At 35.7% G+C, this 288,358-nt stretch overlaps 1 protein-coding gene and 1 long non-coding RNA gene across 7 annotated transcripts in view; both read right to left on the bottom strand.

Moving 5' to 3' along the window:
* The window catches only part of LOC135580674 (uncharacterized), a 14,098-nt gene extending 3,105 nt beyond the window's left edge, over positions 1-10,993 (bottom strand). Inside the window, exons 1-2 of the long non-coding RNA XR_010475563.1 lie at positions 10,088-10,993; positions 4,959-5,013 (exon numbers count right to left, since the gene is read on the bottom strand). This is a non-coding gene — a long non-coding RNA (uncharacterized LOC135580674). The remainder of the gene's footprint in view (positions 1-4,958; positions 5,014-10,087) is intronic.
* Positions 10,994-75,205: 64,212 nt separating this feature from the next.
* On the bottom strand, positions 75,206-287,594 carry DIAPH2 (diaphanous related formin 2). Of its 6 annotated transcripts, none has more exons than XM_065077866.1 (28): positions 287,286-287,587; positions 270,547-270,579; positions 267,921-268,094; positions 266,331-266,435; positions 261,972-261,992; positions 256,462-256,601; positions 256,032-256,106; positions 255,880-255,949; positions 254,387-254,523; positions 253,104-253,212; positions 250,521-250,631; positions 248,872-248,990; positions 247,930-248,046; positions 246,649-246,767; positions 245,771-245,835; positions 243,839-243,943; positions 240,981-241,580; positions 235,313-235,427; positions 212,848-212,949; positions 211,715-211,809; positions 207,876-207,977; positions 200,675-200,914; positions 194,131-194,260; positions 180,600-180,723; positions 159,321-159,486; positions 145,512-145,647; positions 130,812-130,907; positions 75,206-79,737 (listed from the first exon to the last, which is right to left on the bottom strand). In XM_065077866.1, the coding sequence occupies exons 1-28, from the start codon at positions 287,403-287,405 to the stop codon at positions 79,673-79,675; spliced, it is 3,591 nt and encodes a 1,196-aa protein (XP_064933938.1). In that variant the 5' UTR covers positions 287,406-287,587; the 3' UTR covers positions 75,206-79,672. The 6 variants fall into 6 exon arrangements, with proteins under 6 accessions (XP_064933938.1, XP_064933941.1, XP_064933939.1 ...); XM_065077868.1 differs by lacking the exon at positions 75,206-79,737 and adding an exon at positions 79,747-129,705; XM_065077869.1 differs by lacking the exon at positions 270,547-270,579 and having other exon boundaries at positions 287,286-287,594.
* Positions 287,595-288,358: the final 764 nt, after the last annotated feature.

The following is a 288,358-nucleotide window of genomic DNA, read 5'->3' as shown; positions in this document are numbered from 1 at the left end:
TTGTTTGTCTCAGTCTCTTTTTAAAGATGTGTTGGTTTCTAAAGGCAATTTGTAGTATTTGCACCATATCCTTTCAGGAAAGGTTACCCTTTTTCTGTACTCATAGTAGCGACTGTGTAAAACAAACACTGCAGGTTTAAGAAAAGATTTTATTCTAGCATTTATTTCACCATGCATAGCTCACCCATGAGGTAACCAATTTCTTCCAGGTACATGATTATTCATGCATTTTGTCTGGACAAAGGTGCGAAGAATTACAATTATATATAGTTTTCCTGTCTATTTATACAAATAAATTAATTAGTTTTTTGTTTTTCTTTTGTTGTTGTTTTTTTTTCAGAACGAAACACTGGTGCTAAGTAAGTCGGTGGATAACTGGTTGTAGCAAAACTACATACCCCTGAGAATGACACTGCTGATTTTTTACAATCTGTCACTCAGGTTCTTTCTCTCAGAAGTTAATTCTGGACAAATTAGAGCTATTCAATGAAAAGGCTGTTCTACTAAAGTGGAAGCAAAAGACAAAGAAAATGTAACAATGGGTGAATACAGTTTAATACAAACTCTGCCTCTGGTGATATTTCTTCTTATGAGACAATAAGCGATGCCAGTCTGGAATGGAACTGGTGCTTCAGAAAGTTGTAGTTGTCTGTATTTCCTCTGGAACTGGGATAATTAATCTAACAGTGTCCCGCACCGGGAAATGTTTTTTTCCATTGCAGTAGTGTGCTTGCCCTCCTAAATACAGTTACAGATTTGATAAAGGACCCACATAAAACACCTATTCCAAACTGTACAGAAATCTGTTCAAAAAACAGATAGACAGGAGAAACAGAAATTCCTCTTTATGCCACATGGCAAAAAAAGTAAACTAAAATAGAAACCTATTATTTTTCAGGAGAAGGCACTAATCTTTAAGAAAGGAGTGAATTCCCATAGGAGAATGTATCATAGAGGCACCCCTAAATGACCCCAATCAAATCATAAACTTAAACCAACTTTAATTCAAAACCAAAACCAAACAACAGACCAAAAACAAATTACAGAAACCAGTGCATGGGGGGGAGTAATTCAGAATCAGCCAGCACTCTGGCAACATTTAATAAACTGCTAGTTCGATATCCTAGTTGGGGATGTTATTACCATACAGGCACGCAAGATAATGATCCACAGCGTGCTCGCACTCACTCCAAAAAAGAAGAGACTTCTTTCACACAAGGGTACTGAGAAGAAATCATTGCTTGTCCAGGGGAGGGCAAGGGATTTCTCAGGGGTATATACAGAAGAAAATAAACACTCACTGAGGAGCAGGTGAGGGCTCTCAGTCCCGGGAGCTCTCCTCAGACGGGTCCCTGGTTGCAGGGGAGGGCTCTGCTCACAGACATGCTGCTCTGAGGAGCCCACCTCAAGGAGAACTTCGGTGGGGGAACCCATTTTATAGCGTGGTCGGATCTGGCTGTGGTCCTTACAAGCGTGATCCAGAAGCTTCTATTGGCCTGGGCACCTCCTCAGCATCTATTGATCAGGGGTCTCCCCCTTCCTGCCCCCCAGCCGGGAGAGGTGACCGTGAGGAGTCACTGTGCCCCGGGCAAGGAGGGGCAGGCGGGGGAACGCAACTTTCAAGGGACAGCAGGGCACAAAAAGTACTAAAGAGCCATCAATTGCCCTGTTGACAGCTCCGGATCACATCAGGGGTGTGCAACTGCCAGAGAACCTCCGAGCTCCAGAAGAAGAGTGAATTTATCAGCACCACCTGGGCTCTGTAACTGCCCCCAGAATCGCCAAGGCGATGCCCGCCTGTCCCCCACTGCCCAATGGCCGTGGAATCTTCGTTGGATTCAAAATTTCACAGTGCAACCCCCTGAGGGTGGTTTGTTTAATAAACTAGATGAAACCCGAAAAACTGCTCAGTTCCCCATGCATTTAGTGCCACTAATCCACTCCAGGATTCTTTCTGGTGATCATAAATATATTACCAACAACACACACTAATATTTAGCAGAATTAATTTAAAAAATTGCCCAGCTCTTGCACTCATTACCATCTATAAAAAAAGAGCTATTCAGGTTGTTTACTAACTGACAGGAATACAAAGGTAACAGACGTGTTAAAATGTATGAACAAGCTTTCCTTCCTAGGCACTAAGTTTATTTTAGCAGTGTCAATAAATGTCTGCTTATATGGGTTCAGCAGTAACTAATGCTCACCAGGAGGTACATTTTAGAAACAAGAACCAGGAAAAAAAACCTCTACAAACACAAATAGGGAGATAAAACAGGGAAAGAAAATTAAATCTGTTGGGAATTTCTCTTGAATTTCTGTAATTGAGTAATTTGAGAAAAGCACTAGTTTCAGTTTTGTCATAGGACAAAAACCTGTTTGTAAAAGATTAGAAAGGTAACTGATTTACTTATTAAAAATATAAGAAACATGAATGTAAACATTACTGTGTTATTAAAATTTGATTTAAAAGTACAGTTCATCTGTTGAAAACTGCTATTTCTTAATCACGTTCACATGGAACAGCTTTATTGAAGTATATGATTATACACTTTCACTTACCTGTAAAGAAATTAATTCTGAATATTACAAATTGCATGAGATATTATACATATATCACGTTTCTATATGCACATGTTTATAAAATATATATATATATATATATTTTTATATAACTATCTTTTTTTCCCTTTCAGAGGCTGGCCAGAGACTCCATGTGGGGGACAACAGAAGAGAGTGAACCTCACAACCTATTTGCATTTCCACAAAGTCTCTGCATTATTCTAGTGGCTGCCTTTGATTCTGTCTTTCTGTTAGAAGATAACTGCCAAAAAAAAAAAAAAAAAAAAAAAAAAGAAAGAAAAGAAAAGTATCAGAATTGAAACTTTTCCAGTCTACCACCTATCTAAGGTCCCCTCAATTTCCAAAAAGCAACAAGTGTCCCTCCATTTTCCACAAGGCCAGTTCCCTTCTCATCACCAAGTTTAGGGCAGCATGGGTAAAACATGACAACTTAGTGCCAGGCAAAAGAAAAAATGAAAAGGGAAATAACCTAATTAAGCTATCTTTTCATAGGTATCCTAAACCCACATCATTTGTTGATACTAGTCTTTGATAGGATGAGACTGGGTTAAATCTAAATGCATAGTCATATAGCCCAATTAAGGTGAAGACGAATGAACCAGACCTCTTCACTGTGATCATTTTTTCTTAACTGGATATTGTTCCTTCAGTCTCAATAAAAATCTAGTTTTAACACCAGTGCTTAATTTATAGTTAAATTAAGCAGGCAGGATTTTCAAATAAGAAAAGGATGAAAAGCATGTAATTTAAATCCAGCAGTTCTGTTCTCTTATTAATATTGGTCTCTCTGTGCTTTAAAATAAAAGTCAGGGCATAGTCAGACCTGACAACTAACAATATCTGACCTCTAGATTTGTTTATTAATATAGGACAGATGATTATTGTAAAAGAGATAGGCCAAGATGATTCAGATAAGTCACCCCGAATCAGCTCCATATCATGATTAAATATTACTGATAAGTGTCAACTATTACAGTAACCCCACTAAGAAAAGGCAAAAATAAATTCCTCTTGCTGAAGTACCATAGTTTTAGTTTAGAAATAATAATAATCATCATCATCATCATAGTAGCAGTAGTAGTAGCAGTAGTAGTTTAGTTTGGGCTTTTTTTTTTAAGTCTCATGCACAAGTACATCGGACAAGTTTCTGAGAAATATGGATGTTGCAGGACTCTTACATTACAATTCTACTGTCTGCTTAATTGTAATGGAAAATGCAGTGAGATTAACATTGATATGAGCATTCTGATCACTAATATTCTCAGGAACGGTGTTAATTTTACATGCTAATGAGTAGATAAAGAGAATTAAGATCCCTGAAGGAGAAAAAGAGGTTGACTGAGGCAAGAAATGCCCCTAAGAGTACAGTCAAATATGATTGTGGGTGTGCTCTGTTTCTGTAAGGTGCCAGATACACTAACTTACTTTCTGCTTGGAGTAGGGTTGTTTTTTTTCCTTCTTATTGTTAGGGGGGTTATACATACAATGAAGACCAGTGTGAAGAGTTGTTCTTATGAATGTAATGCTTTATTAATATAAATAGTGTTTTCATTATGGTATTATGGTAAAATGGTATAATTATAGGTGGGATAATTAACACAGAACATGCAAATCTTTACTTTCAGGGAATGCTTGATATAGGACACCAAGGAATATTGCCTAAATACAGTAATACCTTGGTGCTTTCTTTTAATCCACATCACTGACAAAGGGATTTGTTCCTTCAGGTATTCCAAATCAAACTACAAATACTGGAGTGGAAAGAAAAAAAAAAAAAAAAAGAGAACAAATACAACAACAAAAAAGCCAACTAGCAATCTATCTTGTTCCTTAAGCAGAAAAGAAAAAGATTGCTACTACTTTTCTCTTTAATAAACGAAGTCTACTGATAAACTTATTGATAGACAGATATTCTGGCAACTGATTGTCAAAATGTGTCACCAGACCACACAAGTAACCCACACTCACAAGCTGTCTGCAAAGTTAATATCAGAACTTGTAAAATATCCCAGGTTTAGAGTATAAATATCTTAGTGATTAAGTAAATTTGGAATGTTCTAAAAGTTCTTATTTGCATTTTTAAACACACAGGATCATTAAATATGCAAAGACCTAAATTAAACTTCAATACTCACATCTATCTCTAATACAAGAGAATAACTATTCACTGTTTCCCAACCAGAATAATACAGAGTTAGGTATATAATAGCAAGTGTGACTTTGCGTGCTGCTTTTGGAGCAGTAATGGACGCCATGCTTCCACACCCCGTGCCAAATATTGCAATGCTTGATGTTAGTTTAAAGTTTGGACTCCAGGCAAGATTTTTCATAGGAAAATTTTGCACTGATTACCTATTGCCAGACTAAAGATTTACCTGAAACTTTTCTGAGAGCTTGTTCCATCACCAGGTTCTCCACATTGCACAGCCACTGCATAAGAAAAAGTTAAAAGCCCGTAACCATTTAAGAATCCAGTTCTTTCCCTTCTATTCCTCCTAAATCCTTCCTCCATTCCAGCAGTCATTAGGAGCAAGGGGAAAGCCCTTGTTCAGCAAACCATGTACTGCTACACCAGTAATTGCTTTTTGGTTGTAGCAGCTGTTCAGTCGTGTCATAGCAGCAAGAAGAGACATCTTAACAATTCTATGGAGATACTCAAAACCTGACTGGACACAATCCTGGGCAACCTGCTCTAACCCTGCTTGAGCAGGGATCTGGACTTAGGTGATCTCAAGAGGTACCTCCCAACCTCTGTGATTCTGTCACACTTGAAAATGTTGTTTGCTTTGCAGGTATTCTACTTCCATTTAGGTTTGTTACTGGGATACCTGAGATGTAAAGTGAAAGTTGCATATAACGAAAACTGTCTTTTTCTCCCCCTTTTTTTTTCCAGATGGCTGAGCACTAGACCAGGTAGAGAAACACGTATGCAATCACTGTGGAAAAGAACCAGCAAGACTCTTTCTTGTATCTTTAGATGACATTTCTCTAGTTGGCTAATTGTTCTTGATCCCTATTGGTATTCCCTGTATAATGTTGTTGCTTTATGTGAGAGGATATTGTTGCCTCAAAACTAGTACAAAGGCTACATTTGAGAAACAGCTACTTTGAAAAAAGACTAGCTGGCAGAAAAGCAGGAAGAAGATATTTTACTCAGAAGAGTTTGGCTTCGAAAGAGAGATTGGGAAATATTTGTGTGAGAGGTACTGGCAGGAGATGTGTGTAAGATACAAGGAGGGCTGCTGATAGGATAGATAAAAAAGAGATGTATACATATCCACCGCAAGATCCACATATTACATCAAGAGATACACAGGACAATCTCCCATTTCTAAAATCCCAAGAGTTAAAATAAACAGACAAATGTATAATAGAATAGGACATGAAATGTCCTAAGCAATGCATCTGCTCTATACTGAATTGAAATATGTCGATGTACAGGCTTACGTGTCCCTTAGGCCAAAGACTCTTTCAAATAGAATTTTTGGTAGCTAAAGTAACATTTGCCTAAAGCACCTGTCAGGCATCCATTGAGAACTGAATAATGTGATTTCTGAGTATATATCATCTTGAGCTACTGTCAAGATCTGGTGGTGAACTGATGTTGAACATTGAAGCAGGAGTATATTAATTTTTTTTTCAGGAAAGGCAGGAAAATTATACTTTTCTCAGAAGATCTTTATCATGAGGAAAGGAGGAGCAAAACCAAACCCTAACTCAGAAGGAGCAGATGGACCTTCCACACAACATCTATGGTCCAGGAATTTTAACTTTTTGTAGCACCGACTTGTTCCTCCTCTACGATGTCATCTTATCAGTATCAGCCAATTTCTCAGAATTAGGCCACAATCTCTGTCTCGAGTGGTTTAATTTCTCCTCTCCAGCCTTAATCAAGCAGTATTTTCCTGTTAGATGTACTATGAGTGGTCCAAGCTGCCAGCTGCAGTATAGCCAGCCTCTTTTGGCAAAGGAAAATTGTTTTGTTTTCCATGCTTTCCTTCCCGCCATCATTCAGGGGCATATCTGGCACAGAAAAGGCAACAGGTGTACTTCATTGTTAAAAAGCTGAGGCATCAGTGCTTTGAAGACATCAGTGTGATGGGTGTCCCAGCTGTAAATGATGCCACTCACCTTATTATGCAAAGTGCCTATATAAAGCTATTATATTATTGTTTGGCATCTATGCCCCAGTGAGGTGGTCCAACCAATTAACAAGCACAATATCGGATGAAAATGGACATGACTACAGGCAGCCAAGACTCCTGCATTCACATAAAGGTTGGGTTTGTTCTTTTTTTTAAAAAAAAAAAGTATCAGAGAAGAGGTATCATAAATACATACCTGTCTATGGATTTTTATGTTAAACCCAGCTAAAAGAATATAGCTGTGTTTCAGCTTAACAGACTAATATGTGAGGACTCACATATGAGATGAGTAAGGATTCCTTGGACTGCACTACTACCATGTGCTCTAATTTTGAATCTGTAAAGGACATCCTTGCTAACTGTGACTATGAATGGCAAGAATTTCAGTGATCTTGTCCAGCACTACACTTGTGCGTATCCTACAGCTACTTCTTTCTGGTCCAATGGAGTTCCAGAATTAGAGAAGTATTGAGGAACATGCCCATAAGGACTAGTTAAGTTAAGAAAAGAATCCTTTCTGCATTTTGCCTGATACTACTTCTGTTTAGTTTTCAGATTACCAACCAAAAAAATATTTTTAAAACATGCAAATGGAACATACATTAGAATGGAATCTACACAAAGACACCTCCTAAAATAATTCAAAAAAAAAAAAAAAGAAAAAAAAAATGAAGAGGCACTGCACAGAAGCGAAACAATTAAATTAGCAAGGCTGATGCAAAGTGTAGTTTTATATCCCAGTCTAAGCAAGACATGCAGTTTGCTATTTCGTCTCTGATGTATCAATGTAAGCGTAATTTCACTGAAGTCGGTTTAAAAGCCTGGATTTCTGCAGAAAATGTTTATGCATTTTCATAACTGTTTGCTTCTTATTATAAGCAAACAATTAAGAAATAGATAGTAGAAACTACTTTGAGTAAAATCAGATTTAAGAACCAAGACTAGGCCTAACAAAAATCAATTTTTTTCAGTTAAAGATACTTTTATTCCTTCTGGTACAAAAAGAAAGCAACTAGAAAGCTGGATATTACAGCAGAATCTAAAAACAGCAAGTAATTGTTTGATTTTTTTTTTTATTTGTCAGAAGAAGTTGCTTTTGGAATGCAATTCTAAAGTATTTCCTCTTAACAGTGCTTGCTTCAGTGATGTCATATGGAAAATGAAAAACTTTAAGACAAACTTGACACTTCTGTCAAAATGAACACACTCTATGTTCTGCTATTATGTCTTTTTTTGGTTTGCACAGGTGGGAGTTGGGTTCTGCTGTATAAAGAGGAGAAATGTTCAGCTGCAGATTTATAAGATGTATTTAAAAAAATCTCCAGTGAATCCAACATTTCCAACAAAACTCAGTTCTTCACTCTTCAGCACAGTGGTTTTATTTCTGAACTTTAAGGCCAACTATACAGGCTTTTAAAAATAACCTGGAATATGCGCAAAATGTCATTTACATACATATATATGGCAGGTACACAATATAGCTTGTTATTTAAAAATTCCTTTTAAGGTATTTTCTCCTCAGATACTGAACTTTCTGATTTTTTTTTTTTTTCATGACAAACTAGTACAGGTGTTATTTCAGTGAAGAAGTAGATTAAAAAGAGCCAACTAATGAATACTGATTTAAGTTTATATAGAGATTAGGACTTAGTTCTCTTTTTATACTCTGAGAAAGGAAGGAATTTCCTACAGATTATTCTTATTTTGTGAATGGCTGTTTCAGACAAGCTATTTGGGATACTGAATACAAAAAACACAAAAGAGCCAGAAAAAGAAAGTAATTTTATACATACCAGAATATTCGGAATATGAAGAAAGTCTTATCAAATATAACAAGATGAAAAAAACCCAAAACCCTGTACTTCCATTAATTGGTTTATCATCACAACCAAGAAGTCAGACATACAATCTGAACTATACTCTCTCAATTAATGATGGTTGCTCCAGGGCCAGGCTCGGTACTTAGTGCACACATTATTGTCAGAACACAGTTGTGTTGCATTTGCCTTCAGAAGATATTTGTATTCTAACAGCGACTTAGGATCACAGGAACAGGACCTCGGTTATCCTAAATGCTTAAATATGTGCTAAAGAAAGAAACACACAATTTAAACTTCTGTAAGTATTCACCTCATAAAGAGATAAAAAGGAGACAGTACAATGACAACAACAAGCATGTATATGCTATCCTGTATTGATGTGGACATATGCTGCTTACCTTTCTGCTCTTGGTTGAGTTGAGATGCTGTATCAAAGATTTTCCCCTCCCAGGGCACAATAACACAAACAGAAACTTGTGCTCAGTCATCCAGCCCTCACTAAAAAGCTCTGTAAGGCCATAATACTTGGGGAAGGGAAAGGGAAGGTTATTGTGTCAGGTTGCTGCAAGTAAACATACACTGATTGGAAGCCAAACCTGAAGTCTTTGTCTAAGTAAGATGAACAAGAAATAGCTAAAGTCAGAAAAAAAACACATGATAAAGAGAATGAGATAATCTCCCACTCCAAAATACAAAAATACTGGTTCTTAGGACATTGTGCTTGGATATCTTATAGTTAAGGTCTCAATTCTCAACCCATAGGTCATGAAAAATCTCAATTCAGGATCTGCCATAACATGGACATTGCCAAAAGACAGCCATGCATTTGCCCATGTGTTTGTTGCGGTGGATCGACCCCAGCAGGCAGGTAAACCCCCACCCCAGCCATGCTCGCTCACTTTGCTGGAAAGGGAAGAAGGATCAGAAGGGCAAAAATAAGAAAAACTTTTGTAAAAGTCTTTGGGTTTTATATCATTACTTGTTTAGTCTCACTGTAATTTTATATTTTACTCAAAGAAATTTAGGACGTGCTTAAGTCTGCACAACAACAGTGCAGATGTGATATAGTGCCTTTTGGTAACGTTCAGGACAAATCTTGTGGTTAAATTAAGCTAACTATCATATGGATTAATTCTGCTGTGTGATTTATATGGGTATTAAACAAATAGTCAGCCCTCTAAAACAGGTTCAGTTAAACACATTTGTTTTCCCTTTCTTCCCTGCCTTGTTTGTCCTCAGGCAATGAGAAGATTATGGGCATCGTTAGGAGTGGAGAAGATGTCAATGGAGAAATCGTATTCCACTGTTACTTCTACCACTATCTATTACGGTATATTGAAGAAGATGTTTTACCCCTCTGGACTGTTGGTTTCTTCTCTCATTGTTTTTCTGTGCTGAGTGTCAGGGAAGCCAAATACCATATTGTTCCATTCCTTTCCGAATGCAATACAAATTCTGACAGGAAGGCACAGATGTATCTGAGAACAGCATGGGCTGTTTTACTATTCTTTATTGACAAAAATTAAAGTGGCTGCTTACCTTGGTTTTCCACTCAGGCCATTTGTAGTTGAAGGAAAAGGCATTCTCCTCTTGTCTGACAAGCGGTCCCCATTTTCTCCAAATAAACAGCAACCGGCCACTTGGATTTCTCAATGTAGTTGTAGCAGGTTCACACTGTGACAAATAATCGAAGGTGAGATCATTGCTGCACAGCCGTGTTGAATCTAAGAAACACCAATCATAACAACCCAATAAACGTAATACAAATTGTATCTACTTATCATCTCCTGATGCAAAAATTAATTCTAAGACTCTGCGTCTCTCTGTGGTAGTACATGTGCTTTTGCAAAATCAACTTTGTTTCAAAAACATTGAATTCACTCCATGAGTCACATGGGCTTTCAGAAAAAGAAGGTGAAAAAGACAGACTGTCAGAACAATCTGTATGATCCATCAATACAATGGATCTAGCTGACTAGGGGAATTAAAAAAAAACTAGTGGATCCAAAATTCAGGGAAACTTTTCAGTGCATCAACTATAGTAGAAGAAATCTTCAGGAAAACCTTACCAACCTCATGCAAATCCAGAGGTCAAAACATTCATCCATTATTTCTGGTATGGTGTGAAAAGGCATTGCTTGCTATTCATCATTGCCAGTGCCTGACTTGTCAATCCCCAGCTCCAGAGACCTGTCTGACAGCAGCACTGCCACTTCAGCTGCTCCCCATCTGTTCAGCTGGATGGCTTTTCTCTACCCTTGAACTAGAGTGCTTGACCCCTCCTCTTCTGCCATTGACAGGAAAACCTGAAACTTTTGCTGAAAATATCTCCTCTGAACTGTAATTTTTCTATCTTTCTTTACCAAGACTGCTTAAGATAACTTACTTCCATCTTGACACACATTTAGGACAAACTTCTCTGTGATAGATATTTCTCACCTACCAGCTTCTCTCATTTCCTCTAATCACTCTTATTTGAATCTCCCCTCCCTCTCATTATAGGTCTGGTTATGATGTCTTTGCTGCTGTGCTTTGAAACCAACCACTAGATTCCCGCTGACCATATGCAACATATAGGTGCTGTTGTTTGTTCTCAGGCAGACTGCAGAGTCTATAATCAAGATCTCTAAGGCTTCTTCTAACCTCTCCATGGCATAAAGCTTCACCTCCCAACTACCGCAGTTCATAGTTTAATCTTCTGCGGCTGTACAGTACTTTAAAAGTGCAGACTATACTTTCATATTATTATACGTCATGTTAATGGAGAAAGCACCTAGGCTTACAGTTCCCAAACCAAAAAACAAATGAGCAAACAAAAATCTTGGAAATAAAAACCCTCTTTCTAGGATCATTGACATCCTCTAAGACCTTGAAGCTTTGGACAATTCTCACAAGGTATTAAAGCCTCAATATACTCCTGATTGGCCTGCCACCTCTCTCATTTGTCCAGGACCAGTGTTCTCTCACTTGTTCAGAGAGCTCCCCAACTCTGAGAACATGCATTCTTTTCTCATCTGTTTTCTCAAAGGGCAATTTCCATTCTTCTAATTTAGAAACAGACAACCTGAAATGATCAGTTTCCTTTAGTTTAACCGGTCTATTTAGCATATTCAATGTTTTACTGAGAAAAATCATATTATGCTATCTCTTCTAAGTGACTCTTGTATCTGTTCTTGGATAGAGTGTGTGATCTATGAGATAGTCCCAGCCAGCAAGTGGCCGATTAAACACAGAGTGAGGAATAGAGTGGTACATGAAATTCATAAAATAAGTCTGGATTTATAAATTATACATCCATTCCCCAAATTGTCATATCTCCCAATCTTCTCTCTGCTGTTTGCCAGATTTTCTTCCACCAGTCACTGTCACATCATAGCTTCTCCTTTCTTTTTTATGTCCTGATTAACAGGACATCTATATTCTCCCTTGAGCTCTCTTCCTCCCAGCAAGATTGTTTTCTATATCCCTACAGAGAGCGGCCAAAAAAGCACTTGTGAGATTGAGATGCTTCTTTTTCAAGATATATTATCTGATATAATAAAAAATAATACGTTTTCTTATAAACATACCTCCATGAGCACAATTCAAATGCTTTAATATATATTCCGAAAAAAATCTATATAAAAATAATTTATTCTTACCTCACTCTTAAAAAATCAAATGTAGACCTTTTTCTATATGTAAGGGAATTCTCATAAAGCAAATATAAAGTATAGAAAATTTTTAAAAAATAATGTGATTGGGTTAGGAATGTCTCAACTGATATAGACTGGAAGGTTTAGTGGTTCAAGAAAAGTAGTTTACTCTGCCTGTCTTACAGTAAAATCAAATTTTCAGGTAAAAGGGAGCATCTGTGCACAGATTACACAAGTACATATCCAGCCTCACCCTGGAGTTCAACTTATTTTTTCTAGCACAAAACTAACAAACAACACAAGAAGAAAGCGAAGTCCTTGACTACTGCAAGGTACAGTTCTCAGATATCTTCCTCTTACTGCTTCGTAGCTGCCAGAGTGAGAATGTATCTTAGTCTTAAATACCAAGTTTGTGTAACAGACGCATTTAGTTTGTTCCTATTTTTTCCTTGACAGAAGGTCCATAAATGTGTTAAAACCTCTACTCAAATGCAGCTGTAATGCTTCCATTGTATAACTTATTGTATCTTAGATATACAACAATCCAGCCTCTGAAAGTCACATTTTATTAAAAAATGTTACTTTGTACTAGGTGATCTAAAAGCACAGTAGTTCTGCAGCTGGGACTGGTAAAAGTTCTTAAGTACAAAAGGTCATCAAACAGTGTTTTTCCATGCTTCACTTGTAATAGGAACTTTTTTTTTAAAGTTAATAATAGCTGTGTGTTTATTACAGTTTCAAGTGTCCACGTTGAAACTAAATCTATATTTCATTGTCTGACCTTGAAAAATATTTGACTTTAGTATCTAGAAGACTAAAGCACTCAGTGCCAAATAAATCATAATTTAAAAAAATAAAAGGAAAATTACGAGAATAGCAAGAGTAGCTGTAGCGTAAGATATGCTGTGCTGTTGTAAGAAAATACATAGAAAATGCAATAAAAATGTCAAACGGCAAAAGAAATCACAAAAATAACGATTGTCAGAGAAATTACTTTTACTTTGTTCTACATTTTATTACTTACACATGGACACAAAACGCTATCAGTGCTTAACTAACATATCGTTTGTCAGGTAGGGCTCATATTCACCTCCACTTCAATCACCACTGCTCTCAGTGGAGAGGATGGTCACAACACTGGGGGTTATGTTTACCTTAAACTGTTGCAGCAACTCTTTCTAGAGACCATCTGTCTGGGACCAACACTGAAGTGCCATAGTTATGTAACTGAAATGTAGGTGGATGCAGTACAGATAATAGCACTTTATTGATAAGATCAGCAAAGAACCCATAAGTATCATAAGCTCTCCTTCTGGGGATTTATTAAATAATAGAGAGTAAAATTGAATTAAAGTGAATGTTGAATTTGAGAGTTGAAGATAGTTTACAATGAACAATTTAGTTCTTGAAAACAATTTTTACTGGCTAACATGAATACAGTGAAAGATTAAAATAAAAGTCATTCTGAGAGAAACATGCTGGCACCTTCTGGATACATGTAGCATGGATGAAGTGCAGATTAAGCGCAGTATAAGTGTGCACAGTTTTCCTTAAACTGTCCCTAAAAATTCTGTTAGGCTAGACAAACGTGTAGCCATTTTGGTAATTCCAAAAGGATCAACATACATTTCAAACTGCTTCATAATCTAGACATTAATACAGAGGGGAAAAAATTGCCATTTAGGTTAATAAAAGGTTGAGTACATACAGAAGAATGTCTGTTATGCATATGAAATAAAGATATGAGTATATATAGTATATAATACTGACAACTGTCAAGAGAACACAGTTAAAATTTTTAATTTTCAGAAGTTTGTGAAACATTGGTGTCACAACTGAGTGACATTATACACATGTGATGTTAGTAAATATTACATTTATCATCTGACTACCTAAGAAAATTAGTGTTACTTGAAATCTTTAGACTTTATACATTTTAAAGGGAAGAAATGTAATTCTGTAAGAGTTTGGAGGATGTTTTTAACCCTTCAAGATAATTTTCAGTAAGTTAAGTTTCAAACTTGTTTTTGACTTTGGACATTCAATGACTTCCAGTCATTAGGTGTTGCTCCTCTAAAAGCTGTTCACCTCAGAATGGCTTTTAGATTTTTCAGTCTTAGGGAAGCAGACCTTACCATTTCCATGGTTCATATGCTTCCCTGAATTACTCTCAAGCTAAGTCAATCTTCAGATTCATAAAATAAGTCTGTAAATATTAATGCCTACCAGAAGCAGTCTCACCTCAGATAACTACCGTAGCAGAAGAATACTGGAGAAGCAACATCTGTTTGAAAATCCTTTCCAGCAAAATTAAAGTTTCTAATCCAGAGCAAGAAGTAGGAAGAAAACACTTATGAGAAAAGATGTAACACGGAAAAAGAATGAAAGACATAAGCTGATTGGAGAAAAACAAGAAAGGTGGAAGGTCAAAAGGAAAAAAGTACAATGCGCTAAAAAGATACAATGGACAGAACAGAATCAAAGAAGGAAGACAGAAAAAAAACAAAAGTATACAGCAGTTACAGAAAAACAGAATGAATAACAGAAAGATGTGGGAAAGGAAAATGACTACAAATGAGGTTTTATTTCCTTTTTTACAGTTTCTGGAAAAGCATAATGACAAAGTACATAGTTAAATGAATGAATGAGTATATAAAAAGAATAAGATATATCAGTAGAGGTCAGGGGCACATATATTCAGATTCACCAAGAGCAACTGAATGCATAGGGCTGGTTCTTAATACAATCATGCTAAACCAGCATATATTGCCCTGAATTCCTCCTAGGAGAAAAAACAAACAAACAAAACCACAAACAAACAAACAAACCACCGCAAACCTGGTTTGTATTTATTGCTGATCCCTTAATTTTAATCTTTAACATGTACTATTCAAAAAAGCGATGATGACCAACATCACATTTCTCTGGTTTCTTATGCACTGGTTTATTTTGATTCCTGTTTGTTGTTGTTTGCGTGTTTGTGTTTTGTTTTGTCTTGTGTTTGTTTTGCTTTCCATTTTAAGTGTTCCATTTACTTTAATTAATCTTTCCTCAGGTGGTCATGTCTCACAAGTGTTTTTAGTGTTTGGCTTTTTTTTTGTATGTTTGTTTTAAGCAAATTTACTCACTTGGTAATTTCCTTTCATGGTTTTCTTGCTTTTTCTCAAAGAAGAGAAGATGAGAGGGGCGTTGAGTACAGTCAGGAGAACTGGGCACTTGTCTTTGCAGTGATATATTTTTTTTTTTTAAATTGGCAATCCAGGGAAATTAAAACAACAACTTCTGCCAAGACAGAGAGAGCAAGAGTATGTATTCTTTCTTCCAGTTTCTGACATGATATGTTCAAATACCTTTCGGATACAGTATGTCAGCTTGTGTTTCACCATATTATATGACATAATGCAACATGACACACCAATTGTTTTGTGACAGAAATGTAAAGAAAAAGGCTGTTCTCCGCTCTGCTGGTAAAGAAATCATTTTAAGTAGAGAAATAGCCAGATTTCTCCTAAACGTTAATGCATCAAAGTGTAATGGCCTTGAGAGCTTCCCCGTTGCTGGGGCTCCTGTTGCCAGGATTCAGGGATGACTCAGAGAGCTTTGCTGGGAGGCCCGAGCCAGGGCTGACCCCCCCATTCTGGTGGGAACTGATTTAAGGTTGCCACTTTCATGCTTGGCACCAGCCTGAACCATCACATCAGCAGTGTCACAGCCGGGACTGCACCTGATCGCAGGTCCGAGTGATCCAGACCTGGACCAACATGGATTGATTTCCCAGCCCCACCTTGGACCTGCCTCATCACTACAAACTTGACTGGCAGTCACTGAGAGGTATCTGACCTTGGGCAACACATCACCAGACCTGATCCTGTCCCTAATTCATTGACTGGTGTGACTAGGTTGACACCATGGACTGTTAGACCTGCTGCCATCCCCAGGTGTGCCTGTCCCCTTGCTTGGGGACTGTGGGATGGGACCCCAACCATGTCACCAGCTCCTGTCCCTCAGGGAGCAGTGGTTCTGCTGTTCCTCAACACAAAATGAAAAGTATTCATTCAACCAGAAACAGTACTGCTCCATTTAACCCCATAGGCCCTGCTGGTACTTTGCAGTCCTAGTATATTTTAATCGTAAACCTTTTAATGTCAAAACGTGTTTGTAGAGCCCTGAGTGAGTGGATGACCTTCAATTTTAGACATATATTATGTGTTTTGAGTGATTGAAGGAGGAATCATTCTCAGTTTCTAACAGCTGGAAATCTCATGCAATCAGTTGGAGTATTATAATATTAAAGAATTGCAGCAATGTTTCCAGAGATCTGGAGGTTTTGGTCTTTTTTTTTGTTTTTCACTTCTATCAGTGATTGTCTCTTCACCAGGTATACCTGATCCCAGAAGGCTCCATCTGCCTTCTCAGAGGCACAAACTCTGTCTGAAGAAATGTGCATTGTAGTAATGCAGTAACTGGAAGATGCCATCACTTTCAATTGAATCTATGATTAATTTCCAGATAAAACAGATACCACCAACAGAAGGGAGAAGTACACCAAACCAGTGTTACTTCAGTGTACTGAACTGATAGACCAGGAATATTTGCATGTATCGACCTAGAACAGGCAAAGTCTCCCACAATACACAGCAAAACAATTCCTGGCATATGATAATTTAGTGCATTAATTTGAACAAAGGCATATGTTCTAGAAGCCCTATCAGTTAACTCCAGTCTATGGCAGTGCCAGTATTTTTATAATTACAGGAGTCCATTGACACTTTCAGGTAAGGAAGAAAAAAAACAAAAACAAAAACAAAAACAAAAACAAAACCCTATGTTTTTTACTAAGTTAGGCTGTTTTATCTATATTTTACAAGTTTCTTTCAGTAAACCTTGATTCTAAATAAAGCCCATGGTAGTCTAACGCATATCTTCAGGGTAGATTTCCCACAGAATTAAAATTAAAAAGAGCTGAGGGAGTATAATAAAGGAACTCAGAGCCTTGTACTGTTGAGTGTACCAACAAACACAAGGGAAACAAAAATATTTTGGAATATTTAAATTAATATTTTTTGGAATATGACTCCTGAATTTCACTAGTCTGAAGTCAGTGATATTTCCAGCCCTTTTTTCTTGCAACTCAGTTCAATTTGGTTACTGAATTTGTGGGAGGTATAAGAAAGGAACTCCAAGCAGCATTTTTTTTGTAGTGCCTCTTCCCTGGATAGGGAGTGAGGGAATGGGAGTGGAGTGACAATAATCCTCTGTGCAGTTACTGAGCCCATTCTGTCTACTGTGCTCAGGTACAGAACTGCAACAGAATTTCTATAACGAAAAATAGGCTTTTGTCTTAACTGACTCTTGAAATTCTTTCAACCAGGGTATTGCAACAGTGCTATTATGAACCAGTTTTATTGACATGACACATTTCTTAGGATAGATCATTAATAATTTCATATTATTGTATCAACAGTATATTTAACATTTGAAATTCAAGAAAAATCCTAATGATACAACTATCAGGAGGAAAGATATGACAGTGAAGCCACCTAAGTGGTGCTTCTGCTGTGACTGAGTAGCATATTCAGACTAATACCTATCAGCCGGACTTCCACTGGTTAGTGTCTATTTTTATTCCTTAAAGTATTGTTTAAACAAAAGGAAGGAGGTCAGCAATGTCATTCTTGTAACCAACAAACCTACTCAGAAGAACTGCCTGGATGCAAAATCTTGCTGTGTTGTCTTCTCACACAAACATATGCTTAATCTTAATATGGGCACCTGTTTTAGCCCCAAGCAACAATGATTATGATGGTTCTATACCAAAATAATTTAATGAGACAGAGGCTACAGGTTTTATTATTGTTTTCCAAATAATAACCTGTTCTCATTTACATGTCACTGGGAAGGGGTTTCATTTTAACATTACAATGTACAGAGATCATAAGCCTCTAGAAAACCACTACATTAATGTGTTATTAGCCTAATTAGTATCTATTACTTTTGTTGGTCTGGGCTGTTCCCCCAAAAGCCTTTTTTGGCAAAATAAACTAATAAATAACATTAGCATTTTAAAGAGCAGAAGGGGAGGAAAGCAATACTGTACATATAAAATGGAGTTTAAGAGGTAAGGAAGTTGTCCCTGATAAAGAAGAGAGATTAGCACAGCTCCAGACCCCAGCCAGCAGTCAGCAGAGTGAAGCCGGAAGAGAATGAAGAAGTGCCCAATAAACAGACCTCCGACCTCCTTCCCCTGCAAAACGTTCCCCAACTGAAGCACTGTCACATTTGTGACATCCTGGGTAATTGCGTTAAGGCTTGACATAGGCACAAAGAAGCTATGGTTCTGTCCTGCTTGTTATGTTCTCCCAGATCCACATTGTCTATATGAGTTTCTGCTTCACTTAATGCACTGAATTTAAAACAGACCTGCAGAGTTTTGGTTCTCAATGTCCTTTGTTCCAGGGTGTATCCCATATCTATTTAGTTCTATCCCAACACCCTGCTTGTCTCCCCAAAGCTCTTTTTCCTACCAAATTCAGTATGACTATCAATCTGCTGTGGTTTTGCAGGCTTAGTTTATGCATGCATTAGTTCACCATACTTCTTTCAGGTTTAATAAAAAACAAACGAAAAATCTCAAGTGAGTAATAGTTTTGTTTGACTGATGGCCTTGAGCTTTCTCAAGGGAAACTCAATTTGAAGAAGGATTAAGTGAAGTATCCATCCCTAAATAATTATTTCTCACATCCTTTCTAAATTCTGGTTGTACTTAGTCTTCTAAAACATCATGTTTTAAAGCTAGCCCCAGTTCAATCACAGAATATCAAAATAAAGATGTTTAATGTAAGAGCATTGTTTGTCTCAGAGTATTTCATGTCCCCAAAAGATCTTTTTCAGAACCACAGGAAAAAACAAAACAAAACTAAAGTGTATGTGAGAAGTGTCAGAAGTATTGAAGCAAAAGCAAAGAGGATTTTTTTCTTTTGATATTACAGCTGAGGTTTCTAAGTTCAAGTAATTAACTTAGGGTTTTCTTGTATCCTTCTGCTGCTTCTTATGTCTATATGTCAAAATAATTTCACTAAAACACTCACAGATGATCATTTTAAGGAATTTCTGGTAAGTTAACATATTTCTTGGATAGGTGTAACTACGGGTTAGGTTTGGTTTTGATTCAGTGCCCAATACATTTACTATTTATGGAACAGGAAAAATATCAAGTATAATGAATGGTGCTAAGCTGGAATAAAATAAATTGAACTAACAGTTTTGGACTTCTAACTTTTCATGATCTACTGCATTTCAGTCAATATTTAAAATAAATACCTATCATAAAATGAACATAAATACTTTAAGGGAATAGCAAAAAACCACCATAGATTATTATGGAGTGCACAGTTGGTCATTAACAGCAAAAGCTATAGATCCTTCTGAATAGCCACTACAAGATAAAAACAGGCTGATGAGATTTAAAAAAAAGACTACTGCTAAAATCACAGTAGACTATCACTAGAACAAGCCTAGTCAAGGAAGAATATTATCTAATTAATTTATGAGTTCTCAGTTCCTTATACTTGTTAGCTGCCTCAAGTAGCTTCTTCAAAGATGTCCTAAAATGAAGTAATACAGAGGATAGTCAGAGGGAAAGAAAACTGCTTTTCATGTAAGGCAGTAAGAATAGGAAGTCAGGAAAAAAACCTTTTTCTACATATGGAAGGGAATGGGGGTGGACTTGTTTTAGAGATATTAATTCAAGAATAGTTTCCTTAAATTAACTATTTTGAAATCACCTATAAAGCACAGATCCTTTTAGCTTTTTATAGTATGTATAATATTACAAAAATAGAAAAAAATAAAATGGTATGCGATACATCTGCTGAGTTTAGGAACAGCAAATCAAGAGGAAAGGGATACTTTTTCTAAAAAAAAAAAAAAAAAAAAAAAAAGATTCGGTTGGTTAGTGGAAAGAGTGAAGTCCCAAGCAAGGTAATGAGCAGTGTTTCTCCTTTAAACATTACTCTAAACATATGAAATAAATAGGAAGCAATGAAAAAGAGACTATGGATGAGGCATTATTACACAAGTACACTCTATTCAGGGTGATAGATAATCAGGCAAGTCTCCAAAATTAATACTGAGTTTTAGTTTCCTTGAGTGTAATGGTAGAGTCAATACTAATAGAACTCAGTTCTATCAACAGATTCAGCTCCTGAAAAATGAACTTTTAAGCATATGGTCAGAAAAGCCAATATATATATGAAGAACAATTCTTGAACAGAATGATAACAGCCAGGAATTACATGCTAGGGCTCACACAACTGGGTGTCTACAGCCATAATTTCAACAAATAAATGTTATGGTTTGACAGTTAATCACACAGAAACACAATCAGGATTTTCCAGGAAGTGTTTAAATCGTTCCACTCTGTTTTTTAACAGTGTGATCCATTTCTAACGGAAGAAATAGGATTTTTTCTCTTTAAATACAGCTGATTTCTTTATTAAGTAAAATAAAATGGAAACAAAAGAGCTCAACTTCAAACAGGAAACACTGCTTATTTCAGGAAAACACAACATAAAAATAATCCACTAATTCTGGCCTGTAACGTATGGGCAGTATTAGCAAAGCTTTAACCCATCATTCTTGTACTGTTTTTTGTTTTTTTTTTTTAAAAAAAGTACTGCACTGATCCACATCAAGATAGTGATTTCTATGAATGGGTTTTGTCTTAGATTGCCCTGAATTCATTTTACTTTTCTGGTGTTCTATCAACCAGGCTCCTGATATACCTCTTTTTAGTAAAAATGGAACAACAGCACCCCCCTCCAAGATAAGGTGATTCTTTTTTCAGAGACCTTCACTGTGAAAATAAATCCATCGAGTATATGTTGTCTATAGAAGCCTAGCCCCCAGTAAAAGTTAATTTGAACCAGGACTAGATATCCTGACTATATTTTTGAACCCTGAAATCAATACGAAGCTGCTAAGTGCCGAGGGAGGAAAAGAAGCACAGCGGTCTCTGCTTTGCACATGGTGCTGCACTTGTAACTCATGCAGCACGCTAAGATATCTATTAGGTGTGTTATCTCCCCAGGCCTCCTATAAAGATATCTACAGAGGATTAGTTGTAGCTTTGCCAGGCTGAGTCACATTCTGGAACTGTCCACCTTTCTTTATTGCATATAAAGGGTGCACAGTGTGAGCAGGATCCCAGCTTCAGCACTGGAATTAACTGTTTGTCTTAATATTTACCACTGGTGGGTTAGTGCTGCATCCTTGCAGTTTTCTACCAAGTTCATGGAGACTCTATGCAGACACAGGAATCTGACACCATGAGGTCAGATGAGGATAAAGGGCTATAATAATAGGCCGAAAGTATAATTAGATGATTCCTGATGCACTGCAAATACAATCACTTCTGATACAAATGTTCTGTAATTGGAGTATCATAGAATTAGGAATATAACAAAAATCAATAATTTGTGCTCAGAAGTATTCTCAGAAAAGGAAGATACAGAGAAGGTGTTCTCACTGAGAAAATTTCCCTGTAGGAACAAAAATTCATCATTTAAAATGTGCTATAGAAATCCTAAAATACAGAAGGAGGACATTATTGTTCAGAAAATCTTTGCCAGCATTACAGAAATTGTATAAAAGTTTAAACACTGGTAGGCTTTTTTACTCATAAATGATTACAATAAATTAGAAATATCTAGTAACATTAAGTAAAATATGTAAATGTTAAAATTATTTGTCACAAAATCATTGTCACCATCACCAGCTGCGGTTTGAAAGAAAAAGAAAAAAAAAAAAGACTTTTTTTAATGACGCACTTCAAACCTCCTTGTTTGTTTTTCATATTTTAGTGAAGATCAGGTTTATGTTCAACTTAAGTTACTTATATAGTTGGAATTTCTTAAAACAGCCTTATCTTATAACTGCTTTCTCCAGCTGGTTCTGCAAAACTGATATTTGGAAATGAATTTTCAACTGTATTTTTGTTTCAAAATAGAGTTGGTACAACTAGGCAAGTTTTGATTATCTCTGCACAGATCTGTATTTGTTATAGGAAAAATGCATAGTGTTTTTCAAAATCATTCCTATATGCTTAACAGTATTTCTTGGAAAAGTGTAGAGCAAAAAAAATGGCATAAAACCTTGGACAAGTCTTTTTACACAATCTCCCTCTTTGTCTTTCTTTTGGTTTTGCTCTTGAGCCTGCAGTTGGCTGCATATTTAGTTCTTCCACTGGGAAATGCAGTGAGTGCTCCAATCTGTATTTTTATAGTATCCATACCCTTTTCAGCATTTAATCTGTTTTCATACATCCTTCTCCAGCTAGAGAAACACTGGTGAAATAATTACCACCTTCAGCGTGTTGCAGTCGTTAGAGGTTACTGCCTCCTCTAATCTCCCAATGGAGTTGCTTGTATAAGCAATTCCTAACCTGTTTCAGTTCCAATCAGTTTGATTAGCAAAATTCTACAATGCATGCTCTATTTGTTAGCTTGGGTCATTTAGTTAAAAAGCATACAGATAAGAAAATCCAACAGATTAGGAAAAGAATTACCTTCTACAGGGAATATTGACATGAAGAGGAATAAGAGCTGCAGGAGCAGCAACTGCTTCAAGCTGGTATGACTCTAGACAGAAGAATATATCTACATCAAGTTAGCCTGAATGCACAATAAAATATATGTACTGGTTTATACTTTATAGCAGAATAAATCTGACTTATATCAGCTGCAGTAGAATAGACAACACCTGACCTAGCATTAAGTTACATTTTCACAAACAGACGATACTTGATCTAGCATAACCTCTTCTGAGACAAAGTTACTCTTTCAAAAATGTTAATAAATATGATCTGGCAGAGAACATTTATATGAGTGCAGGGGAATGTCTTATCTGGACTCAGCATATCTGGTCTTTGCTCACTGAAAGCACAGTTAATATCCCACAGAAGTACAGTCTGAGTCCTTCAAACAGGAAAGAGTACACCCATCGCTCAAATACAAAAAGAAAATGAAAAAATGAATTTTTCTATCTGAGTGGAAATACAGCAGGGACAAGAAAGTAAATGATCAATTTCTCAGTCCCTGCAGATGTATACAAATGGTGCAGAGATCTAAAGTATAAATTAAGAAAAAGATAGAGAGTAACACTACTGTTACATTGTCTCCAAGTTAGGTGAAAATCAAGCTCTACCAGGACAGAAGTATTTTAAATGCTTCTACCCATTATTATGCGCAAGCTGTTTCTTTCCTCAACAACAAGTATATGGTATTTTTAATCTTTATATTAAATATCATCCGGGATTTTTTTCTGTTTTACATGCAACATTTATTGACATAGATAAAATTAGTAAAATTTTTGATGCTAAGTTTGTGAATATTATTCAAGTGTTTACTGTAGCCAGTGTGACTTCTGCTTCTTCAGAGTATTCTGATTTTTACTCTGTAATTTTTTTTCAGAAGATCTCTTAGTGTAAGAGTAAGCAATTTTGCACCATACCTATGTCATGTTTTGTTGAATCCCCTTCAAGATGCTAGTGCCCTGCAGCACCTGGAAATGTGCACTGATCTTCTGCAACACTAGTTTCATCTCTTCAAGACTAAAATTGATTTTTCTCAAACTGGCATGTGAAGGTACAAAGTGTACCCAGTGATCCATAGCTCAAGTGAGTAACAATACCAGCCTCGGTGGTTGAAGAACCAGTAACTTTTTAAGTCTTTGCAAGCAACAGTGCAAGAAAAAACCAGACAGTAGTGAAGAATTTATCTTGTAAAATGCCAGGCAGTCAAATTGTTTTACTGCTGCTGGAGGCTATTGTCAAAGTTGCTAAGTAAATGGTAGAAAGACTTTTCTTTAATTGGAAAGAACTGGGATGCCATGGTGATGTGCTTTTTATAGAATCCCTAACATAAACAGATAAAAAAGAATTTCTGAAGTCAGATTTTATCCCTGCATGATTTGCCCAGTTCTGTAGTTCACTGTGAAAGGCTCCAATCCTCCCTCTCTGGCACTGCTAAATTCAGGAGAAATTCAATGGAGTGCGAGGGCATTTGGGAGTAACCAGGAATCCCAGTGTGGTCACGAAATATCTTAGTGCTCACAGGTTAGCTTGACATCATTAAACTGAGGTAGGTAACACTGAAATCAGTAAAAGTATTTAATTACTAAATCACAAGTCAGAGAAACAACCATCTCTTCTTCTTCCCTTTTCACTAGGCTACATAGTGCAATATCAAAATATGTTGTCTTCCTTGCGCATTCATCTGATTAGCTGGTAGACACTAACCTGTGTTCAGTAACAGAGAAAATTGTTTCTCATCAATCTTGTGTGCTCAAAACTGTGCTTATGAAATTCTGAGAGTGCAAATGGAAAATTTGTGTGAAATTCAAGGAAATCAATGTCATTCATACAGACACAGGAAAACTATATAAACGGAACACAACTTTGAAGGCTCAGGCTATTCCAACATGAAGTTTGTGCTGTTCTGACAAAATGGTCTGAAAGAGAAATGGGCTTTAGTAAAAGACAAAGATGATTTCAGCTAAGATTTTCTTTCTTTAAAACTTTAATGGCATATGTATCTTTTAAAGAACAGATTATGCTAATTACATCTCTAGCTTGCAGTAATTTACCTTTTTAAATAATGCAGCTTCTGATAATCACAATTTCAGTGTAACTGTTGAAGGAAATAGCTCCAGTGGTGGATATCACTCCCAGAGTGCTTCGGGCTATAATGCCTAACAGTTTTCTAATTCACAGAAAATATAAATCAGGATTAGATTTTAGTAATTTGCACATATCCTGACAGTGATCAGCACAGTGGACCAGAATCTTCAGAGAAAATTAATGTAAGAAACTGCACAGACACAGGAATTGTGTCCCTAGTCCCTGGTACAGAGCAAAAACTGAATTGTCATTGTGATGGGGAGCATTGCTTTGATAAAGAGCCTATCATGGCAATAACATATCCAGATGTTCCTTTATCTCAAATGCAGCGATATTAATAGTCTATTTAATCTTTACTAAAAAGAGAGCTAGTAACACAGTCTTACTTTTAATTTATGGTTCATTAGGTCTATTTCTTAATGTGATTAATGGCATATCACTACTTAAAGCATGGGACATTCATCAGCAGAACTGTGTGCCCTTAAAACAGGTGTTGAGGGAATTTGAGAACGTTACAACGCAAAGTTTTATTATTTCTATAATAGCCTGATATGACGAATTGCCAAAGAACAAAAGCATTACAATCTTCAAATAGGAATTAATTTTTGTGTATTTATTTTGACACTTTTTTCTCTAAATTTGCAAGGCTTTCATAAATCTGCATTTGGATGGCATATGACTATAGATGTAAATATGAACACAGGAAAGCTGGAGAATAAGAATTCAGATTTCAAAATTTTCCAGTGCAGAATGTGAGACAACAGGAAAATTGAAACTTTATTAAAGATAGAAACTAGCTTTTGTCAAGATTTTGACTTCTTAACAGGGAAAACCTGTTTTGAATCTTGATTATTGAGAGGAGAAAATAAGAGGTACTAGAGGAAGGGGAAAAACAAACAAACACACACACCACCAAACCAATAACAAAGAAAACTTAAAATACTAGAATATAACTGTATAAAATTAACAATTATGTATAATACTGACCTAGAGCACATTCTACATATAATACAAAAATAATACAAGGAATTTCTAAGCATGTGTATAATTAGATGATGAGAGATCAGTTCTCAAAACTAGTTATTAAGTGTACAAAACAACTAATGAAACAACTCTCCACAGAGGATAGTACTGCTAAAACTGAGAAGCAGACCAGAGAAGGAGAAGACCCTGAGGACAAAAGCCCTCAAAATTCTCAGAGAAATAGAAAACAGCCTAAAAAGTAGATAGAGATGGTCCCATTCCCTAAAATGTTAGGAAAGCTATGAAATTAATTGATAAGAAATAATTGAAGTAGATATTATTATGAGGTTTTTTAAGATCTGTGCACCTAAGAACGTTTCTGGTCAGATATCATATTTTAATATTTATGTTTCTTCTTTTACCAGGAGTCATCAGTGACTTTTGCCTTTCTGCTCAGTTCTGTTCATTTTTTATTTTATCTTTCTTCTCTTTCTGAACCCTGATAGTCCATCTTGCCCTGTTATTTCATCTTCTCTTTCATGTATATTGTAAATTCTCTGGAGTAAAAACTTTTTCTTTGTTATAGGTCTGCAGAGAGCCTTGCATAATACAGCCGTGATCTACAAATGGGGGGTTTAAGTGGTAGTACACAAAAAAATGAATAAAAGGATGTTCATTGCACTTATATCTTAATAGAAATAGATGATTAATGGGTATTAAACACTGACCTATTAATTTACAAACTCAACAAATGAAAATCCTGTTAGTAAACAAATCTTCTAAAAAATATTTCAACACAATCTCTACAACTGAAACCTCCTGGTCCTGCCTTCAAAGGTAGAGCATACTCTGAAAGAATGAAGAAGAAAATAAAAAGTAATAAGCTGTACTGTCTGTCAAAAGGAGGCCTGTGAATTATGCAGTACCTTGGTGTCCTGACCGCTGTGGAAGATTGAAGACTGACTCTTTGGAATGGAAATGAAAGAGATGTTGCAAAGTTTGACCACAAATAAACATTTTTAATGGGTCAAATTTATTCAGAACTAGCCATTATAAAAATGTATATTCATACCAGAATGTTTTTTGGGTTTGTTTGTTTTTTCAATCATTGAGGGGCTGGTGAAGAAGTGCTAATGTCAGATATTAATAATTCCAGTCTGAAAATACTCACCTGAATGATGACTTCCAGCCATTCTTTCTGTTCATGTTGTGGTAGGAGCCAGAGCCCATTGAGACACCAGACAGTTCCAGGACTAGAAACCCAGAAGTAGGTCAGATCTGCCCTGTTTTCAGCTTCGTTAGACAGGACTCAGGATCAGCTAAGGGTCTTGATCTCCTGGCACAAGTCATTCTTACTCATAAGACAATTAAAGTATTTTTTAATACATTTATAATTTCATTCAATGTATCACAGACTGTTTTCAGAAGATGGGTGAAAACCAAAACTTTAGCCAACGTACAATAATTGTCCATGTGTTTTTGTCTACCATTTAAGAACAATTTGACTTCCTGGATTAACACAGTTCTGATACAGGAAAAAAAAAATATGCGATTTGTAAATGGTGAAATAATAATAAGGAACATCAAAATGCCGACTTGGAAATGCAAACGTGGCTGCATCTATATTGTCCTTGTGGACTATGTCAGGGAGATACCCTTGATCACTGAGCCCCTTAGTAAGGTGAAAATCATACTAGGGTTGGCTTCTTCCAAATCACGTTGGTGTCACAGATCAACACAGTGGGTGGTTTTCTGTGTAGCATGATGTATGCTGGAGTACCTTGATTGCTGTGTTTGAGAATGACTGATTCTATGCCAAAATGGTATTGGAAAAGCTCTCAAATAGGACATTTTCCTTTTCATATCCACACTCTTACTTTTGTTTGTTTCTAAAATGGACTTCTAATTCACCCTCTTAAGTATTTCTAAAATAATGGTATTTCAAAATAACAATTGCGAAAACTTTTAATGGTTTGTTTTACCTCCTTAACAGCCATACTTACAAAAATTAATTTCATTCTTATTCTCACCTCTACATTCTTATTCTCACCTCTACTCTTTAAAAATCAGTCTTTAATTGGTTTTAGCAGTCCTCACATTCGTCCTGGTCAACATTTGACCAACATACTATTTTAGAACTATTCAGTGACCTTGTTTTTAATTTTTGTTTTCGAGCAATCAGATGTATTTGTCCTTTTTATGTGATTGTTTCTTTGATTACAGACTGTCTGGTCAAGTTTTTCTCTGACACTACATGAGAAGTATTGTAGAGACAGCTTTGTTTCTGCTGCTAAACATCTGTGCTATGAAAGGATATTGCCTCAGAAATGAATTAGGCATGAATCAGTTTTTATATCCCCATCTAAAACAAATATGATATAAATCAAATTATTGTTTAATATACTTAATTATCTTTTAATGTGTCTCAAGTCACATAGCATATGTCCTGTAAAAAGCACTTGGTTTGGTCCTCTGAACATGTCATGTATATGCTAATGATGAGAGATGGCACAAGTAGTTCTTGCCAGAGTCAGATCCACTGGAAAAAAATGAGTTCCAAAATAGAGTCCTACTCTAAAAACTGCCTTAGTTTACGTCTACGTGATTTCCTGTATCATGGTCTGTGCCCATCATTGCTCATCCTGTCACTGGGCACCACTGACACCCAATTGCAGTTTTTGAAGGGATTTAATTCTAATAACAGTTTATACAGGAAAAAAAAAAACTGTAAATAAATAATTTTTTTAAAAGTATTTGCGGTTCTAGAAAAATGCGAAAGGTACCACATAATCCAAAGTGTGTCTTCTCCACAAATGAACTTGTGGTTTTGGCGAACACTGGACTGACTGTCAGAAAGTAATAAAGCACCTTTCAGTGATAAATTCATTGAAGAACTGTGAAAAATGAAAATAAATAGCAGTTTAATAGTAAATAATGTAATAGTATTTGCTTAGCTTGAAACAAATATGCAGCATAATCCAAATTATTTTGTGGCTTAATAACACTGACATCAGCAAATTTCTGTTACTGGAGTACACGCTTAGTCATTAAAATCTAGATTATGAGTATCACTAACTATATATACTTTGCCTATGTATACTCAGATTCAAAAATTTATAGATCTGCACATGTAATGTCATGTATTCAATTGGGCAACATTTGCATTTACTAAGCTCTCCATTTTTAACAAGCAAGATATAAGGAACCTGTTAAATGTCTACAATATGTTCACCTTTCACAGTGCATAATAAAGTCAAACACACTCTTACAGCTACTTCATTGCAAACATTCTGGCAAAGAAATTAAATATTTAAAGGAGTGAACTCATCTGAAGGTGGTGATTGAAAGCATTTTCACATCTCAGGAAAAGAGCATTTTAACATTGCTTGTCACCGACATCCTGTCAGGCCTTCGTGTGTTCCAGATAAGACCTTTGGAACAGCCTCTTCAAGCATCAGAGTAAACTTTTGCCATTGATTCTGCTGTAGATCTAGATTAATGCACCGTACTCATGGGTTGTTGTATTCAAATGATAATTTTTGGTCGCTTCTTGCTATTCACTGGGAAATAACCAGCTCCATATGACTCATCATGTTGTGGGAGTTCAATGCCAAGCCTGCTTGCATACAAAAGAAAATTACATAATTATACTAAATTTTGCAAATCAAAGTCTTCTTTCTAATTGCCTTAAGATTATTTTATATTTCATTTTCAGAAGATGCTTCCTTGTGTAGCTATTTAGGAGGAACATTTCTTAAAAAAAAGTTAATTATAGTTTCTTAAAGAATTAAACCAGGCTTTTTGGTTCCTTTGGGCTTTGTTAACCAAAGAATATGTCTGTTATACACATTTTTGAACTTTGGGCTTGTGTTTTGGTTTTGCCCACATTCTTGACAATCTGACTATGGAAAAGTCATTTATTTTTACTGTAAATGTATCTGATCTGTACTTCAGATTTTATTGAAAAGATATACTATTGGGAAAACAAAACAACTAACAAATGAGCACTGCTGTTCTTAACAGTTTCTGAGCTAATTTTAACTTAAAATACCTTAAAAATCAACAAAGAATGGAAAAATTGATGAAATATTTTAAATAACATGATATTTCAACATACAGATGGAAACAGGCAGGACTTTCAAAACAGCATTTCACTGGAGGAAAGAAGGGCCAGTGAGAAAATTTATTAAAAAATAGAGTTTTTCCATTTTCTGACATATTTTTTGTGGGTCTTTCTGGAGTCCAACACTGCCAATCCAGCAATCAGCAGCTATTTCTGACATGTTCCTTCCTAACTTAACTACAGACTGTCACTTTAATCTCTAGGGAATGATATTGCCTAGGAAGACTGAACTGGTAAGGTGAGGAAAGAAACCAAGAAAATCACTTCTAATTACTGTTATGTCAATTTGAAGACTGACTGGAAGCATCAGAAATATATCCTTATTTCTTACAATATACTTGAACCAAAAAAAGTCTCAATTTCTTGAACCATGGCTCTGCCTGGTTCCTGAAAATGCCCGTTTCACTAAACATGATTTCTAGACTGCATGCAAGTGGGGAGAGGTAATAAAGGATTTCTCATAATTTAAAGATAACCAGTCATAGAGTTCTGTTTGGCCAACTCCAGTGCTTCAGAAAACAGGATTTTGATGAGGTTTCCACACCTTCATTTCCTCTCCCTATGCATTCCCTAAAAAGAACTATTACATAAAATACCGACTGAAAGCCTGCCCACACTCTGCAGACTTCAAGATGTTTTATTGCCTTTGTGAACATTAGACACCCTGCTTATATTTACCACCTACTAACAGGACAGGACAGAAAATAAAATACATGCTGTGAAACTCACTGATATTTTCTGCCATCTTTGGCACTTTCCTCTGCCTTTCCTTGAATGTCCTGCAAAGCAGCTTCTTTTATTTCTCATTTTTCCCCTTTACCTCCATATGCTGAAAGCAGAGAAAGGGAACAGAATTTTTAGCCTAATACTGTGTAGGTGACAAAATATTTCTTTTCCATCTACTTTGTGGATAATTTTGAGGCACATTTCATAGCTGCTTGAGAGATCCACAACTCCTCCTGCACAAATCCTGGCTGTATTCCAGTCTCATAATTACATTCCACCTACCTAAAATTCTTCCTTTAGTTCAAGTGCGATAGTGTGCCATTTTCTGAGCTCTGTCACTTTGCTTATAAACTCCCACTGAAACCGAAGAGAAAGGCAGGCAGGATTTGGTTCACTGGTCTAAAAACATTATATACAATGAACCAATTGTTAAGCAAAGCTAGTGAAACTATTTCCATAGTCTTAGGCTGGAATACTGCATCAAAAGCCATTATTGACCAGTTAACATACTGGTCTGCGGCAGCATTTAAGCTCTTGTTCTGCATAACTCAAAGTGGTGTGGAATGAAAATCTTTCGGAATCAGGAACTCATAAGCTGAATTACTCAATGCAAACTTTGTAATAGTGCTCCCCCTCTCTGAAAACAATTAAGTGCCTCCATTTTTATTTCAGTGGGGAATTAAAAGTTTCCAAAACTTTGTTTTCCAGGAAAGAGAAACGTCAGTCACTAATGGAATTTGCTTTTCGGATCCTAATATAAATATCCTAAATATAAATATAAATCTTGTTCTTGGATTACAGGAGTGAATTAAATCTTCTAGAAGTTCTAGGCTTTCCTTTTTTATTAACACCTACCAGACACCTGAATTTTCATTTGTACTTGAAAAATATTACTAAACATTTACAATGCTCTGATTCCTGGTCACTGAATACCCATGAGACCTACAGGGAGATCAACCAGTTTAGACAGTAGAAGGACTAACTTTTGCAAGATAAAGGCAGTTTAACATGAGTTAAATATGAACTAGTAAGGAACAAGATTTTTCAAAACTACCAAGATATTTTGATGCTTAAAAATTAAAGTCAGAACAGGGAAGAATCATTAGTAAGAGGAACAATGGTGGCCTCTTGATGCATATGAGTAGAATGGCTATAACTGGATACAAAATCTAACCTTGGAGAAAGAAAAAACATCAGAATATCAACAAAATGAGAAAAATTATGTAAGGTGGAGTTAAGACAGACAAAAAAATTCAAATGAGGACAATAGAAAAAAGGTAAATTGTCATCATCTCTTGCTGACTTTGTCAATTAATTCTTTTCCTTTAGCTTATAATGTATTCAGTGTTTTCTTTTTTCTATTATATCCATCATAGTAAAGTTTGTGGTGTTTAGACTTACTACTAAGTTGACAGGGGGATTTTATCAGTAGTTTGCTTTGGTTGCCCAGTGATTGCCAGTTTGTTGTGATATATATTCACACAGAACATATTTGTTTGCCTACTGAGTAGGAGGAATGGAAAGAGGAGAAAAAAATCGGTGTGGACATGGTGACCTCCACTGTGAATTTTACTAAGTGACTTAATGGTTGCTGTGAATCTGTGTGACTCTCATGCTCTTTTAGAAACAGTATGATAGACCTGATAGCTGTATACAGCACGCACCCAAGTGACACATTTTCCCCTTTGTATCAGTGGTATCCTCCCAAGAAACCACTTTGAAACACGCTGAGTGCTGAGTGTAGAGCTGGCTTGATCTGACAGCTAATAACATCAAATTGGGAGCCAGAAAAGCCTGTCTTAAATCTTTTTCCCCTCCACCAACTCTTATACCTTGGGGAGAGTCACTTAACTTCACTAAGAACCTCCTGTACCTCCAAGGGAAAAAAAAAATAAATTGTCCACTGTTTTGAAAATGTGAAAGATAACAAAAGCTGTATATCTGGGGCTTTATGTACTTTAACAAATAAACAAAATACATATTATGGTAATTTTTATGTGGGTGTGTAAATAGTTATCTTTGTACTGTAAAAGCATAGATTGCCAATTTCTGATCTCAGGGACATGGTATGAGGCAAACAACAAAAGGACAATTACAACATTTATCAGTGTTCACTGAGCATATACCAAGCAAAACTGTATCTACACTCAGTAGTTAGCAAATGCATCATATTAAAAGTTAGAAAAAACATTTTCTGTCAAGCTGAAACTGGTTCCTCTGGTAGCTGTCTTGTGTGGTAGGACAGGCAACAACTCCTTTTTTTTCCTGCACACTGCTGAACCTACTAAAACAGTCAAGATCACTTGCATTTCAGTTATTAATAACATCTACATCTGCTATACCTGATCTTCTCTGATCATTTTGTCCAGTGCTAATACTTTACCTTTTCCTTTTGAATTATTGCAGATGTTTGCCAACTCCATGCAACCTGCAGCTGCTTTTTAGACAAACTACACATTTTTCAGAAAATGCATTGGACTTCAGAAGAAAATTTCACTAGCAGCAGGTTTTCCAGATGATGAAGAGACAGAACACTAAGAAAACCTAATTTACTTCTTGTGTGAGGTAGAAGGGTTATATTCCTCTGGGCCTTTATTCCTGTGCATGCCACTTTGCAAATGAAACACACCACATGAGTACTGTGGGAAGAAAAACATCATGAATACTAAGTTAGTCATGAGTTGCATAGGAATATAAAATGCATTGGTTCTAGTTAAAATCAATTTCGCCTTGGAAATAAGTATTGGATTCACTTTCTCTCCCCAAAAACACTTGGACAGATGGAAAATACAGCTGTAGTTGCTGTGTATTAAAGTGGAAAATATACTTATACAACCAAGCAATCCAGAAATCTTGTTGGTTGTTCAGTAAAACCCATTTTCATTGTTTTACTGCAAAGGGGTACAGCCTCTAGAATGAATTTACAGACCTAATCTGTGTTGATCCAATAAACGAGCAATTCTTTTCCCCCTCTCTGTTACTAACAAGATATAATTGGAGCAAAGTAGTTCCCAGAAGTTCGGAGTCATTAGATATTACAGAAATATCAAAAGAAGGGAGAAGAAATGGAACAGGAGCCACTCATGGCATCAATCATATTTATGTTCTGAACACAATTTTTTAAAAGTTTTTCATTTTTCTTTTTCAAAAGAAGTCCAGGAAGGAAAGGGCTCATATGAAGTTATAGAAGCAAAATTTTGTAAACTGCTGTAATAAATGTAGCAGCTGCTAGTTTCTTCATGTTTATCTTTATATCAAGTCAAAATAAATTGCTGATCTAATTTTTTTTTGGTAATTACTGACTTTAAGTAACACTGACAAGTATTGATGAGATTAGGCACATTAATAGAACCCAAGTTTCACAATCTTTTGAAGGCCCAAATGTCTTTAAATATCTTAACCATGTAAAATTATTTCAAATATTTTTCACATATGAAAGTCAAGGAACTACAGTACTTGACAAAGATTTCTAAGCTTTTCATATGGACTTCTTCACAGTCTGTATGTAGCTGAATGTGCAAGCAATTTTTCTGTGTTGTAAAATATTCAACAGTATTTAAAGAAGTGATGGTACAGATTCTTGTGACCTAAAAATGGCAGAGGTGGTGAATCTGGGTTTGTAAAACTGACTTCTAAATGCATTTCCTCAGACAACATCAATTGTACCTCTTATCTTTGTATTTTGACAAAGTATAAGTACAAGAGATGTAACGCAATTGGTTAAGATTGATATTATTATCTATTATGATTTTATCAATTGAGAAAGAGAAGCAAATAATAACTTCCTTTGTTCCACTTTCATTATATTCTAATGATATACTGATATCAAAGATATAGACAGAGCATACTGGTTAGGCATTTTCTTTCAATATCAAGTAACTTTCCATTGGACTCGACAATAATCTGGCTTTGCAGTGTCAGGTTACAGATCAAAATTACTGCAGTAGACTGATACTGTCTCACTCATCTGATTCAAAATTGCTCTAAACATTTGACTGATTGCTTTGCACTGGCCATTTTTAGCTTGCTTGCTTGTGCCTGTAGAGGTTAGTCTGACAGATATAAAAGTATGTAAACTTGTACTGCTGGTTATTCCAATAATTAATAGATCTGCTATATTACTATGGAAACAGAGCCTGAATCAGAGAAAAAAGTGCCTCTGCTAGCCACAACTTTCTAACATGTTCATTTCTTTAACTTTCACACTCTGGGACAGGCAAAATAGCCTTAAAATTCAACATGAATAAAACCCAATAAATTACCTCATTTAGTTAATGAATAGGAGAGATTAAAGGCCATAGACAAGCCAATATGAACTGAAAGTCTTTATCTGCACAAGTTTTCGTGCAGCCACAGGGTGACTTATTATATATTCAGAAATGGAAAAACCTACAGAGATGGCCCCTGACCTGATGTGAGAGACTGAAAGGGTAAGGTCTCAAACAATGTGGAAAAACCAGTTCTGCAACATCCAGCCACAGGAGATGTAGTAGATGGGACACCACAAGGAGCAGGAGACAAGACATCACAATAAGGTGAATTGCTTGAATTTACTTGTCAAGGACAAACCAACAAACCATAGAGGAAGGCCGGCTGGCTGATACAGGAGGCAGGGGGCATGTTGAAGGATATGCAGCCCTGTGTGCCGATAGGCCCGGCATGGCACTAAGGCAGAAGACCCCAGAATGGATCATGATCCTTTGACACTCTTTAGTACTCTTCCATCTTTTGCAACCACCCCCCAGTGAAGCCTGCACAAAAGACCAAAGATTACACAAGCACTGGCAGGTGCCCACTATCCTGAGGACCACTCTGCCCACCAGTCTCATTGTGGGAGCTGAACCAGACACTGGAGGATGCTGCACATCACTGCACCCGGACTACAAACCCCATTAAACATATCATGGAGCTGTAAAGGCAGGGAAATCTCTCTCTCTCTTTCCTCCCTATATTTCTAATCTTTTGCTTTTCTTTTAATAAGTAACATAGTAATGTAAAGTTCAAAGCCTCACATTTGCCTCAAATCTCTTTTGTGTAAATCCTTTTGCCACTGTTTACCAATTGAGCCTAAGTAACTTAAATCCTTCTGCCACTAAATAATTTGCCAGTTTGGCAAAGCTGCAAAATAAAAGTCTTTGTTTATGGACCTTAAATATCATGTACACTCTTCTCCATCCAAGGGGACTGACAAATCTGATTCACCTCTCCACCCCACCTCTAAGCAGAATGCGGCACCCGAATAGAATTTTTGCCCAGGTTACTTTAGGTGGATAGATAGCCACCAGAGTTCATCAACAGAGCTCATCAGAGGTCTAAGATATATTTGTGACATAAAGGAGAAGAGGTGTGCTCTCATATATCAGGCTTAGACTATATATTGTTAATGAAAAAATTTGGTGAAAATTTTCCATAAAGCTACTTCTGTGTGAATTGTGAAATATGAATAAGGAACTAAAAGAAAATTGTAAGGCATTGGAAGTGAGGAAAAAATGAACTTACAAGATGCAAAGTGAAACAGAGTTGGATATGAAACTAGGACACAAAGCTTGGAAAGAACATTCACCAGCCCAAGAAACCTCCTGCCTACTGCCAAATATTGCAGATTGGAAACACCCACTGTGTTGGTGAATGGAGTGTGCCACAGCACTAATACATTGATAACACCGATGTGCATTAACACAGCAGGTGCTGTGCAGTGGAGGAATTAAATATTCTAAGAGCCTTTACTCAGCAGAATCTGTTGCTTCTCCACCTCCCAGCTGTTTTCCTCTTTCACTGTGGATGTTGGAGGACTGCACAATCCGGTTTGAAGTATGGCAATAGTCATTATCTTTCTATTGTAATTCCTATTTTCTTTTATATTCTCTGTGAGGCTTCTGCAAAACCATCCACTATTTCTCAGCTGCCTTGTATGAATCACAGATAGTTGCCTTTAAAGATTAACTGAAATTTTCTTGAATTTGCATGCAAACTGTTATGAACTGAGAATACTCTGTTCTGTTCAGTTTTGTACTTCTGCACTAGCACTGGCATTTTTGTATTATCTCACACCACACTTTTACTATAATCTCCATTTACCTTATTAAATAATCAAACTGCAGCTAATAACTATAACAAAACACTTATTCATTTCTCTATCATTTGCTGTACTTTTGATTATTTATGTGAAATGTCACATTTTGCATATCTGTACCAAACTCTCCCATAGTTGAATTCTGAGCTTCAGAGCTTTATATTGTATGAAATGTCATTCTTCAGGGTTGAATACATTCTGATAAAATACAGATATTTCTTTTCCCAACTCACCAAAATACATCCTTTTCCCTGAAAAATCTCCAAAGCTTTCCGTAAATTATTCACTTTGTGATTATACATACTCTTTCAACATATGGAAAAGCACTTGTTCAAACTAAGAATTAGCTGTCTGTTAGCATTCTTTTCTCGAACTGGATCTCAGGCATATGCACACAGACCCACAAAGCCCTCCACACTTTTTAAAATGAAACCAATTTTTCTGCTGTTCTCATGCAAGATGTGTCAGGAGATGAACGCTTGCAAAAGATCTGGGTGAAACTGCTTTACAAATGTACAAGATTTGCTTGTTCGAGATTGGATATTCTGTTTGGTAGATTTATATTTTCCCAAAATGATCTAGCATGGAAATGATCACTTTGTTTTGCCTAGTTGAGCATGGTGAATAGCATCTTTTGTATAATTCTCCTGGGGAAAGATACTGAGATAATGAGAAATGCTCATGTACATAAAGTACACCCAGTTAATGTGGATTCACAATTACAAGAAATTAAATTCTAAAAGCTCCTGTATTAAAAACACATCTATGAAAGCCTCACAAAGGGCAGAAAGAGACCTCATAAAGGATAAGACATTCATCTAATAATGGTAAAGAAGAAGAGTTATTGGGGTAGGAATTGGGATGATTCGAACAAATATTATAGTAGCAAGTTCTGCCTTAGTCCTTACATGCACCTAGCTCATTGTGTCTGCTATTACAGCACATAAGTGCCTTCAAAAATCCTTTGGGACATTTCTAGAGCCTACTAAATTCTTGCATAAAACAAATGGTTAAACTACAGTTAAGTTGAAAGGTCAAAGTATAGTCTTTAAAGAAAATGAAAGTTGATAAAAATCATTGCTCTTCAGTGCTTTCTCAGCTTAGAAATTTGCTTAGTTACCAGTTTTTCACTTGTTTCTTATATACAGTTGCAAATACTTTAAAAATATTCTTTCTTTGCAGAATGAAATCTAAAGTCTGTCCTCCATAGTTCACTTTTGAGTTTAAGAATTCCTTAGCCTAGGACAACAGATGTCTGACATTTGGGAATGTATTAATGTTCCTGTCCAATTAACAGAGAGCACTGATTTTAATACTTTGTATTTTTCTGATGCGAAGTCTAATTATCAATCATTACACTGACTTGTGCTTTTATTCTGCAAGTCAAACAATTTAAGACCATCAGACCTGGGGGTTCGGGTCTACACATGCATTAACATTGTGAATAATGGCACTTGTGTAACTGATGACAGGTACTGTACCTTTCGGGAAGTGTGTAGAATCTCTTTCCACAGCATGCTTATTTTATGCAGGAGGAGGCCAAATATGTCACCTTCTGCAGATTTTGCCTGCCCAAAATGCGTCAGGCAGAACTCCTGATAGTTTCCATTGAAAATACAAGTGCAGTTTGGCTCAATAATACTATTGCATAGAAGTAATGTGAAATAGATTACTATATAAGATGTTAGTTTTAAACCTCACTGACTATACAAAGAGAACATATTCTCAGGGAGAAGTAGAGTTGCATTTTGTGCTTTGAGTTCCCAACGAGACATAAGGAATCTTTACCTCTTTAGTAACAGTCTTATACCATAATGATATCAGGAACAGCCAAATATATTATCCTTCTTTCAGTTATTAAACAAAGCCTGGTTTGGATTTGGATCCATTTTGCAAGACTCTACAAACATGATTCAAAGCTGCCTTACTGCAGGAACTTAAGTTGCACCAAAAACTACATACCTTATCAGAAGGCAGAGTTAGTTGTTCTCACTTCTTGGCATCAACTGTTTGAAGAGCTGTAGTACATAGGAGAGACAGAAATGTGTCTTAAAAACCTTACATTTGAAAGAACAGCATATAGGATTAAATATGATATTGATCACTGGGCTTTAAGACACAGCCCAGAGAAGTCAGGTAAGTGAAAAGCTTTAGTTTTCACCCATCTTCTTTCAACTTGTTTTTACTTTTTTACACTTTTTAATGTTTTTGTATACGTATGGAATGTCTGAGACTGCACCATTTTCATAAGATAAATGGAAAAGACTAAAATGAATGTTTCTCCTTGAAAGTTAGTTGTGTTACTACTGGGTTTTCTGCTTAACCACTAAAGGATGTACTTTAAATATTTTTTCAGATAGGTTTTAATAGAAGCCAAACAGTAAAAATGTTCACTTAATCTAGAACATTTGAAAAATATTTAGAGAACTTTTTAATCGAGATTTCCACTACTACCTTCTCCTGGCTGAGTGAAAACCTCAAAGTAATTATCATAATCATAATGCAACACTTTTACCCTTTATTAATTATGAGAGAATAAGGCAAGGATTTTTCTTTTTCATGTATCCATGTGTGTTTATTTCTTAATATGTAAAAACTAACTTCCTTGCAAGACTGTGTATTGAGTACAACTATTTGAACTTGACTTCAATCAAGCTATAATTGGAGCAAAACATCCTTTTCAAAGTCACTTACTTTGTCCTAAAAGTGATAAATTATAGAAGGATAGAACAGCAGAACAAAGACAGGAAGGTTTCTGAAGAAATTGCCAGACACCAGTTCTTATACATTTACATAAGAGCAGCTCATGTAGTACTAATGCGGAATTCACGGCTAAATCTCAGATTTAAAAGAGGTCACATACCACATGACAGATTTCTTGTAGAACAATCTTGATAATTTATTCATCAAGATGGTATCAACTAGGATATGACAGTAGAGAAGGGAGGTAGAAATGGAAAGTGCAGGATGGGGAAAGATGTGGTAGAATTGTAATATACTGTACAGTTTTTAGAACAAGAAGAGAACTTTATTAGTAGGAGCCAAAACTAAAAATGAGAACTAAAAGCACGTAAAATAATATAATAAAGGAAACTAATAAGATAGCATCGTGTTGTGTAATAATTATAGTGACAAAAAACAGGAGTGGAAGCAAAAAGCACTAAAGTTGGAAAATACAATACAAAAGATAAAGAATAAAATGAACCATAAAACTGTGATTGAAGGGCACACAGTAATAAACACAAAAATGTGGAGAGATCATAACATACATTTGGGACAAAACATCAGCATAGAGGAACTTGAGGAAATCTTCAGTAGTTCAGATGCAGGAAAAGGAAAGATGTCACTGACATAAAATTGTTGAATGAAATACAAAAGGAGAGGAATAGGCAGTAAAAAAAAGATATTTGCAGGAGCTAAACAAAGATGAAGAATGAAGATAAACAATGTACTCTGTATAAACAAGTGATAATTAATAGTTATATTGTGAAACAGGAAACTGAACAATGACTTGCAGGAATAAACAGAAATAAGCTACAGTATATTGATTGCACGGACAGAAATTCTCAGTTTCAGAAACAATTAAAGAGTTACTAAAATTACATACAGTAATATCATCTGTGGAAAAAACAAATTACTGAGAAAAATGTAGTTTCATTGTACTTCAACTCAGCAATCAGTAAAATTATGATTTGTAATAGAAATTCCTAGGAGTTCCAGTTTTTAGAAAGGCAACACAGAAACATACAGAATTTGCTACTTACATTGTTCAGAGACTTTCTCTAAAAGCCTTTAAAAATGGGGGAGTGTGCATTGAAAATCTTAATTTAGTTCACCGAAACTTACAGAAATATATTCTGACTTCAGTAGATACCAGGTTAGATGATCAGTAGAGACTCACTATTCCCCATGGGAGTACTGACTGAGAGACAGAACACAGATGTATTTTGCCCTCGCAAAATGAAAGTCCAAGTGTAGCGGCTCTCAAGACACAACACACTCACTTGCTTATCCTTTAGCTATTCATGACAATAACTTCAGCTAGCAGCCAGTTTGCAAGGTGAGTATGGGGAGCCAGAATTACACAGCTTACTTCCTAGAGAAATTGCAACAAATCTGTTGTTAAGCCTGACTGTTGCATGCCCAAGTTCTGAATAAGATTTTTAAATACCAATTGAAAACACCACAATGTCATTTGCTTTTTGGATGAAATAAAAAAAAGACCTAAGCTCGAGAAAAATCTTGCTGTTTTTTCTCCTTTATTTCAGAAATGGATCCCTTTCAACAAAGACCAAATTATTTCTAAGTCCCAGAATGGAAATTGATTCTGTTTCTGTCAAGGTAGATTTCAACAGCCATTCAGAGAAGACAGAAACTAATACAGTTCTAGTTTTTCATGCCTCAGTTGTAGGTCTATTCTCTTCATGCTGTGTGTTTGAACACATAACTGAACTTGACTGGATCGTCTGGAAAGCAACAAATGAGGAAATTAAGTTCTGGCATAAACATGTTGAAAAAACTTGTTTTATTATATACCCACATCAAGCACTGTCAATCACAATTCAGATACTGAATCAAGGATACACCTTGGCACCAAAGAATTCTTTGAAAACAGAAACTTATTAGCAGTTACGGTCTCAGAACTAATAGTTTTTTTCCCCTCCATGACATGTCACAATTTTTTATCACAGCCCAGAAAGACAATTGTATCATGGGTTGCATCACAAGAAGTGTGAACAGTAGGTCAAGGGAGGTGATTCTGCCCATCTCTACTGCATCCAACTCTGGAGCCCTCAGTACAGGAAAGACATGGATCTGTTAGAGAGGGGCCAGAGGAGGCCACCAAGATGACCAGAGGGATAGAACACCTCTCTTGTGAGGGCAGGCTGAGAGAGTTGGGCTTGTTCAGCCTGGAGAAGAGAAGGCTCCAGGAAGACATTATTGTGACCTTTCAATACTTAAAAGGGGTTTATAAGAAAGATGGGGACAGATTTCTTAATAGGGCCTGTAATGATAGGACATGAGGTAGTGTTTTTAAACTAAAAGAGGATAGATTCAAACTAGATATAAGGAAGACATTTTATTATTATTAGAGTGGAAATTAAACATTACTCATATATAATCTTCAGTTAATCTGAGCAGAAACTGTAAGCAAAATAAGAAAGCAAAGTATGCCTAATTCCACACAACAGTATTGGTCTGGGCAGAAAGCTATTGTAATAGCCAAACTTGTATTTTCACAATTCAAAGTACAACTTGGGTTAAAAGAAAGCTAAGTAAAAAACACTTTAAAAACCCACATGGAATGCAAATATTTTCAGACTGGACTGTAAGAACTCTCCCCCTTCCACTGTGGGCACCCTTTAATTAGAAATGTTCTTTGTTAAGTTAGCAGACAAAAACAAATGCTAAGGGAAGGAGAAAAGGTCAGCAGCTCCTGTCAGTCTCAGTAGTGTCCCACATTGCCAGCTGAAGTGGCAGCATATACTATGAACATCACCTTTCCTACTGTCAACGAATATAAAATCCTTCCGTTTAACTAAAAATGTTGGTGTTAAAATTGCATAAGAAGTAAATACAGGTTAGCAAGATATTGAACTAACTTATTATCTTAGAAAAAGACAATAGATTCAAATGAAAACTTGAGAAGAGACTAATTAGCAAACCTTTCCTTAGTATATGCAAGTGAGCTATTTATTAGTTAAAACCTCAAGATAAAATAAATTATTATATAATAATATTATATATAAGATCTTATATTAAAAGTATATAATAATCTACACAAAAAGTTAAACTTTCTTCCTAAAGATAGCATGCTCCTTAACACCACATCAAAAGGCAAAACTTTGTTGTGTGTCTCTAGAGATTAAAAGGAAGAATTCTGCACAGGAAGAAACAAAGATCATGACTCCATATGCGGGAAACTAGTCTGCATCAGCAGAATATACCAGCATGGAAAGTCCTTTTTATACAGAGGTGTAAGAAATGTTAAGCAGCATTTCAAGAACCTCTGTAGGAAGGAATCTGCCCACTATTTGTCCTCCCATAGTTGTCCATTCCCGCCAACAGGACAAGTCCTTTCCACAATCCCTGGGTTAGGAGGGTTATACCGCAAGTCATGGAGGGTAAAGGTAGAGCATGGGGTAGCGGAATTATCAGAACTTCTTATTTGATCAGTTTGTAGAGGATAAATTACCAGCAGCAGAAGGTATAATCCAAAACAATATGTCTTCATATTGCTTGCTTATATTTTGCATTAGTATTAGAAGAAAACATTAAAGAAACAAAGAAACATTTTACTTAGCTGCAGGGATCAGGTCAGTGTAATTGCTCAGTATACATTCCTCTGAGACTGGTACCAGTGATACAAATGGCATGTTCATCAATTCCTATCTAAACTGTTCTTAGTATATTTGATATTCCTGTAGAATTTCAGGCCAGGTGCTTCCACACTTTTTATTATTTGAAGTTTTGTACTAATAGCAGGCAGGAACACACTGTGAAGTTGAAGATGAGAAAACAAAACTTCTGTTTAAGCTCCGTCCTTCTAAAAAATGTAACTAAGTGTTCTCAAATACAACTAAAAACATAACAAGACACAATTGAATTGTCAATAGACAATAACGTTAGGGACAAGATGGGCAGCTCCTTTTAGATAACAGAGCTTGAAATACATGAATTTGATTAATAGTGCACAACTTGTCAATACATATTTTGTGGTCATGACAGCCACGGCCAGTTCATTCTGCTGCCTGCTGACATGCAAACTGTCCCTGTGTTGCACAAGCAGGGATCAGGAGCAAACGTCAGGCAGCTGGTACTGAGGACATGAGTGCTTCCCAGCAGAAATATATGAGCTTGGACTATTGTTAAAAGTTGCCAATCCATTTTCTACTTCTCATACTGAATCAAAGCCAGCTTTTATGCAAAAGCAATCAGATGCAAAAGTGCTGGCCAAGCAGACACCATGAATATAAAACAAGGGATAGAATAGGTCTGCTGGATGGTTAGATTTCCATTCAATTAAAACTTCTGGATTGTTATACTGGAATTTCCAGTGAAGTGGAATAACATTTGAATTTGGTTGGTCAACTAACTGGACAATCCTCTAGCCCAGATGGCAGCTGACAAACAGCAAGTTCGCCAGCATCCCGCTTCCCAACCCCCCAGAGTTTTCTGTCTTCCTGGAAAGAAAAATATAAGCGCATCAGGGCATTCTACTGAAAATATCAGCAACCATGCATTCTCAAAAAAAACAAAACAACCAACCCACTTATTCTGTGAAATCTGCATTTTCAGTTAGGAAATACCTTCCCTGGAAACAATTCCAGAAACCTAATACTGATCCTGTAAATGCTCTATTTTCTGTTAGAAAATTGCTTCCCTAGAAACAAGTTCAGTATAAGTCTCTCTCCACCTTCCTATTCTGTCTCACACGTTGTAGCACACTAGGAAGTTACAACTGAGGGTCACAGCACGGATGTATTAATCTAGATATTTTGTTCCCATAAAGGAACTAAAATATGTCTGGATTTTTTTTTTTTTCTGAAATGGAAAAATATTTCATTTTTCCTGAAATCAACCATCCTAAATAGTAGTGCAAAATAAGCTTTTATATATATATATATATATATACACACACACACACACTATATTACTATATTCTAATACAGTAAGAAATTGTTTTGCACCTTGTTGGGTAGGACTCCAGTTTTATTTTATCCTCAGACAAGTTGAAATTATTTTCCTGGTTGATAGACAAGAATTCACAAGAAGCCCATGATTTAATTAGTCTTTTCGGTTTCCATTAAATAACCAAAAATATGTGTGTTGCTATAACCTTGCAATAACTCACAACAACTCCAGCTATAATGGGTTTTCTATAATCTCCAGAAATTATAATAAAGTCAAAATCCATGATCAGTAGGAAGCAAATAAGCTCACATCTTGGCTTCAAAATCCAAAAGGCTTTAATGTTCTTCAAAAGCATCCAAGATTCTCCAGACTTCTCAGCACAAAGCACACCTAAAATCTTTTCCAAGGTTTTAGGTTTTTAAAATATCCGTGCAAGTACAGACAGTGACTTTATACCTATTAGCCATTTTCAGCTCTAGTTTTTCTGCTTCTTTACTGTAACTATTAATAGATCTGTGTTAAAGTTCACTTGTAGATTGCTCATACAGAAAGAAATTTTATTGAATAATGAGATTATGGTGCTTTGGTTTAGAATACTTGTAGTAATTAGACTTAATACAAGAATTCTCACAGCTGATCAGAGGTGTGAAAGGCATCTTATAATTAAGACCTATATAACATCACATTGTCTGTACTTTTCAGCTGCTCAGTCATACAACAGACTATATAGTCTATTTAACAGTTTGCATTGTGAATACTTTAATACAAGAAAAAAAAAAAAAAAAGAAAATACAGAAATACCTTGCATTCTTTATCAAGAAAATGATATTTCGAAGCATTTTTTTCTTGTGATGTTCTATCATCAAATTTAGTGAACAAGGAAAATTGGTCCATAGATAATACCTTTGCCATTACCGTCAAATACAATACCAGTAAATCCAAAGGACAGCTAACACTTAATCTCTGACAAGTTCTTGCTGTTTTTCAGACGTGATCTCTATGAAGCTTTTAAAATTACATGTATTGATAAGGTGATCTTTGATTTAGCAAGATGTCCAGCTGCTTTGTATTCTGAAGGATTCAAAATGCAGCACACCATGAAATGTGCAGCAATAAGTTATCATTTCATAGTGATATCAATTGTCTAAAAAGCAGTTATTTATTGTAGTCATTTAATGTTAGTTACTGTAGGAACTACAGGACCAGTACACCTCCCTTTATAGATTAATATTTTAATTTTGGGAAGAAACCTGGGGTACATTCCATTGATGTCCAGTTATGCGGAAAGAGGCAGATTTGATTATGAATGCCTAAAACGTATTGATTAATTTATGTGCCATCCATCACTTCTACACTAATATCTGATACTGAGCAGTGTGAAAGCAAATATTTAAACATTTCCACTAATATTTATAGACAAAATGTCATTTTTCATAAATATTGATTCATTTTCAGCTATTTTTATATGTAGCAGAAGTACCCAAAATGCATAAAATTCCCAGAGCTATGTTTGACTGTGTAGGTATCAAAATAGAAATGCTTTTCTTAGATCTTCAGTTGCTCCTGACTGTGAATACTTTATACTACAGAAAAGGATACAGACATAAGTTCCAAAATAAGATTTGAGTTTATGCCTTCCAAAAATTTGTGACTTTTCAAACACCGGTGAGACTTCTACTCCTCAGTAGGTAGCGATTCTGGCTTGTGATACTCAAAGATGCGAGCTGCATCATGAAGCATCTAGTTAAGAGCAAACTTGTCTCAAAGATACTGTCAGCTTGATAAAAACTTATTCAGAAATGGTCAGTCACACTGAATTATGCTAGAATGGCTGGATAAAAATCCTCAAGTTTTTTCATTTATTTTGATAAAGAAACAAATGTTTTGGAAAACAGACAAAGAATCTCCCAACAAACAAACAAAACCCCAAACCAACCAACCAACAACAAACACACAAAAAACACCACACCATCTGTATGCTTGGTTTTCTTCAGAATGTAATAATAGCTATTTCTTCACAAAGGTATAGTGTTTACTAAGAAACCTGCTCCTAGGGTAAGCTATTATTACTTCAGCAGTCTCCAGGCTCCAAAAGGAATGAAAATCATTTCCAAAATGCAGGATGTTCATGAAATGGAGAAATGGATGATGATTTTGTGCTACTTACTGCACTTTTGCAATTGTTTTTCATCATAAACTGAAAAGATTGCACAGACCAGCCACTTGGAAGCAGGACCAGTCTGAGGACTAGGTGAAAAGAGGGGGCTGCCTAACCTAGCAGGGAATAAATAACAGAAAAAGAAGCAAATCTGCTAGCATGGAACATCTATTATTCATCTGCAGTAATTTGTTGCCTGGCAAGAGCTGATGAATCCAATTTTGAGAGTATTTTACAGTGAGTTAAGAAGTTTACAAAGGAAAATCAGTAAAAATATTCTTTCCTGTTCTAGAAATATTCCAAAGTCATAACTGGAAATGTGTCATCTTTGATAGCCTGTCTGGAGTTAAACAAATCAGTGATCAGAACCACGCTAATGGCTGGAGATCAGAATGTTGAAATTTCTTATGGCAAAGGACTGCTCCATTCTCAGCTTACACAGGAGAAGCAGCAGAAGAAATGAAAGGGAGAGGCTCTGGTTCACTGCAGGGGGTCTGGCGTATGGTGAAAGGTCTTCCTCACCCACCAAATCTCAGATTGCAAACGATCATCAGATAATCCCTCCAGCACATCAAAATCCAATTTCCTATGGCACTGACTGAGAATGGTAATGCACAAGCCAGTCTTATCATCAGCATTTTGCAATAGCCTACATTTATTTTAACTGGAATTAATAGCATGGGATAATGGGTAGGATAGTTACAGGTGGGCCTTCTCCTTGTATTTTAGCTGATCAACATATATGGCATAAAAATGTGCAATTTGTTCCATTAGTGCCACTAATACAGGGAAAATGCTTATACGTTCACTGCATCTATGTCTGGTTTTGTGCTGGCTTTCTAAAAATTTGACTACAAGAGGAACATCTTCCTAACAAATGGAATTCATGTGCTGGTTAATACACTGGGGAGTAGACAGAATTTCTACGTCACCCAGTGAAGCAGAAAAAAGAAAACCAATCGCAATTTTCTTTTTTTTTTCTTCTTTTCTGTGCCATAGGACTAAAATTAGCACAAATGTTGTTCATAATAAAAACCTAAGTTTATTGATTTTGAGAGCAATGTGATGCTAACTAAATGGAAAAGTTTTGTTTGTAAATGCTGACTTGTCAAGTAAAGAAACAAATCTTTTTAAATAAGAAATTTATCACCCTTAGAATTGTAATGTCTAATAAAATAAAAACTCATTTCACTATTACTCTGACTTCTTATTATGAGCTACAATTTATGCTTTATTACAAATCCTCCTAAAGGTAATAAATCTGTCATACAAAAAATTAATACAAAATCTAATTACATTTAATTTGATTAAAATAGAATGGACTTTGTGTAATCTCATTTAATTCAAGACATTTTTAAAATAGCAAAATTACTAACAATGCCTAAAAAACCCCCACATATAAGGTTATAGACTTTAACAACTGTCTACCTTCCTCTCCACGATAGGAGAGATGAAAATGGAAATCTCATGTTCTGGGCCAAATTCTGCCATAGGCAGCCACTTTCTATGCTCTGCTGACCTGAATCTGTGTTACTTACATCCACAGTTTTAAAGGCAGAGAAGAAATAGGGCACAGGGAGGGCAGAGTACTCCTACAACACACTATTTCTCTGAAAACATATGGGAATCTCACTGCTATTTCTCTGAAAATGAAAAAGAATCTCACTGCTTGTCTCATCACATTTGCCTTAAAAGAATTCCCAATTCGCACTAGTAAAACCTTGTCCTTTTCAGGAAAGGAGCTTTGTTCTGGCATAAGTCAGATGTTCTGTTCATGGCTGATACTGCTGATTTTAATATATGCAGGTTGGGACAGTCATGCTCTATATTGCCAACTAAGGAGTTATATCTTCAATCTGATGGAAGACCACAGCAGAAAATATGCTTTAAATGAACTCCTCTTGTGTTTTTTCCATAAGCTGAAAGTCCTGGGTACTCACACTCAATGCCTTCAACAGGAAGAACTTTTTAGAACGCTGGTTTTCTCCTTTTGCCAACAAAGCTGACTTTGTAAGTCTTTTGATGGTTATTCTCAGAACAGATTCCTCTGAAGAGATTTGATACTTCCTTCTCAACATGTTTTGCTAATCATGCTTTTAAACACTTAGCTCGTCAAAGAAACTTAGGTTGCATCAAAAACTTTTCGCACAGGTTCTATGACGACATGCTGATTAGTTACTATTGTTGACCACTGAACAGTCTTTTCAGCTAATAGTTCCTCATCCCACTGGAAGTCTGGGTTTTTTCCTTTTTTTTGTATAAGCTGAGTTACCCATCTTACATATCTCCAGAACAATCTAAGCAAAGGTCTCCTACCTTTGCTTATCTTTCTTCCAATCTTTGTGTGCTGCAGAACTGGCTTTTAAAATATCATCAAAAACCTGTAATTAAAAGAAAACCCAATTTAGTTTTGAGAAAGAACAGCCACCATTTTCACAGAGTACATTATAAAACGTGTTCCACACAGAAAAGGCTTAGGCATATTTTTTAAAATTAACAGTGGTGCTAAGACTTTCTTAAAGATTTATTCGCTTCAGTGACTCAGTATCTCATGCTTTATTCTCATTTTTTCTGTGCCACAAAAATCAGGCTGTGAAATAAACTTGGTTTAAGTAGCAAAAACATTATGATTTCACATTTAGCAGCATAAAAATTACCTTATGTTCAAATTCATGCTTCTCAGTAAGGTGCCCAGATACCTTCCACACAGTAGCAGTTCATCATCACAACAGAAAAATGCTCCCTGTGGGCAAACTATAGCTTCTCATTACAAGCTGTGATGAGTATGTATTAACAAGACATCAGAACCTGCAGAAATTTTGTATTTGTATTTGGTATTTACTAAGTTAAATTTATGGCAATCAGATAAGATTATATAAAAATTATTTTACATGGTTTGGTGATTATTAGAACCTTCCAACTTGAATTTATATGTAAGCAACTTCCAGCAAGCCAAAGTTTTAATGTACTTGCACAAAAAAAGTCAATAAAATTGCTTAAGATAGCGAGTTAAGTGTGTACACAAAATTAAATTCTGAACGTGGTAATGAGGTTGTGTTACATATTAGTCAAGTTCAACAGCAAAAACTGGAAAATTACCATTAATATTTACTTTTGATTTTTTTTAACTGATGGAAATCTGAGAAAAATCTGAAAAATCTTTAAAATGTTGAGCTATTAAAAGGTTTCCATAGTAATATTCATATCCAAACAGATAGTAGAGAAAACAAACAAATAAACACAAAACAACCAAACAAAAAACACCCACAAAACTGAAGAAAACAGAAAGTTAGATGAACCAAAAACCACCTTCAGAAAATAAAACATTTCAACACCATCAACATGAAATCTGTCAATAATTTCAAACAAAAATACAAATACCTACAACTTTTATTTTAGATTGCTTTAGTTAGTTTTAAAAATGAACATTCATATATTCAAGAAAATACTTTTCTGTAAAGTGCTTTTGTTCAGGAAAATATTTTAACATTTCTATACTTAAGATTCATAGTTGTATCTATATATTTGTGGTTACAACTGTGATATATGTACACAAAATTGTGAATTGTATAATTTGAATCAATGATTGCATTTTATTTAATGCACTGGAGTAATTAAAAATCTAATTGTGTCTCAAGGGGCCCTTTTTTGGATAGCATTCCTACAGTTACTATTTCACATTATTTCAATCTTGATATGTCATAACTGGTTTATAAGAATGGCCAGAAAACATTTTGTTTCACTGTTACAGCTTCATAAATGCAAAGAAACCTAAAACATTAATTAGAGTGTTGAAAAGAAAGCTTGTTCTTTGTAATATTTCAGACAAAAGTGAAAAAAAGTGGCATATTCCAGCAACACACATGCACTCCATATATAGGTAATCTTACCAAAAAACATGGATCATATCTTCACGCCCATAAAAAATAACAGCCTTTTTTCACATGTTTCAGAAGCAGCAGAATAATATATTCACAAAGAAAGCTGAATATAAAGCTTGTGTTAAAATATATTAATTAAAAATTGTATTCTGGAAGTAAAGCCTTCACAACCTGCAACTATGCACAGGAAACATAGCAATGAATGAGGAATACAAACCTTTTAGAAACATCATTGCTCTGGAAATCTGAAGTGAGCATAATGAGCATTCATAAGATTTTTGTTCCTTCACTTCAAGACAACATGATGAGCATTTCTTTTAACACCTTCCTATATGGATAGTTGAGCATCCAAACATTTAAAAACAGATGGAATGGAGGAGAAGCACAAGTCTTAATGTGACCAAAATTGTAATTTTTCTTCAGAGTTTCAGCAGTTCAGAACAATCTCTCTTCAGGTCTGATCTAATGGGCGCGAAATGATACCCAGTACTAAGCTGGGATGTAAACATATTTTGGGTTACATGTTGTAATATACATAGAGGATCTGGGATGTTCTAAGTAGAAAAAATACTGCCTGAATGAGTTTGCATGTTAGATTTTATTTATTTTGAATGTAACCTTCATATATTACAAACCCTTCTGTAGGTGGCAAGCAGCATACTTTAGACATTTCTTTTGCTTGAAGAAAAAAATGTTAAACTATGTACCATTGAAGTGAATTCCTTGATTTATTGGAAAAAATGTTCTAGTAGTAAAGAATGGGTAGTAAGCAAGCATCACTTTTCACATCACATAATCTTTCTCAATACTTAATATTGTTTAAATATAAGCAAATAAAAAGAACATTTAATATGAAAGCAATTACTGAACTGATAAATGTGATTCAGTAATTGAAAAATATTTTATCTGTTTTTTTTATTTGACCATTATACCAACTACATCAAGATGGCATATGACCATCTTCTATAGGGTGGGAATGGGAAAATCTAGCATAAATATACAGGAGTGAAAATAATTAGCATGCACATGCTAATGCCTCCTCTATTGCGATGACTGTAAATACTGTATACCTGTATTGTGCATGTTTGCATTTGTTTAGTGTTGTGTATGCAAATGTAAAAGTGACCTTTGTTAAAGTTCAGCATCTGGAACATCCAATCTCATTGATGCTGACCACAGGAGAAAGGCATCAAAAAGAATTAGGCAAGGACAGTATCCTGCCTTATATCACAGTTTTATCAGAGAGAGACATTAGTATAAAATCAGAAAACTGTTTCTTAGATTAAAGTCAGAGTGTAGCGGGCATTCTCTTCTGTGTACAAAAAGTGGTATTAGCCTAGATGGTTGAACATAAGGTCAATGTATGAGACTGTCCACTCTTTGCAAATACAGTCAGAAACAGAAGCTGCAACAAGCTGTTACCAACCCTCACTATAGTGAAGGCAAGTTTTAGAAGTCAGGCATATACAGTCACTTTTTGGTGGCTTTGAAAACTTCTCTTCTGAAATTGATGGATCACACTCATATGAAGTGTCTCTAACTCTTGTGAAAACCATCTTTCAACAATGCCATACAGTGATATTCTTCTGAGAAGAAGAAAAAGAATACCCAGGTACGTTACTGTTATATCATTATTATATTATATCATGCTGAACCATCCCCTAGAAGGAAGTTCCCATCCATGCATGGAAATTCCACTTGATAGGCTTGAAACACCCTCTTTTATAAGCTTGATCTTAAGGGAAGACATTCTTACTAAATTTTCAGGGAGAATCACATTTTCCTAACTCACAAATAGTGTTTATTCGGTAATGCAAGACAGCCCAGCATCCTCAGATAACTGCAAAACAGATGCCAAAATCACCATTATAACCAAGTTCCTGTACAAATAGTGATGAGCTATTTGGCTTGCAGAAAAATTATACATTAGCTAGTACACAAAATAGCAACTTCAATGTTATCTCCATGAAGCTGTTACCAAAAGGGAAAACATATGTATATTTTATTTTTTGATATTAAATATTCACAGAATGTTTATTAAGACAAATACATAACCTCATCAAGATGAAAAACTTGCAAATTTTTTAAATTAAAAATAAAAACAATGTTAATAAGACTTAATGGCATAGTTAAATATTTAAAATAGGTCTGTGAAAAACTCTTAATGTCTGGATAGTTAAATAGATTTTTCTCTATGAAACAACATCAGCTACCAAAATTTTTTTGTTCATCAGTTGACTTAATCAAAATGGACTTTTTATGCTTTCTTACAGCTAAGCTCAGTAGCTTTTGATGTCTTTATCCAGGAAGCTTTCATAAAATGACTGAAATATGTAAATAAAATGGTTAAACAAATCAGTTCTATCAAACTTTGAACTATATTTTTGAAATTTAGATGAAAATACATGAGTAAACAGTAAAAAACTTTGCTGGAAGTGCCTGAAATGCTAATCAGAGTTTCAAATTACTTGATCCACTCAACCCAAGGATGACTACTACCACATTCCTGTTTCTTATGCTTCTTTTGGAAAAAAAAGTCTGATAGTCAATGCTTTTCACTGAAAAAAAGATGTTCTTGAAGCTGTAAATGAAGAGTTTTGTCTTCAGTGACCCTTACAAAGAGAGAGAAATGAGCACAGTTTGTACAATAAGACCATCAGAAGGATTCAGCCCACCAAACTACCATAGACTGATGGAATCATTTTGGTTGGAAGTGACCCTCAAGATCGTCAAGTCCAGCCATTAACCCAACACGGGCACTAAGCCATTTCCTTAAGAACCTCATCTACATGTACACTCCTACTGGAATGTCTTTCACTTGGAACACAACAAAAGCATTACACTAACCAGATCTTTTTATTTAGCTCTGACTTTACTGATTGTCAAAATTGGTGAACACAATAGCTTGACATATCCCCCAAAACTGTTTTAGCAGTCCATGTTTGAACACAGCTTCAATGTCACTTGCACAGCTTTTGCAAAGAGAAAAGATCCATGACAATGGAGTGTGTCTCATCATTTCCTCTCAACTGTAATGACATTCTATTAAGAAAATGACATCAGTGTCCATCTTTAAAGTATCAGTCCCTGGCCTGACTTTTCGTTTCATGAATTTTAAATTCCAAAAGTTTAAACAGAATCCCGTACTTTTGCAAAAACAAAGTGATGCTAGATTGCTGTATTAAACACAGATGTTGCTGATCTGCACAGTGATCCTGAAATCATGTTTTTCATTTCTTGCTCAAGAAGGAGTGTGATGTCTAAACAGCTGCTTTGTTGAGTCCCACAGGTAGCCACACTTTATTTTGAGAGAAACAATTCCTATATATAGTGTCCATATGTTCCTATTCTTTCAAAGACTTTAGGTAAACAAACAAAAAAATCCCACTTCAAACTGCAATGTACAAGATATTCTCTGCTTCTGTACAGATGCTAGAAAGCCTTGTGTGGAGACGATAAAGTCGAACCCTATAGTAGCATAAAGGTGGTAACTGGGGTAAATAAAAAATCTCTCAATTTATTGCTGATCTTATTGATGAAACGGGGTGAGGAATCTTGTAATTCTAAGATTACCTCCTTTATTTTTCTCCAGCACATTGCCACACAAATTGCAAGATAGTATTTATTTCACTCTTAAGTACAAAAGAGGCTCCTATCAATTTCTCCCAGTCCAACTTTCAGCTCCTACAGTAACTGATTTAATTTCTTACATTACACTTTACAATTTTTGCTTGATTTTATTCTTACATTTGTACCTTGTCAGAATACCATAAAAAATCTGTTCCATTTATGATGCAAGCAAAAATACTTTGATGCAGCTGACGTGCAGTCCGAGCTTAATTTGTAAGTGATAAGTTAGGAGGTTTGATCTCAGTGCCCATGTCACATCTCAAAACCACATCACACTTTGGCATGAAGGGCAGGTTCTGCTTAGCAATGCTCTGGATTGACATATTGGAATGGGTTTGGGAGATGCTCCTGGGGAAAGCTTATTCATCTTTTACATTGGTGGAAATATACATACTTCAGATATCTTGTATGGAAAAAAAAGAATTTTAAAATCAAAGGATTCTTATGGACAACTATGAAATCAGCTTTTCTTGTAGTCAGTGATCTATGCGTAAAGATTGTTTTTACCTGAGCCAGTCCTCTAAATAATAGGGACAGTTTCCATGTAGCTGTTTCTGGTACCATAGGATTGAAAACAGAATACAGAAAGGCAAGAACAGTCAGCAGATGCAGGGTGCAGATTTCTGTGTAATCATTGGTTTAATAAAATATTTTTTTTTTCTATTAAATATGTTCCTGTCTGTACTTGAGACTGTTGTAAGGCACTAAAACCCTATGTACAGCACACAGATACTCAGATGCCACATTTGAATAAGGTTTTTCATTGCTTCAGAACTGGTTGTAAAAATTACCTCAGAAATGTAGAGGAAGAGAAAACTAACCCCTAAACTACACAATCCAGTTCCTAAAAATGTAAGAGTAATAGACAGACCAGTGTTTTGTTTTGTTTTGTTTTCATTTAGGGGATGTGTAATAATATTGAATAAAATTAATTTGTGCTTGTATAGTTTATTTTAATTCTTGTATATCTCAGTCTTTTCTCTTAGTAGTACCTATTGCAGAAAATAGTATTTAAGAAGTACAGAACCTTTCATTCAGTGGTGTTTACTTGTTTGATCATGCTGATACCTCCCGATGGGACTCAATGCTATTCTGTTTCCTCATCACATACAGTTTTAGATCAAATCCCATGTTTTCCTTTCACAAACAAATTGAATGTGTTGGAGTGCATCTTAAATGTCAGTGTTTCCACCAAAATCTTCTGCAGCTTCAAAAACTAAATATGGCCAGCTAGCTATGGCACTTTTGACTCAGCCTCAGACAACTCTTACTAAAACAGCCATTTGCTAAGGCTGGGGTCACAAGAAACTGTTTTCTAACTACCACCTTATGCTATAACAGGGACATTTTGTGCCCAGAAATGCCATCTTAAATACAGCTTTATGTGGACACTAAACTCACTACTTGCAATCACATTATAAAAAAATGCATCCAACTGCTAAGAGTAGAGAGAGAGGACCTTTCTTCAGGGTTGATTCCCCCACCCAAGTGTGTCCTAACAACTTTACAAAGAATGAAAAAGCCATTAAGAGCAAAATAACATGAAAAATTATGGTCACAGCTTTAGTAATCTCATACATAACTGCATGTTAGGAAACCTATATAATTAGCTTATGTCACTGCAGAAGAACCTGCCAGTGGTCTTTGTTTCCCTCATTAAGTGGTTAAAAGAACAGAAGTTATTTAATTCTAGCTTTTCTGACAGGAAGGCTTAAAGGGGGATAACTGGAAAGGGAGACATTACAAGGTCTGATATGATAGCTCAAGATAAACTAGAATGTGAAAATGTGAAATACCTTTAAAGTTTAAGAGAAATTTATTTCAACAACAAATTTTTCTCTGTCTTTTCTATTAATAAATCCATGTAGTAGAAAAGTTACAAAAATTTAAAAAAGAGCCTACATGTCATAGCCCATATGATTGATTACTGGGGCAGATGCTGTCGCACTGTTGCCTGAAGGTTAGGTGGTTTCCTGAGTGACATAACACTCCTGTAAGCAGTGTGACCCTGCTAGTCAGAACTAATCATGAAAAAGAAGATTTCTTCATAGTCTGTTGTGTACAACTGCCACCATTTAAATTACAGCAGCTTTGATTTCCTCTGAGTCACACTGGGATTGAAATTGAGGCTAAGATTTGTACAATATTGTAGATTCCAATTTTAACTTTTGCCCTAGTCCTGTGACATCGTTCAGTAATTCACTTTGCTTTGCGGAGACTGAATTTTCATTCCTTTGTTAGTCATTTTACCCTTTCCTTCTACAAACTTCATGTTGAATGAATTCTGATGTTGCCTTCTTGTTTCCTTAAACCTCAAAACAAACCGTCTTCAAGCAACGCAGCACTTCTAGGAATTCTGTTCTGCCAGCTGCTCAGCTCCGTTACAAAAGCACTTCCAGATGTAATTTTTCAGTGCTTCTCACATGAGCTCAGCTGTACAGAAGGAGATGGGTAGGAGTTATTCCCATGGAACAAGAGGCAGCAACTTGCCGGAAGAAGCTGACTGCATGGATAATTATCATCTTTGATATTTCTTCATCATTCCTGGAGAGCGCAGCTATCAATCCATGCCTAATCCAGACAATATATTTCCAACATAAAGTCCCCATATAGCAGGAAATGACAACTGCAAAAGCTGATTTATCCAAGCTGCTCTGCTAACTCCTATTCCATGACAGAATAGTTAGTATGCTGACAGACAGACAGCTTAAGGCTGAGCTGTTATTTGATCTCATTATGTGCCAGTTGATGCAAGTTAGCAACCCAAGTAGTAAATTGTCATGTAGACAAACAAACTTTTGCAGCAGCTAGTAGAAATAGTTTCATGCTAAAGCCAACAAACTTTCATTCTTTTGTATTCTTGAAAAGCAGCTCAGAAGTTGACTGCTGACACTATAGGTTCTCTTGGAATAATTTAAAATCAAAGCTTCTATATCAGAGAAATATTTTGAAGAACAGCATTTTACTAGTTTTCATGTATGTTTAAATTAAAAAATATTAGTGATTGATTAGACCTAGTTATATCTATGTCAAATATCAATTACAGATTGCCTGAGAAGTGCTTGGAGTGACATTTATTCCTGATTCTTCTGCAAAACAACAACATTGTGTGACTCCATTCCCTTCTAGAAAAAAGAAAGCAGAACTAGATTTTTGTGGTGAAACATCAGCAGTAATACCACAGACTGTCAAAGTCTATGGGAGGACTTCACAGCAGCAGTGCTGTCTTACTTTATCTATAAGATAGTCAGTTCTACCTGAAGCTGGTAATCTCAAAGAAGAAGAGCTCTCTATTCAAATAATGGGGGGGTTTGCCTACATTTTTAAACCTTCTCAACATGATACAATCTTCAAAAAACTGTTTGGTTTTGGATAGAGTCTATTCTGTGGTATTGAATTAACAACATCAAGTAAAAATAAGAAACCAAATTAGTGTTAAACCTGGAAAACAAATAAAATATTTACCATTTTATTTTTCCCTGGGCATTTCATTGACTTTGAAAGTCAGTCCTTTTTCCTGGCTTCATTTTGACACTTCATTAGCCAGTGGGTCATCACCTTTCGCTCTACTGAGTAGTGGTTATTTTTCATGCCAACACAGATAGAGGATTCCAACCCAATTCATATTGCAGGTAATAAATGATAATTATCTGCAGCTTTTTTTCTGATGTGAATCTCTGTCTCTGAATTGGAGGAACTAAATCTTTGTAACTTTGATGACAGCGGATTAGAGTGTAACCAGTCTTTCTCTGGTATACTTACTGGGGCAAAGACTTAGAGGTCATGCATTCAATTTTGTGTAATTACTGTCATTTTAATGACGAAGATGAAAGAAGATAGCATATACTTAATCAACCAGATAAGCATATGAAGCTTTTTGCATTAAAGATTTAATGGAACAATAGACATGGAACTGGAAAATGGACAGTAGGCAAAACATGTCCTTCCTGTGACTGCTCGTGCTTTACTCATAATGGTCAGGACAAACGGTAAATACTTTCTTTTTCCTCCATCCTTTTTCTAAAGACACTTATAATGAAAATCAGGGAAATAGAAAGCCAAGAACAACTTCAGGAAATGTAGCTGAATTTCATATTTTTTCCTAGAGAATACAATTGTGAAAGGTGCCAGAGTAGATACACTCGAGTCTGAAACTATCCACAGAACAGAGACAATGTCGACACAATGTAATAAGCGTTGTTTTCCCTGACTGTAATGGTATCACAAGTAGAAATAGAATCTGCCATAGGCCATATATTTAAAATACACAACTTTTATTCTATTTCCTTCATAACACCGGTGATCACTGTGGTGTCTACAGTGTGTAAAACGCTACATTTCCTCATCCTTGAAAGGATCACACACTTAGGACTGGCTCTTACTGGACTGAGAGTCTCAGCATGGGTGTCACATCTAAACCCATTCAGGCTGTCTGGCCCCTCCATGTAGCGCATCCCAGTGGGCTTTTCCTGGTGACACTGTACATGCATTATGACGCTCTGCTGGAAATACAGCCAGCATAGCAGCTTGCCAGGGTAAAAGCAGTTGATTAGGGCTTCTTGTAATACAGCAGTTCAACAGTTGAAAAGATTGTCTGTATATTTTACAGAGAGAGGAAAAAAAAAGAAGAGTGTTGTATAAACATATTCCATGGAGTAGGAAACACAAGCATGAGCCTACAATACTGTGCTACAGAGGAATGATAACACAAAGCTAGTGTAATGCTACCACCTGCTTCTGAGAAGATTATTTCCACCACTCAGAAAATTATAGGACCACAAAGTTGTTATATGAAAGGAGATGGCAGGAAGCAGAAATACATCTTTCTTTAGATGTGTATGAAGAGAATATAGTGAAGATTATTGAGACATATGACACAGTTATCCAACTCCAGCTAAGATTCTGATCTAAGTTATACAACCTCAAACCAGGATTAGACCCCTAAACTGAGAAGGAATTTAAGTTTTAATATACAACCTCCTCTTCATCAATTCCTATCAATTACTGTGGATGATGTCCCTTCTTTGTGCTTACTATTATAAATTCCACTTCCTAATATCTGCACAGGTACTTACCTCAGAGCTGTTGATCTCTCACTATCAGGTTACAACATACCAAGATGATCTGTGTATCCAGCTCTAAGGTCACAGACACGGTTACAGCACAGCAGCAAATTGGGTTCAGGTCTCCTGAATCCTGTCCTGTGTCCCACTTACTTGGCCATTTATCCATCAGAAAGCAGCACTGGTAAAGACCAATCAGTCCCAATCTAACTGGATCCTGAAGATGATTGCATTTTCTAGTTTGTACAGGTTAGTCCACTAAAACGGTCATCACAGTTCTCAACTATATTTGAATATATGAACAGGAAATGTAAAGTTCTGTCACTCATTTTACAAGCATATGAAATTTCAAGGGGATACAGTTCTAATTACCTCTCATATCCACTTTGCCAAGACAAGTAATAATTTCTATTCCTCTATTAAATGCAGATGTAAGGAGCATGTCAAACAGCTCAAGAGTACAGTTCTCCCCAGGCGTTACACCTGCTTCTCATCTATCATCTTCCTCTGTTTCATTGTTTGTGTTTACCAGAAGGTTATGAATAGCTAAGATCTGCCACCAGGGAAGGACATCTCTAAATGATCCTTATTACTTATTACTACTATTTACTTACATTTCATTAATGGTCCACAGGCTCTACTCGGGATGTAACTTGGCTAAACATTATAGAAGCATATGGTGAATATCCCCTGCTGAACATTCTAAGCAGAGAAACACATAACTGGCTGGAAAATGCTGTACTGGAATGAGTACCGAAACTCGTTGATATATTAGTTCTCTACCTATCCTTACTTCTAAATATTTCTCCACAAAATCAAGTTTTACTATAGTTCACATTTAATCTACAATGATGTTTTTAAAAATTTATATATAATATGTTTTTATCTATATATGGACTGGCATGATAAAAGAGAAGTCTGGTGAACAAATGTTAATGTCAAGAGGAAATTAAGTGCTTTGGACTTCTTGATTCCATGTGGAATGAGTTCCTACCACCATTTTTTATGAAGTTACATAAAATTGTGTTGACATGTTTGTTTATACAGAAACAATAGATTTCTTGTCCTATTATTAGAAACATTTTCAGCCATAAATTCTCTCTGGGTTTTAGACTCATCAACTTCCCCACAGATTTAGTGGGCTTCAGGTCTGATGTAAGTGTTTGGAGTGATCTTCAACAAAAGAGACTTAGTTGGATAAAGTGTATTAGACTAAAAGTCCAGGGGCTTTGTAGTCACTATCATTTTGTACATGCTGACAAACAGGACCTGATACACAGTTCTGTGAAAGAATAGTACTACTGTAGGATATAGTATTTCGAGCAATATTAGTTATTTGCTGCATCTGTATAGATCCTCTAAAAGCAGTGGGACTAAAATCCCAGAGATACCTGAAGGCAAACAATGGAGAGGTGCACTTTAGTTTTTCTAAACATCAAATAATTGCAAGATAAGCCTTAGTAAAATATCTTACTGTGTCATTTCTATTTCTGAATGCAATTCTTCACCTTATGCCATGATAGCTCTGTTTACCAGTGCAGCACTAGTGGTTAAATATCTCTTGTCTGCAACATCTGTTAAGAACTGGAGGGGTTTCAGACTGTAAACTGTAAAACTCTGATAACAAGACAGTAAGCCTGGCCCAGTGACCCAAAACAAAGGAAGCAATGGATGGAAAAGTGTAATGCTGGGAGAAAGAAGGAAAGTTCTGAATTAACCCAGGATGATTATGCATTCTGACAGAATGAAGTAACTCCTACTCGCTATACAAAAGCTACATGGCAGCAGAACGGAACAAAAACAGATGTAGACTTTGCATGCAGTAGATAATAGAGTATCTTCTCTCATACATGAGTAAGTACATTTGCTGGAATAAATCCTGCCAACAGCCACTAAAAGTACAAGTAATTAGACATATATTTAATACACCAGATATAGTACATATCCTCATGGAAAAGTCCATAAAGGTATAGAATAAAATTACAAAGGAGCACACATACTTTCTGTAAGATGTTATGTTTATTTACAGAATATATTATTATTATTATCCTTATTCCAGCAGCTCCTGGTGCAGCTTTGCACCATCCACATATCATTTCTATTAAAAACTATGGAATAGCTGTATAAAGAAGGGTTTTGTCTGTTTTAACCTCCCACTGTCCGTGCTGGCTCTTCTAGTTCATATCCCTTATAATAAGAGGGACTGACACAGGCCATAACCCACATATTACTGGGTTGCACTGGACAGGGATCTCTTCCTTCTCCCAGAAGGATGATTACTTGTCTGCCTTAGATCTCTCTCTTTCACTACAGTGTCCTGGCACTGTTGAACAAATTTATGTTACCTGTAAAGCAGTAACAGTAATACTGTGCTGTGCAAACAGCACTCGGCTGTGCGCCCCAGCTCGTGCACTTCCCTGGCCTCTGACCAACATCTCCATGTGAAATGGAGCACAAACAAAAAATGATGCAAGCAACATCAACACCTCTACCAACTGACCATAGAATCCTTACTGCTCTTACAGCAGGCACTCATGCTGCCACTGCTCCACAGAAATTGGCCTTGCCTGGAAGCAAGACCTTGACAGGACGTGATTTAATATCTGCACATTGACAGCCTTCCCTATACACTTAAAAAAGGAATACAGTCATCTTAGATAGCCTGTGTATTGCTTGGCCAAACACTTTTAGCCAAAAGAAAATGTCAGCAGGATCCAAGGAAACAGGTATTGTTTTCACTGGTCACTTAGGGAGTTCAAGAGTTCTGAGGCAGATCTGGTCATGGTCAAGATATATTGGCAACAGCTTTCAGTGCAGCCAAGTGCTATAAGAACTGTACAGTCAATATTGCTGAGCCCTCAAGTAAACTTTGACTATTCACACCACGTTCCTGATGACATGAAGTAAGGCTGATAGCACACTGTGCTTAATGATACCTGCCACTCAAAGTCATTCTAAGGTCAGGACACTACTGCCCATTTTTCAGCCTCAGAGTTTGCAACAAAGGACTAACAGGCATTAAGACAGACAAGGCTCATGCGAGCAAACCTGAAAGGCATGGCAGTGAAATCCCAGACTCCTACATATATGTCTCTCACACAGTCACTATTGCTTTCCACAGAGGCTCCTAACGCCAAATACAACTATGATGTTTGTACACAACCTCTGTGAACACACATACCTTCACAGGCTTGGCTTCCTGGCTAATGGCTCCCACCTGGCTTTAAGGATTAAATGTCACTGAAAGGTCTATGGAAACCCCAAGAGCTTACAGTTCTTGCTATTACCCAGTGTTTGTGAACAGACAAATAGATGAGCAATACTTTTGAAAGGTAATCTTCACATGAGGAAGAATGAAAGCCTGATGCGGTTACTGTTCTTTGTGGGAGTCTGTGGAAAAGAACATAAACAGCCAAAGGAAACAAAGCTTTTGGGGTATGTACTACCCTCCCAGACTGACCATCTTCCTTTCACTCTGTCAGTTTCCTTTCATAGTTTTAAATGCTTTGGACTGTTAGCCTCAGATAAATAGGGTATCAATGGTTGTACCTTTTCATGGGGGGAAAAAAAACAATAATAAAAAATAACAAGCACTGCAACTTGTAAGGTTCTTTTTCTTCTTCTCAGGAACTTTTTAAGCTAATTTGGAACTATGAGAACCTTTTCTGGGTTCTCATTTGAGCAGAGTCTCTAAAAGGACCAATCTGTTGTGTTTATTTGAGCTCCATAGTTTGGTTTGAACATTTCAGAAAGAGGAAGTGATGCTTGACTTGATATAACTGTAATTTGTCAAAATTTCAAGATAATGATGGTTGAAATTCTGGTCATCACTGGATCTCAGAGAAATTATGTCTGAGAATGTCATGTTATTGGTTGAAAATGTGGATAGTAGCATCAAGTTCTGAAAGACACGCTAAGTGAAAACAAAAATGATAATTCCCCAAATGCCAGTGTAATAAAAAATATTACAGGAAACATTTGACGAGATTTGAATTGTTCCTCTGAAAATTTCTGTTTGTGACATTCACTTCAAGACAGAGGAAGGGGCTATTTCTGCAAATACTTTTACAAATACTTCTAAATGAATATTCTCAACATATAATACCCTTCCTCTCCCACAGCCCCTAGAGTAACAAGGTTTGCTATCATTCTTCTCCAGAACAAATTTCTGTTACCAAGGAACTCCTTAAGCTTGCTGGCTCATCATGATGGGAATGGTACCCAGGTTTGTGCCTGAAAGGTATTCCAAGAAAGCTGTCATGCAGATGAAAATTTGACAGTTGTTCCACTATCAATGTAATTACACTGATATGTCAATATGGGAAGAAAATCTGTGTTCATTTGTTTGAGGAGTTTCTTTGGTTCAGCAACTGTCTGCTGATATTACCACACACCTTTAATATCAAACGGAATATTTCGGCCTTATTTTTCAACAGGAGTTCACTGTAGCAAGGTAAAATGTTAAGTCAGGCATGTATAAATGTTTCTTATGTGAATCTAGTAGAGGATGAATGAAAGGCAGAGAGAGAAAAAGTCTATTTATATAAAAACAGGTAGTGTTGATGAAGGCTTCTTCCTCTTCCATTTCTTCCCCAGTGCCTTGCCAACATATCTGATGCTGAATTTGCATGGCCTCAATGGCAGGCAACACAGCAGTTCAGTCTCAAGTCCATTCAGCCTTTAGCTTGTCTTCCAAAACCACAAACAAGTTTGCAGATTCTTAAATTCTTTCCTGTAAGGCACCAAAGGCATATTTGACTGTTGATGATTCGACCCACTATTGGGTAGTCAGACAAAGACTCTGCATCTCGGTTAGGAGCAGATAAAGATCAAGCCAAACATCATCTGTCCAGCATTCAGGATCCTCTTCCTGCACCTTTATCCATGAACAAAGAAAGTCACTTGCAAATGCCTCTCAGCCGAGGGACTAAGACTACTGTACAAATGGTTCACTCCCAATTCACCAGTCAGTATGATGAATTCAGCATAGAAGCTAATGAATCCATAGAGTGATGGAGAGCTACGCCACTGCAGTGACAGATCTTGGGATCCCAAAACCTTACAATACCAACTCAGAAGCCAGTTAAGAACAGAGAGACTAAGTTTAAGAATCTTACTTTAAATTTGATCTTCCCAATTTTCGAGACAAAGGAGGTACAATGACAAATGAGTTGTGTTAAAAAAAGGATGTCCTTATGTGGAAAAAGCATAAGAAAAATATTGCTGCCCAGTAAACAAGGAAAATATGAATGTAGACAGCTTGGCTTAAATCTCTGTGTTGTCCTAAAAATACCTTTTAATATTGTTACAACAAAAATAGCCGAAACACTGTAAAAATTAGAAAGCTGGTTTCTTCCCTTTTACACGTTCTTGGAGGTCCTTTCTGCCATTAGCCTTAATGTCTGTTGTGATTATGTGGTGTTTCTGTACATCGTACAAAATGTCTGGCCAGAAGCAAAAACACCGTAGTATGTCAAATAAAACAAATTTAATACCAATCAGCTGCACTAATTGGAATGACAGTGACATTCTGCACTACATTTGAGAGTGGAAATACCTTAAAGACAAGAAGCCTGACATTTGACTGAGATTCCTTATTTAGGCTTACTACAGTGTTTAGAAATGCAACCCCTAAAACCGAAAGCATAGGATTCAAAGTATTTTAGTCCAGTTACAGTATTTGTAAAATGTCTTAAGCCTTTTACACAAGAAATTCTGCTTTTGAAAGGACCTTGGCAAAATAGTTCTGCCCTTAGTCTGTGAAAGAAGGCTCTCCTTTAACAGTGTTAATTAAAAAAAGAAAAAAAAACCTGCATGCTTCCTTCAATTATACCTTGAAATTCACTTCTGTTTTATAATCTCAGTTTAAAAGAATGAGATTTTTTTTTTTCTTCTTTTGTTTTGGAGATCAAGCAAGAAATTATTTCTGTCAGCCAGCAGAGAAAAATGGTAATCATCTGCCTGCAAGAGTCCTTGCCAGTTTACACACATTTATAACCTCCTCATTTCAGGGAGGAAAATAAAACCATTGTTTAGTTTGAATGGCCTAGCCAGTCTCTGGTGAGACTAAATATCAGGTCTGGTGGCATTTTTGGAGTGGAGACACTTGTTTACTACAAATCAATCAACATTAGCAAGGAGAATTGTGTAAAAAGGAAATTGTAAGTCCAAAACAAATAACAGTTGATAATAACTACTAACTGGACTACAAGCTGCTTTGGGATGGAGGTCACTCTCTTTTCCAGGTAGCATCCATCTCAGAAGACTAATCTATGGTGACTCACAAATGCTACAAAACTGAACCCATTCTACATAAAAGAACACAGACCACATTTCTGAAGAAACCTCTAGAACAGATCCCTTAATTAAGACACAAACAACTGATGCAGATGACAGCTGTCAATACCTTTGGCTTTCAATAGGAATCTTGTGACTTGCCCCCAACATAATCCAACATAATTCTCTAAGCATCTAAAACTGAGAACAAAAATCAACATGTTTAAGATAATGATGTTTAAAATTCAGACCTCAATCTTTCTGCACTTTTCCTTTTCCTAGCAATTACATAGGAAAAATGTTTAACTAAAAAATGTTAAAAAAAACATACTCCACAGGGCTAAGGACATAAAAAACTTACAATGATAAAGAAGTTCAGAGTATTTCTGCTATGTTAGTTGACCGATGATTAAATTGGTTTGAACATTAGCTATAGTTAGAGCTGTGCAAAATACACTTTGTTTTTCAGAAATTACACAGAACTTTTCAATTTCATAGAATTCTGCACTGCGTCAGTTATGGGCTTCATTTGCAGTGCTGATTAAGTAGATTTTTACACCAAAAATGCAAATATATACACATTTTTGATGCAAAACACTCTTTACTTGAATGCTGCTACGTCTGCTGTGATACTGGCCTGTTTGTGCTCAACAAATTTTTCTGTGTTACTGAAACTTCACAGTACATTACAGGCTCCAAACAGACCCAATTGGGGATAAAGAAAACAGCCTTAAAGTTATGCAAAATATTCATAACCAAATGCAAATACTGTTTACAGTTTTCAGCATCTCAGTATGGAAACTCATATTCTAAACTGCAAGCAGCTAGAAGCTATATGGAAAACTTTTACATCAGTCTGTGCTGGATATCATTGTCTTGTACAACAGATTTTGCAAAAATGCTTGGCTTGGCATTAGGTATAAAAATACTAGTTTTGGAGAAGGATAGTGTTATTAGATACATTTAACAACTGACACATTCAGTACGAGATTCATTTTTACTGCAACGATTTTCTGAGGAGGGCGTTCAGCCAGACAGGGGACTGTTTCCTCTGGGGGAGACAAAAGCTATAGCTAAAAGATTGGATTTTAATTCCACCAATGCTAAATTGCATCAAAAATGAATCCAGGACAAAATAATTATTCACATCACACGCTGCTGGCTAGTTACAGATTGATGTATTTACATTTTGCCAGAACAAGCAATGTCTTCTGAGAAATATAAACCTCTTCTTCTTTTACCCTTGCATCATTGATGATACAATTCTTGTCACCACTCACTGACATGGCGAACACACATCCTCACAGTCCCCCACACATATTTACCTTGCTGTCCCCCTTGCACTAAGTAAAAAGTCCTCCACATTTAGGACAAAATATTCTCTTTCCTAACATGCTGCATCAATAAACCAGTGACGCTTGTGTCAGCCTCTGGTGGTCAATTCTGCCTCCTCAAGAGATGTCCATAAACCTGACTATTTCTCTTGACTGTACCCAACTCAGCTTCACAAAACTATTCTGAGGAGAGAGGAAAACAGTTACATTGCAAAAGACTATCAGCTTGCAGAAAAAGAAACACAGGAAGTTATATGCATGAGATCTCCACCATACTAAGACCCTTGTTTAGCTCGGTGCCTCAGTAACCATTTTTCAAAGAGTACAGAAAAAAGAAGTATGTTTTAAAAGTACATGAGGACCTAGTCTCACTGTTGGTTTGCTGGATTTTGTTTCCTTAGAAAATTCTCCCATGCATTCTGTTGGATATTACTTGCTTTTCCAGTCTGAAAACGTGTGGTGAAGATGTTCACTGATAACTTCAATTTTTCACTCTGCAAAAGGCAGCCACCACATTGGCAACTTGTGGAGAGACAATAACTAACTGAAAGAATACTGGATGTAAGACACAGTGAAAGGAAAATATTTCAGAATCTGCTCCACAGATGAAAAAAAAAATCTGAAGTTCACCAGACACCTTTTGGTTCAAATTAGGCATCAGATCCTACCTGATCTTTCACATCTGCTCCTTTTTAGACTCAGACACCTGCAACTGATCTTCCATGAAAGCAATCTGATTAAAATTAAAGTGAAAGAAAATTATGACCATGTTGGTACTGAATTGTACCAAAATTGGAGACTATGTCTTCATTAGGAGCAAATGCTTAACATAGGAAAACTAGTGTACTTTGTAAGGGAAATAACTTCATGATGACAGATCTGTGTTTTATGTAATTTGGTTCCTTGACTATACAATACACTACAGTAAAATATAGTCTTGCTGACACAGCAGAATTTACACTAAGGGCTTCCCCTGCTTCTCTACATCAGCAGGGACTGGTGTCTCTTACCTGCCCTGCTCAATGATGTGCATGAGCTGGAAGTGGCAGGGCACACCTCTCCTCAGACATAACAGTGCTCATCAACTTGGCTCAAACTGAAAACCAATAATGTGAAACCAGTGAGCAACAACAGAAACCTGGCTAGGTGAATAGTCCTAGTAGTAATCAATATCTAAGACTAATCCTGACATAACTCTTCTGCCAAGTACTTTATAATATGAATAAATAGATTCTATTCAAAGGCCACCATTTTCTAACAGTCCAAGCAAACCAAAGACATCAGAGGCAGCGATCAAAAGATGCATTTTTATTACATTCTAAGTTCTGTTTACTTTACATTTACTGTTTTAAATGTTCCTTCACAAGAAATTGTGCTTGACCCGCAGATTTGAGTCTGTGTAGCTCATAGATAAGTAGCTGCAAGTGTGAATCACTTGTTGGGTAACACAAGGGAACAGATCAAGAGACCTTTTATCTATTATGTTAGTTCTTTGCCAAATGCAGGAATCAAGAACACTTGAAGATTTTACAGGGCAAAACACACTGTGAGCTCAAGGCAAACGCAGTAACTAAATGAATGGGAGAAGACAACACTTTCCTGATACAGCTCACTGAAACCCATAAAAGTGAAGTTTATCCTTTTTAAATTGTTCCTTTGTGTAAAAGGGATTATACTGCCTATGATTTAGCGCTTCTTTAAATGGTTGCTGCTGGAAAAGTAAGATTACGAAAATGAAATTATTTAGGAAGAAAATACAAGGACAGATGCAATAAGCCCCCCCAAAAAGCACCTGAAATAGTTTTTGCTGAATTATTCAGTACAGCTATGTTCTTGTCTCCTTTTGCAACTTGTGTCTACTCTAGTTTATGATTATCATATTCTGGAAAAATTCCATTGTAAAGTGGCATTAGAGAAACCTGTTTTCTAAGATATGCCTGCTTGTTCACAGCGTTTCTTAAGTGATTTCTTAGGAGGCTACTCATAGCTGGTATATGGTCCGTTTTACAGAGGCGTGGGCTGAACTTCATTAGTGAAGCGCTGTGGCAGTAATGCCTAAAGATGACCACTGAATCTCAGCAGGCAAGAAAATAATGGTTACTATTTAAAAAACGCAATTTAGACAGCTGGAACCCAGTTCCGGCTGGCTGAGCGAGGTAACCCTTACCCTCTGCCCTTCCCCACATTGGCACCTCTCACAGCCTGTGCAACAGTATTAACCTGATGGACAAACATGCTGGTGCTTTATACAGCAAATGGAAGGATGAGAGCTGAGCAACACCTTGTGTTAGACAATAAAACTAACCATACACTGTGAGTTTGCTCCTTTTCTTCCTTAATACAGCAGAATTTTTCTCTCTGTGCTACCAATTCCCATGCTTTCTTTTTGAGCCATTTACATATTTTCATTTTTCTGAAACATCAGCTTTCATAAATCAATTTATGACACAATTTTATATGTGTTTTGTTCTTCTTTGTTATTTCTTTCCTATCCTTTCTGGCACTATTCATTATACCAAATGTTGTTTTCCAGTGTAAATCATGAAGTTCCACGAGATACTTTCACCAATGTGATTGAGAGCTGAGACTGACAGCTGATTATCACCATTCCACTCCCTTCTTTTGTTGATCCTTCACTATTAAGAAGCTGAATGCTTGTCTCCCACTCACTTCAGCTGGAGAGAGCTCTTTTTTTAGCAGTGAATATTCAGTTGGGTAGGAATGCTATGATAAAGTAATTATTAAATTATGTTGTTGTGAATGACCGCAGATTATTCATTTTCATTAAGTGACTTTACTGTGCAACCATAATGTAGAAGATCCAAGAGGCATTTCCATTACATTAATTGATTTCACTGTAACTAGATACTTGGAAATACTTTCTCCCAAGCAGAACCTATATCCGGTTTTGTGATAAAGAATTTATAAAATAACTTGTTCTTTCAGCATATAAAGGGTATTAAAGAATACAATAGATTTCAATAAATTCATACAATTGATATTACCCATTTGTTAAAAAACAATTTAATCATGGTTCAAGATTCAAAACTTATATAAAGTTAAATACTTATGTAGGCACTTGCAGACAGTTTGGGGAAATGTTTAATATGAAGAACTTACCTTTCATCACAACTATAGATATAGATAACTATAAGTTGACATACAGATGGGGAATGATTCTGAAGTTCAGAGAAAGGCTGCCATTTATTTCACTCTGTGTCAGCCTGAAATAAACAGAGCCAAGTTTAATATGCGTAACCTACACAGCAGCATCCAGATGACTGTTGTACGCATAAACATTACAATAACACCTTAGGTAACTGCTCTAATAACACTAAACTGAAGAGCATTTTGGATGTATGGCTTGGCATATTAACCAGACATAAAGATCCAAATATAAGCTAATTAAGGCTTTCTATAAATTATACAAGTCATATTTTGTATCTTATCACTACCTAACAAAAATTGATGGGGTTTTGTGTCTATTAGCTCTTGAAGTAGGGTTTTGTTTCTCCTAACACCTGCATTTTAGCTTCTGGTACCAGTAGGTCATAAGACGCTATAAATTACCCTCATTACCTTAATAATCAGAGGATTGCTGAATAAGCTTCATTCCATCATAGCATAATCACATTCCAGCATCTGCATCAGGCTTTAAAACTTCCTACTGCTTATAACAGTAGCCTGAGTCAATCAATACAGAAAGCATTAACATCGTGCAACATATTGAATATGCGATAGAGACACTTGCATACCATTACAGCAGCAATACCTCAATGATAAACTTATGTATCTAAAGTGAATCAATACAAATCCTTGTTTCAAATAACACATGCAGGTCGTAACAACAAAATGTGTTTGTTGTATTTCATCTGAGTACATTACTATTCTCAGTATTTTTTTCTTCCCACTGCAATTCACCGTTCACAATTCTACAGGAGGTAGCGCTGAAGAAATGTAAATAGGTTTGCAGGCTAACGGCAGAAATCTGCTAATTTATCTAGTTAGTACAAGGAACAATTTCTTTGTCAACCTTTAAAAAATCAAGCTGATAACAGCATAATCTTGTGCAAGTTTTGCTAGCATATCTTTACTTTAAAGATGCTGAAATTAAAGTCAGAATCTAAGCTATTTGCTCTAGATTAGTAGTTGGTCCAAGAACAGAATCAATGGACTTTCCATCTCCTCCTCTTTCACTAGTTGTATATTTTTTCCCCTGAGTGTTTCTCAGCTATAATTAACACCAGCTTTTTCTGCTTTTCATTTGATGGTGAGATGTTTTACATCAATAATTTGTTTCAAAAATGAAAAGTAAAAGGACACAGCTCAAAGCATTTCAAATAATCTGACTACTTCCTAGAAAAAAAAAAAAAAAGAAAGAAAAAAAGACAAAAAATACAGCATTATCACCACTGTAAGAACAGCCTAACCCCACCAGTTCACACTTTTCAATTTTACACTTTTCATAAACAGGGAGTAAAATGATGCCATGACAACTGACTTATATTGCAATACTACTACTACTAAGCTTTATTCCTAACTGGCAACAATATCCTCTGATGAGATAAAACTCTCCAAGAAAACAAACAAACAAAACAGACCAGCAAAGCAAAAGCCTAAAAATAAATTAAAAAAAAAAAAAAAATCATCACAATCTCAATCATTATCAGTTTATTCTCAGCTTCGACAATCTTCCCAAAAAAGGCGATTCACTGGGCAGACTGCTTGGAACAGCGTCCGTTCCTCTCTTTCCCCATGAATAACACATTGGCAGGCTTCCTCAGTTAGGCAGCCTGCAAGCCTCATCTTAATTTCTTTGCCTTCAAGCATTTAAGTACAACTCCAGACAACAAAATGCAATGAAGAAGAAAACACACAAATATATTCAGGTGAGATGTAAGAACCCTTTGAGTTTTGACTTCTTTATGCCATCTGAAATAAAAATGAGTTTATTAATGTTCGTAAGTGCATCTCATCCTAAGGAAAAGATACTATGACTCTTTCAAAAGCAGTCACCTGGGCACAACATAAATAAGCCATATAAAATACTGTGTTACTCTATTGCAGGTACTATTTGAAACTCACTAAATCTTGCTCAAATTATTGTTCACTGGAATTAAACTATAGTTTATTGAAAGTGATTTTAATTAGTTTCATATAAAATACATATTACATTTACACATGCATTGCCAGAGATTAAATAAGATCTTTCTTGGCATAACAGAATTTTGAAATATTTCTGGAAACACAATTTTCATTTGGCCTTTCTATGTTACCACAGCTTTCAAAATCTTACAGTCTTCACTAAAGCATAACAGATCCATCCCAAAATCTATTATACACAATGCCAAATACATGTAGGCAAATTTTCCCCTCTTGGTTTTCTGTTTGGTTTCAGTACTACTCATGACATGTAGTGCAAAGGCCTTTTTACAGGTTTGTCATTACTTTTCGCCTTTGTAATCTCCTTTCTCTTCATGGCAGTGAATTCAGTCATTGATATATACCTATTTTTCTTTTAATCTGCAAATATTGCTGTTCTTTAAGTTGCTTGATCCTGTACCACTTGAATAGGAGAACTCCACTTGAATAGGTAGGGAATCAAGCTGCTGTACATTAAAATGCTATTTCTTTACAACTTTGAACAAAGTTTATAATATATATACCTCTGGTTAGCACTTGCTATTATCTCTTCAAAGTAATCCTTTTCCCTTTTCATTACTTAATCAGATAAAGGTTTGAGAAAGTGTGATCATTAACAACTTCTTCCACAATGGAACAGTCTTCTGAGACACTTCAGGGTATCTGCATTACCGAAGTGCTAAAACAACAACAGCCTGATAGGAAGCTCTAACACTACTGAATCACTCGATAATTATTCATCAAGTCATCCTTGTACTCTCAAAGGCTGTTTGAAAACATACATTTCCAAGTGTTGCAGGAGTAACTTGTACAAATCAAAGGCCTGGGTATGTGGGGTTGGTGTAATGTCAGTGGAGAACCAGAATTAGATTACATCAGATTTGACCAATCTCTTACTGGGATCAGGTCTCATTTATTTGTTTATCAGGTCTCATTTATTTGATCAGGCACTTAAAAAAGCAGATAAGCATTTCACAGGGCTTTTCAGTCACCTGTGCCTCACAGATAATTTCACAGTATCACAGTATGTTTGGGATTGGAAGGGACCTCAAAAGATCATCTAGTCCAATCCCCCTGCTGGAGCAGGAACGCCTAAGTGAGGTCATACAGGAACATGTCCAGGCAGGTTTTGAATGTCTCCAGAGAAGGAGACTCCACAACCTCCCTGGGCAGCCTGTTCCAGTGCTCTGTCACCCTTACTGAGAAGAAGTTTCTTCTCAAATTTAAGTGGAACCTCTTGTGTTCCAGCTCGATCCCATTACCCCTTGTCCTACCATTGTTTGCAACAGAGAAGAGCCTGGCTCCATCCTCATGGCACTCACCCTTTATATATTTATAAACATTAATAAGCCCCCCCCCCAGTCTCCTCTTCTCCAAACTAAAGAGACCCAGCTCCCTCAGCCTTTCTTCATAAGGGAGGTGCTCCACTCCCTTAATCATCTTTGTTGCCCTACGCTGGACCCTCTCCAGCAGTTCCCTGTCCTTCTGGAACTGAGGGGCCCAGAACTGGACACAATATTCCAGATGTGGTCTCACCAGGGCAGAGTAGAGGGGAAGGAGGACCTCTCTCGATCTGCTAACCACCCCCCTTTTAATACACCCCAGGATGCCATTGGCCTTCCTGGCCGCAAAGGGCACAGTGCTGGCTCATGGTCATCCTGTTGTCCACCAGGACCCCCAGGTCCCTTTCCTCTACACTGCTCTCTAATATGTAATTTCCCAACCTATACTGGAACCTGGGGTTGTTCCTGCCCAGATGCAGGACTCTACACTTTCCCTTGTTAAATTTCATTAGGTTATTCCCCTCTCCAGCCTGTCCAGGTCCCGCTGGATGGCAGCACAGCCTTCTGGCATGTCAGCCACTCCTCCCAGCTTAGTGTCATCAGCAAACTTGCTGATAGTACACTCAATTCCCTCGTCCAAATCGTTAATGAATATATTGAATAATATTGGCCCCAGTACTGACCCCTGAGGCACTGCACTAGATACTGGCCTCCAATTAGACTCCGCATCATTGACTACCACATTTGCCCCTTAAGACTCGGAGATCAAATATTCCAGTGGAAGAAGGTTGGGCACATTGCCCTTGTACAAACCTGGCCTGAAGACCTGACTCTGCTGCTGCTCCATCAGTCCATCCACAGCAGTTACACCCAGGCTGACGCAAGTGGCTCCATGTGTGCCCTGGGCAGGCAGGGCAAGAGGCTGTTAACATCCAAAAGCTGTGTGATTTTGTTAGCATGGTGTCTGAAATAATATACTTTGCCTCTCACATGGGTTCCTTAGGTTGGCCTCATTACTACACTACCACAAATAAAAAGCTTTCTGTATCTCATGAACCTAAAGTGGACTAAATTAGTGTTTCCTCACAGCCTACAGGCAAAAAAAAATATTCCTTATTTGGATTTTTCTTCTTAATTTCACATCTATTGAAAGGGATTAATTATGGCCATTACATACCCATTAAATACTTCTGAGCAAATCAATTGAATGTTTTTATAATTTTACCACAGTAATACCGAGAGCTTTAAACTAAAGTTGTCAGGGAAGGGGAACATCAATCCACCCCATTCGCACCAGTTTGATGGCAGTGCCAGTGATGGATGCCCAGAGCCTGGAGGAGCATCATGGGTCAGCAGGAGAGCACCTGAAGAGCAGCACGAAGGAATTCCAGCCCCTCCAGCCAGTAACTTGGCTTCATCGGGAAAGCAACTGAAACACCTCTGTGCAAACGCATGCGGTGTGGGAAGAAGCAAGAGGAATTAGAGATGGGCACACACCTGCGAGGCTGGGAATTATTGTCACAGTGTTGTACAGTTCAGTCTGTTATAGTGACTTGATTAAGTTGTTTAAGGTGCAATATGCAAGTCTGAAGGTAAAACCCTGCCAAGTTTCTATTCCATTAAGACTATTTTGTGACCGAGTGAATTGAAAAATTTTGAAAACACCACCAATAGCGCTCTGACTTAAACTGGAATCCAGCCCTGAAAATAAATATGGACCCATGTAATTTGTTTAGTGATTCCCTTTTATTGTTATTTTTGTAAAAATAAAACGGTATCACCATGATTTATTTTTTTTTATTATATACTTTCTTTTTTGATTGTTTAGTTTTTAAAGTGCTCCCTCAAATGGAAAAGGCATGTTCTTTCCCCAAATTCAATTCAAATATACTTGACACCTTAGAGAAAAAAAAGCAGAGATCCATAAAATGTCAGTAAGCTAAAATGGGAAATAATATCAGTGTGATAATTTCATATAACATACACAGATCCTGAGGTGATGGTAACTCAATAGGTAATAATCAGGATAAACAAGTAAAACATTGGCGCACCTAGCAAATTCATGTTATGTATATCTTTATTACAGTTTTCAGAATACATGGATTAACAATGGCCAGGCTGTGATTTCATCAGATTCCTATTTTAAACATTTATTACAAACACAAAGCTGTTTAAAAATAGAAATGCATGAGTTTTGTCACTTCTCTTTTTTTTTTGGCATCAGGAGTCATATGACTTCCAAAAGGGAAACCAAACGATGCATGACAGCAGACTGACTAAACTGTAATAGGTTATTGTTCACATTCTGTGGCATATGCATCACCTCAAACAGTGCTAAAAGAAGCACTACAAGAACAGATCTTTCTCCTTTAACGTTCTTCTAATGACATCAGTGGGTGCTGCGCGACAGCTTGCAGGACTGCAGAATTCACAGGCTTACACAACTCCCTTTCTCGTGCACAAAAACAATATGTGATCTGAAATAGAGACACCTGAAGCTGAGGCATTTGGCTTGATCTGCTTTGACTTATTTATTTACATTTTATGTGCATGCGTGGGCATGTGTGTAGCCACCGCAGAAAAGGAGATGTAGAGGTTTCTTACAATACTTATTTTAAAATGAATAACTTGCAAATACAGTATGGCACATAAGAGGTGGGCTGTACATTGCTTTATCACTTAGCATTTGTTATGCCTGACCTCTCAGCAATTTCAATGCAAACATCAAAGTATAATTCAGCCAAGCCTTTGTTTAATGGCTAAGAAGCAATTTACATATACAGGTAAGTTTGTTCCCACATAACTATTACCAGCTTTAAATATTTACTAGCTATATCGTTCTCACTACAGGAAGTACTAAATTCACCCATCAAAGCAGGATTTGCCTGAGGGATGCAAAAGCCGAATGATGCAAAATTTTCTTAATGAAAGCTACAGGAGGATTTCCAGAGCCAAACCTAAAACTCAGCCAGATTCTCATAGTTTTGCAAACCAATTGTCTGTTATGGGATGAATTTAAAGTAGGTCACTGATGAATTGTGGTTTGGATAGAAACCATGAAAACATTGTTTTTTACAGCATTTGTCTGAGGTAGTACATATACCACACACAAAAATGCAAAAATATATGGATATTCATAACTGTTTGCGTATTACTGAAGGGAACTATAAGAAAGCTTGCATTTTCAAGAAATAACACAATTTTAGTTAACATTTTTCATATTGACCATGGTTCTCTAAAAGCAGAACAATTTCTGTAATAGTATTTCTGGGAGTACTTCCTGAAGCTGTTAGTCAATGCCCTCTGAAGCACTAATTTTGTTTTGGCTTTAGCATCAGTTCATAACATGATTAGCACTTCAACCAAACATCACTTATGTGCTGGGAAAGGATATTGAATCACAAACAAACATACATGACAATCTGTGTTGCACTTTTTTTTTTCTCAGTAAATTGCATAAAACTTCAGCAAAGAATGTCTAGTGTCTTTACATTTCTGATCTGTACAGCCAGTAGCTAAGCAACAGAGATGTATATTTGTATATGACTTAAACATTTCATTCCCATGTCAATTGCAAATTTAGTTCAATTCATTGCAAAGGTAAGATTATTTTCCTCTTAAATAAACTAAGAAATGTAAACAGTGTAACATCATAAAAAAAATTTCTTCAGTACTTGTAACTGATAAAATGTGAATGCAAACAGATGTGCTGGTATATTGTTAACGTCATGTCTCAGAGGACATATAGTGAAACATAATTAGCAAGGAATTTATGTATGAACCCTCCAGCAATTTTCTTTCTGGGATTACTTGAATACAAATATAATTTAACTGATATATTTCATTTTTAAAAATTAGAAAATAAGGCAAGTGCATTTCTGAAAAAGGTGCTACTCCTCTACACTTCTAGAGAAACATGTGACACTTCTGAAAATTAGATCAATAATAAAAACATTAAAAATATCTGCAATTTAATATAGACTGAAAAACTATCAAAAGACAAAGTGACCAGCATCAATTTCAGAAAATATTTCAGACTTCATAAATACGAGCACCCTATATTTACATAAATTATCTTCTAAACTAGTTTTCCTTTGAAAGACACTTTTGTTCTAACAGATATGTCCATTAAATTACATAAATGTTTCAAATATGAAAAAAAAAAAAAAGTAGTAAAAAAGAAGCATCAGATGATGATGTTATTTTGGGTTTGCCGTTTTTTCCCCCCCCGCTAAGATTTGGTTCTTGAAAATCTGTAGTCAGCTTTCACAGAGCTTTAAAAAAATATAACCCATGGTAATGAAAAAACTTGTGCACTAATAATTACTGCTACAGTACAAAGATTCTGTTGTGAGCTTTTGAATTTTCCTATATAAAGAATATACCACCAACATGATCATTTTAAAATGTGAATTCTAATATGCTGTTGATTATAGTACAAATTTAAATAGACACTATGCAGTTTATCCTTTTAAACGGGGTCTGTACATGAAGCACATTTCTGTAACTGAAAATTTATTAGTTCCATTTAAAAAAGTTACGCTTCAATATAAGGTTGATGATGACCTTGCATGAAACAGAATATAATTATTTGTATCTCTTACTAATAAACAGGGAGATGGAATCCTGTTCCATGCATTGTTTTTTCCTGAAGTACCATACGACTCTTCAGTTTGATACTAAAACCACAAAAAACCCCAAAGAGTTTAGGAAGATTATTAGTTGACAGCACACATTTCACTAGGCTTCAGTCATATTCCTATGTTTAGAGATATAGCAATGAGCAAAACCCCTGTTTCCTTTGCAGACAATTGAAAAAAAAAAATTCAATACTAGACTGAAAAGGAGCTGTATCTTTTCTTACAATAACTGGTTATTGTTCACTGTAGTTTGAAATGGTGAGAATTTATCTCAAACTAGTCAGATAGTCTTAAGAGTATCTTACCAGAGAAGCAAAAAGAATGTACTACTGTACAGAGACACTTGGCTCCAGCAGGTGTGCAAAGTTACACTGCCCCACTATCAAACGCTCCTCTAGAGCTGGCAGTTTGTGCACAGAAAACAATGTGACACCTTACCTTCCAAATATTCTTTATATAACTTTAAAAGGAAAAAAGTTACCCATAAACCAGGCGATAAAAGTATTCATAATAATCCATCAATCAGTGAAAAGCAATAATAATTTGAGAACAAGTGCCATCGACTACATTGTATCCCGTTTATTTAAATATCATAGCTGAGCAACCTACGAGTAGTTCCACTGGAACTCCTGCTTAAAATCCTCCATCCCATCCAGATAAGCAACAAACCTTTAGTGAAAAGGATGGTGAAGACTGACCTGAACACCAAACACACTGTACATTCAACTAGAGTGTGGGGAGAAAAGGGAACAATCGTTTCCCCTCGAGTGGCAGAACATCCACAGTGTCAGCGACTGACCTGACTGCTCACCTGAGCTACTGCAGTGCCGGGGCCTGGACACACAGGACAACGGGAGGAGCTGCCCCAAAAATCAGACTGTTGCAATCATTGATCACTGCTATGTAGTGCTCCAGGTAGAAAACTTGTTCTTAGCTGCTAAATCCTCAGCACTAAAACTCACCAGTAGAGATCCTGCTACATATTTTACCTGAGACACAGAGGAAAAACTCAGAGGCAGTTCTGAATAACTTCATAATGTAGCTTGTCTCTAAAAACCTACACAAAGGTATTTTGAGCGTAATTAAAATAGGACAATCATATTTTCCCCCAAATATATTTATAAAGAATATATAAATGCATAATTAGAAAAATCCCTCTTTAGATACAATTTAAAACATATTCTGCCCTTGATATCATTTAATTTTAGTAAAATCCTATGCTCTGTTTTATTTAATTTTTTTTAGCAGTGATAAGTAACTATACATCATCATATCACCAAAAGTGTAGATATGTGGTATAACCTACTTGCAGCCAAAATAGCTGAGTCCACCAGGCTTTACATTGAGATAAGATTTTCAGCAACCTGACTTGGGCTGTGTGTTGCTTTTTCATGGTTAAAAAAAGATTCTGATAATGTAGACCAGCTTATCTCTGAATTTATTAACATACAATTTTATTATTTTTTCCTTTCATGTCCAAATCAGAACTTCAAATAGAATCCACAGCTGTATTCTTTCAACAAATTTGTATTTTCTTACCCATATAAAACATAACCTAGAAATCCCCAACTCTTTTCATGTAAGTTGCCAGCTTTAAAAAGAAAAATAAGGTGGGAAGAAAAAAAAAAGAAAGAACATAATAAAATAAGATATATATCCTGCTGTTTAACACTGTTTACAGATCTTGGTAGCTGGGGTTATAAGATACAGTATGTGGATTTTTTTAGCAATAGCTTTTAAAATACATACTATTTATACACCTTTTCTTTTTAATCAATACCAGTATTCCTTTATGATCATTGCCAATTCATATGATAAACTCTTTTCAAAGCATATCCATTTAATTGTAAATAAAACAATTCACTAATTCTTTGGCATCAGAAGAATCATACAGCTGCAATAGTTCCACTGTGGCGAGAACGAGACCTTTCCAAAGTTACTCGTCTGTTATCTGTAACACAAAGAGAGAAAAAACAAATCACCGTAAGATTTGAAACACGGGTAATGCAATGTCAAGAGGTTTTCAAACAGTCCTGAAAATAATTTCAAATGATATGTAAATAAGGAACTAGGAGACTGGATCAGAGAAGTTTCACACTGCAGCTGCCAGACTGAGTTCAAGAGTTCTGCAATCAGCAATAAATTACTTTCTTGATCAGAGAAGCTGAGTGATAAAAGCATTAGGAGAATCCTGAAACACAGTCCCCTCGGAAACAGCACAAAATAACTAAAATTCTGGGCAAAATCTTACTTTATAAACAACTTATGCACAGAATATCCGGAAAAATATATTTCATGAGAATGCACTGACCAGTGTGGTGGTGAAAAGCCTAGTAAATGTCACGAGTATAAAAGTGTTAACATTGTTCACTATAATTTAGTACAGAGTAAAAATTAGAACAGTTAAATCATCCCCTTCCTAAGCATTTCCTGATTGTGCAATGTGAACAACTTCTAGTATAAAATATTACACAGCAATTATTGCAATGAATAATAAATATGTCTCTATCACAGGAAAACAATCATGAAGTACCAGCCAGTTTCCTAAATGCCTTTAAAATAAAATTTTAAAGCGATGAATATACGCATTCACACATACAAAAGAAGCGGAAAACTAACCTGCATTTAGTTTTGTGAAGGTTTTGATCTTTCTTTTTTTAAAATATGGTCCTGCCACTTGGTTATTGTTGGGGTTTTTTTCATTTTTATTCTTTTTTTTAATGACTCTTTGCTTTGGACCTGGTCTCTTCTATTCTCTCCTGTCACGTTCAGGTTGCTGTTCTTTGTTTGCATGACTACAGTATCTACACTGCTGCAGCATCAGGGTGTCTCAGTCTATGGCTGGAACTCCTATATAGTACCGGAGCATTTTAAAACAACAGCCATTTCAGAAGCAAAAAGTCTGACAGGCAAACTGCAGGCAAGCAGTCTTTTTCAGCTTTTTTCCAAATGAGCCATTTTAGCTCTATCTGTTTCCCCAGCATAGCAGACTATAACAGCATGTGTTACTGGTACTGCTGGACAGAGTCCTAAACTTGGGTCAAGGCAGAAGGTTCAAGAATAAAGCATGAGACCTCAGCAGGTCTGATGGTAGAAACATATTCTTTGGAAAAGCTACTAACCAAATCACTGTGTTGCAGAGACTGGTGAAAAGGCTGGAACAAAGACCAATCTGGGGTCTCATCAATGTATTATATATAAATATTTAAAGGGAGGGTGCAAAGTGACCACAGCCGGGGTCTTTTCATTGGTGTCTGGTTAGAGGACCTGACACAACCGGCACAAACTGCCCGGGGAGGTTGTGGAGTGTCCATCCTTAGAGATATTCAAAACCTGTCTAGGCACAGCCCTGGGCAATCAGCTCCAGGTGGCCCCGCTTGAGCAGGGGGTACACAAGATGATCCCCGGAGGTCTCTTCCAACCTCAATAATTTTGTGATTCTCTTCTAAGCCAAAAAAGCCAGAAATAGTTCAAGCTCATCAAATAAGGGTCTGGAGAAGACAAAGAAAGTCATCTCTGGGATCTGTTTCTGGTCAGAGAAGACAGGATGCCTGTGGAGACTGCACAGACTGCAAAATCAGCCTTCCTTTTCCCTGTTCAATGAAAGTGTCTCCAATGCTATAGGGAATTAATGGCTCCTTTAGCAAGATTATTAGTTCTTTTTATAGTTCTGCCTTGCCTCCTTTACCTAATGAATCTATCCATGCATAAAGTATTCAAATTACCCTAAGTCAATCTGTTTTGCATGGGAATAAATCTCTACATGAGTTGCAATGTCACTAGGCACTGGAAATTAACGCACAAAAATGTTGTCTAAAACCCAAGACGGAGAGTTGTCAACTCCAACGTGCTGCTGTTCCTCTCTAACAGTGAATAGTAAAGAGTCTAGTGATAGCTGCTCTCAGTGGGGAGAAGTGCCTTCACCAATAGACTTCTTGATAAAATTTCAAGATGCCTACTGTACAAGTTAAAAATAGATTAAGAGCTGAATTGACCTTTTCTTGTAGCAGTGAAAGGTAGAGCAACAACGGATTAAAATGGAAAACAAAGCATGGTTTTATATCATAAAATAATCTTCAGCTTTTAGCTAGCTGGATCAAATTTATATGAAGTAAATATACAATTAAAGACTGAGAAATCAAATCAGTAGTTCCTTTTTAGTATTTCTAATACTGGGATGTAATTTTGACCATGCAAACTTTACACCTCCACTGGAAGAAATACATGCACTTTGTTATAATAGTAATTACTTGCTCAAGTCTTTTTGCACTCAACATAGTACTCAGGAATAAATAATATCTACAACATACAAGACATGTGAAGAGGTGCTTTCAATACATACACATCATTCACCACTGATGTAAAAAAACAAGCAAAACCACAATAAATAATATGCCACAAAGTCAACAACAAAAATCTGGACTGGTATTTTTAGACAATGTATTTTAATTTTATGGAATTCGACAACTTCACCCTTAAGACGTTTTCCCTTATGCTTTATATATATAAAGCATTAGAAATTACATTGGTAGGGGAGAGGAAAATATTTCTGAAAAAAAATACACTCTGCAAAATTTATTTTTCCTTTTTTAATGCTCCTTCATTAGTTCTATTATTAAAATAGAAGTCTCAATATCTGCAACAGATTTATTAACTCAGCAGCTTGTTATCAACATAAAACTCCGTTATATTAGGGGAAAAATAAATTATATTTTGCAGAACCGCATTACTAAGATTAAGTGACTTTTCCATTTCACTTTCCTCTTATCCACTCTTCCAGGTAGTAACTTTGTGCTCTCCTAATTATAAACCTTAGTTTTTATGAGCAATCAATGCTAGCAATAATATAGATGTTGTGCTATTGAACGGACTAGTCATGAGACTGTGATATCTGATAATAGAAAAAGACAGAGTCTACAAAAACATACCTCAAAGGTACTTGATTAGAATTTGTATTATCCTGTAAAAACCACCAAAAAAGTTTTATTCTGACATGTCTTACATTGAAATTGTAAATGTATTAGAAACTGCTACCTTGGGCTTGGCACCTTAGCTGACTACCTCCCCAGGATTAATTTTTTTTCCAGTGAGTTGAAGAATTAAGAGTGTTTCTTTGTGCCTTAGTTACAGCAGACAAATCAAGCACTAAAGTGATTTTGAAATCTTATTTCCATGAAGACGTTCCTAGAGTGCTCATCAGGAGACTACCTAAATTCCTCCCAAATGTAAATAACTGCAGCACCCCTAGATTAACATAAAAAACCCAACAACAGAACCACCAAACCGCACGAAACCAACAACCAAACATGACTGGTGCAGGTATTTACTTTTTGCCCTTTTCTAAAAACAAAAGGTTGAAACATTATTGTGTAGGCAGAAGACAAAGCATCTAAATGTAGTAATGTGGGCTAAAAAGAACGCTGGGGATTTCAGGAATGTGCACTACCAGAACCACCTGGTGTCCTTCAAAGACAGTGGTCACAAGACCTCCACACCTGAACACCATGTATTTTAAATAATGTCTTAAGTAATAGATGCTATGTTTATCATATTAATAAGAGCTTAAAATAGTGCCCAAATGTTGAATTTGGAAGATGAGCAGAATACAGCACTGCGTGCTCAGCTAGTGAATGCTGTGCTGGAGCACACACTAGAGGGCACAACCCCAGTGAGGAGAGCTCTGAAATGATCTTCTTCTCTTTTGCCCTCCTGACTAACCACCTCAAGATGAAAGAATTAACCTTCCCACAGCTGACAAGAATAAAAGGTGTTTAATGCTCAGAGAAGGAAGTTACCAGCTTGAGTTGACTTGAAAATGGCTATATGAAGGTAGAACACTCAGCAATGAATAAAATATTTAAAATTCCATGTTTTTGAAATAATGCAAAAGATGGAGAAATGCATGCTGTAAGGGAATTTGTATGACCTATACCTTTGGGAATCAATTAAAGCATTTACATAAAATATTTATCTATTCATTCATGTAAAATTTTCTTCACTGAGAAATCCTACAGAAACACATCTCGCTTTCATGAGCAACCCAAGAGAAAATACTCATACAGTCCCAGGTACTTTAGCAAGCACCACAAACATATATAACATGGAAAACAATCAGAAAAGCAAGATAATTTCCTATTAGCATGGAAAGATTACACAAAAAATGACTAAGCTTGTCATTTAAGAATGTTTTAAATGGAGAAACTGTCACAAGAGATGCAAGGAGCAAACACTACCTCTGTGATATTGATGACATCAATATTTCTCCTTTAGAAAAGGTGGAAATCTGAATTGCACTTTACAAATGTCATTTTTTTTCTGACAGAGAAAAATAGTGTCATTGATTAAAACTGGGACAAGCTAGAATAAATGTAAACCACTTTATAGCTTGGGTAGTATGTAGTTTCCTCATTGAGCCATCTCTGCATAGGGAAAACTGAAGCCAAGTTACAATGTCACTTATGTAACAGCGTATTACAATTGCTTTAAAGAGCAACCCATGACAAGAATTAACTTCATTATTTTTCTTTATTGACTGCCTGCACCTTCATCAGCTTAGCTTACCAACAATGAAAGGTAAATCTTTTTGGAAATTGGAATTGATAGAACGTAAGACAGAAGCAGAACTGGTATAGAGTAGAACAGCAGGGAAGCCCATCAATCTCCAGCACCTCTTTAACAGCTACAGCTGAACACACTGTTCTCCGTGTTGCCTGGCCTGTACCTGTGACATTATTAGAGAATACCAACTGAGAAATAAGCTACTCAAGGAAATTAAGAGCTTCAAAACTGTTGTGGGTGTCCAGAAGAAAATCCTTTTGAGAAATAGCACCTTGAGAGAAAATGGCTCTCCTGACCTCAATTCTGTTAAGATTCAGTCCATCTCAGTGAGATTTGATTTCAAATTGAGCTTTCAAAATGTGTGGCCTATGTAAAAAAATAGCAAAGAGGTAAAAATCAGTTATGAGAGAAATGCAACCAAAATAGTACCTCAGAAAGCACTCTCTGAAACAGGCAGCACTTTCCAAAAGCACATTATTGCAAATAGATGAAACAAGCAAATAAAACAGTTTTCTAACTGAGTTAGGGGAAATCATACAGTTATATGTTTTCCTTAAATCTTTTGCTGTGTTGAACACTCAACAGGCACCCTACACATGCCTGGCAAAATCTGAACCAGACCCTTTATAACCATCACACTGTGTCATTTTACATTCATTTGGATTTGATAATTTTGTAATCGAAAATGAGAAAAGATCAAGTGACAAGACATCCCTGTTCTCAGCTTTTTTTACTAAACAGAATGTCAAATTCTTGGCAATCAAACTTAAATGACAGACACAATGGTTATTTTAGCATCAATTTCAAAGAAAACATTGAGACTTCAAGCAAGCCATGTCACTGTGAAGGTCAAATTCTATACAGTCTGTTTTATTTTAGTTTAGGTCCAATCCCAGACTTTTATGTGAAAGCTGAGTCATAACCTGAGCATATACACAGTACATATTGTTATGATGGAGAAAAAGAAACTTAACCTTAGGCCAAAGAAACAGCAGGTGTTTTTCTTGGGGTGTGTAATTTTTGTTTGTTTGTACTTTTTGCTTGGTTATTTTTTTAAGCCCTCAAAACCAGATAGCACATAAAACCAGCCCAAACACATTAATTATAAAGGCATCACATGCTGATCTTTTAATATTTTAAAAATTATGTTATTGTCCTGGTTAGTGGGATCTTTACCAATATATTCACATGTAAGAAATGGTGTCGAAGAATAAGAAACTGTTTTAGAATAAGGAAGAAGAAAAAATAAAAGGGCCTGCGCAGCTATTAAGAAGATTTCTAGCATAGTAAGAAAAAGCATTCAAGAGAATTGTGATAGACTTAAAAGGACGTCTCTCAAGACTACATGGTTCCACCTCAGAAAAACATAGAAACACACACATCTCCTGAGCTATCTGCAAAAGTCACAAGTGCCAACATTTTCAGCATAACATAATAAGCCTTCAGGTAAGATAGATTTGTATGTAGATACGTACTCTGTTTCAAAATATTTGCATCAAAAGTGTTAGTCACTTAGATAACCCACAGTACCTTCATTTTAAGAAGGTTCCCGGACCAGCCTACATGCACAATTCCTCATTGACAAGATATGTAGATGTCTGGAATCTTTTTAACTTGCTAAATAAAAGCTTTTAATATCCAAAAGCACAGTAGTAGAGGGCCAGGTCTGAAAAATGAAGAGTTAAAGTAGTTAAGTCCTGACACAAAGGGGTTTCACTCAGATTAAAAGGGAACAAAGACACGTCTAATCTTCCTGCTGTCACTCAGACACAGCTTGCTGGGCACCATTAATTGTAGCCTTTGAGTCATATGAAAATGCAGAACATCAGTAGAAAAACTACTTATGTTCTATGTGTTATACCAAAAATGCTTTAAAAATGAATAATGTGAGAATTTTAAACGTTAAATGACATGTGTGATGACACTTAACCAGCTCACTGCAATCCAACTGTGACCACAGTCAATGGGAACACACTAAAAGTAACACTTTTGCAACCAAAATCTAGGAGGCGACTGTCTGTATCACAATTTCATTAAGGATATAAACACTTATCCTATTTAGAGCTGAAGAATATCTAATAAATTGAAGTATTTATAGAATAAAAATTGATTTATAAACCCTATTTTCAAGTGATCTGCTTAAAATAAAATTTACTATCGCTTACTCCAGCAAATAATAAACAAACAAGTAAAAAAACTAAAACACAAACACCCCCCCAAAAAGCCTCCAAAACCAAACCAACAAAACCTGATCTGTCTCAGGGAGTTAAGATTCCTCAAACCTTTAAATGATCTATTTAATATTTTAATTTGACTTTGCTTTCTTTGTTAATAGTATCACTTGGGATATGCACTGAAAGCTCTTTCAGAAGAGTTGCAATGGAAAAGCCTCAGTTTGAGACAAGACTTGCCTGCCTCAGGGGTTACAAGACAAATCAATCTATTTTTCTCCTTTCCTGCAAGGGTAATTGGCCTTTAAAATTTCAGAGGAAAATAGGCCTTCATGTCAGTACAATGCAGGCACATATACAGCCATTTTCCATTTATTTTTCAGCTTGAATTCTCAGCTGAGAACTAAACTTATAAAGGTGGGAAAATAAAAAGATGATGAAGAGGAACGATTGCATCAGTTCAAATCCTCTCCAATAACAACCAGCGCTGTGACCAGCATTTGAGTCTGGAATTCACTGAAACCTGCTATGAATAGCTGTCATTTCTCTAGTCGGTATTTTTTTACTCTTGTTTGTGATGAAATTTGCTTGAATTTTTGTGACAATCTGTGCCACAGACATTCAATGCAGATTTGTCACAGAATTTAGTTAAACTGAGAAGTTATAATTATTGTTTCATTTGTTACACAATCTCACAAAACAATGCTGATTTTTACCTTATGAAATTGCGTTTTTCAAGGAGCAATGGCTATGAGTATGTCCGCAATCCTTATGCTGTGCTACACACACAACCATTTATAAACTCAGAGTTTCAGACTTAGAACACTGTTAAATTGTACACAGTAAATTCTAACCTGGCTAATAAATTGTTTCAAAGCAGTGAAACTCAGATGGTAGCCTTCGTATTTTTCCTGATTGCTATTAAATGCGATTTGTAAGGCATTACTCATATCATACCTCTAGTATGAAATTCTCATGCGAAAATATTTTCCAGTGCATAAAGATGAGTCATCAGCTAAACTACAACTGATACACAAACACAACGACAACAACAAAGTCGAAAAAAGTCAAAACAACTTAGTCTTTTTAAAAAGAGTACTAAAATTCCCTTGAAACAGAGTATTTAGTGTACCACTAAACCTTTAATATGAACTTGCTCGCTGGGACTGTGTATACAGGTGTAAAGCAATTATTAGATTTGATATCTGAATGAACTCAGGTTCCCATTAGAGCTTGAATGCTTCAGTGACCCATTTTCCTTCCAATGCTCCCAGACCTGATCAAATTAATTATTCCGACTAGTGAAATATTTAAGACATGAACATATGATTTGTTTCAAACTAAATGAGACAACTGAAAGTACCTCAAAATAACACACACAAAAAAGAACAAGATGTGTGGTGTGATGTGTCAAATCCTGGAAGAAGGTCAGGTCTAAGTAACAGTAGTAAAGAAACAGAAAGATAGACTCACTGCAATAAAACAACATTTATTCAGATATTTTCCCTTGAACTTCTAATTTGTAACCTTTATTGCAACTCATGTACAGCACAAAAGATATATCTCTTGAATCAGAGGGTGAAACAAATTGCAGTAAATAAACTAGGTCTGCTTCAGTAAGGAAAAAGCTCAAACCTCAAAACACAGAAAATGTCTCTCTCCTTTCATGGCTACACACACACTATTAGCAGTTCTCCAAAAGTAAAATTAGATCCTCTGATAAAACCCCTTCCGTGTCAGAGAGGACAGACTTGCTGAAAGATGTGTTTACCTATTTCAATTGTACCTACTATTTTACTGTTAAGGAAAAGTGTGTAATATTGCAAAAATATGTATCCACATTTTGAACAGATTTGGTCTGATGTTAATAAACCATCCTCTTCGTAAATAATGTAATTTAAAATGGCTTCCAAAATGTCCTATTCCCAGCTCCCCTATTAACACTACTGCTCTTACAATGTGTATTTGTTTTGAAAGTAAGTTGACTGTAAGGTTACGAACAGGACAAAGAAATAAAGACAGTAATAGGTTCTGAACTTCAAGTACACAAGCAGCCATGAAGTTAGCATCTTTTCATCGGAATGCATTTGTCCTTAAAACGAATCAAACTGACATCAAAGTGGTCCCCTTGCCCCTTGCCTCCTTTCACTAATGATACGTAATGGCTGCTGAGCCTGCAATAAACATGTTTATGTCCAGCTAGATTGCCATCATTTTACAATCTAATCTGATACTTTTAAGAAAGAAGAAAGTCACGAGAGACCAGCACCAGCTTGTGCTGAAGGCATTTCTTGACATCAGCCTTCACTTCGCACTTCAAATGGAAGTATTCGATTTGACAAAACATACAGAAAGTCAAGAGAAAAGGCTCTTCACCTCTTCTCCAAAACTGCCTGATAGAAGTCAATACCAATTCCTTTACAAAGTTACAATCAAAACCTACCAGATGAAAGTCAAAGGCGAAGCTTTCTAGCTATTTCTTACAATATTTTATTAAAGAGTGTCATAGGAACGCACTGGCCTCGGTAAGATCACCCCATTCCATGCTCAGTTTTATCTGTTAGCAGTTTAAATACTGGAAGTTACATCTCCCATGCACAGATGTTTTCTTCTTTGCATAGAATATGAAAGTGATGATTTCAAAGACAGGGGAAAAGGAGAAAGCTCTCTTTTCCATACAGGAATTTATTTCAGAACAGGAGTTAAATAACTCTCCTGAAAAGCAAGTATTTTCTGCTGTTTCATGTAAACTGGCTACCATAGTTTTTTCTCCACATCCCAAGAACTGACAGCCCTTGTCAAAAGCAAACAATTTTCCCTGTAGCCTGCAGAAGTCTGGCTCCTGTATTTTTTATGTATCAGAAACAAATTCCCTTTATATATATAAAAAACCCATTCTGCAATAACTTGTCGTCTACATGTAAAATGAAATATTTTAAATAATACAATAAAGGCAGACTATCTATAATTATTTTTTGATTAAATAAAATATCAGCATTTTTTATTCATGGCTAGGTTAACATTTACAATTCAGCATTTTGCAATATTTAAATGGAATTGAATATGCTATGAGAAAACTTAAAACTACATCACTCTTATATGACCGGCTGGCACAGGCTGCAGTCTTCCATGCCCATCTGCACCTTCATCACATAACATTAAAGAAAAACTCCTGTCTGAGCCTGGCAAGATGATTTCATCACTACCTGTTACTTCAACACACCCCAAGTGCGAATAACTAGATACTGTATGTGACTTTTACTATAAATTAGCTGTAACGAAGGCATATGCAGGTTATGTGCATGTGAAATGGTTGCTTATTAAAAGAATTAATATAAGAAAGTAATTTAGATTCTACGTGACAGACTCTGAGGTACAGTTTAATAACATTTAGGAACTTAGGAGTTTAATTTCTTTCTTGACTGAGCACAGACAGCTCCCTTATGATTTAACCTGAGACCTCAGTGCTCACGTAAGGCAGAATTTGACCCTTTATGTTCACATAAAGAAAAAAACTACAGAAGCAGTTAATACTGTGAGAGAGCTCAACATAGTGTCTATTTATTATTTTATTTATTATTTATTATTTTTACTACTTGTATCTGAGGAGTGTCATTTTCTAAGGTTTCCTGTTCTATTTCACTCACAACTCAGGCCAGTAGAAACCCCAATCCTGATCTATTTTGCTTGCAAAATCTGCCAGCATATCCCTTCCCCATCAACGTGGTTCCTTCTGACGTATAGCGAGGAGCTCAGAGGAATAAGGGCAGGGGGAGCCCGTCATTACAGCACCACACCTGTGACTGGGATGGTCCCTAAGGCCCTACTGATATGTGGGGACTGCCTTAGAAGCCCTTTTGCAAAAACTAACATGCCAACGATGCATAATTACAAACCTTTCCTTTACTAAACAATGACCTATCACAGTGCTGATAGACTGTTTTATGGGGGGGCCCTAAAAAGTTGTTATAATCTATATTAAAAGCAAGACCAGGTCTGGTTTGACAGACACTAAAGAATACATCCTATTTAGTAACAAGAATATGTAACAAGTTTGCGATGCAAGTTCTAGAAGCATTAAATAACAATATCACTTGACTTTAAAGAAAAATTAACAACATAGACCTAAAAAGAAGTTAAGCTCTTCTAACTGACTGAGATTCCTTCAGCCCGCTATTTCTACCAAGAATGCTCTTGAGGTCACCAATTAACAGATGATACCTTGTTACAACTCACAAGTGTTGCACTCTTTGGACAAATGTCAAAAATGAAACACTAATTTGCATCTTTCAACCTCTCAATAGCAGAGTTTTAAACTGTTAGGAAATTACCAAGCAATGTCAAGGTTCACAATGACAGTCATTGTTTTTTCAGGTAGTGATAAAAATTAGTTTTGCTTACAAATCTTTTGAAATATTTTGTTAAATGTTTGTATGCTGACTTTTAGTTGAAATTAACTTACGCTACAATTCAAAGCTAGGTAACAGATGAACAAGTTAAACAAGAAGTATTTTTCCATGAGATTTTAACTATTATTTTGGTTCAAAAATAGTTAATGCCAACACTCATAATATGAATAAAAACATGTTTACATACATGAACGCTAAGAAAGCAAAATTATTTTAATGTGCTGACTACACCAGAAAATTAGTCTCTCATAACTTCAGGCAAGACCACCTTCATTTAAATAATACACTCATCCAAAAAGTTTCTGGCAATAGTCTACAGCCTGTTTTCCTGGAGATCTTATTTAAACAGACTCCTCCCTGCCCCTTTTACCATTATACAAGTTTATCAGGTCACCTAATCTTAATTAAGATAATACAGAACTGCTGTTCATGGACACCTACCTGGTTGCTGACTTCTGCCATGCAGTCTGGCTTCTCTAAGGCTTTACTGCCCCTCTTGCTCTCTGAAGAACTCCAGCTATACTGTGTTGGAAAAATATCATACACTTCTCCAGTTGCACTAAGCAGTGAGAACTGCTGTTCTCTGCTTTCAAGTCTCACTTGCTTCCTACATTGTTTCTGAAAGTTAAACCCCTTCATATAAATTGTTCACAATCCATCCTGTATTCTATGACTTCATTGTCAGTTATTAATTTCCTTAATACATTATCTATCAGTTATTCTTCCCAGACATACTAAACCTACACTACGTTAAAATTCTCTTTAAGATAACACCAATACCATACTCCAATTTCTGCACTGATAATGAGTTGCATATTTAAATATGAACAGGAACTGAGAACTACTGAGCAGATTTATTCAGGGAAGGAATCGAAAATCATCAGTACTTTCTCAACTGTTGCCCAAGCTAGATACCACAAATTCTAGGTAACATAGATAGCCATAAGGAACCCTGTACTTCACCTTTTTGTTCAGCTAATAAACTCACTAGATGCTTTTCTCATTTATTTATGTTTTTATCAGCAAGAATCTGTAGCACATGATACAACAAAGGACTGGTTAAATATGTTCCCCCACCTGATCACATTACAGAAGAACATACTTTCTTGGTTCCAGCAGTGATGAAGACAGAAAAAAAAAGGGGGGGGGGGAGGGGGGAAGAGTATCTCAAATGCTTTTCCTTCCTCTATGAGCAGGAGTGACAAGGTAAGCCTCACTGCTCTTCCTGCTTGCTTCAAGCTCCTCTCCCATTCTCAGCCTTTTTCATCTCAGAATATACAACATAACTATTACACCAACTCTTGAAAACTTTTTGGAGTCTTCCATCAACTTTCTCACACTGATCCCACTCTATCCATACATCTGGTTTTGCTTTAATTTGTAGGTGAATCAGCTTCACTTTTACCTGCTTTTCCCCTCTAAGTATTTTCAGAACATGGTTATACAGCCTTGCTTCCAAAAATTTTGATTGGTACCCACAACATTAGGTAAGCATCACACCATTCCCCTGCTACTCTGTATCTTCAAAGAAAAAGAGACAGTCACTCAGTCTTTCTATCTATCCTGATGCAGTGGCACGAGAACAGCCCATAGCTCATGCAATGTGTGTGAATGTAAAGCTTGAATAAATATATTTATAGTAACTTGGGCTGGATGGAAAGCAGTAATGACACCTTATACAAAGATGCTTAGGAAGGTTTTGGAATTTAAATTCTGCTCTTGGCCCTTTTCCAGACTGAAGCAACAGAAGGGAAGGGGAGGGCAAGGGTAGCCTGGCTGGGTATGAGGCAGCAGAAGAGGCAAGAACAGGTCACTGCTGAGATTGCAGAAAAATGAGCAAGTCATTCAGGGACAAACTTTGGCCTTAAGCATCTTCCAAACACACAGGACTTGATTGCTAATAAGGATAAAAGTTGTTAGGTAATCTTTACTGTCACATGGAATAGAACTTAGAATCCCATGTCTCCTCTTAGATGTCTTCTAGCCTTCAAAGTAATTTTTATGCCACAAAAGAAACATTATTTTTCTTTTCAACTTTTTTTTTCCCCTTTTAGAAACCTAGTTTACAGTACCACTCCCAAACTAGGTTTCCCAAACAAACAAGCAAATTATGAATTTTGGTGGAAGTGAAGAAAGCCAGGAGCCTCGGTCTGGAGTGGGAGAGAATAGAAACCTATACAGATTTTGCTGCCAGATAAAGTGATTAGAAAAATACATCCTTAATGCCACCAAAATAACATTAATCCATCAGTTTGTTTTTTTTTTTTTCCCAAAGCTGGCAATGTCCTTTAGAATTATGTTTTGCTGTATGCAAACAGTTTTAACTACAAGCTCCTTCAATTCCATTTGAGGGAATATTTTTTCATGCTTGAACTAGTTTCATCTTTACAAATAACAAAGTGTTAGTGTGTTAACAGTTTACACCTATTTGCAATTCACTAGACAGTGCAGCCTTTTAGCCACCACCCACCTGTTCCATGCATTTCCTTTTCATTTCTAAAGCCAAAGCAACAAAAATCATGAACAGCTTGTCCATTGTCCACCAGAAGCAGAGTGAATCAGATTTCAAACACACAATGCAAAGTCTGTTTTGTTGAATTAAACTTCTGATCAAAAGACACATTATCTTTTTTGTTTGTATTCTCTTTAACTAGATGTTCTACACAGCACTCTCTACAAAACAGGACTGAGACTTTGCTGAACACTGATGATAATTCTTGATATCCAAGTGCTTCTCTTGCACTAGATACTCAAGGAGGCGATGTGAACTTAAAGAACAAATGATATTTTGAGGCTCTGAAACTACCTTATCACCTGTTTATGTTGAATGAAAAAATCAATTAGCAAACTTCCCATGTTTTCTAATGTAATATTTAAATTAAAAATAGCAAAAGAAACCAATAGTAGACAAAAGACAGCCTAAATTTCAGCTTAACAACCTGACTTGCAAGTTAGCCAGGCTTTGGATAGAGAAAGTCAACTCCACAGATGTAGGGATGAGAACCTTAAAAAACATTCTTTTTAATTTTTGTGAAATTCATATCTGTGATTCTGGAATATTCTACACTGCAGAAATGGAAAAGCAAACTACAAATGAATTATTTTCAAAATCTTTAATACACAATTTGGTGCAAAGATTTTTCTCACTAGGTATGCAAATCTTGCCACTTGTATTCCAAAGGTACTACTAACTGCAGTTTAAGGCAAATATGTATTTCATAAAACAGCATGCTTGCAAAGGGCCAAAAATAATATCTACAATACAGAAGGGGAAGAAAAATCAATGAGGACGATAACTGCTCTGAAGTATGTGTTTTCATATCCCCTTTTTACATTTTTGACAAGAATGCATTTAAATGCTCTTTGAACAGCACAGATGTAGAAACTGTAAAAAAGAGTCCAAGTGCTAACTGCAATTTGATACATTGTGTTTGTTTTGACTTAGAGTTCAAAAACAAGCCTTATGTACTTCAAGTCCAGCCCAGTGTGACACAGCCGTAATGTCTAGAAAGTCCAGGGGAAAGAATTAGTAAAATGTCACAATACCTTCAGGGTACAGTAGATCCTTAAGATAGGTAATGATTCAAGAGTTTAAACAGGAAAAGTACAGCAGGGTGCCTTGAAAAAAAACCCACACCAGGCTGAAAGGTCTAGTAACTTCAGTTTAATGATGAGCAAACTGAAAGGTCACTCTGCATCGTGATCAGCGTATGTTCAGTCACAGCTGTTTGATGTGACTGATGCAATTGCCTGGCAGTCCAGCAAAAGGACTATGAAAACTTTTCAAGTCACAAATTGCCTCTCAAAAAAAAACCCCAAATCATCCCCTTTTCTTCTCTGATATCCCATACAGATGATTACAAGACTGTTCACAGAAGGCACCTTAAATAAAAATGCCTTAATTGCTTTGAAGAAACTATTTATTATTTCATTCAATATGCAAAGTCTCACTAGAAAAAAATATATAATAGTTAATCTAAATAACTGATATCCAAGACTTCTGATTTTTATTTACAACATAGGTAATGACTACCTGTACAATGTCTGGAAATTCATATGCTTTATAATAAACTAGTAAAAGTTATCATCATCTATGTTACTGTTCACATGTAGTCTTTTAACTAATGATCAACATATGAAAACAATTATGATTTTGAAGTTTAAAGACACTATGAGCAAATCACTTTCAAACTAGTTGTAAATTTTCATTCTTCCTTAAGAATGCTCTCATAGTAGGCCATTCAAAAAAACTTTGCCATATGAAATTTGAATAAAAAAAATACAGGTCTGAAAATGTTCTCAAAAAATCCTAAAAATAACACTCAAATGAAATTACAATAAACTGACTAAATGAAGACCCAAACCTATTTTTCTTCAAAAAAACACTGAAATGGACTAATGAACAATTTTAAATACTTTTCCCAAAACATTTTTGAAAAGGATAAGTCAACTTTAGGTATCTTTAAAAAATACAAGGTCAAATACAGAGTCAGTATTTAAGCACACTGCTTAGCCCCAGATATTCTGGATCTAATCCTAGTAGTTTGGTCAGTGGTTAAGCTGTCTTTCCTTCTTTTACTCAGAAAATTGCTTAATCATCCAGTCTGGCTTCATGCAATTAAAGATCTCCCCACCTATAGTTGACAACTGATGTAACTAAACATTAAGTCTTATTCTACAGGATTTAAATTTTATCTATAATACTAATATTGATCATATTCAAATAATACACTAAAATAATTTATTCTTACACCTCCAATCCCCTGCCTTTGCAATACCTTTTGTACAAAAAGCCAAATTAATTTGTACCACACAGCCTTTATATTTCTTCCTTATGAAAGGATGAAAATTCAATTTGCTTTTTCTTTCAGATGATCTGTGAGATGACTGTTCACATGAACTATAAGGAGGCTGAAGGAGTTGGGCTTGTTTGCTCTTGTGCAGAGAAGGGCCAAGGAGGGATCTGCAGCTGCCTGAAGGCGCATCACAAAACCTGAGTCAAATGCTTCTTGGTCACGGCAGAATGTAAAGCAAGAGACAGCAGTCCAAACCTGCAGCTTAAATGTTAGGAAAAAGATTTCCACACTAGTAACGCAGGGCAACACTAAAATGGGTTACCCAGGAGGTTCTACAGGTTTTTAGGACTTGGTTTGACAAATCACAGTTGATTCCTTCTAGTGTGGTGATATTCCTGCTTCAAGCAGGAAGCTGCACTAGATGATTTCCAAAAGCCCTTCCAAACCTTTCTCACACCCTATCAACTCCCCAACTCTTGGCAAGCACATTTCAGGGCTTCAGAAATAAGTATTAACAGCAGTTATTTTTGGCTTGTCATTAGTATTTTCATCCACACTCTTAGCAGTTCTAAATGCCAAGGCTCTGGTTGCAGAAATATTTTTCAAATAGGAAAAGGGGGTTTTGCCAATTTATCTTTTCTAATCTGTTCAAAGCTTAAGCCAGAACTCTTCAGTGAAGCTTCTTCCTAACTAGCTGTACATAATTAAAATAAATTAACATCTATTATTTAGCTTCGTTCTTAAAATAGTTAACATATGCCTACAGGCTAAAGCATATATTGCAAAAATAAACAAAAGTTAGAGATAGGGGATCTTCACTGCTCTCAGAGGACTCAGTGATAAGATATGGTAGAACTAGGACTCCTGCTGCCTGATGAATTCCTGACTGCACAAAACTATCCGTAATGGTTCGCAATTTAATAGATGTAAAATATTGCTACTAACTTATTCATAACTACAACAGCCATAGTTAGGTACAACTCCACACCGGTGTTGCGGAGCAGGTGCATCCCTCAGCGAGGTTCCCTACTCATTCCATTTGAGGCACCCAGTAGAGCATAAGCCAGGTCACTTCTGGCTTGTGTCTCTGGGTTTCTGTTCATATTGCCCAGAGGAACACTACGCATCCAGATGCAGATGCAATGAACACATGGACCAAGACTCTTGAATATGTCATCAAACATCTGTCCATGCCACAGACAGCCCAAGGGACTCGAGTCAGGGCTGCAGTGGGGAGAACAGCCTCCCTGGATTAGGTAAAAGTAAAGAAAGAAGCAGCTCCTGAGATTGTCTCCCAACACCTTGCACTAAAAGCCCAGCAAGGAAGCTGTGCAGGGGTAATAACGGAAGGCAGGAAAAAAGTGGAAGACTGAGAAATCTTAGTTATCCTTCCTTAATTTAATTATGCCTCAATTTCTGATGTATTTGACCAACAAAACAAAATACTGACAGAATCTGCTCTAACAGCAAATAAGAATATACCAAGAAGAACAGCAACTTTTCACAAATTCTTGAGATGCCACTGAGATTTCTATATGTTGCATACCACAGGAAAAATGACACGTAACTGAGAAAAGTCAGCATGGGAAACAGAAGGAAATTAAGAAGTAAAAAGAAACCAAAGGAAAAAAAATACAGCACTGACTTGTCTGTGAAACACCAAGAGAAAACAGATTTCTGCTATGTGAAACCTGTACAGGGTGTTGGTGTGGTGGGGTTTTTTGGTGACACTTTTTTTGGTTACTTTTTATGGCCTTATTATAGCGAAGACTGTATCTGTAAGGACAGGATTGATTGACAGATGGCTCTCTAGTCTACATGGTCTGAAAACATGAAGCACAAGTAATTTCAGCTTTACTTCACTGTAAATATGTGACATATGCTAACCTTATAGGGCAGTTTCCAGGATCTGGTAAATTATTTTGCCTAAAACTGTTGTAATAATCTTTTCGATTCTGCTTTCAGTTGTTGTATAACTTTCAGTCACCACTGAAAACTGCATCTGCAAAGAAAACCCTTGTTTACAGTAGAATTATGTCTGAAACAGAACTGAAGACAGGAATTACCAAAAGGTACAAAAGAGTAATATGCTGTCATCTGATATGCCCACAAAGTTTGAATATACATGGATGTCAAAACCCTAATGAGTCCTGCCTGGAATGCAAACGAACTGATCTGAGGTGAAACTACATCAAATTGTCCTGCTCCCACACAAACAATATTTGTCTATTGAGATTTTGTGCCCTTTATCTGAAAGGCATAACAGAAAAAAAGTCATGAAACTAACAAAACATTATTAAAAATAGCTTTTGTTCTGGAAAGTATAAATATTATTTTAAATAGAAAGCCTATGCATTATCAGCAGGAAAGCAAAATGAGCTATATAAGCTAACTTTTATAACAGTAAACCAGCATGGTTTCAACCTTTTGACTAAACACATTCCTGCAGCTTCTAGTAAACCTGCTTGTTATCATGTGTACTATATATGTACATTTACAATGTATGCAATATATTTTATGTATAGAGATAGGACATTAAGTGGGGTGTAGCAGCACACACAAGTTAAATAAAGAGAAGAAAGAAAGCAGAGAATAAAACTACCTCTTGTAAAGCCATGATCCATGGGGGGTGACCACACTGTGTCAACAAGAGCAGTCTGGCCTGTCGCTACAAGAGACTATAAGGTGCAGGGACAACATGGCTCTATATTCATTGATACTTAGACATAAAAGTACATAAAACGTGAAACTGAATATGAAAATCTCTTAAATGTTTGCAGCTTAATTGTTTTTTTCTCTCAGAGGTTCTTGTGATTGAGGAGTTAAAATGTATCTACTCAACCAAAATATTGTCATAGATAATAAGAAACACTGGATCTATAGTTACGTGGCTGTTCCTTGTGAGGTAGTGTTAGAATATGAAAGTAAATCCTTTATCTTTCCTTTAAAATAAAGTTGACGAATTCAATTCAATCAGAAACCAACTTTTATTTTATTCTACTGAATATATTTTAAACTTTAACATAGCATTATATTTGATCTACACATAGGACTACATAAGTTCTTTATTAGAACTCGTATGAAAAGATGTTCTAAAGACAGGACACCCAAACAGCAATCCCAACAGAAATCATGTGCATTTTTAACCCAGCTGAGGGGGAGGAGGTGGAAAAAGATGCAAAGAAGGATTTATTAATTGAATTTATTTTTTATCTACCAGTCAGCCTAGAGTTGAGACATGAATAACTGATTTAACACTGGAATGGTATTCAAATATTTGACTCCAATCCCCTATTGCTTCTAAATTAACTCAGAAGTCAAGATTATTAATTCTTCCTGACAGAAAATCAAGATTTAATGATCATCTGATAACCCTCAGGAATTAAAAAGTAAACTTAGATGATAATTCAGACAAAATAAAATGATTTTACATATATAAGAAAAACATCACACAGAATGCCCATTTAGGCATTTCCTTTGGGGCAGTAAGTAATTTTAAGAAAATACAAAGCAAAAAAGTGTGCTTCAGTATGTACAGTAAAATGTTTATGAGCAAAAAGGGCACCTTTAGTGATATCTGCGGCCCTTTTACCATGCTACTCTCTGGTTAGATAAAACAGACAAGTAGAATCCCTCAAACACACCTTCAAAAGAGCCTGTAATAGGAAAATGTATGAAAGAATTTTAACCCAACGACCTTGTTGTGATAATAATACTTACTTTAAGACAACATCACTTCAAGATCAAGCTGTCCATTCACCAAGGCAAATGAGGCCAAAATAGTGACAATAATGTGCTTCGTACAGCTTTATAGAGAAACTGATTTCAAGTTAATAAAAAATGATGTGCCATGGTTTTTAGGTTAATTTTTAGCTTTCAGATCGTGTCTGCAGGGAAGTAGAAAAAGTGTGAAAAATGGAGCTGGAGAAACTGAACAGCCTGTACATTTTTTTTTTTACCACAGAGCTCTCTTTGCCAGCAGAAACAATTTAAAACTAAGTACAAGCCAATAATGATATATTTATATATGCCTATAATCATTTTTATTTTGTATATTGTTTAATATTTATACTTCAAAGCAATTAAAATTGTATCTCTCCAATGTAGGTGCATTGCCTTTCCTTGATGCAAAGTTAATATAAACACAAAAAATTCAACCAGGGCAGCATTCTGTCTCACTCAGAGTGAAATATCACACCAGAAATTCAGGAACCAAAGTAAGCTCTAAAGGCAGCTCCAGTATGTCCTGGCTATAACACAAAATCCTGACAGATGCTTTTCTGAAATCCTTTCATTGTATAAACTTGAAACAGTATTTAGAGGTTCCCACTAATCTGACCTGCAAAAAAAATTCTTGCTGATGCCCAGTCTATAATATTTGTTTTACCCTGACCATTTCAGCAATACATGTCAAATGGGCGAAAGGGGTGGGAGCCATGCCCCGCTCTGACATCGGGGTGTGTTTCAGGGAGGGAGACCAAAACAGCTGAGAAACGTCCCCTGATCTCAGGTATTAATATAAAAGTGGTTAAGAAATATTAATAGTTTGAATGAAAGCTACAGCAAAATCTCAGGTTTTCACCTTGCATAAAATCTGAAGACCTATCAATGTCGAATACAAACAAGCTTTCATAAAGCACGATTTGATTTTTACTTTTCCTTAGCATTTCTGCATAGCAATTGACAAAAAGGTTTGGAGACGTTCCTTACATCTGCAGAAATGATGGGTGAAAACGAAAGACAAGAACAGCATTTCCTTTTTCCTTACTGCAATTCTAACTCCTTTAGCATTTTTGCTCTGCCATCATGTATTTCACCTCAATGTAGTTTTATTTTTAACAGTGCATTGCTGATATTGGCAAAGGGCTTCCATGTATTTCCAGGACATTCACCAGCCACTGCATTTAATCATCTATATACAGTTCTTGATTTGTATACATCACTCGTATTACTTGGACTGCAGAATATGGACTGAGTTAAAGGTGAAAGCTTCTTTGAGTTGTCCTTCTAACTTTATATGACTTCTGGGTTCCCTAATGACACCATTCTTATCTTTAAAATCTACTTCTTTGCTATTTTAAACATAAAACTTAAAAGGCACACTGAAAAGTGCTGAATATCTTAAGCGGTATACGAGGAACCTGGGAGTTGCAGGAAGTAATTAACTCTCTTTTGCCTTCAAACCCCTCCCTTACTTTATCTTCCCATCCTGCTTTGTCAATTGGAAAAAGTATCTGGAGATACAATCTGGCTATTAAAGAGAGTGGAAGTAGGAAGCTTTAAAAGCAACCAAAGTAATGATAAAAACCAGTCACTCAGTACCTGCAACCAAAAAGAATGGCCAAGATAATTTATTGTTCAGTGCGTCAATGCCTTTATTCTTCACCCAAGGCTTAAAATAAAAGCAAGCAAAGCAAAATGAAAACTGTTTTTAAAATCCATTTGGTACTTTTTTTACTTAGGTTTTAGGTAGGTTTTTTGATCAGTATGAATTTTCAGAATTACATGCACTTGATCTAATCCTAACAGTTTCCCCTGAAACTTCTTCCTCCTGCCCCCATCTCCAAGCAATGCACTGAGCAATGGATTGAAACACAAACATAATTTGGAGAAGAAATTCCTACAAAAACTCATATAACAAAATGTTAATCAACAAACTCCCAACAGAAAATGCTTTAGACTGATAACCTGAACATATTTGCATACTAATCAAGTACCTCTTTAAGAATTACTAAAGCATAGATATACATATATTTATAATAAAGATCAGTATTGCTCTACCTACTGCATTTGTTAAGATTAAGGAGACAAATCCTGTCAGAAGTGTTTTAGAGAGGAAGGGCTGATAATACACATAATACAAAAAAAAAAAATTCAATGCCTGTGTTATATGACAGATTTCAGCAAAACCCACCACTTTCCATGCCTGTGTTTAGCCATAAATTTCCTTGGTCATTTTGGCAGTGAAGTTCTTGCTACTTTTCTCTATAAATTCCTCAGTCTCCAAAGCACTTTATTTGCACACGAATCTACAATATGTAATTATTTTATTTGAAGAGCTTTCCTCTAGGATATCTGAACAATTGGAATGCATATTCTATTCACAGCTGTCCAGTACAGATCGGTTCAACATAGAGTGTTGATATAAGGTGTGTGCATTTCCCTGAAGTTTCTATACATGGAAACTCAGCATTACATAAAGAAATATAAGTAAATGTTGTATTAAGTTATCTTTTCCCTTAGATGTAATGGGGCTGTGTGAGGCATTCATAGGGAAAGATACAAGAACACAACTGAGATGTAGGTTGCAATGAATATGTGAAATAGAGGTAACAAGGAACTAGCAGTGAATTCAGTCCATAAAAGTAACCAAATTTATGACCCTTTACATTCACAGAACCTGATTTCAGTAATGCTACGAGATGGTAACCTGAGTTCCCGGGAAAACAACATCAGCTGTAAGATTTAAGATAATTTTGACACTTTTAATACAGCTTCTTATACCATCAATGTGAGTGAGGAAAGACAGGTAAAAATATAAACATGGGAAGTGGCAAAGCATGCGGAAACAAATCTGAAAATATATAGGTCAGAGTGAACATGGAGAAAAAAAAGCAAATAAATGCAAGTAACAGAATAGTAATAGGGTACTCAATAGCAATACACAAGCATCATTCTGTCATCAAGGAATAACTTGGGTAATATTTTCCCTTCCTAAAGGGTAAATATCAGACATTAAAGTTATAGAGGGAACTGGATAAACTTAAACAAATATAGGAACCTTAATACAATATTTACTGAAAAGGAAAAGCAGACATTTTCTTGAAATATTAAAAAAAAAATGCTATTTCTCTTCTAAACTGTCTCTATATACAAACATTAATCTATAACAATCATGAAAAACATTTTTGGCTGGTAGCATATATCCCTCTTCTGTATCTTACATTTAAATTTGTATGAGGATTAAGGTTATGCCAGCCTTAAGTATTGGACGATGATGTTTTGCCTGCAAGCTACTTTCAAGTACATAATGTAACAGTTTTTTAAAATGTAAAAATATAGAGTTCATATGTTAAAAACTTCATGCAGCAAATCTAAGCTTTTATGCAGAAGCTGTTCTGCATAGATTCATGAGCCTTGGTAAGAGTTTGGACAAGAAGCTTCATATGAAAGATGCTTTAAAACTCTTTGATACCACCTTTCCTGTTGCAGCATATAAAACTTCATGTGCTTTAACTTAAAATTGTTAGCAGTTCATATCGAGACTCAGAAAATGAGCAGGAAAGAAGTTTTGATATTTATTGTACATTTTGGCAGCTGCTCAGGAGAGCAGTGATTAATCCACTCCCGTTCATCTCATGGGGATACAGGCAGAAGAACTCTTTTTTTTTCGGCATAAAGCATTAAGAGGATGTGTAGTGCTGTCTTTGTTGGGAACAGCTTGCCTTTCAGCTCTCTTAAAGCAGGAGAGCCACAGGCCTGCTCCTCAAGAGCTTTACACTTTGCAGGCCAAGCACTCGCTCGCCTCCCTCTGTTCCCCTCAAAGAGTTGTTGTCTGCAACTTTAAATGACAAAGTTGTAAAATAAAAAATAAAAAAGAATACAAACGCTGGCATTTGTGGAATTGATGTCATTGCTGTCTTCCCTGCAGTAAACAGAAGTGATAATGATAAACGATGCTAAAAATTATGCTGTTATGGTTTTAAATTAACGACACACACAAAGTTTCCCTTTAGATTAACATTCCCTAAAATATTAGACTCGTCCAAAAAATCCTAACTTCTTGAATATATTAAAATGCTTACCTCACACTACCTTCCTGTGTTAACTTCCTAGGAAAAAGCATTACTTCAAGAGGTTTACAAAATAGATTGCTGTACATGATAAGAAGAAATAAAAAAATTGAACTCCCTTTTCATTAGAAGGTTCTTTTCAATCTCAATGAGGAAGACAAAACTCTTTGTTTTGAAGATTGCCAATGAAAACTTTGAATAACTGTAACTCACACTAAGTCTTACCACAATATAGTCCCCAAATGCATTCCTTACAATTTCTTCATCGCATTTTAATTCCTATGCCCACCTGCTCCTCTGTTGCTGTTGACTGTGACAGCTGGCTTGTGTGGTCACAGTTTATAGGGACCCACGCACGACTGTTACTGAGCTTACACCAATCACACACCCACTCACACACCAGCAGCCCCAGATGTCAACGACCAATAGAGCAGGAACTTCACATTTCAGAAGTCATTAATAATTTATGAAAAATATGAAATTATTGAATCTATTATTTCTAGAAGATCTGTGACCAAATTTCAGATTCCTATATTTACAGCACTGTATGTACGTATACGCATGTAGACATATACATACAAAAGCAGAGTTGTGCGCACATAAACACACACATACAAACCTAACACACACTTTTTTGTTCTGCCAGGCATTATCTAATTGGTAAAAAGCTGATTTTATGCATATATCAGTACTAAATGATGCTGAAGTGGCTTTTTTCTCCTTCAGACTACAGGCATACACTTTATGTTTCTAATAGCAAATTATATTTGACATTTAATTTAAAAACCAAGTTACCCTAATCTAGGGCTCTACTACAAACAACACTGATAAAGCAATGAAGCTTTCTATAGGACAAATCCATTTTTTAAAATTTAAGATAATTTTAGTCACAAGTAATTGAAAATGTAATTTAGAAGGCATTACTTTACGTGGTTAATTACAGTTAGAACAGTTCAAAAAATGATGATCCAATAAAGTAATAATTTTCTCTCTGAAACATGGTATCAGAATAAATAAAATAATAAAATGCAAATTAATGAGTATTTGAATTATATTGGAAACATTAAATGTGTACCAATGCACAATCCAGTCCTGATGCTTAAGCTTTACACCTACAAACATGTTCCAGCAATTTATTAAAGTGCACTACCTCAACAAATCTACAAAACCTGTAACAGGCAGTTCTTATATCCTTAATTATCACAAGAACAAAATGGTTTTATTCAATTATGATCACGCAATGGGTCCACACCTCTTCTTAAGCTGAGAAGGATGTTATTTCCTAATGTCATCAGTTGCAGAACACAACTAAGCCAAGGCTTTATCTCAGTTCTATATGAACTTTGCACCTCTTTTTTTTCAAAAGGAAAAGAGAGGGCATGTGTTTAAACAAAATATCTGATTTAGAAAGATCATGAAAATTCTTTTTCAGCGATTGTGTCCAATCCATCTGCAGTTATTTAGCAGCAGAAGAATCTGTGACCTTATTCCTCTTTCATAAAGGGCACAGAAGCCAAATTAAGTCCTTGACCATGTTCCTGAAAAACAGAAGTCTGAACTAACCTAAAAATTTTTGTACCAGTTCCCAAAGTCTGTATCCTTATCTGTCTACGGCAGACTGGAAGGTTATCAGTATGTAGTTGATGCAATTAAAACCTTCTGAACAATTTTGTCTAAGCATCTTTAAAATAATTTAAGTGGTTTTACTACAGCTCTGTGGAAAAGAACAGTCATACATGAACCACATAAAAAAATTGCTGTCTTGAGCTACATGGCTAATTTTAAATTGCTAGTGTCACACCTGAAGGTAATTTTTCTATTTTGGTAAAGCAAGATGATTTACTCTGGCCTAAAGTATGGATTTTTCCTAATAATTTTAATTTCCTAGGGCACATATAATTTTAAACTCAGAATGTAATCTTCCCAAGGATGTGTGTCTCTGCAGAAAGACTGTAGTCTCCGTGTACACTCTAAAGGATTGTTTCATGATAGATTGTACCTGACAGTACTTAGCAAGAATGTCACGTATCACAAATATTGGCCAATAATGCGCAGTGCAAAGGCTGCAAATGTCAGTATAATATTAGAGGTACCACAAGACTAAACCACAGTATCAGAAACACTTGCAGAGACGCTGTCATGATACCATGCCTAGTGCACAGCAGTGCTTTCAAGATAAGTTTATTAGAATGTCTTTAAATACTTGGTTTTATAAAACGTAAATACCACGTTCCTGTCTATTTTCATTTGTACTTAACCCAGCAAGGGGATGTGAAAGTCAAGATGCCCGGGGGTTTTGCTATAGTAAGTCACCTTGACGACACCAGCACATTTCTGCTGAAAGCAGGAGCTGCACAGAACAGCCAAAGCACAGGGCTTGTCTTACATTGCATTCAGATCCATCTTTTTCACCTCTCCCTCCCAAAGGCCTTAAATACTTGATTTCAGAATTGTAATGGGTATTTCATTATGGTCACAATCATGTTTTACTTTAAAACAATTCTTTAAAGAATCAGACTATACTCGAAGTTGCATGAAAAAAGTCAGCCAGGGTATTTCAATTTGCTAATTTTGAGGCGTATACTTTTAAAATTAACACTATCTCAAAGACAACTTGTTGCCCTTTACATAATACAAATTCTGTTAGAATAAAATTACACGTAACACAGACCATTATAGCTTTATCTGTATGGAAATCACCTCCAAACTGAACTTCCCCAAAGACTGTCCAAAATATACACTATTTTGCTCTTGATTTGGACTATGAATTATGCAGCCAGATATGAAACTGGACACCACTCCATCAACACACTGAGCAGACCCTAAAGAAAGGTAGTTTCAGATACTTTTCCTTTAAAGCACCTTTAGCTTGCTATTTTGAAAAGTATTATGAACGAATCTGGAGAGATTTATTTCATTTGGAGATGGTGACAAGTATTCTGCTGGTCACTAGTTAATGCCAATCTCGTAATGTATCACTTCTTTGTATTCAAATTTACATTTTCAATGGAATTACAATACTTTAGAACACATTATCCAATGCCACTGCATAAATATTATTTCAGAGGAAAATATATGAAAAGATGAAACAGTATAACCTTATTTTCGCTATTTCTAAACTTTGGAGAAAGATGGAAAGTGACAAAACAAGAAGAGTGAAGTCACTTAAAAATTATCCTTCGTTGTTTATAAAATCATGGTCTTGAGTTAGTTATATTTGTGGGAGATAATGATAATTTACAACCAGAAAAATGAGCAACTATTAAATATTCTCAAATATGCTTCAGACTTATATGGATAAAAACATGCTTTTCAGATAGAAACACGTGAATATAAACACCAGATAATTAACAGTAACTAAAAGTACCTGTGAAGACTAACGGCTAACAGTCCACTCCTGCCAACCTGGATACTAGTTGTACAGGAATTCAAGTAGTAGAGCTAGACTTGGTTGACATGAAAAGAAAACATATCTGGGATAGCAAAGGTGCAAGGTGCACCTGAGAAACATTTACTCAAACACATTTACACTTCTATTGGAATAAACTGAGTTACAACAAGAAAAGTTACTAACACACTGCATGGATTATCATAAAAGGAAAATTTACAAGTCAGATAAACTGGAAGTTTATAAACTGATAAGCTGGAACAACATATTAGATTTCTCACACAAATTATTTGACATTTTGGTTGATTTCTGCATGCAGAGTCAGTTTTGAACTAACGTCTGCTTAGGGTCATCATAAAATTCTATAGCTTCATGAAATACTTGTGTCAGCACAGAATTTTTATACATGTGGGTATCTTTATAGATACAAACATACATATACATATGTATAATATGTATAAAGACACATTTTTGTCTTGTTTTCTGCACAGCAAAAATTACTTTTAAGACCTGCATATTCCCATTATGGAGAATCAAGAAGAAGTGAATGATGAAAAGACATGGTAGTTTTCAATGATAATATGTTTTGACATTTACTTTAAAAGTGTTTTACCTCTCACATCTGTAATTTGCACCACAGACAGGTTGTCTAAGATATGTTCTTAAATATATCAGTCTTGCTCATGGAGAATTTTCCTCAGAGATGTGCCTGCTACGTTCAAATACTGTCTGCAGGATTCCTACATATAATGTGACACAAAGGATTTCTTCATAATTCCTTCTGAAAATCACTAGAATCATGGCAAGGACACACTGCCAAACATGACAAGGATCATTGTCACCCTCTATGATTTTGAGGTTGATATAACAAAAGAAAAGGCATCCAAAAAACCTAAATAATGCAACTAAAGAGAGAAGAGACATGACATTTGTTCCACTACTAGGTTTTGGTTTCTTTGTTTTTTGTTTTTTTGTTTTTTTTTCCTTTTGGATTACCATTAAATTGACAACACTGCGAACAAACAAATAAATTATTTAGTTTAGGTTTGCCACTATTTTTCAATAGGCTTGAATTACAAACCTTCGTTACATGCTGAACACAATTTTAATTGATAAGCATATCTGCACAGCTACAGAGTCAAACTGGGTTGGAAATGCAGCTCTTATTAATGAATTCTCATCTATGGACCATGTTTGAGCATAGCTGAGATCACAATCATAACGTGCCTTTCCAACAGCAACATTTCATAAGTATTTGTAAAAGTTATCCCAGTATAAGGCAAATGTTTAATACTACCATTAAAATTCAGTTCGATAATGAACTGCAGAGTTGGGTTTTTTGTTACGTGTTTCTGTTCCCTAAACAGGAACTGTAACAGGTGTAGAGTCATAGAAGAAGAACATTTTACTTCTGGACAGTTCTGTTTATAACTTTCTACGGTTTCTACAACAATGTATTTTTAAAGAGTAAGAAGTACTGATTCATGATGGAATCAGTGTCATATTTCTAAATGATTCACCAATGATCAGAGGTATAACTTGATACACCAACTTAACACCTTCATCCTCCTTTGCGGTGCTGCCATGTGGGCTGGATTTTCCAACTCCCCATCAAGAGGTTTAGAGGTCCATTCACTTATTTGTGGTTTTTTTGTTGTTTTTTTTTTTTTTTAAATTTAAATTTGTGAAGCTAAATGCTTAATTGCCAAACATGTTCTGTTAAATAACTACTTGTAAAGAAGCATAGCTACATGCGTGACTGAGTCATATAACATGTTACAACTTCTAAACATCTTCAATACTTACAGCCAGAGTGAAATCTTCAATACTCATTTGTGGCATTTGAGCAATATCTAAATCTATATAAAACAACCACTGTCCATCTGAACTCAGAAAACTCAGGGATTCCCAGTCACTGAGCTTGTACAAAGAAACTGATACCCCTTCCTCACCCACATACCTATAACTAATACAAAGTCCAGTTTTCAAGAGGACAGTGGGAACAACAGATGCTCAGAAAGATTTCAAACTATGGGTAATCTGCTACCTTTTTTGAAAATAACCAGCCCATAACATTTTAGATGGAGCAAGCATAGCTATACACATGCATAATTCCATGTATAGCTCACTACTTGGAAAACTCCACTTGGATTATTCTTCCCTAATATGAATTGTAGAGGATGTTTGTAGAAAGAGTAACTAAATGACAAACTCACACATCTTCAACATAATGCTGTGGTTCTCTAGTTCACAATGCACTATTCTTTAAACAGAACAGTATCTAGAGATCCCACGAGAACTTTACTACCGTTCAAAGTCATATTTTGAGCATGTCTTATTTTGATATATTCTTGATAGATAATTATTAGGTTTATTTTCTTTCCAAATTCACATTTAATATACTACACAAATTATGAATGTATTTAGTGTTAAATCAAGATGCTCTCTGCTGTTATAATAGCTGTTTAAAACAGCTCACAAGTGAGAAATTTTGTAGGCACTAAGTACCTCAAAACTAATAAAAAAATGAGTGCAAAAGTACAAACCAAAAAGACCTCTTATTTCATCAAAGTGAGAGGATTCACAAAGCCAAGCATAAAAGAACATAAAATATGGTGAGAACGAGCCTATACTCTCCATATGTTTTAAGAGATATGGCCAAATTTTCAGTCTAGTTAAGTCCTATTTCTTGGCAAATGCTGACAAAATCCCACCAGAGTCATGTAAAATCAAGCAAAGCCGTATTTTCAGTTAGATTCCCTTGTAAAACTGCAGAACTTTTAGAAGAAAACATGGAGAACATCAAGATTGAATTACTGTTACTGCATTTTTTAAAATGATTTCTCAGAAGTAACTACTTTGTACCTTGAAACATGCAGATTGCTGTCTTCAATACTGGTAATATATTACAGTACCCAGCCTGTGAAGAAACTCAGTTTATGACTTAAGAGCTACTGACTTTAGCATTTGCAATTGTGAATGTGTAGAATAAATCTGTAAAATATTATCCAGTTAAATTACCAGTGTACTGTTAAGCAAATGAATAAATCCTTATGAAGGTGAGACATTGAGGAGGATGTATGATTATATTTCTGATGAAATAAAATGGCACAGTTAGGGAGGATGACTCTATCTGCATCTTGAGGACGTGTAAAAGTTTCTGCCTTAATTTATGCTGTTTGAAAGCCCTGAACTAGTTTTCAAAACTTTATCCTTCAAAGGCATTCTTAATATTCAAAAAGACCTTGCTAATTAACTCCTAAAACTACCTGAAGTCCAACCTGCTTTTCCTGCTCCTTAGAAAAGTTTTAATTACACAGATTAAGCGCTGGCATTCCAGCTGTCACCTTCCAATAGCTTTCTTCCTTTTTAAATAAGGTGCTTTTGTGCTGATCTCTCCTCTGCTTTGAGAAGAGCTTTGGACAGGTTGTTTTTACGATCTGCAATTCCATATGACTATTAAAAATGATGTGACAGTATGGAAAGCACATTTAACCAGTTATAGAACATGCAGCTCTTTTCTGACATGTTATGACATCTGGCAATCGCATTAGGTTTTACTTAACACATATAAAGAACTATTTGAATAGTGAAATGGTAGTTAGAGATCATGGCACTCTCATCTCAAGGGTGCATGATGACAGGACATGGGGCAAAAGGCACAAATTCTTTCAGGTTGAATTCCTTCTTTATGTGAGAAAAAACAAACACCCAGCTCCATCATGACAGCCATTAAGCAGAACAGCCCCCCCAGACAAGTTCTGGAAACTTTTTTGACAGAAAAGCCTTGTGCAGATCACGGGTTGACTGGATATGTCTGCGAGATAGATACATGTAAATAGTGAAGGATGGTCATGCTGAACAATTTAAAGAAATCAAATAATCATTAGAATTGCCTACAAACCTTGGGCCAGAAATCATTATTAATACAATAGCTCACACAGAATATGCAGTAAAAATCTAAACTACTCAAATTACATTTTAACCAAGGTCTGCTGTTATTTACTCCAGTGTGCCCAGCAGGAAGCACTTTCCTAGTTCCAGCTCCAATAAACTTGCCAAACTCTGTATGCTTGGGAAATATAGCAATTTGTCACGAATGCCTCCAAAAGCCTTGAAAGTAAGTACATACTTCCTCATCAATATGAAGAATTCACACATTTTGGAGTAATATGAAATTTATCTGGGGTTCAGATCCAGACTAACTCAGCGCTGAAACACAAATGATCCAGAGTCAGGTCAATCCAGGCAACTCTCCTCATCAGCCGCGTATTCTTCCTGCCGTCGTCACCTCTAGCTGACTGAATGCATTTCTCATAACTCACCCAGAACTTTTATTCCCACTTCTCCCACCTTCCTTGCTACATCATTTCTAGCTCACTGTGAACAATACAAATATCCCCCATGCCACTGAACTTCGGCATTACCTTCAAAGTACGACTCCTTAGAGAAGTTTCTACCAAAATGAGGTTCTCTTGCAGGTTAAAACACACATTGATTAAAATATTACATATGAAAGTGACATAGACAGGACTTCAGACTGATCACAGGTAACAGTTCATTTGCACAGTGATACAAGCATGACTGGGTTCTGCTCAAATACACTGCCTTGAAAATACTTAATTCTTTCATCACCATCCCTTTTCAATCAAGCTAAAACAGCTACAGATGTTCTCAAGACAGGTGTGAGAGAGAGAAAGGAATAAAACTGAAAAATAAAGGGGAGTACAAATCCAGAAAAACTAGAAAATGTGGGAATAAATTAAATATTGATTGAGAGGTAATTAATTTGGCAGTGAATTGCAAGCTGATACTTCACTACAGCCAGAAAGGATCAGGGACCCTGGACATAATTTTTTACATTTGTGCAGTGATTATTTCTTTTAAGGGTCAGATACCATCTTCATTTCCTTGCACCAGGGAGGGAGGTGGAAATTGGATCTACATCATATTAAGGGGATGAATTTTGAAGTCTGTTTATTTGACATGTAGGACATTTAATACTGCACTAAACTGCTTCTGCATGTTCATAGGAAGAAAGTCACAGAGCGAATAAGACCAGTCAATTCTTTATTAAATCTTCACAAAGTGTCAGTTTTTCTGATGCATCTGTGTTTAATTTCCCTCTCTCTCCTCAAACAGCAAGAAAGGATCTAAATACAGCAGGAGATCATCCAACACATTCCATGTTACACATGATGTTCACGTTTCCTATCTGTAAATTTAATGGATTGTTTTCATACCTAATAATAAGTAGATAAAGAGCCAGAAAGAATTCAAAGGAACGCTGACATATGGGTGATCCCACTTTCAGACGCTTAATGGATTATCAAATGCTGAGCTTCTGCTTCCAATATATAAAAAAGGAATTTAAAAAGTCATAATAGATAAAAAAAGAAAATTTAAATACTCTCCTAATAAATTACTATGTTGTTTTACAGAATTTCCTTTATATGTCTAGAATATTTTGCATGCCTACACCAGCTATTATCTCATTAAAGGTAGGTAAGGTACTTATAAAAACTGAAAAGTCGAGATAGTAATAGTTATATGTAACATGGAACTGCATACTTAAAACTGCATGCTAATTCACTAAGCTCTTTTTTTCATCTTTACTATTAAATTTCAGTTAGTCCTGATTTGCTGTGCATAAACGATTTAAGACTATGAATATGAAGAGCGCAGCCAAGTTGAAGGACCACACCATTTTTGCAAGTAAGTAAACATTACTCAAAAACAAACCAGTTCTGATTACTGTTTTGTGTTTCAATACATCAAATCTTTTACCCAATTTTGTTTGGGTCTTCAAATTGCTGACAGGGTGCACAGTTGAGTTGGCAGTTGCGATTAAGAGGTCAAACACCGAAATAAAAAGTTTTTTAATCTGCTTTTTTCCTCAACTGCCATTTTAGTGTCATAAGTTATTCATATCAGCAGGAGGTTATGGGTGAACACGACCCCCTAGTCAAAAATACAGAGACAAGCTTCATTATCACCTATTGCTTGAAGTAAATAAATTCAATAGGACTTCAGATAATCCAAGCACATCTATTGCCTTTCAAATTCAATAATTGCTTTCTTTCCCTTCTTCCGAACTATCAGTTCCTCTTTGAAAAGCTTAAAAAAAATTAAGTGTTGTTTTTAGGAAAGGGAACCTCTTTTGTCATTACACAAAAAAAGCAGCAAAAAAGGTACTCCCATGGAAAGAGGCCGTTAAAAATCAGATTATTTCCACAGCATTCTCCTATTATTCACCTGCCAGTAAAATATGTAGAATCACTGTCTCTGTTTGAATGTCTATTTTTATCTGACTGTGGCTATATGGTCATTTTTGTATTTATTACTGAGTTACTAAGTTTTTTTCTTCCTTCTTCTAAAGCATGTTTTTCTGTTCTCAAAAACTGGGCCACATGCCTCTGAGGAGAAAGTAGTGCATTATTTCATTCCCACCTTTTCTTCTTTTTTGGCATCTCTGAGGCCTGCTATGCCCAGAAGTGCTTCCACTCAAGCTGGACCATCAAATCAATTATCACAGCAGTCTGCTTTCTAAATATGACTGGCAATGAATGACAACAGGCAAGGCGAACTTTCAGCTTTGATTTGTCATTGGTAATGTAAATTTTTTTTGTTTTCTGTTATAGATGTTTGTTATAGTAGCAATTTGACCAAACTCTTCCCCCTGCTGTCTGCAGCTGTGCTGCGTAGGCCCAAGATGAAAAGCTTCACTTTTGCTATGTCAAAGACACAAGAGAAAATACGGAGTAGGGAACTATCATCAATATAAAAGTTCTCTTTTCTGATGATCTTTTATTATGATCACTATTGGTCATGAAAAAAAAAATGCACAATAACAAACTTTACCTCTTTCCATTCCTGGGCATTCCACAATTTCAAGATGCAATTACTTTTACTGCTGTTGCATCATTTCACAACAAATCTCCATTTACAGTAATATGTTGCTGGTTTTTGTGGCTAGAATTAGCATGGCCTTGTGATAGTACTAAAAAATTAATTACTGTAGAAAAGCATCCATGTACAAAGCTAAAGCATAAGACAATGCAAGCAAACACAGTAAATTAGAAAAAAAAAAAAGGGTCTTAGCTCTTATTCACAATAATATTTTAAAATTCATGGTTTATCCAATGGAGACTCATTTATTGTTTTGTTAAGAAGAGAATTAAGCTATATAAAAAATGATTTTGAAAAACATTTTTAGTGCTTTGCTTCATTGACACTACTGATTCAAAAACATACAAAAACTGGAGTTTATATTAAAAGCCTGAATTACTGTTTGGATAACTGATTACATACTATGAAAGTGGATATTACACAGCAACTGGGACACATACTCAAACTCCAGAGTGCACCAGAAAGTTTGAATTACTGTCAGCATATATAATCTCAGTGGCAGTAGAGGAAAGACTGTCTTGTGTATTTTAGTGAAACCAATTTCAACCAAGCAGGTAATAATTCATTTCTGCAGTCACAGACCAAAGGGGAAAAAAAAAATCTTAACTTGGATGATCTCAAAACACTCTTTGATTGTGAGTCACTATTAATATTCTCAAAAAAGGAGGTTTAATGATACCACCTAGTGGTATCCACTGACATATGGACCAAGTGGGCATCACATGGACAAGTGCTATGGAAGCTACCTCAGCCCTTCTGCCAAATCCCAGAATTTTTGACAACATCACTCGAACTCTGACTTCAGATGCTATTTTAGTACAAAGCACTTTGAAAGATTCTACTTGAGGAAAGCGATCATGCTTGTTTTTCTGCAGAGTATTGAAATCTTAGTATGAAAAGCAGACTAGAACTGATTTCCAAACAGGCAATTCTATTAAAAATTATTTTTTCATATATGCAATTACTTTGACGTTTAAAAGGCTATGCCTTTAAAAGGCATGAGGCAAAATGAAATCTTACACCATTTCATTCATAAGACTTCATGAAAGACTAAGATTGTTCTAGTAGGACAAACAGACTCCCAGCAGGTGAAGCAAAAGCAGTATCCAGTGACTGTCATTTAAGAAAAACAAACAAAACCCCAAAAGAAACCCACAACTTTTTTTCCCCTACAGATATATTGTTACCAAGTAGTTTGAACCTTTCTACATAGAAAGACTGAATACCTGCATGGAAGCGTACAACTGAACAATGCCCTATCATATAAACTGATCCAGAAGATTAGTTCTCAAAATGGGATTAGATCCTACATCCATTATTCTTGTACCAAAACACAGCACTTAAAAAAGAACACTTAATACTGTAATTAATATAACAGACAGCTAAGTAGTAACTTCATCTGTACATTAATACCTGCAGTACCAGTCTCTCAGATTCAGTAAAAGTACAAATTTACATAACATTTCAAATTACAGTTTACCATTTTTGTGACAAAAAAGGCATAAGGACAAGAATGATGATGTCCACACTACCACTTACTTGTATAGTGTACAGTTGTAAGAAAACTACTGGTTTCGAGAGTTTTCAGAAGTGTGGTATATACATATATAAATATATATATATATTTTTTACTGTTTTTAAATACTTTTTCTTTTATGTTTCTGATATAAAGCAGTGTTTTATTGTGACTGAGATTTGCATAGAAAAGTTTCAAATGCTTTTGCTTAGCCCAGAAAAATGTTAAACCAAGGAGAATGGAATTGCAAGCTTTTCCGTAGGAGGCAAGAAGAATGGCCATGACTGGAACAGACAACAGGGAAACTAACGGCACAAGCAAGAGGAAAAGATAGACTTCTCCAAGCACACACTAAACACAAATATGGATTAAAACTTTGTAAAAAATAAAGAGGTATACTCAGTTCTTAAGCTCTCTATTGTAGTTTTAATGTACCTACAGATCCATCAAATTATTTAAAGGATAAGATTTGAATTTGTACAAATTATTCAGATTGGTTATTCACTTGTTTAAAATTAATTTTAATTGTAAACCAAAATCCAGACAAGGTCATTTCCTCCTTAGACTATAGTAGTTCTCCCCTTGTGTCCTTTCCAATGGCTAAAATGTTAAAATTTCTGAAATGGATTGTTAGAAAATTCTGTATAGTTAAAGAAGTCTCCTTTTTTTTTTTTTTTTTTTTTCTTTTTAAGCACCTAGTTATCTTCTATGGCCAAGAATCAAGTTCTTTCTGCAGCTTAATGAAAAATGGGTTTGCTGCTGGGTACTTTAATGCTCTCTCAAGAAAGGTGCTTTCACCAAGTGAGCATGTTACATCCATCAGCAATTTGAAGACCACGTACACTGGTTTCAATGACTTATATCTATCACCTGACAAAGAGACAGTCTTTGGCAAATGATTGATTTAAACTCATTCTTCTCTACGCCTGCAGCAACAACTGCTATTTAGAAACAACTAATCATTTTCCTGTCAAATAAAATAAAATCTACAGATACCTTAGATTACCAACTGAATCAAGAAAACTTATGGTGAGTTACAGCCACATGTACAAACCATTTCATGCTGCATGAAAGGAGGAAAGGAAGGCTTGGAACATTTCACTTGGTCCTCCCCACTTCCCTTGTGCCAGTTGTGAATTATGCTTGATAAGATAAATGAGTAGTCAAGAGTGAAGAGATGAGCTGCTCCGGAGCACATCCTCAGGCCTGATGGGCTGACTTACCTGTCAGATAATGTTGAAAGCAGAATCATGTCTGAAAAGGTTGATTGACCATAGATTTCCCTCTCTAAATCAAACACTGTATGTTTAGCTAAACTCAGTGAACTTCAACTAATTACCCCATCATTACAGTACATTCATACTGAATAATTTTCAAAAGGCTAAATCCAGAGCCTATATTACATATACTTAACTTGAAATACTGATAGCAAAAGCAAGCTATTAAATGAGAGATTTCTTCGTAGAAATTTCATCTGAAAAAACAGCAAATGCAACCTTTTAATTTCAATTGTTCAGGATGAAGGCTACCACAAAACAACATTAAAAACCCCACAATGTATACACAGAATAGCTATTGTGCGCATATATATAAAGAAAAGCTTATTTTACTAGGGCTAAAAGTGGAAATTAAAAGCTTATGCAGTCCTACACACATCTTATTTTTCAGTACTTTTTGAATTTTATATCAAGCTCTAAATTAATGAAAAAATATCGGGGAACAGCAATTTCACTTGAAGGAAAAGTACATTATATTCAAATCTACAAGGTAAGTCTGGAAAAAAAAAAAAAAATCTAAAATCAGAATTGCAGAAACATTTTCGGAAAACAGATCCTTTTTAAGAACCGAAACCATGTTTGTCTTCCAGTTTATGATAGGAGAAAAGTATTTTTGTTGGAATAGAGTATACACAACAAATGCAACATATGTTACAGAAGAAACAGAAATGTTCTGTGCTTGTTAAACATAGGAGAGCTGTTGTTACAACTCTGCCTTGGACTTCTCCGAATGTCCTTTCTTTGTGATGCCTTGTGCAACAGGCACTTGGGATAGAACAGGAAACCCAGTACAGCAGAGGTGGCGCTGATTTCTGGCTAAGCAGATAAAACTCCAAGATTGCACTTTAAACAAAAAATGTGACGGGAGAATATTTGTCCAATTGATGAGTTCTGTACCTGCTCTTTATAGACTAGTATTTTTTTCTTTTGAAAGAGTACAGAAAGGAGGGAGAAGAATATGCAGCCTCCAGTTCTCTCTGTGTTTCAGAGAGAACCAAAACCTTCTCAAGCTAAGGAGGACATTATTTCTCCTCCTACCCACAACAATTCTGAAAGTGAATTGTGGCTAGGAACATAAGGGTCACCCCAGTACAAAGTATCATAACTTGCACACACATGTTTATCTTCAACAGATAACGATACATTTGCTTGACAACACTTATTTGTCTTTCAAGTACCTTGTTCTACTGTTTCTGTTTACCATCACTCAAGATCACATCACTTCAACACCTGCCTCAACACAACCACCAAATTTCTGAGCCCATTTTTAGCAAGATAAACCAGAGCACTCTCTGTATTATGATTTCTGATACAATCTTTACAGAACACCAGTCATTAAACAAAGATTTCTGGTGGGTTTTATGGTGTCTGTGTGGTTTTTTATTTTAAATTTCATCTCTAGGTATAGAGACTTTTCACAATTTAAAGCTCGGCTTCCTTGAAAACATCAACAGATTTTTCCAAGTCAGGGATGCTAGCCACACGAGAGAATTGAAAATTGTACTGAAGATGTTACTTCTGACATCTGGAGAGCAGAATGCACTCCAATATCAGGCACTGAACTACAAGCAAAAGAATTGCCTGCAAGTCAGCACAATAACTGTGCTGCTTTAAGAGGTTTCAAATAGAACACAAGCAATTGTTTAGTAAGAAACACAAGGTGCTTTATGTTTTGTTAGTAATCTCCCCTGACCTATAATAATTAGTCTAATGTTAAGTTTTACTTTCATTTATGAAAGCTTATTGTATTAATTCTGAAAGAAAACAATACTGCAGGTATGCAGACAAAGCAAATATGAAACAATCACAAGAAATTACAGAGCATTTATTGCCAAAATTCTGCAAGATAACAAAAGCTACAACAAAAGCATCTAATGACCTGTATCTAAAAAACTACCAGTGATAATTCAAACCCGATCTTGATATTATGTGAAGCTTCAGTGCAAAAAAAAGTCATACAGACAATTTCAGAAAGCTTTCTGAACATCAAATGTTCCTGTGATATGCCAGCAAAGCAAAAATCCACATCATTTATGCTATTCTGGAAGACAAATGAGAAAACAACAGACTATAGCGTACTGAAGCTGTTCAGGATATTTTTACCAGCAAATCTATATGTGCATGTGCAGTCCCTCTCACACACACCATCTTACCCCATACAGCAAGAGAGAAATGTTTCAGTGGATATATAAATACACAGGTGTTATTTGCAAATTTGTGGCCTTAATATCAAACAACAAGGTCAGCTATGCATTCACATCAGTCCCTGTCTACAGGCTCACCCATACCTGTACTTGTGTGGAGCATCACGTCTTCCTAATATGTCTTCAGTATCTGACAACTGATACTCAATTGAGTACAAAATGTTTTTATGTTTTTCTCTCTCATGATATAATTTTATCCTCCATTATATTTTACGTGGCCAGAATCGCAGAAATTTTTGCAGACCTTGAACTGTATCTCCATACAGTGAAGAACAATTTCTCTACAGGTTTTATGTTCCATTAGATTGCTTTGTCTTTGAATGTTTCACCCTTTCAACTACTTTTCTAACAATAAGAGCTCTAACAGCAATGCAATTCCAGCAAACTGCTAAACCAGCTTTTTAAAAGCTCATACATACCCCTAAATTCTCTCCCCTCACTGCTACAAAAATAGAAGAGACTATTTCAGTTGGAACAGACTATTTCCATTTCAGTTGGAAGGAACGTATAATGCTCATCTAGTCCAACTATCTGACCAATTCAGGGCTGTCCAAATTCAAGCACATTATTAAAGGGCATTGTCCAAATGCCTCAAATGCTGGGGCATCGACCACATCTCTAGGAAGCCTGTTCCAGTGTTTGACCACCCTCACGGTAATGAAATGCTTCCTAATGCCCAGATTAAGCCTCCCCTGGCACAGCTTTGAGCCATTCCCAACCATTCCACCACTGGATCCTGGGGAGAGGAGCTCTAGCACCTGCCTCTACACTTTCCCCCATCAGAAAGCTGGAGGGAGCCATAAAGTCACCCCTCGGGCTCCCCTTCTCCAAACCAGACAAGTCCAAAATCCCCAGCTGCTTCTCCAAGGAGATTCCTTCCAGCCCTGTCACCAGCTCTGTTGCCCTCCTCTGGATGCCTTCAAGGACCTTCACGTCCTTCTTAAATTGTGGGGCCCAGAGAAAACTTTTCAATTTTTAAAAAATACCTTTAAAAAGATTTTCTTAAGATGTTAAAGCACAACACAGAAATAGATTCAAACTCTGTTCACTTAGATGATATGTTGATACTGCTTTAAAAGAAAATCACGATCACCTTCAGTGAAGAGATATAATCTTTTTCTGAAATGCATATTCCATAGTGATAAACTATATTATGTCAACAGAAAATAAATACTCAAAAGACTCCATAAAAATAAATCTACCTTCCTTCAAAGTGCTTGTCCATTAGGAAAAGAAATGAAACTTCTAAGTAAATATCCTTTTAAGGTTTTTCACTCTAGTAAAGATGATTTTAAAATAAAATATGCTTTTGTCAAATCCGCCTTGTAATGAGTAGTGTTTACACGTGAAGAAATTATGAAGCATCTTCGGAATGTCTGACAAAAGTGATAAAATATTTTTTTCAGGAGTGAATCACCAGGTATCTTTAAAAAAATAAATGAAAAATGGTAAGGAAATAACTAGTTAATTTCTAAATAATTGAGTCAACATCTTGCTAGATTTCAATCGGCCCCCAGTAATGGTGAAATTTAGCTTTTTCTCAAATCGACCTAATTCAAACTCAAATTATGCTCTATGAAATCACAAAGACTTTCTGTGTCTTTCGTCTTATTATTTTTATCCCTCATTCTTGCAGAGCTTAAAGCATAATTTGACAGTGTAGCTTGATTACAGAAGGAAAAAGCTGCACCCCCTTAAAGTTGGATTATTTCTCTCTCCCCCTTACATTAAGGGAAAAAAACCCCAAACACATTCTCTTGTCTGCTCAGTCTGACTGACAGCTTCTATAGCCTGACCTGCGGAACCTTTCAGCCCAAGAGCCTTCACGCATCCCCTGATAAGTGGTGAAGTGAAGTTTTACCTTGGGCATTGTCTCATAAGCCACCAATAATATCACCATAGTTCCAAGGTCTCCAAAAAAACCGCACTGTAAACACTTACAGAAGATAAGCTCCTGCTGTCAATAAACGATGTTTTTTCCCTATCGTTTTAGAAATCTGTTCACTTCAAAATGAAAAAATAAAGTCCACACAGTAACTGAACATTTTCTCTTTCAGTGTGATTTGCTTATTTTTCTTTGTAACTTAAATTTGTGGGGAAAAAATGCAGAAAAGCAGGCATTCCATTCCAGTAATCTATTCATGGAGTTACAGATACATATACACCTGACTTGTAATTATTTAAATAGAATCCTATTCAACAATACAAAGAATACTTAGTGCGTTAACAGAAAATGGAAGAAAAATATATAGAAATCGCAGAGAAAATGAGAAGCAAAAATAATATAGATCAAACTTGAATAACTCCAGTATCTTGTTTATTTTTAGACATCCATCTGGAAGAGACTTCACAGTACATATATGTTGTTAAAATAAAAATATTATTATGTCATATACTTCCATGAGAGGGTAAAAGATGATTAGCTAATGAACAGACTGACAGATACTAATTATAATACTATTATAAAATTTTATAGTCTAAATCACTTTTTCCTCAGAAAAAGTAATCAGGAGTGTAATATGCAGAGATCTATTGAGGCAAACACAACAAATACCAAAGGTTATCCTCTGCAGTATTTTTTGAAGAGGACCAAACAAAACGAACTCTTTCAAGTTTGGTGTCTTGTTTTTACAGTATATAAATTACTCTAGGATTTGAAATCAGAGTTACTCAAAAGATATCACTATTATAATTATTATTAACCTATACCATCAATATCTCACATCCGTTTTATTCATAATAAAAAATAACTTTATTCTAATTGTAGCACCCTTTAAAATATAAGAGTACTAAAACAGAAACAATCTAGCAGTACAAATATATTACAATTAACTAGCACTGACAGTTTTTAGGATATGAGGGCAATTTTGGAACTACATATATTACAAAGGTAACAGCTCGCCCACATACTGTTGAGGCAATAATGCGCAATAATTAGAGGAACCACCTGTGCTACAGTTTCAAAAATGTAATGGAGATACAGGCATGAAGTTGCATTAAAAATGCTGAATGACCAGGTCCCAATACGCTCCCTGAAATTTAAACTTGCCTGCAGCACAACAGCACGAAATGTAATCTGAAAAGGTGCATTCCCATACAAAGTCAGACGTATAGCCTTTTAAGCCAAATATATTATGAATGAATGGCCAAAGATGCCTTGGAGAGAGATGTAAAAAATCACAGTATAAAACCTGGCAACACGTTGCCAATGCACCAAATACCTTCCTAAAATTATCTTTGCCTAAATTCCTAGAAGCATGAAAGTAATGGAATTAAGGACAAGCTGATATTATAAAATCAATACCCCTAAATTGGCAAGATCTTCCACGTGTAATAAGCTACAAATATAAAAGTGTGGGTTTTTTTGGTAGCATGCCTCCAATTAACAATAACAGCAAACTTTAAGCATATATAAGCATATATAACTCTAAGACTCGTTTGCTTCCTCAGCTAAACTACTCTATTTTTTCACAGGCAAATTTTTCTCTTCAATGATATTTTCTGTTGTCTATCATTGACTTCTGTTTTTTTGATCTTGTATTTGCAACACTACTCTCCAGCTTAATCATTCTTTACAGTATGGTAAAATATATTTAAAATTGCTCTTTGGCATGAAAATCTTAGTAGGAACATGGAAACTTGACCAGTATAATATGCCTTACAGCATTTTTCCATCAGAAACTATTAATGTTTGTCTAGAAACAATCTTCTATAAAAATTAAGCTAAATGAAAATTACACAAGCCAGTGAACAGATTAAATATTGATAAACAAGTGTTTATAAGGGATTGATTAATACACTTGAAACTTATTTTCTTGATGTATGTACAATGCCTATTGAGTCTTTTGCAGAAAAATGAACTCGTCTTTGCTATGCTGCAGGTCACTGAGAAGTCAACATAGCTGTGTTAGATTAGGATGGAACAGAAAGCATCCCTGTCTACAAAATAACAATTTTGACCTAGTGTCAGTTAATCTGCTACCAAGTCATACACTGCAACACTGATTTTCATCCCTTTCCCTTCCTTTGCATTCATTATGTATATACATTAAAATATTAAAGCCAATGCGCACTACTTAAGTAAACAGTATTGCAGCAGAAAATTTTTCAAATAGAAGTGTTTCATAATAATTGCATGATAACAGCGTCAGCGCTGACAAAGAAAATTCAAAGGACCACATGCAAATTAAGTTAGCCTTGCATTTCATTCATTGCTGCTCATGTAGCTGGTAAATGAATGCATGAATTTCCTTCCTCTGTGTGTAAAATTAGTCATTCTAACTTCAGTTACCTCATACAGATGTAGCCAGAACTCAGCTCTCCGTCTCTAGAAATGTAGGACTTAACATCTAGCAAGACATACCTCATTAGAACAGTTTGCAGATACAGTGTGAAATACAATAATAATAATACAAAAAAACCCCAAACTGTAGGTGACTTCCAACTCAGACAAAATCCTACCACATGGACTTGGCAGTCTCCTTCTAGATTACACTTTTTGAGAGACTGGTTACTATGAACAACTCCCTGGTTCTCAGAAAAGCTTTGTTTTAGTTCTTAAAAAAAAAAACAATTTCACAACATAAGACATTCAAAAAGGCTTTTGGAATGCTAAAGGCTTTTGAGAGCTTCAGAAGCAACTGTGCAAAGTCAGCTCCCAGAAAAAGAAATGCATACAGGCTCTGTATAGCTATAGAACTCTATAGCTGTTCTGGGTACCCGCAGAGTCCTATGATGAAACACCCAAAACAACTTTAAAGAAAAAATAGAACAGTTTCAATGTCTGAAGTAACTGCCACAGTCCTGCAACTGGCTAGCATAAGCTCAGAAGTTATATGGTTAATATGGTTATATGATAAAACTTAGAAATGTCAGGAGCCTGTAGAATAATCCTCAGTCCTCCCATGTAATTCTCATCACCATTAATGGGCAATGTGCTTTTACTTCAAAAGTTGGCACTCTACTATGTCTTAAGTCACAAAAAAAATTAAAACTTTGTATTTTGGCATTTTAGTTCAATTTGATAAGTAACACCAGTGTTAATTTTTTAAAACACTAAAACTTGAAAAATGTTCTCATACTTTCAATGTAAAATTTTACATAACACTTTTCCAGAAGAACTTAGAGAGAAAAATTTTTATAGTATGCTGAAATGCATTTTGAAGCTCTTAAAATAATAAAAGCAAGAGCCACATAACTTTCCTTAGCCTTGTGTGAGTAATTCAATGCTTTAGATGAATGACAAACTCAGATGCAATTAGTAACAACTATACTGCACCAGTTTTCTGAAGGACATTTTTTAGTGTGTATATACTATTGACATTTCATGGCATATTTTCATTTATTTAGAAAAAAAGAAGTTACAGCTCACAATTAGACAAAGAAGCAATATATGCAAAGCTTAGAGTTTACAATATCACTTCTCTACATCTTTCTAGTTTATCAAACATTCATGTAAATGTACACAACCTCATGGAAAACAAGATCAATCTGAAAAAAGAACCAATCTTCAACACTTGCTCTAGAGAAGGATAATTAATCCAATAACACAGGTGAAAAGAGTTATTTAAATATATACAATTCTTGAATTTTTGTCTTTGTGCCTATACAACTGTTGGTCACAAGGCATTTGCAGGGTCTGCTTGGTCCATGCAAGCTGAAGGGTGTTGAGAAGCCAGTCGAAGCAGACTGGAGGTTAAAGCCTGCTTTAGTTCATTTTTCCCTTCTTTTTTTTTTACCACTTCTTCACCCTGCTTGTAAGTAGAATTCCTCTGAAATGCCAAATAAAACCTCCACATACTACAGCTGTTGCTTTCATGCTAAGCCACCAGAATAACATATTATCTAATATTAGTCCTTTAATTACAAAAATCATTGGCCAAAATGCATAAAGAGAAAGAGATTACACCACAAATACTTATGTTTATGGAGCTCTCTGCACTAAAGTAATTTGCTAAAACTTGATTTGAATGATACTATAAGTAGATTTTTCCTTATAGAACTCGTATTTATATTTAGCAATAAAAGCAAACCTAAATCTCACAGTAATGTCATGATGGTAAAACCACGACATTTCTCTTTGGCAATGCTTGTTTAGCTTGCTATTATGGTTCTGATAACTCTGAAGCACTTGGATCATACCTGTAAGTCTCATTAGTCCACGATTCCTGACTGTATGCAAAAAACCTCCATTATATAACTGACATAGCAAAACATGCTTTTAAACACTCAGCTTCTCAAAGTAAGATAACAACAAATGAAGAGATGTTACCTGAACATAACAATAAGAATAGTTCTTTAGCATGGGATGTTTAAAAATGGCCCCAATATGTTTAAAACGCACACGTTTTTTTTTTGAACTTGAGACTAGCATTTTTATAGACCATTATGGATATTTCTAACTTCCTTACAGATACTTAATGATAAAGACAATAACAGACGGCTCAACTGAATAACAGCAATCAAGGCTACTCAAACCCCATTTCAGTTGAGCACAAATAATGATTTGTTAAAAGTGCACCTATCACATTTTTGGATTTTAACACTAGTAAATCTTCTCATCAACTCACAAACAGATGTAAGCATGTAAAAAAAAAATTAAAAAAATCAATTTATTTACAAAACTGCAACATACAAAATGATTCACAATGCCTTCAGTAAGGCGGATATACTTAGACTGAAGATTTTTATTTGAATGTGTTTTAGGTCAACACAGATCGAGCACCCAGAAACCTAACTAACTCTCGATAATTTATTTAGGATAATCAATGCAAAGGTAAATATAGAAGTCTTTCTTTAAGCGTAGCTATGTCTTTAAGCAGAAGACACAAAATTCCTAACACTATAACCTTTTTCACAGAATCACAGAATGTCAGGGATTGGAAGGGACCTCAAAAGATCATCTGGTCCAATCCCCCTGGTGGAGCAGGAACCCTTAGATGAGGTTACACAGGAAGGTGTCCAGGCGGGTTTGAATGTTTGCAGAGAAGGAGACTCCACAACCCCCCTGGGCAGCCTGGGCCAGTGTCTGTCACCCCCACTGAGAAGAAGTTTCTTCTCAAATTTAAGTGCAACCTCTTGTGATCCAGTTTGCAACCGTTACTCCTTGTCCTCTCATTGGTTGTCACCGAGAAGAGCCTGGCTCCATCCTCCTGACACTCACACCCTTTATATATTTGTAAACATTAATGAGGTCACTCCTCAGTCTCCCCCAAACTAAAGAGCCCCAGCTCCCTCGGCCTTTTTTCGTAAGGGAGATGCTCCACTCCATCATCTTGTTGCCCTGAGCTGGACTCTCCAGCAGCTCCCTGTCCTTCTGGAACTGAGGGGCCCAGAACTGGACACAATATTCCAGATGTGGTCTCACCAGGGCAGAGTAGAGGGGAAGAACCACCTCTCTCGACCTACTGACCACCCCCTTCTAACCCACTCCAGGTACCACTGGCCTTCCTGGCCACAATGGCCCAGTGCTGGCTCATGGTCACCCTGCTGTCCCCAGGACCCCCAGGTCCCTTTCCCCTACGCTGCTCTCTAATAGGTCATTCCCCAACTTATACTGGAACTTGGGGTTGTTCCTACTCAGATGTTATTAGAATTCTGATGAACTTTAATGTAAAGTATGCTCCTACTTTTATTTATTTTTCTAGAAAGCATATTTTAAAGGAAGCATCTGGACACCATGTGAAAAAATATAAAAACTCATTTAAAAGTAGTAACATTTCATTGCCTTGGATCTTTTTTTGTCTTCTAAGAGTTAAACAAGTGGTGTCAGTGCTTCGGATGCCTTGCATAAAGGATTCAGATAAGATGTGGAAAGTGAACACAGGAGGTTCATTCCTTCTCCTTCACTCTCCAGGTGTTCTGCTAATATGGAGATAGTAATGACAGCGTAGCAACTCTCAATAACATCAAATTCAGAAGTTCCTAAATTGTGCGTACTATACATCGGACTCAGCTGATTAGATTTGGATTTGTGGATTGAAAAATAACCGTAAACCTGTGTACTAACAGACCACATGAAATAGTTGATAAATGTACTGTACACTGAAATCTAAAGCAGAAAGAACCTGCATGCATGTTCCTTATAGCTATGGTTTCCCAGTAGTGAAAGACTACAAGAACTAATTAGCACATATTATCACTGCTGCAAAAGTTTGGATATATGAGAGGGCATTAGTTATTAACACTTCTGAAAAAATTAAACTTAAATTCCACAGTAAAAAATTTAGCAGCTTAACAGAAAGAACCCTAACAGAATCGTTAGCTCTGTGCAGAAATTCACTTAAACTAATATTAGAGAGAAAATATTCCTGAATCAGTCTTCTTTAATAATATCATAGCCCAAGGCCAGAAAAAAGGTCAGGAATAATTGGTGTAATAGTAGTGCTGGACACTCATTTTAAACATGTATCCTGTGATGAATGCCAGCTAATACTGTTCTCTATTATACTCTCATTTCAATATTAGCAAACTTGCAAAAAGCAAGTATATTTTTGGAAGAGGAAGTAACATTTCTGGACACTGATTTCTAATTATTATTTTACAGCTTCTTTATACATAAAATTCAGTACCTAGAAACAATAAAAATACAGAAATAATCTTAGGAGAGAGAAACCATGCAGAAACTTTCTTTCACATTGAAAAGCCTACATAACAAAGAACACATGCAAGTACAATGAAATGAAAAACTGGAGGAGGAGGAGGAGGACAGGAATTTTTTATTATTACTTCCGTGACTTGATAACAAAAAGATTTTTACTGGAAAAGCCCATAGTTACAATGCAACCAATTCAACTGTAGCATTTCATTTACAGGCTTAGTAAACAAACAAAAACAATGCAGTTAAACATATTTTAAAAGAGTTTTACTTTTCTAAACCTGTCTGTATATTTCACCAAATTTTTTTTTGCCCAGTAGGAAAACTGCGATATGGAGTAGCTCCCCCTGCACAAGGCTGCCATTATAGACAGAGCCCCATTCCTTTACTATCTCCATCTCTTACCCACTCAGTCTGACCCTTATTCTTTTCAATATTTTAAAGACATGACCATGTGAGCACAAATATATGCTACAAGGTACACCAGTGACATCAGTAAAAAAGGCTAATCAAACAGGTATCTTTGGTAGAATGACACTCTTCTAGGGGAGCTGTAGGCCTGTAGTAATTGGAGATCCGTTATTCAACTGAAACGATCACCCCCTACGTCCAACCTACTCACCTAAAGGTAGCAGTAAACCATGCCAGTGCAGAGGGTTTTCTTTTGGAATGTTGTTTTTTGTTGTGTTTGTTCATTTTTACTTTTAAGTCAAACTGATCAAGAATGCCACTAGCAGTAAAGCTACAGTTTGCTCATTTAAGTTAAATTAACTCTGTGAAACCTCTGGAAGAAAATACAACAAAAGCCAGATTTTCATGGTCCACTGGTTGCAACCATTGAGAAGGTTGTAACCTTCTATAGTTTTCATTTTCAACCTGAGTAGATGTAAACAGAACAAGCAAGTTTGCAACAAGACATATCTAGAGCTTACATGAAAATCTACACAAGTGAATTTGCTGTATTGCTGAATGTTTTTTGGGGGTGTTTTCTTGTTTGCAGTTTTTTTTTAGTTTGCTTTGTTTTTACGCTTTTTGTAGGGGCTACCAAGTAATTAATACATAACAAGTAATTAATAAAACTGCAAAAACTAAGCAAGCAGAAGTTGTTTTTTCTCCTCACTAGATTTTAACTACTGATACTGGGAGTGAGAAAGCCATGTATGACACACAAAAGTGAAATCTGTGTCTAAACAGGCAGAAAACATCTATTTTTCTTCTCAGGCCATGACAGCTACCAAGACAAGTTCAAGCTCAAAACTTTGCTCTACAAGTCTAACTTTGAAAAAGGCAGCAACTATAGTTTTCTATATGTTAAGAATATGTGCTGATTACAGAGAGTGCAGCAAGTTACTAATAATGTACAGAAAACACCTACACTGGGAACCATGTATAGACCATGCTATACCATTTCCTGTATGTTTGCCAATCACAAGCAAATGACCCAGCTAGCCCAGAAATGCCCCAGCCTCTTCTCCCCACACTTATATTTACTTTTTCTTTCTTCCACTGAAGCATAGGAGGCATGGAGTTAACTGTTGACAAAAATCTCACCGGATGAAACTCTCTGGAACACTCAGTCTGTTGATGGTACCAATGAGACACCTGTCATTGTCTCTTCATTTTTTTAAGGAGAGATATGGAAGCTTGTAAACATGATCCCTGCTTTTTAATACTATAGTTCACTGCTTAGAGATGTCAGAGCCATATTTTTAAGTATCTTCTGGTTAGCAGACAAGTTACTGTCTGTATGTCATGTATTATATGTTCCTAAATCACATGAGAAAACTTACATAGTTTGTACCAGATACTTGACTGAGACTAATATTTATTGCCTCCTGTCAAAATTTTTAGCTATTCTCTGAAACTACATAATACTTATTTCTGAGAAAATTTCGAGTTGCCCAGAGCTTGGAAATGGATCATCTAGACCTTTTCTCACAGTAAGTTCCCCTAAGTCAAGCAGCTCCTCAAATGTAACAGCCAGACCCCACTAGAATAACAACTGACACAACAACATTTCAAACACAAAGAAAGTGAGTGTCTGAAACAAAAGAGAAACAAAAGAGATTGTGAATTAGCTTTGCCCCTGTTGTTGCAGGGGAGTCACTGGGTTTTGGACCCGGGTTCAGTCACTTCGGCTTGCAGCAGATTGTGCACAATCTTCTCTGGTCCCTGGGAAGCTTTTCTTTGCCACCACTGAGTGACAAATCTCTCCTCAAGCCACAACACAAAGAGACCATCCCTCACATTGATATTTCTCAAGATATGGAAAAACCATTTTGATCGAGGACTTCTTTCAGTTCTGATCAGAGAGCAGAAACAAGCTCTGAATTAAGAATTATACTGGAACTGTAGCAGAATTCATTTCTTAGTATGAGTAAATTATGTAACTTATTTTTATATTTCCATAAGATCAGGCATATGGCAAATTAAAAATAATTATATACCATCTTTGCTAGCCAGATGAAAGAGGGTAGTAGAATTCGCCTTTACTTTTCTGTTTCTATTAAAAAAAACCAATCGGTCAAGATGAATCTAAGCCTAGGTCATTGAGGATCAGGTAGATATACATGCCTTTTTCTATAAAAAGACTCCATATGGCCAAACCTTTATCAGTACATAACCAACACAAATTTCTGGTTTTATGCAAAATAACTATACTGTTTCAATTGTAAATTTTTATGACTATTTTTTACTGTAAGACATGTTTTAAAGAGAAATTGCAAAATACAGCATTCTACCATGAGCTTTGATGAAAGTTAAATGCAGAGTAAATTATATTCACTAAGTGTATGCAACTGGTTTATCATAGAGAGAGAGGAGTGTAGAGAAAACACCACAGTTGCTTTGTCTTCTCTCAAATTTTCTCAAACCCAAATTTGCATGAAAAAATAATTGTTCAGACTAAACCAGCAAATCAGACTAAATTCACTACAATACTATTGTCTCCCTCAAGAAAGTGAAGCTACTTTATCGTAATTTGACTTCTATGACTAGACACACTACAGCTTCCAACCAAACCAGAACATATCTAAGACCCGTGCTTGAAAAAGACTATGAACTATATGCTCAAACTCTTCTTGGTGTAAGAAGCTTCACAGTGTCACCTAAAATAAATTAATCATACTTATGGTATTAAAGATTGAGACAAGCATACTTAGTGCAGGAATGTTTTAAATGCCATTTCAAGCACCATTGGAACCATTGTCACCTCTTAGAGCCCATAGTTATCTGAAGCTAGAGCTATCAAGTTAAAAATCCATGATCACAAATATTATGCTGAGTTTTCACAGCAGGTCAATGACCAACAGTAGCTCAAAGGTTTTCAGCGAAAACTTTTGGTAAATATTTGCAAAACATCTTTTGCGCACTTAGTTTATGACTGAAAGTTTTTAGAAAGCATCTTACCTTGTGGCCTTGGTGTTCGTTTCCTGCGATCTCTGAACGCTGCTCCTGACTGTAAGGCCTCAAGCAGACTATCCATCACTCCTGTCTCATCACCTTCTGGGAATAGGAGAAAAATAATATTAATCTCAGTGTAACTGAAATCATACTTTAAAAATAAAAAAGTAAAAGTGTTGTCAAGTTTACACAACGCTTCCAAGTAAGAGACATATACATTTTAGATGTAATGGATTTTGTCAGTGCTTTAGGTATCACTGTCTAGTTTACGTATGATGCTCTATTACGCAAAATTGATGCCAATCCTACTGTTCTTTCAACTCAGAGATGTTATCTTGTGCATTATTGATGACATTTTCAGCATGCAGATAGACAGCTCCTGGTGAATGACTGCTGTTTCCCCGTTAAATTCTTTTAAGACTTTCCTGAAGTAGAAACAGGTCATCTCTTCTTGATTTAACCAATGCATATGGAAGATCTGATGAAACTGAATGGCACGAAGTAAAATATTGTAGCATTGCAAATACTTTACATGTTGCCTCCCTTCTTTGTGATGCGCTAAATCCTTGAAAAAAATAATTCTCTATGACATATGAGGATACTTATACCATATGCTACACATGTAACAGTATACCAGCGATGATCTTAAGGTAAGGAAAGAACAGAGGAGAGAATCCAGCCGTGAAAGTAGGTGGCATGACATTTCTTAAAACCTGAATTCTACTTCTACTAATTCTTTCTCTTGCTTTTTTCATATCCAAGCTGACCTGTAGCCTTTAAATTACTGGAATGTATAGTGTACTATGGAAATCTGGGTAAAAATATTATTTTCTTTTGACATATTTAAGTCTGTAACTTCCTTTGCATTTCAGTTAATAACAGTTGATAGCAGCATTCAACAATATGACAAATAGAGGTCAAAGAACTGCAATGTTACAAAACTATTGATGAATGCCTCTTCTGTTCACATGTCTCTGCTATAACCCAAAACTAAAATATAGGCTAGACTCCGCAGGTAGGTGGACATTTTATTCACATCTCTCAGACTTCAAGTTAATGTAAATTCCCCCATCACAGAGTGGGAAGATAATTTCTTTATGCAAAAGATTTAGATTACAGTAAAATACTTCTGACTCACGCTGAGTGTAGGAGGTTAAATGTACATTTAGGGTCTCAAATATTCAAGTTTTAAAGCAGCTCAGTAATGCAAAAGGTATTCTGCCCTGCTTCTCTATTACATTTAGATTTATTAGACTAAATCCAGAACCAATATAAAAGCATGACAATCCTAAACCAGTACCCACTTCAAATTTCTACATGATGATCATCAGTGTAACTACTTGATAAATTTAAATTATACATCAATGTAATTTAAACTATTATGTATAATATGCAACACAGACATAAAGTTCTCCCCAGTTTAAGATGAAAGGGAGCAGAGCAAGAGTCGTAACCAGCAGAAGACTCTGAAATACCAGTTTTAATTATGTGCCATCTAAATCCCTTAAAAACCAAGTTCCTGCAAAACAAATGAGTAAATTAGCTTCCCTCAATTTACATTCAAATATACAAGGCCAGAATCTTGTCTGAAGAACACAACATAATTATTTGTCTTTGTGGTCCTTATCATACACATGCTTATTCACTGATTTATTGTTCATACTGTATTAAATTTGTTTTCTGAATCAAAGTTCTGTGAATACACTTTGTCCAAACTAATACACCTCAAGTTGCTCTGAAACATTTAGTGAATATTACTGTAATACACAGAACCAGTTAATAAGTTAGAATACTTTATGCACAGAAAAATTACAGTATCATTCGACCTTCATTAAAAATAAGACTTGGCAGAATTTGTTCAAAAAAGACTAAAATCCTTCAATACTTCATAAATGTTTATGCAGCCTTTCACTTTTTTGTTGAGTATGCTATTCTACCTGCTAATTACTGCAACTGCTAAAAACCACCCTATTTTTAGAATATCAAAATATACAATATAAAGACACATGAATTAAGGAAGCTGTAGAGTAGAGTAATGAGATTTTTAACTCCTCAAAGTAAAATTTATGCTGGGTGTGATCTCAGCACTGCATCTTAATCAAAGTTGTCAGATGATTAAATGGAAACTGGACAAAGAACTGCATTTTCAGTTAGCCTTCATTAAAATTTATAAATAGAATTCTACAGCCATTTCAGTCCTTCTCCACAGTTCTTGCTGAGGTACTTCACATATTACCGGCTTTCTCCTCATATTACCAGCTATCTCCTTGATATGCCACCCCCCTGTTTGTTTTTTTTTTTAATACGACATATAGTAACTTACAGACACAAATCAGAAACAAAGACAAAAACTACCCAAAGTTTCTAAACTGAGAAACACATAATCCTTATTTCTCTTTTGGGTATCTTCCATTGTACATAAGGACAGGGGTTTCACCTGGAACAAGTACTTTGCTTCCTCATTTTTCTTCTCCAGGTTGGTCCCAAGCACTGAAGAGACAGCACATGTATGCATACATGCAAAAAAATTGCAGTCTGTTTCCATCTTACGACTGGCTCTACATTTCCAGTCCTAGTGGTATTCCAGCTTGATTATAGCATTCACAGAACACAAATCACAATGGGAAAAGCCTTTACAACAATCATGGGAACGGATTCTAACAAGAAATGCCAAAGGCAGTGCAATTTCTTTAGACTACATAAAGCAGCCACTGAAAAAAGGTATGACAACCCCCTTCTGTGCTCCGAATCTGTGAAGTCCCAAGAGAGAAAACTCATCCCAGCAGATAACTTCCCAAGAGAGGGCTGTTTCCGTACAGCAGCAAACAGGGAAACATCTGGACCCAGTTAGTGGAAGTACCTTTGCGATCAAAAGCGACATTCTAGAAAGCATTCCCAAACCAGACTGTGGGAATAAAGAAGCCTAGAGATTTCACAGAATCACAGAATCGACTGGGTTGGAAGAGACCTCAGAGATCATCGAGTCCAACCCTTGGTCCAACTCTAGTCCGTTTACTAGATCATGGCACTAAGTGCCATGTCCAATCTCAGTTTAAAAACCTCCAGGGACGGCGAGTCCACTACCTCCCTGGGCAGGCCATTCCAATGCCTGATCACTCTCTCTGTAAAGAATTTCTTTCTAATATCCAGCCTAAATTTCCCCTGGTAGAGTTTAAGCCCATGCCCCCTTGTCCTATTGCTAACTGCCTGGGAGAAGAGACCAATCCCCACCTGGCTATAACTTCCCTTCAGGTAGTTATAGAGAGTGATGAGGTCACCTCTAAGCCTCCTCTTCTCTAGACTAAACAACCCCAGCTCCCTCAGCCTCTCCTCATAGGTCTTTTAAGGATGAAGTAAAACATTCTGAAAGGAATTATACGATATAGCACAGGCAACAGCAGGAGCAGAAGCCACATGATCTTTCAATCCACTGTACCCAAAGCATCAATCTGCAACCCCTTATTGCTGGTGTATCTTTAAAAAGGGTACGTGACTCAATGGGGAATGAGACTGCATGAAGCCGCTTACCGGCACCTAGGTCGCTGCAGAAGTTACAGCGCGAAGAACACAAGTCCTGGGTATCTGTAGTCATGAGCTAAGCCTTTACTTTTGAGTAAGCATTTTTCTTTTCAGATGTCTTCTAGTGCAGATATGACCTTTATATGTATGAGGAAAACTGTTCTTCTAAACACATAGTTTGTTTAGAATATTTATCAAGACAAAAATGTATTAGAAAGTGTACAATCAGGTGTGACTAATCTGTCTTGACTTCATATAACACAGCAAATTCAAAACTTTAGAATCAATTAGGAGTTTGATTCTCATGTAAAGTACTTCTCAAAGAAGTAAATATCAGATAGAAACAGAGTATATAATCTATTTCCAGAACATTATTTTTAAACTTCAGCTTTCCAAAGATAGATCACCTTTCCCAGACTCAAACCATTCTTTATGTTTTATCCATTAGCAAATGGCACATGGAGATGGAATGACAATATTAACTTTACAGTTGCAAATATTTAGAAACAAGGCAAGAAAAGAAGCATTTTCTAAAAAAGGTGAAATGTACTTAAATGTGCCCCTGCATCTGCAATACTTTTTCAGGAGAGACTGCAATAGTATTACATAATCTTTAAGCCTTCCTTCATAAAACATAAAACCAAGATTTAAAAAAATGAATGCGTGAAGGACTACATTTCAATTGTGCCTTTAGACAAGTCCTGTTATCACTGACTGCATCTCACTTCAGCTTTTTATGTACATCTAAGTTTTTTAATTGTGACCCTCCTTACACGGAACTCTCTCTTCAACAAGTACTTAAGGTAGGAAATGTTAAAAAAATATATATCAAGATGTTTTTCTCTTCTGTGTGCTTTATGTTGCTTGCATCGACTATGTAAGAATTTGCATTAAAAAGTTCAAGCAGTTAGCACAGAGATAAATCTCAACAAGCACATCAGGTCTTTTACCCAAAACAAATAGGTGTACGGAGCTGACATTTAACCTCTCTCTGGAACACAGTAGAGAGATGAAAGTGTCTCCAGTTTTTCAAATAATTACATGAAACAGCCTGCTCTTGCACTGTATTATGACATAGATGTAGAGCTATGATTCCTCTGTATAGCTAGGTAATTTATTTTAGTATAATCTGTACACTGCTAAAGTAACCATGAGGAGTGTGTTATAAAGGTAGAAAACAAACACTCGAGAATGATAAAGAACGTTTACTTTATCTTATTTTTCACAGAGCAAATGTAATCTTTCACCTGCTTCTGCAGCCATTTTCTCTGTTCCTCTGAAACAGAAGAACCATTTCAACAAGAATATGAAGATAAAATTTGTCCCTTTTTTATCACTGTTAGCACCATATGAAATGTGACCCTTAAGTTACATTTAGCATCCTTTCTGTTGATATCCTATTCCTTTAACACTTCCTGACAAATCTCATCTAATCCTCAAGAAGAGACCCCAACATCCATACCTCCTGATACTAAATGCAAAATAACATTCTCTTCTATTTATAACTCACAGGATTAAAATGAAAATTGAAGCTGACAAAAATGTACAGGTAAAGTATCATTCTTTTGCTAGCCTGAGTAGCAATAAAAAATACAGCCAAGGCAGGACAATAGGTTTTACTGTCTTATTTTTTAAAAAATAACTGCTGCTAAAATTTCCTATTGGAAACTGAAATGTGTTTAGTCTGTTGTAGCTTATGAGGCTTTTCAACTCATTGTTGCTGTTAAAAGAGCCCTGAAAGACCACACTAGAAAACACGTTAGTGTTCTGTTTAGGGACCAACCTGAACCATAAATTATAGATGTACATAAAATCAGAGCTCTTTCATAGATTTTAAATAAAGATGAGCATATTTAGTTTCTTGGCTTGCCTCTGTTTCAGCAGGCATCCTTGCACTTGTTTCTGTGGTAGTCACCAGCTCTGATTATTTCAATCTCATGCAAGTTCTTTGTGATTCTCCTCTAAAAAAATCATACTGAATTGCCCTAAAAATCGGTCCTTACCTTCTTCAAGAAGCCAAGCTCGCTTTTTATGAGATATTTTTAAGAGATTTTTTTAAATATTTAATGTCTTTTATACTCAAATGAATTTGAGTAAAAGTAATGAAATATTTTAATTTCCTTTCTCCCTCCCCACGAAAAATGAATAGACATTTGAAAGAGGTTGTCTAACATTGTCTCCAAATGTTAGCTGTATTTCCAGGACTACATAAACAGTCATGTTTCTCCCAGCTCAAAATGTTCAGTACATTCCAGAGAAGGGATTCAGAAACATAACTTTCTGATTCAGATAGAAAGAAACAGAAATTTGGTTTTACCTCAGCCTTCAGCATATTATCATCTATCAAAAAGGTACAATTAAGCATCTTGTAGCAGATTTTTTTCAGGACTTTCAAGATGACTGATTTTTCAGTTTACACTAAAAGGAGGCTATTTTGATGAGAATATAAAAAAACCTCAATACCTGCAACTGTTCTTAAATGAAGTATAAGAACCGGAGTAGCACTGTTGATGGTAAAGTGAAACAACAAAATAACTAAGGCTTTTAAAGTTTCTTGAATAACTCAGGACTACAGAAACAGGTCTTGAAGCTACAATATCTTAGGTAACACATGCCGCCTTACCTGCCTGCTACTCCAAATGGTTTCTAATTTATACTTCTATTCACATCATGCATTACCCTGTTTTGCTTTGAACTTTTACGTACTTTTTGTAAGTATAATGTGTGTCCTGTATAAACTTTTCAACAAGACTTTTTATTCATAATCAGTACCACAATTTTAATTGCAATATATTCCTTTGAAAAGGTCAGTTTTCAGTGTCTTTTGGAAAGCCAGTTTTTGTGTTCTCGTATATTTGCATTTTATTCATTTGCTAAATTCTTTTGCATGCATAATAAATATCTTCAGGAAGCAGCCTTCCTGAGCATTTTGCACTAGAATACAATCTCATGACTGTTATTTACTTTTTAATTAAAGGAGAACAAGTTAGGACAGTATGACTGATAAGCGAATCTACATCTCCTGTCAGTTTACAAAACAAGGCAAATCCTTGCTTACATACCAATTAAGCCCATTGCTTATGATGACCTTATCTCAGGCTTACATAAAGTTAATAGAATGAGAAAATAAAAAGTGCTTTGTTGTACAGGCAGGTCATTGAAAACAATTTTTTAAATGCACACACTTTTTCTGAAAATGTCGCAATTGTCAAAGTCTACGTGAGCAGGAATGTATTTAATTGAAATGCATCAGCATTACCCCAGGGTCCCACACTGCATGGACTTATGCCCCTTGCAAGAATCACTTCCACTCAATTTCAAAACCAGGCTTTAATGTGGATTACTTAGTAATAAATGGGAAGATGTTGCCTCTACATGGGGAGGGAAAGATGGTGCAGCTCATAAAAAAAGAAAGAAAAAATGACCATCTGATACCTAAACAAATGCATCTGTAATCAAGGTCTACAACTCCGTGAAGGGTACATGTCTGTTACAGTACTAAGTAGCTTTTAATTTATGTGATTAGCAGACTCATAAGGCAGCATCAAATCATCAATGATTTTAGCATTAGAAAACAGTTTTCTTTATAAAACTGCCTACTGTTGAACAACTGTTCCTATATTTTTGACAAGAAACCAGTCTTGGGGACTCACTTTGTGCAAGTGATTTATTACATATTCCCTCTTCTTTTTTTTTTTTTTTTTTTAATTACTATTATTTTTTAATCTGGTAGTGACAGCATTTAACTTATAAGTTATTCCAAGTCCTAAAACAATTTTAACCAATTGTACTAATTGATGACTGTCCTAACAGTGTATGTTTATTTTTATGACACATTTCATGTCAAAAAAAGAAAAGCAATTAGTTCAGACTAAACTGCCGAACTTCATTTCTTAACATGATACCTCACAATATATCCAGTTTGGAAAAAAATAAATAAATCCTTCAAAGGATCTTGACTAAATTTCATTTTGTGAATTAATTTTTTCCAACAGGAAATTTACTGTTGACCCTGGAACATCACAGGATTTACCCGGAATCTACCGACTAGCTAAGCCTAGTTCAACCACAGAAAACTTCAGTCAAAACAATCATTCTTACCGAGTATATTGTTAGAAAAATACAGAAGGTAGCAGAAACCACAGTGTATCAGAACTCATTTATAATCTGGAGTCCAACCTTGAATATAAATTTCCTCATTAATACAGATGCCTGTTTTGTTACGCTGGCACAGACCAAATATCGGCTCTTTGATTTTTCTGCAAGTTTCTTGTTCATAGTTTCTCATTACTACAGTATTTCATATTCTAAAGAGATATTTTGTTTTTAACTTTTGATGGCTCTCTGAAAATCATCTTTTATGTGGTAAAGTTGAACATTCTGTACTCTCAAGACAAATTTTACTACATTACAGCTCTCACCTTACAGAATTTGACACCGAATGATGTCTCTCTAGATTTAAAAACCCAAATTTCCAGAGCTGCAAAGCCGCACTTTTACCTTTATTGTCCATCTGGCAAAGTCTAATAAAATCCAACCATATTTCTACTTTTTGCTTTCAACAAAAATATATCTCCTGGATACAAATCTAGAAGAGGCTTTGTTTCTGCTGCACATGTAAAAGATGAAATGCAATATGTTTCGAATTTTTTAAATCTTCTACAATAGATTGCATAACTCCCCAATGGAAGTCTGGTTATACAACCACAAGAACAACTGAAATCAACACCATAAAGTTCAAGTTAATTTAAATAGTTCTGTACATCTGAGAAAAAACAGGCTTTTATCATCAAAATAAATGTTCTTTGCTGCCTTCCAAAACTTTTCCTTTTAAGTATACATAGCCTTATCATCAGACTTTTAAATTACATTTAAGTACGATGATTCTATTGAGGTACAAAACAGCACGAACATTTGTAGAAGTGTTATAAAATTTCATTATTCAATACTTCATATGGAAAATTATAAGTGAAGATCCATTATGATATATATTGGAAAATGAACATTATTTAATTAATTAAATTAACATTACATATACTACTGTTAAGCAATTGGGAGGGTGTTTAACAGTAAGCATAGACTACAAAGAGATATTCATTCCTACATAATTTGGGAAACTACTTTTGTGAAGACAGCATCTTAACAGTTAAGTTAGAAATGAGATACTACAACCACGGGGAAAAAAATAAATCATTCCACTAAGACAAAATTCAGTCACTAAACTTGTGCTGCCATTCTAGTCAAAAACCCTTCCCTTTCACAATAGTTCTACATGCAATTCTCCTCCTTGCGATCTGATTCCTGAACAAACCTTATACTGAAGAACAAGTTGACCAACTAAGTATTTCAGAAATGCTTTTTAACACTGGAAGTTCTACAAAATATACGAATATAATGTTACATAGCAATCACATTGAAGTAAGGAATTTTTCAGGCATTTTCAAAATTAACAATAAGAATACTTTCTCCAGGAAAAGGAAATTTGAATTTGCCTAGAAAGCTATGCAAAGTTAACACTTGTTGCTGTTCAGTAAATAGTCCCAAAGAAACCTACTTTTAAGAGAAAATAATCCAATTGTTCTGCCTTTCTTCATCTGTAATTATCCAAACTTCAGTTTTCACATGGTCTAATAATATTTTTTCCCATTATAAATTACCTCATTAAATCACTTTACTTGGAAGGTATCACATGCCATATTAATAAACAAATTTTTCCACTGCAAAATTTTAAAAGTTGAGATTAAAATTTAAGTTGTAATTTCTTTTTAACTTGCCATCCATGCTCTCATCTATTTGCATTTATCTTGAGCTGGTTTTGACCCATATTAATAACATCTACAGCAATTTTGACATTTCCTGCCCTATTCTCAAGATGGCTACAAAGTCCTGCAATAAACATATTTTAAAAATATTGGGCAACTCATGGATAATTGTTTTGGAAAAGAATAAAAAAAACCCCAACCTCATCCAGGTTCTATAGTTGCTCACATTTAAGCATAATGTGATTTTTTTCTCTGAATATTACATTTCAGGAAAAGTGCAGCATATTCAAACAGACCATCAACATCAATATGAAAGATAATGACTTCCCAAAGGAATTGTAACACTTGCCTCATTGTCATCCACCACCATAAACTAATAATCTGGAGAATGCAAATAAACCCCAAGTTTTCTCAATCCAGGTACCCCATGCAATCACTCGCCAATATGTAAATTCAAAGTACTAAGATTATATATCTCATAATAAACTTAGTATGGATTTCTGTTTATGCTGAAGGACATAGAAGGAAGACATAGCAATGAGGAAAGCACAGAATCAGTAGAAAACTGCAGCAAAAGTAACCCTCTTGAATTGTATCCTGCAACAGTCATTGCAAGTGTAACCATAGTTCAAGGAAACACAACAGAATTGGTGCTGATACTAGTACATACCCGTTTGAATAAATAGCATATGAATTGTTATATAGGAGTACTTGAAAAGGGAAAGTAGTAAGAATATCCATCAACCACTAGCACAGAGCTTCATTTCCATTATCCTCATCTGCTTTGGGGAGAATGTTAATATGTCTTCAAAACAATTAATTCCATACTAATTGGGACAGAGGAAGCTCATTTTATCTTTTATCCTAATACTGGTAGTTAAAAGGTGATTTTAATTGCCAGAGTAATCAGATATAATGAAGAGCAAAACTGTTTCTGATTAAATAACATTTGCATCAGAATTGCTGTTATATGCTTTTCAGCTCCTAGGAAGCTGTCTTCAGTTTTTTTTTTTTCCCCTCTCTTTTGTTCAGTTATGCACATGGAAGCAATGCTGCAAGAATTTTGCAGATGTTAAATCAGATGGAAGTCATGAAAGACTACGTACAAATGTATCATAGTGCAGTCTGCTACAGCCCTCAAAAAAAGGAAACACTGCTGAAAAACACTTACAAAGAATGTTCTTTTTCCATAGAGCTAGTGAATGCTATAGAAGAGAAGGGACTGTTAAGCCCTTTTCCTACAGAATCACTCTTGTCTAATGAGAACAAATGGTTCATGATCTAGACAGTGAAATTTGGGATCTCTAGCTGTGTAGGTAAGTCACTTAAAGTCTTTCTGTGTCTCTGTATTTCACCAGGAAAATAGAGCTACCTAAGCACCTTTCTAGGCTGGGAAACACAACAACCAGATGCATAAATAACAGCAGAGTGACAAGAACACCAGAAAAGAACAAATGTTTCCAAGCCCCACAGCTACAAGTGCAGAGGTGGAGCTGCCCATGCACAGCAGGACTGGCCGAGTACAAGAGGTGCCAGAATGTCTTGCGATGGCTCTGACCACACCACAGATTAGATGGTCAGGAACCACATAATGGGAAATAAGGATGAAGATTTTTTTAAAATGGAAGTTTTAATATTAAGCAATAGATCTCACTAGAAATTGCTTTGTGGTGTCATTTTAAATCAACGATATATGAAATACACATTTTCCCTGAGAACAGTTCAAACTTGATTCTGGAAAAAAAAATATATTGATGCAAATAGGAGTGTAATTCCATGACAAAAAATACTTCTCTCAGCCAAATTCAACTAAATCTAACAATTTTGATAGGATTTTTTTAAAATTGTAATTTTTAATCAGTCTTTAAACTATCACTTCTATATGGATATTAATATCCTCCTCAAAATATCTTGAGCATGTCACAGATAGGGCAAAATGCTGTTAAATTCTAAAAGTATTTCTCAGAATTTTTGAGGTGTTCTGGAAGTTGAGTACAGCATAATGCCTTGTCCATCATACTGCTTTTATATAAAGTCACAAAAGCTGCCTTTGACTCAAGCCATTACACAGCCTTTCCTGTCTAAGTTTATATGATGCCGTCCAGTGTAACACACTTCAGAGTTCATATGGAACTAAGAGCTTTTTCTATATTTTTACATTCGTCTTTATACATTTTGAAATGTTTAGCAGGATTTATATAAGTTTAAACATAGTATTTATGTGGCTTCGCAAGTATACCAGCCACTTCGTTAAGCTAAAACCACCAAACTGAGCAACCCGGTCTTTAAAATATTGGCAACTCTGATGTTATTTTGTAAGTAGGAATTACACAGGACAGTTCTTTATTCTGGCCACGCTGCAGTTTTCTGCTCTCTCAGTTAGACCATGAAACAGATATTAATTCCAAAATTAATTAGTTCTAATTAATTCTAATCTAGATTCTTTCTACTTCTTTCTGCAATGGCCAGAAAAAAAAAAGTTGCAGCTCTGTAACCAGATAACAGCAAAAAAAAACTTATTACAGAACTACAACACTAAAGGGCTGGAAAATGTAGGGACGCGATTGCTCTGACCTGAAAGACTGTAGCAATGAGTTAAAATTTTATTCTTGAAGATATAGCTAGAGAAATAACTGAAAGACAGGTTATAACACCCTTTGGGTGAAAATCACCTTGTCAAAATGACAGCTTGAGAGGACATCTGTGTCCTTCCTCTAAATATTCTATGTCACATTCACTTAGACAAATTTGCAAACTATTTATATGAGCTGCAATGAGCATACGGAGGTAGATGTATCAAGAAAACAACAACAACAAAAAACAAACAAACAACCACAACAAAAAAACTCCTGTTACTTGGCAAAAATGATTAATTTAATATCAATGTCATGGAATCCAGTTGGGACATATCCATCCCCTCACCTCATACCACGGCAACAGAGTTGCAATATGTGAAATGGCTATTTGAAGGTATTTAAATATTGGAAAAAATATTTTAGAAGTATTAAACTTTTTTGTTACTGATTTAGAAACAACAGTTACTTAAATGGCAGTTTCAGTGTATTTGGCAAAGTACAGTTATCCACATATTTCAAGTTTCAGTAGAAAAGAAATGTAATACAAAATTAAACTTTAGTTATGTCTGTTGGCAAGAAAGTATTTAATGACAAAAAGCAAACTTCTATCAGAATACTGAGGCATCTATTACTGCTAAACAGGGTTTACTCCTAACCTGCTTGAAAAATGAACAGATATAGACAGGTACGCTCTCACTGAGCTGAAGCAATTTAAGAAGGTGTAACTGTGACATATTAGCTACAGCCCTTCAACACAGACCAACTCACTGACAATAGTATCTCAGTGGCTTCTCATACTTTCCAACAGCTAGGAAAACACATTGGCTTGCCCTGTATGGAGTGGTAGTTTAACCTAATCTCCCTCGGTATGTCTTCAAGCACACTGATATAGGAGAGGCGATGATGGGATATTTAGGTTCTTATCACACTAATAGAAAAGTGCCTGTCCATATTGCAAAGGACCTTCTTTTGTCAAGTGACAGATATTAAAGGTTAATCAAGTGCTGAAAGAAAAGTCTCATTACACATCTCCAGGAGCTTAACTTACGAGAATAAAAGTATTTATGCATCACCTGTATTTAAATTTTATCTTTTGTTTATACTTCAACTGAAATTATTAGAAGAACCTTTATATAGTATGAAATTTAAGTTTGTCATCTATACAAAGCAATAGAGTTGCTCACTAAAACTTATGCTACAGTATATTCCAAGCAGTGCCGCTGCCACTTCAAGCAAGGCCAAAAATAATATTTGTGGTACCGCTGCAGAAACTCTCCAAATCAGCCCAAGGGAAATCACTTTAAAAACAACAGAAACCAACTGAATAAACAGCAAAACTCTGAGGCTTTGTGGCAAAGTGATGCACACAAACACATGAGAATTTTAAAAGATTCCTACATAAATTATTTGTTTTCTATCATGGTATTCAAGTTACAGTACATTAATACAAATTCATTTTTAAGACTCAGGATGCAAAGAATGAAGGATTGGGAAAAACAATTTATCACAATCAGCAAATACACAAGTAAATCTAATTTATGATTTCTTAGAGTATAATTAATAGTACATACAAAATGATCACAGAAGATTTTTCGCTAGTAAATAAAACTTGTTTTAACTTTGTACACTTCTTTGTTTTGGCAGATTTATATATTGAGTGCCCATTTTTACCAACTTTAAATCGTGACATTACTGAGCAGAAAAAAAAAAAAGAACAAAGTTGTGGCAACTATATACATATATCAATAAAGAGAAAACAGCACTACCTGCTGAAATCGTTATAAACACGATTCAGTGCCACAAAGTACTGCTTAAATAGATAGTATATTTCTAAGATATATTGATATAGGTTTAACTGTAGGTTCTAGAGAAATGTGGTTGCCAAACAGGAGGGGGAAGTTGGTTGGCAATTTGTTAGACTGTTCAGAGGATAAAAAGGGTAAGTGCTTTACAGCTGGGTCAGATTAGCAGATTAACAAATCACGGAAACTTACGAAAACTGCAGCCTCAAGTAATCTCTTGCACAATCCAAAGTACAGTTTCACCACGTCTACTTGCCTTCTGGATTCAGAGGTAAAGAATAAACCCTAAATTTTGCAACATTCTGGAAATCTGCACAGCATCAATAGCAGGACCACCTGATTCCTCCTGCTTTCTTACTTTCCTGTTTCTCAGGATGGCCTTAAGCAAAATAGAATATTCTCACATCTGACAAGTTCAAAACACTGGTTTTTATCATGCTGAAATGTCACTCTGTACTTAGGCTCCAAGCTCAACCAGGTTTTCCAGCTCCTAATAGGACTGTTGGGAGAATATCCGTCATAACACGGAGCCTTCAAGCCCCAAAAGAAAGATGTTAATTGCCACACTACCTTGATTATAGAGATGTTTATAGAATGAAATTTACCACGAAGCAAGTAAGATAATACTTCTTGGAAGTAAATCCATATTAGAAAAAAAAAAATCTATTAACTGCTACAAATGAAAACAAGCCAATAATTCACAACATGCCTTGAAAGGAACGTTACACATATTAAGTGGCAGCTTTCTGTGGAACCACACAATCAGGTAGGCTAAACCAAAACAGAATCTTCACCAAAAAAGGTTGGTTTGTTTGTTCTTTGTTTCCTGGTTTTGTTTGTTTGTTGGGGGTGTGTGTGTGTGTGTGTGTGTGTGTGTGTGTGTGTGTTCGGAGGTTTTCTGTGTGTTTTGTGTTTGTTTTTTGTTTGTTTGTTTTCCAGCTTTTCAGCTGGACAGTAAGTATTTTTCAAATTGGTCAGCAATAGGCTTCAGTTTGTTACTCCTTACTTTTCTTTTAATACACCTCTCTACTAAAACTGGTGCCTTACCTTTGTTCATATCAATCAACTGCTGCTTCTTCTTCTGTCTCTCCAGTTTCTCTCGTTCAGCCTTTTCTTTTGCCAATTTGGCTCTCTTTGTTTTCTCCTCCATTTCTCTTCTTTTGTTGTTTTCTTTCAGTGCCTCCTGCATTAGATAAAATGAACATGGGTGTCTATATACTGCAGAAAACTAGAAAGAATAACAAACATTACCTTGTTTAGACAGATACTATAGTTACATACAATGGCAGAGGAAAAAACAGGGACCAGCACCCAGTACTTCAAGCATCTTCAGAAATCTTGGAACATAACTTACAATACTATTTGTACACATTTGCATTATTAGATAATCAGAAGAATGAAAATTAAAATAGCTTTGCATTTATGGTGAGTGAAAAGGCTCCAAATTTTTCAACAGCAATATTTGTATGTTTTGTTTTCTTTTTTCTATTAAGAATGTAAATCTAACTTAAAATCTAACATAAAATCTAACTTAAAATCTAACTTAAATCTAATGTAAATCTAACTTAAACCTATGTCTTGCTGTTAGGAGGGATGAGCAGGGATGAAGCCAAGCTCCCACTATAAAGGTCTTCAATTACAAGTAACTGAAACTGAGTTTCTAAATTTAAGCTACGATTCCTCAAATATTTTTGTTGAAATATACAAAGCAGTCTGGACCACCTAAATACACAAAACACACCAGAAGTAATAGAAAACAGTTGAATTTATAGACTAAGAATCCAAATCTAAAGTCTCTGAGTCAATAGCTTGTACCAAATGAAAAACTTCAAATGTAAGAGAACATCCCTGGATTAAAAAACAAAAGCCAAACACACCCACACACCAAAAAAACCCACACACTTTCCACGATCCTGTCTCCACGTAGCCTAGAAGATATCCTTGCTTTTCCAAAGGAGGTTAATCTTGATTTCATGCAGTGGTGGGTTGACTTTGGCCTGTGCCAGGACATTCACTGAGCCACCCTCTCACTCTCCCTTCTCAAGAGAATGAACAATGACTGGCAGATAAAACAAAAAAAGAAGTCCTATCTAAAGCACCTTTAGATTTATATAAATTCTATCACTACTTGGTAATCCAAGACTCCAAAATGCCTCCAAATACAGAACATACATTCAATCAAGAGACAGTGTGCATATGCCATTGCCAGGGTTTATTGAGGTAAATACTGCTTATAGTCCCTTCTTTAATAGCTGATATTGTTTTGCAGAGCTGCTGGATACCACAGTTAGCAGTGATGTTATTTGCAGCCACACTTGAAAATTGGACCAAGAACTGCAATAGTTGTACCATCACATAACCGATTGCACTGAGAAACACCTTTTCTCTCAGAAAAGAGAAAAAAGAATTACAGGAGAAAAATCAATGTTTTATCCTTTTTGGTTTTGGACAGTTCTGCCTCTGCACATTCAATCACACTTGACAGAGATTTCCTTTTACTGCAACTTCACAGCCTGTAATGAAAGTAAATGCCCCCAATCTTATGAGAGAAAGCAAATAAGAAATGTCACGACTGAACCAGCAGCCCACTAGCCACTGACATACTATGATTAGATCATAGATTCTGTCACATTTTCTAAGAGAAAGACTACAGATTGAACTAAACAAGCTCCAAAGTTCCTGTATCTGGAAATTCACTTTGAACCAGACTTTACAAGTCCTAGTTGAAGGGAGACTATATGAAAACACAGATTTCAGCCCATAAAATATGCTGGCCAGCAACGATGATTCAAAGAAAATCCATTCAAAATAAAGATTTCATCTTCCTGAACAACAGTAAGATAACAAAATATTGATAACTGTGTGAGGGTGCCCATCTACCTGCACTCATCCCTACATACACATGCATATGTACATACAAACAAAAATAAACACATGCAGCACAAGAAGCACAAAGGTCAGTCAGATGATCCTGTTTACTATTTCTTCAAAATGCACATTTTTTAGTATTTAATTTTATTCCAGAACATAAATGCTTTTAGCATATCTTCATGTATAGTCTCTAGAGACTATAAAGGAAGAATCAGGACAGCAAGTAAAAATACACTAAGTGCCAACCTGAAGAACTTTTTCCAAAGAACCTGTTGCTAGAACAGGTACAGGTTGCAGCAAAGGGACATTAATCCCCAGTACTTTCTGCACTGGTCAAACTGGGCACTCTGCAAGGCAGGAGAGGGAAACCCAAAAAATTTCCTTGAAATATAACATATTTTCTTTTCATTTACATACCAATTCAAAATGAATATAGTGGAAAAAAAAAAAAAAAAAGAAAAAGAATTATCTACTTGAAGCATCACCACCATTTAGTGCATAAAATGCCTTTCCTTTGAAAAGTATCTCAGAACTAAACCACCTGGAATGTACTTGTTTCTTATTACTCTCCATCAGGCAGTCTGACTCTTAACCATTTCATATTTGTTATGTCACTTGCTACTGTACATTTACTCAGAGTTGGATGAAAGCTTGAAATAAATCATTTGCAAGAACACACTCCCAGGTGTTTTCAAGTTTGTGCTGAAAGCAAAATATATATATATATATAAACATATATATATATATATATTCTACTATATTTATCAACGTACTTTATATTTAATATTGCTAAAAAATTTGATCATAGTTTTTCAAAGCTGATTGAAGATAACTGTAAATAAAGGCAAAGAGAATTTTGACTCATATGTTTAGTGGTTTCTGCAGAATTTGCTCTGCCTGAATTACACCACCAATTCTTCTCCACAGTTGTACTGCAAAGGGCTTCACTCGCTTCATTATTTACTATTTCCTCACTTTCTAGACCTCCAGACTGTGGACAAGCTTAATAATTTCTAATACAAAAGTGACATGATTCTACACATGCCTGATCACAGTATTACTTGGGCCTCATCAATCTAAAGGTAAGCCTTAAGTTAAAAAAAATCTGGACATCATCTTCACTTCTGGGGCTCTCAGTTCCAGCAGGACAGGGAACTGCTGGAGAGAGTCCAGCGCAGGGCAACAAAGATGCTGAAGGGAATGGAGCATCTCCTGTGTGAGGAAAGGCTGAGGGAGCTGGGGCTCTGGAGCTTGGAGAAGAGGAGACTGAAGAAACTTATTAATGTTTACGAATATATAAAGGGTGAGTGTCAGGAGGATGGAACCAGGCTCTTCTCAGTGACAACCAGTGGTAGGACATGGGGCAATGGGTTCAAACTGGAACACAAGAGGTTCCACTTAAATTTGAGAAGAAACTTCTTCTCAATGAGGGTGACAGACACTGGACCAGGCTGCCCAGGAAGGCTGTGGAGTCTCCTACTGGAGACATTCAAAACCCTCCTGGGCGCCTTCCTGTGTAACCTCATCTGGGTGTTCCTGCTCCAGCAGGGGGATTGGACTAGATGATATTTTGAGGTCCCTTCCAATCCCTGACATTCTGTGATTCTGTGTGATTCTGCTTTCACCTCTCTTTTCTTTGGCTCATTCCTCTATACTTATTCTCTTCCAAACTCTGGAGTTTCACTGGACTTCTTTTAATACAGCACAGTGTTATTTTGGTTATTATTATTTTTTAGTATCGAATGCCACAGATGTGCTTTCTATGTAGGTTTGAAGACTAAATTACCTAAAAGGCAGAGATTAGTTTGAATACTGAAAAGCTCTGTAATTGGCATTGCTTTTAAAAGAGAGAAAAAAAATAAAACAGCGGTTTTGTTACTCAATGTGGCTCAACAGTGACAAAGTACATGCTAGTGTTCATAGGCATACACTACACAACTATATTTCCTAATTAAAGGATAAAAGGAAACTAATTTAACAATTACAAATCAGACAAATGTCACAAAGCAAGAAGCAACTAACAGTTAAGAATAAAAGCCTCCCGAAAGCTTTGGAAATATTTTGAACGATATTCATCCAGATAGTACTGTCTTTTCAAAACACGCAAGTGCATGCAAAAACTGAAATGATTTTTGTGTGATTCTCAGACAAATATTTTCATTTATACACCCCCCCCCCCCCCCTTTTTTTTTTATGTGCTATTCACTTTTGGTTGGTGCACAACAGCATCTAGTTTTGTTAATTCAACTGCAAATTAAAAGTTAGAGAATGTTTGAGGGTTTTTTTTTTTCTATTATTTAAATAAAAAAAAAAAAAAAAAAAAATATTGTCTCTCCTAGCAGAGAAATAGATTCAGGAAGCAATATTATCTCCTGTTAAGGGAGCTGGTTGAAGGGGCACATAGCTTGACGTTCCCCTTGTGTTTATTAGGATTCATTGAAGTCAGGCTCTTGTGCTCAGGACTGCCAGTTTATCGCTCCGCTTCCTTAAGAAGCAAATAAAAAATTAATGCCTCTCTTGCATTCTGTACATATCTTAAAGTTTTGACAGACAAACAGATATTCACACACCAACATGGTTGTAAATAGACTCTCAAAGGTAAATTATTAAAAACAAGAAGAAAGAAAACAAACTGTAATGCACAGATCTCCTTGGATATTAAAGATGCAGTTGGCTACAAAGCGGCCATGCACCAATAATGACGGCTGCCTGGGATCCCTCAGGCCTTCCCTAAATTTGCCTTGCAACTGCAAAATACGTGCACCGAAGTTCCAATGAAAAAAATATATAATCTTTTTCAGTCATAACTTATTACAAACAACAAACTCAGATTAACTAAAGGTTAATCTACAGAAATAAAGAGTTAAAATACAGCAGATAGAGCAATCAGTTTACATGTAAAAGAAAGATCCTTCTTGAATATTCCTTGGAGGATAACATATTCAAATATATTGTTATCCTCACGAAAATAATGGAAAAGAGATGCAATGAGCTGGTATTAACAAAAGCAGACAATTTCCTGATGGGTAGGCATGGAACAGCAAGTAGAAAAGATGATGTTTAGGATACTGCCCCATGGTTCACGCATCAGGGCCATTATGTCTGACATGAAGTGTCTTTGGCATGCCATTACACACTGCCATTTCTGGCAAGTGTAGCTGCTGTTGTATACGCAGACAGGGAGAAGGGTTTTGCTACTGGCTTTCCAGCTGTGTTGCAAAAATACTTGAAACCACCTAGCAGTGTAAGGTAGAAAAGGTTTTCAGTGTTAACTCAGTCAAATTTAAGGCAACCAATGAAAAACTATATTGTGTTTTAATTACTTATCTAGTATACGTTTGAATAATTACTAAATAGCCCTCAAGTGGACAGATTTGAGACTGTTTTAATAGATCCTTTAAATCTCTATTTAGAATACCAGAATAAACATGTATGCCTAATTCAAGTTATTCCTGAAAGACAGAGAGCTGAAATAGATACTTACACACTAACAAAACCATATTATTGTCATCACAAAAAATAACCAAAAACAACAAACAAGAGAAAAAAAAAGTCAGCTGTTTTGGGTAGAATCTGAGCAGAGAAAACAAGGTCCACAGCTGATGAATTATTCTGTTGTCCAAAAAGTAATCTTTCTGGACCAAGGAAAAGACAAATCAATAGGTCAGGATGTGCCTTGCATCAACATGCAAGCACAACTTTTTAAATTCTTTAACAGAAATTCACTCTTTCTAAGGTAAATCTGTAAACTCTGTTGCTACAAAAGCTTAAACCCAGTAGAGAAAGGCATTTTTAATTTATTTATTTTTTTTTTTTTTTTTAAAGCATCAGGACCCAAAGATGTGTTAAAAGGCTTCAAAATTTCTGGCCAGAAATACTTGACAAAATTTAATAGAGACCATGAGAATTACACACAATGCAGTGGAAATATAGTATTTAAATAACAAATTAAAACTGCCTGGGTTTGAAATATTTTGCATGCTTCCTTCAAGATAAGGCTGATGGACTACCGAAAGAAAGAGTTACAGAGGTTGTGTGGCATCATGCTCCAAAGAAACAATAAATGTGAAAAAAACCCACAACATTGAAGGGATATGCTTATTCATCTGCATTTTTTTTCTAGAGGTTCCTTACACCTTTCACTTCATGCTTCATATTCTATTTTGACAGGATAATCCAATTCTATTAGTTTACTTTGGATTTTCCTAAAGCTAGTAAGCAAGCAAATATGAACTTAAGGAAGTGAATGAGCTATAATTTACTACAACATCAGCAAGCTAATTGAAGATGCAATAAAGCAGTGATCAATCTGAAATCACAATTAAGACAAACATGGATCCAAATTATCAAATTATCATAATATGATACATGAACAAACAGAACGATGAGGCTAAGTCTATATGAAACAACCTTGCAGAGATTTTGGAGGGATGTCAGATTCCTGACCTGAGACAGCTTGTTAGAACTACGTTAGGTGCAGATGTAAGCATCTGTAGCCTGGAAGCATCTTCTATGCACGGGCCTCTTAGACTTTAAATCTTGCCAAAGGCAGTCACTTAGAGCAGGTAATAAAGCCTACTGATTTACAAGAGGTTTTAAATATCTGAGTTAGATTCACAGCTTAAGTACTGAGATAGTCAAAACCTCAAACTACACCTGGTTTCAAGAGCAGAATGAGGATTGAAAATCCTCATTTAAATATCATAAACTTCCAAGATAATGCCTGGAAATAATGAGATTACTCAGCCGGACTCACTGCCATCAGCGCGGAATAGATTGTCTGTTTAAAACTGTCAAATGGAAAATTCCTAATAAAGGTTTTTAATACTGTTCCTTTCCAAGATTAGGAAACTCAAGCTCATAGTTTCCTCTAGATCATATTTTCCTACATTATTTCTTGAAAATATTACTTAGTCAAAGGCATCACTACCATGAAATGCAACATCTATTGCTTTTACTCCATCCACAAGGACAACCATGTCACCAAAGAAACACGTTAGATTTGTCAGAAACAAATCTCAATCCCATCTGTGCTGTCTGGTATTTCTACACTTGCCTACCTTTAAGTGCTTGCAAATGCAGTTTAACATAATTCAGTTTAATTTCTTCTTTGTTTATTTTTACATCTTTTGGATATCTTCCAAGTGAAACGTCATCCTTACCTTTTATATCATTAATAGAGTAGCTACTTATAAAGCAGTGCTAACAGCTTGTTAATAAACTTGATGAGTTACTGCTCCTATGTGAATTCTTTTGCTTCTGCTTCCATTACTTATAAATTTTCCTAGCCTACATCTAATTTCTGATTTGTTCAATATCATTATTAAAAAACAAAATTATCCTCAGCACTAGTTGGATGTACACACTCAGCTGAGAATTTAGAAGGCTTACCAAAGGGTCTTTGTGTGGGTTTTGGGGCGGGGAGGAGGAAGGGCTTACTCTATACTGCCTGTTAATAAGGACAATGTTTCACTTTTGATATCACCTCTTGGGAAATTTCGCTGGAGAAACTACTTCTTGCTCATTATTCTTTATTTTTTCATAGCTTCCTGCTAGCTAGAAATTGTTATCTTTCAGAGTACATTAAAGAACTGTTTCTTTTTGGGCAGAAGGGAGAACCTGTATTCCCAGACAAATAACCAGGGAGAACAATGAATAAATACAGCCTTTCTTTTAAACCACTCCTGAATTACAAACTCAATTTTTGACTTTGAAAGCTGGGAATTTGGCTGGACTATGTACTGCATTTCACAGTAAATCATATTTTTTATTATGTATTAATTTCTGTACTGTATATTCATTGGTTTATATTATTGTAGCCAATGACCTGCTGTATTCAAGGGACACTTCAACAAAACCACAGAAAAATTGTTCCTGCATCACAGAGCTTAAAATTTACTTTGAAGCATATTACAAGCAAACAAATATTAGAAAGGAAAGGTCTTACAGGTACATTTATGCTCAAGATGCTGAATCCACTGTGGTGAAAATTGTTTCTTATGAAGGCAACAGATTGTTTCCTGTCTGGTACAGGGCACTCATCTCATACAATCTTCAAAGACCAGGGTAGGGGTCTCCCAATAAAAAAGTGTGTGTTTCTTGATCATTTAATATGTCTTATTGAGGGGGGGATTTTCATTTTCTAGATCTTATATTACAGAGTTACTGTAAAAGATCTCAGCCACACAGCAATCATCAATCAATAGTCAGTGTTGATACAAAAGGGCAGTTTATTTCATAGGTTTTTACAAGAACCCATCTCATGCTGCCAGCCGATAAGTTACTCACATCTGCCTAAATGTTTACTTATACTAGAGTAAAACCTTTCCTCCTTAAGTACATTTAATTCTTTATTCAAAGAGCTGCATATACACAAATGTTTTCTAGGTGAGAGAAACAGTCATCACTGATAAAACCGTCTACCAGATATAAAAAAAATAAACCACTTCACTGAAGGAAAAAGCTTCTCTGCATTTCATAACTGTGCCCATAAATGCCTGTTACTGCTTCAATTTTTACCCAACTGTTCTTACAGGCATTGTTACAATGTCAGGTTTTTAGACTTCAAATTCACCTTCAACACTATTTGTATCAAAGGGGGATCCCACAGAGAAAACAAAATCTGAAACATTTAAGAAATGTATGAGAAAAAAAAGATCATTTCATATCTAATGCTCAAGTATACATTTCATACAACTTCCACAAAGCATGCAACCTGATTAAAAGGCAGTTTGTAAATGGAGGCACAGCAGACTTATTGGATATTTTTAAACACTCCAGCACCAACAGAAACAAACATTCAGGAAGCGACAGATGAAAAAATATTTCAGATAATTTGATATAAACTCTCTGAGACAACAGGTTAAAGTGAAGAACCAAACCAGAAAAGAACAAACTGGCATCTTGCTTCAGGCAACTGATTAATCATTATTTAATAAGAGCCTGAACCTATATCAAACCAAAATGTCTCAGGCTGCAATTGTCCTCAAGGACAAGAGAAATTTGTGTTTACTTGCAACGGAACACTGGACTAAATCAAAATCTAAACCCCATATTTTCTTCAAAGTAGTCCTAAATATAAAAGGTATATTATTCAGTGGATCTGTTTTAACTGCAAAGATGAGAAAAAGAAGTTATAAAAACAACTTTTTTGCTACTTTTGATTCAATTTCTCTGTAATCATTGGCTCCAAGCATAAACACACCCTTTTTTTTTTAAAAAATTTTCTTTTTTTTTTTTTTTTTTTTTTTTAATTTTCCCCCTACCTCCGGGCCTGATTTTGAATCATGTTCCATTTGCAAAGCAAAGCCACACTCAAGTGCTTTACTTATTTCTTGTGATATGCCTTGAATACATGAGGGCATCAAGACATACAAAATCAAAGTAGTAAACACAGAGGTGACTCAAGTCACAAGCAAAAACTAGTTAAAAGCTCACTTCAAAGGTTTAAATATTTTACCTAATCTTAGGACTAAATAATAACAATTAATAAAAAACAAAGACTGAGCAAGAAGCAGTACAGGCATAAGGGACAAGATTTCTAACTGTAAGAGGTAGAGGGCTAAAGTGATGCAAACTTTATTCATTGTCTCACTATACCCTTGGCTCTATGTTTCTTGCAAAAATGGTTAGAGAAGATTGAGGATAAAACAGGAGCAGGTATAGAATAACAGAAGAAACAGAGTTTGTGTATTTATCTACATCTCTAGGTTGATTCAGTGTAGTGCAGCTCAACGAACTGAAATCTCACAAGGAATATTTGGTGAGATTACTGCTCAGAGGTGCTGTAATTTTATTTGGCTATTTGCACCTGTACAGCAGGCAGTTTTAATGGAGTCACTTAGACTGTGAATTCTTAAGTACATAGGGCTTTTTTCTCCCTGACATCACAGAAAAGCCAAAAGAAACCCACTTATTCTCTCCCACACAAAGGCAGACCGATGTTGATAAAGCTAAATACAAAAGATTAATTTGGTACATAACTGAAAACTTTGTATCTGAACAGTTTTAAAGACACAGAACAACAAACAACAAAACGTCCACAAATAAGCCGATTTCTGGGGTAATTGTCTGTTGCCAGGAAAAATACCGAAAGTGTTCCAACAGCGATCAATATGTCTCACAAAGAAACTGAGAAAGGTCAGCTACTCTATCAGCCCACACTGTCTACTTATAATTTCCTTTCCTCCTGTTGTTTAGGGATAACAGAATAACAACTTATTTATATGGAAAATTTTGTTGGAAGAGAAACTACTGGACCCAAAGGAATATCACTGTTCGGCTGATACACTTTGATCAGAAGAATGAAAGATGAAAAACCAACATTGACTGTTCCAGAATTTTTTTTCCTCATATTCTCTACATCTTGTCATTCAGCTTAACAACTTCTGAATGCTCAGACCATGTGGAGATGCATTTATTAAATACTGCTTCTGTCCAACTTACAAAAAGCAAGCGATTAGAAAAAATGCCACATGCATATATTTTTTTCTATTTCAAGTAACAAAAAATGGGTATTATTTTCCATTTGATATATGGCATTTCTTCTAACAATCGTTAGAAGTCTTCAACATGAATTTTCAAAACACTGGTTCTTTTCTTAACATTAAAATAGCTTGATATGAACACGAAAAACAGCTATCGAGCTCAAAACATACTTTTATATGTGTCTGTGTGTGTGTACATATATATATATATACACACACATATATATGTATCGTTAGACATACAAAGACAAAGAATTTTCTGTGTGACCCAAGGATGTGCCATTCAGAACATATTTCTGATGTAATTATTTTAGTTTAATATTTAAAAAAAATACATATATATATATGTATTCCATCTTTTCCAAATATGCTAATTGTATTGCATGATTCTATAACATAAGATATTCTTATCTTTAGTTGCACAAGGAAGTAAGAAAAATTGCCATTATAATCAACCTATCCAGTCACTATTGTTGCTTTTACATAGTGGAATCATACGCAGAATCACAGGCTGAGCAAAGGGAAATACAAATAATAGCTGTTATACAAAGGTAATAGAAAACAAGTCGGGATTGTCTGAAGCGCTATGCACAGTCATGGTATCTTCATTCATGGATATACTCAAAACTCAGTTTTACAAGGTCCCGTGCAGCTTGAACTAACTCCATGCTAGCCCTGCTTTGAGCAGGATGGCAAATTCAATGACCCTCTTAGTGTTTCCCTCCAACCTAAATTACCTTACAATTCTATCGTTTATCTTGTCATCATAATTGTTCACAACAGAAATGTTAGTAAAAAAAAAAAACAAACAGAAGAAGCAATATGAAGAACACTGGAAGTTCCAAGACAAAACTGCTAGTAGCAGAAGAAACAAGCTTTATCAATAGACAGGCATTAGCCATAACGCAGGAAAAGGGCAAAAAGGGAGAAAGAAGTAATCAGTATTTCAAAAATACCTGGAATTATGTTTCAGTCATGTTGCAAAATGCTAAATAAAAAAAAAAAAGCTAACGGGACCACTTAGAAAAAGCATGCAGGCATTACAATAGTCCAAATTGGACATATTATATAAATATACATGTCCTAGGGAATATTTGGAGATGCTGTATATCCTCAGTCTTTTCTGATTGTTCCTGAATTCTTATCAGTAGTTATGACTTTTTTTTTTTTTTTTCCTCCCAGTAAATTCCACAGATTATACAAGTTTTGGTGATTTCTGATTTGTGTTTTTAAACTATAAGTCTAATGTCTTTTTCCTTTTGGGAAACTTCTTACAGGCATCAAAATGTTGCAGAAAACTTTAATTCTTTCAAGTAATTTTTTCCTTATAGAAAATAAAATCACTGTGCTATGAACTTTTAATGCTTGCCCTAGGCCTTCCTTAAGTGTCTGGAAAAAAATTAAATCCCTAAACAAGAATCTTTATGCCACTAAGTCTACAAGACTGTGCTGTAGTGGATAAAATAAGTCAAGAAATTCTCAAAAGACCTAATTACAATTACTACTACCACTGTATATGTCTGAACAAGTGAACTGACTGAAGCACAAACGATGTCAACAAAAAGAAAGTGTCTCCTTAAACTATGTAAGGCACGGATTTCACTTTTTTATATTGAAGCATTACGATTTCAATTAGCATGCATCGTACATATGGTCCAAGTTCATTTCCTTATTTAATAACTTTCTTAAAAGAAGCTTAGAGAATAAAAGGAAAGCAAAAAGTTAAAGACCATAGCACCAGATGGATATAATGAACTATTTAGATCAACACATAGCATTAGAACAGCATCCTAGCAAGTTATTTTATCCACTTTCTAAAATTATAAGGCAATGCAAGCAATTAGCCCTGTTTTTCCAGAAATTCAGAAAGACTATTTGTGGAGTTGATGATCCTGAGGGTCTCTTCCAACCAAAATGATTCCGTGATTCAGTACTTTATATATGATTCAGAACACTTCACTCCCACAGAAATATTTACTCAATCTAAACCTGGAACAGTGACAATTTCATGTGTTCCTGGAACTGTGATGTACACATAGTAGTTTATTTTCTGCTTTTAGGTCATTTCAAAAGGCCACAAAAATACTCCAGCCTTGTTATTAGAAGAGTTCTTGAACTCCATACTTAATTTCTCAGATGTACCCACTGAAAACCTGAAATACCACTTTTTCCTACTGCCTCTGGTATTACTCAACCATTCCAAAGCAATTCCCCCTGGAAATTTAGTAATAACCTTTGAAGAGCAACAGGTCATCAGTCCGATCCTTAGGCAGTCAAAAGAAAGGAAAAGAGAAGTAAGCAATTTCAAGTAGTTCCATTGTAATAAACCTTCTAGAAAACACTTGTCCTCTAGCTCCTATCACCTTCATAGCAGCTGAAATACATACTTGAGGATAGACTTGTATCACAATATTTGGATATTTCTAGTCTGAAGTCTGTTTCAAGTAGTTACAATAGAGTAGATTTCCAAACTTAAACATCCACATTTGAAAATGTAAGCCATGGATTTATGCAAAAGTAAATACACTAAAATGTCTCTTGAGAAATATTCCTGTTCTTGAAGAGTCTCCACATAGATGTCCTGACATACTTACCAATTATAAAAGAAATGGTGATCTACTTATTAAAAAAAAAAGTCATCTCAGTGAATGTAAAATGAATAGTTAAATATATTGCAGTAAAAGCTTTCTAATAAAGTAAACTTGGTATGAAAGTTATGTTTCAAAGTAGTTATTCCTCCATCACACTGAAAGTCCTTATGATTACATCATAAATTAAGCCAACTACTGGCAACAGACAGCTGAGTGAGGCACAGCTGTATGGTGAACAGTGGTATTTCCAAGTGATGTTAGTATTCTCTAGAGACACAATGTGACATTCTAGGCACCTGTTTTCCCTGTACATTTCCTATGGTGCAGCAAATTACGGCTTCCAGACAGCCACTAGGAAAGACAGCATTAAACCCATTCAAAAACTTAGCTGTTTAAAATTAAATTCTTCAGGTCCTTCATAAAAAAAGCCATACCCTATCATCAACCATTCTGGATGACTGGAAATGGCAATATAAGCATCTAAGTGAAGTTCATGAGCTTATCTTGAAAGTTTCAGCCTTAGCATCCAGCATCACGGAGGCATCAGGCAGATGCAAACACAACATGAATGCACATACATCATTCAGGTCTTGAATTTAACATATTAGTCAGTATTGGGTCTGTTTGTTGAGAATCAACCAACAACTACATTTTATAAAAGAGGAAAAACATTCTAATTATCCACATCTGAACCACATTGACAATTGAGTTTGCAAGTTACCAACTGGAGGATGACAGCTATCAGTGGCCAAAATCTAAGTAATTCTGGAAATATTCATCTAATTCTCTACCACGGAACAAAACAAGTTAACTATAACATGAGAAATAGACAGAACTAAATAGAGAGAATTAAAATTTGAAGAACAAAGAAATAAAAATACGTATGATATTTTGCAGACAGTACTCACCAAAAATAGAGTTCTGAAGTTGCTCAGATCACCAAAGAATTCTTCTATGCTTGTTACTTTGGGATCAAAGGTGAAGTATTCTCCCAAATTTTCATACAATTTTGTCATGTTGTTGTGCATGTTGGACAATTTTTCATATTGCTCTCGGGCACTCTCAGCAAAGCTGTAAGGTTTTGTTAAGGAAAATGATTCAAACGTAATCCAATCTAACAGTAAAAAAAAAAAGTAAATTCAGTACAAAGGTTAGAACTGGAAAATTTTCTACTACTATCCTGCCTTCAAATATGACATTCTGATGTATTAATGTTTACAGATCTGCAAGACCATAACAACATAAGGTGGTGGCACACTTCTCCATTAAATGATCCCTTTCTGATCGTCAAGGTTTGCCATTAACAGACTACACTACCGACTTCATAAGATTTCCAAACATTCTGGACATTTCTATTCTAATCAATGATTAATTTTGTAAAATACACTCTGTGAAAAGACATGCTGAAAATTAGTTTGCTGTGAGAATCTGACTATAATGCCCCTTTATATGGAAAATATAGTTTTAGAACAATTCATTTGCAAATACAGGAAGGGTGCAAGCTACTAAGGGAAATATTAGTTTGCCTTGAAGCAGGTAAGTTTTAGTCTGTTTTCTTTGGTTGTGATTGTTTATATCCACAAAGATACAAAGTCCTAAATCACTGTTAAAAAAAACATCTAGTACACGATTAAACTTGTTCTGCTGATACTGAATTGCAGCTGATGAAAGTGTTGTGCTGTACATATCAAAACCCAAGAACAAAAGACACGAGTTATTCCCTGAACTACAAAAATCACGCAGCCTGGCTCCCTGTGGCTTTTTCTTGAATGACTTCCATGCGAATTCTGATTCTTAACACAGCACAGCTCATGCTTCAACCTTTCCCATACTTGAGGCTCTAATTGGAGACTCTGCCGAGTATCACTCAATATCTTTGAGATCCCTATATCTCTGCAAAATAACAACTAATCTGGAAACTAATTAGGGAAAAAAGACATACAGAGAAACCGTATAACTCATTTATTTTTGAGATTAGACTAAATCCAAAAGTGATCCTTCAGAAAATAGTCAACAAATTGCAGAATAAAGGCAAGAAATTCAGGTGGATATTCTATTCATAACATTTCCCTAGTGTTTGCATACTCTCAAGTACTTATAAAAGGCTGCATTTCACAAGCTACGTGCAAGAGGAGCAAGTCTGAAAATATCTTCCAGAGGCCTAATATTTTACTTGGATTTTCCTATTCTAACCAATTGGAAGGTAGATAAATAATAGTTTAAAAATTGTGGGTTTTTTAAAGTATGATCAAAAACTCGATATAACATGAATTTTCCTCTTAAGAAACTCATTTTCCAAGCAATCTTTTCTTCTTCATTAGAGCCTCAGGAGCATATAAGAAAAGCTGTATTCTTTTGTTAGCTGATAGTGTTCATTTTGAATGGCAAAAAGAAGAAACTACCAATGTGATGAATTTTAATATATAAATATGAGGATTTTAAAACAGTAATATCTACCTATATGTTTCATATCAGTGCTAACACAGTAGTAATTCCTATATTTTCAGTTTATTAAAAAGAAGTTTAACCTGCTTGGTTAGAATTTCAAGCTTGGACTGCTCATCTTAATACAAGACAAACTTGGTATAGTTCTGTCTTCAATGACATTTAACTGTACAAAAGGAAATAAAAGTTTAATGGCAAGAATACATTAAACAGGTAATAATGGCACATTACTGAATTATTGAGCACAGCCTAAAAATTTTAGAAAAACATGGCTTGCCTCAGAGTCAGCAAACTACTGTGTTGAACAGCTCACAAAAATACTAGGGAAAAAAAGAGACAGAAAGGTATATAATTATTTTAAAGAAACTACAGATAGAATTTGTATAACTCCATTAATATAAAACCAAATTAATACACTAAAAATGACTGAAGAGTCTGAAAAACAAACAAACAATCTTCAAACATTCCAGATTTGAAATTAATTCTTTGAGACAAAGCTCCCAGAGTCAAATTCTCCATTCAGGTTGCTCATTCAACATGAAAAATAACAGCAGTAAGTACTAAAAAGGCAAAAAAAACACCCCAATACTGGTACTGAAACTAGAACATATTTTAAAGCAACACTCTAGAAACCTATACTGTCATTTCAACATTATTATTTTTTATCTAATAAGTACCAACCTGCAAATAAGAAACACTGTTAACAGACAGCTTGTAAGACAAACAAATGTCAGTAAGACGGATGAATATGATGAGCAGAGAGAACAGAGTATTTTAACTGTACTTAATTTTAAAGCAAACAAGTCAGTGTTGTAGAGACAATAGTTTCCAGTCATAGATCATGTTATATTTACAAAGTTATTCTTTGTCACACTCTATATACTTCATACAATCGTCACACTTATAAAATATTAGTAACTTGAAACATCACCTTGAAATGTACAGCTTCAAGTCACTGCAAAGACTTAGTCAATACAATAATCCCAGAGAGGCAAAGCCACACTTGCCTGCACTATTTCACACACCCACGTGGAAAAAATCTAAGCTATCAAAAATAGCATAATAGATATACTTAATTCCAAGTTTTCATTAATATAGATTGCTCATTTAAAAATGGTAAACAAGGTTTCATTTTTACTATTATTAACAACAACAAAAATCACAAAACTATCAAGTGTGGAGATGTTTGTTCAACGAAAAGAAACTATTCACAAGCTTGGTTTTCCACATACACACATTTTTTTAGTTCCTTTCATAACCATAAGAACATTCTAAGCCAAGACTTTACTGTAAATACTATTATTTGAAAAATAATAAGCAAACAAAACAAAACCCTAACACACTTGGACACATTCCCCAAGTTCCACATAAACAAAAATAGGCTTGTAAATCTGAATATATAGAAAGTTATTGCTTTACTAATATTAGGAAACACGCCACTGCAACAAGGACAGAAACATCTCTATTCACTATCTAAGTAACTTTGTCCATATAATCCTTACTGAAGTTCTAAAGGAAAGTTTATGTTTGTTAACCCATTTCCTTTTTTTCATTTTAATACTACTGTAGGTGGCAACTCCACAAAACAACCCTGAGATTTTCCAAGTGTCAGGTCTGAATTTCTGAAGCAGCAGTATTTCAGCTTTAAATTTACAGATTTCTTCCAAAAGTGCTGTCCTATTGGATTGGTTTCACCCTGAGGTTAAAAAAATAAGTAAATCATAGTTCAGGAACAGGTAGCATGCAACCCCATAAAATCCTCTGTACGCTATGTGTCTGAAGAGTTCTAAAGAAAATTAAAATGCAAACAAATAACAAAAGGAAACTTCATGTCTTTTAAACTACAAAGATACAGGTAAATGTAGACTGTTAACTCCATTATCCTTATTACTTTCTTAACCTTTGCTGCCGAATTTCAGTTATCTACTAATTCTATTTTTTCCTGTCTCTTCTTCCTGTTAAGAGAGAGACTGGGAAACTTCCACTTCTCTTTTGTTGGGTTTTTTTAAAGGATTATATTTATGTGTTTGCACTTGCTGCCAACTTAAGCTTCCAGCCAGTTGTGCTTGACAATAACCACCAGTGGGGTGGGGGGAGGAGGGAACAAAAAACCACAAACAACCTGCTTAGAAACCCAGATGGATAATATTCTCACTGCAGAAATCCTTAAGTGTGGTGTCAGTATCAGAATACAGGTAACTATTAGTACTGCTCTATAAAGCCAGATATCCTTAGAGAAAAGATATTTTCAGTTGTTAAGTCAATGATTTTTATACTTTGCAATATCTGACCAGATTACTACAGTTTGCTGGCATTTCAGTGCAATGCCTAAATTAATTCACTTAATTAAGCAAGCAATGGATACAAATGTTACCATGACACTATGCTATCACATTGTGTCAAAGGTAAAGAATCACTAATCACCACCAACAGTTGAATTAAAATCTTCATGTACCACTTCCATGGTACTTCCATGCTTTCTTAGTGGTTTCTTCCATGTAAACGGATGAAAAAAAAAAAAATCAGAGAAATCAAGGTTAAAGACCTGAAATGTGCTGGACGGAAAGGCATCACTTCCACCATAACATCTGCTATGAATTTCGCATCAATATATCAATAACTTGAATAATAGTTAATAAAGTACCTGAACACACACAAAAAACCCTCTCACTTGCCTGAAGGCAAGACCTATTCCTGTCAGCATCTACAAAGGAAATGAAAGCCAACACTGACAGCTTGGCATTCATCAACAATGAATATGCCACAGTAGAAAGAATATTGATCATTTAACTATAATTATAAAAACCACACCGATGTTCCAGCAGTCAAGGAGGTCCCTCTCCAGGGCATATAGCAATTATCAAAATGGAATTTAAGGGATGTTGACCAGCAGTCTGAAACAATAAAACAAACAGAGCAGAGAGTTGATGTCTTTGATACCTCAAGAAGAAGAAAGAATGCACCGCAAGACAAAAGGAGATACCTGCCAGAAATATTTTAACACTTTCCAAATGCATTTCAAAGACTAAACAGAAGTTCTTTTGACATACCCTTCCAGCTACTGGTTACAGGAAGCTGAAAACAGGTGAAAGCAGCATTCCATTGGGAGAGTGTTTCATGTAATGCTTGATTCTCAAAAGTTAGTGCTGATAGAAAAAATTCATTTAACAAAGGCAGCTGGCATTATGCTACAGATGGATTAAGCCCTAATAGAGAACAAAAACACAGGAACAAAAGAAAATAAAGACCCACTGGGACTAGAGATGGAAGATGTTCTCATTTATAAACATACTCAACCCAAAGGGAAAGAATCAATGTATTTAGCATAGTACATAAATAAGCATTATAACAAGAAGGTAAAAAAAGCCTGGGATTTTCTAGGAGTCTGGAAAGAAAAGCCACCTATACTTATTTCAATATCTGATCTACTTATTTTTCAGTTAACTTCAGTTTTACTGAATGTATCAAGGTTTGTTATTCTACTATACACACTGATCCCAACATTCATTACAGACAGAAACTGTTCTCAAAAGACAGCAAAGCATTATTAAAAAACGGAAACATGGCTTCATATGATTTCCTTTCAATTTCTCCATACTAGTCTTTTTCGGTACATTTCTGTTTGTTTCTACAGTTAGATTTTATATGACACACTGCTTTCAGATAAAAGTTATAGTCTTGCTAATTTATAATTTAAAATAGGAAAACTGGTAATCCATTTATTATTTCCAATGTAAATCTTTTTCTCTCAAAATAATGCATTTATAAAAAAATACATACTGTTTGTTTGTTAGCCCTAAATTGCAGATTGATAAATCTGCATTGAGGAGCACAAAATGTCCATGAAATATATCATTACACGATGATAAAGCTCTGAGCCTTCGTAATCCTAAATACTGCAAGACTGAAAATAAATATGTCAATGTGTATTCTTCTATGCTTTACTAAATTTACAATTTGAAATAATGTATCATTCTGTTAGCTATTCCAGGCTCTTGAGTACTCATTTACTGTTGTGAAAATTGACAATTTCCATCAGAATGTTCTGTGTCTCAGATAATACAGTTTAATTAAAGCTGGCTTATTAAAATTTCCATGACAAATTATATGTTTGAATGTTTCTCTCCTGTCCTGAGCTGAACTACAGAATTAATGTCAGTTCTTGAAGCAGGAGGAAACACAGACACAAATCATAATGCTGCCTTATTATTCTGGAGATACACATACACATTACAACTTTAAAGGGAGAGATGCATTTGGAATTTCTCCAATAACTTACATACCAACAGTTGATGTTTCACTAAAATTACAGCATTCTTATTTCAACAGCACAGTCTACAAATTGTAATGATGGAAACCCCGTCTATTAATCTTTACTGAGTATTCTGCTATTTTGAAGAAACGGAAGTTAGTTTTACTTCCATTAACTAACTGTCAGTCAAGTCAATCCATAACATGTTACTCCAGATACTGTGGGAAATTTAATAAATGTGCTGAAAAACTGCCTATTCAAAAAGCTTGAAGGTAAAACTGCTGGAGCCTGAAATGATATAGTTGGGGGAGAATTAATTAGGCAGAAAGAATTATGTAAACGATCACACAACAGCTGATTTTTGTTTGTATGTCTTTATGATGTGTTAGATAAAGCATGTAAGAGTGGGATTAAAACACATTTGTGCCACCACTCATTACAAATCTTCTGTTTTACTAATATCAATATGTGGATCACCAGATCTGCTTGCAAATTTATTCTTAGGTGGCACTTGACATCCTCAGCAATAAAAAATGAGCAACAAAAGGACATTAAGTGTACAGTAGAGCAGGTACAAAATCAGAAAACAATCAGAAGACTCTGCTTAAACAGGGGGCTCTGCATTTATATATTTCAATTAAATGGATTATTCTCATCATCAGAATATCACAAGATACTAACAATTCAGCTAAATCAAATACAAGGACCAAATAATTGAATTTATTTATCTGCAGTGGGTTTGACTTAGGTTCCTATCTGCATTTCAGACAAATAATTGTCTGACTTTACAAAAAAGAACCAAACCCATGCTTCAAACTCATCCGTTAATATAATGTAATTCCTTGACATGATCGCCTGTAGTTAAAACCCTAAATTGACTGCTTGCTAATCTATAGCTATATGCTATTCATAAAGCAAAACATTTTTCCCCCCATGGGTTCACTTCTCTACTACTAATATTGAGGAAACAGCCTTCAACAAGAACACAAATATTTTTGTAATGATTTCCAAACAAGTATCACTACGTGTGAAATTTACTAAGAACAATTCAACCATACATACCACATTCTGTCATTTAAAAGCTCTTACAAAGCATTTCAGAGCAGGATTCTGGATCAAGGAACTGCCAAGCTAGGCAAAAAATATATTTTATAGAGTTGGAAGAGAAAGATTGATTCAGTAGTGTCATCCTCTTTAATGAAGGATGTACTTTTAGGTTCTAATCTCCAAGCTCATTCATAATAGAGCATTCTTTGCATTGAACTGGAGAAACACAAACAGAACTTATTAGCTGAAGACAGAAACTCAGCTTTAATAACACTGAGTCATTTACACTGATAGCTTTATTTTCACCTGCTATCAGAACGTAAACAGATGCTAACAATTTTATTATTCACATTACATATATAATGTACACAGAAGACAAGACTTCTGGAGCATAAACTGATAATTATGAAACACAATCGTATACCTAATATTTTCTGCCTGTTGAAAGCCTTTGTTCTGTGAAAAAAAAAAAAAAAAGCCATAACTCTTCATTACAATACACCTCATCTACACAAATTAAACTCAAAAAACACGAGACCCATAGAAGGAGCCCCATTTTGTTTATTTACACAAAATCATGTATTTCTGAAGACCTTAAAGGTTTACTAATTAAGTACCCATAAAAAGCTCAGTGTGAGAATTTCCTTCTCATTACAACACAAATTACCTCTTCATTCAGCATTCTGACAGCATAGCCCAGAAACAAACAAACAAACCAACAATCACCACACACCACAAAAGAACAACTGCTTCTCAGTTATCACACAGCAAAGAGGTCTACTCCTTTCCCTGGTCTTAATTACATTAATACCTGAAGAAGTCAGTAACTCTCAGAATTATTTAATACAACTGCATTCACTGCGTACAGACAATATTTCAGTGCTTGTGTTTATGAAAATGAAGCACAGCAAGATCATAACCACCTGCTAACAATGCTGGCTGTGACCTGCTCCTCCCTCAATTAAGAATCGTGCTTAAGTTCATGTTCCTTGAGGCTTTCTGACTTGTTTCTAAATGGCCATAAAATTTTCATCTTGATAAACACTAGAAAAATCCCTCAATGTTGACTTACTCTCAGCTCTAAGCAATCATATCAATTCCTAATTTTCATGCATTCTAACTTCTCAATAATGAAAAGACCATTTCCATTGGTTCTACATACACCACTTTGCTATGTACAAGAGAAAGTTTACATCAACCTAATTCCAATACTGCCTTTTTTATTTATACTTCTGCTAATCAGGATGCAAATAAGCACTCATTTCTCTAGAAGTCCCATTGGAACTCTCTAGGCAAAAACTGATAAACAAGGGCCTATTTTATAAAATATTCAGTCCAAGAGACAAAGCTCCACAGGCTCCTTCTTAAATTGGTTTACATTGGAAAAGTCTGTTCAAAGACTTATGAATATCCTGTGGTAGCATGAAGAAAAAAAACACTTTGAAAGTCAATAAGAGCACTTGGCTCCTCAAACTGAACACATAAAAGGCAGCATTTATAAAACCATAGGCTAGAGAAAAGGGAAGAGCTTGGCTATCATGGATATATATATATTTTAATTGGAGAATCTCCAAAATTTGAGCTAGGTATTAACCTAAATTATCTTAAGAACACTAATACTACTGTCCCTTCAGAGAGCGGAAAACAAAACAACGAAACAACAACAACAAACAAAAACCCCACACAGTTGCTGACCTCATAAGGGTTTTTTTCCATAATTGTAACAGGGAAATAATCCCTGAAGTTCATACACCCATTTTTAACAGGGAAATAATCCATGAAGTCCATACACCCATTTTTAACAGGGAAATAATCCCTAAAGTCCATAAACCCATTTTTAATAGCAGACAGAAAGACCAAAACAATTTCTAAAAGTTCAAGAACTGAAAGTGAAACAAACCTTTCAACCTGACAAAATGCTTTATTTCCACTGATGAAGTCATCAGAATTTTGAAACTGCTCTCACAACAACCTGCAGAGAGCAATGGAATTTACTGACACTACCTGACAGGTGAAAAACTTCCTTTTAAGAGAATGGCAAAATGCCATCATGAATGAAAGAGGCGGACTATTTATAGCTTCATTTGTTCTGAAATGGATGTTGTGAGAACTGTTAAAAAGCAGGAAAAAAAAAAAGATCATACCAGAAGAAGAATGAAATAGATAGAGGTATAGATAAAACTTCACACCCAGTGTATATTGGTTACATATTTCATGATCTTCCCTCGCAGTTCTTCAGCCTTTTTAGGCCTTTAGCACATAGTTCACTATGCCAGCGGCATGAAGAGGGAGGGGGTAACTGGTGGGAGTCTGACAACAGAGGGTACTGGGTGACAAAAGAAAGGCAAATAGATTCTTATAAAACTGCAGAAGAATGTGAACAATTCTCCAGTTCATTATTCCAGCTTGGTAATGTTTTACATGTTATTTTTTTATACTTGTGTACAAAATTCATAGACCTCTGCTCAGATCCTTCCAAGTCATCGATAACATTTTTTGCCTGGCATCCCATACTAATAAGTCTGAAAAGGAGTCACTCCCTACAAATTTTATGCAGGTGCTTTTCCAGCACCTATTATAACAGAAATCATCTAGTTCTTAATAATTATCCTTTGTGATATTTTGGTTTAAAAATAATTTGAAACAGTATGAAGTATGGTATTTATAGCTTTTTCAAACTCAAATTTCTCTCTTTTTTTTTGGTGGCAAACAATTATTTATAATCACTATTCATGCATTAATTAGAAAGCAACATAGAAGACATAATACTCAAGAATATATCAAAGAGAAAATGTTGCAAGAGTAATGGATTTCTAGTGTACCTTCCCTGGAGAACAATTAGATAAAAATCTGTTTAGATGAATAAAAACAAGAAAGAAAACAACTAAAATGCAGCTACTACAAACAAAATTATTCTGCAAAATTTGTTTGACATATTATATTCAAATTAATTAAATGTGACTACTTCAAATAACACAAAGCATTGACAAACAGATGTTCTAACAATAAAAAACATTAGTTGTTGATGCCTATTTTAGCAAAGCCATGGTAAGGTAGCCACTCCTAGAAATATTATATTAGTTTTGCAACACACAACGAGATGCCTTAAACAATAATTACAGCTTTGTGTGCCCTGAATCTTTCAGAGAAACTGCAATCACTTCCTCTTTGATCATGCAGTTTTTCCTCACTTCATCTGGATTTAATTAAGAGAGGTATGTTTGAGCTGTCACTTGTACACTGCTTTAACAAGCTTCGATCGGTAGATCTGATGGTTACTTCATCCAGATCAAGTTTTTTGGTAAAGTGTGAGGAAGGAAAAGAGAAGTGACTTCTTATATTTCTAGGTTTCCTTTAATGCAGCGACATCAACTTATTTTCTTGTTTTCTGAAATCTGAAAAAGTTCAGATCATATGTTTCAAGGGCCTAGATGTTCAAAATCAAGGAGGAAAAGGAATGATTTTATATCACCTGATAAAAAAAAAACATAGAATAAATTTATTCAAATTAAGATTTGTTTACTGCAAATAACTGTTGTGATGAAGTGAAATGGTGCATGTCCTTTCCCTCCTATTTTCTCTCCAGATATTAATACCAAAAATATGTAGCCATAACCTACTGGGAAATTATTTGCTAGGAATTCACCACCGTATGCACACAAATTACCTTGCCCCAAGTGACTGGGATTAAAACAAGAAGTCAGGAAAGTGAAGTAATCCCTCCAATTTCAATCTTGGCCAAACTCTTAAAGATATTTCTTAAACAAACATTCATGGTCAGACATAAAAATAAAGAGCATCATCACAGGGCAATCAATATCTGAAATGAAAGTTTCCTATACTCAGATACATTGCTTTAAAAAGGAGTTCACTTTCTCAATGACATCTTTTTCCTGCAAAAAGTTTTTTTAACTACTTTCTTCCTTTTGGTGGAGCGGAGAAGTGTAGAGAGCAATATCTAATGCTGCAGCTCCAGGAACTTATAGAGAACACTCTCTAATTTAGATTTTTAAAAAAGCATATAGCAAATTAGAAAATGGATCTCTAATGAATTATGATTCTAGCAGCACACAATTCTTTACAAAAATATATTTCAGTGATTTCGACAACTTAGTTTAATATAACTTAAAGGATAAAAGCACAGTTTCCCTCAGGCAATTATTCACAATCAAGAAGCCTTTGGATTGCCATGTATTTAAGTACATTTTTGTTCATGGAATTTTATTCTTTAGAGTCTCCTAAACAAGCAGGCTTTTCCTCCTATATAATTTTTCATGTGTCTGTGTGGATTACTGTCAAAAAATTATTCTCTCACTAGTTGGCCAACATGTACTCTAAAAATGCATTTCAGCAACCTTTTTTGTATTTTTTTCCTTTGTTGTATAAAATTCTCAGTCTCACTCAGCACTGGCTTTGAAGCACAATTCTAGATGCAGTCTTCAAGGTGCAGAATAGAATGGGGCTCCCTCATGTGGTAAATCTACATAATCTCAGGGATTAAGCAAAAAAATCCAACACAAATCTACAGCTGAATGTTTGAGTTTAGCCTATAAAGTTCACACTGTGTAATTTACAGAATATATGTTTTTCAATAAATGAAAATTAGAAACATAAGCTATTTGAAGTTTCTAATCGGCACACAGCTACCTGTTGCATATCGTATGGCCAGTTTAGGAGGCTGATTGACAGAGTCACTTTGGCAGCAGCTCTGAAGAGCAAAGGAGCCCAGGAAGGCTGGTTACTCCTCAAGAGGCACAGGAGCAGACTGGCCCCACGTGCCCAAGGATGAGCCGGTGGGGAAGAAGAGCAGCCTGGCTGGACAGAGAGTTTCAGCTGGAACTCAGGAATAAAATGAGAGTTTCTGACCATCAGAAGAACGGGCAGGCTGCTCGTGAGGACTACAAGGATGTGTTGAAGTTATGCAGGGAGAAAATTCGAAGAGCCAAAACCCAACTAAAATTTAATCTTGCTACTGCCCTAAAAACTGATTTAAAATGTTTCTCTAAATACATAAGCAACAAAAAGTGGCTAAGGAGAATCTTCATCCTTTATTGGATGGGGGGGAAAACTGTTTTTCTCAAATATAGTACCACACACTTTTCCAAAGATACTCTCCCTCCACTATGTCCTGATTCCTCTCCCAGGGCCCTTTGCTATATGTCTCCCTTGCATTTCCATTATTTACTGATTCGTTACCTGAGAATTTAACTGATATGCTATTTGCCTTTTGTTCCAGATTCTTCTTGAAGAAGTGGACTTGTCACCTCAAGAACCTGATTGATACTATCATCCTCCTTTGTTTACACCTTTAACACAGTCTGTAGTCTGTGAGACTGATCTTGTTTCAAAGCAAATCAACAGTTTTCACATGACTGGTCAAGCACTGAAACAATGATTTACTAATATCTCTCTGTTGGTTTATATCATATTTTGTTCATACAAGAATAGAATATCTCATGATCAATTATGCAGGCCCGTGTAGAATTCCTTTTGCAACAAAGAACATAAAGATATTCAAATACAGAATCATAAAAAAAAAAAATCAAGCCAGGTACCAAGCAAAAGCGCAGCAAAGTATCGTAAAAAACTCATTAGGACAAAAATAAACATCTGGAATCTTGCCAGATTAGACTTGGCCAATTTAAAGTTTTCCAAATTCTATTTCACTGAACAACACACAGACTGTATCAAATTAAACAATTAACATGAAATACCTGAACAGTATCTCCAGTATATAATAAAAACAGACTAACAACTTTTTTCATGCACAGTGTACCACAGTGGAAAACACAACATTTCAGCATGCCTTAAGGAAAATTACATGCTTTGTGTGATTAACCTCCCCTTTCCCCTGAAAAAGCACCCACATGTATTGCAGAAAGCTTCAGTGTACCTCATTGAAACTAAAAGAGAGATTTAAGAAAACAAGGATGGCTTTAGAGTTGAACCAGAGGGAACACGCTATTGGTTGCAAGATGAACCTGCTACTCTACATAACCTACAAGAAGCCCTTGTAATTCCACACAGGCTGTTTGAATTTACAGATTTAACGTAGAAGATGGACCGACACTTTCTTCTTCCACTATTTCTCACATACTTCTTAATATCACATTTACTCAGAAGAAGTTAAACAGAAGGCATAAAAATGGAGATGAAAACTATGCCCAAACCTCCTTCATTCCTCAGCTCTCTTGTGTCTAAGAAATAGTTTAAGGAAAATAAACTCAACGTTATACTGTCTCTCAAGTAGGAAGACTGCACTTGACCAAGCAGCAAGATAAAGAGGTTTTGTTCTACAAGGTTAAACAGATCTTTAATTGGGAAGTCTCTTTAATTCTACAATGGTTGCAGCTTAGTAACTATAGATGCTGAATGCACATTAGTAAATCAATGAAAACAAAGTTGCATTGCAAATGGCTAGTATAAAAACCTGTATAGAAACTCCGAAATTGCAAAATATAATACTTTGTAGAACTCTCATGAGGATTGTAATGATATAATGACAAATTGATTTTTCCCTTAATTTAGGAAGAAGTTTATTTGGGAAATCAACTAGCAAAACTCCTATTTACTGTAAATAAATAACAAACCAAACCCAACTGGTTTTCAGTCAGGATCAGAAAAGTAGACTCATTCTATTATGACAGTAAAATAACTTGCCTTGTTTCAGCAATATATCTTCATAAGAGAACTTTGTGCAAAGATTGAGTTTTCATTGGCTTCATAGTACAGCAAACACAACGGGAAAACGTGTTGCAGGTCTAGAATATTTACACACAGCAGAAACAGTATATTTAAGCTTATATTACTTCAGTGATGTTTACTGACCTTCATAACAAATATCTAGTCATACAAAATGCGACACCAGTGATGTAAATATTTCAAAGCAATTTTAGTGGGGGATTATCTTTTTTTTCAGGGTGAAAAATTAAGTAAGTGAAAGGATTAGTAAATGCCACAAGGCCATACTGACATTTCTCAGTGGAAATGGAATTGAATAGAAACCGTTATATCATGACTGTCACTGAACAAGATGATCTGCTAAAAAAAAAACCAACAAAATGAACAAAAACCCACAAACTAGCAAAAAAAAAACCCCAAGTCTACAGGCTCCTGGGGCTGCCTCTGCAAGTGATGCTCAGAACTGTGATCTGCAGGTGTTTCAGTTGTTGTGCCTTCTAATTACAATAGGTTCTGGTCGTATTTCTGAACTGCTGATTATCTAATTGTTAAACTGGTACCTAAAGGCTAGTCTGCACAAGAAGATCATTTTATATGCTGGGGAGGCACACTCTCTAAAGACTAAGTAAACAACTTAAGTACATTTGAGCTCAACAACATCAAACAGAAGTCTTTTTTTCCCCCCTCTTAATAATGTCAATTGAATATACATAACTAAACACAGCACAAATTGCCTGTAATCTGATTTTGAACTTGGCAGGGTCAGTTCTTCAACAGGATTCAAAATGCTGAGATACTATGAGCTTGAAGAATTAGTAATGCAAAAAACAAAACAAAACAAAACAAAACAGTGTTTAATCAGTGATATTCTGAATTTTCTAACAAAAAATAAAAAAAAATAAGAAAGAAGAGTAGTTTGGAAAAGAAAAGCAGATTATATGTATGTACTAATTTCTATCACAGTGCTTTCAGAAGTGGGATTTTCTGCCTATGCTGATGAAACACGTCAGACCTTCAGATGTACTTCTAAGAATTACAAGCACGATCAGTTTAATCAAGTGTGTCTTGGTCGCTTTAGCGTATCCATTTAAGTATGATGTGAGTTTTCAGAGATAAAAGGTTTTTAAATGTAACCTTTCAAAATGATACAGCGTTGATTTTCTTTTCGAAAGTGCATTTTAGTGGTTCCTCTGTTGCATTTGAGCCAACACAAAATACTGCAGATTTGAGGCAGACACCTTTGGTGGCTGTCAGTCAAGCAGCCAGGCAACTCACTAACATCTCAAATTTAATACTCAAGTCACAAATTTGGCTTCCTCAGAGGTACATGACCTTAGAACAAAGCATCCTGGATGCAAAATTTAATGTACATGAGCCACATGATTTTTTTCTCTTGGCTTTTTTCTCTTGATGCCAATCAACTATGCAAATTTGAGTAAAATCCTGTAGATTATGCAGAAGAAGGTGGAAGTTCTTAAGAACACTTAAGTATCACATTAGCAATGAATTCAAATTCACCCAAGCCTGTAGTGGAAGGGGGGAAAAAATGGTATTCCTAGCACTTAAAGGTACATTCTACTGCAAAAAGGTCCTCGCAACATGAACAATTTATACACTTGGAAACTTTCAGGGTGTAAAATAAATAATATCACTAATATGAATTTAGTGTTATTTATTCTGTTTTCTCTGTATTAGCAAGAAATACTAACAACTGTTGAAAATACTAAAAAAATTGCTCGACTAAGCATTCAGTTGAGTATTAATTTTTTTCTGAGGTAAGACCTGGAGAGAACAGCTGAAATGTTGATCTCTTAAACTAGAATAAATCACTCCCGTTTCATTTCCTTCCACTGTATGCACTCGTAAGTCTTCTTCAACAAGACTTTATTCCCTAGTGCTGGCACTTCTTAAGAAATGTGTTTTCTGCTGACTCTTCCTTAGGTTTGTTTTTAACGGTAGGCAAAAGGCTTAACTTTAGACAAATGTTCAACACTAAAAGTAACAGAACACCATGATCACATTCCTACAATGTAACTATAACTTAAAAAATAAAAGTCATGCTACATCTAGAAGCCAGGTCTTTCTATTCCTTTGTTTTCATTACATAACTTAATACTTCATAACTTTCAAACTACAGTCATTACTTTTTCACTGCCTTTTTTGGACAACATAGGTTTTCTCACTAGGGTAAGGAGGGGAGAAGAGAGAAAGAGAGTGAAGTTGCAAGTGCATAAGAACCAGACCTTCACTCCCTGGACACTGTTTAGGAGAAGTGTTTTATCTGGCTAAATAACCATTATTTTACCTCTTTTAGTCAAGAACTCCACTTTCCAATGAAAGTGTTTTCAAACATCATTTTTGCAGATAGCAAGAACAAAAACATGATATAAATATTGTTAGAGAAGACACATGCATAACATTGTCTTAAGGATTATACATGACCTAGAAATGGAAAAATCATCAAATGGTTCCATTTTCCAGCTCCTAAAAAACTGAAAAACACCTTTACATTTAAAAACACATTCAAACACACTCAGGCAAAAAATAGTTACTTCAAATGTACGGGCATATACAAAAGTTCCTAGAAATCCTTCCCCGTTCAGAGTTATTTTTGAGAAGCCCCCAGTTATGAGGAAATGTAGTTATTAATGTACATTCTCATGTAGAAATGAAGGCATCAGTGAATTTCAAACTTTCTGAAAAACAAAACCAGGCTTTCCTAAAAATGACTTCTCAAAACGCTAAGTGAATTATTTTTCCATAGCGAGCTAGGAGGAAATCCCAAGTGCTAACAGATGACAAGAGTGTTAATGCCATTACCATCCTTTCAGCACCCCACGTCAGGGTGTAAATGATGTCCTGCTGCTCAGTCACTCTGAGAGAAAAAAGGTTCAGAGTCATTTTCAGATGCTGAGATTATGATTCAGAGTCTATTTGTTTCTTCCCTAGTGGCCTGCTCTGAGATTCTGCACTACCGTCCTTCGTACAAGAGAATTACCAATTGATGTTTTATTGCACATTAAATATTATCTAACATTCTCAGTACATAAAAGTCCCACACGCACTTAAAGTAGGCTTCTCCCCAGATCATTTCACTACCACTGAAGTACATCAAGCAAGGAACTAATAAAACTCCTATTTAGTTGTGAAGCATTAATCATTATTAGATAGAACTATGAGCATAAATACATATCAAGTAAGAATATATGCCTTTCAAGAAGACAGACTTTTTACTTCATAAAAAGGATTCTGTTTTAATGAATGATGTTCCTTTCTGAAAATTAAAATTAGTTCACAAATCACTGTTTTTCTATTTAATGATAAGATGAATACACACAGCTTTGAAAATTTTTTATCTGCAGTGATTTTTGTTCTTTTATTCATGGTCGCCTTAATGTTGCAATTCTTTAAAAATAAGCTTTTAATTCATCACATGTATGCAAATCAGTTAGAAAAAAAAAAGTGGCACCCTTTATTGCTCTGGTAGACAAAAGATTTCAACAAGATTGAGCATGTTACTATTTCTTACTGGGATAAACAATACAGATAAAACCAGAAAAACTACAAAAAAAATCTTAATTTAAGGACATGCTAGTACATCTAGGATACATTATATAAATTAATGTAAGATTACTTACAAGCTATCTAATTGTCCACAAGCAAGGGAGCAGAAAGTCATTCTCTCTAACTAGCAGGATAACAAAAAGAATGAACCTAATGGCCAGCAATTGAAGAGCATGTCCCTCCGGCCACCCTGGCTCTACCAATTCTCCCTTCTCCTCAGAACAAAGCTCCTGCCTCTCTTCTAGAGGATTAAACCTTCATCCCTTGGGGGCAAAAGCATGTTGGGAGGTGCAAGAGGTGGCATTTATTATTTATGTATCTACAGTTTTAAGTCAAAACTAATAAATTAACTCTGTGCAACTTTCCATTACTGCCTTTGAAATACCCTCTTAATTCCGTTGTCTTTAATCTTCCTCAATCCCCAATTAGACACTCATGTTTTAGCATCACTTAAAAGAAAAGAGCACATACACCTATGGCAAGTCAGTATTAAATTTGGAGTTTTCTACTTTAAAAATCTTCAGTTAGAGGCAGGAACACTGAAATAAGCCAAGCAGTGAAAGCCAGATTTGTCACATGGATTACTTTTCTAAACTGTTGAATCAGACTTCCCAGTGCTGCATGAAGCTGGGCTAATTATAAAAGAAACTGAACGTGCTTCTCCTATCAAATTATCTTTTAGTTGCCTATAGTCTTACTTTAAATATAAACTATTCAGATAACATTAACCCATTTTTCTCAGTTTGTAAATAATAAACATATTTAAAATAACCATTTGAAATGTATCAAGTTAGCAGAATGCAGTCAAGACTGCATGATTTTAATTCTAAAGTCTGTAATTAAAAGTTTTTAATCAACGGGGTATAATTACCTGAACATAATACTTTTGCAATATACTGCAATTTTTTAAACAGGTTGTGAAGCAGTAATATACTCCTCTTCCTCTCTTTGTATTTAATTCCTAAATCAGTTTGAAGTTATTTTTAAGCATTCAAGAGTTACATGAAGTATTACGCACTGAGATGAAAAAGTGTATAAGCTAAATAGAAAACTGATTAAGTGAAATCACAAATTAGCCTGCTTAGAAATAGGTCAGGAGAAAAATCCTAGATGAAAATCTAAGCAGAATTTCAATTCATCTTTTTTTCCATTCACAGTACTAAAACCTTGCCTTATTTGCTAAAAAAGTTTAAAACCTAAAAGTGAGTTCTTTCAAAGCATTTGCTTCTACATTATGAATATTGATATGATTATTATGAATAATATGAATGGTATTTTTATTGTAATTAATCTAGCTTAGCTTATATTCCATTCATATTCTCTGAAGAAATTCTCATCCACAATTACTGGTAAACAGCTTTGTTTATTAGCAGCAATGGGAAGGAGAAACTATGCCTTTAATCCTGGAAAAATTCCTGCATCCTGAAACTCTCTGAGGGTTGACTTATGTTCAGACACTGCTCAAATTTTCTGAAACACTCAAGCAGTTAGAGAGAAGTTCAGTCTGAAATTCTTTAACTTTCTACCCTCAGTATATGTTATCAACAACAATTCTTCAACAAGCTGACAGAAACAAAAGAAATACATATTGAAGATGTCATTTCCCTCCCCTTCACTTTTATTCTCCTGACAAAAACTAAACAAAACACAAAACAAACAAAGAAAACCCAACCAAAACTAAACAACCAACCAACCCAAAAACCAAACCAAACAACACAACCACAGGAGTACAGAAAATTTAAAAATATTCAATAGGCAGAAATAAATTCTAGAATTTTACACAACTGAAGACGACTTTCTGAAAACAAAACCCACCATTTATCAAGTCATCTTTTAATTATGAAAACATAAACACTTGGGCAGAATCAGTTCATTTCTTAGTCTTATCTATTTTGTCAAGCCACCAATTTCACTAGTATGATAAAAGCTGTCAGACACCTACAGTTCAGGGTGATGATTTTAATTTTTCAATTACCAGGAGTTGATAATGTAGCCGTGACATCAATGTATGTGCACTGAAGTTGCAGGAGACCTTCAATGATTAATTTTCAAAAATTCCATAGAATCCTCATACATTAGTACTATAATAAACAAACAAACACACCCACCCACCCATAGCCTTTTGCATTGTCAGATGATCTTTCTTTAAGAAATGCAGGTGATAAACCACAGAACAGAAAAAAGTAAACATGACCTACCTGGCTCATTTTTCTCACCAAATCAATTGAGTGATGCAAATCATTTTCATAAGCACAGCAAATACAGAGGTAGCCAAACAACAAAGGGCAAAGCATTTACTCAACACAACTGAAAAAATGTATATAACCTGTAAAAAGAGCTGTCAAACTTAACAAGAAAACATGGTTGCAAAAGGTGCATTTTACTACCTTGGTTTCACTTACAAACTAAAGAGGGGCTTACTTGACAGTATTCAGCCTACACATGAGGACGAGGCAAAGGACAATTACAAGGAAATATTATAAGACTTTCTTATGTGAATGTATCTCAGGAAAATAATAAGCTTTTTCTTTTAATAGCAGAACTGATAAATGTGATTACTAACAAGTCTCCTAACCTCATAAATAAGACAAAGTAGAAGAGAATAAGTAAGTAACAAGAAATAATTTTCCACTTCCTCGTGAGTTGTCTCCCTTAAGCTTCTTTTCTGCAGCCTTGTCAGAAACTTAAAATAAATCCATATAGAGATTATATTTAGTATCTTGTGAATTTCTGTCACTGAATCCATTCAGACTGTTAATCCCACAGAAACTTAGTTTCCACATACACAGTAGTTTCAGAGAACCTCTTTGTTATATCCACCTACTAAATGCACTGAGCAGATACTAATGGCTCCAGACATGAATCTCCTCTTTTTTCCTTTGAAAAAACAACAAAACTGTGACTTCTGTCTGGTTACAGTAAGAAAGAATACATGTCACATGAACGATCTGAGCTTCTACAGATGCATAAAATGCCTTGGACCTGGCCAAGTACCATACACCAAATACTTCCATATATACAGAAATGTGCTTTGTGCAAAGTAAAACCCTGCATATTTCTTTTAAAGAAAAAAAAAACAACAAAATTTCTGCTCAGTCTTTCTCACAGTTTTGTGAGCTTCTTGTATCTACAATATACTTGTTAATTACACTTTTGAGCAAAAGTAAAGCTGGATACATAAAAAATTTAGAGGAAGACAGGCTGAACAGACAAAGATGCTGAAGGGAGTGGAGCATCTCCCATGTGAGGAAAGGCTGAGGGAGCTGGGGCTCTTGAGCTCGGAGAAGAGGAGACTGAAGGATGACCTTATTAATGTTTACAAATATATAAAGCGTGAGTGCCATGAGGATGGAGCCAGGCTCTTCTCAGTGACAACCAATGATAGGACAACGGGTAACAGGTTCAAACTGGAACACAAGAGGTTCCACTTAAATTTGGGAAGAAAATTCTTCTCAGTGAGGGTGACAGACACTGGACCAGCTGCCCAGGGGAGTTGTGGAGTCTCCTCCTCTGGAGACATTCAAAGCCAGCTTGGATACCTCATCTAAGTGTTTCTGCTCCAGCGGGGGGATTGGACTGGATGATCTCTTGAGGTCCCTTCCAATCCCTGACATTCTGTGAATCTGTGATTTGGTATTTTCCCACAGATTTTACTTATTAACACTCAAAGAACCTATGGTCTCTATTCCCAATGACATGAAAGTAGAAATCACTCTTGGGATTTTCTCTAAAACAATGTTTAAACAACAAAAAAGGAAAAAAAACAAAGCACAAAACCCTGTTAACAACATTCATATTCCCCCCCTTAAAGAACAATACATCTGAAGCTAAAATAATGAATACTCTCACCTCTACTTCTAATAGTTTTTTAGATTTAAATGATTCAACAATCCTCATTAAATACCATTCTTTAAAGAAAAAAAAAAAATACTATATTTGTGACTAGTCACTGTAACTACTTCCTCTAAGAGAGCTATCTGGTTTCCTCTGGCTTCCTCCTTGGAAGTCTGATTATAAGCACTTCAAGTTATATTCAGTTACGTGTTTTCTTATATTCAGTGTGTGCTGTTACGCTTCTCTTTGTGCTAGAATAAAAGCATGGGAGTGCAGAGTTAAAACTTCTTATCCACTGTTGTAAATACTTAACCAGACAATCAGAATGTTCAGATCGCCAATGAAAACAAGCAAAAAGGATATGCTCATCTTTTCTACAAACTTATCATGTTCATCCTGTGTTTTAGGGAAATTCTTGATGTCATTTTCTAGGCGCTGGATTTGCTGGTTCATTGAATCGAGGTTGCTCTTCAGAGTCTGGGCTGAAACTAAGAAAAAAATGACAATGAGTAAAAAGCTTCCAAATTCCAGAAAGGGTATCAGAAAGGGAGAAAACAATGTCAGCATAAATGGTCCTAAGGAGAACTAATCCATTAAGCAGACTCATATTTTTCTGAATTACTGCTCATAAAAGTTCTAATCTTAATAAAAATTAAGTGAAAAATATCTAATGTAATATACCAAATCATCATATTTAATGTTGAAATGTCACCACTTAATTCTACCATTAGTTCATATCTTTCAATTTCTATTTAAATTTATTGGTAACAATTCTAATACTTCATTCTTTTAAGTCTAATTCAAATATTAAAAAGTAACTAAGGTTAAAAGAGATTGTATCATATTAATGCATGTACTTAGTTAAATTAATGATCTTATTAACGTACACACTCAGTTACAGAAATTATTTGAAGAATATAGATAGATAAAAGATCAAATATTTTTTCTTTTACTGACATTAAACTGACTTCTAGAAACCAACATCTGGGGAACCCGCTGTTAATATCAAAGGTAGATTTGAATAATAAAAACTATTGATAATTAAAAAGGACTCTCAGTATAGCATCAAAAAAGAGGCTACTCTAAATTAACATAGTGAACATTGCTTACTCTGTCATATTCTATTCTAATGTAAACCACTATTTCTGTAATTTGTATTAAACAACCACTACTTAATACATCACGAGAGAAATCTCCACTGGAAATCTTGACATCAGAATTTTGAAGGTGAAGCAATACCATATCACAAAGGAATTCCAGAACAAGAGGAAAAGTAAAAAGCCCCTGGTCAAACTGTAATATTAAAACAAACTGAACCCATAATATTGAGTTTTATGATATAATCAATGAAGTCCACTTATCATTCGCAATTTAATCACAAACAGCAGTTTGACAAGCACTGCCTCTCAACTGAAAGACGTATTTTAGAACAAAATTCTATCTTTTGTGCTTTGTCTCCTCTTGTATAGTTTACAAATAGGAGTTTTCAAGAACATGAAGACAAACTCACCACCTTTCCCCAAAGAACATTGTAACGTTTGCACTGATTCACATCCTTCCTCTGAACTGAGTACAGGATATTTCAAGTATACTGTGTTTCAGAGGCTGTTTAGATTCTACAAAATACTTCATCTTCAGTGACAGTGCATACAATCTTTAACAAACAGACAGTGCCACCAACAACTTCTGCTCTGTGGAATCAGAGGTGAGAACGTCCCGCACGTTATTGACTCTTTAGCAAGTGGCCAAGTCCACGCTCTTGTGTGACTGCAGGCAGCTGCTCCTCAGAGCTGACACTGCAGAGAACCCGACGATTATTTGTGTACTCAAGATATGTACATGACATTATTATTAAAGCTGTTTCTCCTTTTTTTTAAGGTAAGCCATTTGTCCAAAAGTTGTATAGAGCTTTTTTTTTTTTTTTCAAAAGACTGGTTTATTTTCCTATTTAAAAAATTGTGCTGTGACTAAGTGACATTAAACAGCATCAGGAATTTGATTCAGGATGGCTTGAAAAACAGTATGTAGGAAATAAAAGTTCTGTAAATAAGGAAGCTGTTCTCAGAACAGAATTAATACTACATTGATTGTAAGTAATGATTCATATCAGCTGTAACACCACTAAATTAACTTTTCACAAACACGTTCAAATACATAAGGAGCCAATATAGCTGTATTTATCAAAGACATAATCTTTATTTTATTTGCAATTTTATCCATTTTATACTGAGTACCAAAAGAACTACTAATCACATAACCTTAAAATTATAGTGAAACCATTTTTTAAGCTTAACTGAACAGGGAAGGGAACCAAATAAATCTATACTGACCACAGCATCCTTGTAGCTATTAACTTTCAAGACATAACCTTGAAATCAACCACTAAAGTAGCCCAAATATCAAACATTATCAAAGTTTTTAGGTTATGACTGCATTAGTTTAATTGTTTGATATTTTTGTCAGAGGAGGAGAACACATTTTTGCTTGAACTGAAGAAATTTAATCACTATAATATTTTTGTTGGCTCTCATGTAGTGGGATATGGAGAAAAACAGCACTAAAGTAAAATGCTAGAACTGAAAAATAAATTAGGAGGATGCAAATGGCATTTTGTGGGTAAAAAGAATAGCAGCTGGTAAGTAAACAGGCAATATAACAGATAAAGTTTAACTGCTTTCAGCAATTTGAAAATATTTATATGCATGACTGCTTAGGAAGAGTAGTAGTTTGCATTTGTCTGAAATTTAAAAGTGCAAAGAAATTCAGCAAGCAATGACAAATAAGAAATCTTAGCCTCTGTGATTAAAATGGAAGAAAATGTTCAGAAAACAGTTTAGATTAGAGGCACACTGACTTTCAAAGTAAGAAGGAACTATATGCAAGCAAGGCAGCTCTATGCCCCTCAACTAACTTCTATATTCACACTGAATCAAAAACTACTGCAGAATATTCATTTTCATTCACTTTTTTTTTTTTGCCTAGCCCAGGGAAATGTACAAGTTCCTGTTCAAACAATTTATGAAACTGTTATTCTGCAAGACAAGCTTAAAAAGATCATGTAACAGGAAACATATATATATAGACTATAATAAAATATCTGCATTTCCTCCCATAAAACTGTTTTATTAGAGATATACTACAGTAACATGAAGAGGAGGCAACATGAATCCCTTTTACTCTTTCAGAGAAAATAATGTGAACTTCTTAAAACTCTGGCAAGGTTTTAATTTATGAAAGCATAAACTCTGCTTGCAGCAAAATGCCATTTCTTTGAAACCATTCCATAAATGCAGGTACTAAACAGACTGTCTCTATCACTACACTTCTCAAAGCTGGTGATTGCAAGACAAAGGCTTGTTCACCTTCAACTTGCCCATCATTCCACATGAAAATTAGGCATCCTAGTAGAACCAGTCTAAAAATCTACATGAAAGGTGACATTTAGTCTTCAGTGGCACAGAAGCAATGTACTCTCTAGTAGTAATTGCAATAGCGTTCCATTTAATGTTACAGCAGGAGAGAACCACCAGCTAAATCCAGTAGACAAATATACAGATATCAAAAGGAACAGGTAAGGATGTAACACTTAATATGTCTCTGAGAACATGTGCAGCTGTTGGGGAAACACATCGGGGGAACTGCCATGTTCTCCCAAATCAGCACACCTGGCTGACAGCACCAGGCAGAGCACCAGGCCCTTGGTGCATCCTTATGCCTTACATCAAAAAAAAGCCAGAAAAAAACCAAACCCTATATACAGACCCATCCTCAAGGTCAAAGAGAGGAAAAACAGCAGTAAGATTTCTTAACCTGTATCAAACTGAATCAGACCAGCCTGTTATTTAGTAATGGCAAAAGGGTGGCTTGTGAAGAGCTGCTGCAACTCTAAGATAGAAAAAAATACATCATCTTTAACATGTGCACCTCAAATTATGAGAATTAAAGGACTTATGAGACAGATATAAAAAATCCAACACCAGAAATGCAACTTCTGTGCTTCAACTATCTAAAGTATTATCACACAGAATTACTATTAACATATAGGGCTAATATAAACAAGGTGAACATGAAATTATGCATATTAATCATAGAGTTCCAGGTTGGAAGGGACCACAAGGATCATCTGATCCAACCTTTAATGTATTGTCAGGTTATTTTTCATGTCAGTGGAAGACTGATATAAGCACCTAGATTTATCAATATTCTCTCTGCACAAATACGGAATGAAACTCAGTTAATCATGCGTCATTTAATCTGCAACTGACTAAAAGATTATTTCGTATATTATTATTTATTTATAATAGAAATCCACAGTGACTGAAGAGAAGTCACAATGTCATTTTGACATGAAAGGTGATATATACATATTCACTTTACTATTTTCATTATATTAATTCCTCCTCTGTGTAAAAAAATAAAATTGCATCCACCTGTTTTGGAGAAAGCGGCAGCATGGACTGCACTCTAGGGAAAGCTTAGTGCATGTCTGGTGGACCACTTTAGTCCTAGAAAAATGCTGAAAGCAGTTAATCTCATGTTAATGTAAAAAGCTAGCTAGTCTCCACAGCCAAGCTAAGCATTTTATATTTACAGTAATATAGTAATAGTACCAGAGGACAGACTAATCCTTTCCAAAATAAGATTGTGTCAGACTAAGAGTCCTTCCCTGTAACAAGGGATGAAATGATACATTTTGATGAGGTGCAGTGTTTCTTGCATAATAAATTCAAAGTGTCTCTGATCATGATGCAAAACAGGGATGGCCATGTGCACGTTTAGTAAAAGCTCTGAAGTGAGAGTCAATGATATAAATGACTTCAGTACCCAAAGGCAAATCTATATGAAGCAAGCAAATTGTTGGATTTGTAAGTCTAGACAGTATTTGTGCCATAACTACATTCTGAGCGTACTCGTGATTATTTATTTCTTATTGCCTGAGGGCAGATAGAAGTAGTCCTTCTCAAAAGTCTGAAAAAAACCAGTTTGAGGGGAGATGGGCAAGCAAGTACTTAATCTGCAGGAATTACAATATCTCATTACTCAAATTCATACCACTAGTAAGTTTATATTTATTAAAAAAAAAATAGAAGTTCTGTTGGAGTCAGGTGATTCTGTGATCTGCTCCAGCCTCCTTGGGGATTCTGAGTTCCACAGTGTGTGTGTATCCCAGCATATGCCTCTACATTATATAAGCGTGTGTATATATGTACATATACTGTGATAAATATCTCTCATGTGTAAACGTCTTCATACATTTATACGTATTTATGTGATACAGGTGTACCATGATATGTTTATCTCACAGGCATATATGTATTTATACACCCATTTGTATGTGCATATACAGACACACATACATATACCTCTATCTGCAATGTATACCACAGTATGTCTGTATCACACGAAATAACCTATATGTTAAACTTCATGACCGAACAGCTTCCAAACCTGCGAGCAGTACAGCTCCCTTAACATGTTATTTCTCAAGTAATTAACATGTCACTGTTCAGGCTAGAAATCTTTCCTAACAAGCTATACTGTCCACAGGACACAAACTACAATCCATCATGTTGTCACACTTTGACATACAGAGAAACCATTGTTTTAAAAAGGTAAATTGAGCATTAGAACTCCAACAGTAAAAGTAACTCTATATTGAAATATTTTCCCAGGAAGCACACTGAACTTAATCATTAGAATTTCTGAAGAAGAAACCAGATAAACAGTCAATACAGGTGGGATCAGGCAAACTCTTATGACCACATCCAATCCAGCCAACAAGAACCAGCAAACACATTTCTTACCCAATAAATATCATGCGTCTTTCACAGAACTTAGAAGTAAATTAGTATTGAGAAGTACATTATAAGGCCAACAGTGTCAAGATTTCAAAGCAGAACCCCAAATATTGCAGAAGAAATGAAATTCATAGGCTCAAAAGCAATGTTAGAAATGCTTAAGAGCGGTGGTTTAAACACCTTGGGTTGAGAGGGAAAAATCTAGAGAGTATCCACCTCTTCTTTCAAGAAAGGGAAAGCTTTCTGACACTAAGCAGTTATGCTTAACAGTCAATATATCAAGCACAACACACTTCTTTTCCCTGTAAACCTTCCACTGAATGTTTTAAAGTTTAGGAAAAAAACCACCAACTCTGCCCAAATGGTAATGTTTTGTTTATATATTGTGACAACATACTGTAAATGAAAACATGTAATTTGAAAAAGCTTTAAAATAGAATTTTTAGCAGATACATTTCACACATAGATGTGCATTTCTACTTCTAATTTGCATGCTAAGATTTCATTCACCAGCAGGGTCTCTGCATTTTAGTTGCCTTGTCACAAGATTGACAGAGAATGGTGAAGGCAATGACACAGCTGTGCTTTATCATTTCAGACTTCTACAGTAAAATCCTCATCTTAATTAACCAAAGCTAAAGCAATTGTGCATTGGTTCTCTTGTCCTGCCCATTTGCAAGCAGAGGTGAACCACAATTTTAAGAGCACCTTGCAACAAGTCTAGCCCAAGTAGCTCTTAGCTTTAGAGTTTAATGACAGATTCAGCTTAAGACACTAATTATCTTCCAGTCTGAGATGATGTTTAATGAGGCATGCATGTGGAGAAGCTCTAGATAGCAATATTGTTCTCCATCTATAGCAAGAAAGGAAGGAGACTTATCAGTCCTTATGGGAGGAAAAAACAAACACCACCACTCTACCAGACCAAAAAGGGTCACAATCACCACTGAGATCAAGACCGGAAATTATCACAGTACAAATGTTGGAAAACGTATATGACATCTCCATATGTCTTATCAGAGCAAGAAAAGAGATATAACTGATACAATTTAAGAAAAGGATGACAGAATTTAAACACACATTCAGAAAAAAACTCTACCACACAAGCTAAACTGTTATAAAAAACAAATTTTGGGTACAAACTATTAACAGACTTTCAGCTTCTCAGAATAACAATAACAGCTATCTAAAGTGAGGAAATTTAATTTAAATATCACACGCACCGAAGTGCAAATGCCATTAACAAATTTGCCTTGACAAGTGAGATAGTGGGAAATAAAAAAGATTGCCTGTTAGGCCTAAAATCAGAAACATCACGAGCAGCACATCTTCCTTCGCTCCTCTGGAGCTGAGGAAATTACAAACAGCATTCATAGTGCAGAAACACTCCATATATCCACAGAACAAAAAGAGAAATTTCTGTGGAGAGTTTATACTTAATATCAATACATGTACAGAGTTGTACTTAGGTTTAGGGAATGAATCTGTCTCAGTTCCAGCAATTATGTGCTGGCATACATGTTTTAAGAGTAATTTCAATCCACATAACTCAAGTTATTGAGACATTAAGAATCAATTATAAATGACAAACAGTGCTTTAGGAGCCCAAACTGCATTAGCACTATCACTAGTGACATGAGCCAGTTAAAACTCCTTTGCAAAGCACAGCACAAAGTCATTGATCTCCTCAGTGACATATCAGAATATGCAATCTCTTCCTTGCTTTGTGAAGCTCATATTATCTAACTCATTACTGGCTCAAAATCATTTACTTCTTACAGTCAAATTAATTGCCAGCAAATGACCAGTTTTCTGAAAAAGAAAAAGCTCTTAAGCCCATAAGATTCCTCCTGTTTAAATCCTGATAAGTGTTAAGCTTGTTTTTGTTACTTGCCTAAGTTTTGTGTGTACCAACCTCCTACTCACTCTGAACTCTGTTGTCAGTACCAGCCTTTTCACCTCACTGTTCAGGTAAAATGATAGTACATTATAAAATATAAGCTTGTTAGTTAAATGTGAACTGACAGATAAATATATTTTAGAAAATAGAAGTCCTAATTTCAGAAACACAACCAGAGGTATTAGAGGTGATCGGTGAGAAGAGCATTGTGTCCAGTGCAATATGGATAGCTCTTCCAGAGTACTGCAGAAACTCACCTTACTTTGATGTTAATGTTGAAAACACAACTTATAATTACAAAATCAGTATCTATTGAATAAGGACACTGCAGCAAAACTTCCTGGCAAAGGTATAAGGCAAATTGCAAGTGAGGCAAAGGAAAGAAGTGGCTAGACTTTTATATTCTATTCACTGCATCCAGATTTGGACATGTGAACTGAAACATGCTCAATTCTGCTGTGTTTTCTCCAAAAGTCCATAATTTCCACTGTCACTATTTCTCCATAGTCCAATTTTGCTTGGTTTGTATATCGAACTGATATGCACACAATGTAGTTCAATGTGAAGCAGCTCTGGCACACTATAACCCATGGTGCACACATGCAAAACTTGTGTTACACCAATGAAAGTGCAAATTCAGTAACAGAGAAGGAGGAAAAAAAAGATGTAGGAGCTGTTTTGTAGCCTTCACCTCTCTCTTGTGGCTGGTATTAAGGAGTTCCAAATAGATTATGTAATTTGAGAAGCCATTTAAAGCAGTCTTCAAATCTGGATTAGTTTAACTACAGTCAGAAATTATTAAATGCTTTAATTTCCTTAATGAGCAACAGCCCATGAAAGTAATTTTAACTTTTCTTTAATTTTGCCCTTGATATTTGCACTTTGGGGAGCTGAGTGGATCCTTAAAATGCATGCCATACAAAATAACTCTGTTTAATGCACAATCCAAATCATAGCTTCAAAATACAGCTTCAGAATTCAGAACTACTACCATTTTGCATACCATTTATTAGACATTAAGACAGCAACTAAATAAGTCCTTAACATCTTCACAGACGGGGAAAATTTAACTGGCAATTTTGCAAAGTGCAAGACAATCCAGAATCCTACCGAGTCTCCAACAGGACCTTTTGCAGAAATTGCCCATTGGAACTACAACACAAAAATTATCTGTGAAGTTTTTGCTTCCCTATCTTCCCAACTGACACTTGCCAATGAAGGAGAACACTGCTGTCACAAAACTCCTAATGAGATGATGCATAAGCTACCATCAATATGGCAATGCTATAAGCAAATACAGAAATGTTACTAGAGGAAAAAAAAATAAAGCTTTCCAGTATTTGATGTACCTAACTGTGTATTTACTACATTCAGAAAAACACACTGATTTTCTGACATTTCAATATTGCAGTTTATGTGAATGAAAGGAATGATAGAAGTCACTATACAGTGCAAGATTGACTTTTGATTATGATGCAAAATGCCAACTTCAGATTCTATTATGGAGAGAAAAGTCACAGATGCAGGCATTAAATTTCTCACGCCAGAAGGCATTGTCTATTTTATATTCACTAATGTGCCAGATTGGGCAAAATCTGTTTCAACAATTTAAACTCTGCAAGGTGGAAAATGCTGCTGATCTCTTTGTAAAAACAGTTTCTTCTGCTGCAACAAACTATAAAACTCTTTTTTTTGACAGAAAAATGACTACTACTTATGAGTATGTTCTAAATTGCTAAGCTTTAAAGCAACAATGGCACAGAATGTTTTAAAATATTTTCCCCACTCTAAATTATGGCATTAAATCACAGTGTATACATATATACAGTATACATACATATGCAAGTATATATATATATTTGCATTCCACAATGCTTCTGACTGATAATGTCCTTTCCAAAGAGATGCCTCAACCATCAAAACCGTATGTTTGCAAATTAAAGAAATAATGTTTTTGTGTCAACATGAGTGAGGAATCTGTGCTCCTGTTATTGGTACTTTCTAGTCTCCTATACAGACATAATTCACTACCCCAGGGCACCTTCCACATTATTTTACTCAGAATGTCCTGTGTTACTTTTAACAATACTTTAAAAGAATAATTAAGTGATCTACCTTTATATCGGGTAGAGAATTCTGTATGTTAAACACTGGAAAAAAAAAAACAACTCATTACTTCTGAAAGAGACTTTATTATCTATACTGGTGTTCAGTTAGGCTCAGCCCTTTGCTTGGAGTTTAGCTATTCTTGGGAGTCCTACAAAACTGCTCAGCTAACCCCAAAATCCATACTCCATCTATACATACGAGGTATCACTTTAACTTGTCCAGCATTTCAGTAGAACATATAGAATGGCCAATGGCCAACTACAGATAAAAGCATTCTATACCCAACTGTTTCTGAAGTAAACAGCAGTGGGACACAACACATGCTCATAAAACTTCATGTAACTCTACACATTCTAGTAACTCCTACTCTTGGGAGACAAAGCAAGAAGGTAACATGTCAAGAACTGTTAAACTTAGGAGGAACTGGACACAGTGTCCAACTCAGATATACTTTAAATACAGGCACAATGTTTCAACACCAACTGTGATTTATAACTGTTGCTCTTTTAAAATCTAAAACTAAGTTGTTACAAAATACATAGATAATGTTCCTCCTCTTGATTCTGTGTGTTACATATTTCTCTTTCTTATAATTTCTGGGAGGTTTGACACTGAGAGCCTCACTCTCTCAGCCTGTCTCCATAGCAGAGGTGTTCCAGCCCTCTGATCATCTTCACAACCTCCTTTGGCCCCTTCTCCAACAGGTCCATGTCCTCTCATGTTGAGGCCCCAGAGCTGGAGGCAGAACTCCAGATGAGGTCTCACCAGAGCAGAGGGGCAGAATCACCTCCCTCTGCCTGCTGCCCACGCTGCTTTTGATGCAGCCCGGGATACGGTTGGATTTCTGGGATGCATCCACAGAAAGGTATAGGAATTTGTCATGTATTTAATAAAATCACAGGTTATAAGACAGTAAGAGCAAATACCATGAAAAGCAGCAACTGGAATAACAAGCAAAGGGAATGAGGTAGAAATGTTTCAAAAAGGCTTTGCAAATTTTCAGTAGTAGGTGAACAAGAGGAAAATACTGCAGACTAGGGGAATGTAAGTGCATATCACTCCCAAAGTATCCAGTTTGTCACAATCTCGTGGTTTTATTTTTGTATTTAATTGGTTTTCCTTTCATTCAGTCTGCTTCAAGTAAAAAAGAATGCTTTTCCCAATAATCTCTTGATAGTTAATCAGTTTGACCTTCGCTTATACTTTCCAGAATAAAACTGTTTCCTAATTTATTTGTACTTTTCATAAACCTCTAGGTTGATCCTCCATCTTTAAAAAGATCAAATATTTTATTATATCTAATATCAGATTATTGAAGATTTTAGTACATGTATGGGCAGTTCATTTAATCCCATTGACCTTTCCCTATTAAAATCCAGTTTAATGCTTTATCTGCTATTAGTTAAAAAAAAAAAATCATACGTTGTTCAGAAGCTGGTTCTTTATTCTTATATGAAAATTAAAGCAAAACAAGACTTTGTTTTTTAATTTACATGGAACTGAGAAAATGCACAAAAAAAAATGTAAAGGAAGTTGAATAAAATAAGCCTTGTATTTTGAATTTTACGTATAGTTCAAGCTACTAGGCTGCCTTATGCCTTAGAAGTAAGCAGTATACATCTCAAGTAATCAGACTGTCACCGGTTTAGCTCATATTTCCTGATTTAAAATTCATACAGAGATAATTGCTGGTAGATTTCCTTCTATTTTATGTATAACTAACTGATGCCAACATCCTCTTATCTGTAGCTGTTTTCTTCCAAAAGAAGCCTCCTACAGGAAAAATAAACCTATCCATCCATCCCTCAAACCACTGGTTTATGAAACACCAAACAATAAACAGGAAGTGAGTATCTTCTCTTCCACACAAAGTGCGTTAACTTCCTACACAGAAACAACGACTACACGGGACAGAACAGATGAACATCATGACCACATGTGACAGAGCAGATGAACATTAAAATTAAACACAACCCCAAAAGTACCATGGGGAACAGTTGAAGCAAGTTGCACAAATCACATTAATTCTGCCAAAAATCTGCTTTGTTACAGAAAACAAAGAAGGGCTGAAAGGGAAGTTTTGGTCATTAAAAATGAACAGTAATTTATGCTTCTGATAAGAAGTCAGCACTGTTTCTAAGAAACATAATGAGCTTTTATCTTACAGAATGAAACACATTTGACTGCAATAAAACCTTTTTTTCCTATGTACTCTAAGAATCAGGATTATTAGTAACTTTGTTCCCCGTTAATATGCTTTCTCTCTTTTGGATGCTGTAGCTTAACTAAACTTAACTAACTCTTTTGGTTTAATTCCTCAAGTCAACTTAAAAAACATCAGAGGCTTTGAATCAAACTATAAAAATCTCAAAGCTGCAAGGTTAAGTGTTAGCCACAAGAGACAATTAATAAAAGCTGATCAAATGTGCCTGGTAAACCACAAAGCTTTGTAAGGAATTTAACAAGAGATTCAGGATGAAAAAGATTAAACTTAAAAAAAAAATCACTTCCAGCAAAAAACTATCGAGTGGTAAAAAACATTTCTGGAATTTCGATCAGATGACAAATTGCTATTTGCATAAATAAAATTAATCAATATGTTATTCTATCATAGTGACACTTAAGGGGTAAGTTTGAGAAAATTGTGTGACTCCATATCAGAGGCTGGGAACCAACAACACTGACAGCAAACAGAAGCAATAGTAATAAAAAATTCTCTGTGTGATATCCATAGTAGTACTCACACATAAGTAGCCAGCTGTACACTCTCTAAGCATGCACCTTTATTTGTATATATATATATACACACACAGAAATAGTCTCTTCAGTCTCTATACCGCCTTAAAAAACAACACCATCCTCAACCCTATATAGATCAGTTCCATTTTGTCAATAGACATTCATGCCAATGATGTATTCATCAGCAAAGAGGAAAGTGAAGCATGGAGACATTTCATCAATACAAATAAAGCTTAGCGTACATGCAGAAAAAAAAACAACATAGAAAGGTACTTCTGAAGTTTGAGAAACAGCAAAAAAATTGTATGACAAAGACAATCACACAAATCTCTGAATAAGATGGAGATGAAACAATAGCCAAGTTCAGGTGATTGATGAACTACTCCCTAAGTCCTTGGGGAAACAAGAGTTCTGCTCTCTCTACACTGAACTTTAAGACAGAACAAAAACAAATGACGGCCTAATTAAACAAGTAACTAACAGCTAACAACTGCACTGAAGAGAGACACTGACTGATAACATTGGGAAAAAGAAAAAAGGAGAAAAAAAATTGCAAGAGAAAACCTGGATAGAGCTATTGGAAACTTCTTGACCCCTCTACTTCCCTTCATATTCCTGTGCTCCTCCAAGTATTTATCTTCTGATGAGTCAGTAACACCCAGTCAAAATAAAACTGTTCGCACTGTCTTCATCAACCACTATCACACAGCCTTCGTTTTCCATATTTGAGCAACAAGGGTGCCAAGCAGCACAGTGTATTCCACAGAAAAAGATAAGTAATAATGTACAAATTAAGTTTTCCATCAGATTCACCAGGCTATACTGGTGACTGTCCAAGAATAAAAATCAGTATTAACTGTTGACTGTACAGGGTAACTATGCACTGTACAGGGTAACTATGTATTTCATATACAGTCTAGTAACTTCAGGAAGCTTTTTGTTATTTTGCATTCATGTGTTAAACCAAGTGTGAAAATAAGAAACATACTGTGCCTGTTCACACACGCACACACAAGTGTTCACTCTCAAGCACAAGACTTCAAAGGCCCAATGGTAAATGAAATATCATCATTAAACGGGTTAGGCAACTTCTGACATGTGATTTTGCAAGTACTTCACTGAAATATGCTGTACTGTTTCCACAAACTACTTGAGAAGAAGTTACTTTATTACTGTTTTTCCCCCTCCTCACTTTTTCTCAGGTCAATAAATACCAGAAAAGCAAAATCCACCATGTGGATTATCAATGTTTACAAGTTACATAATCCTACAATCTAAAGTGAAATGTTGGACGTATTTAATGTCAAAGCAAACAGCTACTACCATTGGGTGTTTTATCATTTGCTTACCTTTACTTGCACTCTCAACGTGCTGCAATTCATCTGGAAATTTTAAGATATCCCGGTAATTCTCCTCACAAATTTCCGCCAGAAAATGCAATAAGGTTGTTTTCTGGTCTGATGATTTAGTATCTCGAATCTAAAAAGTGAACACAGGAGGAAAAAAAGAGAATAAAACCCCCATTTTTTTAGTAAAATGCTTAAATAAAGTGAATATTGTGGACTCCACAATTTTTAGCTGAAGCTAAATCTGAACTGTACTACTTTATCCTAAAGACTTTCAGTCAAATTCTGTACAGACACATGAAATAAATGCAACCCGCCTCACTGGAATACAAAATGACAATAAAAAAGCAAACATATCCTAATCGTCAGTAAAGGAAATTCAATATATCCAGTTTTATTTATGAAAAGCTTCATGAAAATTGTGCACAGTGTGAAGAAATACGTAATTGCATATTTTCACTATTCTCTCAACTGCAGAGGCAATTTTTAGTGGTCTAAAATGATACAGTCTTCTTGAAGGTGATGAGACCCTCTCCTCTCCATTAACCTGCTACAGCAGTTTATTACAAAGTAATTCTGAGATAATTGTTAAAATACAGGGCTAGTGGCATATTTTCAAGTAAACATAGATACTTGTGGCTAAATCCCACGGCAGGTTACACATGTACATGAAAAGAAACATCATGAATGTAAGAGAAGGAGAAAATGAATTTAAGTACAAATTTAGTTTCTCCATTTTTATGCAGATATAAAGAATGACTGTATGAGTTGATTGAGGATTTAGTGGAAGTAGAGATTACCCCTTATTTACAACAGAGAGAGTAGGTGTGTGTAAGAGTTCGAGACAAGTGTACTTCACTCTTTATAGAGAATTAGTATTACAAGTATATCTGTAAAGATTTTTTTAACCACGTTTTACTAACTCATCTAGTACAGTTCTTGTACAGAAGTAAGCTACAACGTACACAACAAATCAAATCAAGGATTTATTTAAGAAGAATACATAAATGTGTGTGCAAAATCTCCTATTTGTTTTCTCATTCTCTAAATCACTAGAAGTTCTAATTCTATAATCCTCATGACAGGCTTGCCATCGATGTTCAATTTAATACAGGCCTTTCAGCTTTAAGGATTACCCTGTTAAGAATAAATGACTGTAGTCGAAAAACAGGCTTTTAAAAATATAAGGTATTTAGGCAATTAAGAATGCAATTTAATTCATACCGATTCGGTGATTAAAGACTAAACAATGCTTGGTGATGGTATGCAGTTAAAAGGTTTTAATTTGTTACGTACATAGAAGTTTTTCCAACTTGAAAAAAAAAAAAAGTAGATTTAGTGGCTAAACATCTGCATGGCAAAAAGAAATTGCATTTCAATTTGTCTGTGAACAAGAACTGTGGGATTTTCAGTCTTTGATCTCTCTGACATCATCCAGTGGATAAAGCATTTTTTTCTAAATGGACAAAATTATTTTGCCTTCAGATTACAACCAAAACATGTTTTATCACCACCAGTAACATCATATTAACAAGAGTTAATATTAGCACCTGCTGAGTTGTTCAAAACCAGTAGCAAACAGTCATTCACATCTTAAACAACTGCGTCAAATTCACTTCTTTGACCCAATCAAGAAAAATCTCAGCTACATTCATCCATATTTTCAATAGCTAAGAGACACAACGAGTAACATTTGATTATAAAGATCAAACAGAGCTAAAATATGTATCTTAAAAATCAAGTTCTAAGCCTACTAATATAGTGACAATGTAAGGAAGACAGGTGTTTCTTGAGTATAATTTAGTAGATATTATTTAAATATAAAAATAGAAATGAAAGATAGAAACTGGAATGCTAACAACAGCATGGCTGTGTCTTTACATTCTCTGTATTCACAGAGTATATTTGCATTCAGACTAAAAATCTTGTCTTTGCTTTCTGTTTATTCTTGCATAGAATTTAACATTTTTTACTTTATGGAAAAGACAACTCTATGAATTAAAAAGTCACCTGTTAAGAAAGTGAATTTTGCTTTTCTTATACCCAGTTAAAGTGTCCCTACTTCCAATTTATGATCCCTATCTCTCATTGTACTGCTGTCCACTTGGCTGAAAAGCTTGGCCTCACCTTTACAGTAACCTGTTTGGTATCAGAAGGTCACTAGAGGTTGCCCCCTAGCCTTTGTTTCTCCAGACTGGAAAAGCCCAGCTCCATCAGCCTTTCCCCAGTGCACCAGCCCCTGACCAGCTTGGTGGATCTCAAGTTAATCAACAAAAAAAGATTTTTTGGTAGAGAATATTGAACACCGTGCTTCATACACAACCCAGAAAATTCTGAGTTAAGGGCAAAAACAAGTCACCACCTGCAATGTCCTGACTATGCCCCCATCGCTGAAGCGCAGGATGCTGCCAGGGCACACACACCACTGCCTCCTTTTTGCCACTAAGACTCCAGGTTTTCTGCAGAGTTGCTTCCTGCTCAAGACAACTCCTTTACAGTAGTTTAAGCCTGTCCCAAGCGCAGAACTTTGAATGCCACACATCACAATATCACCGTGTTAAAGGCAAAAATCAAGATTACAATACTATTATTGCCCTTCGACATAAAGCTAAATTGTTCCTTCATAAGCCAGAGGTCTGGAAAAGGGAAAGTTTAAGATGTTAGACTTACAAACCAAATACACTCACGGCTTCTGTTACTTTAAAAGGTTAATAAACAGAAAATCAAGACTAAGTATCTAGTTTCTGATAAAAAAGACTAAAAAAAACCTCAGGCACCTGACATTTAGTCAATGTCTTTTCAACTAAAGAAATGTCTTACTTGTGTTAGCACACTAAGAACAAAACATGGGAAATCAATATATTTTCCCCCTTCTCTTCCTTCAATGTACTTTTACTCATTACTTTCACTGATGATAATTGTAGCTGTGATTTACAGTAAATAGTGATTAGAACTATTTTTTTGAATGTGGTGGCTCTTAAATACATATTAACAGGCAATTGAATCAGAAACACATACTTCAATGAAACAGTCTACGGGTTCTAAATTCCAAGTGATATTGTGGGTTTGTATAGGAACAAAAAGGAAAAACTACACCCATTTCACAGTCTTAAAAAAAGAGTTCCAGCCTCAGGACTATAGGTATGTATGGGCATAGGCCAGTGCAGAAGAGATCCCCTTTGCAAAGGAAAAGGTGGACTGTACAAAGGGTTACACCTCTAGAAGGTGTAGACTTAAGGTATTTCAAATTTATTTATTTATAAAGACACTAATACTATGGTATTAGAATTTTCAACTACAGGTTTTGATTCTGCCTTTATCTGAGAGACAGAATTTGGGAATAACACATGTAGTTAAAAAAAAAAAATCACTGCATCAGTGTAGGCTTCAGAAAGCAGCTTCCAGCTGAATGCTAAAGCACTAATTTGAGTGATCAATACTATCAGATTCATTGTTTGGGAAAGGATTAAAGACTAATATACACAGCATAATACAGTGCACCCATTCAAATCAACTAATATACAGAGTATGATATTGTGATGTTTACGTCTGCACCTCAGAAACAACATCAATACAACAAAAATCTTCCAATATATGTAGTCTATTGGTAAAGCATTTAAAACATACAAATCATACCAAAATTTACTTCCAGACTTTTTTTTTTTTTTACTGGTACTTCTCAATAAGGTTTTCAGGTGTGAGCGTTAAAAGTTATAGATAATGTGAGGGAAAAAATGTTACGTTTTAACTACCACTAGACTGTCATTTGATTATTATAACTATAAAAAAGCTTTCTATTGATTTTTCTGAGATTATATAATTTTTCATATCCCAGAAATCGTTCCCACCACAACAGAAAGGTAGCCACCTTTCTGTAGACAATAAGTGCACGCTAGTCAGATAAACAGCTTGCCTTGTCCTGTTTGCACTATTTGAACAAGAAGTCACATAATATTATGTATTACATAAAATACACATTGATCCAGCTACAACACTACAAAAGCTTTATTGAAACAAAGGGATCCCTGCTGTTAGTCTTTACATTAATTCACCACAAAACGAACAGGAGTTGTACCCAACATCTGCCTGAAGCAAACCTCTTCTCTGTCAATTCAGTTTCTGACTGGCAGAACTTCGAGGGTTCTCCTGTCCTTGATAAGAGACAGTAATTGCTACAATAGGGTTCCGAATAGCAGTTGGATCATTTGTACACATTAATCAAATACAACAACTGGTAAAAAGATTTACCCTTAGTGAATTACTACAGCAGCCTCCCTGAACTTTACTACTTGTTCTCGCGTATTTATATTTTCAGTGAGCACTTAACATTCAGGCAATCGTGAATGCTCTAGTGCATCCAGAGCAGCTGCTACTGTCTGCCAGCCTCAATACAGCACATGAATTCTAATGTCGATCTCTCTTATTTGAACAAAATTAAGTTCTCTGTCTTCTGCCAAAGGTTGTTTACAAATCATTTCTTTCTTCAATAACATCATACACTGCAGTATGACATGCAGAAGGATAATCTGTATTTAAGGATTTGCAATTACTATACAGGCATTAGCTTTTTAGCTATGACCAGACAGGTGTGAATTCATGCTCTCTTTTCTTTATTATGTTTTAATAACGGTTGTTACACAGTAACAAAATTCTGTGTATGAAATGACCAGCTCTGTTTTAAGAACATTTATTTTACCAAAACAAACATTTATCCCAGATCAATACCTGCCTTTTTTCTTTTATTTTTTTTCAGATCATATAGCATAAGTAATATACCTGCTAAACAGATAATTAATTTTAAGATTGTTCAAGGATGATAAAAAGATATGATCAGGTTTTATCGAAAAGTTAATTCATCATGTTATGATACCTCACTATTAAAACCACTCCATGTGTATTCTGCACAAAGAACTGCATACACACAGATGTGTGCTCTACCTTGTTGACAGCATGCCCCAAAAAAGAAAAAAAATAAAAGCTATTAATGATAGAATTTCATGTCTAGATTTTGGTGAGACCTTTTTGCTCCAACAAACATCACTGTCTTTGTCTTGTTTTATTTTTAGACATCAGCTTATAACCAAATATACCTAGCACCCAACTGCAAAAGCGCAGTCAACATTTTATTAGGGAGAATGTTTTAGTACATCCTCAAGTCTCACGAGGTCAGGGGACAAACTGTTCCTGAGCACTTCCCTCAGAAATACCTGCCTTGGGAAAAACGTCTTGTTTCTCAGGACAAGGTTGAATTAAATAGTCATAGATTTTTGTCTCACTTATTTTAAATGGAATCTAGCAATAAGCACAGATAGCTATGCTTCAGCAATTATTCAGGTCAGTAGAGAACAATTTGCAGGATAAGTCAATCTACAGGAGCTGTGTCAACATCTGTGGGATTTGCATTGACAGCAATTCATAAATCTATCACCTGGAGTGCAAGAATACTTTCCAAATCTACACCATGTTAGAGAACCATTCACACACATTCATCATTTCCCCTCCCCACATTAACAAGTAGTTTTCTGCTTAAAACATTAATCTCTTTTCGATTCCACTACTACCAAAAAGAAAATCCAGCACTAGCTTCCTGAAAAAAATCCCTCAACTTGGCCTCTCTTTAAAAAAAGCTATTAAACAATGAAAGTATTTCTCAGGTGATGGTTTTTAATTTTACCAGAAGTTAGCAACATCTTTGTATTAAACTACAGCAAGCAGCATCTTTCTCTACTGAAATATGTCAGATCAGACTTACTGTGTATTTCAAATATTGTTTTCCCCAAAAGGTTAATTCTCCTTGAGTTACACAAGATTTCCTCACAGTGCCCAAAAAAGGGACTTGAAACCTGAACACTCTAACCGAACCAAACAAAAAATAACTGAAAATTTCCTCTGCAAGACTAATGATAACTTTATTGTTTTTTTTAAAGATGTTTATAAATGTTGCATCACGTTATTTTAAAGATTCTTTCAAAGGTACTTTACAAACTGAGAGATGGTCAAGTTCAGATCGATGCCTTACACACATTTTACCATATGAACAAACAAGCAGTGCACATTAAATTCTGAAGTTCCTTTGCATCCCATACTGGGCCACCACCACTGAAGTTAACCTAGGATAACAATGTCCATCTTGAATCCCAAATACTGATTTCTGTGGCAGCGCTTGAGGGACAGCTGGGTACAACACGGGAAGAAAGACAAGTAGCTAGAGCTATTTAACATATTCAGAGCTCTATGCATATTCTATTGACAATATGAAAGCTGAACAAATTCAGAGGGAGGAAGCTGTTCTACTTGTGCACTCCAGAAAGAGTCAGAACAGGTTCAGAATTAAACAAGTGCCTTAATTTACTATTGCACTGAGAAAGCCAGCTATAGCAGGGGACTGTCCTACAAGTGTTTACTCTGTATTAGTTTATCCATTTTTAAGAAAGGAGGTGCAGCCAGAAAACCACATCAATTGAATGTTTTTCCCTCCTTAAGGTACTTTCTCACGTGTCACGATTTTAATGAATCAGCCCTCACAAGTTTCATAGCTTCAACTTACCTTGCAAAGAAAACTGATGTTAAAACCAAGAGACTGTGCGTTTCTGGAGCCAGAGTTCATGTAGTTTCCAAGGAACAGCACTAGCTCTAAAAGCTTACTAAAGCTTTCACTCTTCTTCAGCTCTTCACAAGCCAGTGTAACCGCCATAATGTCAGGTTTGATATTGTTTACATGCTCTTCAAACATAAGCCTGAAAAGGATCCCGTTGAGACGTGACCGCAACATTTTCACTGAACTCATCTAAAAAATAAGACACATTAAATCAGAACAATTAAAAAAAAAGAAAAAAAAATATTATTTACGCCAAATAGAATACATTAAAAAACCAATATTGTGCAGCCAGTAAGACTACAGTTTCTGTATGTTTTCATTGCCTGCCTTGTATTTCCAGGAATCCATACCTGCCTACAAGTATTTTTTCCCCAAACCATACATTTTGCCTGGAATAAAATAACTAAATAAATCAATCTGTGAAGGGACATCTTGAAAATAAGCGGGTGCTTTGTGCTACCAAACCATTTAACTTGTGAATTGCAAACTCACTGGCAATAAAAGCACAGTGTCAAAACCCTTCCTCCCAGCAAAGCCAGTTCCACCACTTAACAAGAACTGAAGATCAGCCCATTTCATTAGACTAGCTACCAAAATACGTCCATGTCTTTCCTGTTCTGCACAAATGATCACTAATATTTCCTCCTCCTTAGCAGCAGTCTATAAGTCACAAGATATATTTAAATTTCCGATAAAAATATGTATTGAAAATTTTTAATCCACTTAAAAATTTTCATTTAAATGCAAGAATGATTACCTTCCAAATCTACCTCCTAATTTTAATTAGCAGAATACAGAAAGATTTCTCCCCCAATGTATTCACTATCAGTGGTGTTCCTGAAGCACTTTGTTCCCCTGAAAGAAAAGCTTTGTTATGTGTCAAATCACAGATCTTGGCTATCACAACAGACAGATTTTCACATGTTCATGTCCCTATTGCCCAAAGCTTTACCTTGGCTCCTTGAGGAGCCACAATTTTTCTACTAGTGTTATCTACTACGGACAGCTATCAGAAGCAGCAGTAATAATTTTTCATGAAAGATTTGGGTGGCCTGAATAATGATGAATTCATACTAAATTGAAAATAAATGTAAAGGCACTCCAGATGGTCTCAAATAACTCATATGATCAGACTGGAGCGAGGAGAAGGAAAGGATCAGAAAAACGTTTCAGCATAACTTGCATTCTTTTTTTATATGTCTCCATTGTCACAAATTTCTCTGTGAGCCTCTATAAGCCGATATCATGCAAAGACTTGAAATATTATTCTTCTAATCATTCTGTATTTCAGAAATATCGTACTGAAAACATCTGCCTTGAAAGGCTCTCCCTTCACTGAGCTGCAGTTGACGGAAATTAAAATTAATCACATAATTTGCTTTAACTTCTGTAGAACAATCTCCAATTACTGATTTTACTCAAAATTGCACTGAAAAGGTTGAGAAAAGCTTTAGATACTGTAAAACAGAGTGCAACAAAACATGCATAAGCGAACAGAACAGTATGACTTACACACTTGTGAAGAATAACACTTTACAACTTTTCAGCCAATTTGTACCTTCCTTCTTTTTTAGTGCTGTGAAGTGTCACGGAACACAGACCATTTATTTGTTTTGCAAAGTAGTTTGGCCACCAAACCAGTAGTAAGTTTTAATTTCACTTGCTTGTCTGCATAATATGAAATTGTCAAGGTACTTTAAAAATAAGGGCTGTTTCAAGTGGGTTGTTTCCTTAGAATTCAACACATTTTTATATACATTATGCTCTTTATCTATCAATAGAAGATCACAAATACTGATTTATTTCCTCCTTCCCCACCCTGCCCTGGTTTCTCTTTGATATTCGTGTTTTTAAATACACATATTCAATGGCTGATACATATCTTGAACTTAAAGGAATCTCATGACAATACGTAAGGTGGAAAGATTATATTCACTTGAGAAAAAGGTCAAATTGCTTCTAATTCTACAAAATTAGTGTCAAAGGCAGACAAGAAATAACACTTTCAAATAAGTGCATATAACAGCAAGCAGTAGCTTTCACCACAAGCAGTTAAAGCAGCAAGAAAATGAGTATTTCTTTTCCAGCTAACTGTGAGCACTGGACTGCATGTCATTATTTCCCCTTCTGGGCTTTCATAAAGGTCCTTGTCTGAATTTTCTACCTAATAAAGTTCTTTATTCCATTCTTTATTATTATCATTCAATTCTCAAGCCCAGTATTAAAACTAGGATCAAAAGTTATTGGAGAAAGAGGCAGAAAGCACAATTAAATTTGCCTCACTTCCTAAGGAAAAAAGCTGAAATTCCTATAACACGAATTTGTCAACTTGCTCAGACAACCTACTGAGCCTCTTACCTAGAGTATAATAAACAGTTGCCTTTTATTTGCTAGCAATTTTCTAGAAATATTAATTCTTCAGCAGCTCTAGAAAATACAATGAAGCAAAACAAGTGGCAAATGAATTCAATTAAAGTGAATGAGAGACTCTAAACCAACGCAGGTGCAATAAACTTGTACAATTCTTCCCACCTCATCTATCACCCAGCAAGGAGTGTTCAGGATAGTTAATCCTGGTTATACAGCTAAACGGGTCACAGAATCTGCAAGTCTCTACAACTACAGCCACTCAGTGAAACTTATCCTCTTGCATTAACAAGGAAATTGCTGATAACTCAGTTCTTAACAGCTGTAGGAAACTTTGCATTCACTAGAAACCAGTAAAAAAAAAACCCCTACTTTTCCAGAACACACAAGGAAATGGAATTGTTTGATCAGTTCTAGTCACTGTTTTCTTGGTTCACTAAAGGCTTAAAGCTTGCACCACACAACGGTGGGATGATCTTTTTAAAACTTGTAATATGCTTCTTAAGAACTCACACTTGGTGGTAAAGTGGATAAAGTTCTCCAAGTTCAAATCCCACTAACCCTACAAAAGTTGGGTTTTTTTAAGCCTGTCCTCTGAATTGATATGAAATAGTTAATACTCACACCTTATAGCACAGATTAGAATAACATATAAACTGCTCAACCGGCACTGAAACTGAAAGCAAGTATCCTTATTGAAGTTGCAGCTGTTCCCATGACATAAAAAAATTAACTCTTCAACACAAATTTTACATTTAAAAATGAGAGAACATTCTGCCTAGCTCATGTAATGTCATACCACTGATCCGGTTAATCTGTTTTTCTTGCTCTACTTCAACATCAATGCAATCTTTTATTTTAATGAAGTTGCATTGCCTTTTTTGATCCCAGGATTTAACTTCAAAACCAGTTCCAATAACTAATTGGAATATATCATTGATTTTGACATCTCATCTACATTAAAATGCAATTCTCATATTCATTTACGTATCAGATGAATATTAAGTTAATCGGTCTCTTCTAATAAGTTAATACTTTACTAAGTATGTTTTTTCTATCACAAATTTTAAGCAACTTACTTGACGTTTATTAAATTTGATGGGCACAGTGATTATCCAATTAACATATTTTAATTATTAACTTGCCTAAATTTATGCAAAAAAGGTACACATTTTAAATATCACTTAACACAGTCTTTCTGTCTTCTTCTATCCCTAAACACACTATTCTTAACATCAAGGTTAAGATTATTACTAATGCAAAACTCTGAAATTCATTCAACACATAGCAAAAAAGGACTCCAGTCAGGTAAGGAGCTCACATTCAGCTGCATTTCTTCCACATTAATGGATTATTCAATTAAATCAAAACTGGAAACAAACTCAGCATTTTAGCAGTATTATTGTAGTTAGTGGATGCTAAAAATAAGACTGAATCACTACCCATAAGGAAATGTAATATTTTCTTATTAAACCAGATGGTGAAGTTGAATAAGCAAACAAGCTTCAGGAAACTTAGTCCCTTCTTGAGGCAAACATCACCATTTGGAGATGTTTGATTAAGCAGGTTTTTTTAATTAACGTTTCATTCAACTCCTTAAAATTCCTCCTCAGCCTTTTGTAGTCTCTCATTCCTCAAAAGAATCAATCAATGAAAAAGTGATCATTATAGCATGTACTGTCAGCAAGTTTGCTGATGACACCAAGCTGGGAGGAGTGGCTGACATGCCAGAAGGCTGTGCTGCCATCCAGAGACCTGGACAGGCTGGAGAGTTGGGCAGGGAAAAATGGAATGAAATATAACAAGAAAAAGTGTAGTGTATTGCACCTGGGCAGGAACAATCCCGCGTTCCAGTATAAGCTGGGGAATGACCTATTAGACAGCAGCGTAGGGGAAAGGGACCTGGGGGTCCTGGTGGACAGCAGGATGACCATGAGCCACCACTGGGCCCTTGTGACCAGGAAGGCCAACGGCATCCTGGGCTGTATTAGCAGGGGGGTGGCTAGTAGGTCGAGGGAAGTTCTCCTGCCCATCTACTCTGCCCTGGTGAGACCACACCTGGAATATTGTGTCCAGTTCTGGGCCCCTCAGTTCCAGAAGGACAGGGAACTGCTGGAGAGAGTCCAGCACAGGGCAATAAAGACAGTTAAGGGATGCGGAGCATCTCCCTTGTGAGGAAAGGCTGAGGGAGCTGGGGCTTTTGAGCTTGGAGAAGAGGAGACCGAGGTGTGACCTTATTAACATTTACAAATATATAAAAGGTGAGTGTCAGGAGGATGGAGCCAGGCTCTTCTCAGTGACAACCAGTGATAGGACAAGGGGTTCAAACTGGAACACAAGAGGTTCCACTTAAATTTGAGAAGAATCTTCTTCTCAGTAAGGGTAACAGAACACTGGACCAGGCTGCCCAGGGGGGTTGTGGAGTCTCCTACTCTGGAGACATTCAAACGCACCTGGACACCTTCCTGTGTAACCTCATCTGGGTGTTCCTGCTCTGGCAGGGGGATTGGACTGGATGAGTTTTTGAGGTCCCCTCCACTCCCTGACATTCTGTGATTCTGTGATTGTATCAGTACTGTTAAAAAATTAGGATACTTTTATGACTTTTTTCAGTTACAAGTGAAAAAACAAGGACCATTTACTTTCAATCCAGTAGTAATAATAGATCAGATAAATGCATGATCTCCAGGTATGTAAGACAACCAACAGAGATGACACAGTTTCCCAAGTGACTTTCATAGTTTCATAATTTTCTGGGAAATAAAGTGACAGCAGAACCAGAATGAAATATTACAAAAAATAAACAAATCACGCTACTATATAAAAAGACTGAAGAAAAAAAGACTAAGAAAGGCCTAAAAAGAAAGACTTAACAGATAAGACACCTGATTATAAAAGCAAACAAGCAGCTATCCAGCAGCAGCAAAAACCCAAGGCTACTCCTCTCAGTTCAAGAGGTTTTCAGATACTATCAGTAAAACACAAATGGACCTGAATTCAAACTCTGGTAAAACGTGTACTAACACTTACTATCTACACATATTTAATACACACTACTTGTATATTGGCAACTTGATTAAATGCTTCTGTTTTACCACTACACCAAGACAAAGCAAAAGAACTATTCCTTCTAAGCTGTGTTCTTCTGAATTGGAGGTAAACAATCTTCCGTATATGAGAACAAAAATATTCTCCAAGTGTTCTCCTACACTTAGGTTTGTATTATCTTAGTACTTCACATCTAATGACAAAACTTGGGTTTTGCACTGCCATTTACACTCATTGTGCAGCCAATTCATATACGAACAGTTAAACTAGAGCATCAGTTATATTCTTTCACTTACGAAATTCATACTCATCCAAGTGAGATGAAGCTGAATTTGCGGCAAAGAATGAAACAGGCTTATTTTTACAGGTTTTCTTTACTTCACGAAAACCTCCTCAGATCAACCTTTTGATATTTATAATAATTACACCTTAAATTCATTTTCAATCTTTCATTTCCAGCAGCATATTAGCATATATCCAAAATAAAAAGGCCATTAGTCAATCACTACCCAAATTAGTGCAAAATGCAAAGCTTGATCCTGCCTGTCCTATGCCTTGCCAAAATTTCAGACTAGGTGATTAGTGAAGTTGGAAACATTAATGAATCTCTCTCATAACACCTTCTACACAGAGGTGAAACTGGGGAAATAATTTTACCTGCAAAACTAACAGCCAGTACAACTTATCTGCATAAGTGGTCAGATATAGTTACCCCAGTTCCTAAAAGCCGTATGCTTCTGTGCAAGCCTGGGCAAAGCACACAAGCCTTGGCAGTAACAGAATAAACAAAGCTTTTTATGAAAAAGCTGGTTTCATTGCTTCCTTTTAAGATACCTGTATTTCTGTTTTAATACATTTTAATGCATGTAAACTGAGCTTCTGTGGAGTTAGGGATAAATTCTAAACATTATCATCATCGTTATAATCTTTTAGACTGACCAAGTAACAACAGGAACTAACTTGCCTAAGGATTTATCAGCTCTTTGGAAGACCAGAAGCAGAAAAAGAGTCTTTCAAGTCCTAGATTAGTACTTGGTACCATACAACTAACTATAATACCAGCATGTATTAGGGTAGTTTCTGCAAATTTTCCAGTTTCATTCAGGGACAGGTTCTAGCCATTATAACAGTTGATATCCCTGCTTTTGGAATAGATATATGCATTGAGCACCAGTAAAAGCAACATAATACCATCTACTATTTCAATTCTAATATGCATCTACACCTCTTCTAGAGAAGTTTTACAAGGTTCTCTGTGTTTGCTTGTTTATGTATTTTATACGTATATGCATACACACATATGTATACATTCACACATAAAATACCTATAATTATGTATGCACACACTTTTTTTAACCAAAGGTTAAAACATGACATGAAATATTGTGGGCACATTCACTCAATGCCATTGATTTAATGGTTCTGTTATGAACCCTTGAACTACATGAACGCAGTGTTGTCCATAATTGTTTAATAAACATAGAAGACAAGACAGTGAAACAAAAGATTCGGTCTGGCACAGAAGTGCCTGTTGCTCTTAACTGCATACTGTAATTCCTTCCAGAAAAACACCTATTTACAGAATTTTAGATTATTACTTATCAATAAATAGATGGCAACTTCTTCCTGCTGCAGAACTTGCAAAAACATTACCCAAAAACATTTAAACCTAAAACTTTGTTTTATCTATTTGACAAAATAGAACTCTTTAGTTAATTATTGCAGTAATACATACCACAACTCCAAATTGTTCTGGCTCAGGAAGATCGTTATATTCATCCTTTAATTCAGCTAAGGCATTGAGTTCTTTCTGCTCAGGAAGGTTCTTCACTAGGTTCTACAACAAACAAGACATTATATTAAATTTGTTATATTAAACTAGCTCAGATCTCAAAATAACACACTTAAAATACCACAACATGGAAATTATGGGAAGCTTATCTTATTAACGCAGCTTTAACACTCCATAAACATCAAATCAAACCAGTAATTATTTAATACAGACATCAGCACCTCTGTTACAGTTTCTAATTTGAAGAATGCCTTCTCAGTATTTAAAAAGTTAGACAAAACTGTTCGATGCTGTCAGAGCCTGAAGAATTATACTCCATCTACATCTTTTTTTCCCTCATGACTGTATCTTGCTCATTAAATATTAATCAAGAAATAGCTGGTCTGTGTAAAGCTAGACATAACTACTTACAAAAAGTCTTGAGACATTATTCAAAATAGCTGTGCACAAACATTGATCAGGAACATCTTACACAGAAAAGAGCAACATCTCAAAATTGTACAGATGTTCTGAATGTCAAAAAGTAGAACTTGCTTGAAATCTTGTCCATTTTCCCAAAGAAAATTGTATGACTTATTATATGATGTTAACATCTCAAAATGCAGATATGATAAATGGATAAAATATTTATATTAAGGTAGAAAAATACCTTGTCTTAAGAGACACTCAGTAAAAGTTTACGTTGTATTTAAGTTTTGATATATATGTTAGTTGAAATCAAACCAGTAATGTAATTCTTCAAGTGAAAAAAAGTACACATTTACATTCAAGCAAGGAACTGTCAATAGGCCTTTTGTGTTCAAAAAGGTTCATAAATCTTAGGATGGAAAAAACCAAAGTGAATTAAAAAGTTATTAGCTTATATGAGCTGTCTAGACACACAGGTGTCATTTACTTCATTTCCCATCTCCACAAACCATTTTTGTTCATATTAAAGACTTGTAACAGGAACACACAGGAAACAAAAATAATGTAATATTTTAGAAACTGGACATGGGATCAAAATACTGTATTGGCTTGGATGCAAGTGTGGTTCTGTGGAATTTCAAAAGGTGTTATGGGAGTTACGGTCAAGCACTGGCCACTGAAGAAATCAAAGGTAGTGAGTTGGAGACATTTACATCCACAGAAGGGAGGCAGAAACACTTGATCGTTTCTTTTTTCTTATCCATACCCCTTTATGGCCTAGAACTAACAGATCAGTTCATTTTGCCCTCAGCTTCTCAGACAGAGTTTGGCTCCACTAGTGCTGCAGCTCCCCCTGTATATAAAAGTTTAAATATGTTTACTTTTATTAATTGTATTGAATAACTGAAAATGAAGCTAAAGAATGCAGTGATCACATACTCAAATCCTTGTCAGTACTTTAAGAAATAGAGTTTCATAACATATTCACAATCATGTGGCTTTAAATAAAAATGGAGTAAATAAAAATGGTTTACATAAGGATAAAAATAAATAGAAATATAAGGCTAACATGAAGAGGCTGAAACTATCACTCACTACTCACTGTCACAATGTGGTGTTTGACAACTGTATCTTTACAAGAACTTATTCTCTCAAAGACTCATTGGGAATTGAGAATATTTTTTCTTATAGTGTCTTCCTCAAGGAAGAATCACAACAGTTTATCATCTACCAGGTACTCAAACTGATTAATCAAACTAATTTTAGTAAGTATTACAACATATATTTGAAAAGCAGCAAGGAACGAGGATTTGAAAAGCGTAACTGAAAAAGCGCTTTTCTATATGCTCACTTGTGCTATACCTGTTTAGCTTTCACCACTTCAATACTTAGAACAAAGTTGTTTCTATATGTGCTTTTTTAAAAGGTACAAGTTTTGCTAAGCATGAAAGAAAGCAAGGCTTGCTTCGTAAATTTTTTCCAATCAGTAGTAGTAAGAACTGTTAAACTGGTAAATTACTTAATAAATTAGTCGGAAGATTAGAATAAAATAAACCAGAATAGACTGAACATGAAATAGATGATACAGCCCATTTACCCCAGTACATTTCTAAGAATATATCTTTAGAAACATAAAAGGAATCTCTTCTGGGCTATCAGCTAAATTTCCCTGCTATCAGAAGCAACTCTGTCACACCATTCCCTTCAGAAATGGACCAATCTCCATAGTCTCAGTTTTTCGAAGATTATAGGCAACTTTGTTTCTAGATAGTTGCAGTGATGATGAATTCATGTATATTTATTCTGGTGTTAACATTACCTTTTACTTATGCAACTTCATTTTTCTCCCCAATCCTAACAGCCATCACTCTTCTCCTCATATAGTTCTAATGCAGTCATATCCCCTCTCAGCTGCTTATATTGCTAACTTAATCAAGCCAATCCTTTCTACCCCGTTTCCCCAAAAATAAGACCTAACCTGAAAATAAGCCCTAGAATGGTTTTTCCGAATTTTTGAGATGCTCAAAATATAAGCCCTACTCCAAAAATAAGCCCTAGTTACAGTTCATTTAAAAAGTCAATTTAAATAGTGTCCAGGTAGCTATAAATGTAAAAAAATAACAAGTTTTGCAGCAAAAATTAATATAAGACCCTGCCTTATTTTCTGAGAAACAGGGTAGCTTTCTGTTGTAAAATGTTTCTCCGTCCCTCAATCATCTTCAGTAGTTTTTATGTTCAGCTTCTCTTTTCACTTCTCTTAAATGTAATAAGTAGTTTAGATAAGGTCTTAGAACTGCATTATTCAAAAGCATAGTAATTATCCTCTCTCCTGGAAATACTTGACCTCATACACCTTGTAGTCACATTTGCCTTTTTTTATGGGGTACTGGGTCTGGCTGGGATGAAGTTAATTTCCTCCATAGCAGCCCATCCAGTGCTGTTTTGACTTGTGACCAGTGTTAATAACACACCAATGTTTTACTACTGCTGAACAGTGCTTGTGTGGCTTCGAGGATTTGGCTGGTTCTCATTCTGCAAGTAGGCCAGGGTGGGCAACCTGTGCCCCTGCTTGGACAAGTAGGCCAGAGCGAGGGCTTAACTGCTCCATGTCCAGCTACACCACACTGGTAGCTGCACTTGTCCTGCTGAGCACAGACTCACGATTATTTCTCAATCATTTTCACCTCATAGGCAACCCTTACACCACCAGCTTCCAGCAGTTCACTATTATCGTGACCTCATACTTTAGCCATATATTATATGTATATATAGACATATACATATTATATGTATATTTAGACATATTATACCAGGAGTGTCAAACTAATTTTCACCAGGGCCACATCAGCCTCGCGACTGCCTTCAAAGAGCCAAACGTAGTTTTAGGACTGTATAATTGTAGGGGTAGTTATATTTATGTAGACCTAAAACTACATTTGGCCCATTGAATGCAACCGTGAGGCTGATGTGGCCCCCAGTGAAAATGAATTTGACACCTCTGTTTTACACCCTACTTCTGTTATCCAGGTCTCAAGATACCTCCATATTTGTTGTGGAGTTAACTATACCAATATGAAACTATTCTGTATTTCAGGTAATCTGAAAAACTATAATAAGAGATTTCCTTTTGAAAGAGAAACCTGAGAAAGTTAGAGACTCAAAAGTTATTTTGTTAATAGTGTCTTTTAAAGACATTTTTACTGCCACAATCAACCACGTAGAAGTGAAATTAAAAAAATGGTAAACACAGCTAATACATTTGTAGCTGATAACTAGAAAATTCTATGCATTTCTTACTTCTGAATTCTTACACCTTTAGAGTATTTTTATGTGGAAAACAAACTACGAACAAAACCAGAAACATTTTCACATACCTGAATCAAAGATTCACTCAGCTTCTCTTCATCAACTTCTAAAATTATATTTTTAATTTCTTCATAAGGCAAGCGGAAAGAACCCAAAAATATTGCTGAAATTCAGTAATAAATAATTAGAATCAAAAAGGTCCAAGAGATTAATACAAAAGGATTCATTCAAAAGGATAATGGAGAGCTGGGCAAAGACAAATGCTCTAACTTCACCACTTTTTAGGGTAACTAAACTTATACAAAAGACAATGTATATGTTATACTCTTCAAATTCAAACAGGAGTTCTCAAAGCAATTTGATCTCAGGATGTTACATCATCTCAACAGAGCCCCATTCAATAAACTACAAAGTATTCCTAACACAGGTGGAGTAGCATATCATTTTTATAAAGCGCTGTATATTCAACCTAACTGCCATGGCTGAGTTTCCTACATCCATATTTTCTAAACTTGAAGTTTTATATCACTTGTGTCACAATGCATTTTCTCCTTAAGAAAATGTGCTCATGTAAGTGGTAGCAAACAGTGCACAAATTTGGTTTTAAACGCTTCGTGATGGACATAGACAGACTAGCAACATTTTATTGTATTTCAAATTCAAATAAAAGAATCCACTATTCTTAGTGTTTGATTTCACTCCATAATTTAAGAACAAAGTAGCAAGTGGAGGAGCTGGGTTATTTTTTGCAATTTATGGTAGTAGTATTTGCACCTAACTTAACCTATTTTGTAATATTTTTCTCTTTAACAGTCTAACCCACATCAAGGTTTCTCCATTGCTCTAACCAAAAAGAACCATTAGGAATGGCCTCTCCACTCCAGTCCACAAAACCTACCAACATTGTGCCTTCCCTGTCCAAAACAAACACAGAAGCAACTTTTTGTTTAAAAAAAAGTTAACATTAAAGTTTACACTATTTCTCCATGTTAGTTTCTAAAGTTGCCCCAAGTTGTATAGTAAATTAAATCATATGCACGTAAACTGCTTCTAAACTTAAGACTCACGTTCACATTAGCCAGTTTTTAGAAAAATAATATTGTACATCTAAACAAGCAAACAAAAAAGAAATAAAACATTTAAGAACGGGTGTGCATACATGCCAATTAGATATTTATCTAATGCTTTTAATATCACTTACATAAGTTTTGTGCTGTTTTTCCATCCAAAATTCTTAATTCTTTAACCTTCTTCTTTGGCTGAACTGTTTTCTTTTCTTCTGATTCTTCTACTGCCTTCTTAGCTGTAAAGGACATATTTATTAAATGCTGATTATTTCAACTGTTATATCTAATAGCAACTCAGCTAGAAAGCCATAATAACACAACTATTACAATCAGTTGAAGGCAAAAAAAAAAAATCAATGCACTGCCTCAACATACTTTAAAATATGCAAAGAAACAAAGCAAATTTACAAAATTAGGAGGAACATTAAATGAAAATGTTGATATTACAATGACAAATTATATTTATGTATCTTAACCCACAAAATTTGTTATGTTCAGCTCCAGTTTATTTCAAGCACCTTTAAAAACACAGTGATCTGGTGCTACCTCAAAGCACGTGAGTGCCCTCTGTTGAAATATTAATATGAAATACTATTTGAAGTTCTTCATCTGAAACAAATAAGATACATAATTTGAGATTTAACACACTAAAGGAAGGTTTTTACTAATTATTTATGTTGTTATTGGTAAAGAGCAAAACCAAATAAGAAAACGTTGGGTTTTTTTTTAAAATTAGCAAGGACCGCTAGTCTTATATTCACTACTTAAAATTATATAGAAACCAAACACTACTGAAATATTTAAAATATATTCTGATTTTTTTGCATGATCTAACATACTTAATTTTTACAGCATTATCTTAAGTATTAATTAAGTAAACATGTTGACAAGGATTTATTTCATTTTAAAAACCACATCATATACGTGCCTCTGTAACATGCTTAACATTACTTAAACTCAGTGAACACTTCAAGTCATTCAAAAGAAACTCAAACACTTGAAATTAAAATCAAGGGGCATTTTTAAGCAGACTAAGTATGCCTTTCTTCTCTGAACTAATTTCATCAGCGTGAGTTTCACTACACGTATCTCCTAAAAACAAATGTTTATTTTTAGTGTGAAGAATAACCAAAATCTCAGTTTCAACCTCCTAAAGAAACAGAACAAGGAAAACAGTTTTATTCTTCTCCTTATAGACATTACCATTAGAAAAATACCTGGAATAAAATAATTCTACTGGGTTTACACCACTTGAATAATTAGTTTACCTTGAGCATTTTCAAACTAAGCTAGTATAAAATAGTTCCCTCATCCCCACCTCTTTCTCCCATGGGCCTTTTTTAACACTGACTTAATTGTGGCAGGACCATGGACTACAGATTTTTTTTTTTCAATAATTTAATAAATAAAAGCTGTTTGATAGATTCCAGAATCAACATACTATTGCTGACCAACCTCTCAACCCTTTCCAGGTACTCCCATCCCAAGTGCCTGTTCAAAGATCAGACATGCTTTTCAGCTTGATGCCACAGAACCAGAGGAAAAGATGAAAAAAGGATTTTTTAGCAGTCGACACAGGGCAGCTCAAAAAAAGCAAGAAAAATTAATCTGGAAGCTAGAGCATCTGTATTAATCATACAGACCTTGGACTTTAATGCTGTGATTATTCACTACAGCACTGATAATGGCACTGGCTTACATCTTCATGCAAAATCAGCTTGTTTTCAAAGTGACAAGTCTTGAAGACTGTACTTAGCGACAGTCATGCCCAGTTTTCCATAACAAATGTGGTCACATTTTAGGCAAAAAGCTGTAGCAGAGGGGAAATTTCCTCACGTTCTGACCACAACATGCAGTTAAGCAATCGGACATTGAAAGAGACGGGTCAGCTCTCCAAGTCTGAAGCTTTATTCTACAGCGTCCATCTCCCACCCAACTCCTGCTGAGGCTGTCATCCGCCTCTGAGCAGCCTGCTTAAGTTTGCCTCTCTCATTTCAGAACACATGACCAGCTTTTTCCCTTCTTAAATAAGGCTTGATCTAAATTCAGCCCTCCAAATCCACGGCTCACCTGCTCCACTTCCCAGAACACACTCACTAATCAAGTTTATGTCAGTCTTCCACTGCATTAAACAGCCATGGAATGATGACAGAATCCTCCAATAAGTGTCTGGTACTCTAGCAAGACACTCTTTGCAAAACATCTCCTTCACAAGTTCTCAGTAAGAGAATCCAAAAGCCTGAGTATTTTGTCACCAGAAGGGTGCACAGCAGCAGGGTAGAGTTCAGACTCAGAAGGGCCTGTTAGGTTGTCCTCTCGTGTTTCAGATCACCACGTCTCTGATGACTGACAAACCTCATGCACTCTGTCGTGTTAATACAAAACATTTTCACATCCCCTACACCTCATTTTTTCTTGAAATCTAATCCCTTTTCACACAAATTTCTGTAGACTACTATTTGGACTAACCTGGAATATGTACATATATATATAGAAACACCAAGGCATATATACATGCTTGCATTTTTTGTTTTGAAGACACTGAGGAAAATATAACCTCCATTGTTTAAAACTATTTCCCCATTCAGTTGGGAAGAAATTAAAAAAAAAAGGCAGGTACTTTTTTTTCTAAAAAAAACCCACAACTGTCATGAAAATGACAAAATACTCACTAATGCAACTCATCTCACATCAATTACACTTATAGAAAGTTCTGGCTGGGTTTACTTTACTGCCTACTTCAAGCGGACAGGAGACCCAACACGATAAAGCAAAAGGGGGTTTTGGCATAGGCAGCTGTCTCTGAAAACCAGAAAATACAGATCTAAGCACCACTGTTACATAACCTACTTTTTTTTTTTAATTTAGAATAGAGTTCTGTTTTGTTAGTAACAACATATTTGTTTATCACTGTTGGAGGAAAAAAGCTGATGCAACATGCTGCAAGGGATTGTTTTCTGTTCATATTCCACCATGCAACGCATGTGCAGCTCAAATGTGTACCTTTAGTGATACCTTCAGCTGGGAACTAATTTAATCCCACAGAAAGTGCACTGCTTGAATCACAACTAGAGGTTATAGAAAAAATGGCAACACTACACAAAACGTTTTATAAGATGACAATACTTTAAACAAGAGAAATGATAATTATGGCAAAGAACAAACACAAACATGGTGGAATACTTCAGAGATGTAATTAAGAAAAAATTCTACTACCTTTAATTTTGTACTCCTGTAGCAAAAAAAACTAAGCACACCTGTTCATTAATTCAGCTATTGAATGGCATTAAAAGATGCCATAACAAATCTTTAGAAACATACACGACTTCATTTAATGCTATTGGAGACGTTAAAACATTTTACTCTGAGCTGAAATGACCAGTTCATACTAACCTCCCTTCTATTTTTAAATAAGCAGTGAATAGTTTTAATAAAGAATTAACAGTAAAAACTGTCAGTCATGAACATGGTGAGCATGAAAATTAAAGGGAGACAAAAAGGAGTACATAGAATTACAGTGTGGAGAAAAAAGAAACCTAAATGAACTTGAGCCTCTCTGAACCCGAGCCTTAATCTCTGATTCCTATCAAGTCTGTGCCCATAGTGAACAAATGCCCTTATATTGTCACAAGAAATGAATGAGTAATTTCATCTTACTTCCATCCAGCAAATGGCTTCCTAATTGCATTTACTAGTATTTGGCAGCAAAAGTAAATATACAAAATAAATTAATTGCTTTATTATTCCCTTTACATAAGAGATTATATATGGCTGCTATAAGACTATAGGAGAAAAAAAAAGCATATATATAGTTCAAAGTGACATAAATTTTACAGACAAGCGTATGCTTGAACAGCTGAAACTATTAATTACACCAGGAAGTTCACTGAAGAAAACCCTCAGGTGATACAACTTGGTACAAAATTGAAATAAGGAGCTAGGAATGCCATTGAAGGATTAGAACATATTTTGTAGCACAAAAATTAAGTAAATTCTACTGCAACATAATAAAACTTCTTTAAGCCTGGATAAATAGATAATATTGGGAAGCTACTGATGATTTTCTGTGTTACTTGTAGGGGCACCCAGGAATGGAAATAAAAGTCAAAGAAAGGGGGAAAGGGAGGAAAGTCAAACGTAGTCCAAAATTTGCACTTCCCTCACCAACATACCAACGCTGAGTCTTGCCATTTGCCTAACAGAATTTCCACACTCAAATGAAAGAGTGCAGCAGTTCACACAAGTGAGGTCTAGTTAGCATAGGTCTTCACACAAGCCTGTGAGCTTCCACCAACCACTTGTTTCAGTAAACGGATTAAATATGACCAACCTCCTGTTCAGACAGCAGAATGAACTCTGGAAGTTTTGCATGCTCAAGCCAAACTACGCCAATAACCTGTTGATCAGCAAGAAGTGCAAATGTGTCCAGGAGTGCCCTGAACAAGCAGAGCCCTGACAACAGCAACAAATCAGTAAACAACGGTGCAAGCTAAGCGGACCAGTGACCAAGGAGGTTTTCTCCATCCGATTGCATAAACAATGAATCCAGAGAATATTCAATGGATCCCAGAGGAAATATTCTGGGAGATGCCACGGTTCGCACAGCTGAAGCCACAAATCCTCTCCTGGACCACATAATCTCTCCTGCAAAACACAGATGTCATGCAATTCATGAACTCCATAAACTGAGATTAAAGTGGTTTGGTATCCAAATTCATTTATAGTCTCCACACTGTCATTTGATCTTCAACTTTGACAAATAGCAAACCATTTCCCCAGCTATCTAGAGATAAACGCAAGAGTATTAACAGATGCTAGCCATGCCCTCTTGTCAAGTCAGTCAGCAGAAGTGTGATGTCATGTTTATTCCCAATGCCACCTGGCATTTTTCCGTTCACCTAAAAACAAAAATCACTCAGTTATCAATTCCTTAAGTAAAATTAATTAAGCACTCCTGCAGTCACTCTGTCCTTTCTGCAATCAGAACAGCTAAATACCTGGTACAGCAATTTAAGAAAAAAAAATACAAAGAAAACAAGCAATTGGTCTGAAAATGGATCTTCACTTGAGCTCTTAAAAATAAATAAATTAAAAAAAAAAAACAACAAAAAACAACCCACACAACTCACAAGGAAAAAAAGATGGAACCTCTTGCAGTCTCATACTTTTCTGCCTAATTAATGTAATCAAGCTGCAGGAAGTGACATCAACCCAACAGATTATGCTCTGTGGTAGGAAAAAAAAAAATCATGACTTAGTTTTACAAATTAGTTCCATCAAAAATAGCAGGGGATCCATATTCCTATTATTTGTTCTTGTAATAGAATTGATTATTATTATATTTGACCACCACATTAAATGACTATAGCAAATATTTTTTGTTCTATTGAAATTGCCCTAATATGGTTGTAATTAGTGTGATTTAATTTTCAAGTGCAATTTGAAAATCTGCATCAGGAACTTGTGCAATGAAGTTGTACAGGTATAGTTAATTAACCACTCCATAATGCAGCTTCTTTCAGCTTTCTATCAACAGCTTGAAATCAAATAGATATCTGGTGGTCCACAAATTGTTTACTTAAAAAATAAAATGAAATAAAATAAAATAAATCAGACAACTGATTTCAACCTCTTCTATTTATGCTGCTAAAGGTCAATGCAAAAGATGTTGGTTTTGCTGAAAAGACATTAAGTAAGTATTAACTATTTATCACATACAAATGGACAGAGAAATACATCCAAGTACTCCTCCTGAACATTAGAAATCAAACAACAGCAGGCAAACAGTGATTCAACTGAAAACATCCTCAATGGGCCTACTTAACTGTGTTGTGTGATGTGCTGCAAGAAGCCGGAATAAAAGCTGGTGGCCTTTTCCATGAACTCCTCTCCCACATTCCCTCCATGAATATTTATACAGAAGAAAGCCTGAGGACAGTCCACTCCATTTCTCCATTTGCCTCTGCTCCGATATCTGCAACACTTCAGGAGAACATGCCGGCATTTGCTCCAAAGAGATGCTTATCCTTGGTGGGTTTTCCTGGTCACCGAGACATTCCATGTCTTTCCTGCCTATATATTAGTGCTTGACTAGTGACTAAAGAGATCAGTCAATGTATTTTAAAAGTAACAGAGTAAATTTTTATATGGGTCAGAGAAGACATTTGCCCATAAAAGTAAAATGCTGCCTATAACAGTACTTCTAATTTAGAGTCGCATGTCCCAGTTACACTTTTTTTGTCTGATATCAGGTCATCACCACCTCAGAACTGTGAAATAAGATAGAATCTAGAAAATAATTATAGCTAACTGGTACATCTGTTATCCATACACCTTTTGAAAGTAAAAGAAAAGCAGGACTCAAAAAAAAAAAAAGTAAAATAAACTGTAAAAACCCTGCTATCATATTTTATAAAGATTTTAATAAACTCATTTTCTGTTATTAATATGACATGTCTAGTAAATAAAAATGTTTTAAACTAATAGTTCGGCTGCTGTTTCTCTTGATTTAGACTTGTAAAAGGCACATCTTTCCCCATAAAGGTCCTCATGGGAAGTACATTTTCTAAAGGAGTTTTAGAAATAATGAATCTAAAAAAAAAGATCCCAAGATTCAAAAATCCCTTTATACACTCATGTTAAATAGATAGTGGTCTTAATGGAATAGACTAAAATTTGAGTAAAATAAAGAGTTAAATTGATTTCTTTTCCTCTTTCCGGGTGATATTTCACATACAAAGCTTTTGACTAAATATTTAAGCACTAAGTAAAATACACATTTCCAAATGTATATTCTGGTATACTCTCCCTTTTGAATATTTCTCTGTCCTCAAGGTTTTAAACAAACATTCATGAAACATTGTTTCACTTGTATATATCTACATCCTCAAACCCTCAGTTTGTTTTGCATGTTCAAGATCTACTGTAGTTTTTTGAAGTGTGTACACCCTGGTTATACACTGTGACCTACACAGTGAAATACACCATGTTACATCTCCATTGACTTAGCACTTAAAAAATGTGATTTAATGTTTAGTAAAAAGAATTCTATTCTCCTACTAGTTTAAAAAATACTGGTAATTATCTTGTATTGTTTTATTGAGCCTACAGAACTCAAAGGGATGTTTTCATAAGTATCAGGTCCAAAGCATAACTTCACAGGAGAAAAGGATATTATTAAAAATAATTAGGAAACTTTCTCTCTTAACAGATTCCATTAATTTCTATAACCAGTAAGCAGTGCCCTGTGAAGTTGACTGGTAATCACAGCTTTGACAGTTGATAAATACATATAGAACCTTTTAACCTTACTTATAAAATGTTGAAAAATCAGTCTTCCATAAGCAAATGTTTGAAATTGTGTGCCTGTGGTCAATTATTTGCATGTAATTTACAGCAAGCATGCCTTTCAACTTAATCATACGTGGGCACAAATATTTTTGGTACATTTCAGCAAGAAGAATACAAGCTATTGCAATCTTAAGATTAAAATGACTTAGGGTTTTACCCAGACACATTAGAGGACAGTGACTTGTTTGGGGCAGAACTGCCACAGCACAGTGTCACCGGGAGGACATACTGCATCTTCCCACATTACCATCATTCTGACTAACGATCATTGGAACTAAGGTCATTTCCATAGAGTTTCAATACACTGTGACATTGAAACACTCCTGGCATACTAATGTAATTGTCTGAAAAACAAACAGTAATTGAGAGATTTGATGATTCCATACTAAGATAACAAAGAACATGAGGTTCCCTTCCCAATAGCTGGGGTGGATCCACTGATACTTATCAGGTACTGGCCATCATTCAATGATGTACTACTGTTTGTCTTTCGTGTATCATGTACAATTTTGGTCTTCTCCTCCATGGTCTTTGAAAACACAGAGAAAGTAAATACAAATTAGTAATTCATGAAACCTGAAAGACTAGCAAGCAGCACTACTAAAACACTGGAAAACCAAACATTTGTTTGGAATACAGAGAAGACCAATGCCATAGGTTATGAATGCTAAATGATTACAAGTTCACTGCAGAAAAAACACATTAAAGACTTAACTACGCATCAAGATGTGACCTCTGGCTCAGAAAAAGCGGCCAACTGTTGAGACCTGGGAAGTATCACTATTCAGTTTATTCTACGTACATAAAAACACAGATATTTAATACATATTAATTCATATACATTTACTCTTTTGCCTGAGCATCTGCTCTTGGTCACCTGCTGAAGATAAAACACAAGGCTCAACAAGCCTGTATGGTTGTATATATATTATTACTAATTTCTAACAGATCTACCTTGAAAAAGCTTTCTTGAGGTCCAAATATCTCAAAGAGTCTTGAAAACACCCAGGTGCTCACTGAATACATATGCAATGATTATCTGCCTTCTAGAGGCAGAAGATAAATTACTTCCACACTACAGGATTAGTCTTCGGGGACCTACCAGCATACTAAATTAAGCCACTTGCACTGCAACAGCCTAAAAATAGTCCTGAAACACACAGCTACCAGTCTCTCACCTTTACCAAAATCATGTAATCTACATTCTGCTTAGCTTTATATTACCAACATAAGCAAACTTTGGCTGAAATGATTCATTAAGAAGGCAGCATCTCAGTGTTAATGATCCAAATGTCTTAAATGCCAGGACAAAAAGTGTCAAAAGGAAAACCTCCAAGCTTATTCTATGCATACTACCATTTAGAATATGCAACCTACAGACAGGTCCACATCATCCAGTTTACCATGCAGAATTTTACTTTCAGAAAGCCTCTAAGCCATAAATTTCTTATTCCCCCGCCTCTTCACCTTGGAAAATTATTCTATATTAGTATTCTAAAATAATTATATTCCCACCTTACAGAACAGAAAAAAGTATCTAAAAGAATGAAGTTGCAGAGAAGTTTCAGTTGCCCACAACCGCACAAGACACAGAGCAGTTACAAAATATGCAAATTTGTAATTTCAACTTTACATCCTTTAGAGATCATTAACAGGTAATTAAATAACTCGACAAAATTATCAGCTTCTTATCTGTGTTAATGCCTATGTACCTAGTATTTTCAATTTGTCAATGAATTCAGAGACTTAATAGCATGATTGTTAACTTTTAATCCTTTATGTAGCTTTTTAATGTATCTTTCTCCAAAGAACCCTTATTCGCTTCAATAGCAGACCTACACTCAGTCTATGCACATATGGCAGAAATTCTTGCAATGGCAAATATTCTGTTCAAAGCACCTCTTAATAGCGTTAGAGTTGAAACAACTATCAATCAATGGAAGTTGGATGGAAGCTGCAATCTCAAAAGCAGATGAGGAATATTTTTTTGGTCAGCAAAAATGGGAAGAAAAATCAGTTTTGCACAGAAAAACAGCAGGCATGGGGAAGGGAGCATTTTTTGTAAATACATCATTGCGACTCAGCACAATACATAACTGGAAGTAGGCCACGAATCACACCACATTCCGTTAGTATTTTTTACAGGAAAAAACTCACATTGTATTTCATAGAAGAAAAATGTGAGAGAAAGTATATTTAGGAAGCAATGTAGTATGTACCAGCCACGGTGCTGCTGAAAGACAGAGGGGAGATCTCTTTAATACAGACTGCAAAGAATTATTTTACAAGTAAGGCCATAAATTTTGCTTATACCTACAACTTTGTTTACAGTGGGTTTTTATTTATTTAAACAAATACACTGTTATTCCTGGAACTCTGCTGGAAGTTTTCAGGATATTACAACACAGGTGCATCGTATATTTAAGAGTCAGTACAAACTTTCCTGGTAAGCAGCTGATCTGTTTTCCACCTTTTCCTCCAGACTGAGCTTCTTTTTAATTTCCCCTCTCACCTTCACTTGGGTCACAAATTCATAGCCAACTGTTGGACTTTAGCTGAAGAACCTGTATTACAACGTTCAGTTTTCTAAAAGCAGTTAGATAAGGAGCCTTCTTGACAAATATTGAGAAATTCTTGAAGAAACACAGCTACAAACAAAACACCAGGAGGCAAAAGACATTTGTTCAAAACCACCATGCATAGAATTATAGAACACACACCTCAAAAAGACAAGTGATTGACCTCCAGCTCATTATCTGTGTATTTTATGTACATTTATGTACATTTCTTACTCAGGAAAGGTAACACACAATTTAGGAAAAATTCCACAACAGGTAATCGTAACAGTTCGTTTAATAAAAAAGCACTGTAAAATCCATGGAATGGGCTATTTAATCATGTTCTGAGAAGCCAGATGAAATTAAATAGATTTTCCTAGTATCTAACTTAAAATCCCTTGCAAAAAAAAAATGAAGTTGGAAAGAAAAAAAAAATGCTTGAAAGAATATCTTTTGAAGGGTTTTTTGGTCTGTTTTGACATTACAGAAAACATTCTTTTCAGTCTAATCTTTTTACGTATTCATACAGAATGTGTTTTCTTCCAGGAATACAGATTTTTGTTTGTTTTTAAACAAACAAAACTCGCTTATTTTTCTGAGTTCTACTTCCAAATTTCTTTTTTGTTGAATTCATAGCAAAAAAATACTCTCTGTAAGAGCATTATAGATCAAGACTGCTTCATGAATGTATTCATATTTCATGCTAATTAGACTTTGTACACAACCTCTTTCCCTGGTGTGCCTAGTACATGTGTCTCTGTCCTCAACTGCTCATTAAAGGTGCTATAGTTTATCTGAGCACTGCATCACTGCGACTGAAACAGACATTTCGGAATACAAAACTGCCTTTCTTCCTCTGCTGGATTTTATAAAGCTGCTACAAACAAAAGCTCTGTCTCCCTTACAAAAACAAGCTATATCATGGGTACAGAATGTCCTAACTACTACCAGTTATCACATAGTAATTTCAGGGATCAGTTTACTTAAACAATGCAAAGCTTTTTCCATCTCTGAGTTTGAGAGTTTATTTCTCAGATAAATCCAGTTGAGAAGGGAAGGGAATGATGAAAAATGACAAACTAGTAACTCTTTCTTCTTTATGATACATTAATTTATTCAAACAGTAGGCTGGAAGACCAAATTTGTTGAATATATGTATGTGGGTAACATAGACTTTTCTGTGTATGACAAGTAGTGATCCTTACTCCTTCCTAATGGGGACCTTCGAGACAGCAAATATAGGTAAAAAAACAACACATGCCTTTGAGAGTTTACCTCCCCTTCTCTTGTCTTTATCATCAAGGCAGATAATCAGCCTGTATCTGTAGAAGTAATATAGTCAATAGTAACTACAAGGGTTTCTTATTCTGTGTCCTTGCTCCTCAAGTGAGGAAGCCTAACTTGTCCTAGTGACATTTCAAAAGGGTTAAGCAGTGCTAATTAAACTAAAAGTGAAGGAATGACCTCCACACTAGAGCATTTGACCTGGATTCACAATAGATACTCTGATTTTGAAAATGAACTTAATTTCTATAGGAATTTTGCAGAATACATTATTGTATAGCTCAAAGCAATCAATGAATAAAGCTAGCAACTTTCAAATATCCCAGACCTTAACCTATTTCCCATCCATCTCTTAATCTGATTATGATTTAATTCACACACAGACTACCTGTATTTGCTTTTCTGAAACTGTAATTATTACATTTCTTTAAGTAATGCAAACCAAGGTAATATCCAAACTACTCAATCTGAACCCTCCTGATACAACACCAATGCTCTGAAAAAACACTGACTTTAACTATCACACATGTAAAGAAAGGAAGCTCCAGGAATAACAACTAGCTCTAGGAAAAATGTATCTATCTAACCTGCCCCTCATTAAATTTCCCTTATGAATATATCACAAAGCTTACATAACCAGTGTCTTAAAAGAGACATAATTAGAGTGTACTACAGCCTGAGATCTCCAGTAAAATTCCTGCATCTGTTCAACCCTATGGTATGGTCACTCTGAAAGCACAATGAAAACAACTATACAGTCCCAAGCTGGAGCAGGGGGAAATTATATATCTCAAACTTTCTGCATGTTTCAAAGGAAAGTTTTCACAAAATGTCAGTGTTCCCTCACATTAGTCCACCACAGAGAAAATCTGTAGTCAAAACATCAGCAGTCATTTATGAAAAGAAAGCCTTCATTTGTTTTCAGTAATATTTACAACAATGTTTATCTGGACATTTCATCATATAACATGTTGTTCTATCACACAGAGTTAGTGTTAAATACGATCAACACAGAACTGTCAGGCACTCTACAGAAAACCGAGTAAAAACCTTATTTGTTACAATGGTTTTTAAATACAAATTTGAGGGTGAATATTCAGCTTCTGATGCATTTCTAGCAAGCAAGTAATGTAATTGTTAATAGGTCATATCAACAGTACATCTATTTTACTTAGTGGGATTTTTCAAAATAACAAATAGTCTTTGTGACTCATTGCTACAAATTACCTTCCACATAGAAAAGGAATCATTTAACTTTCTGAAAGGTAAGTGTGCTAAAATACTATCTGAAACAAAATATGAAGAACTAAAATTTACAAACATTGCCTCCTAATTGGAAGCTTTGTTTGTTTAGGTCCCTTCCCTATTCTCATTTTAGTTCTTTTGTACTATAATGAATGAAATGGGTACTGATGCTTTTGAAATAAAAGACACATGCTCCCTTCAACAGGAGCAGGTGCTATCGAACCGCTACCATTTGCACAGCAGCTTCCTCATACGAAAAAATTTATACAGGAACATACACACAAGTAATTCTTGGGAGGCCTCATTTGTGATTCTCCTTGAACAATAGCCCAGCTGCAGCAAAACTACAGGCATCATTCCTAAGGTCAGTTTGGAAACTGTGCTTCCCTATGTAAGTATTGAAAGTTTATTTATAAAGCACAATTATTAAGGAGTCAACTTCTACAGCGAAGCCTTCGTAACTGATGCAAAACTTAATACAAAGAATGCATGTGCCTTTTGTCCCCGCTTCTTTTTTTCTCTTGATACTTTAAACATGGCAAGACTGGGTATCATTATCTGGTACAAATTGCCGCTGACACTTCTGGGCAGAAATGTTTTTGTTTCCTTAGTAATTATAGACATTTTTTTTTCCCTCAATCAAGAAATATATGCTTAAGCGTTTACTGTGATTGTTGTTTAAGTAATTCTAAGCTCATTTAATAATTAAAAAAAATCTAAATATATAAAAATACAAATATAGACATACACATATCTAAATCCATGCTGAGTGGTAATTTCAGGGATCAGTTTACTTAAACAATGTAAAGGCTTTTCCATCCCTGAGTTTGACAGTTTATTTCCTGGATAAATCCAATCGAGAAGGGAAGGGAACAATGAAAAATGACAAACTAATAACTCACTCTTTCTTCTTTATGGTACTTGAGTTTATTCTGTCATTGAAAAAGAACAACAATTTCAAATACACTGAAAGAAGAAAAAAAAAATCCTACTTCACTCCTATATGAAACTGAGATATGAAGACCGATTACCTAAGAATAAAATCTAACTAAATGAAAATCCTGTAAGACACACAAACATTTGGTTACTCCTACACTGCAAAGCAGGTTCTTCCTTTGCTTTGGATTAGTACATTTGCAAAAAGGAGAGGGTGAGGAGGGAAAGGCAACAAACATACACATGCTGAATTAATCAGAAGACCAAGGGAGCCACCTGCAGTTTGCAATCCAGAAACAAATACATTATAAGTTTGTGGGTTTTTTCTATTCCATAAAGCAATGCACACAGTTAAGCTAGTGCAGCATATCTGTGCTTAACACTAGAGATTCCTGTATTAAAATGAAATTTGCCATCTCACACCTACAAATATAGCTGTGTTACAAGAAGTTTGGACAAAACTGAGTCCCTTTAAAGCCTGTAAAAGTTTAAAGCTCTCTGATGAATTTGATCTGGGCTTCTTAGCATATGAAATTCAGGCACATTTTTTTCAAAATACTGATTGCTTTTTCTTTTATTTATAAGTACCAAATGTAAATGACTGTAAAAAGCTTTCCTTCACCAACCTCATTCTGTGGCCGCTACTTATCTATTTACAAAGAAATAGCTGAAAAGTAATATAAAAAAATCCTTTTTCTCCCCACTAAAAATGTTTCATTACATGTAGAAAAAGGGAAGAGCTGATGAAGAACGATGCGTATTTCATATCGTCATTTGTCAGTCAAGAATAACAGTGAATATAAGCTTTGTATTATTGACAGAGGAACACGGCGCAGAGGTAGAACCAACCTTGAAATATTACATCACTTTGATAACAGAATAAAACCTTTAAAAGTTCATCTAATGCATGCAAATCTAATTACTACAATGAGAATGTATGAAGCTAAAACATTCATTCTGATCAAAGAAAGAACACTAACTGCTTCAGCAGACTAGCTGGTCACAGGAGGTTAAAAATAATTAAATTTATGTCAAAAAGACATACCTATGAAGAAGCGGGGCAAGGAGAAGGAACAAAAAGTCAACTGAATCAACAGTATCAGCTGACACACACTATCTCCCCAAGAATAAGACCTACACCAAAAAACCACAGAATCACAGAATGTCAAGGATTGGAAGGGACCTCAAAAACTCATCCAGTCCAATCCCCCTGCCAGAGCAGGAACACCCAGATGAGGTTACACAGGAAGGTGTCCAGGTGGGTTTTGAATGTCTCCAGAGGAGAAGACTACACAACCCCCTGGGCAGCCTGTTCCACTGTCTGTTACCCTTACTGAGAAGAAGTTTCTTCTCAAATTTAAGTAGAACCTCTTGTGTTCCAGTTTGAACCCATTGCCCCTTGTCCTATCATTGGTTGTCACTGAGAAGAGCCTGGCTCCATCCTCCTGACACTCAACCTTTATATATTTGTAAATGTTAATAAGGTCACCCTTCAGTCTCCTCTTCTCCAAGCTCAAGAGCCCCAGCTCCCTCAGCCTTTCCTCATAAGGGAGACGCTTCACATCCCTTAACTGTCTTTATTGCCCTGTGCTGGACTCTCTCCAGCAGTTCCCTGTCCTTCTGGAACTGAGGGGCCCAGAACCGGAGACAATATTCCAGATGGGGTCTCACCAGGGCAGAGTAGAGGGGCAGGAGAACCTCTCTCAACCTACTAACCACTCCCCTTGTAATACAGCCCAGGATGCCATTGGCCTTCCTGGCCACAAGGGCCCAGTGCTGGCTCATGGTCATCCTGCTGTCCACCAGGACCCCCAGATCCCTTTCCCCTATGCTGCTCTCTAATAGGTCATTCCCCAACTTATACTGGAACCTGGGGTTGTTCCTACCCAGATGCAATGCTCTACACTTTCCCTTGTTATGTTTCATTACTTTTTTTCCCCGCCCAACTCTCCAGCCTGTCAAGGTCTCTGGATGGCAGCACAGCCTTCTAGTGTGTCAGCCACTCTTCCCAGCTTGGTGTCATCAGCAAACTCGCTGACCGTCACTCTATTCCCTCATCCAAATCATCGATGAATATATTGAATAATACTGGCCTCAGCACTAACCCCTGAGGCACTGCACCAGATACAGGCCTCCAACTGTACTCTGCCCCATTGACCACAACTCTCTGGCTTCTTTCCTTCAGCTGGTTCACAGTCCACCACACTACCCAATTGTCCAGACCGCACTCCCTCAGTTTAGCTGTGAGGATGCTGTGGGAGACTCTGTCAAATGCCTTATTCAAGTCAAGGTAGACCACATCCACCGCCCTGCCGTCATCCATCTATCTCGTTATGTCCTCATAAAAGGCGATGAGGTTGGTCAAACATGACTTCCCCTTGGTCAAGCCATGTTGACTGCCCCTAATGACCCTCTTATCCTTGATATGCCCCAGCATGATTTTTTTCAGGGTTTTTGAGGATGCTCAAAATATGAACACTACTCCAAAAATAAGCCCTAGTTACAGTTTATTTTAAAAGTCAATTTAAACAGTATCCAGGCAGCTATACGTTTAAACTAAAATTAACTGTCAATAGAATGCAGCAGGATGGACAGACCCTCCACCAAGAAAAGCAGACACCTGACAAGAAAACTGACAGTTGCGTTGCCATGCGCTACAAGCAGACTACATGGGCAAGAGGAATTTGGGCCAACGGTTCTAAAGGAAACAGAATCACAAGAAATTCATTATGGAATTCAGGGTCTGGAGAGTTATGATGATGTTCCAGAATGTGATGATATGATTATATTTGAATAAATATTGATTTTTTTTTTTTCAAGAATAAATATAGATTGTTGTTCATTGAAAAATAAGACATTTCCTGAAAATAAGCCGTAATGGATCTTCTGGAGCGAAAAATAAGATAAGACCCTGTCTAATTTGGGGGGAAATAGGGTACACTGAAACTAGCCTACCCTGATTTCTTCCTCTCTCTCATCAATATCCAGCAGAGGTGTAAATAGAAAGTGTATAAGTTAGCCTAGAAATTTTTAAAAACACTGCAAAAAAGCACACTATCTTTTAAGAATGGGTGGTTAAACACAAGAAAAAAAATTACACACTATTTTCTTCAGGAGATAAAAAAATCAGCCTGCTTTATATCAGATGCAAAACACAAAAGACAGCTTTAAAATGCCCTTTCCAACTAGGTGGTTTGGTAAGGCAGGTCTGAATTGCGTTCTCATGTAAAGGTATCTTGCACAATTGAAATTAGAAGGCACAACAAGGTTCGAAAGACACAAACTACTGTGAACGTTCAATGGCTCAATAAGGAGCACCAAAGAGCCTTAAAGAAAACCCACAGAAGATGGCACATGGATATTTCACACGTGAGCATAACATGTTCTGTATGATGTTAACAAGACTATCTACTTGCAAATGGATATTACAGAATTAACCTGTCAACAGGATCAAAATGTTTTCAAACAAGAAGGGTAGTTTTCATTAAAGCCTGATAAAAATATATCAAGGACATTGTATGTTCACAGTTCAAATGCTCTGATTTGTTCAACACACATGAAAGAATTAAACTGTTATGTCTTTCATATTGCTGTATTCTAAACTTTTTGGGAACGGAAAAGAATTTCAAATAATAAAGTAGGTAAGTTGTTTAATTTTTCTGGCATGTTTTCTTAACAATGAAAAAACAAATGTAAGGTATAATAAGGTGTTCTTGTGGATGCTGCAAGCAAGGGAAAATAAAAGCTAATGTGGCTGGGAATAGCAGCCCACCTACATTCTGGCCTTTCATTCACTACTCCAAGAAAGCTGACATTTAGACCTCAAATGACATGTGTCCACAGAAAGCAGAAGGCAATCAAAAGACTACCGCAGCTCAAGTTTTAATAATTCATTTTAATTAGAATGTAGTCATCCAAGCACTTTAAGGCAATGAAGAATAAAGTACAGAAATTTCACCAGAGCTGAAGGAAGTCTTGATAAGACACCCCAATCAACAAATGCAAACAGAAGAACCTAATGAAGATCTGATCCACTTACAGAAAGAAAATTGTCAGTATCCTTTAAGCAGTATTTTACCAGGAAGGTAGAACAACCCCAAGCAGCCTTAAAAAGAGGAAAAAGTCTCCACTGTAAAATCATACACCTTGTGGTGAAGAACTCGAGATGCTGACGACTTGTTATGACACCATTTGATCTTCACTCTTGAGGGGCACATAGGATGGGTGAGTATAAGATCAAAAAAAGAAGGACTGATTGAAAAGGAGGTTATATTTGAGTGCTGCTATCAATGTAACTGGCATAGTAAGTGTTTCTTGTATTTTGATTAGACTTAACGCTTTAACACAGTACAAATAAGTGTTAAAGTCTCCATATAAAGGTTGTACATTAAAATAGTGAGTGCAACACCTGTGTACATCTATCACACCTCTTATGTACAATAACAGCCAGTATTCCACCTTTTTCTATTTTTAGAGCCAGTCCTCTCACTACTTCCAACAAATTTAAAAATAACATTTACCTTAGAATGTTTACTATATACTTACTTAGATAAGCATTGTTATCTGCTTACAGTTCTGCACAAGTAGAACAGTTAATCGTCTAACCTTTATAGCCTAAAAGAGAAACTATCATCTTCAAATAAGTATTATTGTTGACAAAAGAGGATATTCATATCATCACTGTAGTTCATCTTATTTAAACATCATCTTTTTATTAACCTCATCATGTCATATGTTGTGTCTTCCTCAGAAGCAACATTGTCTCCCTGGACTGTTGTTCAGCTTTTTTAGTATGTCTGTTATGTTCTTTCTTAAATTTTTCCAACAACCTTTCCATACTATTTTCAGTTGCCCACTTCAACTCTCTTCTTCCTCAATCAATAAAACAAGCTTAGATACTGAAATCCTAGCACTGACCCAAAACATCAGCAAGTTAAAACAAGTTAATCCTATCAACTTTTTACTAATTTTTCACGATTACTAATATTTTAAAACTGGGCTACAGATGAGTCCTAAAAGTTGTTAAGATGGAGACAGGATTGGATAACCACCTAAGTTTTCAGACCATGATTAGTAAAACAAGACAGTATTAAAATAATATATTTTATATTACATATGTATTATGGCATTATATATAGAAAAATATAAACCTGAATATTTCGTTCATGTTTTGTTCAATAATGCTTCACGTGCATGTCTGTGGGTTTTTTTCTCATCCCTTCTCACTCAAACTCCCATAATATAAAAAATACAACTTGGCTATTAAAACCTTAGTTCAATTATCAAATATATCAAAATGATTGCTGAATTGTATTTTAAAAGTCTAATCATAAAAAAGCAAAGGAAACCCAATTGAGAAGTTTTCCCTTGAGGTAAGTTGGATGGATAATGAATTCTGCACTGGAACAATCCCAGTAGTTACAAACTATTATGTACTAATTACTACCTTTACAGATCTACTGTACACATAATTAATTTCTTCAGAGCACCACTATCATTCTTGACTGGCAAAATACACAACCTAAATTACAAGAGCCAGAAATTAACATGATCCTTAAGGGAAAAGGCATTAACTTGCTTTGTAGTGTTTTGCAATTAGACTATCAATCAAACAGTGAAAAGTGATTTTGATAGCAGCAGGCCAGACACATTGAGTACTGTCACATTATTACAAAGTTATCTGAGGTTGTGAGCATATGATGTATCACAACTTATCTACAGTGCCCTAACATTTTCATCCTTTACTTTCACCTGCTAGAAGACACTTCCAATCATATATGTATTTAATATTCCAAAAATTAAACACCACCCTAGGGAGTTTTTGAGATCACATTCCATGAAGCACCACAGACATCACACTGCTGCTGATGACACTTTTCCCTTATGCCAGTAGCCAAAAAGTATGATTTGATGTCAGTTAAGGGACAAAAGCAAAATTGGGAAAAAAATAATGTACCAGCTGCACAACATAACATGACCTGCTTAAATGATTTGGAAGATTTGCTATTAAGTAGGTCCATGGCAAGAATACTAACATTTTAAACACTTTATTTTAGTTGGTGAGGTTTTTCTAAAGACATTCTACAGAAATACAAACATACAGACCCCAATCCCACCAAAAAGCAGTAGCTCAAGCTTCCGGATATATACAACCAGACTGGATTATTATACTAAACATAAATTCTTGTTTCGCTTCACTACAGTATTTCCCCCACAAGAAAATTTATATTATGTATTTAATCTTGTAACTTTTTTAGTTCTAGAATTTTGATAGTGGGACCATGTAAAGACATCAACAAGAAAGCATTCTTAGTTGTCATCACATTTCATTATTTCACTGTGTATTTACAGAATTTAACGACTTAGGATCACAAAATAGACTCAGAAAGACAAGATGCATTTATCTGATCAATTGGATCTACTCCCTTCAGCTAATAAGAATCACTGCAGGGTTCATACTACGTACTCCAGCTAACAATGATTATTCATTATTTCACATTTTCTTTATAGTTCATAAACTGGAAAGGATTTTTTATTTTTAAATTAAGAAAATATTTATCTGATCACAAAAAGCTTACAACTGATCACACAAGTTTTAAAGAGGAAAAAACTTTACTATGTAAAGTTTATCCTCCTGTTAAAAATAACTTGTCTGAAGAGATTGGTGCTTGCAGGTAACATTTAACCATTTTAAAAATAAGACGATATGGTTGTGCTAACAATACCTCAACAGAATCCCTTCCTTTTGCTATTTATATATCGAAACGCAAATCAACTCATTTTAAGATTACTTTTGCAAACCAAATACTACTGAGCCTGAAATTTTCAAGTCATGACTCAAAAGCTGTAAAAGGATGATTCATGTCTTCAGCAGCAAAATCACCGCTTTCACTTTTAAGTAATGCATGATTCACAGAACAAAATTCTGCATTATATCAGATTCCCTCTTATAATTAACCGGGTTAAAAGAAAACTAGTAACTGATGGGAAGCCTGTATCTAGTGCAGTGCCTCAGGGGTCGGTACTGAGGCCGATGTTATTCAATACATCAATGATTTGGATGAGGGAATAGAGTGTACTATCAGCAAGTTTGCTGATGACACCAAGCTGGGAGGAGTGGCTGACACACCAGAGGCTGTGCTGCCATCCAGAGACCTGGACAGGCTAGAGAACTGGGTGGCGAAAAATTTAATGAAATATACTAATGGTTCACATTCCGTGGTTCAGCTTGAAATGAAAGAACTGCATATCTATCTTATGAAAAATTCAGCTATGACTCTTTGAAGGAGTTTCAAAAGAGAAAAATATCCCAAAACATTCAGAAATAACTTGAGGAATCTACTCAAGAAATGGTTCAGTGATGTTATGGTCATCTGAGAGACCTTCCTTAATTCGAGTTAGCTTTTCAGAGACTGGATTAATATAAACAGCAGTTCTTGTTACTGAAATCCAGACAACAGCCAGGATACCACAAATCTTATGTGTAATACAACTTAATTTTGAAATAACAGAATCCTCAAGAAATTGATAAAAGTGAGAGCGTTCTGATAGCTCAAATTAAAACAGAAGACTCCTTAGGTTAAAATACAAAGCATCACCTGAGTTGTTAATTCTGAAAGCCAAAAACATGAAAAAGAAAAAGAAAACACACACAAACAAAAGCAAACAAAAAAACAACAACAAAAAAAACCCACCACGACAACAACAACAGCACATATATTTGCTTCAAAATCCTAACTGTGTGTTTGCTTATTCAGATTTGGCCTATAAACACTTGATATATCTGATTCCATCCACTTCAAGAACTGCCCATCCCTAAGGTATATCGGATTCTAACTGGCTGGTGGACAAAAAGATTGGTAGCTAGATCAGGAATTCTTTCTTTCAGTATCTATAATTTCATGGACTCATTAGCTTCAGAGTAAGTTATTATTGAACCGTACTTCAGCAGTATTTGCTTCTTTTCAGTGTCTGAAACAAATTAGCAGTACAGGGCCACATATGAGATGCTGATCAATTGACCATTACCCATGGATAACAATGAAAAGACCTGAGGAGGCTGTGTGCAGCTTCAGAAGTACTCGAAGACCATTTGAGAGCCACGAAGAGCTGAGGATGGTATTAAAGGATGAAAATCATAACTGATACTAAGTTGTTAATAGCTGCATTCCTACGCAAGATATAAATATTATCATATCTCCTATTGAAGGAAGTGTTCAAGAAATTAATGATTTTTCTCATCTAAAACCAATAGCAGAAGAGCTATTTACATGACATACTTAGCAACCTCGGTCACACTTGACAGAGAAAGCTCCAGCATTGCCTTTCCTTTCACTGTATTGTTACCTACAGTAGTCAAGCAGACCCATTTCACACTGTTCCAACAAAAACCAGTGAGACTATCTGCGAGTTGCCTATGCTATATGCAAACAGCTTAAAGACTGTGCACTCACACATTCAATGCTTTGAAAAGTAACTCAGATCATTCACTAATGACAGCAACAATGCAGTTTAACTGGATATGACCTTGAGAGGGTGGGAGGGAGGAGGGGTGCTTCGTAGATTATACAACACAAATTTAAATACTAATTTAATTAGTATATTGAAAGACTTTTTCTTGCATGAGAGCTGCATATAGAATTAAAAAAAAAAGGGGGGGGAAGCAAAGACTAAGGACACATACACAAGAACCTTGAAAACAACTATGGTTTCAAACAACATATTCCAGAATCATGACTGTAGGCATATTACAGAGTTGTGATTTTGTGATTCAACTGCATATTGTAGTTGCTACATTGTAACTTGTAGAGGATTTTGATCTAGCAGAGTGATACAAGCAAGTATATTTTTGTTACACAAACACACCTGGAATATTTAAAAGAACCTGACAACTTACAGTTTCTGCAGATGGGAATATTAATGCAGATGAGCATGATTTTAGGATTAGAATTTAAATTTCATTTGAAGATAATTTACATCTGTCTGCAACATATCCTGCAGTTTTAAGAGTTATTATTACGAAACATTCCTTCTCTTATGCCGTAAAGAGAGGGAGGAGCAATTCTTGAAATACACTGCTATTCTTAACAAAAACATACGTTTCGAATCATCTTCCCACTATAAAATCATTATATGAATTCCACGGTATTGCACAAAGCATAAGAGAGACTGTCACTGCATAGTTTTAAACTTAATACAAGCATAATACAAAAATCAAAGAATGTACCTTTCATTTGTGTTCCAAAGGTAAGTGCCAACTTTGCAAACAGTTCTGGGTTTTCAAATTTATCTTCTTCAGCTTTTACCCAAAAGCTGTTTTCTGCTATCTCTTGAGGCTCAATCTGAAACAAAAATGGCATTTGCAAAGTTAATAACTAGTATTTTCAACAGACAAATTAAAGCAAATGATACCAGACTTTTGTGATAACTGGACTGAATTAAGCTTAGCTATGTTCCATGTATTATGTTCTTTCTCTTAAAGATGCTTCCTGAACAAAACACAACAATATGAACTGCCCTCTATCTACCCAATGATTATTATATTTCTCCCATTCAACAAGTTTTCCGAACAGACTTGACAACCCATTGGCCTCTGGGTTTGAAAGTGTTCTAGCTTTCTCTTGATTATTTTCTAGACAATTCTCAAATTCTTCACCACTGTTATGGATCTCTGCTACTTGAGAACTGCAGAAGGAATAATCATTCCTACACTGCCAGAGAATGGAATACCTTACTTGCAAACGACATCTCAATGTGGACCTTTCAGAGACTCAATATTAATTGCTGGAAGAATTATCTTTTTAAATACCACAAATAATTGTATACTTCATATCATTTTTCAAATACAGTTTCCATTTTTTCAATGGTAGAGAGATTTCATTACAGTCTCTTATTTGATACTGGCTGTATTAAAAGAAGAAAATACAATATAGAAGCTGAATGCCAATTTTACTCTTTACTCTCCATGATTCTGAACTGCTATTTTGTTTTCAAAATACGTCCCTCTTCCAGTTTTTAAAGTCTTACTGATTCTTGTTGACAAGCTTAAAATGTCAATTAATTTTCAAGGGCTATTTAATTTCAGGATGATATGAAATAAATTTATCAATACCATATTCGTAAGGCTCACTAAGCTTTCACTGCAATGCATTGGTCCTCCACCTCTTACCACATGATCAATGTGTTAATGTGGACCTGCTTTACCACCAGCTGCAGGTCAGACATTTGTTAAAACTACCTTAATCTAACACTAATAGTGAAGGCAGTTGCATCAAAAGGCACTGAATAAAGTAGTAAAAATTTTATTCCCAAAATGATTGCTCCTTATAAGTGATGATCAAATAGACTTTCCTCTTTTTCAGTAAGCAGAGCTTTGGCACTGTTCCCGGAGCACTTAAGCAAAATCTCCATCTGCAGTTGCTTTCCATTGTCATACACAGAGTTCAGATGTACACTTTATAAATTATTTCTATAAACACATGAATATAATTGATTGCAATGAAATTGGCTGGAATGACAAACATGCATTACAAACTAAAAAGCATCTTTTTATATATGTTTACAGGATAGTGGTCTGTGTTTCACAGTTACAAAATTAGTGCAACTGATGCTAGAATTAGATATTACTTAACAAGGACAATTGGGTGTGGAAAACATAAGTTGTATGTATGGTGGGAATTCTTCTCTGCTTAAGTGGGATGTCTAAATAAATGAAAAAGGTAAATAAATTCTGGAAGGGAAACTATCCTAACCAGATAAAGCAGTGGCAAGTCGAGGATGAGCAGCAACTTCAGGAGAGACTTAGCTTGTCAATGGCATACAAATTTTATTCCCTCCCTTAAGAAAACTGGTAAAATATAAATCTGTGGTGAAACCTATATTCTATAAGGAAAAAAGTACGGATGGAAATTCCCAAAGAGATACTTGGTTTAATATTTAATTAATTGATTTTAAACATTTTTTACTATTTTGAATACCCTCTACTTAAATATTTTGAAAGTCTCTTTTCAAACTACTACTGGTAGATACACTTTCAGATTATTTTGGCACATCTCCAAATATTTTGAAATCCAGTGACAAAATACTAAATCCATCAATTATTCTGGTAAAAGAAACTATAAATTGACATGCCATACATTTCCACACAGGTTTTATCTCATCCTTCCAGATTCCTCCTTCCAAAGTTAGTGGGATTAATCATTCCTGATACTGCTCTTATTTGTTACTCCAAAGAAACAGCCAGTTCACTATTCCACGCTACAGAACTTGGAGGAACACTAAACCTAAGCTTACATTTTATTTCAAAAGACAATTAATATAATTTATTCAAAAATATCAGAGGACAGCCTAACTCCTCTTTCAACAGTAAAATCCTGTCACTACTAGTCCTTGAAAGGTTTGGGTTTAAGTGATGATGATATATATTCATAATGATACAAAGCAACTTAACTTGCATCACCTGAAAAACCCCATGGAAAAAAATAGGATAACTTCCAGACACAGTGCAGTGCTGCTGCCCTAAGACCATCCATCTTTATAATCACTCTTAAAAGTGAAATCCCACTGTGTCTGACAGGATCAATAGCTACATAAGAACTGGATGAACATACGATCCTGTGTCCGAGCAATGTTGTGAAAACAGTCTACAAAGGACTGTTATTGCTGTCCAATGATGTGATTCATTTCAGATGTTTCACATTGAAAAGATACAGCATCTTCAGCCAGGAGAACATCTGGCATCCCATGTCATCCAGCTCTATCTAGGACAACATGATAACACGCAACTTTATAGAAAGATGCACATCTATATCCATATGAATTTCCCAACAGTTTTACCAGCTGTGAATCACCCTGAAAAAACCTGCAGCATTTCAGAGTGCAATGTAAATTATGTGTTCAACAGTTGTTCCATTTTGAACTGCAACTTAGGCCAGCAATGACCATCTGTAGCCACTTAACAGCTTACTTTCAACAACAACTTCATTTTACTAAGTTCCTGGTACCAACACACTATTGATATAGAACATGGTTCTCAAGGAAAGTGTCAGACAATAGCTGGTAGTACAAAGATTTTGTATCTTGATACTTAAGTAGCAGATATCCAGTTAAACTAAAGTCCACCAGATAGCATAAAATATATGAAGGTCCTCCTTTGATTTGCACTGATGATATATGTATCTCTTCCTACAGCAAACATCAATACATCTATTGCATTCTATACCACTGAAAACTGCCAACCACAAACTGCCTTTAAGATGCGATGGGTTAATCTTGAATTACAGAATTACCCGGTAGCCCAAACTCATTTCCTTTATATGGCAGGACAGCGGTCAGAGTGATCACACACATCTGAACACCTGCATAACTCCTCTTCTCACAAAACGATCAATTACTTTGAGAGGCAAGAATTACTACTAACTGCTCAAACAGGTTAGTTTGCAAATCACAGATTGTGCTGTTTACTGCTCAAGTAAATAACATTTGATAAAATATAACCATGTTGAGACTGTGCAGAAGCTCACATTCACTCCAAGTTAATGGCACCCAAACGTTTCACTGGAACAGTGCCATAGCTCCTCCCAGTGGCCATAAGCCAGGCCTGGCACATTACTAACCTGAAACAATAAACGTCTCTGAGATTAATAACCTGCAAGTACCATTAAAGCACAGACACCAGCATTCTCTGAACTTGAACTACATTAGACATCACAAATTTAGAAAGTTTCTACAAGAAATAGTATGCTGTTATCTGAGTTTGAAAACTGCTTCAGAGCGATTCCAGATGAGTTGGATATACATATGCAACTTAATACAAAGCCACGAAATCACATTCACTGCACCTAAAAGAACACAGCCCTGACTTTACATTTCAGTCACCGTTTGTCTTTCTGCTTTGACACAGAACAATGATACAAGCAACTCTCTGCATTACTTATGAAAATCAGTGAGCCTTCACCCACTGGTCGTATTCCCCACACCTCAGGAGTCACAGATACCCTCTCAGACCCACACCCTCACCACAGGACCACAAGAGAAAGGAAACACCGCAGGAACCTACTGCCACCTCCTGCTGTCCCTGCATAAATCCACTGAGCCCAACACACATTATCTGAGAGCCCTCGCAGCAAGAAATCTCTCACTCAGTGTGCAACCCACAGACTTCTGAAAAATAATTTTGTATTGGAACACAAAGTTCTGTCAACAAGGATCTCATTTAAAAATTCATTATAGTATACAGTATTTGTATCGTAAAGGAGAGGGGAGGAACACAAGCTTCACAACTCTAATAGAACCATGGCTTTAACTCATGTTTAATATTAAACTATATACTGCTAAATACAAAAATTAACTCTAGTAAAAATGTCTTCAATGCTTAAAATAAAATTAATGTTTAATAACACCATTGCCTTTAAAAAATTCTGATAAGTTTTGCAACTGTCTTCACAGGGTAAACACCAGCCTTTCTCAGAGCGGGGGGAAAAAAAGTTGTTGAATTGTGTTTTGTAGTACAACTATCACTGACAGGCAGGTAAGACAATGGAAGTCAAATTCCCTTTCAAAATTCCAGAATGTATCACAAGAACAAAAGAAACGTGAACACGAAAATAATTGGCATCATTTCTTAATTAGATGCTTTAATTTACCGTGAATTTCTGTATTTATTCAGACAACTGAATTTAAAATAATTCTTAACATCATGTCAAGACATCTGCCTTTGAACAGAAAATTTTAGTAGTTGAAGTCTGTGTGCTTACTATAATGATAAGTACACAGTTATTTCTTTTAATTAGAAAAAATTCTTGCACCAATACATTCCCACCTTTCTTTTTTTAAGCTAGTCGAGTTTTTAAGTTTCATGCAAGGCTTTTAAAATGAAACTAGATAATCCATTTAATTGCCACCATAGCAGTTTCACTCATGCTTCATTTTTAAAAGAAATTCATAGAAGGCACAACCAGAGCAATCATGCAATGTTCTGTCAAGAAGATATCAAAGCTAAAATTAGAGTCTCTGAAAGCCTGATCCACTTGCAACCTGTCTCCAAAAACACAAGGAAAAAAAAAAATCATAAACCACATAATTTATGGCTCCTAGAGTTTGCTTAACCTAGAGAAGACAAAACTAAAATCAGAGTTCTGCTTTGCATTGTCTTCCAAAATCCCCCATACCCATTCACACCAAGTTTTACTGCAGTTTATACCTACAGACTCAAGTGAAACCTCTTAACACATCTCCTTTCTCAACATTCTTTATCATTACTCAGCCACAGATACACCAATTAAGCAAACAGCTGTAGTTATCCTTTGACTCCAGACCCTTCTTTCTGTCAACTGCCAGAATGTCAAAGTTCCTAAATTGCATTCTGCGCAACAGTTTTCCACCCAGTTGTCTTCTTCAATATTCATTTCCTATCCCAAAACCCAGCAATCCTTTAACTAAACTTTTCGCTGAAAATGTAGTAACATGATTTACAAAGTAAACCTTTTAGTTGCTTGGTAACTTACACCTGCTTTAAACAAGACATTTTATCTTTGAAGTACTCACTTGGCAAGTCAACTATCAACTATAGCTGAAATCATGTAGAACTTAATTCTATACCAAATCAGGCAAGATTTTGAGAGCTGTTAGCTACAGGTATCCCCACAAAAAGGGGTGTTATGAGCTTGTAGCAGCATTAAACACTTGCAGTTTGCCTCATAGCATAAGGTGTGTTTGAAAACCAATACCATTTGAATCACAACCACCACATCAAAAATGGTTTGGATAAAGAATAGAATGAATTCCCCAAACTTCATGAGCACTACTAACAATCAAATGTAAACCCTAGCACATTAACTCCTTTTTACTCAAAAGCCACTTTTTATCAATGGGAATAAAACCAAAGATTTTATTACCTTTGACCAGTTAATTCTCTTCATTGCAACTTCCAGTTTATACTTTTTCTTCTCCTTCATCCCATGTGGTAACGCTGGTATCACCGGAAAGGGAGCAAAAGGAATACCTCCAAGAGGTGGTGGCATTGGGGGCCCACCAAAAGGTGGTGGTGGGGGAGGAGGTACTGCTCCACCAGGTAGTGGAGGTGGTGGAGGAGGTATTGCTCCACCAGGTAGAGGAGGTGGTGGAGGAGGTATTGCTCCACCAGGTAGAGGAGGAGGTGGTGGTGGTACTGCTCCACCAGGCAGCGGAGGTGGTAGAGGAGGAGGAGGTGGTGCTGCTGCACCAGGCAGAGGCGGAGGAGGAGGTATTGCTCCACCAGGTAGTGGAGGTGGTGGCGGAGGAGGAGGAGGTATTGCTCCACCAGGCAGTGGAGGTGGTGGCGGAGGAGGTGCTGCTCCACCAGGTAGCGGAGGCGGTGGAGGTATTGCTCCACCAGGTAGTGGAGGCGGTGGAGGTATTGCTCCACCAGGTAGCGGTGGTGCTGGTGGCACATTCTCACTTGGTAGGGTTGAAGGTAATGGTGCTACTTCTGTCAGTTGACCTGTCAGGACTGGACCCTGAAATATAAAAGAGGAATTATTTTTATCAGGGAGGGGAGGAAGTTTACTACAAAGCTGAACCAACTAAGATGCCTCGTACTCAACTCTACCTCAAGAAAGTGAGAAATGCAACTATTCTCCTATTTAAATCAGAAGCAATAGCAATAGATTATACCATGTACCATAAAACTGCCAAGTAAACCAAATAACATAGCATGTTTATGAAAACAAATTGTTTCCATTTTAAAGAAAATTTAATAGTAGCAGTAACATTTAAGTGAACAGAACAGCATTTTATTTCTTCCAATGCACAAAACATTTATCCCACTTAGGATATCCTGGCAAGCTGGGGCAGCAGAGATGGTAATAACAATGCTGAATTTTCACAACACTAATCTGCTGGTGGAAAATTTCCACAGAAATCACTGAAGCAGGTATCTCAGTGCAAGAGGTTATGGGACCACAGTCGTTCATAATGACCCTGACATCATGTGTGATGGGTGAGGGGAGTACAGAGAAAACTATGATGCTTTCCTTTAAATCAGTCTGCAGTTGTTTCTGCAGTGGCAGGAAAAAAGAGCAATTGCAATATCTATTCTAATAAGTTGTGAAAGCAACAATGAAGAGAAACAGCGGTATGTTAAACCATCAGAGGTTTCTGCAGTGATAACATGATCCCAGCCTAGTACAAATTCCTCACAGATTTTTGTCTTCCAACACTATCTATTAGGAGGTAACATCAGGAGCTATGTACAAACCACCATGTGAGCTCATATTCTGTTTTCTCTACTATTGTTTTATTACAAAATTATTAAGAAATATAGGCTGCTAATTTAATCTGATTTGCATAATATTTCCATATGCAATTAAATGAAGTTTAAAGGAAGCAAAAGTTTATTATTAAAAAAAAAAAATCAAGCTGAGAAAAACCTAAATGCATCTAAAAATACGTGCCACAATGTATTGTGTGGGGAGCACAACACTAGAGAAAAAAAGGTATAGATACTAGAAAGTTAATGTGTATCACTTATATTTGTAACATTATGGGGAATGAGCTGTAATGTCTGGACAATCTGAACTGTGTTACAATCAATATAACAGGATTAATAATTAGACTAAAAGTAAGTATTTGTTTTTGCACAAGGCATGTGTTTCTTTGGCCCATGAACTACTACATAAGTCGTAATGTAAAAACTGGTCAAGAACTCATTAAAATAGACTGTCATATTTCAGAAAACAGACTGTCAAACTTCAACATAACACACAATGAGAAAGAACAGCAATTCAGCTGTTAAACGCAATGTAACATCACTACATGCAGATGAGAAGGCCAGTGCTCTGATAAGGCTATAACACAGACAACTTGCCAGCAGAAGACCAGCAACCTGAGCAGGATGACGGCAGTCAGGCTATAGCACATCACTTACTAACCTTCCTCCTCTTATCCTAACAGCAAGTGAGATCACAGGCGTTAAGATATCCACAGTAAGGACAAAAGGCAACAGGCAGACCTTGCCTAGCATGGAAGGAGTAGGAAATGAGCCAAGCGGAGGCAAAAAGCAGCAAACCAGAGAATCTGTTTGATGCTAAAGTATACAAGAGACCTGTCAAAAACCTAATTCATCGACACTAAACAAAATGAAGCCAAGAGATGTTGTGAGGGCTCAACAGCAGCATTTCTTGATCCTGGACAGAACACTTGGAGATATAGTTCTGGTGCCTGTGAGTAAAATTTGAGGAAATGATCCAAGTAAAGTCAGCTTAGCTGAAACTAAATTTCACCTTCCCCTTCTATAAGTAATTGCATTTTGTGTTGTATTTACCTGAAACTGTATAAAGCTAGTATAAATATAGATATAAAACCAAAATTGATGTTACCATTGGCATGCACACAACTATCACGATTTCCACTTTTGCAATTCAAGCATAAAGCCTTCCAAAACACCTTCTGCAAAACATACAGAAGTAGTAATGCTAAAGCATGAACAAATACTTGGAGAAAAAAAGGTTAGGCTGGATTCAAACTTTTCATAGCCTAAGGAAATATTTTCCTCAATAAAGCAAACACCTGTGACAGGTGTTGAATATAGTACTGTTTGAAGAATGCTACCTCCATTAGCTATTTTTCCTTAGTTTACATTGGCTTAAAAACAAATCAATACAACATATATTTCAAACTCCATAAAGACAAGATACTCCAAGGTAATTTCTTTGCAAATTAAAAAAAAAAAAAAATCCACTCAACTGTAGAACTTACTGTGATTTAGTTTTATTACCTGGGTTCGTAGCTGTTTGATTTCTGTTTCGAGTTCTTTGATTTTCTCTTCTCGTTTCTGAAGCTCTGCTTGTGCCTCTTGTCGAGCTGTGAACTCTTCATCAAACTGTAATGATTAACCAATACAGAAGTGTTGGTCCATTTATATCCACACTAGATATTATATTTTCAGGAATTCTTTGAGCAATACCACAGCTAAAGCAATAGATGCACGTTTAACTTGATTAAAAAAAAAATCCAATATGAGTTATTCAAGTACCATATGTCTTCCATCAACAACTCATGACACAGAACCACTCAGATCCAGACACTTAGTACAGCTGTAAGTTTGACAGAACCCCTCAACAGAACATTGCAGACTTCTTGACCTAAACTCAAGTACAAGTCTCAGCTTACATCTTAAGAAAGATATGTGCAGCTTCAGCAATATCACCCATAAAGTAACATAAGAAAGGAGATATCCAAAAATGCCAATAGATCCCTTTAGTCTTGACGTCCCCATATAAAACAGAAGCCCAGTTTACAACGCAGTTGAGAGAAATTTGCTGTGTATTTTCATCCTGCTACTGTTTACTAGACTTAAGAGATTATCAGCATCTTTAAAAGCTTCTGTTATTCATTCTACCACAGAACAAAACAAGTTTTCACTAGGAAGAACATGTGTTGACTGCCACTAAGAAAATACATTATGATAAACATCTCTGCCAGGGAAGCATCACTACAATTTGCAGTCTATAAAGCACAGACACCATAACTCCTATTAAAAATGCATCTACATTTAACATTAAAGAGAGAAAAGCTAATGACTTAATTCCACCCTTCATTTGAAATTTGTAATCTTCATGTTCAAGAACACATACTGCCTTTTGGCCTGCAAAACACTTCTTAGAACAGACTGGCAAAATATGAAATTTTGAATGCTTTTAATACACAACAACATGCTATGTAAACTTCAACTACTATTGTAGTTATTATAGTATGTTCAGCATTTCATACCCTTAGGTAGGATGTGCTGATCTATGATTGACAAATTATCCATTAACGTAAGCTCAGAAACAATAATTTAAGTAACTTGAGAAAACATGTTGTATCAAGATATTTTCAGCACAAACAACAATAGTGATAAAGCAGAAGGGTAAGTGCCATTTTCTTTAGAAACACCCCTCAAAAATTTTACTATGAAAAATATACTGAGCTGCAATTCTTCCTACAGAAATAATTTTAAATGTCTGTTCTGTCCTTTCTCTAGTAATAAATGAAAACAGCCCATGACTGAAACAGGTCTTAGTTATCAAGTTTCTAATAAAATAAAACTGGACCAGAAGACTAAAACTGCTTTAAAACAGGTTCCAAAATGCACTGTAAGATTCCTAAATGTGAAGAATTAGGAAATAAATTTCTCTCCCACATAACGTAATAATTTATCATGGCCATTATAAGGACATAAAGCAATATTTTAATGTTAGTATCTCTGTGCCTAAAGAGTTGATGCTTTTTCAAACACTGAATGACACTGCTTTTCAATAAGTTTCTTCAGGTTCTGAAACAAAGCTAGATGAAGAGTTATGAACATTTCCCTTCCCTTTTTAAGCATATAACTGCACTTTAGGTATTTAACTATGACTAAGTATATCAGGACAAAATTGCAACAAGTAGAATTTTCTCCATCAGTCATCTACAGCAGAGGAATACAACTGAAGATACATATAGCTAATACCACTCATCTACTTTTGAATTCAAAAGGAAGCTAAATCTGAGCCATGCACACACAGAAAAACCCAAAACCCACAGAGCTATTAAATGTCAAAGAACATCCTGCCTGCGAGAGATACTTTTTCCCCATTTCCAGTACGTTTCAACTGTGAAACAAGTCTACTGTGTTCCTGTCAGGCCTCTGTCCCCTGCCTTAAGAAGAACTATGATTAGGACTTACCTTTCTGGAAAACTCTGCTGCTTTCTTTTCACTCTCTTCTACTTTAGCTTTGTCCACACAAGCATCTAGAATTTAAACAAAATACCACACAGAAATCAGGTAAAATGTTTCACGGCTCTGAGATGCCTTCCAACTATAACTACCCTCTGACATCATGACACAAAAAGTTAAAAAATACAATTAATTACTAAGCTGATCTGACCAAACATTTGGTGAATTATTTTGATGAGTAAAATCCAAAAATATTAAAAAAAGTGGTGAGGACACATGACCAAGAAGGTTGAAGATGAATCATCATAGTTGTCCTGTCTCTGACTGATCTCAGGTTCATGCCCTTCTCTTTTACATTAATCTACTACTGAATAAGAAAAAAAAAAGGATTTTCACATGAGTATGAAGGAATAGTTACTGCTGAGGTTTCAAATCAGAAAGCCTCCTTTCCAGATCAGGAACATCCACAGTCCCTCAATGCTTTAACTGATTCATTTGCCTCAAATACTAAAACAATATTACAGAAAACAGTCTTAGAATGAACTATATAACTCTTATAAATCCACTAAGAATTAACATTAATGTAAATTTTGGTATTTTTAACAGACCTGAAATTCACAGAATTTGTGAACAAACTCTTTTTTTGTTATTAAGACTGTCATACTTAGGTATGAAACAGGACGCATTTTGAGAAACAAACTTCATCAGTGTCATTTTATTGAAGGCTGCAAAGCTTGATCTGTCCTTCTCTACAAGTACACTTGTAGGCTACCTGCATATTTCCAGAAAACTGTAATTCACACTGTTGATTTAAGTTTAGACAGAAGCATACAAAGGAAAACATGCACTTCAGTAAAACAAAGTAAAATTGCTTAGAGGATACAAACCAACAAGATGAGTAAAATCCACATCCATTCTTCCTCTACATTTAAAATCTGGGTCCATGCCACTGCAGTGCAATACTATCTGTGATACACATTCTTCTATTATCTTGTAATACTGAGGTCTAACAAAGGAAACATTTCACAAGATAATAAGAATATGAACAATCATTTAGGTGACATGAAGGGGGCAAAAGGGGGTAACTTCAACTCCTACTATATGAACAATTGCCAGTAAAAGGATCAAGTTAAAAGTCATATTTGTACTCTGACTAATTAAGCCTTGTTGTCATTTCTCAGGATACCTGAAGTTCAGGACTACACAAAATATTGTTCACTTTTCATTTATCCTTTACCAGACAATAATAAAATAAGCAACGTCTTTAGTATTTTCAATATATGCAGAAAGAATTTATTTAGCATGTCCTCAACACAGTGAATTCCGCCACTCACAACAGTAGCAATGTTCAGTTATTTCAAAAATGAGTTAATTATTACCTTAATTGCTTGATATACATCTCTACACAACCACATCGGGAATCTCTAAGATTAGGAGATTCTGTCCTCAAAATTATTAGTTCTTACCAGTGCAAGGCATTGCATATCAATTTCATACACAACTGAGCTCTCAAAGTAGGAAACTCTAAACCTAAACTGATGATATTCCAAACTTGCAAATTTATTTAAAAAAAAAAAAAAATAAAAAGATTTCTCAGGTTCTATTTTACCTCTAAATTTTATCATCTTGCATATCAATTGTTTTTATCATCCCTTTATAACTAAAATATTACTTCTTATAACAAGATTTTGTATGTGGTACTATGACACTGCTAAACACTATGAGGTGCCCGTAAGAGAAGCTTACATTGAAAAGACAAGGTCTAAGACACTGTGGAAGTATTTTCAATTACAAGTAATGCAACTAACTTTCAATTCTTTTGAAGCCATGAAGCTATTAAATTTGAATAAGGGAGAAAGTGCTCAACAAGTAAGGACATTTTGGGATAAGGGTGTTAGAATAGGGTTCAAGTGATATCATACAGGGTGTTTCAAAAAGACAAACACAGTCTCAAAGCAGTGTGATTTCAAATTGAGTCCATCTTTTTGAAACACCCTGTGTTAAATAAGATCTTTTCAATATTAGCATTGAGCAGAAAGAGAAATAACACATCAGTTACTGCACAACAGTTCATGTGTCATCACAAGCTACTCAGTTTACCAGGGTCTTGATTTCTACTCCTCTCCCTCCCCGCTCCCAAAAAATCAAACCTGACAGCTGACACTTACCGGACATAGTAATCATTCCTGATGAGAAGGAAATGTTGGAGAATTGACAAAAAGTAATTTTCAGAAGAAGTATCTTTCAACATATTATACAGCAGATGAAATACTTCATGCACATCAGTGCAAACTTCGTTAAGGAAACACATGGCCTTAAAAAGAAAAAAAACCACACCCCACTACACAACCAAACATCTCCCCCAAACCCAGTTCTCCAGATGTCATTCATACTGTTCAAGTAAAACTTTCAACAATCTGAACTTATTACTTATGCTTATTACTAAATATCCTTTTTCCACTAAGGTTATCCACATAAACTCTGTCCCTCAGAAAAATCATAGTACATACTTATCAAGAATTCTACAGGCATATTTCCCACACAGCTTTCATTTTCATTCTGAAGTGAGTCAGGCTATTGGCAAATACACAGTAGTCAATCTTTTTAATTTCTTAAAGCAGAAAGTAACCTGTAATTACCTGTTCTGTAATGCAACAACACTACTTATTAGTGCTTTTATATTCTTCTCATTGATTTTTGTCTACCTTCCTCCATTTAAGTATCAGTTACTACTCTTAAAAACTGCAAGCAATCATCATGAACTTGGTAACTTTAAATTTGCTGCTTCTTCACAACTAGGGAAGGTATGCACCTTAACTGCTTCAGAACCTACTAGAAATTTTGTTCCACCTTATCAAAACTCATTTTTCTTCAAACTTAAAACCTTCCATGGGTGTAATTTTACATCTTCATGTATTACAAGCCAGAGTTTACCTTAATAAATGTTATTTACAAAAAAACTAATTCAGTTTCCAGTGACTGACATTTGACATGCAAATTTAAATACTCATTTTCTAAATAAGTCTTTAACAAAACAGAGCATTCTAACTTACGTTTCTAACCTTATTAAATGATGCAACAGGTTATAACATCATTTCTCTAAAGGATATTCCATTTCAGCTCTGATATCATTAAGACGATGTGACAGTTCAATTAAGTCTTCTTCTTTGTTTTCATCAAACACTTTCAGCTGAATATCAAGCTCTTCATTCTCCTTATCTTTCAAGCCCTGTTTTTCAAGGCATAGTATATGTTAATTTTCCCTTTTTCAAAGCAAGAATTCCCCTCCTTCAAAGATTGTATCATAACAAAACATCAGACATTAACCTTTGGAACAGTGCATAGGGTTTTTTATTATAATTGCAGAGTTAAGAAAAATTAAGGCAAAGTATCAGTGAATATAGCAGGTATGGGCTGCAGAACAAACATGAACACTTCTAATTAAGTTCATCTAGGTCACAGCATAAAAGCAACCATGGTATATTGAGAAATACTTACAAGAGAAGTAAAAAGCCAAGACAAAAATTAATACTTGGAGCAGGGAAAAATAAGTTTTTCTTGTAAGAAATAAAAGCAATTTCTTCAACATACTTAAGAATGAAGTTTAGCTTCCTTTACCCCTACAAATATGAGCATGAAGTCTTCTTGAGGTGCCTTATCATTAAGATAGTTGCTTTCTTATGCAAAAAAACCTCCTCTACCTTAGACATTCATTCTCTGCAGAATTAATGATCTGAGTTCAATGTGTATGTTGTAATTAATACCTTACAAATAAACAGTATGATTGTATTGAATATTTTAGCTGGTATTACAGCTTACCCACCCCTAATTCTTAAAGTTTAAGCATTTTTTGAATATGTAAACTAATTTTCAGTAGATTAAAAAAACCTAAGAGTTCTTCAGGCTTTCTAATGTTCTACAGCAAATAAAGGCAAAGATCACTTTAATGTATATACATGATATAAAACCTAAATACATAGCCTAAGAAAAAGTAACATACAGACATCAGTAAGTTTCAAAGCTGAATGTACTAAAAACTGAATGTTTTTTACTCCTAACAAATGTTGATGATTCAAAACTTCATATCCTAAAAGTTACAGAAGTATATATATTTTCAAACAAAGGTATTCTTTAATTTATATTACATTTTGTAAGAAACTGCTGAGTTGCTTAATTACACGTATTCTTGATGTAAGTATCAGAATGGTTTCTTGGAAGAGAGCTACTAATCTACCCCTAAGTCACAAATACGCATCCACAGCCACCCATAAAAGCACACTTCTGTGTAGCTGCAAGAAGACAAGCAGTCTCCAACTGTCAACAACTCTGTCAACAAAAGAATGAAGGAGTCCATTTGATTCTTCTTTAAAAACTCCAAATGCTTTTTAAGAAGGCAGATTAAAGAAAAATATATTTTACAAAAAACAACAGGAATGGCATATACAAAGAAAGTTAATCCAAGATTGGTTCCACAGCCAGACTCACGTTAGCTGCATATGACTTGAGCTCATTATGCTAAATTTGACCACTCTAATTACATTTTTAATATATTTACTACCACTATGGTTTACATAGCTAATGAGAGACTAAATTTTCAAGTATACCAAATGAAAGGAGATTTGGTTTGACAGTCCCTCGGAGGTCTGACATTTCTCACTTCCAATCTTTCACATCTGCTACTCTCAGTAAAATGAATTGGTTATCTTCAACATACACAAACAGTTGACTGTGATCAGTTCCTACATACAGATGGACTTACAGGTAATATTTTCTTCAGGCCACAACGTAAGAACTCGTTTCTCAAGTGTATCCTGAAATCAAGATCTTCCGGAGATGTAACAAGGGCATTGATGAGCTGCATACATGCTACCTGTTATTGGAAATATAGGCAAAAATTTTAGTATGTATACAATGAAAATAAACACTGGTCTTAGACCATTTCATTTTAATTATATAACCAATGTTAAGAGATAGATATTATTTATCATATGGCACACATGCAACACTTGACTTTGGTTAATTTAAGCAACAGCAAGTTCTGCTCTGTTTTCATATTCTGAGTGCTTCTGCTATGTCAGAATTGTATCACATAAAGGATCATACTTTATTTCAGAAAGTTATTCTCACTACAGTTTACTCAACTCCTCCTCTTTTTCCTCAGTATTTACCAATTTGAAAATAAACTGGTTTTACAGTAATCAAAAAATTTAAGAAAAACATCACCACCACTACCCCAAAAACACCCATAAACAAAATAATTCACATCACCAGGTGTCTTTTCTACTTCTGCACAGCACTTTTGCTAAATGCCTGAAGTCTCAATATACTGGCTAATGCTTTAATTGAACAGCTGTGCACTTTAATTGATTTACTTTAAAGCAGGTAGACAATAGCATAATGCCAAAAGTGCTGATCCATGTTAAAAGACTAAAATGGGACTCCAGGGAAATACCAACTTTAGCAAAAGATGTTAACTGCAAATAGAAGTAGCATTAGCGTAGAAGAAATAAATAAATAAAAATCAATAGCTGCAGAGAAAAGTCAGATAACAGCACCCTTCCTATTTTGATTACATTCACTATCTAATTTTAACAGAACACCTTATGGAGTCTTAAATTTCTATTAAAACACACTTTCAAAGGCACTCCCTTTATATAGCTGCATCTTCATGTAATATAGTATCATCACGCTTGCTTGAATGATTCTTGTTATTTTACTACTATGACATGACTTAACAAGCCAAAGTACATGTCCAATCTGAAATTAATAGAGAGAAGAGGTGCCATCTGCTATGATTGCTTTTGCCAGAAGAACCTCTTGCTTAATGGCTTGTGCTAATACATTACAAGTCAAGAACGATTTTGTCAGAAACAAGGTAATGAGTCTTGCAATTGTACCTTTACTGATGAATAAGTCAGGTTTTGGGGGCGGAGGGGTAGACAGGAATGTTTTGTGGTTGTTTTAAATCAACATCATAAAGTAGGAGAAAACTTCAAAATGAATTATTTTGTGACAGCATTAAAAAGAATAGAATGTCATTTATAGTTCCTGAAGTAACTCTTTTCAATACATGACTTTGTATGAAATATAAGCATTCCCTGCACAAAGATATTACATTAAGCTACGTGTCTATCTTCAGCTGACTGTAAAGCCAGTATACTGAACGTGACAGCTATAAAAACATACACTTCACACTGATCAGTTTTCACTATGGCTTATTTCTGTTTAATGTAGGTGGATGGCTGTATTAAGAGGATGGCTATGTTGGATGAAACCGAGCTTTAAATATCTAAAACCAGAAATTTTACTCCCAGTCAATTTACTCTCATATTATTAACTGATTAATGAATTATCACACTGTCCTGGTGTCATTATTTTTTTTTCAAAAAAGGTCAACCATTCAATTTACCAGAGATAGGCTAGAATTTCCACTAAGTTGTCATTACCAGGAAAAATTATAAAACCAAAATCCTTCACAGCCAAATAAAACTCGACTGAAGAAAATCTCAGTAGCTTATCTATTTCTTCATTCACCAGTATTACAAAAAGGTAAACAATACTGGACGTATGTCCATGCCACAGGTACTTCAAACAATAAGATACTTGAAGTTTGTGCTCAGTTAAGGCATTCCAGATGTGCTTCTAAATTAAACTCAAACACTCTCCTCAAGAGCACAACACAAACATGTTTCATCTTTTCACAAACATATTACTTGGATGAAATCCATTCAGAGCTGTAAGAATTTTTCTTTACTTTGGATGGGGCAGGATTTGGGGAGAGGTGTTTAAAGAAGCAATACAATTTAGGAGTGAGTACTTTTTTCTGCTTCTTTCCTAAGCCCAAAAGATGCACAGGGAGCAATGCCTCCAGCTCCCTAAACTGCAGCCTCCTCTGGGCTCCAGTAACAATAACTGAAACATTTCAGAGGACAGACTGGGAGCTGGGTTTTCATTGGTCCATTAAACACAAAATTCCCAGTCAAGATTAAGCAGTGACAAAGATAATAAAATGCTTTCACAAGCTTATCACCTGAACATTACATCTGGCATTCAAGAAAAGGAATGTCACCCACTAATTACTCTCTTTTTATTACAGTCAAGAATTTTCAATCTTATTTTTGGGACAAGAAAGCGAGTTTCTTCATTTCACACCATTAACAGTTAGAAAACCTAGTATCAGCAGGCCATTTCTATTTATTTTTCCTCTTTTACAGGCCACTGGAGTAATAGCACTAAAAGATTTTGCGGGTAAGCAATTTAAAGGTCAGAAAATAATACACAGTCTTAGAGTGTTTTAGACTATTTCTAAAGTATTAGTAAGCATATTAAAATATAAACCCACCTGCAATTGTAAGAATTCATGGTTTTCCAGTCCTTCAACAATCTGAGAAAAACGTTCCCTGTTGTGCCTTTCAGCAGCAGTGGTTATAGCACCTAAAAGCTTGTCCAGACTAAGAGAAAAATAAACCGTCAAAAAGTGTACCAGTCAACTTCCTCACTTTAAACATACTTAGCCCACTACTCAAGACTTTAGTGCACTGACAGAAAATCTGAATGCATTTATCTACAAAGTTAAAAACAAGCCAAGAACCAAGTTATACTATATACATAATGTTATATTTTTAAAAAGGTGAGTAAATCTCTATATTATTGTGACATTCCGGTAAGAAACAATCAATAGGAACAAAAAAAAGGAGGAAAAAAAAAAACCCCAACACCACTACCTTTGCATGAGTGTGCATTAGGTACTACCTGAAGTGTCTGACATCTGGGAATTCTAATTAATTGTCTTTTCAGAAATCAAAATGTCTTTTTCTCTTTATTGCATATAAGACATGGAGTTGGCCATTTTTAACCTTCAGTAAACTAAGCCAGTCAATAATTTAAAGCAAACATACACCAACCGATTATCTATGTTCTAAATAGCTCAGAAACCTGTGGTACATAACTCCATAACTTGAACTATTCAAAACTTCAGCTTCAAATGTTAATTTTCTGCCCTGTCAAATTTGTTATTTTTAGATAGAGGTGATATTCTAATAAAATCCATAAATATATTTCTTTCTATAGTATTATCTTGCAAACTAATAAAAAATCTTAACGTGTGGTGTCAAATGAGTAATTTTCAAATATAATAAATTCACCTCCCCTCCTCAGGGAAAATGTCCCAATCTCAGTCTTCCCCACAAAAACAGGCTCGGTAGTGCTCCATGTTAACACACTATGGTTTTAATTGTCTTTAAATCTGACAGCTTTACTTATGGCAATTACAAGTTCACAATTCCTGATCATACTCAGAGATATATAAAATATTTGTTTTCAGCAGCCACTTATGAACAGTTATGGCTCAGGAAGTCTTTTCTATAGTAAGCAATCATATTCCTTTCAGACCTTCCACTTAAGCCATGATTTGTAGATCTCTGCTCATTTGCTTTTGTCTGACTTAATATTGGATTAATGCATCAGAACGGGTGAAAGTCTCTTTTCATTTAAGCTACATTAAGAAAGTAAATACTTAACAGGTTACATTACATTTGTTTCACTGACAAGTTTTCTCACCTGTGTCCAAACTGACAATCTGTGAGCATTCAAAAAAAAAAAAAATTGTTTCAGTATTTTACTTACATATTTTCCTCTCCAACAATGCAGATAGCAGAAAGTATTTTCACTGTTTCGGTCATCATGTGTGGTTGCTTTGGATCGATTGCTCTTGATAACAGCAAGAGACTTCTTTCATCTCCTAGAATCCTTTGCAATCCGTACTTAAAGAAACAAAAAGCTCACAGTGAAGAAACTGTATTTGCCTTGAATACTCATCATCATCTTTGGGCTTTAGATCCTTTGGAATCCTCACACACACATCCCTTCCCATATGAACTCTGGCAACATTCTACACTAAAACCTTCTGGCTTTTACCACCTGTGACACAAGTCAGTCTTCCCAATTTTACACTTGAGGTTTTCTCCTAAGAAAGCAAGCCAGCCAGCTCCTAAGGAAGATGCCATATCTTGTAAAATCGGGTATCCACCAAAAGACAGATAGATAGAAGATAAAAAACTGGTTTGTATCTGAAACACCTCAACAGTAGGAAAAATTCACTCATTTTTTTTCCTGTAATTGTAACAGCTGCTGGCAAGTTGAAATAATATTTTCCACACAATGATCAATGGAAGTTGAAATTATTTGTTGAAAGAACTATCTTCTTTTATTTATTGCATATTCATTTTCTGAACAGATTAATAAAAAAAACTTAAATACTGTCATTTATTCAAAAGTAGCAGTATTTTTCTTTTTTGGTTTTGTTAACTAAAGGATAGTTAGTAAATCAGATATCTAATTGTTCCAGGTTACACTAAGTGCAGGAATAGGGGGAAGCATGTGAATATTTAAGTTTGCTTTTCCCACTTCAGATGGGCTATTCTGGAAGTGAGATTTTACTAAACTGAGTAGCAGTAGTTAAAAGTAACTTAATGCACAGCTATATTTGCTGCAGGTGGGAGGGAATAAAATTATTATAATAACACTTTAGATTTTGCTATAAGTACAGCAAAATCACAAGTTTAACACATCAACTTCTAGAAGCAGCACTCACACTTTGCGAACATGAGTAACCCATGTTAGAAACAAGTCGAGTACAATTTAAACTAGACCAAACTTTTAGCCCTTATCTACCACCTACCAACCTATAAAACTGTAGGTAAAGAGGTATTAAATCATACTCAATTTAAAAATCAGGTTAAAAGTACATTCTATTAACAAATACAATCATGTATAGAAATCAGAATTTAGAAAGAAATATTTTCCTTTCCATTTCACAAACAATTAAACTCCTAATTCACTTACCTTAAATCCATACTATCACTGTCTGCCAAATATTTTACTTCCAAAAATTACTAGCGTTTAACAAAAATTGGACAAAAATGCATATTCAGAAGGCTTATGAACAAGACACTGAACAAAAGGTTACACTAAATTTACTAGCCTATGTTTCCAAACAGTCAGCGGACACTGGATACACAAACTTTCGTTCCTTTTCTGAGATTCAACATGCTACAAAGATCTTGAAGGCAACAAAAAACAAATATGCTAAAAATATCTGAATTTAAAATGGTTCTTACTTTATTGTTCATAAATGCTTTGAGGCACTGGATAAGTTTATGTTGGTTCTTCTTATCAATATTTTCTTGCCTTGAAAGGAAGGAGGAAAATAACTTACATGCAATCTTTACAAGCTCCCTACCCCTCCCCTTCCAATGGTCCAAATCCTTACTGTTTCTTGTCCAGAAGCTTTTCCAAGACATCCAACAGAAGTCCAAGACCTTCATGTCCAAAATTGTTAACCCAGCTGGAAAAAGGAAGAAAAATGCTTATAATTATTTCTTAATCAAATGTAAAGCTTGCAAAGTTATGCCTCCAATACTGCTTGCATATCTTCACAGACACCGCTGTAAGCCCCACTTCCCAGGAAGGCCTGATTAACCAGTAAGACAAATGCTTAGTTCCCACAACTAGAAGTTAACACCCACCATGAAAGGTGAGAAGATATTGCAACCAGTTGCAAACATTTCACTTATCCTTTTCCACTGTGCTGAGAACAACATTCTCATGCCAACAACTATTAGCATAATCACTCTGGTTTCAGAAAAAGCCCCACAATTCTTTATTGCTAAGCAAAAACTACAGTAGAAATTATTACTTACCTGACTGGATTGCTGGTTAGAGATACTCTCAAAGACTCAAGACAATTAAGCAGCTTTTCCTCTGAAATTCCAGATCGCAATTCGTGAATATATTCTTGTGAGGACAGTGTGCATTCATGCTTGCTGTTTTTCAGTCCACCCTATCACAGAAGACAGAATGCTGCTTAAATTTATATTGATCATAGTAGTGTTTAGACGTTAACATGTAAGGCAAATATTTCCACGTGACTTTTAAAATCACCGTTTTCCCTGTACAACTATTAAAGACATCCAACTTGAATTTGATTTGTCATAAGGGTTTAAATAGTTTAGGTTTCGCGTAACAATAGTAAATACTTTTCGGGAATCTTCTTTGAGTAAACTGCACGTACTACATCTTTTATATAAAAATTCAGTTCCATCATTCGGTTGTATTAACATGCTTAGCTGCTACACATTTTCATTTAACATCTACTCCACAACACTGCAGTAGAAACTACCATAGAGACATAAAACCCTCATACTTGTTATTAAGCTTGCCTGATCATTCCCACTGTACCTGTCTTCTTTTTTTTTAAAAAAAATGCTGTGCATTATCACTATGGACATATCCTGACTCAAATTAATTCTCCCTTCTCCAAAAGAACGGAAGCAGATAAACCTCTGAAAATTACTTTGAAAAGGAGCTGGCATCCACCGTTAAATCAGTTTTTTAAAAAGCATGCAACTGCATGATTTGATTTATTTCTGTAGCATAATTCCATGTTTGGCTACTAATAGAGATATCTAGATGATCTTGTTTGCTACAAAAGAATCATATGGAAGATTTGACAAAGAGCTCATCTCCCTACTGAAGTGTCATTACAGAAGAATACCTACAAGGTATTTCAGTACTAAAATACCTGATAATCAGTTTTTAGAGCTGTAGTATTCAAAACCATGAACAATATACAAAACATTTCACTAAAGGGTGCAACTAATCTTTCGTACAGCTCTGACAAGTTGCGAAAAAGCAGTCTCAGCTCAGAAGAGCGGTTATGATTATCATGCAGTTCCTAAAGCTCCTTAGCTCTAAGTGGTCTATTGAAGAGAACCTGATAAAGATGTGTCATGGGTGTAAAGGCAACATGAAAAGTGTCTGACCTAGAATAGTATTTACATGTATTTGATATTAATTATATCAGAAACTTCTTTGACTACTGTAATCTTCCCATTTTCTCTCTTTCAAAAAGTTACAGTTTTTATGAAGTTTCTGGTTTGCTCTATTCAAATTCTTACCATTCATTTTCTAAAACTGGCACTAAGTATGCCTGATGACAAAATTACTTGTCAACATTTAAGTTCATGTTTTTGACCTAGATATATTCCAGTATTAACGCATATAACTATACTGTGAAAAGCTACACAGTTCTCTTTCAGATTATTTGCCCTCAACAAAACAAAAATACGCCACAAACTGTGACTGCATTAAGACAGTGTCCTCCGGACTATGGCAACTTCAAAGATGTTTTTTGCTGACACACAAAGCACCTTTAGCTGGACAATACAGGCCAGTTACACAGCATGTTTCAAAAAGAGTGACCCAATTTGAAATCACTATATCTCTGCAACCAAACTGCCTATGAATTAAACTCTTGCTACTTGAAGGGGTGGGTCATAGAGTCTCCAATGATTAATGCTAGATGTAATTTTTTTGTGTAACTGTAACATGCTGCCATTGTGAAATATACTGTTTTGAAATTGGGCCCATGTTTTTGAAACACCCTGTACATCGAAGGACCAAGACAGACATAACTATGAGTAAAAAGAATATAAAGGAACAATCCGTCACTATCAATCACCTAAACAAAGATATGCTCTTCCACTGAAGAAAAAACAAACAGGTGGAAGTTATCTTTATAAGAATAGAAAATTACTTTAAATCAGGTAAGTATATTAGCTCTACATACTAAAAATCACAATACTACAGAAAAATCATTACTCTGAAAAACCATAAGGTAAAGGACTAGAAAACAGGAACAGGCTTATGTCATTTATTGAATTTGACGGAAACTGAAAAAAGATGATGTGTAACTAATGTACAGCATCTACACACTATTGGTACAGGTTTTGTCATTCAGACAACAGCCATTCCCAAAACCCTAAGAGTAAAAGATGAAAACAGATGCACTACTGTAAGCCACTACATCTATAACAAGATAACAGAAAGTTCAATTAAATGCCATTATATGTTAAGGTAGACCTTGAAAAGCACTCTAGAATGCAAGACATATTTGTTTCTCCAAAAAGATTACTTCCTGTGGTTAGCCCTTCCACTGTACTCTGCTGCAAGCTCCTAGCGACATACCTATTCAAACCAGGCATTTAAGGTCCTTCCTACAGTTTCTTTCATATTTAAATCAAGGCTTGCTCTTGCTGCCTCCTCTTTCTAAGCATTTCAGAAGACCTATGACTCCCTCAAAACCAGTTAAAATAGGTTAAAAAAAGAATTGGCATCACCATCTCTTAAGCATCCTTAGCATACCTTACAAGACAGGCATACTTCTCCTGTGACTAAGCACCTTGAACTGCAGAGCAATAAGGAACTGTCTCTTCTTCCTTTTTACCCTCTGCTTCAAAACAGATGACGGCTAGAGATGGCTCATAAAAATCCATTCTGAAAGCTTTTAACACAAGTACTCTGATTCATGCTAAAGGATTCTCAGCTTAACAGGATTACTTGCTGTTATTTTCTGCAACCAACTTTTCAGTCTCAATGAACTCTTACCTCTAGACATACTAACTGGAATGCTAAAAGCAGATGCTATTTCTTTAAATTTCCCCATTCACAGAGAGTTGGATTCACATACTATTTTTAAGTAATGTTATGCTTTTATGTGGATCAGATTTGACTATATACATTTCTCATTGAAGTGCAAGGTCTCAGTGAAAGTTATGCTTTATGTGAGAGGAGCTAATAAAGACTAAGGCAAAAGCGAAGTACAAAGAAACTCAGAGGGCTAGGTCCCGCACCAGAACTTTGAGAGATTAAATCAACACATAAGATCAAAAATCTTAGAAATTACTTTATGACCAGTCACCTTTGTAGTATTACAATTACAGAATGGAATTATTCATTCATGACAACTCAAATGAAAGCCTGGACGACACATTTAAAATCCTTTCCTGGGGAAGTCAGAAGCTATGAAGTTTTAATGAAAAACTAAGTTTAGCAGAACTCCTCGAAGTCTCAAAAAAAAGCCCAAACAAGTATATAAAACCCTAGCTTGATTTCCCATTAAGGAGGTAAATCTAATCAATTAAAATCTATAAGTATGACACAATTAAGTGTTTAAGGGACAACAGTGACAAAGAGACAGGAGAGACACCTTACAGTGCAAGATATAGTTAAAAATAAACTTCAGCATAGTTTTTATCTCTACACAAACTTTTTCTTTTTAATATTTAGAAAATCAGGCACAAATTAAGTATTTTAGCTATGTTTATTTCAGTTTGTCTTACTTTACCTTGACTCCAGGTGATTTCAAATTTGTTAGCTGGACAAACAAATTTCTCACCCAGGACCTCCGTAAATATTAGGAGGGACTTAGCAAACGTCCAGTTTTATACACAACCCAGATGTGCCACCAAAGGACTGTAAACAAGTTTGAGAACCAATTTCTAACAAAATAATAAGGATGTGCCAGATGACAACCAGCATGGCTTCACTAAGGGCAAATCATGTTTGACAAATTTGGTGGCCACCTACAATAAGGTTACAGCATTTACAGATAAGGGAGGAGCAACTGCCGTCATCTACCTGGACATATGCAAAGAATTTGATGCTGTCCCACATGACATCCTTGTCTCTAAATTGGAGAGACATGGATTTGACAGATGGACCACTCAGTGGTCACACTCAAAGAGTTGCATTCAAAAGCTCAATGTCCAAGTGGCCAGTAACAAGCGGTGTTCCTCAGGGGTCAGCATTGGGACCGGCGCTATTTCACATCTTTGTCAATGACATGGACAGTGGGACTGAGAGCACCTTCGGCAAATTTGCCGACGACATCAAGCTGTGTGGTGCGGTCAACACACTGGAGGGAAGAGATGCCATCCAGAGGGACCTTGACAGGCTTGAAAGGTAGGCCCATGCGAACCTCGTGAAGTTCAACAAGGTCAAGCACAAGGTCCAGCACGTGGATCAGGGCAATCCAGAGCACAAATACAGGCTGGGCAGAGAATCAATTGAGAGCAGCCCTGAAGAGAAGGACTTCGAGGTGTTGGCTGATGAGAAGCTTAACATGAGCCAGCAATATGCACTTTGCAGCCCGGGATACAGTTGGCTTTCTGGGCTGCATCAGAAGAAGTGTGACCAGCATACTGAGGGAGGAGATTCTCACTCTCTGCTCTGGTGAGGCCCGACCTGGAGTCCTGCATCCAGCTCTGGAGCCTTCAGTACAGGAAAGACACGGACCTGCTGGAGAGGGGCCAGAGGAGGGCCACAAAGATGATCACAGGGCTGGAGCACCTCTGCTACGAGGACAGGCTGAGAGAGTTGGGTCTCCAGGGAGACCTTATAGCAACATTCCAGTACCTAAAGAAGGCTTACAAGAAAGCCAGTGAGGGACTTGCCACAAGGGCAGATATAGACAGGGCAAGGGCAAATGGCTTTAAACTGAAAGAGAGGAGATTTAGATTAGATAGAAGGAAGAAATTCTTCACCACGAGGGTGGTGAGGCACTGAAACAGGCTGCCCAGAGAAGCTGTGGATGCCCCATCCTTGGGAGTGTTCAAGTCCAGGTTGGACAGGGCTTTGAGCAACCTAATCTAGTGGAAGGTGTCCCTGCCCATGGCAAGGGGCTTGGAACTAGATGATTTTTAAGGTCCTTTCCAACTCAAACAATTCTATGATTCTATCAGGTTTTTTAGGAAAAAAAAAAAAAAATTGCTCAATTCAGTCCAACAAATTAAGTACCAAATTCTTGTTTTTTAAAAAAAAAAAAATCACTAAATTCAATCATGACAACATAAAACGTAGCTGTGCACTCAATAAGGAAAAAAGCTATGCTGTGAGTGAACTCATCTTATGCTTATTAATTGACCACCTGAATCCTCTGTATCAGTCTTTTTCTCACACTGATATCCAGCAGTTGACACGAATACTAACAATTAGGATATTAAAAATATCCATGTTTAAAGAGAACTAAGTAAACCAAACACTGTAAATTTAAAGTTTTGAGTGACTGCCTACAAGACAAGCCTAAGTTATATTTGTTACAATGAACAGATGAGTTCTCAGTGAGTCTGAAGTATCTGGAAATAGATTCTTGAAAACTTAAGAATAATTCCCTCAAGAGTACAATCAATGATCTCCTACTGCTAAGATAAACATGACTGAGGTAGTTGATAATTATTTTGATAAAATAGGAATTCAGTTATGCCCACTGAACTTTTAAATCCAATATAAATGTCCATAATGTGCCAGCCTAATCTCTAAAAATGGAAGCGAATTCATAAAAAAACAACAAAACTATCATGTTCATACTCACCGGAACTTTACTTCCGACTATCTGCATGCAGTGGTCAGCCAAGAGAGGTTATTGTGTAAAAGAGATAATAATAATAATACATAAATAAACACAGCAAAGTACTTAGTAGGATGTAGCATCACACAAATTTTTCAGTCTCTAATCATTAGTAGTAGTAGTTACATTCTTTTATTATTTTATCACACTGTTTAAGAGTTATATCTTCTCAACAGGAAAACAGTAGTTCTACTGTAGGAGAAATAATTTGAAATTCCTATGTTCTGCTGTTGAATCATCAGAATTTTACACATTTACAAACAAATAAGTAAATTCCTTGCTTGACATCTACTCTTGAAAGATTAAGAGATATGCCATTTTGTTAAAATTATCAGGTCAAATATTTTATATATGACACTGAGAAAACTACAGAAAAACTAATGGCATACTGACTTCCTTGTACATATAACAACTTGATTTATTATTAAGCTTTTGATCTATTCCTATGATGTCATCACTTAATTTAATTAGGTTTTCATAATCAAAACCATGCCCTAGAGTTATAAATCTAACTTGCATTTCAGAAAATTTCATGTGGTGTTTTTCTTTAACTGCTCAGTATGGATGCTTTTAATTATGTGGATAATTAAACAGTGATTTGGAGAATGACATCTCTTTTTACCATGAAACAACATCTCTGTGTATTAATGAACAAGAAGCTGACTTTGCACAGAAGAAACTACAGACAGGCAGTACATCTCTGCCCTGTTCTATCACTTTGCACAAATGACCATGTTCCTGTGAGCACCAGGACTATGTATTTCTGCCTAAATATTGTAGGCTTTTCCTTGTCAGGCAATTTATTAAATAACCACCTTTTACTGATTAAGATCCTGGGACAGTATGATTTTGTTCTAGGATCTGAATTTGATTATATCTGTTCAGCCTCTACCTGCTTCATTTCCTACTCTCATCTCTTCCTTTATTCATTTAGGAAGTCCTTCAGAAGACAGAAGTCCCTGCAAGGCTTTCACAATCACTTCTCCTCTAGAAGCACTAGACAGACTGTCATCACTAGACAGTCTCTTTTCCTAATTTACTACCTTTTTCTTCCACCAACGTTCAACTCATTCAATATGGCACGAGACGTTGCCAAGTTCAGTTCTGAAACCGAACTCCAAGCCCTCACCATTTCTCAAGTATCATTTCCACGGTCAACAATTTTTCTCTTTGTGCAAGAGAAGGAATCATAAGTACAAATAACGACCTCACGTGAAAGTATCCCGCTTATTATCTTCTATCTTTCCTTCATCCTCAAAGGAAAAGGAAAGCTTTTTTGAACTATTGAAAAACAAGGTTTCTTTCTCACTCAGAACTCTGAAGACAGCACAGTGTTTCAGAAAAGCATGGTCAGCATGCTGCAGATGGCACACAAGGCAGAGAAAAAGCACCAAATTGAAAAATAATTTGGTTAAGACAACATCAGCAGATGAGAGTGATATTTTCAAATGAGTGGAGAGCTTAAAAGCCTAAAAAAAAAAAAACATGAACTGGAAGAAAAGTCACATCACTGTTAAGTGTGTCTCAGAAGCTCTAAGCAGAAGAAAAGGCCCAAGTATTTTCAGTATAAAAAAGAAAGACAGGTGACCAATTATCTTTGGCCAAAGACAAGAGTAGAGAATTTCAAGGAAGACAATTTTGAATGCAATCAGCATTTTCATGGAAGACAAGCCTGAAGATGGCCCGATGAAAAGAAATTTTGACAATTCATGATGCAGTAAAAATTGGTTAGAGCTTGAACTCAACTAAGCAGAACAGTAGTTTAACTAAACAGTAGATAAAATTAACAGTGAAAACGAAGTTTTTTTTATTGTAAGATCCCAATCAACATTTTACAAGTGAGCTCAACTTTCTGTATTTTTTAAATCAGTTAAGGTGCTAAATTAAAAGCTAAATTAGAGTAACACGCTACAGAAAGGTCATTCATATTTCTGAACAACCTTAAATCATTCCATTCAAATGCTGTGATTCAATTGCAAGGACTTACTGAAGCACACAAGCTTCAACCTAAGTCTATACTGATGGAAGTTTTTCCATCAGTAAAAACATTTTGCATACGTTTAAAACATCCATACTGGCGCTGACTTTAAAGCTTGCACTCCTGTATGAGGACTTTTTTTTGATTTTTTTTTTTTTTTTAATTGTTAGCATATTTTGGCCAACATATCCCCAGTTCTGTTAAGTTTCCCATGCTGCAGTACATATGGCGGTAAAGATGCAATCCATTAAAGTTTTCAGCAGTTAGACATGCAATGGTAGCCGTGCTTTTCATACTCCGCTACAAAATCATGTTATTTGAGGCAGCTACATTGCAATATTACTATATGTAAGAGAGATCATCATCTTCCAGCTACTTCTTGGGAAAGAAATGCAACTGCTTCCATTGTGAAAGTTTCTACTGCTTCAATAACGTATTTTTACTTATTAAGCAAAACTTAAGACAGATCACCAAGTGAAGACAAATATCTCACAACAGATAGTCAATAGTTCACAAAAACAGTCTAGGCAAAGTTTATACTAACAGGAAACTTCATAATATTCACTGCATAAGCTTAAATATTTTTCCAGTAACTTGCATGTTTAGCTAGACCATGCTTTAGGCACTTGATTCCTTTCGGGACAAACTAAAGCACTGCAGATTTTGTATAAGATGAACTCATGCAGGAACATCAGTCCTCTCAAAAACATAAATCATCATTTGCACATTATAATGCATGTTTTTCCTCACTTAAGTTTATAAACTTTGGTGCTAAGCCTTTGCATTTATAATTGCACGTCACTGTAGTTTTAATTTTTTTTAAATATAACTCTGCCAAGCAGATTTTAAAGGTTAAAAGAAAAACAAGTCAAATGTACTGCTTACAGATTCATTATTCAGACAAACAATTTAATTTGCTAGTTTATTTCCCAAAGAAACAGATTATTATTTAATGCTATCTGTACTTAGCACTCAAGATTCAGCTCAGTAGAACTGCTGGCAGTGCTGCCATTATTGAACAATTATTCCACAAAGTCTTCATACCCAGTAATCTTTTATTGTACATAACTTAGATGTGAAAAAAGATGAAATTCATCCTAACTTCAAAATAACATAATACACATTAACCAATTTTATTAAAGAACTAAGTCGATAGCAAATTTTACCGCTTGAGACTTACTATTGCCCCTTCAATACACAAAGCTACCCTCCACCAAAACCTCTTCCCAATACTGTAATATGTTCAGTTCCTGAGAATTCACTCTACCTTCTCTAGAGTTCCTTAAACAACAAATAGTGGCACAAATCAGGACAAATTTTTTTCTAAAGAAGTCACAGCATACGTGTGTATATATATATATATATATATATATATATATATATATATATATATATATATTTGTTTCATCGCACATTCGTGAACTTTGTGGCATATTCTTCTTTCACATAGGAACTATGTGTGCCATAGTCTATTTTTAACACACAGCACACTTTACTGTTGCATTTTATAACTAATTAGTACTATTAAACCCACTAGTATGACTCCCACTGCAGAAAATTGCCGCTCTTCACTATTTTAAATGGTGTTTCTCCACCCCAACAAGTGTTGGGGCATCCAGTGGTTCTCTCATGCTTCTGGCACCCCAAAACAGACAGACTTCAAATATTTTGAATGCACAATCCATAAACTAACAGTTAATCAATCAACTTAAGTACCAAGAATGATCAACACAAATGAAAGGTCTAAATATACTTTTCTACTCAAAATATAATTTGAAACTCGTTATTCACTAAAGGAATAATTTTATTTACCTTCGGAACATTTCTTAGCAGAATATTTAATGCAGTTCTCAACCCAGCAACAATACTCAACATATTCAAATCAAGCTAAAATACTGACTTCATTACAATTTTTAAATGCTTTCAATATGTTGTTCCCCTGTTTCTAAAACTGCAAATTGTACATCTATTATGTATGTCATTAATGAAACCACAAAGTCATGCTACCCCTTCAAAAGCTTTTGGTACCAAAAATGTGTAAGATGAATCCCACAGAGATATGCTCAGGTTCCACACATTACTCTACATCATTGGATTTGCAATTTCTTACCATTTACAAGACAGCATTAAGTTTTCACATTGTACAATAATCGAAAAACAAACTAACCCTTCAGACACATCTGCAAGCATTTAAAATTATACTGGTAAGCACAGATTTCTTTTTTTCCTATCACTCTTAGAAGATAAATCCAAACAAAAAAGTTGAAAGTTTCAAGCTTAAAAAGTATACCACGCATAAATTTAAGCTTCTTTCTTTCATTTGTCTTGGAGAGGTGACTACTTACAGATTTGGCAGTTGCAGAAATGTATTGGACAACCATCTCACGTTTTGTGGTCAAGTCTTTATCTCTTAAAGGAGCTTTACGTTCTTCATTTAGATTCATATCTTCCTGTAAAGAAACAGACCGCACAACATCAACATTCTATTTCATGCTTTTTATTAGTCTTTGTTATTATTATTCTACTTTTCTTAAATAAATAGCTCACTTTTAAACAAACTGACTTTTTCCAGCTTATCTTCATTTCAGTTTGTTCAGTTCTGAGCTACCCAATTTTCTCATTTAATTCTGTCACTTCAAGTGTTTGCTGTTTTCAAGACTTAACCAAAATTACAATTTCATCAAGGGTAGTTACCATTAGTGAAATCTGGCTCAAGAAATAAAACCAGAGGACAAACCCAAAAATTCTACACCCCAAACTGATCACCTAAGTGTTAACTTTTATGAAGTTTCTGTGGGGTTTTTTATAAAGTCTTGTTACAACAGACACAATTTCTGCAGCATCTAATCAGAAGGCTGTTATTACATAGATTATTAGCTTGTGGCAGGGGTAGATGTGAATGTGTTCCAACTGATGTATTTAAAGTAACCTAAAAATTCAAATATTCTACTAGATTTAATCCAAAGATACCTGTTTCAACTTAATAACTGATTAAACAAAATATGCAGTCATCATTAGTCATGACGGACCTTGCCATTAAAAGTCAAAGCAACTTCAGATTAGGAACTAAGACCAATAAATACTACTGTACCAACTTATTAGATAATAGCTTTTTCAAATAATTATTCGTTTCTGGAAGACAGAACTATTGTCTGCTTCAGTTAACATAACTTGGAAAAGTTAAAAATAAATCCCTTAATCTAACAAGCAAATCAAGCAAGTATTAGTTAACACTGATCCAGTCTTTCAAATGAGCTTCACTTCATTGAACAGAGTAAACCTACACAACAAGACAGGACCATTCTTAGGCCATAGTGACTGTGTGAAAGTTTACAATCTCAAAAAATGATACAGAAAACACTATTCCCAACAATACTCAAAATATCACGCTTCATGTATGGACACCAACGCATATGACAGATTTAATAACATATCTACTTCAAAAGATTATTGCTTTATTACTAATAGCAAAGCTTGCCTGTGAGGGGAATCACGAACCCTGACAAGAGATCTTAAGATGATATAAAAATTGAGCTTTGTATACATTAAGATTTTACTTATTGAAATTACTATTTTCTAACGTTATTTAGGTAGTAAAAACTATCCTTCAACAGCAGTATCTAACTACTGCAACTAAGGTCTATAGAGGTTATCTTAATGAAGCACTCAACAGCTTAAACTTTTTATTTTTGGCTTTTTGTCTTTGCTTTCTCTGTTAGAAACAGTCCAAGTAATTTAAACGTATATTACTAACATTCTGCGTGTTACTCAACTGCTTATGTGCCAATTTAGACAAGTCCATCAGGCCTATGCTATGCCCTCCCAAGTAGTTAATACTTCCAAAACAACAATATGTGAAAAATCACTACTACATAACAAACGCCAACATGAAAACAAATTAAAATCCCATAAAATGATCTAGCACATCATCTTACCATCATTTTTTCAAAGAGATCCATAACTTCTTTTTCTGATAAGTTCATGCAACGCTCATCAACAAGTGCCTGGGCAAGTGGGATTTCACTTATAGAAGGTTGAGAGTCAATAGGATGCTGAATGAGAGGCTTCTCTTTTTTCACTGTTTTTCTGAAGGTTGTTATTCTGTCACGCTGCAAAGACATCCATTTAAAAATCAGCAAAAACAGAAATACAGGAAAGCAGCCAATTACATGGCAGTAATACACACATTTTTAGTTAATCCAAGCAGCAGAGTTAAAACTCAAATCGAACTGTAAGTAAAAATACACAAACATTCAGAGATTACTTTTCACAGAAAGACAACAACATTTAAAGTAAATTCATGACAAGTCACATGCAAAAGGGATACAACTATGTCTCACAGTTTCAAAAGTACCTATGTTAAACTCTTAGCATTTCAAAAATCTTGAGTTCATATTTTCAAATTACTCCCTAATTATCCTGATAGTGAATAAATATGGTACCACAAAGGTAATGTCCAAGCGTTCCTTCACCTGAAGAGCTATAAGTCTTTGGAGGACAAGTGAAAAAGCCAGCGTTGGGAAGGAGGTACTCACAAGTTCATCAGGCTTATTAAAAAATCCTGCTAAAGTAAAATAAAGTTTGTAGAGGAATTAATGCTCCAAGCATAGTTCACAATTTCTTGAAGTGTTTTTGAGTACGGACTCCTGAAATTAGTGCAAAATTTTAAAAAGCCAGGTAATGGATTACTTGCAGAGAAGCAGCCACCCATAGTTAAATACACAACCAGGCGTTAGTGAAAGCATATCATACGTTCTGCAACAACGTTTCACTGGTTAAGGTCAACTTGTTTTATGCCTTATACCAAACCCCCACCTTTTTTTTCTAAAGCATGCTTACTCAGTTAATTTGTTAATATTGAAAACAACCAGAGCACCTTCCTTATAAGGCCATTTATTATTGTTTTATTAATATATAACTCTTTCTGGAGTTAGAATTTTTTTTTATTTTATAAATACTGTCTTTAACTATATAAACATGTTCATTTTGAGAACATGATGTCTATAGCACATATATATAGAACATTATGTCTAATTTTTCTGAATTAACCATTTCCATCAACAAATACTGCTGTATTTGTTTCAGGCATTGAACAGCCTTATGAAGACATGCTTTCATCTAACAGCAGCTTACGTAGGGTTACCAATATTCATTGCAGTTATTGCAATCTCTATGAAGACATGTAACCCAAAATTTCTATTTTCTGTAATTAAACAACTACTATGAGGTATGAAAAGTGTAATGGAATATTTCATTCGTAGGAAATTTGGATTCATTTTAGTCCAGTCAGAAGGGGAGAAAGTTGACCAAGTGCTGTGAAATATGGGGAAGAAAGGTTCTTTCTTTTTTGTTGTTTTCTTTCCTTTTCTGGTTTTGTTATGGGGTTTGCTTTGTTGTTGTCCTTTTGGGTTTGTTTTATTTTATTTTATTTTGAGATACAAGAAGACTATTTGTTTTAGAGAAAGTACCCCTAGATAAGCTGCATGACCCTTTGAATAACTCTGGAGGTTTGTTTGTTTGTTTGTGTTCTTGAGGGGAGGGGAATTGGGTTTGGGTTTTCTTCTTGCTTAGAAGTATTACATTTGTGGACAGAAACACATTCCCTACAAGGATATGTTAACAGCCTTAACAAGGCAAGATTTTCATCTCATTTTTTCCTTGTTAGAACAGTTTCCAGTTTTTGAAACTAAAATTAGGGCATAGCCTAATGAAAAGGCCAAAGATGGCATAATACCTGAAAGGCAGTATCCAAAATTAGTCAATACACATCAAATGCAGGTTAACTGTTCACTTACATTCAAGTGCCCATTCAGCAGTAACAAAAAAAAAGAAAAGAAAAAAAAAATCCATTTAAGATCAATTTCACCACACTATGATCTGTTTCAAGTGTACCTTATTAACAACTAATTTGTTTAATCAGATTGCAATGGTCTGGTCACTTTAAAGCCATAAACCAATCTTCTACATGATTACTAGGTACAATTTCTTAATTTCAGATAAGTAAGTGATGATTAAATAAGTGGCCCAGGTGGCTTAACTATTAGATATAGAAAATAAAAGTTTGCAACTTTAATGAAGTCAATTTTGATATAAGTTTCTGTAAAATCCTTTGCAACAGGTTTCAAAGTATTCAGAATTATAAAGTTAGTGACACTGAATACAAGCTCATTGTTTGACATCAGTACACCCTTATTACCCAAAATGGTTCCACTTGAATGATGTGGCAACTAACTTTGAAGAACCACTGTGGATCCTTTACTGTTGAAAAGAAGGTCAAGAGAAATAACACTTTGAACTATGGAATAACAGCTTCAACACATCCACAGTATTACTGAAGTATTTACAATGTGATTATAAGAAGCTTCTCCAAATACATCTAATTTATTACTTTTCCTCAATTGAGGTTGCAAATGAAAATCTTTAGGAATAGTGACTCAAATTTTCTGAAATCTAATGCTTTATATCCTTATAAGAACATGTTACATTGTCCACAACATTTGAAATAAAATAGCATGCAGCGTGGAGTTACCATTGCAAATTAAGATGTGACAAAGACCTTACCACATCATCTGCCAAAGTTTTTATTTGAATATTCTATTAAAAAGAAACACACACATACACATAAATCAAAGAAAAAAAGACAGTGTTACCTACTATTTCAGAATTAAGTAGTCTATATACCACATATTCTAACATTAAAAAGCACTTCAAATTGCAGTAACTGTCCTAACAAAACTGCAGACACATGAACATGGAATCTTTTGCATGTGACAAAGCAGGTTTGCAACCCATTTTACCTTATCTTTTGACTATTTAACTCATGAACCTGGAATCTGTATAGCTTTAGAACTCCCACTTTTTCACAAAAAATGCAGTAAGATCTCTTAGAAAGCTTTCCAAAACAAACGTGGACTATTGGACCCCAAAGCCAGTCAGCAGATAGTTACATGACACTCTTAGTTTTGACAGCTTTTGAGACTCAGAGAGTTGAGGAGAATTTCTTCCTGTGTCCCAGCTTCTTGAGCCTTCTGCCAACTTCTCCTTAACACTGAGTAATGTAAAATGATCAAGGAACCGGTTAAATCCAGTATCTCGATGATGCACAAACCAGTCACTACTACCTCTCCCTTCCTAGTACCTTCTCACTTGTTCCTTAACAGCAATAAAACCCTGCTGACAAATATCACCAACTTTACATTTTTAGTCATGGCCAAAAAAGCAACCTATATTGCATATAAATATCAATAATCTTGTCAAGGAAGCAGTCAGTTAATATATATTGCTCATTTTACATCAAGCAGTCATGAATAGGTAATTAAGGTCTAAAACTTCAGAGAGACAGGCAGGAAGTCTGCAATAAAAATAACTGCTGTAAATGAAAAACTGTGTTAGTTGCTCCATAATGAGACAGTCCCGCAAGTCACTGGTTTGGAAACAGCAGCCTTATGTTCTTGGACAGCAAGATTTCAGATTCCTTGGTTGTGCTCTCACCAGCTGAAATGATCAAGATGCCTCAAGACAATATTCCATACTACTGTTAACAGATGTTGACACCACCTTCCTACCATATCTCAAATCTCTTCCTTACAGCTCCATCTCTCCTGTCTTTTCATTACCTGAACGTAGTATGGAGACAGAAGAGGAGGTAATACTGTAATCTTGAAATCAAAAAAGGACCTTTGATTTTTAATGTAGGTTTTTGAGGAAGGAGTTCAAATGAAGTAAAGCCTAACTATGACGTCAACCCAGAGACAGCAACGTAACCAAGAAGTTCTAACACTCTGCATCTGTTTTAGCAGATATTTGTACTAGAAATATTTATTTTACCCTTTTTAAGTACTGTCAATCTTTTCCAGAACCTGGAACAGGATAATCTACTCCATCTCTATATTTATATTGCATGTGTCACTCAAACTCTTCTGGGCAAAACACAGAACCTTAAAGCAAGATACCACACAGCATTTTTCCAGGCATCTCAAGCTCACTTCCTAGATCTGCTTATAGTGCATAAACTCCACTGCTGCCAGTAACTACTTGAGATAAGCAACACATTTAACAGGTAGAACAAGTAGCTGAAGGCAAAGGCAAGGTAGTTATGTACCTGCAGATTCCCATCAACACACAGTTTGACAGTCTCTTATACTAACAAAGACATCATGCTTCCAGTCTGATTTAAGAGCATAAACCCCAAGTAGTTTACCTCCCCAGAAGGAAGTTTAATGCTAGAGGTCTGTCTACAAAAACTGCAATATCTTATTCTTTCAGCCATCTGTAAGACAGCCAGAGCACCACAAGATGAAAAGAAATCAACTCTTTCCTAGCTTGTTAAAGACACTAACTCCCCAATTATAGAAATGGCCCAAAAGCAAAGGTTTTGCAAGAATCTCCATGATAAAACATTTGCAGATAAGGGCTATCAAATTAATATTGTTACATATAAACACACAATGTAAGACAGCAGCATATCATCTCTCCCTGGTTTTAATATCACCACAAACCATGGAACATCTTCAACCCCTCTATTAAAGAACTATTTCCTACTGATTTACTTAGTTCTTCACTTAGAAGATTTAAGTGACAGAGCTTCTCCCTTTCAAACATGGTCTTTCCAGTCCATCAATAGCTGAAAATATCACTTTCTATTTAGTCCTCCTTACTGTAAGTATCCTACTACTTGCTTAAGTACTGACAGATCATGACAATAAGGCACACAAAAATCACAGCATCAATGCAACTTCATCGCATTTTCATCTTAAAACAGTCCCAGCCATGTTAATACTCAGAGTAACTGAAACCTTGCACATAAAAACAGACAGATTCTCACCATAGTTCACTATGTTTATTGATATTAAAAAAAACAACAACAACAAAAATCACTGTTTCCTCATCCAAGCTCAGTTCAGGCTTCTGCAGTAACAACATCAACATTCAAAGAATTAAACAACTTGAGATGATTACATTAACTTTTAATGCAAAACTCACAGCAAGTCTACTTTTTTTGAATCTTTTTCTAACTTAAGTGTTAATAAAATCTTCAAGATCACTTGATCTGGCCATGAGTTGTAAATTACGGTGCATTAGCACGGGTTAATTATCTTTACGCTATATTTAAGTATTACTTTGCCGTGTTCTTAATTGTTGCACTGAAGACTCCAACGTCCACTACAAAAATAAAATGAAAAGAAACTCTCAGTCTACCACATGTATAATGAAACAACGATCAGCTGGGTAACTTCTAAACTTAACAGCAATTTTCACTCCAGAGCACACTGCTCAGGCAAATAACGGGGTGTTACAATACCCCTTCTGCACACATGCTACGACTTCAGATAATAGCTCCAATCACTACTAGTTATCCTAGTTTTCCAAAAGTAACAAACAGAAATGTGACCTTAACTTTCTTGTTTTTAAACTAAGGTAATATGATTGTTTTCCAAAATTTACCTGAACTATAATACCCACAAACAACTTTGCAAAACTTGGCTCAAGGCAAAGTGATTTTTAACTGGCTATAAACAGATTTGAACACAACTACAGAGGGAATAACTTCCCATATAAGTACCTGAACCAAGGGAGTTTAAAGGGACAAAACCCAAAACTGGTTAATAGCTGAGGTACAAAAAGTTGTGTGCAATTTAATTCTATGTCTTAGAGCCACAAAACAGAATTCATTCCAACAACCTATGTTTTTCAGTACAGAGGATGAGTAACATTCCTATTAAACAATTTAACCATCTGTTAACATATTCAATTTTGTAATTAATGTAAAAAGGTGCCCAGGAAATTGTGAAAAGATAACAAGGTCACATTAGCTGGCGTGCAGAAACTAGAACTACACACTCATTTACAACTTTCAAGATCTTTATCCACAAAGTATACCTGGCATTACTAAGAAAATTAGTGAAAATACAATTCATAAAGTGTACGCTTTACAGTAATTTTTTTGCACTTCAAGAAGCATTTATCATGCTTTCAAAAAAAGAACTTGAAATGACTGTTGTAGTTTGCGTGGTATATCAAAGATACTCAAAGTTAGCAGCACTAATAGTTTTGTCACTATCGTTGCACATTTATGTTTAGTCTACGTGACACCACATGGAAAATTCTTGTTTGCTTTGCAGCTATTCATTTCACAAATTCCTTAAATATGCATTATTTAAATTGTTAAACTAAAGCTTAATCTATAACCTGACCATGAAGGTAAACATGCCCTGTGGCACTACAATGTGAAACCAAGGATCATGTGGACACCTCACACCAGATTGCCACAGGGAAGCTAGAAAGTTGTTCATGTTGACAGCCCAGAGTCAGTGCTGTTAGACCTCAGAAAACTGCCTCTTTTTCCCCCGTTACTTGACGTGTTTCCCCAGCAGACTGACCATCCAAAAATGAGCAATACTAGGACAAGAAGTCAGACAACTCTTCATGCTAAATAAAGCAAGAGGGTCATCCAAGCTGGTAATCACTAACAGCAGAGGGCACCAATTCTTTAATCACAGTGCTAGAAGACAAAATGCCTCAGCACTGGTCCCAAACAGGAGGGAGAGGAAAAGAGACCAGAGACACCTTAATCCTATTGAACACACTGGCTTTCTGCTTTTCAGTACAGATAAACTGTCTCTCTTCAGGATGCTATACAGCTTTTAAATTCCATACCTAAAACTACCAAGCAACAGTTTGCTAGTTACAACTTTTACAAACTAGACTTTTGAAAGAGCCAAGTCTACATTCCATTCACAAATTTCACTACAAACAAATATTGCAACACTGCTTTTATTAAGTGCACACTAGCTTACTAGTCTCAGTATACAGGTCTAATGTCCTAAGAGATATTTAACTAATCAAGATGTTTACAGAGGTTAAAAAAACATTGCAAATCCTGACCTTACAATGAAGATTTAAACCTTTTTATTTTAGTTTGCAGCCTACAGTTTCATTCAGAAATTCTAGCCACTGGTTTTCATACTTATTTTAGAAGTGCTTGTGGCATTGCATAATCATTAACCAAAGGGTTTTATAGGACACATCTTAAAAAAAAACACACTACACAACACACAAAGCCAACAACCAAAAACCACAAACCACAACTCATACAAATAAACAGGTATAAAACTCCATGGCTACACGGCTACAGCAAGAAAAGGTGTAATTAAGAATCTTCCACTTCAAGGATTCTGGGCAGTCTGGCAAATCACTATAAAACAAGTGTAGCAACAGAAATTCATACAAAGTTTCTGCATAGGAAGTACAGGTACCTCCGGGGAGACCTCACATGTTACAGGCAGCATCTCAATTGCACTAGAACAGTTAAATATTTGCATAAAGAAAATAAAAGAAAGAAGCCATATTTGATAATATGAATACAGAACATCAGACTGCACCAATTGTCAGCAGTATAAATGGGGAAAATAAGTAAGGGAACTCTAAATCTTCATGTACTTGAATAATAGAGCTAAGCATATGCACTGTTGCTATATACATTTTATTGGGGGGTCATATGAAGACTAGCATTGCATTTATTTTGGGTTTAAATAACTTCACTTTCAAATCTATAATCTTGGTAATGGATACACTACTGGCCTTTCTTGAAGAACATTGTGATTTAAAAAATAGTATTCAGATAGCTGAGTGCCAATTACATTTCATGCTTTGCTTGATAAGAAAGCTTATTTCAAAAGCTGCACCCCCTAAGCTTCCTTTAGTAAAATGTTAGTAGATTACAAGTGCATTGGCATAATTTCAAAAATCCTTTAATATACCCATGTAGGTTTCTGTACACATATTTGGTGCCTGTAAAGAGTGCCAGATACACTTTATTAGACAAGAAGCTGTCTGTCCAAGTGGTTGCTGTTGTGCTGGCAACGGGCAGGACTGTTTATCAGTACCAACACATCCTGTTTACTGCAACCATACCAAACAAATTGGTTGGTTTGGAAGAAAATTACAAAGTGTTTTTTCCTAGGAAGACAGACAGAGATCACTTGCTAAACTGGTCACTTGAAAAGTTATTGGATCAACTTCTGGGACTTCATTAAAAATGAACACAGAACAGCTCCTAGTGCAGTAAATGTGTGGTTTAGATGCTTACAGTACTGGTTAGATGCCTGTTGCTTTTCTGTCAAGTTTGCCTGTCAGTACCATATTCAGCTTCTGCTGCTTGCTTTTCAAAAATGCAATTGTTTGGCTTCTGAGCTTTGAGTTTTTGGGAACATGGCTATTGCATTTTTGGTATATTATTGTGGAGTGCTTTTGAAACATTCTGGAACATTTAAACTGGAAAAAACTATGTCAAAACAATTCTTGATATACAAAGTGCGGACTATATCTCAATTTTACACTTTGATATAAGCAGTGGATTTGAGCTCTTGGCTTTCAATGTAGCAGGGGAACAAAGCCAGTTTTGATAGACAGCAATACTTGATGTGCATCAAATTACTGTTCATCTTCCTTTCTTGTTCCAGGCTCTCCTGAGTGCAAGTGGCTGATCTTTTTCATTTAGATACATTGTGGAGCTGCTCAGAGTGAAAGCTATTATAAAGCTACAGAGTTTGGTCAATTAAGAGTAGTGAGAATCGGCTCCTTTTATACCTCACTTCCTAAAGAAAGACACCTTTTTATTGTGACAAGGTTCATCTTCACTCTTACTGAAGTGCAGTCTTAGTTTGTTTTTACACTTTTATAGATATGTAGGCCTTTTAACTACAATTATATGCTTTGATTCTGGGATTAATCTTTTGCTGAAACCTAGGTTTTTCTTTCAGGATGAGCAATGACCAGTTAACAGTGAGAGAGTTCTTTTGAAATCATTCTGAAAAATAAAGCAGAAACTGCTTTGAGAAAGCTCTTCAGTACTTTTACACATTTTTTTTTCCATTCCTACTTACTTGCTTCCTATTTCACAGTACATGCCAGTACAGCCTGATGCCCCTGCACAAGTGACAGGCTCAGTTTCTAGGTACTTCCTGTCATATGCAGAGATAGTTCAGGGAAGATTCTTAACTGAGTATGCTGTTGGTTTCATTGAACAAGTCTTGCTCTTGCACAAGTAAACACTGAATATAAGCATCCCAGTCCAATTGATTTTTCCTCTCATATCATTTGAGGAGAGGATAAAGCTGGTAGAACGGATTTGTTGGGAGAGAACTCGTACACTTAAGAACTAAGCAGAAGACCCACAGCAAGTCACAAAAGTCGACAGAAAGTGAAAAGCCTCATTGGATACCAGGCAGCTCCTTGAAAATGGCGTATTTTACTTTTCATAGACTTTGAGGAAGAGATGACGTGTATTTGTTTTGTTTGGGTTGTGTTTTAAATAGTAAGAAAACCCCCACGAAATCCAACCAACCAAAACACAGCCCACAAAGGAACTGGCAGTGGTAGGGATGCAGTGAGCCAAAGCAGCATGAATGACTTGTGAACATTATTCATTTTGTCTGTACCCAGCAGTTTCAGAACATATGGTCACAGGGATCATGTCAACAACAACTTAGAATAATGTTGTTTGTCTTCCAAGACACAGACTTACCAGCAAAGAGCAAGTATTTGATCAGAGCAATATTTGAACCCTATGTTTTTAAAAAAGTTCATAGTAAAGTTGCTTTTTTTACTCCCTTAATAATAAACTATGTGATACAAAGATACAGAAAAATTAGCAATGCTGCTGCCATAGCAAGGAACTTTGAAGAACAGAAATTCTAGGTTGAGTAATTTCAGTGAGCACGGACCATAGTCAAGACATATGAGGTTAAACTGAATTTATAACTGTTGTGATACACACAACAGTTTTCTGTTCTGTTTCGTACTCTTTCCTGTTTATAACAGCTTTGTGAGAAGATTATTTGTCCTTCATGGAAGTAGGAAATGAAGCAGCATGTGAGCAGAGAGGAATAATACTTTACATAACAATGGGGAAGCCAATAGTATCATCTGACTTCAGTACAAGTGAGGTTCCCTGTTAAGAAGTAACAGGAATTGACAAGATTACAAATGCTTATGATGGGTTACATAGAATCTGTTATCTTCTCCTAGAGGAGAAAGTAGGCAAAAATGATGGCTTATCATAATATTCAAGTGTGGTGTGTGCCTAAGTTACCCACGAACACCCACACAAGTTTTATAAATGTTTTCCCATAAATGCATGAAACAACTGTTTTTAAATATAAAATGTTAACTGATGGGATTACTGCTTATCTTATAAATCATTCAGGAATTAGTAAATTCAGAATACTGTAAAGTGACCTTAACAGATTTAGGAAGCCTATCTTAGCCACCCAAGCTTTGCCTGAAGTTCAAATGTGAATGCCTATTTGTAAAATATGAAAATTAAAATTGTATATCTGGTTTACAGATGGAAATTTTATCAAAGTCTACTGCTGTAACCTTTACATTTCTAGTTTGGGAAAGCTTCCACCAAGCTGTAAATAAACTGCAGAATGAAATTGAAATTGCACTGCTGGAAGACAGTAGAACAGTAGAGAACGGAGGGCTGTAAAGGTTAGAGAGGCTGCAGCAGACATTGCCTGGTACATTTCTAGCTCAGTCAAGAAACTGTGTGCTAAATGAAAAAGAGTTTCCCCATCTCACTATTTTCTGTTGATGAGAATAAAGCAGAGGGAAATCCAATTGACATAGAGTAGAGAGGAAGAACTGAAGCAGTTGTAGTAAAGTGGGTTGCCTGAGAGCAACAGTTCTTGCTGCCCCATTATTTAATATAACAAAACAAACGAAAAAAGAATCTGGTTTTATGAGAATTAAGACTGATAGCAGTACCAGAAATAAAGCACTGCATTGATACAAAAGTTAGGATTAAAATTGGTTATTTCATTGTTGAACGTTTTGTTGCAAACTCTGTCTCAAGTCTGGTTATAAACTAACTTCTACTACTCTATCACATTTATTAGTTCACCCAGTCTGTGGCTAACGCTTTTACAAGACAAGACTTAAAACTACTATGAAAACAGCTCTTATTGCATTCAAATTTTACTTTGGTATATACAAAATTAGACAGAAAGCCTGCCATATGCCTTGCAAAGAGGGACAGACTCAGGCTGAAGTATCTCGGTTTTGAGCTCATCTGCTAACTTTTGAACTTGGCAAGCCAACATGGGCTTACCCTTCGCATTTCAGATGTGTATATAAACCTCTTGTTTTTAAGGTGCCCTCTAAATGTGGCTGCCACAAAAATTAAAATGTATATGGCATCAGCATATATGCTTAGCTTGATATGCAGTTGCCTTTTTCCTTCTTTATGCAAATACTTACCTCTCCTAATGCAACTGGAACACTGCATGTAACCATCTCAGCTATTAATAACTGTCAAGTTCTTATCTGTTTATGCACTCACACAATTACAAATACAAACATGCAGCACAGATCCATTACAAAGCCACAGTATTTTAGAAGTTACTCCAATTTTATAAGTAAAAAATCATTCACAGCAGGAGACTAGGAAGAAACAAAAATGTAACAAGAAAACAGGCAACACCATACAAGAACTAACTACTTGAATCTGTTAATAGCCTAAAATCTAGTGAAACTCATGTTGGCTTAGTACTGAGACCAATGTGAATTTATACAGAGCCACTTGTAAACACAACATAACTAACTAGTTGTTTACAAAAAGCTGTAGTCAAGAACATTTAAGGTCTGTTGTTATTTCCTGTTATCTTCACACCTAGATACGCATCATGGTGCAGTTTTGTTGATGTCATCGCATACAGGACTAAGTCATTGACGTTTCACTAGCTAAACCCTGAACAAAGAAACAGGAGAGAATAAGCCCATGTACCTTCAGGCCAACCTGTATCCACTAGTACTTTTACTGCAGTTTCCTTGGCCTACATCATCTAAAATTACAATTGCTGCTTTACTGGCTGTACAGCTACAGTCCTGTAGCTCCCAGTACTGGGATGCTACAGAGCTATTCCCTGACTGCCTCTAACTTAGCTTCTTTTATTCAGAAATGTGTTCTAAACTACTATGCAGCACTCCTCTGAAAGTTTCACATTCCTCAGGCGAGTTCTCCTTTACTTCTCACATAAAGACATAAACTAAATATGTTAATTTGATTTTGTTATAAGGACATAACTTAATACTTCCACTACAATTAGGAGAGCAGTAAGAGTATGTTTCTTTAAAAAAAAAATAAAATAAAATAAATAAATATATATATATATACAAATTCATATACACAAAAATCACTGAGGAATAGAAGGCAGGACTTTTTCCAATTACATTTTTTTTACTCTGTTAGTGACTTTTACATTTATATTCTATGCTTTCAAAACAAGTATAAATACATAGAACTGTTATGAAGGACAAATGGAAAATATTTTTTAGTAATAAAAACATTCTTCCATCTTCTATGTCCTCCATATCTGATAATACTATGCAAAGAACACTTGCAAGCTGGAAACATGCATCACACATTCAGCACACCTGGTACATTCTCCAGTGCCATATTGTCTCCAGTGATTTACTCTGATCACTACAAGGACCAAGAAGAAAACCTTATAAGAAAGCCACCTGCCACAAGCATCTACCTCAAACTTCTTCTCCCACTCTTCCCAAAACAGTCTGAAATTAACACAAAACCACAGTTTCCTGTTCATACAGGAAGAGCACGAATCTATTAGAAACTCTTAATAACATTTTTGGTTTATAACAGAGAAGGTGTGGTGATATTACAGTATGTGCTACACCTTAAGACCAAATATTACCACACCTAGGTGGACCGAATACCTTCAGCAGCTGTATCAAATTACCCATTTTCCATGTGTTGGCTTCTTCCAGAATTGAACTTCCAAGGTATTTCTCAATTTCTATAAATCAGATGAGTTTATGGTTTATATCACAACATAGGTTACAATATCATGTAAGCGCCATAGCAGATCCTTTTCAGATCTGCCCATGTGGATACAATGTGCTGCTTTCACACCATGCCCAATTAAACACCTATCATGAGAAGATGGTGGAAAATCAGACAATCATAATTTATTACTAGTGCATGAACATTAAACAAACCAACAAAAAAGGATGGAATTCTAGTGCACCATAGCACCAGTCGTACTAATTCTAGCAAATAATAAAAAAAAAGAACACATAATAAAAAGGAGGGCATTTGCCTGGTTCAGTTTCATGGTCTTGTCTGTCCCAATGCCACACAAAAACTTAAGTCAGTAGAGCACTCAGGTAGGTATGGAGACTGCTTAGCCCACACTGCTGCCTCAAAAAACATGAATTGTCATCCTTTTCTCCCATACAGTTATTTAATAGTTAAGAAGTGAAATGTATTTGCTTTGCAGACTATGTTATTAGCACTTTTGTCAAGTAAGATTCCACTTATCTACCTATCAGGAAGTTATGCTTGAAAGTGGGAAAACTAGAGGTGCTTGCTCCACCAATAACGTAGGAAAAAGCTACTTGGTTCACAAGATCTTACATTTAAGATCGGTTTGATACAAAAATAACATGCAAGTTTAAGACACGTTAGCTTTGTCTACCTGCAACTTCATAAATTGCTACACAAATACTAAACACTTTCAACTGTTAATCTTCTCTCAAAATTATCTGCTCTACTACCATAACCCTCTAAAATGAAAAACTTATTTCCTCCAAAATAAAGTTACTAAATTATTTAAAAATATACTGAATGTAAAGAATGACCACAATATACAAAGTTGTAAGGAACTGCATAAAAACATTTATTTTTGTGATTTCCTAACTTCTTGTGGTTTTAAGGTTGAACAAGTAAACTGATGAATAACCAACTGAAATTGTCAGTTGCTTCAGCAGCAACTGCCATCTCTTGTTTTACTTTACCTCTAAATTTAGACAGGGATGAAAAGAATTAGAGGAAAGTTTTTAGGCATTATTGCTTACCCCTAAAGAACTGCAACTGACGCAGAACAGGTTAAGTCATCTGGTAACCCACTCAACGATCAGCTATTTTTTATAATACAAAAAACAAAGTTCATCCTCAATAACTTGGATATTCACTACCACAGTGCTTAAAATATCAGAAAACATCACTTCTATTTGATACGAACACTTGCAGGTCTCACTGTAATTGTCTTTCACATAGCCTGGGTAGAATCTGCTTTGTTTGCAAAGCTTCCTGTGCTCCACAGAACAGCTCTACAGTTTTGTCTTACAAGCTGTAGCTCAGGAAGTTTAATTACCGCAAACAGATAGGCTTATCACTGTATCTATCACCTCATTTAAACAGTGCCAATATCAATGCACATTAAAAGCTAAAGCATCTACCTAAACACAGCACCAAGCATGCCCTGCACTACCATATTAGAAGTAGTGCCTAATCAGTATACTTTTCAGCAACAGAACCAGATCTTCCCAAGACATCAATTTTACTCTTTGTTAGCTGTTGCACCCTAACTAACTTACTTCACTTGCTGCAGTATCTTGACTTTGATCCAGTAAGATCAAGAGTCTTCTAAAACACAAAAATTTCAGTTCAACTTTTTCCTCAGGCATCCACTTGAAGTAAGAACACTTTGCAAGCACACACTGACTTTACTCAAGAGACACAATGATCTCAAATGCAATACATTTTACTCAGATGCCAAAATCCTCTGCTCAACCTGACTCATCATTCATATATGCAGTACACAAACATCTAAACAAGTCATGTGTAAAAAGCACACTATGTCTCCACAGGAGAATGACGTTAAACACCCTCAGGAGTGAAAGGTGATGGTGTGACGTAGGTCCTGTAGCACATAACCTGTCCGAGAGTGACTAATACACAAATTTAAAGCACTCGTCAACTCTTGCACTGATCTGGGTGGAGCAATATAGCTGTGAAACCATAGCTGTGAACCTCCCAAGCACACTCAGTTTACTTCTGTTTTAAAAGTAATTGATAAAAGCTTTTATCCACTGTTTGGTGCCAGTTTATAGCACATTAGTCAGAATGTTGAGTTCACAGCTTTTGATTCATCTCAAAGCTCATGGGATTTAAAAGACTACACTACTAAGCATAAACAATTTCTGCTTTTAAAACAAAGTATGAGTTGCTCCTTGTTGGATGAATCACAAAATCCCCTTGCTCTCCAACTAAATAAACTCTCTCTTACCCCCAATAATGTGTTTTTCATGTTATACAAGACCTTTCTCTTAATCTGCTTTTAAAGACAGCATCACAGTCAGAAGACAGCCCATTTCAGAAATTTAGTGTGAAGTATCTATCACTGAACAACTACCACACAAACCTGAAGAGAATTTGGGGGTAATGGAGCATGCTTTTAGTGTGGCAGTACCCACTACACACACAGAAGTATTTCTACTCATGCTAATACCAAACTGACATGATATATTATTAATTTTAAAACATCCATAAACCCTTGGCCATATTAAGTCCTAGTTAGCCAGTGTTCCAATAGTCAGGAAGCACCACAAATATTATAAATACAAATAACACCTCTCTTCAAGTACGCATTCACAGAATTGTCAATATTTGAAAGAATCTCATTCCTATCTCACCTTAATCCAAACTCCTGTCAAAAAAGCAGGGGCAACACCAAATTCAAACCAGCTTGCTCAAAGCTTTGTCCAGGTTTCCAGGTCTTGAAAACCTCCAAGTACTGGGATTCCAGTGTCTCTGGTCAACCAATGCTTGTATCCTCCATATTACTTTTTTCCCCTTATACACATCTCCTCTTCAGTGATCTCTCCTGCTCCTTTCTGACCTCTGTCTCCCATTCTTCTCCCATGAATTTCTGTAAAAAGCCTGGCTTCAACTTCCCAGCTGAGAAGATTAAAAACTTGAGAAGACTTTGGGTTCAGTCAACCTATGATAGCTATGTCAAATCAGACCCAACACTTTCAAGGACTTACCAATTTCCTAAGTACCCAACAGAATTATATACTTCCCATGTAATAATGAAGTGTTAAGGAGAGCACACAACACCTAAATTAAGAATTAACAAACACAGGAATCCCAGCAATCTCCCTGACAACCTTAATTTAGTCTGTTTCCCCTAGTACAACAAGCATACTTTTAAACAAGCAAAACAAGCACATTGCCAAACCCAGTTAGGAATGTAACTGCTCATTGCCATCTCATGCCAGCCTATTCTCTGGGCTGGCAGGAGATCAGATGATTGTTTGCCAAAACAATTTAACTTTTTTCTGCCCATTTCATTGTAAACATTGTAAAATAATGACAAAACCATCAGGTGTTCATTCCCACCTCCAGTCCTCGCGCCAGCAAAAAATTAGGAGAAAAAAAAATTAAATCTGAGCTCTTTCAGCCATTGCAATGTTTCAAGGTGTTCGTAAGACAAACATTAGATTTTAGAAATATACTCCAGTTTACACACTACTAATACAAAAACTGGAAGTCAATTTTCATTGTGCAGTTATGTTCAACAAATTATATGAAACTTCAATGACTCTCAAAATGACCTAAAGCACAACAAAATAGTTCTAATATAGGCCATCTTCAACTATTTGTGTGTGTACCTATGTGTGCATTATCTTACAGAAAAGTACTTAAAATCATCGTTTTCTAGCACAGTTTCTCTCTTGATAGCCTTAATCTTCCTGTCAATCAGGAATAAATGACATCAAGCAGGCCCATTGCCCACCTTTTACTTCCAGATAGAGAGCATGAGGAAACAAAAAACTTCCACCTTCTTTTCCTAGAGTCTGCCTTCCCCCAGAATAATTACTTCAGCTTTCCCAGCTCCCTGTCATCTAGAGCCATTTTTAGTCTATCATGTAAAAATCATTCCCCTAGACTTCTTTCCAATGACTTGCCTAATTTCTGCTGCTATGCCAGGAACTAAAAATAAATCCTCTGTCATATGCAGTTGCACACCCTCTCCCACCAAGCCCTTGTTCAGCACTCCACTTGATGTGTGAAATAAGTTCTGGAGAAGAGACATGCTCCTCTCAGCACACTGTAGAGTTCCTTGAATTATATACAACAAACTGACAGAGTGCAGGTTGATTCATCACTGTAACTCAAACTTGATGAATTATAACTTACGAAGCTGAACCAAGAAAATCTCCACACCAAGCTCTAAGAAACTTTGTATACTAACTTGGTGACAACTTAACACTTGCACTAATACTGTGGTTTCCTTTACAGAAGTCCCAAATGTATCTTTAATCTTATTTGCAGAACCAATCATTTAAAATTAAAGCCAGCAAAAATTAGTAACACTATTTTCCCCTACAATGGATAAAGTCTTTCCCCAATCACAGTCCTGCTCTTCCCTTGCAAACCCATGGCAGTAACTGATAAATCTGGCTGCCCACTCGCATCACTTCAACTTAAAATACACCCAAATCTCATCCTTCTTCCTCCTCAGAGGTAAATCCCTCGTCATGTCAGTTTTATACATCTTTTGTGTACATCATTTCCAGAAGGGGGACTGGAGGGAGCAGGGACAAAACACACCCACCAAAACACACTACTTTCCCATTCAACCCATTCATTCTATCATGCCATCAGAAGCTAAGTCATCTTATATTGGGGCAGAACTGTCTTTCAGAAGGTATCTGATTCAAGCAAGATACCACTACTCTCATCCATGTTCCTGCTGGACTGTAATCATCCACTTAAGAAACAAAAATATACGATTGCAAAGTCAAATATTAACATAATGTACTTTTTCCACTAAACAGAACAATTGAAGTCTACACCAGTGAGTCCAGAATAACTGAAAAGAACATGCAATGGAAATAGTTCTGTTCAATCCATTTTTGAGCTCACATCGCTTTTTTTTTTTTTTTTTTGATTATGCAGCTCTTTCAGAACAAAATGTTCTCTGCTAGAGCAAAATTCAAGTTTTTATCCTCAGCTACCAATAGAAGCACCTTCCTGTGTGATTTTTAAATCACTTCCCTGCAGAAATCTTCAAGCAGCCTTCCCAGCTACTTCAGCTAGGAGATAGTAAAAGTAATATAAATATAAGCAAACCTCTTTTTATATGAAGATGTTTATTTATATTTATCCTACGCAAGGAAGTATGAGTTTGTTTCCAACAACACCACAAAACAAAATAAGACATTCTATTTGTTTACCTTTTCTAAGATACACACGCTTACTTCTAATACAAACACGCTTCAATTTACTCCATATTCTGGCTTCCTGTCATTCTTCTAAACAGTTGTAACTTTCAGTAACTTTTCAATACATCATTCATTACAAATGTAACATCTTCCACACCTGCATTAAGACTTAGTTTTCAGGGACATAAAAAAAAAAACAAACATCACACCATAGTTCTCAGGCCGCTCATCCAAAGGTTCTGCTGAACTACACTCAATGAAATGAAAACAAGGTAGGAGCACTTAGATAGCGACTTGGTTTTACTACTATGTGTAAAAACTCTTGCATAATTAAATAGTACTAGTAGTAGTCTAGTCCATAAGAAGAGTCAGGTAAGTTTTAAATCTCCACTACGCTGCTGCTCTTGAAAATCCATCAGAGAGAGAACTGAGGTAAAATGATTTGACTCAATGTTAAAACAAATAAGTGTAAGCAACACAAGCAAAAAATAAAAAAGAAACAATATCATATTAACTGGTTTTGCTGCTACTGCATTTATAAAGTGAGATACAATCCGGTGCTTTTAGGTTTGAAATGTACCTGTACTTCAAGATATCAGGTCTGTACGGAGAAGTATCTTTTAAATCAAAAAGCAAACTCTACAGTCTTAAGGAGGATTTGTGTTCAAAAGCTTGTCAAATCTTTCCAAAGAGACTGGACAACATCCAAATCTTTATTTTCACATTAATTCAGAAGTGCACGTGGGAAGCACCGCGATCACATCATAACCAGCAACATTCTGGATGCTTCAAAACAGACGCGGGGCGTGGGGGGGGGAGGAAGGCAAACGTATGATCTTTCACTCAAACCGTGAGCAGAACAGAGGTTCCTCAGCAGGTCCTGCTCCCCGGCCGGTGTTGTTGCCGCACCTCTCCCCGCAGGGACCGCCCGAGCGACACCCGCGCGGAGAACGTGGGAATTCCCAGCTCCCGTCAGCGCCCACCCTTGGAGCGCTCCGCAGCCGGACCCTCCGCACGCCCCCCGCCAGCTGCCACCTCTTTCTTCAAAGAGCACCCAAAAACACCCACGGAAGCTCATGGGTTTTTTTAAAAAAGAGCCTTTAATTGGTGAAAGCCCCGCACCCCCCAGGCCGCACGCCCCTCCGCCCCAGATTCTCTACTTGGGAAGCGACAAGACGCATCCGAGCCGCCTCCTCCTCCCCCGCCTTCCTCCTTGTCTCCAGGCCGTCCCCTGCCCCCTCCCAGCCCCACAGCTCACTCACCAGCTTGGGCTTGTTCCTGCTCTCCTCTTCCGCGGCGCGCACACTCCGCTTCGGGTTCATCCTGCGAGAACCCACGGGCTCCTCGCCGCCGCCAGCGCCCGGAGGCGCCTGACCCTCCATCCTCCCACCGGCTCTGCGCCCCAGCACAAACGTCCGTTCTCACCGGGGCTGTATCCTCAAGGCCCCATAGGACCGACACGCAACACCGGGCGTCTCCCCGTCCCCTCCCAGCCGCGGCTGGAGCGGTTCCTGGTCCCGCTGCCCCGCCGCCGCCTCGCAGACGCCGCACGCACGCGCGCCGCCCGCCCGGCCTTACCGCGCATGTGCCCGCGCGGCGCGCACGCGCGGTTCGGGCACGCGGAGGCAGCGGCCGCCGCCCCAAGGGAGGGAGCGGGGAAAGGTTGGAAATGGCGGAGTATGGGGGGTTCTAAACAGACACGCTCGTTGGAAAGGTGAAGTGTGAAACTGGAGTGACCGGCCCTGGCTTTGACAGCGCGGAGCCGGCCTGTAGGTGGATTTTATGCCGAGGGTTCCCGGCTGAGTTGTTCCTCACAACATTTTGCAGGGGCTTTCGAGAGAGCAGGGTGGCCGGCAGCGGCCGTTTTTGATAAAATCCTTGTGTCCATCTGATGTGCCTCGCGCAGCAGCTGCTGAGCCCTGGGTGCAGAGTGCCCAGGCACTTCACATGCCAGCGGTTTCCTAATGAGGTGGCTCAGGCTTAAGTGTGTTTCCTTGCATCGAATGTTCTGAGTTCGAAGGGACCCACAAGGATCATCGAGTCCAACTCCTGTCCCTGCATGTGACAACCCCACAGTTCACACTGTGTCTGGGGGCGTTGTCCAGTCTCTTCTTGAACACCATCAGGCTTGGGGCTGTGACACCTCCCTGGGGAGCCTGTTCGAGTGTCCAGCACCCTCTGCATGAAGAACCTTTTCCTAATGTCCAACCTAAACCTCCCCTGGCACATCTTCCTGCCATTCCCCTGGGTTTTGTCATTGGTCACTAAAGAGAAGAGCTCAGCACCTGCCTTTCCTCCTTCCCTCGTGAGCAAGCTGTAAGGGCAATGTGTCCCC

This window comes from Columba livia, chromosome 12 (assembly GCF_036013475.1).
Source record: "Columba livia isolate bColLiv1 breed racing homer chromosome 12, bColLiv1.pat.W.v2, whole genome shotgun sequence".
Lineage (NCBI taxonomy): Eukaryota > Metazoa > Chordata > Aves > Columbiformes > Columbidae > Columba > Columba livia.
This window is presented reverse-complemented; position numbering and strand designations above follow the sequence as displayed.

What these genes read in the sequence shown, in the direction of transcription:
- DIAPH2 (XM_065077866.1), bottom strand. Translation starts at nt 287,405, where the DNA reads ATGGAGGGTCAGGCGCCTCCGGGCGCTGGCGGCGGCGAGGAGCCCGTG. An exon ending in TCAAACAGCTACGAACCCAG is followed by an intron (nt 241,581 to 243,838) that starts GTAATAAAACTA and finishes TTTATATTTCAG; the next exon opens with GGTCCAGTCCTGACAGGTCA. An exon ending in ACATCAGTTTTCTTTGCAAG is followed by an intron (nt 194,261 to 200,674) that starts GTAAGTTGAAGC and finishes TTCACTTTTTAG; the next exon opens with ATTCGAGATACTAAATCATC.